Source organism: Amblyomma americanum, chromosome 9, assembly GCF_052857255.1.
Source record: "Amblyomma americanum isolate KBUSLIRL-KWMA chromosome 9, ASM5285725v1, whole genome shotgun sequence".
NCBI lineage: Eukaryota > Metazoa > Arthropoda > Arachnida > Ixodida > Ixodidae > Amblyomma > Amblyomma americanum.
Window position 1 is genome coordinate 108,375,525 of NC_135505.1, and position 229,848 is coordinate 108,605,372.

The following is a 229,848-nucleotide window of genomic DNA, read 5'->3' on the forward strand; positions in this document are numbered from 1 at the left end:
GGAATACTTTTCATCTTGGCAAGAAACCATGGCATGAGAGACAACACCCATACATAAGAGACTGCTGGTGTGATGCACCTGGGCAATGCTGATGCAACTTTAGATGCAGACACCTGGCTAAGGTAAAACACAGATCCACTGCATCAAGCAAGTGCCAAGAGCCAGCAGAGTGCACCCTAAAATGCAGATCACACATGTTGCGGCAGCTACCCATTTTATCAGCACGCACGGCATTATGCATCTCAAAGCAAAGCTAGCCTTGTGGATGTGATCTCAGAGATAAATCCAAAGTTACAGTTGATAATATAGTCAGGGGTGCAAGGAAGTTCCGACATCAAAAACTAAACTAGAGAGTGCCTTCTCTACATTGTGGGCACACAGGCCGCTCAGTGCTCTTCGGTTTACTTCCCTGCAATGTCGTCCTCCCTAGTTACCTTAGCTGACAAGGGAGGGCACCTTCATTGCAGTGACCCTAGCACCGACAGACGGAGAGACTTATGTGCATTGGGGACACAGTGCTCTCTTTTTTCCTCAGACTTGTCTCATGCAGACATGGCATGCCAGAACAGCTCTAAACAATGGTAGAGCAGAAGTCCACCCTAATCAGTCCTGCTGCATTGATAAGACTGATAATCAAGTTGGCAGCTGAGCAGCTCCCCATGGATACTGCATTAGGTATGACATGTACAAGCATAACAGTTGTCTAGAGCCACAAGTTATTGTACCATAAAAGCAAGCAGATTTTATGCATAAAAGCAGATTTATGAAAGCCTCGGAGAAACCATTAGGAAGCTAAATCTTAAAGCTTACAAGACTACCCAACTTGATATTGCCGAGTTTGTATTACCATGATCAACTGCACTCTGTATATCATTTGTGACACATATACAAGCTGTTTAATTTTGGCATAAAGAAATATTAGATGCTATTAGCTGTGTGTTAAACTTAAAAATAAGGCTTATGCAAGTTGAAATCTAAATTAAAACATCAGGGTACAAATCTAATGCAAAGAGCATCGGAGTATAAATATGCATTCATGACCATTCATTGAATCCTTGCTATCGCAGATATTTATGTATTTCTGAAAACTATGAAGATATTACCAAGCATGGAGGATACGGGAAGCTGTGAAACAAAATTTAAACACTGCTACATTTAAACACTGAACTCTTAGCATGGCGAGGGCCTTTATTACAAGGAGCTGACATCACGCGAAGAGTATGTCTGGACTTGTTTTCGGAAACTGCAATTAAGTACGCAGCTATATGCAAAGATCATCCTTTGCAGGTACATGTTAACATTCTACTTTGGCAGCAGTAATGCATTTCGCCGCATTCGTTGTGGAGTTGAAAAGGTCTTAGCCTAGGGTGCGAGCAATTCCTTTGTGCCCTTTCCCGCAACATACAGAAACTTTTGCATTTATCTGCTGGAGTAAAAAAAAAATCTGGGTGCGTGTTATTCTCAAGAAGGTGACTTTCCAAGCCCTATTCATACATGTTGCTTTAGTATCCTCAAGTTATATTGCATTAATTGGGTTAACGATCGGGAAGCATATAAACTTCATTACCAGCTGGATTATTTGCCTTGTCAGTTATGAATTCCTAGTTACTTACACAAATATTATGTAAACATGGAAATGTCGCGAGAAGTTTGTACCCATTAATGGTGCTATATGGATGCCCGTAAACAATATTTTGATGGCATTCTGAAACGTTACGCTGGCATACCTTAGACAACGTTGCAGTATGACGTCACATGGAAGTATACAGCAGTAATTGAGGCAAAATTCCGTGTTATTTGGGGAGCTATATATATGAGACAGTTACTGTGCCATTTCCATTCCTCAAAACCCAATTTTCAAAAACCGATTTTCATTTCACTGCCTAGGGTATGTACGTACGACCTCCTTTGCCCCACAACGAAGCATACCTCGATCCAAAGGATCTCGTTGGATAACGTACGTACGTCACCTCGCGTTTTGCGAAAACAAGTGCGGATAGGAGCCGTATTTTAAAAATCTATGCATGTAACAAAGTCCCTGACCTCCCCGGCCCATGCAGAGTTCAAGATACACGTGACATGCGTTGCAAGTGGTGGCACTGAGCTGGACGCGTTCCAATACTGTGCAATAAGCAATAAAAAAATATGCCAGAACGAGTCGTTGGAGTGTAGTTTGAAAGTGTGGAGAACTACTTCCGACTATGGTTTCTATTAGCGCAGTACGCAGCGGCGACGAGTGAACGATCGCACGTACAAGTTAAAAATATTACAAAATTCCGATATGAAATTCAAGAATTGCGCTTCATCGAGGTGCGTCTCGCATGCGAAGGGGGCGGACGCGTTTTTAGCTCTTTGGACGCTAGGCCTAAGACTTCACGGCGCTGCGGGCGAGAACGAGCGACAGCCTGCGTTCGACGGTGACAATGAGCAACGCAGGGCAGGCCGCTCACGCTCACGGTTACAAGCGACATCTAGGGCAAGATCGTCCAGAACCGTGCGGCGGATGCAGGCCGAGATTGCTGATCTGTGGGACACGGTCAGCTGCCTGACGGCGGCGCTCATCACCACCTCGGCGAACCTCGAGTCCGTCATCAGGGCCTTGGACGTATCGCCGACGGACCCACGCGTTCTAGCTCTCAGGGACGCCAAGGCGCTTGCTTACCAGACAAAGGACACCATGGCGGCTCACTCTCCGCCATTGCCGGCCACCCCTGCACCTCCCGCCGCCAAGCCTACTCCTGGCAAACCGGCTGTGATGACCGCTCACCCTGGTGCTGCTGCTGCAGGCTCACCACAGACACCTGCAGCCAAGGAGAACACGTCCACTCCGATGGACGAGTCGTCTGTTCTCCGGAAACGGCGCCGCTCAACGGGGTCCGAGGAGACCGGCGGGACATCGCGGTGGCCAAGCGGGAAGCACGAGGTCCCCATCTCTTCCTCTGCGTCTTCAAAAGCGTTCGCGCATCCCGCGGTAGTTCAGGATGGTAAACAATGAGAATTTTCAACAATGAACTCAATTGCGAGGCAGGTATGTACATTATTATCGAGGGCCCATGTTCGCAGATCGCGCTCGAGAGACGATGTTGAGGTGCCAGCAGGAAACACGTTTGATGCATTTGTTTCCTGATCGCTGCAAACAAGAAATGATACACTCTCCGTTTCAGATGTGTTGAGCTCAGCTCCACTCACGTCTGAAGAGTCACAACTGTTGCTGACTGCGCGCTCGTGAAAGTCGCTGCCAGTAGAGAATTGGTCAGCTGAAGACGCTGGATTCTTTTGCAGAAAACACCCAACACTTGAAACTCCAAGAAATCCGTAAGGTGACACGGACGTGTTCTCAGGTTCTGTAAAGACTGCTGTTGCAATGTCGGTGACACGGACGTGTTCTCAGGTTCTGTAAATACTGCTGTTGCAATGTCGTTAGCTGACCCACTATTATTAGTGCCCTCATCCCGGTCGCTCGCGTTGACAGGGTCTTCCAGCTCTTTCTGGATGGTTCTGGCTATTCTCCGTCGCCTTTTCCGCTTGCTGACCTCGGTGAGTGAGTACTTCACCCTCTTCATGTTATTTTTGGAGTATGCTCAACCATGACGCGTCAGTATAGAAAATGAGTGCACGCTACCTAGCGCCACCAAAACAAAGTAAGCCGCCACTGGTGCAGCACAAGTGAAGAAATGTCAGCATAAAGCACTCACCGTCACTTGCCGGCACAGTTCCACCATGGACAAGCATTCGGGAAGAATACTTGGCTATTCGCTAACGAAGGATTCAGCTTTCAGTGGTGCTAAACCGTGCGTTGTTACTGGTCGTCGCTTTTATTTTCCATTGATCTCCATTGAGGATGCCGCTGGCGATTAGGCTGACTACCTTACTAACGTACGCCAATACTGCCGCGCATTAACTGATTGTCTTGGTAAACTTATTAGAAAGTTTATCTTATACAGAAACATGCCACAATTAATTCTAGGTGATCAGTACTGCTTCAAAGCAAGAAACTTTATTCTTTATAAAATTAAATTTTAAACAATCAGGTTTTGGTTTCGCATGATCTCACAAAATTGAACTTGGACACATTTCACAGGCCCGGACGGGTCTACCAAATGAATCACCCTTCTCAGTGTGGTTGCCGCAAGCTGGGTCAAGGCTATTTGGTCACGCTGTTAAAAACGATTAGAAACATGTAAGGTACTTAACAATCAACCTGAGTAAAGAGGGTGAAAGATACGCGAAGTGACAATGCAGATGACCCAACAGACAACAACAGTATAAAAGAACTATGAAAACGCGATAATATCATGATGTGTGAAAGCACACATTCTAAGCTCGCAAAACGTGCCAACGTAATCTTAGCCTGCCAGTCTGCCCTGGAAAAATCATCAGGCTCTGAACGTTTCCGCGCAGCTGGTTATCCGCTCCACCTCATCACTGCAGCGTGTGAAAGCCTATTACAGAAGCTATAAAGGACGTAAAAAGAAAAATGAAAAGAACAAGGAAAAGCTGCTGCAGGTGATGCCTTACATAGAGCGGGTATCCCACAACATCAAAAAAAGTGGTGAACCGATATGGTTTCAGGATGGTTTTTTCAGCACCGATTAAGCTGAGCAGCGTCTGCCCTTTGATGTCGACAGAAAATAAAACCAGGCCATAATGCTATCCCAGCCGCGGTGGCTCAGTGGTTAGGGCGCTCGACTACTGATCCGGAGTTTCCGGGTTCGAACCCGACCGCGGCGGCTGCGTTTTTATGGAGGAAAAACGCTAAGGCGCCCGTGTGCTGTGCGATGTCAGTGCACGTTAAAGATCCCCAGGTGGTCAAAATTATTCCGGAGCCCTCCACTACGGCACCTATTATTCCTTTCTTTCACTCCCTCCTTTAACCCTTCCCTTACGGCGCGGTTCAGGTGTCCAAAGATATATGAGACAGATACTGCGCCATTTCCTTTCCCCAAAAAAACCAATTATTATTATTATTATTATTATTATAATGCTATGGACCTCCTTCACCTCGCGACGTAACGAAGGTGCGGTGGCGCTGATGTTAGCAGCGACTTTCGCATGGTAGGCAAAACAGGTTCCGCTTGCCCGTGCCTACCGCAGCTGCCGCAGCTACCGGCGGCTGCTTCAAGCCTGTGCACTGCAGAAGCAGCATATATTGACCAGCTGCGTCACTGCTGGATCCGCGTAGTAGCATAAAAAATATTAAATTAGCCTCGATAGGTTTCTCGCGCATAAATGCCGCATTCGGAAACTGGCTAACAGGCATTGGGCCACGGTAGTAAAACGCGAAGTCTGGGAGTCGATAGGCACTGCCACTCAATGCACTTAATAGCATGCAAGTTACTGCGTTCATTCACCTGAACTTCAGGACAGTATAGGCTGATAATTGCTCAAGGAAAAAAAGACATATGTAGCTGCACACATACTTATCACCTTGAGCCGGGGTGCACGGGGCGCCGACAGGTTCACTCGTCCCCAAGGAATGAGTTTTTTTGTTAATAGCACACCATGTTTTAATGGCGCGTTTTGTGACATTTAATATTTACTTGAAACTGTTTCTTGATATGACGACGTAATTATTTCATTCGAGTAGAAAGAAGTCTGGTAAGTTGTGTCAATCTTGCGCGGTCGTGTTGGTGTGCTTAGAATAGCGTACCTTAAGTGTGCTAAACGCCATATGCTTTTTCATTGTATCACGCATGTGTCATGTCTCATGACGTAATACATGATCGCGAAGCTTGTTTGGAAAGAAGCAGCCGCAGGCGTGCTACTAACAGACACGTGGCGAGATTGAGAGGGGACGCGGCATGAAAAGTGTTTTCGTTATTCATGCATGCGATATGTAACTAAACTTGGTGCAAATATAAAATTCCTACGCTACTTTCAGTCATTCCTTTTATTTATAGCTATACCTGGTGCAGTTCTGGGCAATTATAATTAACACCGTCGTCAAGTCCCCCCAAGGTCTCAAATAATTGAGTAGATAGTGCGCAGTTTTTTATGCCAGCATGTACATAAAGCCCTGTTCTGTATGATGACGCGATTAGTTCTTTTTCTATATGATCAGTACTTATGCATGCATAGTTACATGACAACTTTTCTTACAAAAAATAATTAACACAATACTGCACCTGTAGGGAAAAAAATCGAGAGATTTATTACGCTCCTCAACGTCTCAGGAATAGATTGAGACAAATTGAATCATTTGATTTTCATGCGAATTACGAAGGTGAGTGATCCAGTCGCAGAAAATGTGAGAGGTCAGAAAACGAACCTTAAAGTTTATTCCCTCGTTTATGGCATCTTCGCTTTCGCTTTGGTCAAAGAAATGCGGCACTGAAATCAAAGAAATTACCTCACAATTTTTGACGACCACACTTCTAAAAAGCGTAATTTATAAATTTGTACTCAATATTGTGCTATAATTTTTCGTCACGAAACTAGACTTCAGGGCTAGGAAAGAAAATAATTCTAGAAATCAAAAATTTTCACCAAATCGACCAGCTTAACAAGAGGACAAGTCGGTCTGGCTGGTGCGTGGTAATGCGGCTAAAAACAGCTCTAAGCGAGACAGGAGTTCGGGGACACGACGCTGTCCCCACTTTTCGCGCAGCGCGACACGTACGTATGTCAGCAGACGATGAGCGCATGTCTGCTCCGACGAAACAACGCCAGCACTTCCGCTCACTACTGTCCCGAAGTAAAATCATTCCGGCTAGTGCAGAGTGTCAAAACTTGTTTTATTCAATGCCTAGCGCATAAATAAACGGCAGGAACGCTTTCTACATGTTTACTACTAACCATATATACAATACACAGTGGAAAACTATTTCTCTTTATAGGCCGCACGTGGCCAACGCCAGCTCGTGTACTTCGACAAATTACTAAGTTGGAAGCATCGACCATTGCTATGATTCGCAGAAACTGGAAACGCGCCTACAAGCCTTGAAAACCCGCGCTCAACACCTATCCGCGACGCCACTCCCCGACCTTTTGCCTACCACGAGCTCGCTAGCGACTGCAGCGCCACCTCGTTTGTTTACAAACATGCAGGAGGTCCATACCAGGCACGAAAAGAAATTCACAAAGTGCGATTGAGGCCTTGTCTACAAAATTCCCCTCACATGCGGTAGAGTTTACATTGGGCAGACTGGTAGGTGTCTTAATGAACGGGCACGTGAACACAACTTGGCAGTGAAGAACAATATGGGAGATCATCTGGCACATCACTGTAAAAACTGTAAAAGGAAGGGTAAGGGCAAGAAAAAAATGTTTTGCATTCGTTTTGTGCAACACTACATTTTTGTTTAAATCAAGAGATAAGACGGAAAAGGAGATGGTCGAAGCCTATACATCGTAAAAAAAAAATGGTGAAAAATGTGTCATCCCCCATTTCGCTTTCACTGAGTGAAATCACGTTTTTAGAAGTCCGCCTATTATTGTATCACTTCTGTCCTGATTTTGTTCGTAAGATGTACTTCAAGGCTGGAAATGTAGATTTATCTGGTTTTATGCACACCTTTACATTTGTTCTTTGTTGCTTTCATGTCAATGTTGTTTTTCCATACCTTATTCCACTCTATTAACTGGTTTTAATTTTCACCTTTACTCTTGTTCTTTGTTGTTTCCATGCTCTCATGCTGGTTTTTCCATATGTCACACCATGATTTCATCGCGTTTTTAGTACTCTTATTGTTGTCTGTTGGGTCACCTGCATTGTCATTTCGCATATTTTTCACCCTTTTTACTCAGGTTGATTGTTAGGTTCCTTACTTGCTCTTAATCGTTTTCTTGACATGGAGTGTCTGGGGACATACTGACTGAATGCTCTGTGGTTTGTCGGCCCTTCTGCAACATAAAATCTGATCAATGTGATCTGGATTTTAAACGGGTCTTGTGTGAATGAGCGATATGGCTATGCGCCTAGGTTCATCCCTTATATAGTGTTTGCTTTTCGGTCTCGAATAAAGAGTTGTGAATCTGCGCCTGTGTGACAGTTTTTGTTCCTGTTCTTCTGATGTCTCATTCGCGCTGTACTAACCTCTTTCTGAGATTAAGAAGTTTGTGGGGATACAGTAGATGCAGTTAGCAAAGGACAGGGTTAATTGGAGAGACATAGAAGAGGCCTTTGCCCTGCAGTGATGATGATGATGACCTCTGGTTGAATGGCAGGGTGTAGTCAGGCTGATGATGATTACCTGACCTGTGGTATCTATTTTCTCACTTCCCTAAAAGGAGGAATGTGCTATGAAGTCTCCAACTACCAGATTAGGCTCCGGAAATTGCTCTACAAGTAGGAAATTCTTCTGGGCTAGTTATTTATTTTATTTATTTATTTATTCAATACTGCAGGCCTTTACGGCCCAAGCAGGAGGGGCATACACTTGGCATCAGCGTATAGAACGAAGATAGCAAATAATAATTTCAAAACACTTGTTCTATGGGCAATAGAACATGAGCAAAACAAGGACTAAACGAAATGCAAACCGAGCTCTTCATTTGGGAAAGTCAAACAGAAACAAACAGAAGTAAGCCAATGAATGAAATATGCAAAAATTAAATGTCAAACTTGCAGCAAGGCAAAAACATGATCAGTTTGGGCAACCAAAAAGCAGACAAGAAAAATATTCAAGAGCAATTCAAGGTTTCAATTGAATCAACGCTGGTTAGAAGAGGCAGAGGTAAGTTGTTCCAATCTGCTATCGTGCGAGGAAAAAAAGAATATTTAAAAACATTAGTTCTGGTGCTGTATGGCGTTATAGAGAGTCATCGTGTCGATGTCGTGTTCGGCGTGCCGTAAGTAGTGTTATGTACGGATCAGGAGTCAGAGCAAGAAGGTTATTTTTAAGAAGGAACATAAATTTTCAGCGCTGAATTTTTCTTCTCAGTTCCAGTGTCGGTATTCCATGTTTCATTAGTGCTGTCGGGGAATCAGTTGTACGGTACTTCGAAAAAATAAACCTGACTGCCTTACGCTGTATTCTTTCGAGAGCGTCAATGTTAGTTTTGGTATAAGGGTCCCACACTACGCATGCATATTCAAGTTTTGGTCTTTAGCTAAAGTTTAGTTTCGGCGGGGACATGCTTCAATTTATGACGGAGAAGGCAAAGTTTCCGAAAAGCTGTGTCACATACGTTAGTTATGTGAGTGTTCCAGTTTAGGCTGTTTGTTAGTGTGACGCCAAGATATTTATACTCGCTGACTTCGGTTAGTGGTTCTGTCCCTAGGGCATAGGGAAAAGAAAGGTTATTAAGTTTCTTGGTTATTTTCATATACACTGTTTTGTCAGCGTTCAATTGCATATCCCAACAATGACACCAGGAAAGAATATTTTGTAGATTATTATTAAGAGTTATCTGGTCATCCTCGCTTGACACTTCCCTGAACAGCACGCAGTCGTCTGCAAACAATCGTATTTGGACGGGTTCAGTAATAACGCTCACAATGTCATTAATATATGTTAAAAACAACAATGGTCCTAGCACGCTGCCCTGAGGGACGCGGGAAGTAACTGGAAGTTCATGGGAGTAGTAAGTATCAATATTAACAAACTGTCTACGATCAGTGACATACGCAGCAACCCAGTTAATAATGAAAGGAGGAAGGTTAATCATTTTAAGTTTTTCAATAAGCTTAGAGTGTGAAACAAGGTCAAAGGCTTTCCTGAAGTCTAAAAAAATAACGTCCACCTGGCCGGATTTGTCTAAAATTCTAGCAAGGGAATGGATTACCGGCCCCGCCGCGGTGGCTCAGTGGTTAGGGCGCTCGACTACTGATCCGGAGTTCCCGGGTTCGAACCCGACCGCGGCGGCTGCGTTTTTATGGAGGAAAAACGCTAAGGCGCCCGTGTGCTGTGCGATGTCAGCGCACGTTAAAGATCCCCAGGTGGTCGAAATTATTCCGGAGCCCTCCACTACGGACCTATTTGTTCCTCTCTTCTTTCACTCCCTCCTTTATTCCTTCCCTTACGGCGCGGTTCAGGTGTCCAACGATATATGAGACAGATACTGCGCCATTTCCTTTCCACCAAAAACCAATTATTATTATTATTAATGGATTACCGTTGTTAATTGTGTCACCGTAGAAAATCCTTTACGAAAACCATGCTGCGCAGGTGAAAGTATATTGTTATCCTCCAGAAAATTTCTGATGAAGTTGGCTATGACGTGTTCAAGCATCTTACAACAAGATGATGTTAACGAAATTGGTCGGTAGTTAGTAATCATTGTGGGGTCTCCCTTCTTAGGCACTGGTACTACACGTGCCGTTCGCCAGTCAGGGGGAAGGGCTGCAGTGGACAGTGACGCACCGAAAATTATTACCAGAAAGTGTGACAGCATTTCTGCGTATCGGCGCAGAAAAACATTCGGTATGTTATCCGGTCCTGGGGTGGATTTTGTTTTTAGATTAAGGATCATAGAAAGCACACCTTGAGCGGATACAAATTCAGGAGATACATTTGATAAAGGTGAAAAGGGAAGTGCAAGCTCTTCTGAGTTAATAAACACACTGTGGAAGAATGCATTAAAGTGTTCGGCGATACTTTGCTTTTCGACAACGGGAATGCCATCTTTAATTATTTGATCCACTGCCTTGTTCTTTTTGCTCAGAAATTTCCAGAATTTTTCTGGAGCCGTACGAATAAAGTGCGGCAAAGTGTTATTGAAATAATGCCGTTTGGCATGCCCAATTGACGAGCTCAGCGTAGCTTGTAAGTTCTGTACTGTAGTTGGTGAGGCATTCCGTCGTCTTAAGCGTTTTATTTTTCTTTTCAAGTGAATGACTTCACGCGTTATCCAAGGGTTTTCATTTCCTGTTTTCTTTGTTTTCGTTGGAACGAAATTTTCGATGCAATAAGTGCAGATTTTTTTGAACTTGTCCCAAAGTTCTACTACATTGCTTCCGTGAAAGTTGCTTAGGTGTAAATCGAGGTAATCTAACACGCTTTCGTCTCTGGCACGTGTGAAGTCCTTCACTTGTACAGTTTTTGCCTTCTTAGCGGTACATTTTTTTAAATGACACGAATAGTACACCATCCTATGATCAGACATTCCATGTTCAATTGATAATGAAAAATTCTCGATTGTTTTGCTCACGAAGACAAGATCAAGCATTGATGATGAAGAACCATGCACTCGCGTTGGTAAGTTGACAACTTGGTGCAAATTGTGGCATAAGATTATTTCACGCATATAATTAACATGAGTGCTAAATTCGCCACTAGAAGAACAATGTTCCCAGTTAACTCCTGGAAGATTAAAGTCCCCCACTAAAAAATTTTTTTTATGTACGAATGAACTGACATGCTCACGCAAATCACACAGGAATTGAGGTGGTGAGCCAGGCGCTCGATAAACGGCAAATAGCAAGAATGAATGTTCGTAGTAAGAAATCTTTAGGCTAATAGTTTCAATGCTATCAGCCTGACACAAGAGAGTTGCTGACGAGTTTTTCTTTACCAGCACAGCCACCCCGCCTCCCCTCGTTGATCTGTCACGACGGAAAACACCGTAAGATGGTGGAAAGACGTCTTCATCATCTATGCCACTGTGTAGCCAAGTTTCGGTCAAAACAACGATGTGCGGGTTGTAACCTAAGATGATAGCCTCTAACTGATCACTTTTGTTAACAATGCTGCGTGCATTTATATTTAATATGCGCATATCTTTCGTATCAGTCCGGAGAAGTCAGTCTTGTTTAGCACTGTTATATTTACCAATTTTTTTCCTACAGTTTTTAGCGTCATCCCAAATGTAAAGGTCGTTGTCGACTCGAAGTTTCTCGTTGATTAGTTGAACTTTTCTTTTGTGCTCCCTTTCCTCTGAAGTACTGTCCCACAAAAGTTTACGCTTCCTGAGCGTGTTTCGTGAGTAATCGTTTTGAACAGAAGTATTAGAACCTTTGAGTTTGAAAGCATTTTGCATGACACTTTTCTTTTCTTCGTAATCTTGAAAATATAAAATTACTGGCCGCGTTTTATCGCTCTTGCCGATCCGATGTATTCGGGCTACAGACTTGCACGTGATTTGTAACTTGGTAGAAAATATATCAGTTAGAATTTTACGACGCAGTACAGCCTCTGTCTCTTCTGGTTCCTCTGATACCCCAAAAACCAGTAAATTCGAGCGTCTACTTTTATCCTCCAAATCCGTAATTTTCGCTTCTAAGGCTTTAACCGTGCTTTCAAGTGCTTCCACGCGCGCGGCTTGTTTCTCCATTTCTGTAAATCGAGTCTCCCAGTCCGTCAGACGTGTTTCCATGCTAGTTTGTTGTATACGAAGTGCTGCAACATCCTCAATTAATTTATTCTGTCCCAAAAGCAGTTTTTCAAGCAGTTCATTTGTGCTGGAACCTTCCGTGTCAGGTCCGGGATTCAACTCGATATCTCCGCTCAAGAGGAGCAAGCATACGCAGTACACGTCATACACCATTAATACAGCTTGCTGTGGGCACGGCAAGACCAAAAGACAACGGTTGTCGCTTTTAACAGAGCTGTAGTAAGCACTAACCTGTACAAGGCAGAAGAATGGTCTGTTAGGCCACATGGTCGCTCGCGGTCCGCCGTGCCCACTGAAGTCGAAGGCTTGAAGTTGCTCTTTTATATTCCAAAGCGATGAGGTCACGTGTCGTGATGGTGGCGCTGTCGGTGCATCACGGAACAGTAAAGATATCGCCAAAGGAAGAAGAGAGCTTCGGTCCCTTGATAATCTTGACGCAGCCGCAGATCGGGGATCAGCAACTGCATCTGGCAGGTTTGGAAGGTCGATCTGCCCGTCAACTTGGTTGATTTGCTTTGTTGTTCCGACGAGACCAAAAGCAAGGACCTGTACAAGGCAGAAGAATGGTCTGTTAGGCCACATGGTCGCTCGCGGTCCGCCGTGCCCACTGAAGTCGAAGGCTTGAAGTTGCTCTTTTATATTCCAAAGCGATGAGGTCACGTGTCGTGATGGTGGCGCTGTCGGTGCATCACGGAACAGTAAAGATATCGCCAAAGGAAGAAGAGAGCTTCGGTCCCTTGATAATCTTGACGCAGCCGCAGATCGGGGATCAGCAACTGCATCTGGCAGGTTTGGAAGGTCGATCTGCCCGTCAACTTGGTTGATTTGCTTTGTTGTTCCGACGAGACCAAAAGCAAGGACCTGTACAAGGCAGAAGAATGGTCTGTTAGGCCACATGGTCGCTCGCGGTCCGCCGTGCCCAGTTGGTTCATATAGCTCAAGAAATGTTAAAACTGCGCAAAAGACAAAGACATAAGAAACGAGGAACACATAAAACACCACGGGCATAGACTGCCAACTGTTAATTCATGAAAATGCGTTGCAGTCCACGTCAAGCGAAAACCCAAGCATGTGACCGCCTCGTCACTCGTACAGGTTCAGATGAAATAGAGGTCAGACCACAGCTGAATAACCGTGTACTACTGCTGGATACTAAAGACCAATATAAAAAAATAGAAACTTGAGCTAAGATGGCGTTCTCCCGGACCCGGCCAAGTTGCGAGCTGTGGCTGAATTTCTGAAGCCCACTTCTGTAAAAGACCTCCGCAGCTTCGTCAGCCTCTGCACCTACTTCCGCCGCTTTGCCCGCATTTTCGCCACTATATTGTCAACCCAATGACCAAGCTCCTTTCCAGCCACGACCTTTTGGCCTGGTCGCCAACCTGTGATGAAGCGTTTACGACACTCCGTCGCCTCCTGACCACACCACCACTTCTGCGTCACTTAGACGCTCGTTCTCCGATGGAACTCCACACCGATGCCAGCATCGTCGGCCTCGGTGCAGTACTCGCTCAACGCAAGCAATGCTTTGACAAATACGTTGTCGCTTACGCTAGCCGGACACTCACAAAAGCTGAAGCCAACTATTCTGTCACCGAGGAGTGTTTAGCTATACTTTGGGCGATCGTCAAATTTAGTCCCGACCTGTACAAGCGCCATTTTGACGTTGCTACCGATCACCACGCCCTCTGCTGGCTGTCCTCTTTGAAAGATCCCTCTTGTTGACTGGCGCGATGGGCTCTGCGATTCCAAGAATACGATATTCGCGTTATCTATCGTTCCGGCCGCAAACATGCTGATGCAGATGCCCAGCTCTCACGTTCCCCTGTACCATCTGAGGCAGTGCCTTGTATATCCGCCCTGCCTTCTTTGAAGTTTGAGTCCACTAATATGGCTTCCGAGCAACGCAAAGACCAGTGGATCACTAGCCTCTTAGATCCCCTCTCTGGCCAATAGTCTCGACCTCCTTCCCGTGCTCTTCGTCGTCAGTCCCACCATTTCGCCATCCGAGACGAGCTTCTTTACCGCTGCAACTATCTCCCAGATGGTCGCAAGTGGCTTCTCGTCATTCCAACACATCTGCGCTCATTCATTTGCTCTTCCTGCCACGATGATCCCCAGTGTGTCCATGCCGGATTCTTGAAGACTTTCACCCGTACGACAGCGGCACTACTGGCATGGGATGGCCCGTTATGTCCGCCAGTTCGTTCAGTTCTGCACCGCATGTCAGCGATGAAAACATCCACCTCGCCGACCCGCCACTCCTATGCAGCCGCTGCCTTGCCCAGCGCAGCCCTTCAAGCGTGTTGGCATCGACCTCTACGGCCCTCTTCCCAACACATCAACCAGGAACCGCTGGATAATCGTTGTCATCGACCACCTTACACGTTATGCTGAAACATCGCCTTTACCACCCGCTACAGCCCACGACATTGCATCCTTCATTCTCCATCGCATCATTCTTCGCCATGGTGCGCCCAAAGTGCTGCTCAGTGATAGAGGTGTGGCCTTCCTCTCTGAAGTTGTAGAAGCTCTCCTTCAGGAATGCAACGTCATTCACCGCACCAGCTCCGTCTACCATCCCCAGACAAATGGCATGGTTGAGCGTTTTAACTGCACCCTCGGCGACATGCTGGCCATGTATATTGTAACTGCTGGCCATGTATATTCCGATCGTTGTAACTGGGACCACGATCTCCCTTTTGTCACATACGCTTATAACTCCACTGCTCAAGCCACCACTGGATTCTCTCCCTACTTTCTCCTTTACGGCCGTGAGCCTTCTTGCTCAATGGACACCATTCTACCTTACCGCCTTGATGCTTCCGAATTTACAACTCTTTCTCAAGCAGCAACTTATGCCAAAGAATGACGACAGCTTGCCCGGTCCTTCACTTCCCATGCCCAGCAGCAGCAGAAAAGCACCCGTGATCCCCTTGCACTTTCTCCCGCTTACCTTCCTGACTCTTTGGTCTGGCTCTGGGCACCCTCCTCAGGTCCCAGCCTTTCCTCCAAATTTGTTAGCAAGTACCAGGGACCCAACCGTGTTCTTCCCCAGACATCCCCTGTCAATTACCTCATCGGACCCCTTACCCCATCTCCTGATCATTGTCCGCACGGCCCGCCTCAAACCATACTACGACCCCGCTGTCGTCACATCACCCTAGGCTGCCAGGATGGCGCACTTCCACCTAGGGGGAATTGTAAGACTGGCCTTCGGCTTTGGAATCTTCATGTACGAACCGTAATCGCTACAGACATAACAAAGGCATATGATAACATCCTTCACTCTGCCATTCTTGCCTCCCTTCAAACTCTTGGTCTCCCTCACCGGTTCCTCCTCTCCATTCACGCCTTTTTAGCAAATCGAACCTTCAGCGTGCGTGTCCACGGAAAGCCCTTTGGTAATTTCACTTCCAATAGAGGAGTGCCGCAGGGCTCCGTTCTCGCCCCCACATTATTTAATGTGGCTTTAATTCCTCTGGTTCGAGCCCTAGAGACCATCCCTTCTATCCGCGTGCTTGCATATGCCGATGATATCACCTTGTGGTGCTGTCATCCAGATGCGTCTATTCATCAGTCGATCCTTCAACACGCGCTGGATGTATTGACATCTCGCCTCCCACCTTTGGGTCTAACACTCTCTCCTACTAAATCATGTTTCATTCGAATTGGAAATAAAGCCGCCTTACGGAAAGCTCCCCCTTTAAATTTTACGGTACATAATTCTCTGATTCCTCAGGTAGAAACTGTTCGTATTCTTGGTCTTCTCCTCCATACATCTGGGACTGGCACCCCGTGGCTGACAGCCACCCGTAAATCGGCTCACGCTACTCTAGGTCTGATTCGTCGCATAGCTATGCGCTCTGGTGGCGCACGTGCTCATACGGCCCGCCAGCTTGTGCGCTCTATCCTTCAGCCACGGATAGTATATCAGGCTCAATTTCAACGTCTCACCCGCAGACAGTGGGACTCCCTTGAAGCTATCAATCGTGAGGCTATGCGCGTCATAACATATCTGCCTCGTTTAACACCCATACCTGTGCTACAGGAGTTCGCCCAACTTAATACACTCAGTGAGATCATCGACCAACGGGTGGCAAATAGAGCTCGAAAACAGTCTCTCAAACTTCATCGTTTAAAGACACTTCCACCGTGGTCCTATTGCCAGCTCACTGACAATCGCCCCACTGTTTCCCCGTCGGTATCAGCAGCGTATCTGCCTGAAGGGTGCATATTATACACGGATGCATCTCATTCTGCAGAGAGGGGAGTTACTGCTGTGTATAGTCCATCTCATCCGCATCTCAACTCTCGCGCGACGTATACTGCGGATACGTGCACTCCCCTGGCATTGGAACTTCAAGCCATTTACAATGCCATTGCTTCCCTTCCGCTCGTTCCAACATTCAATACAGTTCACATTTACACCGACTCCCGCGCCGCCCTTAAACAGCTGAAGGCTGTTCGACGAACGTTCCAGATTTCACAATCTATTCATGTGCTCTGCGCAAAGTATCCATGTCCTGTGCGCATACACTGGATTCGCGGCCATGCCCAGGATCCACATAACATTCAAGCGGATGCTATGACTCATCTTCATACATTAGACGATCCGCCACCTTCCCCTCTTCCCCCAGATCCGTTCCTGTCCCACGTTTCCGATTCCGAAGTTCTGCGCCAGCGAACACGCGCTCTAATTCCTCCGTGTTCGCACCCTCTCCCCCGTAGTCTTACTCGGCAGGAGGAGGTATCCGTGCGCCGGATTCGGGCAGGGGCGGCTCTGACACCATCTGTCCGTCATCGGTGGCGTGCCAAAGATCTGCCACTACCTGACAGGTGCCCTCACTGTGGCGCTGCACCGGACATATGTGATGTGCGGCACTTGTTGTGGACGTGCCCAGCGACGGCTGCTATCAGAAAACGGCTCCTCAGGGAGGTGGGCCTGCGGTGGAACCGCGAAAGTGACTTCGTGAAGTGGACAATGGACAACCGTTTCATTAACAACCTCTGCGACTACCTCAGCGCAACGGTTCTTCACTCCTTCTTTTAACTTTCAATCCCGTGCATTCCTTCCCCCCTTTCCTTTTCAACTTATGCCTCATGGCACACTTCTCGAATAAAAAAAAAAAAGAATCTTCAGAGGCTGGCGCTTAACGAAGAAGACGACGAGAAGCGCCGAACACTCCGAAGCTCGAGCACTGAACGCTCGGTCTCTCCTGCGTGCTGTGGACTGAACGCTGCCTCTGGTCTGTGCCTGGACGGTACCGCTGGTTGTTCACGACGCTGTGCTTTGGAAGACATTTCTTATTACACACCTATCATTTTTCGTTCCATGGCTCGCTGCATTGTCCTTAACATGAGCTGAACCCTTTTCGTGAGCCTCCACGTTTCTCCCCTGTAGGTGAGTACCGGTAAGATACAGCTGTTGTACATTTTTCTGTTGAGGGATGTTGATAAACTTCCATTCAAGACCTGAGAGAACCTGCCATATGTGCTCTACCCCATTCTTATCTTTCTAGTTATTTCCCTCTCATGATCCAGATCAGCTGTCACTACCTGCCCGAAGTAGACGTATTCTTCTTTCGCTTCCAGTGCCTCATTGCCAATTGTGAACTGCTGCTCTCTTCCTGGAATGTTGAGCATTACTTTAGTTTTCTGCATGTTCATTCTCAGACCAACCGTTCTGCTCTGCCTCTCTAACTCATTGATCATTATTTGCAGTTTATCTCCTGAGTGACTTATCAAGGCTATGTCACCAGCGAATCCGAAATTATTTAGGTATTCTCTATTAACTCTTAACCCCAACTGTTCCGAATTGAGGCCTCGGAATAGCTTCTTTAAACAGGCGGTGAGTAGCCTTGGCGAGATAGTGTCTCCTAATTGTGTGACGCGTTTCTTTATTGAAATTTTATTGCTGTCTTTGGTAGCTGTACAGTTCCTATATATATCTTCCAGTATTTTGACATAAAGCTGATCTACACCCTGATTTCCGCAGTGTCTGAATGACTGCCGAGGTTTCCACTGAGTCAAATGCTTTCTCATAATCAATGAAGGCTATATATAAAGGTTGTTTATGTTCTGTGCATTCCACTATCGCCTGACTGATAGTGTGAATATGATCTATTGTGTAATCACATTTACAAAAGCCTTCCTGATCATTTGGTTGATTAATGTCTAAGGTTGTTCCAACTCTATTAGCAATTACCTTAGTAAATGCATTGTACACATGCAAAAAGGCAGTTCATTTTAGCATAATCTGAATTTAGCTTTTACTGGAAGTGACTTTGAACTGTACAGTACAATCTGCCTGAAAAGCTACTTCACTAAAAATACAGGCTTCCTGAAATCAAAAATAGAACTATACAAAGTGGCTGGAAATGAGAGGTGCAATCAATGGTCACTGAATAAACACGGCATGCTAAGAGCCCCTGCTCTCTCGCAATGATGTTTGAGAAACATGTTCACTCTGTGTGCAACATGAGTTCAATGAGCAGCACTGGCTCATTTTTCTTGTGCTTTAAACCAAACTTGTTGGATGAATTGGTCCAGATCTGAAGTGAACATTCTGGAGTGAATATTTCTAGCACAATACACTTGGGCTTAGTTTTTGGGCGTCAAAAATGCCGAAGAGGCAAGTGCTGCCATGCCTGAGATAGCTATGCTTTCCAACCTTTTTCTCTTGTTAGTTGACCTTAGGGCATTTCTGAAAGATTTTGTTTAATTTAAAAGCCTGTTCATTACTGCAAAGTGAGTTTTATTGACTTCATCTCTTCACTTAATTTTCACCAAGCTTGGAACCATTCTATTTTTGCTGATTTCCACTGCTGTCCAGTAATGTTTGCCATTTATTTTAAGTCCATCTTCAGCAGCGTGGGCTTTACTTGCACAGTCCATTAATCTCAACAGTGGGCTGTGCTTTGACGGAGGCGAAATGCACATGGATTCTGTGGGCTGGGCAAAGTAAATGTCCATTGAAGATCTCCATTTAGTCAAAACGTTTCTGGAGTCCTCCACTTCGGCACATCTCTCTGTCTGTGTGTCACTCTGGGAGGCTAAAGCTAACATGCCAGTATCGAGCAACCTGCTTGGGCTTCGGAGAGCAATGGTGTGTTCTTTCATACAACTTCTCAGATTCCTTTTTACTGGTTTGCAGATTGCTAGCGGCTGCTTTGATATTTTGTCTGCCCATTTCGTTGCCAGTTCCTTTGACTACCTTCTTGCTAATTTCAGCAATCTCACTTTGACACCTGAGTTTCTTATATTCTCTCAATATTTATTAGTCCCTTAGTACTTACTTATTGTGTATTCATAGCTGGAGCACTGATGCAAGTGATGATCACCATGCTGCGTTGTCAGAAATTAAAGATAAAAAAATTTTTGTTTTGTATTGTACCTCTTTGAAGAGCATAAAGTGAGTTTTTCATTTGTAATTATTTTTTCTGTTTAAGTCTATTGCTAGTTGTTTGACATATCTTGAGCAGCTGCTTTCAGATGGAAGTTAATTGTAATGAGTCTTTCCTTTCACTTGCATGTCACTTGTGTGCCTATTGATATGCAGCAATGAAAGATATTGCATGCCTCTAAGCAGAATTTCTAATTCTCTCAATGAAATGTGATTCACAGTAGAGAGAAGGCAGGCAGCTGGATTTTTAACAATGCACAAAAAATATAGAGGAGCGGGACGGAATCGTCAGTCCACTAGCCATTGTTTCAAGAGCGCTTGCCTTTAAATGTGACAAGTCTTTTCATGTGTTACGTAACAGACTGAGGCTGTCCTCTTGGCTCTTGTCAAGTTTTTCCTTGTGTTTAATTGTCACTCAAGTTGGATTAAGTCATCAAAGAGGTTCAGTAGAAGACCAAGGCAATTCATATACACCATTTCATTAATTTGAGGACATGACTGCTGCCTTGGAAATCTGCAATTAAGGCAAAGTAATGTGCAGCCTTGTCCAGAAATGGTTATGTCACCCAAAATACAATTCTACACTTTCCAACCTGTGAAAAAAAAGTAATTTTTGCAGGAAACATGTCCTAAAATGTTCAAACAGTATTGGTGCTCTTAAAAATACATTTTGTTTTCCTTGGAGAAGACAAGTAATAACTAGCAGGTCCTGACCTCACAGTTGCTTCTCCATGTCCACTGGTGATGAGAAGAGAGAGGGGGGTTTGTGCAATATTCATAGAAGCACCAAAATAGCTATTGCATGCGCATGCCCTACACACGTCTGGCAGTTATAAGTGAATTTATAATTGATTGCATTATAAGTACCTGCAGACTGAAACGTTTGTTTAACTGCTAAAATATATTTGTTTGTGTTGCTGTAAATCATAGTTCAGCAAATTGAAATATGCATTCTTCTATTGGCCAACTCAAGGTAGGTTGCAGAATATGATAACTGGAAGAAGGCATTCTCCAGCTGGAAATTGCTTTTTATAGCTGTTTCCTGTTCCAGTTGAAAATCTTACAGCTGGAGCAGTGAAATGTCCAGCTGGAAACAGCTTTTTCTAGCTGTTTCCCACTCCAGCTGGAGAGCTTGCAGCTGGAGCAGTGGTGAGTCCAGCTGGAAATGTCTTTTTCTGGCTGGAACAGTCAGGAGTTCAGCTGGGAAAAAGTACATTCCAGCTGGACGTTACTTGTTCCAACTAGGGCTGGCCTCATTGCTTTTTACATTACGGCAACCCATTGTATACGGTAAAGCATTTTTTAACCAGTCTAAATTCAGCCTGTACTTAATCCCTGGTCTTACCATCCCTCATTAAAAATTTTAATTTCCTCTTCCTCAGCGTAGTTATCAGAAGGCCTTGGCCTTTCCTTCTCAACGCGCATTGCATATTTGCACATACGGGTCATTCACTCATCACAGTGCTGGTGCTTTGTTGTTCTTAGCTCCACACAAAATATTTTATATGTTCATCGCATATCCCAAGAACCAACCTCTGCCGGGGAGCTTGTAAAATTCTATTTTGCTGTTGTTTGCTAATAATACCCTCCTTCTATGCCCCTTTTCATTTCTACACTGATTCTCTGTCTCTGCTTTCTGCCCTGTCTTCAGCTCCTTCATTTAACCCGACAGCTATTTCCATTAAGCAAGGTCTATCGATTGTCTTCTTTGTCCCCATTTTTTTTATTTCATATCCAGGGTCACTCAGGAATTTTTGGAAATGAGTTAGCCGACCAGGCTGCTGCTAGTGATGGGCCATATTTCTTTTCACACACTTCTACCCTTTCACACCATAGCATGCATTCCCCTTTACACCATTCTTCAGTTCTTTTATGGCGAAGTTATTATCAAGTGAATAAAGGTGGCACAGAATTATTTAACTGCATCCCTAATACGCTCAATATCCCTTCAATCCATCTACCTAGAAATCCTCTAATACTTTAATCATTTGGCATGGTAGATTACCTTTCTACTTGAAAAAAAGATGCCCTATCTCCATCTTCAACTTGTTCGTATGTGGTATTTTGAGCTAATATGTCGGTCATTATTTACTTCCGGAATTGTTCCCTTACTATTCCTTTCGTTTCCCGTTTGAAGTCTCTCTGCTCATCTGTCATTCCACCGTCTACTTATTCATCTCTTCTGAATAACCCTGCTGCTGGTGTTCTTCTGATTCAAATGGTTCACAACCTAGGGTGCGACCTCCATTCTCTCCACAACAAATGTGCCGGAATCTATTACAACTGCCGAAGTAGAACGTTGGCGTGCACCTACAACCGAAACGAAGCGTAGCTCCAAACGATCTCCTTGCATATCATCACCTAATAGCTTTTCCTGGAAACAAACCCGGACAAAAGCTGTGTTGTAAAACTCTACGCATGATCACGTCCTCGTAACAAAAGCCCTAGCCATGTAAAGAGTTCAGGATACGCGTCATGCGTTGCGCCTGGTGGCACAGAGCTGGACGCGTTCTAGTACTGCGCCTTCAGCAAATAAAAAACCGGCCGCAACATCTCGGCAGAAGGTAGTTCCAACAGAGTGGAGAGGTATCTGCACTTATGGTTTCTCTTCGCGCAGTACGCAGTGGCGACGAATAAACCATCGCATGTACAAGTTAAGCCACGGATAAAAATTTCGGACATAAAATTCATGCATTGCGCGCCATCGGGTGCGATATCGAAACCAACAGTGCCAAAATTCGGTTTTGGTTTCGATCGCGCTGGAAGGTCAGAACAGATCAAACTTTCCTCCTTCATAATATTTTTTATTTTTCTTATGTGGTCTTGATAACGTTTTCTTATTATTTAAACGTGCATACGCTAACCTTGCAGGGACGATGTATGGTAGCGCAAGCTGCATCGCGGGCGGCATCAACGATCGCACACACGATCGCACAGGTACCTCGGAATAGAGATCACGACACAGCGGGCTTAACTGGAAGTCTATAAGAGTGGCCTCCGTGCGAAGGCGCTACGAAACCAATGTGTCCTGAGAGCCAAGGCGCTATGGGGGTTCAACAGGTTGGAAGCACTGCGCACCATTTGGAAGGCGGTGATGGTGCCGGGACTGACCTATCGAACGCTGTGCTGTGTGTATCGTCGGGGACCCGCGAAGTTCTGGAGCGGCGACAAAGAGAGGTGGGACGGCGGGCCATGGGTGCCCAACGTACGTCCCCGAACGAGGCTGTGCATGGAGGCGTGGGGTGGTCCTGCTTCGAGGCACGGGAGGCAACGGCGAAGGTGACTTTTGAGATGCGTTCGTGGACTCTTGGGGAGGAACGCTGGGCCCATAAAGTACAGCGTTGTCTACTATACTCTGGTGTATGTACGCGCTGGAAGAAGACAGTTCGGGCTTTGGGGAACAAACACGGCGTGCCACAAGCCTACGATCGCTGACACCAAAGGTTCCTGCTGGAGGAAAGGGAAGGTGCAGAAGCGTGTGGTGGAGACTGAGACAGAGCTTTGGAGGACCAGCGCGAAGGCCAAGTAAGCTCTCGGTCTGTACACCGTGCTCTAGCAAGAAATTGTGCAGGCGCGCTTCTACGACAACTCCCTTGGCAGTGCACTACTCTTCGAGGCTCGAGCGGGGGTGCTGCGCACGAACAAGTGGCAAGCCCGGTTTGCCGGCCAGGTCAGTGCAGACATCATGTGCACAATGGGTGCGCAGGATGAGGATTCGATCGAGCATGTTGTTCTGTTGTGTAGGTCACTCCACCCCTGCCAACCGAATGGATGTACCCCTCTGCAAGCGCTGTTCGACTCCGGTCAGCCGACAGAGGGCGGAGCGATCGACAGTGAGGTGAATAAGCATGAAGCCTTTTCCAAGGCCAGGGCGGTCGAAACAACTAAACGCCGCCTTGAAAATTGGAATAGGCTCAAGTGATGGGTCGTGGTGACGGCACGGTGGGACAGACTCCGTCGTAGTGTCTCAAAAACAGTTGGCTAGGACTTTAGTGTAAAGTCCACCCGTCTTAAAGGGATAAGTCCCAAGATCCAATCCAATTTTCATGAGGTACCGGCTGTGCCAGCTCCTCGATCTGTTGCTTTACATATTGGTTTTGTATGTTGTCGGTCTGCGTGAAGAAGCAGCTTTGCTCGAGGAAATTTATGTGCGTACAAAGCGAGGGGAAATGCGTGTGACCCGGTGAGCGTCACTTTTGCAGCGTGCGCTAGTGAAGATGCGGTCCGTCTTTGTGCGCACTTGCCCAAATGTCGCTGCACAGTAACAAAAGATTCGGGCTTGTTAACGCCTCATGAAAGTTGCAGAAAAGTCTAACCACAATAGCAGACAAATTTTCCTCCGTTGAAACCTGCTGGAGTTATTCCTTTAAACCTGCTAGGTTAACACATCACTAGGGCGTTAATTTATATACGCGTCTTCAGCCACGACCATCTCACTGACTCGGTCACCAGTGAGCTTTCCACGCCTTATTTTTCTTGTAGCAGGGTTTAGCAAAGAACACGGGGGATATCTCGCTGTTCACAATTATTCTGGCATATCTGCGTTCTTCTGTGTGTGTAATCGCTTTGCAAATGCAACACATAGTTCCTTTTCAATCTACAGCGTTGGCGTGAAAATGGAGATGTTTTATGAATTCTGTGGCGGCATGTATGATAACATAGTTCATAGTGCGTTATGGTGACTTGTGAAAGCTGGTGAACCATATCTCAATGGCGGTACCTGTAGCCAGCTGTTTACACCATATACTGATACAAACAGCTAGGTAAGGCGCATACCACCAGGCTTTTTTTTCCATATAGAAGTCGTCCCTCCCTCCATTCTGGCAAGTAACACAAGCATAAAATCCTTATTCCGCGTCCCAATGGCCGCTACACGGGAATAAAAATGTTTGCTACTGTTCAACTGCACTAAACGGTGTACTTCAAAATGCAAGACTACTTGCCGTATTTGCAATGCTGGGTTCGTATTATTACCCACCGCGGTGGCTCATTGGTTGGGGCACTTATCTACTTAGCCGGAGTACCCGGGTTCGACAGCCGTGTTTCGATGGAGGCGAGACGCTAAGGAGCCCGTGTGCTGTGTGATGTCGATGCACGTTAAAGATCCCAAGGTGGTCGAAATTATCCCTTCCTTTACGGCGCCGCGGTTCAGGTGTCCGCCGAGATGTAACACAGATACTGCGCCATTTCCTTTCCCCAAAAACTGATTTTCATTTTTTTTCGGCTGGGCCTCTTTGTTGCGTCCTCTTTTTGCAGACATTGGAGGACTACGAGTAGCCACGGAAGAACATTCCAGAGGAACTGCAGCCTGCTATGCCGACCCATAGCTTGATGCTCCTATCCAGAAAAACAATGTATTGAGGGATGTGTGTTTGCACCACCCACCAAAAAATCTCCTCTAGATAGATAACTATTAGCATCATCTTTATATCAGTGTGGTGGTGAATGTCCATTCATATTTTTTCAGACTGAATCCTGCTCTGTTTATTTTTTGCCATTCATGGCTATTTCTCATCTTCTAAGCTGTATTTCTTTGATTTCTGTAACTTTTCATGCATTTTCTCTGTTCTGCTTTCACATCGCCTATTAATTTTTCTTTCACTATCCTTGAAACCCAAGGCTACAGGAAGGCTTTGTTCTCTCTTGATATCTGGTTGCGTAGCTTTACAGTGCACCTGAACATGTGTTTTTACTGCTCCTGTATGCTGCACAAATATCTCCCTGTTTGTACTTGCTTCTATGTATTGCCTGGTTCTAAGACAGCCTGATCTAGCCACAGGTACATGGGTACTGACTCTTGAATTATCATGTAGCACTTCCTTCCGGATTTTGTTCTTAGCAGCTCTATACGCACTTTCATTCTATTGTTTTCATTTCTTTCCTGCACTTATACTCAGTTTCATACATAGCAGGCAACGCTGCAGATATTGCAGAAGTAGTGTGTTTGTGAAACCATACTCCATCAGATATCATTCATTTTTTTCAAAAGTCAGGTGAGTGTTTGGACAAAACAAAAAGTTATGTAAAACATTGTATTAGCATTGAAAATCACGGTCGAAGCTATGAGGCGCTCAGTGTTCAGGCCTTCTGGCTATAATTTTCACTGAATGAACTACTTCTCAGGCACGGACTGAGTTGGAGTGATTCGCCCTGCCAACCTCGCATCACCTCAAGTAACTTTTGTTTCTCAAAGACTTATTGAGTCGCAAGGTGAAATTGTGGCAAGAGGTGCTAGCCATGGCACTTAAGTTTGTCACAACGAAATGTGCTTGTGTTCACTTCAGTTGTATGGCGTACAACTTTTTGAGCGCGGACTTAGCCTGCATGAACAGGTGGGCTAGCTTTGGCAGCATTTCCAGCTACGAATGAAATGTAGTATATTTTTTATTTATACAGGTACCTGCAGCACCACAAGGGCATTATTTCAGGGAGGGACAATTGGAGGAAGATGAACATGTGACAAAAACTTAGAAAAGCTAAGCACGGTTGGTAAAAGCAAGATAAGTCACCTTGACGCAGTCTTCAGTGTGCTGCGATGCAAATGCAAAGGAGCGTTTTACAAACATTTTTTTTTTGTGTGTTCCACGGGCGCGTTCTTCTTGAGCAATGTTCTATTGGATTTAACTCCACAATGCTTTCGTCTTTTCCGACAGACAGGAAAGCATTACCACCCTCTGATCATTCATGATCATAAAGCTGTGAGATAGTATTTAACATTTCCGGCAAGTCAACAGTGACACTGTAGCAGTGTTGAAAAATTTATTTTTCAGCTTACTATCTCCTCCATGGTTCGTAATATCATCATAGTTTTTAGTTACATATAAATATATGTTTCTGCAACGATTCAAATTGATGGTCAAAAAGGAATATGCCTACTCTGATGCTCTTTGGATTAGCTTTGCACCCTGATGTTTTAATTAGAGGTTTCAGGTTCCATAGACCACATTTTTAGGTTTAACGCAGATTAGTGTTATCTGTGCCTTTCTTTATGGGAAAATTAGACAGCTTGTATATGTGTCAGAAATGGTATACTGATTGCAATTTGTCATGGTAATAGAACTCTCACCAATATTCAGTTACCTAGTTGTCCGCCGCAGTGGCTCAGTGGTTATGGTGCTCAGCTGCTGACCCAAAGGACGCGGCTTCGATCCCGGCCACGGCGGTCGAATTTAGATGGAGGCGAGATTCTAGAGGCCCATACTGTGCGATGCTGGTGCACATGAAAGAACACCAGGTGGTCGAAATTTATAGAGATCCAACTACGGCATCCCGCATAGCCTGAGTCACTTTGGTTTCAACTTGAATATTACAGGTTTCAAGTTGGATAGGTCACATTTTGAAGTGTAACACAGATTAGTGCCGAGCGTTTTTTTATGCCAAAATTAGACAACTTATATATGTGTCACAAATGATATACTGGTTGTAATGTGTCATGATAATACAAACTCTTAGCAATATCAAGTTAGGCAATCTTGTAGGTTTTAAGGTCAAAATCTCTTGAACTAGGTTCATAATGGCTTCTCCGAGGCTTTCATAAAGCTGCTTGCTTTTATGATAGAATCACTTGTGCCTCTAGACAACTTTTACGACTGTGTGTATATAATCGTACCTAATCCTGTGTGCATGGGCAGGTGCTCTGCTGATGACTTATCAGTCTTATCAATGCTACAGGACTGACTAGGGTGGACATATGTACTACCATTGTTTAGAACTGTGCTGGTGTGCCAAAGGAGTACTGTGTCTGCGGATTTTGCAGCAGTATATCTTTAAGCATTGTATTTCTGCATGCAGGGTTAGTCATGCAAGCACTGCTGAATGCAACAAATGCAGGAAATGGCTCTGCAGTTCATTTAAAAGTCTAACTTCTTATGACTCATGTTTTTTAGAAAAATCTTGGGTGCGACAGCTATCTGAGGATGCCATTATGATGGCAGTGATTGTACACTCATTGATTCTAGGGTCCATAAATTTCAGCTTAGCTGCATTGTTTATCGATTTCCTTCACTTTTCAGTTCCTTGAAAAATAAGATGTTGGGATATACTACCACCACTAAAGCACTCAAGTAGAAAAAGCATTGTTTCTAAACAGACAAAACTGCAGTATGGTGTCATATGTCTGGTCAGACACTAATTGTACGTTCTCTATCACACAGCCACGTGGCATGTGGTCGCATTACAAGGGGGAGGATATTGGCAACAATGTGGGAATTTCCTGGGTGCTCACATAAGCAAGGACCAAAAGACCACTTAGACAGCAATGCTGTTAACACACGCACCTTGTGAAAACTTTGGCTAGAGGAGGTAAAGTGAAGAAGCGTATGCACAATGCAAACCTTGAGCAGGATTGCAAACTCTTGCAACGAGCTCGGATGCAAAAAAGATAAAAAATGTGACCCTGCCTTCCCTATACTGTTAGCGTCTGGAGTACGAGATTACTGAGTGGCCAGAAAAGTTTCCGCGAGGCCTCGTGGAATGTCACTCCGACATGTTCGCATGCGATGAGTTCCTGAGGGAAAAAGAGAGAGCGCTGTCTCCACAATGCCTGTAACAGTCAACTCCGTCTGTCGGCACTAGGGTCGCTGCAACGCACGTGCCCTCCCTTTTGGGTTAAGGTAACTAGGGAGGACGACATTGTGGGGAAGTAAACCCAAGGGCCCACAGTGGAGAGAAGGCTCTCTATAGCTTAGTGTTTGATGTCAGCACTTGCTTGTACCCGTGACTCCATATTATCAGCTGTCACTTTGTATTTATCTTTGAGATCACAACCACAAGGATAGCTTTGGTTTGAGATGCATAAGGCTGTGTGGTGATAAGATAGGTAGCTGCGTCAACATGTCTGATCTGCAATTTAGGGTGCACTCTGCTGGCTCCTGGCACCTCCTTGAGGCAGTGGGTCTGAGTTTAACCTTAGCCAGGACTGTGCACCTAAAATTGCACCTGCTTTGCCTGTATGCATCAGACCATAGGTATCCTATGCGTGAGTGTCGTCTTTGCTGCCGTGGTTTCTTGGCAATATAAAATGTATTCCTGCTTATTAATGGCTGCCTCTCCGATAATATGGGATCATGATGCCCGTCGATCACACTAAATATTTTCTGCCTGTTCCATCTACAAGTGGCTACAGTATTAAACTCTCGTTATATGCAATTGTGGCTTTCTCTTGTGTATTCTATGTGCCTTTTTGCAGAGAAATCAAGCGTACTCCCAGAAGGTGTGCTAGGTTCTAGAGGAACAACCTGCGTGGACAACTGCTGCCAAATTATGCAGATGATATCCTCAGCCTCTATCTTTTCAAACTGCCTATCTGTTACTCTGAATTTCTGATGACTACGTGCTGAGTTAGGCACATCAGAATCCTGGGTAATTTGTGACTAATACGGTGAGCCTTGATCTGGCAGCACATACATACGGTCTGCAGGCCATTTTGGAGCTCAGCTCTATGACTTTTTTTGTGGCATTTCTGTTGTGTTCATTGATTTTGCTTTTGGGTGTCTTGAGCTGTATGCATTGGCAGTTCTTTTGCAGCCAAGATCACCTGCTGCTCCCGCAATAAACGGGTTGCGAATATATAGGTCTGAGACACGCAAATTGTTGTCAAATTTCCCTAAGTACTCACTCATTTGCGTGTCCTATGTGAATTTGGGCCTGGTGATCATCTTGGGTGCTTGCAAAAAAGACACTGTGTTTACTTTATTCTTAGGTATCTGCATCTTGTTATCATAATCCCACATCTAATGAAGGAGTTAGTTTGCTATGGTGTTATATAGAGCCAGGTGCAGCGTTAAGATGACAGGCATGAAAAGAGTACTGGAGTATGTTCATTCTGGGTCCACTCTGGTGGCTTATGGAACTTGGTACAGGCACTAAAACAAAGTTTCAAGCATGGCAATCTTAACTGTCACCTGCAACCCCTTTCATACTGTCATAAAATGTAAGCCTGCTCCAGTAATAAAGTTCCTGTCTGGTACCCAGTGCACTTGTCTATCTTCTAAGCACTGCTTCTCAACAAATAACTTATTACTTATGGCTGTTGAAGATAGGTAATTTGCAATTGCAGTCAACACTGGGATGCCAGTCTATCCCATTTGAAGCAGCACAAGGACGAGACGCAGTAAGGCGACACCACGAACGCTGACTATCAACTGGTTTTATTCCAGAACACTCAGCAACATATATAGGTTTGCCATATATGTGGGAAGCATTCATGATTAAGAAGGAAGAACAACGTTGTGCGAGCACACCATCTGTCGACCTGTTTCCCAAGGAGGTCGCAGTTCCAGATAATCGGATTTATAACATGCGCGCTTGCCGCTAGATTTTAGCTACCCAATACATTGTTATGATTTTTTTTTCTTGTTTACACTTGTTTTGCTCCTTTTGTGGCTTCCTCTCACATCATCATTATGTATCTGATGTATGTCTTGTTACATTTTAGCTGTCTTATAAACCTGTTATGAATTTTTGTTTCTCTGTGTTTACACTTGTTTTGTTGCTCTTTGTGGCTTTCCTTTGAGATCTTGTTAGGAGCTGAGCTGGGCATGTGCTGTTTTCTCCGTCATGCCATGTTCAAATTATTTTTCGTTGTCCTTAGCTTGTCATACCTTTTATAACATGCGTTTTTCACCTTCTTGGAGTAAAACTAGTTGATGCTCAGCACTCGTGGTGTCTCCTTGCTGTGTCCTGTCTTTGCTCTGTTTCAAATTTAGTCAGTAACCAGCAAGCCCAATTCATAACACTTGTGCCGATCTATGATTATTGGATATATAGAGCATGTAGGCACCGCTGCTATTAGCATTTCGGTTTTTTGTGTACTTAATCTGTCTTGCTCTGGTTGATTTCACAGACATATGTAGTCCTGCTACTCCCTGCTGCCAAGCTTTAACCTTTCAAAATGCTTCCAACCCTTACTTCACTTGTGTCTTACTATTAAAAACATATAATTTCGCATCCCCAGTAGTAGTAGTAGTAGTAGTGTCTGGCTTTGTACTTGCATTAAGGCATAAACACAACCAGATGCATTTCAAACACACAAATCTCTACTGCATTATAAGTGCTGTACAACTATTCAGACCAGCTGTGCTAAATATACCACAATTGACATTGCATTGCATATACATTGACGTTGCATATACAACAATTGGCATTGCTGGTACAAAACATCAATTTCATGTATTTGTTCTCTTATTTTGCTGCACAATGCCAGTTGCACTTCTTTATTTCCGACCATATCCTTTTACATTTTGTGCCTTGGGGAAGGAAGAAAATGACAAAATGGGGGTGTTGTCGGATCTCGTTTTTGTGAATGATTGCTACTGCTCTGTGCATTACCGTTTACACAAAAGCATACAAGTGCTGGTGCTTGTGGCATTTGTGTTCATTGTAAAATGACACTCCATTTCTCTCCGTTATTTTGCAGGGCATTATTGATAATCCAATATGTACAACGTTCCAGAGGAAGAAACTTTCCGTATTACTCCTGCCAGCCTTCAATGACTCTATTGCTTCATGTTCATAACCTGATAAATTGCATGTGCAGTTGTCTTAGTGCATTGTGTTTACGTACAAAGTGAGATAAAAATGGTTTTGATGTATTTGTATAAATTAATGGAATCTAAACGAAGAATATGGGCATTGCCCTCGAAAGAAACATTTTGTTTAGTGAACTCGTTTCGTAAACAATGTAATTTTTTCTACAGAAATGACTACCGCATTGGGAAAGGGGAGGGAGGGAATAACGAGAATAATGGATGGCTGCACAGTGGCCTCTTCAGGTGTTACTGATGTTGAGGGGGCACCAGGTTCTTTTTTATTTTTGGCCCAAAAGTTGTGGAGCAGAAACCATTGGTGTACATTGGCTGAACAGTTTAAATTAGACTCTGAATAAAATTCCCATTTCAGTCGTGGCACATACAGAACACATGAGCACATACAGCAATCAAATGCAACTGGGGACCTGTGTACTCTTGAGGTGGGCACTTAGCAATATTAGTATTAGAATCAATGTATTTGGTCACTCAAAATCAAGCACCATGGAGGGAATGGGACCTGACAAACAAGTGCCAGCCGGTCTTGCAGCTATCTTAGACAAGCAAGGCACTCTATGAAAAAGGGGCTGAGAGGCAAGAAGGTTTAATGGCTGTGGGGCATTGCAGAAGACTGGTTCAAACTGGTGTATGTTTCAGAGAAGTTGCAACGAGATGTTGCATTCTTTTGGAAAAAAGTCTGCGCCAGTATCATTGAGACGTTGCATGCCATTCGTAAAGTAACTTTGTGACTTGGAGAATTGAATAAAGTAAGGAGCTGCAGCTCACTTTTGATAAAGGACGATCATTCGTTCTGAAACATTATGCTCAAATAATAATTCAAATTGTAGAAAATGACGCCCTTATTTTTGGTGCAAGGTAAGGTGAATTAGGACCCATCCTGTTAAACAGGTCAACGCAAGATCTCTGGAACCAAAGTGACGGTCACTGTGAAAAACGTAAACTTCATATGAAACAGTACAAAATGCAATTATGCTGGACATTGTGTGATCGTTTTGTTAAGTGTGCAAATTGTATCTTTGATTGATTCAATCTTTTTTCTTGTTTTTCAAAGCAAACATCAAAGATGAAGATTTGCATGCGCTGGAATAATTAGTCTTTTCGTGCATCTGTTTTGACTCTTGTCTTGATCTTCATTGCTGTGTTGTATGGTTTTAAATGTTTGAAAATTCATATTGTAATTGAATGTGACTCCACCACTTAGCACTGTTGCTTTGTCTGCTGGTTCGAGCCTTGTGAAGGCTATAGCTGTGCAAAACCTGTCCTGTCAGTATCATGCTGTGTATTCTCTTTGTTATTGTATGTGCAGCTGTTCACTGCATTATGGTCATTTTTCTGCTTTGTTGAAGATTATAATATGATGCCTTGTGATTAATCACCAGTGAATTACCTCATTTTGTGATATGCATAGCATTACTTTCTCTTTGAAAATAGTATTTGTTGCTGTGTGGATTTAGCCTGCATTCTGACATCTTCCATTTCATTTTGAGGCTTTTTTAAAAGCAGGTGACATTTATGTGTATAGTTAGTACTGTGAGAAAGTTTTTAGTTTTCTCACAAAACTGATTGTTCTGCATATCTGTTCTACGAGGTAGCACCAGTTTTACCAGATTTGCTGACCCAATGTCTTCTTTTTTTTGTTGCCCAACTGGGGCCCTTTCACGATTCAAGCCTTCAGGCACTACAAAATTTCTGTAAAACCGGTGTAGTGCTGTGATTATGCTCAGAATAATGCAGCAGCTGATAACAAGGGGACAATTTGCACTTTTATTCACAACTTATCGCCATGTTCACTCCCTCTACAGTGGTGGTCTAGCCACTGGAACATGCACCTTACATGTAGGATGTCCGGTGTTGGATTACCAGTGCCAATGGACACCCGCCAGTGCTACAATATGCAAGCTTTGTCCCTGAATTCTGCTGGGTGCAATGCTTGGAAATGGGTGTTTGACCCCGCCTTGTGTAGATGAAAGTGCCTTGCACCATGCTGATATTTAGCCAGAGCTGCCCTTATGCCATGAAACTTCACCATTGTCTTCATCAGCTCCCACTCACTGTTCCTATGACCTCACCTCATGGTGTTCCCAGAGATGGGCTTCTTTTGTACCATCCTTGGTGTTAGAAAAGCTGGTAACCTTAGACTTTTTTTCACAAGAGCGCATTGATGAAGTGATCCGCATTTAGAAGTGCATTGTGAAACTCTGCCATGACAGCTTCTTCCTTTCTTCACTTGTCCTAAAACTTGAGGCGCAGGTGTTAAATGAGTAAATGTAATACGCTCTAACTCCACTCAAGAGACAGTAGTGTGCTGTTTAGATGTTGTTCTATTGACTTGATTAGTTACACTATTGGAGACGATGGAGGTGGAACATCATAATGCGCATATTGGCAACATTTGTGGGCAGTTGTAAGCTCGACATTTTTACCAGTAGCCTTGCTGTGAACGTTTTTTCCTTTGCACAGTGCAACGCCTATAAATGGTTTAATGAAGAAATGACGACTGTATCAATGTTTTGTACGAGTTTTGTGTGTGTAGGGAGACTTGTACTCTCCTTCCCATAAAGCCAGAAATTGTGCAAGTTCATTCATCAGTGCAATGGCTATTGACTCGGTTCCGTTGGTTGTATAAATTTATAGGCAGGTGTCAGTTTTTCGTGACTGTAAGTATAGTACTTATCTAGGTGCAGAATTAAAAGTCAAGAATGTTTGCTTTGGAACTCTTGTCTTTTCAGTCTCTCCCTACTGAATTGACACAACCTTGAAAAGCTGTTTTACGAGATTGTGTTTCATATTCACAGTGCATTACACCACATGAGTTGTTGCACACGTAATCTTTTGTCTCAGTGGATGTAATCTGGTTTCACATGCAGGCTTCAGCTCCAGAGACCACAAATTTGGACCACCTTCTGGACAGAACTCGACAGGTTAGATTCTATTTTTTTGGCCCATATATGTTTTCCTGAAGAGTGTTTTTGAAAGGCCAGTTTGAAAGATACAGAAGCTTCAATTTACTGAACTGTGGTGAATGGCAGTGATATGTGCCTTTGATTTTCTGGAAAGTTGCTTTCCGTGATATGTGAACTACTCACTGAACGGTCACCGCTGTGAGTTCTGTTTATTGATGCAAGAACTTGTACAAGGGACCAAGGCGTTGTCAGGTTTTTAGACTTTAGCCTTGGCCTCCTTAGACACTATCTGAGGAACTAATAAAACAAAAAATGCATTGTGCATTGGCCTAAGCATAGCTCACTGCCACTTGTTCAGTTATATGGCCCATCTTGTGGGACTTTGGACATTGTTGGTCATGATGCCAGTAATGTAAGTGCAGTGATCAAATGCATCAACTTTGGATGTATTGAAAGGCTGCCCTATTTTTTTTTGGCAGCGATAACATTTCTTGCAGCCTGAATGTGTTTTTTGAGTGGGTGCAGAATTGACTGTAGAGACATCCTGTTTCAGGCCTGAACTGTCTGTAGAGCTGATTTGTTGAATAAATTTTTTGGTAAACATCTACAGCTGTTGATGAGTGCGCCCTCTGCATTCAACTTTTTTCCCAACTACAAGTGAACTGTGGATTGTTGGTTCTGGCATTTTATTTAAAGTAATCTGCCTGTACAACACAGGTTCAGTTGTCACCCAGGGCACCCACGGCACACCTCCCGTGCAAGTTTCTACCAGCGATAGGGACCGTGTGAACCACTGCATGGAGTCTACTGCTTCCGGCATGGGTAACCACCGGGGGTAAACCCACAGGAAAGAAGCTGCACGAATGCACCGACTGCAGAAAGGTATTCAAACACAGATCCCAGCTAGTGGTGCATCTCCGAGTCCATAACGGCGACCGCCCATACCAATGTGATGACTGTGGAAGCAGCTTTGCACAAATTGCCAATCTGAAGAGACACCAGCACACTCACACTCGTGAACGACCTTACTATTGTAGCCAATGTGATAACAGCTTTACACAACAGAGCAACCTGTTCAGACATCAGCGCACACACACAGGCGAGCGTCCTTACCGTTGTGACCATTGTGGTAGCGCCTTTGCACTGAAGCAGAACCTGGTAGCACACATTCGTACCCACACGGGTGAAAAGCCATTTCAATGCCAGCTCTGCCCCATGGCCTTTAAAGAACAGTCGCACCTTGCAAGTCACATTAGATCCCATAAGGGTGAAAAGCCCTTTCAATGTGACTTTTGCCAGAAGAGATTCGCTCAGAGGCAAAATTTGAAGCTCCACAAGGTGACAATGCACAAAGAATAGCAGTGGTCAGTGATGCCTTTAGTATATATGTGTTTTGCTAACTACCAATTTGTGTACAAGCTAACAGGATTCTACCTGAATACCCATGAAAGGTGCTCGTAGCTAACCATCATTAATTACATTAGCAATTTTTGTTGTGACAAACTCCAGAAAATGACATTTTTTGTTCCCTTGCACAACACCCACGCTGTTGCTCTAAGGGTTTCCTGAACACACAGAGTGAGGCTGCTGTGCTTGTAAACTTGCATCAATGGAAATAAGATTATTATCATACATGGATGGCAACACTTGTTGGAGAGGGACTTTCAAAAACATTGTGCCCAATATTATTTACTGGCGCTAGTTTTCACCCTGCCTCAATGAAGAGATTTGAGGAAGTGAAAGGTCGCACAACAATTTATTTTAGCCTTGAAGTCTGAGCAGGATAATTTTTGTGAGTTTAAATATAAGTTCACTCGTTAATATCACTGAACAAATTACTGTTAGTATGACAACAAAGATTAACCTGCTGCTATGAAAATCTTTGTGTGTTTATTCCAGCAGTGTTAGTGGCAGGAATGAGAGAGGACAATTAGGTGTCCAGCCTCAAAATGATGTCTTGCATTAGTTTGCTGGCTTGAAGAGTTCTCTGTTCTTTGGAACGAAAGCCAACAAAAGAATTCACGAACATCTGCATCACCGTTTCTTAGAGCACTGTCTCTGTTCTATATAAATTATGGAGCATTGTTTCCATACCATTTTTAATGTATTTCATCTGTGAGAAGAACAGCTGTTTGTGACCATTTCACATTGTGCTGGCTTCTTTGCTGTGTTGGTGTTGCTTGAAAAAACCTGCTCTGTTTAAATAAGGTGTTCATAGTGACAAGCTGCAAGGGCCTTGGCTGCTGAAATAAAAAATACTTTTATCACTGCTTTCGAAAAACATTGTAATCTTTAGTGCAATATAAAGCTTATAATAATTGAGGTCAGTTGTGTGAAATTGCTTTGTGCAAATTATTATTTTATTGCAGTTTCTATTGCAAAATGTTGAATGCATTCTGGCTGTTTGTAATACTCGCTTGATATATTTTTCATTAAAATTCAAAAGCGGTGCAGTTCATTGGTTGGCCTGCTTCAAAAAAGATGCTGCTGCCTTTTTTCCTATTCTACTTTGAGCATCAATAGACATCATTGTGCTTAGCATCCAGCAAAGAATTGCTATCATGACTCTCTTCAGCACTCAGTGCTGTTCCCCACAACACACCATTTTGTCTGATAGCATTGCATTACCAATAGCACAACTACTTGTTGATTTATTGGTTGCTTTGGAGGAAGTTCAAACTTCTCGTCTTCCAACCACTGTGCATTTACCTGCCGTTGCATGCATTTGTTCTAATGAAGATTGATGAGCAACCTTTTAGGTTATTTTCAAATGAATAACCACTGCTCTTCTCTTTTGCACGTTGTGCAGTCTTCCCCATGCTTTGCACTCGCATTCTTTGAAGCTCGAGCACAGTTAACCAATATATGCCTCATGTCCTACACGCGGGACACCGTGCGGAGTAACTCTGAAAGTGTATTTAGCAAAAACTTGTGCCGGCTAGCATAGGTTCAAGAGGGTGTAAGCTTCTCCTGTGCACGTGTTGTGTTGAGTTTGTTTACTTTTATGCGTTTTGATGTTCTGAAAGATCAAACAGTCTTCTCTGGACACCAGTTTTGAAATTTAACCCCGTCAAATACATTGTAGTACTGCAATAAAAAATAATCATTTCTCTCTATTGTTATCAGGAAACCACCGCGAGTGATGAGAAATGCAATTTTATAGTCAGTGTCAAACGTTTGACAGGTTGTGAATCTGCCTATTATCCTACTTTCCAGGACAGCTTGAAAGTTGGCATTGAGAAAAAGGGCGATTCTTATTTGCGGTTGAAATGAACCTTTTATGTTGAATATCTCAATGTTTTAAATTTTTTAACTTTCCACGTACACGAGTTCAGCTGTGTACTAAAGAAAAATGGCAGTGGCTTAGATCGGCCATGCCAGGATATACGTAGTGAAAGCTAAGGCATAGCTTGGTTAGCCTCGGTTAATCTTGATTGCAAGTCCAGGTTTGTCTGTCTTGCTAGTTGTCACATGGTTCGTTGAGACAAATATTTCTGCCAATAAAAGGATGATTCTTATTTGGGGTTGAAATGAACCTTTTATATTGAGAAATATTTCAATATTTTCATATTTGTGAACTTTCCGCATACACGTGTTCAGCTGTGTACTAAAAAAAAAATTGGCAGTGGCTTAACTCGGCCATGCCAGGATATATGCAGCGAAAGCTAAGGCATAGCTTGATTAGCCTTGGTTAATCTTGATTGCAAGTCCAGGTTAGTCTGGTTGTCTGGCTAGTTGCTGTTTCATGGTTCGTCACTTGGTTGGTCACGTGACCAGTCACGTGGTGAGGTGCTACCACGGTGGGAATGTAAGCACGGCGAAACTGCGAGTTCGTGGCCTATCTAGCTTTCGCTAGAAAAATGCTTACCTTATGTACTCAAAGAACGATTACAAAGCACATTGCTGTTACGAGGCCGCCATGGTGGCCCAGTGATTATGATGCTCGGCTGCTGACCTGAAAGATGAGAATTCGATCCCGGATGCGGGGGTCAAAATTCTAGAGGCCCCGTGGTTTCAATGTAGTTAGTGTTCACAAGTAACGTAACAAGACGCCCTCAGAAAATATTTTATTTTGACAGATTTGCCTCGTCCTGGAATGTTGCTTACGCAGCATGATGTGAGTCACACGTAGTTTTGCTTAGAGATAAACCCTAGGCAGGTTCAACGACAACATAAAAGGAAATCATTTGAGCTTGGCGTATGCTTATTGTCACCTACAATTTAAGCACTTTGCGGGAAATAGGCTTGCGGTCAAGAAACGACAACAGCATTCCTGTCGGTAGCGCTGGCGGCATAGTTGATGAACGGCGACTTCATGAACTTGTGTGCAATGAGTTCCAGGAAAACCTTACGATGGTCGCTGTCTGTGTTTCCACAGCTGAGAACATTGAGTTCCATGAGTGCTGCCACACTTCTTTTGACGCAAACCTCCAAAGGTTTTATGAAATACTTCCTATGGGGAAGCACGTAGTCTACAAGCTTCCGAAGACCAATCAGCAGTTTTACGAGCCCCTGGCTCGGGTAGATGAGCCCACGCCGATCTTGGTGGGCAATAAGGCCAAGGAGAGGTGTGATGCCTTTCTGACCCTGCAGTTGTGCGACACAGTTAGAGCAAAAAATGCTTTCAGTTGCAGCCTTCCCAATGAAACCTCCAACCATAGCGACTCTGGCTTCATCCGGACCTGTTATGTGCGGTTATGTACAGTGATTCTTTAAGTCGCTCACTGCCTGGTCGAGAAACTTGTTACCAGTGGCAAACATGGTGGGGCTCCGTTGAGACGGCAGCAGCTGCCTTGCGACGAATGATGTCGAGCTCTGAACGTTGCTCTTGTCGGAGGCAGCAACGATGCCTGTCTTGAGCATTTTTTCAAGTCTGGATATTGCGCTCTTCACATCAAGGATATGTAGTTGGTACCGGAACTTCGGCCTCGCAAGAAGCCAAACATAGACTCTCTCGGGTCACTGGACAATTTGCATGTGAGCACGAAGCGGATCTCCTTGGCGGTCAGTAAGTGACGAATGCACCTCACATTTGACGTGGTCGCAAAGATGAGCGTGGTGAGTTCTCTCGCTTAAGAAGCTTCCAGCCGGGCTTTCATTCCTGAGGTCTTCGATGTAAGCAAGGAAAGAAACCTCAAGCCATTCTAATCTTGGGTCATCTGCGTCCGTAAACTGATGGACGTCAGTGTTATTGCAGTGGATGTGTTGTTGGCAATTGCTGACATCCATTATTGTGAACCGCTTCTGTATCATTGGCATGAATTTAATTGTGGGTCTTGCTGAAGCAAAGCCCAGATCACGTGTGGCTGGCCTGATCTTTGAGGTAGCTAAGCGCGGCAGTTACAGGAACTGAAAACAACTGAGCTGCTGATCTGACGTTCATTTTTTCTGCATTAGATGGATGCATGTGTTTTTTGGTCAAGAACCTAACAGACTTCACTTTCGAGTTTTTCTGCATTCTGTAGGGACTTTTGATATACCGTGATGTAAGGGCAGCAGGTTTTTGGCGCACACGGCTGGCATCTTTCTAGAGGAGGCGATGGTGAAATGTGCCTGAGCTATCCCTTTAAACCTGCTATCTTTAACACTTGCATCAGTGGGCAAGTAGACGCAACAAGCCTCAAATGCTGTAATTGGCGTTAGTTTATCTAAATTCATTGCGTACATGTCTTCAGCCACGACCATCTCACTTAGTCGCCACTATAGTGGACTTGAATACTGGTCTAGTGGCGTGAACGGAGGCGCGGCGGCGGAGCGGATGGAGCAAAACGCCTCTTGCTGCTAGAGGCGGTACCGCGTTTTTACTAGAGGTAAAAACTGGCACGGAGACTCGCGACAGTAGCGTACGCCGGCGGGAGAGTCAGCTAGAGCGATCCGGAGACCAACAGATGGAGTTAGGAGGCAAACGGTTAGGGCGCAGGAGGGTTGTGGTGGTCGGGGACTCGAACTTAGCGAGGGTTGAGGGAGGCGTTCTGACGGCAGTGAAGGCAGACAGGCGTGTGCAGGCTTAGTCGGGGAAGTGCATGGTGGATGCAATGGCAAAAGCCCAGGAGGTGGTGGGGGGCAACATGGATGGCAAACACCTTGTTGTTATCCATGCTGGTCTCAACAATGTGCTGAAGGGGAGGAGCCATAATCTTGAGAAGCAATTAGAAGGCGTGCGTAGGCTTAGAGAGGCCTCTGAGAGTGCATGTGACCATATGCAGAATCCTAGAGGTCCAGAAGCAGGCTAGCGAAATGGAAATGAGGATCGCTGAGGCTAACCGCGTAATTAGGGTAATGAGTAGACGACTAAGATACGGGGTAATGGATGTTAACTGGGAAGTATACGATGTCAGGCCCCACCCTTTTGCACAGGATGGCATTCACTACGGTGATGCCACTGCAAGAGGGTGGGAAATAGGATAGGTTGCCAGGCAACATCTTTTTTGGGGGGGACCCAGAGCTCTGAGGGGACCAGTGTAGAGAAGGAAGAACCAAGATGAAAGGCATGATGGAACCATAGAAGAAAGAGGCACAAGCACCAGGGCTAAGTTAATTCAGATATAGGTTTCATTAACATGCAAGGTGGCAGGAATAGACTGAAATAGAAGAACAGTTAAGGCAGGAGGAATTAATGGTATATGGTTTAGTGGAAATGCATCTTAGAGACAAGGAGCAACCACCCTGTAACCCAGACTATGCATGGAAACATTGCAGTAGAACAGAGGGCAGCAGAAAGGGGGTTGGAATTGGGGCATTCAAGCATAAAAGTAAGAATTTTCAAGGGGTTAAACTGGGATGCAAGGAACATGTATGGCTAAAAGGAAAAGTGGCAGCGGAGCAAACACTCCTTGGCTTTGTATACCTGTGGACAGGAGCTAATGCCAAAGAGGGAAAACAGGAAAATGTTAGAATGTATTGCAAGCGACATTGATGTGCTAGGAGGACAGGGCGAGATAATCATATTAGGCCACATGAATGCACACATAGAAGACCCGGATGGGTACACAGATTCGACAGGAAGCATGCTGCAGGACATGTGTGACAGGCATGGTTTAGTTGTATGCAACAGCACCGAGAAGTGTGAAGGGCTCATAACATAGGAGGCAGACGGTCTGCACTCAACGATAGATTATGCACTAATGTCACAGAGGATGTGTAATAGATTAGGGGTAATGAGCATAGATGAACATGGTTCCAGAAGTCTAGGTAGTGACCACAAGCGTATCAAGTTGAGTGCCAGAAGAGAAACCAGTGTAGGACTGAAACGAGATGAACAATCAGAAGGGAATTTTTACTCAGAGAAGCAATTAGAAGCCGCAGCCAAATAAATTGAGAAAGTAATTTTTGAGTATAGTGAAACAGAACAGACATACCAAATTACCTCAATTACTGGAGCTTGAGCTAGCTAAGGTGCGAGTAAAGATAAAAGGGAAAAGACGCAAACCCAAGAGTTGGTAAGATGAGGAGGTCTAGAGGGCAATAGAGAAACGTCAGGAATCGTCCAGGGAACACAGGTATTCTAAGAAGAGGGGGGAACCAGAAGTTGAAGTAGATAGAAAATGGGATACATTCATAAAGTGCTGAAGGGATGCATCCTATTTGATTAATGAGGAAATTAGAAGAAAGGGTGCCCAATGGATGTCAAAAGCAAATAAAAAGGATAGAAAAGCAGCTCAAAAATTCTAGAAACATCTAAATGCAACGAGTAATAAGACTAGTATAGAGCAAAAGTTTATTGTTACAGATGAGGGTACTCGACTAGAAGGGGATGAAGTGATAAAACACATAAGAACAAGGATGACAGAAAAATTTAAAGAAACGTTGCACATAATTTATCGAAGGAGGATAGACCGGTTACAGCAATAGCTTCACTTGAGCAAGGAGAGTGGGAAAGGGCAGAGAAGAAGGTTCCTAGAGGCACATCAACAGGACCAGATGGTATCCCGATTATTTTGATAAAGAAGTTAGGACCAAAATCCAAGCAAACATTAATACAGGTAGTGAATAAAATGATAGTGGATGGGAAAGTCCCTGATGAATGGCGATTAAGTAGAATGAACATGATATATAAGGCAAGGGGGACAAAGCTGACGTAAGTAACTACCGTCCCATAACAGTGACATCTGTGGTTTACAGGGTGGTGATGCAAATTATAAAGGACAGACTGCAGGCTTGGGTGGAGAATGAGGGTGTGCTAGGGGAGCTACAAAATGGGTTCCAGAAACAAAGGAGGTTGGAGGACAATCTATTTTGATTGGCACAGTTTATAAAGATTGCTGAAAAGGAATACAGGCCCCTATGGCTAGCATTTCTGGATATTAAAGGAGCCTACGACAACATTATTCAAGAGTATCTGTGGGGCATACTGGGCACATTGGATGTGGAAGATGGAGTAATTAATCTTTTAAAAGATATATATGAAGGTAACAGAGTGCTTATAAATAGGGGAAAAATGTATCAGAGCCTGTAGAGATATACAATGGGGGCTTAGGCAAGGATGTCCTCTGTCTTGTTTGTTGTTTAGGTTGTACCTGCAAGGGTTGGAGACACCAAGCTAGGGAGGAGCGGACTAGGCTTCAACCTTTGTTTTTTCAAGCAAGGAGAATGGATTAAACAGTCATTACCGGGACAAATATATGCCGATGTTATAGTGCTAATGGCTGACAACAAGGAAGATTTACAGAAGTTGAGAGACATGTGGTACAGAGGGAGATAGATTAGGTTTCAAGTTTAGTAAGAAAAAATCTGCAGTCATGATATTTAATGATGAGGGTGGCGAGCATAGAATACAGGAGTTCACACTAGAAGTAGTGGATGAGTACAAGTGTCTTGGGGTATGGATAAGTAACGGTGCTGAGTATCTGACAGAGCATGAAAAATATGTAATGAATAAAGCTATAGGAATGCAGCTGTCATGAAAAATAAGGCACTGTGGAATTACAGTTGGTACAAAGTGGTAAGAGGGATCTAGAAAGGGGTGATGGTTCCTAGCCTGACATTCAGCAATGCGGTCCTGTGAATGAGACCAGATGTTCAAGCAAGGCTAGAAATGAAACGTGGCGTAGGGAGGCTAGCTTTGGGAGCACATGGCAATACATCAAATCAGGGGTTACAGGGTAATATGGGATCGGCGTCTTTCGAGAGCAGAGAAGCTAGCAGTAAGATAGCATTTGAGGAGCGATTGAGAAAAATGGAGAAAAAGCAGTGGGCTAGGAAAGTTTTCAGATACCGGTATATAAGGAATGTTGACACGAAATGGAGAAAGCGAACTAGAAAATTGACAAGCAAATATCTGGACAGCAGTAGGGGGCAAATCGGCAATTATCGGTTAGGAAAAAGGTTAAAGAAACAGAGAGAGCTCTGTGGAAAACAGGGATGCTGATGAAATCAGCACTGGGAACATACAAGATTTTTAAGTAAGAAATTGCCAAAGAAAATATCTATGATAGCTGTAGGGGAAGCTCTTTATTGTTTGAGGCCAGGACGGGTGTTTTGTGGACTAAAAAATAGTCAGGTACCACGAGGTAGACACGTTGTGCGTTGCGTGTAGAGAGGAGGAGGAAACGGCTGAACACTTGATACTTTTCTGTAAAGGGCTTCACCCTACAGTGAAAAGCAGCGGGGCTGATTTATCCAAGAACCTTTAAATTCATGAACAAAATGCTGGAGGGTGTTGTTTGAGGAGAAGAGGTTCTGATCCGTATTGCTTTTGGAGTTTTATTAACAGCATGAGTTTAATATGATAAGTGTTACTTCAGGATGAGATGCCATAGTTAAAATTCCTATAGACAAATGCTTACTAAAGGGATAATAATTAATGGATAGGGAATTAACTTTGGGCCTTGATTAGTGTGAGTCGTCCATGCAAAATTTTATTGCAAGTTTCGGCGACATAATAGAGCAATGTTAGATGAGGGTCAGTAAAAAAAATGAAACTCTCTCTTGCATTGAGATGGCGGGGGAATTGAAGTATAGTGGTTTGTGATGGGCAGTGGTTTCAGGGGGGAGGGGGGATTAATGAAAGCGATGAGCATTTGTTAATTGCTGATAGCATTACTTTCAACAGCTCGTAAACAGCCACTTTAGGATTCGAGAGACCAACGATGTACAAAAGATATGTTATACGTGGTTTCAATGTATTTTTCGCTATCAAAAATTGATTTGTTTGTTGACCTGTAGCTAGTGCAACGAGATGATATTGCATAAAGGAACGCTGGAAAGTGATCAGTGACGTCACATTGTATCATTGCAGCCTGAGGAGCAGTGGAAAATTTTGGAGAACGTGATCAAATAATAAGATTAATGGAAGTAATGGATGACATTAAGAAGTTTGCAGGGATTGGGTGGCTGCACCTGACACAGGACAGGGTTAAATGGACAGGTATGGGAGAGGCCTTTGTCTTGGAGTGGGCGTAGTAAGGCTGATGATGGTGATGATTTTTCAACATGGCAGGCAAAGTTTCAGAGAGGAAGTAATGCTTAGTAGGTATTAAAGCATTCATGTATACACCAGAAGCCAGTTTGCACGTCATCTAACATGAGATGGTAGGAGATGTTCTAGTTTTTCCAGACAGTGTGGCTGTAAAACTTAGCTGTCAGGTTGTCTTTAATGAAACCGAAAGGAAGTTTTCTTTTTTTATTGGCTTGGGTCAAAGCACCCTGAGTTTAGGTTTATTAACAAGCTATCACTTTTACCAGTTAGAAAAGTGATATCTGAGTAAAGGTTAGGTTCATTTGTTGTGATGAAATAAAGGGTGTTTGCATTGTTGCGTGTGTCTTTAGCAGGATGTGTTACCAACTGTCTTAAAGAATGAACAGAACCAGTCTCTAGAATTTGTTTAACTTTGGCGGTGAAGGGTAATGAGGTAAGAAAATTATCTATTCAAAGTAATGTTCACAAAAATTAAAATCACCCAGCAGAAATGAGGATGATGAAGGATATAGCCTATTAACGATGTTACTAGCTTCAAAGGTAGATGAATATTAAGAGGGGCAATAAAATGCGCCGGTGATTACTGTCATTACTACCTTAGTCTGGGCTAGTTTACTTATCATTGACACAGGTATGTGAAAAAATGAAAGCAATGAAGATCAAACAGCATGCGCTGTTCTTTTGCAGTCTTTTCTGTGTTGCTTCTTAATTGCAGTTTTTCATGCTGCATAATTGATCATTACAATGGCATGAAAAACTTGTTCATGACTAACAAATCCCAGGAACAACTGAAAAAAAAATTGGTAGGGTTCAGCATACTTAAACCGAGTAGACGTGCAGAAAAAAGTGTTCATCAATTCGAAGGGACACGAGCTCTGTCTCAAGGGTATGACGTCATATCTTTAGTGGGTTAATGCCCATATATGCAGAATTGGTCATTCTCTACTTTACATTCATAGATGGTGGTGAGCCCTCATGCCCCAACTGCCAGAATGACGTGGTGGGTAAACGAAGTGTTACTGCACTGACAGGTGGCTGTTTCTAGTCTTGTACAGGTAAATGAGACACAGGTAGCCACAGTTGACAAAATCAGGGTCCTAGGACTGATAATACAGGACAGTAGAAAGAACACGGAGACAATAAACAGACTTACATCGACAATTAACATGACAGCCAGGCTCATAAGGCAAATAGCTAACAGAAGACTGGGAGTCAGAGAAAGATCTCAGCCGAATGGTTCAGGCTTTTCTGATAAGCAGAATACTATGCATCATCCCCTACCTCAAGCTAGGGCTGGCGGAAAAGAACAAAATAGATGGGATCATAAGACAGGCACATAAAGCAGCCTTTGGACTGCCCTACTGCACCCCTACAGAAAGAATTCTTACACTAGGGATCTACAACACCAGCATGGAACTATGTGAGGCACATATATTTGTGCAATTAAAGAAGGAGGCTTGGAACCTTACCCCCGGAGAGGAAGGTCCCGACCAATCTAGGACTACATGATAGAATCCTGGAAAGAAACGTGCAAGGAAAGTTACCGACAGAAGTGAGAAAATTACTTACTATTAAACCAATTCCAAAACCTGCACCGTGCTTTTCACGAAGGCAGGAGGACAGCAAGAGCAAAGGTCCTTGAAGGCAAGCTTGAAGGCTCAGAATACACAGCCTATGTAGACGCGGCGGAATATGAGGAGGGGACTCCTTTGTGGTCATGGGCATGAACGACTCGGGTGAAACATTAATGACCAGTTCAGTCAAAGCAAAGAACCCAGGAACAGTGGAGGAGGTGGCTATTGCCATGGCAATGGCCAGCACCAAAGCAGTCATCATAATTAGCGACTCCAAGGTGGCTATAAACAATTTCACGCTGGGTATGGCATCCCAGGAGGGAGAATGAATCCTAAGACATCAAGACTGGGACCAAAGAGAGGTGGAACTAATATGTATGCCGCCACACTTGGGGAACAAGGGAAACGAGTTGGCTTACAGTACAGCTCGAGGTTATGTCAGCTGAGCAGTGGGCTGGGTTGATTCCCCAAATTTCATGAGAGTTGCATTCATAACTTTTAACGACTACACAATCAGTTTAAACTGGAAAGGAGGATCTGTCCACCACAAGGCAAAAGGCTCGACAAAAGCCAGGAGGTAACGTGGCGTCAGCTCCAGCTGCAAGCCTTCTATAGCCTGTCGAGACCAGCACACATGTATCCTACGCATTACAATCTGACTTGCAAAGAATACGGCAAGATAAACGGATACGACCACATTCTATGGAGCTGTAAAAAGGCGCTGCCACCGGCGGACCTACTACCAGTCCCTTTTCTGCAGCAGTGGGAGGCTGTACTGGCCAGCTCAGACCCGTTGATGCAAGTCCAGGCCACTGAGTGGGCTCACAAGGTCGCCGACAGCCATAGGCTAGAAGGAATCTAGTATAGTGCCCACTAGGGTTCAATGCTGACAATAAACTTTTTCCAATCCAATGCCACCTGCCAAGGTAGGCAGGGTAAAGGTTGCAATGCAATCTTTACCTTGTGTGGTGCACAGCAAGGGCTCAGGATTTCAGCTGCGATATCTCTGTCTTGCTCGGTTTTCTTTGCAGATTTTCGCTAATGGCCAAAGACAATGCAGGCTTTTTTCCCGACATGGGACCCTTAATGCTATCATGATAAACTATGGGCATTTCTCCACGGTACAAAACCAGTTAAATATCCCTACAGTATCCTGTGTTCCCAGTTCGTGCATTGCTGCAAATAAATGGTCACTGCACCTGCTATCACAGCAACTTGGTGGCCGTGGCAGGTAGCCACCACTTATAACTGACCTGTAAGGAAGCCTCACAGCAGTGCAGGGAGAGCAACCTGGGTCGCACAGGCCGCATTGGCTATGTTTGATACTGCCACCTGCTGGGGCAGTGGCGCATTCCCTGACTACCGCATGACTGCACCAGGACAGGTATGAGGCCTCCCCGCAATTTACGAATCTCTGACATAGCACTTTGTAACACTCTCGATCGCGTTCTACACTTAAAGGCGAAGCTTAAGCGTCGCTCCAGTTTTTCTTGGTTTTCACTATAAATTTTTTAATCCAAGAACAGAGTTGTAAAATTTCATGCAATACTTACAAAGAAGCCTACTCATTTTTTAACATTTTGAACTTTTGTAAAAATTTTAAATAAATCCTATTGCCAAATCCAGGCATTAGGTACTAGGTAACAGTTGAACAAAACTTGCAAAGAAACAATTGCATCCAAGAAGAAACAATTTTAAAGAAGCTTTAGAATATACGAAGTGCCTATCTATCCAATAGCAAATATCTGAAAAAAATTCTGGCTTGTACAGTCCTCCACATAGAAAACAATCGTTTACGGTCCTTTGGAAAGGCTACTGAGAGAAACAGTCTAGCAAACCCTTAACGACCAGATGGCTTTCACCACCAAGCTCAGAAGCTACAAGAAGAAGGCCACTTTATCAAGGCCTTGGAATTGCGAGGCGAAGCGCGGCGCTCACTGCAAAGGAAAAAGTTGTGACTTTTAACCTGGTTAAACCAAGAAGACGTGCAAAAACATGCGTTTAGCCCATTTGGCTCACGGTTTTGCTTTGCTGGGTCGTCGGTACGTTTGGCGACGGTATTAGGCTCAGATTAAGCTCTGGTCCAGGTTATGTGATCTGTTTGCGCTACAGATGGAAGTTGATAAAGACGACGATGTGCATTGCAGAGCCCTACAGTGTCTTGTAGTTTAATACGAGCCATGGTCAGCTGAGGGGCTAGCATAGTGCTATCGTGCAGTGGCCAGCAAACGTGATCTGTTCGTGCCGTCGCGAGTTCGAAACGCAGTCGCAGCAGTATTTATTTTATTTCTGCAGCCTCAAGATTCTTGGTAGGGTTTGACCTCGTTAAGTTGTGCTTTCGCACTAAAAACTAAAGAACATAGTACATGTTGCGGCTCGCTCAGAAAGGAGACAGAATAAGCATGCAGTGAGAGAATTAGTTAAGGGAAGAAAAGGGCAAAGGCAAGTAGGGCAGCGCAAAACACGAGGCAGTGGCTCCAAGAAGCAGAGATGCGGCGACACTGCGCGGACAGTTTTGCTGTGCCTTACTGTGTCGCACACGTTTCTTAACTACTCTCTCAAAGGGGCTCTGAAAGGGGCAGTAATAAGGTTGCGGTATGCCTGGGATGTTAAAGGATGCCACTTCACCACCACCGGAGCTATGCGGATTATTCGCTACAGCCATGGTAGCTGCCTGACACCTGAAAGAACATAGTCAAGAGCCATCTCCCAACACATATACACAGGTGCAAGTGAGAAGGAGGGTGCGAGCATGAAAACTTCGCCGGAATGGGCTCGCCAACTTTTGTGCATGATTGTGGGTTCTCAGCTGCGTGTAGAAGTGTACTATTTGGCTCAGGTATTCATGACAACCCAATGCAGTGATTGAGTGAGTTGATAGGCTTTCCTTGAAAGATGTTTCAGAGCCCCTTTATATGACACTAAGGGTGAGTGTTCATGCAAAGATTTTATTTTGAAATGGAATCAAACAGCCGCAGCGGTGGCTGAGTGGTTACGGCGCTTTCCTGCTGGCCCGAAAGACGTGCGTTCGATCCCGGCCCTGGCGGTCGAATTTCGATGGAGGTGAAATTCTAGAGGCCCATGTACTGTTCGACGTCAGTGCACGTTAAAGAACCCAAGGTGGTTGAAATTTCTGGAGCCCTTCACTACAGCGTCTCGCATAGCCCGAGTCTCTTTGGGACATTAAACCCCCATAAACCATAAATGGAATCAAACTTCTGTTATACTCATAGCTATGTTGTAATTGTGCAAATGCTGCACTCCTACAAGACGAAAACGAAATCGAAAACTTGATAATCTAAAATGCAAAATTGAAAATATATAATTACGACATAAAGGGGCGATAAGAGTGGCATTGAACACATTTCTGAGTGCTTATTATATAAACATACAGAATGTGGTTAATAAGTAAGCAGTTAATTACCAAATAACATCCTCGAAGCCAAAACATCTCTGACAACTAATATAGTAAATTCACTGATACACCGTAGATGTTTTGCTTATATTGACAATCATTGTCAATTCTTGTACAGATATTCTTGCTTTACTCTCAGTAGCTGATAATTGTAAGGCATATTAAGTCTAAAGGCTGGCAGTAATTTTCAAGTACAGGCTTTTCTAAGTTAAAGGACATCATTTTTGTTATATTAACACCACTGGTATCGGGCATCAGAAAAACATGTTTTCCTGATAGTTTCATTTTCGACTGTTAAACCTTAGATACATGGTTGGAATTGGAAATCTGAAGCTGGCTGAAGGTAATAGTTATATCAGCTTCTAGACAGGAGTGGTGCAAATGCTTATAATATTTTGCAGTGAATCGAATATGTTCTAAAAATTGTGCATATGTTTCTTATAATTATTATGAACAAGGCTCCTTCAACAACTTTCAAAAAAGGGTGCACTCCCAACACCACATAGCATGCTGCTGCAAATGCTCTGTGCAGGTTGGCATTTCAGAACCTAGATGGGGTCCAGTTCTGTGGCAGTATTCATAATGCTCATTCACTTCCTTTAGCATTGGGTGATACGGCAAGGTGTAGGCAGGTTAGCAAACCTAGTTTTGAAACTCTGGTTCCAGAGGCTGTGTCTCGTACATAGCTCCCGCCTTTCTCATGCTGAGGTACTAGTTTATTAAGTGTCGTCACCAGTGCCAAAATGTACAGTAATTCCAGAAGTAAAGCACCATTGTCATTCAGTTAATATTACGTGTTGCATACCCCCTAGTGGAGACTGATGTTGGCTTTTGGCACTGTAGCTATTACTTGCATTAGGTATGGTTTCATGCTGTAACGCTAGCGCTAGCTTATCACTGTTTCACTCTATTATTCTTGTGTGATTGTTTGCAAAAGTTTGCAGTTTTAATATTTGTTGCAAAAGAGACGATTGTTGGGCTAGTTGGTTCATGATGCTGGAAAGAAACAGCATGAGAACACAGGACCACAGAAAGAAAGAAAGAACACAGACACAGCATTCGATTCAGTTTTGAAAAAGTACTGTTCTCACACTACTGCTTTTGTATATCTGTGTGTAGTCCATGGCTGTGCAATTTTTTAACGATGCACCGCGTAGTGCCCGGCGATGATCAGGCATCGCCCTGTGGGCTCGACAGCTTTACAGCCATGCCGCGCAGTCTGACACCATTCGCCTTTGTTGCACAGGTCATCGTTGCTACCGTTGTACTACAATTTGGTAGAGCAGTCACCATAATGGCCGGGATTGCCTGCGGTGGTCACATTATCTAGTTTGAGCTGGGCGTATGCCCGTTGTCTTCTGGGAGAGCCAACAGATACAGCATCACTGTTGCCTCATTCACTAGCAACAAGCAAGCGCCATGGTCAACGACGTCAGCATTGCCGCTGTGTACAAAAGACCACGCTCATCGGGCACCACCATGTGGGCTCAACACCTGTACAGCCATGCCGCACAGTTTGACACCATTCGCCTTTATCACACAGGTGTGTAGTTGTAAATCAGTTTTACTAAGAAGATTAGCGATCGTTTTCTAGTATAGCTGCTGAGCCCGCAGTGCCTTGTTGCTTTGTTCTGCCAGTGTATTGATGTCTACTGATTTCCCCTCTTGTTTCTTATCTTCATTAACTATCTCGCTCGGTGCGTAAATAATAATATTTGCCTGTTTGCAGACTGCATGGTTTATGCCTAAATAAGTTATCATGAAGACAGTCTTAGCATATAATGCGACTTACTAGCAGCAGGAAATTGGTCTAAAAAATGGTCCTTAAACCTCACTAAGTCTAAGTTGATACATTTGAATCACACATAGGCACTTTCTCTATGGCTCACATTTGCAAGCTACTGAAACGTACAAGAATCTTGCATTACGCCTTTCTAACGATATTACGTAGCCAACACACATTAACCACGCTTCAGCATCAAGCCAGTCCTGGGCTTTCTTCAACGCTTAGTGAATGAAATCCTACACCACATTAATACACTCTAAATTAGAATATGCAGCCACAAACCCAAATCAATAGTACCTTTATGAGAGCATTGAAACCATCCAAAATTGTGCCACTAGATTTGTCTGTTCCAGTTGTTCATCCTACACTGGTGTAAAGACTGGTTCACACGACGGACCGTTCGCCAGCGGTACACGCATCACGTGTTCGTGCGTCACCAAATTGAGAGGCGTGCTGTCGGCCCGCGGACTGGACAACCAAGGAAGTTCAAGTTCCTCTCCCCTCATGGGAATTAGCGACGGGCTGCAGACATGCGTGCTAGCTCTGGCAACCACTGCTCCTGCCAGTATTTCGGCTGCTGCATTTTGCTGAGTGACATTGAGCTGGCGCACTGTTTTGACAAGCTGCACTGCGTTCGCTACCATGACAAAGCTATCGACTGGGCTAGCAACACCACCCAGGCCATTGAGGAATTGGACAAAGGGCCGCACTTGCATCATTCAACCACAGTCATGGGTCGGGAGGAAAAACCAGTTTGACCAGCTTTGCCAAACACTTTAAAATAATCTGGCAACAGGGGTACACCCACCGCGTCGTCTGCTCTTTTGCTCCATATCCGCTTGATGCTTTCAGGTTGCAGGCCAGTTTTCAGTGGCGCATGAACACGTGATGCGTGGGCCACGGGCGAACGGACCGTTGTGTGAATCTGCCTTAACCGAACTAAACCGATCCAGCTTACCCTTATTAAGGGTAATTGGCCACTTTAGCCGTGTTTAATCAATTTTACTATTCACTCGTTCACTATTCACTTACTATTCAGCACCATTGCAAACACTCGCAGTTTTCACTCGCGAGCTCAACAATTGTGGCTACCCACAGCACTTCCTGAACGCTGTAATACAGCAGACAACGAGACCAGCTCAGCCCGTTCGCCTACCTTGCCGTGCCCGAGCTGCAATACCCTATGTGCCAGGCGTGAGCGAGTCATTGGCCCGCGTTTTTCGCACCTACGATGTGCATATAGCTCACGTGCCTGCGTGCAAGCTTCGTCACGAGTTGGTGTCCGTAAAGGACAAGCTGAAAAAGGAAAAGTTTCCCGGAGTAATTTATAAAATCCCCTGCTCAGACTGCGATCACTCCTACATAGGTGAAAGCGGAAACTTTGAAAGACGGCTGAATGAGCACAAGAATGATGTCAAGAAAAAGAAGGCTTGTTCCAACGCACTGGCTGAACACGTTGAAAACACGAAGCATGATATCGCTTGGGAAGAAGCGGCAATTATCGGCCGTGAGAAAAACGATGTCACGCCAATATCTGGAGTCTTTGTTTATCCAGACAACAGATCAGATGCTCAACCGTAACATCGGCAATCTACCGCCCTCGTACGCTAGATGCCTGCGACGATTAGCACAACGTACTTAAGCTTTGTGTGCGAAATTTTTCCATCAGTGAACAAGACTTCCGTGTGGAAGTCGAAACGTCCTTCCATCTTGACAACACCTTTTGGTCGGCGCTTCATTATTTTCGCCAATGTATTCACCCGACCAGACGAGATTTCGTCAAACCTTAGATTTCACAAAGACAGTCAATAGGTGCTCAAAAACAAACATTTATGCAGTCGTCCTTCATGTGGTCAGCAAAAGATTGGAACGGCCTTCCCAATCCTGCTGTAGTCATAGAATATTTTTATTTATTTATTTTAGTGAACTAATAAAAATAAAATAAAGCAGTAGATTTGGTTAAGTTCAAAGATACACTGAAATCTTCTGACTTACCTAAGCTTCCAGGTATATTTCTGCTCTAACCTTCATCTATTGTTATGTGTTTTACTATGGAGTTTTATTGTTTGCTAATTTGTTATTCAGTTCTTATCTGCACCTTTATCTTTTTGTTAAGTTTTTTTAGCCATGGCAGCATTTGAATGATTTGCATTTTGATCTTGCGAGTTGCTCGCCCATGTACAATTTGTATTTATTATCTTGATGTTGGCATTGTGCAGAATATGGTCTTTTTTGTTTTAGTTTAATTTTTGTACAAACCACTCCTAATGTAATTCCTTTTCCTGGGTTTTTGTGGTCATAAAATAAATACATAAATAAATGGCCAGAATATTTGCACCACACTGCCAAAAGCAATTGCTTCTAATATTCTGCTAACTCGTATGGTTTATTGTGTGTAACATCCCAAAGCTGCTCAGGATATCAGTGACGCTGCAGTGGAGGGCTCCAGATAATTGTGACCACTGGGGGTTCAAAACCTACACTGACGTTGCTCAGTGCATGGGCCCCCTGGCATTTCGCAAGAGTGCTTCTCTCTAAATGCATGGCTATTACTAACAGCCAACTACAAATTTTTGTTTCAAACAGCCAACTACTAAATTTTATTTACAACCATGTGCCTAACATTGCTAGCTGTAAAGTTATCTATCAGAAATTAAGTAACCAGCTTACAAGTTGAATTCATTAGCCTGTTTTCTGATCTCTGCCAACACTGGCATTACTATGCCACAAAAGGTATCTTATGTGATAGTGCCTGTCTTTTAAAATTGCCGGTGGGCCTAGCTGAGACACCTGGTTCGATATTATGCATATTTTTCAGAACAAACCATTTTGGTAATTTCTAAGTCATAAAATGTGAGAAAAATATCAGCATAAATGGAGCTCCAAGATATGAAAAGCACCAATACATTCATTGTGTATTGTACAGATTGAAGCCTTCCCCAGCTTTCTTCTGCACTGCAATCTGAGCTGGGCGTTTCAATCAGCCCTGAGCAATGGCACAGTGGCTTTGGCACTCAGCTGCTGATGCCAAAGTTGTGGGATTGATCTCTGCTGCAGTGGCTAATTTGTGTGGAAGTGAAACTGAAAAACTCCCACGTGCTGTGCAGTTGGCCAAAGTTGTTTGTAATTTATTACTTGTAATTAATTACATTTTTGTGTAGTTTTGTAATCAACTGAATAAATTTTTCAAGCGGTAATGTTTCGGGTAACTCAGGAACTGTTCTTGTGTAATCGATTACTGGTAATCAAGTACTTAGCAAAAGAAGGATACCGGAGTGAAATGTCCGTGACAATGTGCTTATATCAAACAGTTCGGCCGCCCATAGAGGTGCGCATGGCTGCGTGACGTGTTGTGCTTTCAGTATTCGCTCCTGGTGTAGCTGGCGCCATCTATGGGTGCTTCTTTCAATACGTCATGCAGCGAATTCGTTACAATAAAAAAACTGGTTCATCCTTGACCTATTAGAAATGGTGCAAAGATGGCGTGGAGGATGAGAAATTACTTACAAGACCGGTGCTGACTACCAACTGATTCTTTTAGCTTCAGAGGGACACACTTTGTAGGCACAACCATCGCTCATGCACATCTGTCACACGATCAAGCGATAAACCTATATTTCTCAGTGCAGTCATTGCTTACTAACAGCGCATGCCAGAGCTCTACATAGCAGAAAACAAGAAAATCGACATAAAACTGGCTTATAATTTAACATTATCCCTGAATCCGTGGACCTTGCCGACAATCACCTATGGGGCAGAAACGTGAAGGCTAACGAAAAGGGTTCAACTTAAATTGCGAAAAACGCAGCGAATCATGGCAAGAAAAATTATAGGTGTAACGTTAACAGACCGGAAGCAGGCAGAATGGCTGAGGGAACAAACATGTGTTAATGACGTCCTCGACGAAATCAAAAGGAAGAAATGGGCTTGGACAGGGCATGTAGTGCGAAGGCAAGACAACCGCTGCTCCGTAAGGGTAACGGAATGGATTCCAAGAGAAGGCAAGCATAGCAGGATGCAGCAAAAGCTGATGTGGTTGGATGAGATTAAGAAGTTTGCGGCTGGCAAAAGGCAGGGTTAATTGAAGAGACATTGGAAAAACCTTTTGCCTGCAGTGGGCTTAGTCAGGCTTCTGCTCCCGATGATGATGATTCTGAATGCTGACTTGCAGTACAATCTCTCCTTCAGGTACCAATTAAATCTCCTGAAAATACCAATCTTTTTTATGTGCATAAATCACGATCACTACAAAAACAGCAGTTATGCACAAAAAAATTATGCAAAAATATTCTGATCTGAGCATATTTTATTCGCATAGCGCCTCATAGCTGCTACATGACTGAAAACGCTGCAGTATTTGCTTGCCTTTTCTAACTGATCATTTGACATGAATAAAATGTTTAGCTCTGAGAATATACGCTTCAGAGAACTATTCTTTAGTTCATAACCTGTGAAACAGGTAAAAACAGTTGTTCTGTGACAATGGGCAGAAGAAAATTCGACATTTCCAGTACTGAACTCAGCTTTAATATGTGGAGCCTATATGTCTGTGCCGGTGTGCAGTTAACGTGTTCAGAAGTTGGGGCCAATGATTTTGAAAATGATAGTGACGAAATGTTCAGTCCCCCACCGAAAATAAACATAAAAAATGGTTTCTTGCTGCGGGTTTATGCAGTCTACATTCTAGCATGGACGTTCTTTTCAATGTTGATAGGGGGCCTAAGACCCTCCAAGACTCTCCGTGGCTTTAAGCACTTCTCATAGCGCCCTGTGTTTATCTGTCCAGTATAGTGGCGGTTCTTTGCGACCATCTGCAGTCTTCATTGCTTGGTCAGCTGCACTTCTTTGGAGATGCATCTCCATCGACTATCTTTATGCTTGTTGTACAATGCTCTCAACACCTGCAAGCAGTAAACACATTTCATACCGCACTAGCCTCCCCACTTGAAAGAAAATCTGCATGGTGGGCAGAAAACGCGACTGATACTTTTTGCATTAGGGCGCGTTGTCCACGTTTGCGGTCGCGTCACTTTGAACATCCACTGAAGTATTTTTCTTCGTCTGTGACAATGAAGTTTGGTGTAAATTGGTGTGCCATTTCTACATTAACCTATTGACACATTCTGAACGGTAAATTGCATCATTCGTGACCATTTGAAAAGATAGCAAGCTGCAAAAATAAAATCGTTTCACTCGTCCCACCCAAAAACGCCGCGATGCCCATTTTTGCTTATTGTTTACAAACACATTTCGCTGTAGCTGGAAGAGTATTTATTTAGATATTTGTTTATTTATTGATACCTCAAATGCCTCTCTTGGGGTATGCATGAGGGGTGGGCTATTACAGCACGTTGATTTTTTTTCAGTGTACACATTGAATTCGATTTTATTAGTGTGGTAAACCAATCAGCAGGAAGGCAATTCCGCTCTTGGGTGTCTGGGGAAAGAAACAATATGCACAGTAGTATGTGGGGATGGTGGGTAAAGAGCTTTGTCATGATTAATGCAGTCAGAAATGTGGTCAGCTGGACTGATAACTGAACTTCCTTGTGGCGAGTGATAAAATTCGTGAGAAAGTCTGGCAATTTCACAGCGTGAAACAAGGGATTGAAGATTAGGTTCTGATTTCAGTTTGGTGATGCTTGAATAAAAAAAAGAATAATTTGCGTGATGAATCTTGCCACACGATTTTGAACAGATTCAATGGTGAGAGAAAGATTTGAGTGGTGAAGGTCCCAAACCGCGCATGCTTATTCCAGTTTGAGACGAACGAGTGTTAAATAGGTCAGCAGATTTAGATAGTGGGAGATGGCAGGTTTATGGATGGTGCCACAAACTTGACAGGGAGGGTGAGAACGGTAATAGCCTGGAAGTCAAAGGTGGAAGTCGTGTCCACATCCACAATGCTTTAAGGAGATGTACAGAGGACAGCTTTTTGTTATTTGTGTAATGGTATTTAAGTGCATAAAGCATTACAGTTTATGTAACTATGCACTAACAGAAAAAAATACCACTTTTTAAATGGCAAATTCTTCACTGTGAGTTTTGAAACTAATAAATGCTCCAAATAGAAATTAAAATGGCAATACATTAAATAAAACCAATCACTTGCAATGCATACTTGAAATGTCGATCTTGAAATGCTATCACCATCTACCAAGTGGAGTCCAGTGGATGACAGAGGCCTATTTCATCATTTCTTCGGTATATCTGGAAACAGTTTCTGTTCCAACATTTCTTGCAAACTCTAATGCTGTACATCAAAGAGTTAAAAGCTCCTATTGGATCGATTTGAAAGTGGCCTGATTAGAGCTGCTCTCAATTGGGTGTACTTGGAGCTCACTCCTAATTAGTGCTAATTGCAAACTTTATCAGCTGCATTTACTCAAATTTCAAATTTGGTAATTGTGCACTTGGAACCTGGGGGCAGCTTTCACTATCACCTCAAAGTGGTGGAAACTTGAGCAATGCCTAGTTAAGGGTTGCTAAAGTGACCTAACCCAACTTGTTCCCAATGGAACTTCCAGTACAACCTGCCAACTCTGCACCCTTTGTTGGTTAAGACTTGCATAGCCGTTTAAGCTTGTGAGAGGCTAAGAAATTGCAAGAAACACACATTTGAAAAAAAATGGGAGGGCACACTTAATCTCTGCCATAAGGGTGTGGCGTGATAGGGCATATTAGGTTAATTCCCAATTTCCCATATATACAGAAAGTCATTGTCTACTTTACATTCAAGTCCTCATACCCCTCTGAGGCCACCGTGGTTGCTCAATGGTTGTGGCGCTCGGTTGCCGACTTTAAAGGAGCGAGTTCAATCCTGGCTGCAGCAGTCTCATTTCGATGGAGATGAAATGCTCGAGGCCCATGCACTGTGTGATGTCAGTTCATGTTAAAGGACCCCAGGTAGTCGGAATTTCTGAAGCCCTTCACTATAACGCCCCTCATAGCCCGAGTCACTTTGGGACGTTTGACCCACATGAACGATAAACCTCACTTCTCTCCTGACTTAGTGGTGCAGCGGCTAAGAAATGCGCCACTGCCCTGCGATGGTTGGTGCTCCCAGCGGCAGGCTTTGTGTGGCCTAGGTTGCACTTCCCGAGCGACCAATCATTAATTTACCTGCCTCTTGCTACAGTGAGCAGTTTGCTCACCGTCCGTGTCACATATAATGGGGAGTCTGAAATAAAAGTATGAAAGAAAGAGGCTTGAAGAAGACGAAGAGGATGGCGATAAGGATGACGCGGATTAACCGAAGACTAAAGTAGATGAAGAAGTATTCAGTGAGGAGGGAAGAGATGATTGGTGGAGAAGAGAAGGAGAAGACGGCGACAACGATTACGTGGACTAATGCAAAGGGTATAAAAGGGCGAGGGAAAGTGAGGCACAGAGTGGGGGGGGGGAACAGAGAAGCAGAGGCTCCGGCGGGTCAGGGACACTTCGGATGGAAGAGAGTGACTCCGGCTACTGCTCTGGTGAGCTCGCGTTCTACGGCTTTGCACCGTGGACTTCCTGCCGTTCCTGAGCCCGTTCCGGGGAGTCAACGAAGGACGCTACCACCTGCTACGGCCAGAAGTGTCTCCTGTGCTGTTGCCACCCAACCGCGTGGTGCCCCCAACGCCAACAACAGCGGCATCACCTCCATGGGCGTTTGGACCAGGAGCTTGTACGACGCAGCCAGCGACGCCAGCCTCTGCACGTCGAACGCCATCTCGACGCTGGCTACTGGACCCATGTAACATCGCATCCGCACCGAACCAACCGTGAGCACGAACGCCAACCGCTAACAGTAGAACACTAGTAGTAGACACTGGTAGGAGTGTTCCCGGGTCGTGTGTATATATAGTCTGTGTTTTGTGTTAGTTTCGTTAGTTTTGTGTGCTAGCGTTTGTTTGGTTGGTTTGGTTTATGGGGGTTTAACATCCCACAGCGACTCAGGCTTTGAGAGACACCGTAGTTAAGGGCTCCGGGAATTTCGACCACCTGGGGTTCTTTAACGTGCACTGACATCGCACAGTACACGGGTCTCTAGAATTTCGCCTCCATTGAAATTCGACTGCCACGGCCGAGATCGAACCCGCGTCTTTCGGGCCAGCAGCCGAGCGCCATAACCACTCAGCCACCGCGGCGGCGCTAGCGTTTGTGTCACGTAGGGTGTATTAAATGTGTGTCTGTGGGTACACTTGTCGTCTAGTCCATTCTTTTGGTCCGAGTGTCCTCCTTGGAGATCTGTGACAAAGATAAGTAGGGCCCCCTCTCAAGAGTTTTTCCGTGAAGAACTGCTCACGTCATCCTCATCTTCAAGCCTTCCAGCCAACCATCTTAATTCTGTGGCAATTCTGGACCCAGCACACAACACACTGCAGATGTACAACACACGTACATCAAAAGCACATCGCTAAAGCAGTACACCAAATTGCTCTCGTTTAACATTAACACACCACTGCCGTTGTCCATGCAGAGTTCTTAATAAACATGTTGATGTCCACAACACACTCCCTTGTGTAAGCACGTAACAACAACAGCAACAAGATGCATCCCAGAGATACCTAGCACGACAACAACTACAAATCAACAACACCAAAAAGATACATTCCAGAGATAACTAGAGCCGTTTAGTTTGCTCTTTCTGTAGGGAGGCCTAATTTCCAGCATGTGACCTCGGTTTTGCTTGGCACATCTGAAAACTCCTACCCCTTGATTTGGAGTAGAGCTGAGACCGCTGTCTTCATTCAGATTGGGCTTCATAAGTGTCTCATCCCAACCTATACACTTTTCTCCCACTGCACGTGTGCAGCTCGGCAACATCACCTGTCTCCTCTGCCACTACCGAGCATGCTACCTTGGGGGCGTACTGTCATAGGGAACCCCCTTTTTCGTATTTCTTCACCATATTTACATTGAAAACCTTCTTAGTGTCATCTATCAATAACTCATAATCCATGCAGACTCATAATCCACGCCCTTTTCGTTCCGCGTCACACGTCGGTACGGGCCCTTCCATTGCATCAGTAACTTATTATGATCTATGGGTAGCAGGGCAAGAACTCTATAGCCCGAATTCAGATTTCTGTGAATGGCTTTCTTCTCATAATATCTCTTATAGCATTCGCGCCCTTTCCAGGCCTTGATGTGCAAGCCTGCATGTCTCTTTCAACCTGTCCCGCTACTCAAGAACGTACGTGTCTTGAGATCTGGAGCAATCTCTTTATTAGCCCACAGCTCCTTGAGTATTGCAACTCGACTTCTAACAATTCTCCCCTGCAAGCCTGCATGTCTCTTTCAACCTGTTCCGCAACTCAAGAACATACGTGTCTTGAGATCTGGTGCAATCCCTTTGTTAGCCCACAGCTCCTTGAGTATCGACTTCTAACGATTCTCCCATATAACATCTCGAAAGGCGAGAAACCAAGATTCATTTGCGGTACTTCGCGGTAAGCATACGAAACAGCTGGGAGATACCTATCCCAGTCGGTAGGTCACTCCTGGAACATTTTATTGATCATACTTTTGAGAGTGCCGTTGAACCGTTCTACAAGCCTATTACACGTAGGATGGTATGGCATTGTTAGTAACTGCCTTACTGACAAAAAGCGGCTAACCTTCTTCATTAGTTCTGGCGTGAAGTTCGAGCCCTCGTTGTGGTGTTCTCAGGTGTAGCTTTTTCCGTGTTGCGTGTTGGCAACCTGTTAAACTCATTCTGTGCAAACAGCATTGTGTGCTCCCCTGGCGGAGGGTATATAAGCCGCTTACCTAAAATAAATGCTCTCTGGTTTTGTACGCCGTTACTGGAGGTTGGGCTCCCTGCCCGGTGTCTTCTCTTATTTTTGCGCCCTTTTCCTTCGGGCGTCGATACAACATAAAATGGGGACGAGATAAAACTGTGTAAGGCACACACCTGCCAGCATCGCCCTGAAGCTTCGTCAACCTCAAGAATGTGGTTGCCGAAGGAATGAAAGGACGCCGAGGTCCGCTTTATTCCAAAGCCCGGCAAAGCCCTCGCGATAGACAACATGCGGTCCATCTTCACGTCCTGCGTGGGGAAAGTGATGGAGCGCATGGTCCTTCGCCGGCTGCAGAAGCAACTCGAAGAAACGGATCAGATGCCGGGGATGATGTACGGCTTCAGGCAACATCTCAGCGCCCAAGACGTGATGATCCAACTCCAAGAACTGGTCGTCAAGCCGGCAACGAGGCACGCGCCGCGCGGGATACTCGCCTTCGACCTGAAGGGAGCGTTTGACATGTCGCACGCGAGTGTTGCAGAGTCTGAACAAGACTAGGTGTGGCCGAAAGACATTCGGCTGCATAAAAGATTTTCTGTCAAACTGAACGGCGACCATCAGGGTAGGGGCGAAGTCGGACCCTGTCGAGCTCGGCGATAGGGGCGTGAAGGACTGCTAGTCCGGTGTTCCTTCCATCTGTGTCTTTTCACTCTGTCCACAATGAAACCCTGGCATGGATTCAAGTGGGCAAAAAGGCTTCCACTCAGTATATTTCAACTGCACTGCAGTGGGCAGTGCAGTTGAAATACTTTCGAAACCGAGTTTTCGGTTCATCATGATTACACTGAATAACTGCGCAAAAAAGACAGGACAAGAGAGAACCACATGACACCAGCGACTTCTTTTTCCCGTCCTCTTTGTGCAGTTTTTCATTGTTCCCATAATGTCGTACAGCTAGCCCCTCACCGCACTCTTCTAGATTTCATCATGATTGCCTGCATTAGGTACTGTGAAGAACAAAGGGCTCTCCCAGTGATTTGCAATTATCCTTGCACCATGCACCAGCCACAGCCAACAATCCCAGCTCATTTGCTAACATCTGCATATGAGTTTCGGGTGTCCCTCGCTAGTTTAATTAACTTGAAATCTATTATGTTAGCTGAACGGACTAACAGTTCTCTATTCTTTGGATTATATGCCCCACCCTAATCCACATTTTTTCTCAATTTTTTTCTAATTTGCAGTTTACCATTAGCTTAATATTGTACTCTAATCCATACTGCTGTCTCTCAAGACTTTGACTCTCTCGGTATCTCAGTCTACAGCCGAATCCGAGGCCATCATTGTCCACCCTTGTCATGCTGCTCAAAACGACTTTCCCAACCTCCATCTTCACAGCGCCTCCATTCCCTGGCATAGTAAAGTCCAGTACCAAGGCCTACTCGTAGACTCCAAACTAAAATGTGAGACTACCCCCTCTTCATCTACTGCTGAATTCCGCCAAGCAACCCGTGCGCTCTAACAGCTCCTTGCACGAGGCAACGGATGCACAGCCGCCTGGTCTCTCTGCATCCTTCCTTGACGACACTCGTCGATTCATCTGCAAACATCTCTCCCTCTCCCATCCTGATCCCCGCATAGCCTTTTCTTTTTCCCACCTCATTACAGAACGTGGCGTGAAAGGACACCTCCGCTCGCTTCTTTCTCCGCCTCTGCATTGGTTGTTTGGCAGCACCTACACCGCTGAATGAATGTTCGGCCGGGGCTGTGCAACCAGCCCAACCAGCAGAGACATTAGAACACATCTTCTTTTATAATAAGAGAGTTATTACTCATTGGCATCCACCCAAGCGCAGTCATACGGCTACAAAGGAGATTTATACAGCTTTCTCAGAAAGTTTGTATTTAGAGAAAAATTCGTCCTGGTCCGGGGTTCGAACCCGGGAGCACCTCTTCACCGGAGCAGTCGCTCTGCCAACTGAGCTAACCGGGACGGCAAACTTATGGTAGGGCGAGAGCGAATTGATCAATAACTAGAAGTGGGAACAGTGATGGTTAAATGTCTAGGAGAATCCCCCAAGGTGGAGTAGATTTGTAATAAGGGTGTAATTAATTACTCATTGGCATCCACCCGAGCACAGCCATACGGCTACAAAGGAAAGCTCTACAGTCAATGAGTAATTACTTCCTTATTACAAATCTACTCCACCTTAGGGGATTCCCCTAAATATTTGACGTTCACTGTTCCCACTTCCGAGTTACTGATCAATTCGCTCTTGGCATACCATAAGCTTGCCGTCCCACTTAGCTTAGTTGGTAGAACGACTGCTCCTGTGAAGTAGTAGTCCCGGGTTCGAACCCCGGACCGGGAAGACCCTTTCTTTAACTACGACGTTTCTGAGAAAGTTGTATACAGCTAGCTTTCCGTTGTAGCCGTATGGCTGCGCTTAGGTGGATGCCAATGCCCTTATTATTATTAGTAGAACGAAGTAGAACGTTTTTGCGGGCTAGTTGGTTCACTGCATAAAGAAGGATTAGTTCTGCGCGAATTGGACACGACAGGAGAACAGGAACAAACACGACAACACAGGCGCAGACTTCCAACTGTTTATTCGAAACCTAAAGGCAAACTCTATATAAGGGATGAGCCTTACCACATAACCATCATTGTCATTCACAAATGTCCTGAGTAAAATCTAGACCACATTTATCAAATTGTTGAAGTCATCTGGCACATCATTATAAGAACTGTAAAGGAAAGGGCAAAGGCAAGGATAAAGTACTTTGCAATTCAGTTTTGCACAACACCAACTTTTTGTTTAACTCGAGAGATAAGACGGAAAGGGAGGTGGTTGAAGCCTATCACATCATAAAAAATGGGGCAAAATGTGTCAGCACTCTGCCTATTCTACTTTCAGTGAGTGAAATCACGTTTTTAGAAGGCCACATATAAAATTGTTTCATTTTCCCTAATTTTGTTCCTGGATGTATGTACATTAAAGCCAAAAATGTAGTTTTTCAGACTTTATGCTCACCTTTACACTTGTTCTTTGTCGCCGGCCATGTCATGCTTGTTTTTCCACACCTCATTCCACTCCTTTACCTGCTTTTATTCAACTTTACACGTGTTCTTTGTTGTTTTCATGCTCTCATGCCGATTTTTCTATATGTCACACCATGATTTTGTCTCGTTTTCATAGTTTTTACTTTTGTTGTCTGTTGGATCACCTGCATTCTCATTTCGCATATTTTTCACCCTTTTTACTCAAGTTTATTGTCAGGTTCCTTACCTTTTTCATTTTCTTGACATCGAGTGTCTGCGGGCATGTTGACAGAGTACTTTGTGTCGTTTATTGGCCCTGCTGCAACATAACAATTTGATCAATGTGGTCTAGATTTTACTCAGGACATGTGTGAATGACAATGATGGTTATGTGATAAGGCTCATCCCTTATATAGCGTTTGCCTTTCAGTCGCAAATAAACAGTTGGAAGTCTGCGCCTGTGTTGTCGTGTTTGTTTCTGTTCTCCTGTCGTGTCTAATTCGAGCCGTACGAACCTTTATTATTATTATTAGGTTTTCCACCAAAGAATAAGGCAACAAAAAAATGGCATCCGCCTAATGAATTCAGAATCAAACCTCCTCGCCGAACACTGCGAGCGCGCCGACCACTGGATAGCCTTCGAGGAGGTGAGCGTCTTGGCTGTGGAGCCAAACCTGTTTAAGAGGTGACATGTGGAGTCATGGCACATCCGGCTCACAAGGGAGGCAATGAATAGGACTCCAGGAATGCTCCTCTTTGCATACGTTAGTCGACTGTGCCACGTGCTAGCAAATGGAGAGTGAAGGCAGCAACCCGCTGCTGCTGGCACAATTTAGTCACCCCCAAAGGAGGGACCGAGGAGGTCCCGAAACGTTGGGTTAAGTTAAAATAATTGGTTGGCGTCAGTTTTCTCGACTATCTCAAGAACCCAACCAGACGGACTTCCGTCTAAGATGTTTTCATTCAAACCTTGGGGGGATTCCCCTAAACATCTGAAAACATCTTCTTTTACTTCCTTTCTTTCTTTATACCACTAGCTTCGTCTTCTCCAAGGTTACAGAAAACTACGTTTAACTACATCCACCCTCGACAACCTGCTCTTTCCCAAATGCAGCAGATCCTCACGCTCATCCGCTGTCTTCATCCTTTCCCCCTGCAGAAGCATCTGCAGACACACCCCAGCAGGGGTATGATGGGGAGCAGTGCGCCACCATGCACCCGAGCACCCATGTTTAGACATGCGTGGCAGCGTTGTGTCCAAGGAAAAGGGGATCTTGGTGGTTGAGCTGATGCCGGGCGTTTCGACCTTTAAGGCCCCTTGGCGATGGCAATGCACCACTTTGGCTCCAGCTTCACCTCCGGCCTGAGTCGGCCGGAGGAAATCGGTAGCCACCTTTTCCTGCCCTCCCCTCCATCTTTCACTCTCCTATCCCATTCTCACAACGCTCCTGTCTCCTACTCACTTGGTTTTTTCTTTTTTCCTGGCGGCGACGGTTAACCTGCACAGCCAAGTACCCTGAGTTTCAACATATTTGGTTATAGCCGCGGTGTACACCTGGCATGGGCAGGACTTGTTTACAAATTCCTGTCCCGTCCCCTATTTGGGCTCCATGGTGGGGGGCTGGCAGCACGACCGAGAAACTTAATGTTTGTATGGCTCCCTATCCCGGACAGTGTATCGGCACTCCTGTGGCCGCAGGGCAGTGCGCGCACACGTGAGTGAACTCTGGTGAGCCTCTGTGTATACTTCGAACAGACGGGCTTGACGTCCCATCTGTTCCGCGCCAGGTAACTACCCGCAGTGACAGAACGCTCCACGTGTGCTACCTTTGGATGCTTCACAGCTGGGCACCCCCGCTCCAGTTTTTTTTTTTTTGTAGAGTGAGCCGAAAGCGTGTGTTTCTGCCATACCTTTCTTTTTTTCTCTTTAGTGGTAGGACTCAGCAAGAACGCGGCATATACATATTTACTCTGAGCGGTCGGCGCGCGACGGCCATGGGAGAGAGTGTGCGAGAGTCGATTTCCCCACACGCAGACAATGGTCGCGCGCGACGTTCGGCCTGGCGCAGGGCAACCCATCTGTTCCGGCGTGGAAGACATCGCGTGGGCCGCGACCGGCCGTTCCCCTCCCCCCCCCCCCAAGCATTTGCACACCCTGCACTGAGTACTCCTATCATGCGCAGCACAGCATCTCGCATTTATTTACATATTATTTATTTGTACATAGTGTATATTACCCCCAAACTCTATTATTTCTTACTATCACTCCCCCTTCCTTCCCCTCCCTGTCCTTCTATTATCACTAGTCGCAACTCAGGTGCTTCAGGTTCCGATGGCAGATGCCGCGGATAGCAACATCTTTTTCTTCCATTGTTAATTTATTAATAAATAGCCACTAACAACAACGTATGTCTCCAACTTTGCAAAAAAACTATCGCTCTCTGAAAAGAAGGTGGAACGAAGCAGGTGACATTTTTCAGAAAAGAAAGGTAACATTCCCCAAATTTCATTTCATTTATAGCGAAGCAGAAGAAAAAGAACCAAGAACCATATCCCCATTCCTAGTCACAAAGTGCTTGACAGATGCTTTGAGCCTTGGCGACAAGATATCAAAAATGGCCAGCAGTGACTTACTGCTTGAACTGCGAGACACTGTGCAGTACTCAAAATTCTCAAACATTGTGTCCATAGGGGACATCCCTGTCTCCGTGACTCCCCACCGATATCTAAACTCTCCGAGATGTAATCTCGAAATCGATTTTGTCCATCTCTCTAAGAGATGCCTGAAGGACTTAATGACCAAGATTCAATAGATATTTACTGGATCACGATCCGGAAGGATAACAAGGAAATTGACAACAAACACCTGATCCTGACATTTAATACCAGATTGCCTGAAAACACTGAAGTGGGCTACATGAAAATAAATACAGGACTATATATGTACCCAACCTGTGCAGATGTTTCAATTTCCAGAGGTTTGGCCATGGCTAGGAATTGTCACGGCCACGAAACCTGCACAAAATGCACTTCAAAAGATTATCCATCTGATGAATGTGACACCGCCACGCGCTGCACGAACTGTGGCAGAGACCATGCTGCATAGTCCAGGGCATCATAGAAGAAAGAAAAATAATGACACTGAAAACTACTAAATGCATTTCATTCAAGGAAGCAAGAAGGCGGTTTGCTCTAACCACAAACACATTCTCCTTCACTGCAAAAGCAAACTTCGCCGATGTGGTGCGTGGGCGCGGCACACCACACAAGGCTTCAGCATCTGGCCAGACCGCATGCAGCGAGCGTATGGCAGAGCCATCCGCACCCCCAGGTGGAGCAGCTAACACTACACCGCCAACCCCAAAGCAGGCTGTGCAGACATCCGGGACAGCGGGCCTCAAGGCCACTTCCCAAAGGTAGAGGTTGCACTCAAATGTCTGTGTGCCTTCAGCACGGTTTTCTAGCACCTCTGAAGTGGTGATGGACACGTCTCAAAGCAGCTTTGTACCATCCACGTCGGATTGTCGGATTGGCCAAAAATGGGAGGCTCCAAGTCACAGGGCCAACAAACACGTACTTTTAGGTAAGTTAAGCAACAAAAAACAAGAAATCTGCTTCACTTTCTCCTGTCGCCGTTTGCACACAAGAAACGAACCCAGGTCCCCACCGCACAAATGTGCTAAAGAAATACAAGGTTTTCCACCGCGATCGAAAGCAGGCTTTCAAGCGAAGTTGCTATTTTAGCACAAAGTGGAGCTGCAGCTCGTGAAGTACAAAAACTAGATTTTGGGCTGTAGCAGCCACGCTGCTTAGATATAAAACCATAACAGTGTGCTCCATATACTTCGAGCCAGACCTGAAAGTATCTCACAGGGAATTACAAAACCATGTAGAGCGCAATAAATGTTAAAACTGCGCAAAATACAAGGACTTAAGCAACGAGGAACACACAAAACACCGCGGGCATAGACTGCCAACTGTTTATTCATGAAAATGCAATGCAGTCAACATCAACCGAAAACCCAAGCATGTGACTGCCTTGTCACTCGCACATGTTTAGGTGATATAGAGGTGAGAGCACAGCTGCATAACCGCGCAATACTGCTGGATACTAAAGACCAATATAAAAAAATAAAAACTAGACCTAATGGCACACTGTGATTGTTTAAAAATGAACAAAAAAGGGAAACAATAAGTGAGCATGACAAAGATGGAAAGAAGGCAAATGTCAGTTAACCGGTGTAAAGGCGAAAAGTGAGAATAAAAACATGAAGGCAAAAAATAAAGCAACAGACAACCAGAGTAAATGCGAAAATGCCGACGTTAAAAACGTGAATTGCAAAAATGGAAAAACTGGCATGAAAAAGGCAGAATGGGCGCGATTGTGGGAACAAAATCCAATGTAAAAATATGTTCAAACACCCAATGACTCGTGAACAGTTTTATCCCTGGAAGATGAACACATTACGAAGAAAGACAAGATTTTACGAAAAGCCCCCAAGAAAAGCAATTTGCTCTGGTAACAGCGAAACAGAGGGGGTATACTGACACACATGTTACTAGATTTTCCTATGTGCAACGCTTCCACGACTTCCCTTTCTCTCTGGTCCCTCGATCTGAACAGAAAGGTTGTGTTTTCAAACAGCGGCTTGCAGGGAATCATTTTCTTGCCCTCACTTTTGCCCTTGTCAAAAGACCAGACAGAAATGGAAGTCGTGGACGTGTTCCACATAAGAAAATCCAGTAACATGAGTGTAGGTACCCCCTCTGTTTCGCTGTTCCCAGAGGAAATTGCTTTTCATCAGAACTTTTTGGAAAATCTTGTGTTTTTTCGAACTGTTCATTCTTCCAGGGATGAAACTGCACACGAGTCATCGGCTGTTTAAACGTTTTTTACCATGGTTTTTTGTGTATACACTCGCGCCCATTCTGCCTTTTTTCATGCCAGTTTTTCCATTTTTGCAATTCACGTTTTTAACTTCGTCATTTTCACCTTTACTGTGGCTGACTGTTGATTTTAGGCTTTTAATCTGGTTGTCTGTTCCTGTTTTTTGCCTCCATGTTTTTATTCCCTCACTTTTTGCCCTTACACAGGTTAATTGTTGAATGACATTTGCTTTCTTTCCATCTTTGTCGTGCTCACTTATTGTTGCCCTTTTGTTCTTTTTTATGCACGCGCAGTGTGCCTTGGGCTCAAGTTTCTATTTTTTTATATTGGTCTTTAGTATCCAGCAGTAGTACACGGTTCTTCAGCTGTGGTCTGACCTCTGTTTCATCTGAACATGTGCGAGTGACGAGGCGGTCACATGCTTGGGTTTTCGCTTGATGTGGACTGCAACGCATTTTCATGAATTAACAGTTGGCAGTCTATGCCCGTGGTGTTTTATGTGTTCTTCGTTGCTTATGTCTTTGTCTTTTGCGCAGTTTTAACATTTCTTGAGCTATGAACCAACTAGTCCTGAAGAACGTCCTACTTGTAGAGCAATTTCCGGAGCCTAATCTGGTAGTTGGAGACTTCATAGCACATTCCTCCTTTTAGGGAAGTGAGAAAATAGATACCACAGGTCAGATAATCATCATCAGCCTGACTACGCCCTCCCATTCAACCAGAGGCCATCATCATCGTCACTGCAGGGCAAAGGTTTCTTCTATGTCTCTCCAATTAACCCTATCCTTCGCTAGCTGCATCTACTGTATCCCCATAAACTTCTTAATCTCAGAAAAAGGTTAGTACTGCGCGAGTGAGACATCAGAAGAACAGGAACAAAAACTGCCATACAGGCGCAGATTTACAACTCTTTATACGAGACCGAAAAGCAAACACTATATAAGGGATGAACCTAGGCGCATAACCATCGCTCATTCACACAAGACCCGTTTAAAATCCAGATCACATTGATCAGATTTTATGTTGCAGAAGGGCCGACAAACCACAGAGCATTCAGTCAGCATGTCCCCAGACACTCCATGTCGAGAAAACGATTAAAAACAAGTAAGGAACCTAACAATCAACCTGAGTAAAAAGGGTGAAAAATATGCGAAATGACAATGCAGGTGACCCAACAGACAACAATAAGAGTACTAAAAAAACTAAAAACGCGATGAAATCATGGTGTGACATATGGAAAAACCAGCATGAGAGCATGGAAACAACAAAGAACAAGAGTATAAAGGTGAAAATTAAAACCAGTAATAGAGTGGAATGAGGTATGGAAAAACAACATTGACATGAAAGCAACAAAGAACAAATGTAAAGGTGTGCATAAAACCAGATATATCTACATTTCCAGCCTTGAAGTACATCTTACGAACAAAATTAGGACAGAAGTGATACAATAATAGGCGGACTTGTAAAAACGTGATTTCACTCAGTGAAAGCGAAATGGAGGGCTGACACATTTTTCACCATTTTTTACGACGTATTGGCTTCGACCATCTCCTTTTCCGTCTTATCTCTTGATTTAAACAAAAAGGTAGTGTTGCACAAAACGAATGCAAAACATTTTTTTCTTGTCCTTACCCTTCCTTTTACAGTTCTTACAATGATGTGCCAGATGATCTCCCATATTGTTCTTCACTGCCAAGTTGTGTTCACGTGCCCGTTCATTAAGACACCTACCAGTCTGCCCAATGTAAACTCTACCGCATGTGAGGGGAATTTTGTAGACAAGGCCTCAACCGCACTTTGTGAACTTCTTTTCGTGTCTGGTATAGCATTATGGCCTGGTTTTCTTTTCTGTCGACATCAAAGGGCAGACGCTGCTCAGCTTAATCGGTGCCGAAAAAAACACCCTGAAACCATATCGGTTCACCACTTTTTTGTTGATGTTGTGGGATACGCGCTCTATGTAAGGCATTACCTGCAGCAGCTTTTTCTTGTTCTTTTCGTTTTTCTTTTTACGTCCTTTATAACTTCTGTAATGGGCTTTCACACGCTGCAGTGATGAGGTGGAGCGTATAACCAGCTGCGCGGAAACGTTGAGCCTGATGATTTTTCCAGGGCAGACTGGCAGGCTAAGATTACGTTGGCACGTTTTGCGAGCTTAGAATTTGTGCTTTCAACATCATGATTTTATCGCGTTTTCATAGTTCTTTTATACTGTTGTTGTCTGTTGGGTCATCTGCATTGTCACTTCGCGTATCTTTCACCCTCTTTACTCAGTTTGATTGTTAAGTACCTTACTTGTTTTTAATCGTTTTTAACAGCGTGACCAAATAGCCTTGAACTAGCTTGCGGCAACCACACTGAGAAGGGTGATTCATTTGGTAGACCCGTCCGGGCCTGTGAAATTAATAATAATAATAATTAGTTTTGGGGGAAAGGAAATGGCGCAGTATCTGTCTCATATATCTATGGACACCTGAACCGCGCCGTAAGGGAAGGGATAAAGGAGGGAGTGAAAGAAAGGAAGAATAGGTGCCGTAGTGGAGGGCTCCGGAATAATTTCGACCACCTGGGGATCTTTAACGTGCACTGACATCGCACAGCACACGAGCGCCTTAGCGTTTTTCCTCCATAAAAACGCAGCCGCCGCGGTCGGGTTCGAACCCGGGAACTCCGAATCAGTAGTCGAGCGCCCTAACCACTGTGAAATGTGTCCAAGTTCAATTTTGTGAGGTCATGAGAAAACAAAACCTGTTTAAAATTTAATTTTATAAAGAATAAAGTTTTTCGCTTTGAAGCAGTACTGAGCACCTAGATTTAATAGTGCCATGTTTCTGTATAAGATATACTTTCTAATAAGTTTACATAGAAAATCAGTTAATGCGTGGCAGTATTGGCGTACGTCAGTAAGGTAGTCAGCCTAATCGCCAGCGGCATCCTCAATGGAGATCAATGGATAATAAAAGCGACGACCAGTAACAACGCACGGTTTAGCACCACTGAAAGCTGAATCCTTCGTTAGCGAATAGCCAAGTATTCTTCCCGAATGCTTGTCCATAATGGAACTGTGCCGGCAAGTGACTGTGACGGTGAGTGCCTTATGCGGACATTTCTTCACTTGTGCTGCACCAGTGGCGGCTTTCTTTGTTTTGGTGGCGCGAGGTAGCGTGCACTCATTTTTCTATACTGACGCGTTATGGTGGAGCATACTCTTCAAGAGTAACATGAAGAGGGTGAAGTACTCACTCACCGAGGTCAGCAAGCGGCAAAGGCGACGGAGAATAGCCAATGCCATCCAGAAAGAGCTGGAAGACTTGTCGACGCGAGCGACCGGGATGAGGGCACTAATAATAGTGGGTCAGCTAACGACATTGCAACAGCAGTATTTACAGAACCTGAGAACACGTCCGTGTCACCTTACGGATTTCTTGGAGTTTCAAGTGTTGGGTGTTTTCTGCAAAAGAATTCAGCATCTTCAGCTGACCAATTCTCTACTGGCAGCGACTTTCACGAGCGCGCAGTCAGCAACCGTTGTGACTCTTCAGACGTGAGTGGAGCTGAGCTCAACACATCTGAAGCGGAGAGTGTATCATTTCTTGTTTGCAGCGATCAGGAAGCAAATGCATCAAACGTGTTTCCTGCGGGCACCTCAACATCGTCTCTCGAGCGCGATCTGCGAACATGGGCCCTCGATAATAATGTACATGCCTGCCTCGCAATTGAGTTCATTGTTGAAAATTCTCATTGTTTACCATCCTGAACTACCGCGGGATGCGCGAACGCTTTTGAAGACGCAGAGGAAGAGAGGGGGACCTCGTGCTTCCCGCTTGGCCACCGCGATGTCCCCGCTGGTCTCCTTGGACCCCGTTGAGCGGCGCTGTTTCCGGAGAACAGACGACTCGTCCATCGGAAAAGACGTGTTCCCCTCGGCTGCAGGTGTCTGTGGTGAGCCTGCATCAGCAGCATCAGGGTGAGCGGTCATCACAGCCGGTTTGCCAGGAGTAGGCTTGGCGGCGGGAGGTGCAGGGGTGGCCGAGAGGTGGCAATGGCGGAGAGGGAGCCGCCATGGTGTCCTTTGTCTGGCCAGCAAGCGCCTTGGCGTCCCTGAGAGCTAGAACGCGTGGGTCCGTCGGCGATACGTCCAAGGCCCTGATGACGGACTCGAGGTTCGCCGAGGTGGTGATGAGCGCTGCCGTCAGGCAGCTGACCGTGTCCCGCAGATCAGCGATCTCGGCCTGCATCCTCCGCGCGGTTCTGTACGATCTTGCCCTAGATGTCGCTCGTAACCGTGAGCGTGAGTGGCCTGCCCTGCGTTGCTCATTGTCACCGCCGAACGCAGGCTGTCGCTCGTTCTCGGTGCCTGTGGCCTCCATTGGGAGGCCCCGCAGCGCCGTAAAGTCTTAGGCCTAGCGTCCAAAGAAGAGCTAAAAACGCGTCCGCTCGCTTCGCATGCGAGACGCACCTCGATGAAGCGCAATTCATGAATTTAATATCGGAATTTGGTAATATTTTTAACTTGTACGTGCGATCTTTCACTCGTCGCCACTGCATACTGCGCGAATAGAAACCATAGTCGGAAGTAGCTCTCCACACTTTCAAACTACACTCCAACGACTCATTCTGGCCTATTTCTTTATTGCTTAATGCACAGTATTAGAATGCGTCCAGCTCGGTGCCACCACTTGCAACGCATGTCACGTGTATCTTGAACTCTTTGCATGAGCCGGGGAGGTCAGGGACTTTGTTACATGCGTAGAGTTTTAAAATACGGCTCCTATCCGCACTTGTTTTCCCAAAACGCGAGGTGACGTACGTATGTTATGCAACGAGATCCTTTGGATCGACGTACGCTTCGTTATGGGGCAAAGGAGGTCGTACGTACGTACCCTAGGCAGCGAAATGAAAATCGGTTTTTGAAAATTGGGTTTTGAGGAATGGAAATTGGGCAGTAACTGTCTCATATATATAGCTCCCCAAATACCATGGAATTGTTGCCTCAATTACTGCTGTAAACTTCCATGTGACGTTAGCAACAAATCATGACGTTATACTGCAACATTGTCTAAGGTACGCCATCGTAAGGTTTCAGAATGCCATCAAAATAATGTTTACGGGCATCCATATAGCACCATTAATGGGTACAAACTTCTCGCGACGTTTCTGAGTCCATGTTTAGTTAATATTTGTGAACGTAACTAGGAATTCATAACTGACAAGGCAAATAATTCAGCTGGTAATGAAGTTTATATGCTTCTCGATCGTGAACCCAGTTAATGCAATATAACTTGAGGATACTAAAGCAACATGTATGAATAGGGCTTGGAAAGTCCTCTTCTTGACAATAACACGCACCCAGATTTTTTTTTTTAATCCGGCAGATAAATACGGAAGTTGCTGTATGTTGCGGGAAAAGGTACAGAGGAATTGCTCGCACCCTAGGGTAAGACCTCCTTAACTCCACAACAAATGCGCCGAAATGCATTACAGCTGCAGAAGTAGAATGTTAACACGTACCTCCAAATAATGATCTTTGCATATAGCTGCGTACTTAATTGCGGTTTCCGAAAACAAGTCCAGACAAACTCTTTGCGTGATGACAGCTCCTTGTAATGAAGGCCCTCACCATGCAAAGAGTTCAGGATATGCGTGACATGCGCTGCATGTTTTGGCACCACGCTGGACGCATTCTATAGTACTGCACTTACAGCAAATAAAAATTAGCCTCGACAAGGCAGCGGAAATAAACGATAGCAGGCAGTCTCTGTTCAACCTGCTATCCTTTATTTTCTTTGCCCCAGCGGAGGTGCTTTTGTACCGGTGGCAGATGCTGGGGCTAGCAAAAATCTTATCCTTCTTTTTTATTATTACTTTATTAAAACACTACTACTAGTACTATACGTACTACTCAACAAGTTTGAACACAGTGGAGTAGTGTCTCCAGATACGGTTTCTATTCTTGCAGTCAGTCTGCAGTGGCGATGAATAAACCATCGCACGTGCAAGTTAAGCCCAATTCAAAATTTGGATATAAAATCCATCATTGCAGCGCTCTATCGGGTGCGATATCGAAACCAACAGGTTTCGAAATTCGGTTTTCCTTTCGATCGCGCTGGAAGGTTTGCAGTCAACTACACCTTGTGCACAGATCATGCTTTTCTGCCTCATTAATACTTATTTATGGTTGTCTACAGGGTCTTGATAATGTTTGTTTGCGTTTACACGTGCCCACGCCAACCATGCAGGGAGACGTATGATAGCGCAAGCTGCATTGAGGGCGGCACCAACGATCGCATAAATTTTTCGCGGTGCCAGCTGTGCCAGTTCCTCAATCTGTTGTTTACATGTTCGGTTTTTGTGTCTTGTCAGTCTTTGAGAAAAAGAAGCTTTGCAGAAGAAAATCTATAAGACTACAGACCAAGGGGAAATGTGTTCGACCCGGTGAACGTCACTTGCATTGTGTGCTAGTGGAGACGCGATCCGTTTTTGTATGTGCCTGCACAAATGTCGCCACACATTCTTGAAATATTCGGGCTTGTTAATGTGTTTACCAGTAACATGAATGCAGCAGAAGCGTATAACCACAAAAGCAGACAAAGTTGCTTCGTTGAAGCCTGCCGGAGTTATTCCTTTAAATCTGCTACTTTTAACACTTGCATCAGTAGCCAAGTGGATGCAATAGGCTGAAGAGTTGTAATTGGTGTTAATATATGTAAAATCATTAGGTGTGTGTCTTCAGCCTTGACCATCTCACTGACTCGGTCTTTAGTGAGCTTTCCACGCCTTATTTCTCTTGTAGCACGCTATAGCAAAGACAGCACGTTGGTAGAGATCGCGCTGTTCACAATTCTGGTATGCCTGCGTTCTGCTGTGTCCGTAATCGCAAAGCAAATGCAACACTTAGTCCTTTCGCAATCTATAGTTTTGCCGTGAAAGGGGTACTGCTTTATGAATTCTTTGACGGTATGTGGGATAACCTTGTTCGTGGTGGGTTATCGTGACTTGTGGAAGGTGGTGAACCATATCCCGATGGCGGTACCTGTTTGCGGCGAAAACTAGTACATACAGCTTCTAGTTACGGCATGTCACCAGACTTTTTTTTATATAGGAAGTCGTCTCATTCATGCTTGCAGGACATGTAGGTACAATGAACTAGAATATGTAATACAGGTACAATCTTTTTTCCGCATCTCAATAGCCACTATACAGGAATAAAAAGTGCATGCTACTCTTAGATTGGGCTAAATGGTTTACTTTAAAATTCGTGACTACTTACTGTATTGAAAAATGCTGTTTTTTGCGTTCTTCGTTTTTCAGGCATTGAAGGAATACCAGTAGCCAGGGGACGACCATTCCAGAGGAACTGCAGCCAGTTATGCAGACGCATAGCTTGATGCTCCTATCCAGTAAAACAGTGTATTGAGGGATGTGTGTTTGTACCACACACCAAGAATCTCCCCTAGATAGATAACTATTGCATCCTCTTTATATCACACCGGTGGCGAGTGCCACCATGCCTAGCAAGTTAAAGTGGTGAATTCTTTTGTTTTGTACTGCCCCTTCCTTTTTTCAGACTGAATCCTGCTGCTTTTTTTTGTTATTCATGGCTTTTTTTCATGTTCTAAGCTGTGTTCTTTCTCAATTTCTGTGACGTTTTGTGGAATTTCTCCATCCTGCTTTCACATCACCTGTTAATTTTGCTTCCACTGTCTGTGAATTCCAAGGATACTGGAAGGCTGTGTTCTCTAAGGTATCTGTTTGGCTTTAAAGTCTACCAGAACATGTTCAATGTTTTCTGCACTGCTCCTGTTGGATGCACAATTGTCTCCCTGTTTGTACTTGCTTCAATGTATTGCCTGGTTCTAATGCAACCTGATCTAGCCTCATGTACATGGGTACTGACCCTTGAATTTCTATATAGTGCTTCCTTTCGGATTTCATTCTTACCAGGTCTGTATTCACGCCTTGAATCTTTTGTTCACATTTTTTTTCATGCATTTTTTGCTCCGTTTCATACATAACAGGCAACGCTGCGGAGCCTGCGGAATTAGTGTGTTCGTCAAACCATACTCCGCCACATATCATTTATTCTTCTCGAAACTTCGAAAATGAGAACTAAGAGTGGTATATAACGAAGTGCTAGCATTGAAAATCATGGTCAAAACTTGGAGTGTTCAGGACTTCTGGCTATTATTTTCACCGAGGGAACTACTTTTCGGGCACATAATGAGTTGGAGCGATTCGCCCTGAAAGCCTCTTATCATATTGTCTCATGCAGTTTTTGCTGGATGAGTCGCAGGGCGAAATTGTGGCAAGAGGTAACACAAATTCCAGGAGGTGCCAGCCACGGCACTTAAGGTTTGTCCCAATGAGATTTGCTTGTCTTCACTTTGGCTGTATGTCAAACAACTTTTTGGGCGCGAAATTAGCCTGCGTGAATAGGCGGACTAGCTTTTGCAGCATTGCCGGCTTTGAATGAAACGGAGTATAGGAGTCTCGGTTTCACAAACTTTTTTTTATCCTCCACGGCCATGTTGTTCGCCTCTAAGAGCGAAGTTCTGTCGGGTTAAATCCTCCAGAGCTTTCGTCTTTTCCTGCAGGCAAGGAATGTACTTCCTGAAGAAACTCATTGCTCCCAACCTTTGCACGTCATACTTGGGTGATGTGGGTGGAACATAAAAAACACACTGAGATTTTCATACGTCTTAGTTCCTTTCCTTGTGGTTGCATCTCCTAGAAATTTGTCTTCTTGAACACCAAAGATGCACTTCTGTTTTTTCAGGGTGAAACCAGCTTCATGATTCGCCTTAAGCACTGCCCTCAAATTACCGTCATACTTGGCCTTTGTTGCGTACCAGGTCAATACGTCGTCTTTATATACTCTCCTGCCAGGCAGGCTATCTAGTGCTTAACTGATTTCCGTTTTAAATATTTCTGATGCAAGACTTAAGCCAAAGCCTGTACAGTTTACTGAAGGTGCAGATTTTAGACAGTTGTTCGTCTAGTAGCACCTGATAAAACCCATGATTGGTGTCAAGTTTGCTAAAATAAGTGGCACCAGCCAACTGTGCTTCAATATCCACTGTTCTGTAAGACATGTATCTCTTGTACTAGATGTTTTCGTTGGTATCCCATTTTGTGACACCATGCTTCGAGTTACGCTGTTATTGGCACGGGAAGAAGCACCTGTATTGCAGTTCGCTTCATGTTATACCCCATGGATCTGGCTAGTGCGGCCGGATGACACAGCGTAATCTGCCACATATTGATACAGTGATATGTTTTTGGAAGTCAAAATTTTTTGTGAGCACGCAGTGTCGCAAAGTAGGCTGCCTTTCTGGCAGCGGTGTGGCAAACAACTGTAGTGTTGGGGGTGCCCCTTCATCCCCGATAGCTACGTATGTGGCCAGGAAGCATTACCACCGTCTGATGAGTCATGATAAGTAAGGCTGTGGGATAGTATTTAATATTTCTGGTAAGTCATCAGCGATAATGTAGCAATGTTCAAATTTTGTTTCACAGCTTCCCATATCCTCTATGGTTGGCAATATCATCATAGTTTTCAGAAACACAAATATCTGTGACAGCAAAGATCCAAATTAATGGTCATGAATGCTAATTGCTACTCTGATGCTCTTTGCATTAGATTTGTACCCTGATGTTTTAATATAGATTTCAACTTGCATAGGCCTTATTTGTGAGTTTAACACACAGCTAATAACATCTAATATTTCTTTATGCCAAAATTAAACAGCTTTTATGTGTCACAAATGATATACAGAGTGCAGTTCATCGTGGTAATACAAACTCAGCAATATCAAGTTAGGTAGTCTTGTAAGCTTTAAGATCAAGATCTCTTGAAGATTTAGCTTCCTAATGGTTTCTCCGAGGCTTTCATAAATCTGCATTTATGCATAAAATCTGCTTGCTTTTATGGTACAATAACTTGTGGCTCTAGACAACTGTTATGCTTGTACATGTCATACCTAATGCAGTATCCATGGGGAGCTGCTCAGCTGCCAACTTGATTATCAGTCTTATCAATGCTGCAGGGCTAATTAGGGCGGACTTCTGCTCTACCATTGTTTAGAGCTGTTCTGGCATGCCATGTCTGCATGAGACGAGTCGTTGAGGAAAAAAGAGAGCACTGTGTCCCCAGTGCACATAACAGCCTCTCCGTCTGTCGGCGCTAGGGTCACTGCAATGAAGGTGTCCTCCCTTGTCAATTAAGGTAACTAGGGAGGACGACATTGCAGGGAAGTAAACCCAAGAGCATTGAGTGGCCTGTGTACCCACAATGTAGAGAATGCACTCTCTAGTTTAGTTTTTGACGTCAGAACTTCCTTGCACCCCTGACTATATTATCAACTGTAACTTTGGATTTATCTCTGAGATCACATCCACAAGGTTAGCTTTGCTTTGAGATGTATAATGCTGTGCGTGCTGATAAGATGGGCAGCTGCCACAATATGTGTGATCTGCATTTTAGGGTGCACTCTGCTGGCCCTTGGCACTTGCTTGATGCAGTGGATTTGTTTTTTACCTTAGCCAGGAGTCTGCATCTAAAGTTGCATCAGCATTGCCTAGGTGCATCACACCAGCAGTCTCTTATGTATGGGTGTTGTCTCTCATGCCATAGTTTTTTGCCAAGATGAAAAGTATTTCTGCATTTTAATAGCTGCTTCTGAGGCATTAAGGGGCCATGATGCCCCTCGATCAAACTAAATATTCTCTTTGCAGCAGCGCAGGCATTGCCAGTGGCGCTGATGAAGAAGCTCTCGCTTGTGCAACACAGAATGCTTTCCGGCAACCGGCCTGGCCAGGAACGTTCAGCACGCTCCGCCAGCTCATCGGCCGCAGCTACCGGGTCACCCAATAAATGTGGATCACATTCCACATCTCGTGACGCCGGATGACAGCTTTGACGCATGCAATGCCACCGCCACTGGCTCTGCACTCCTGCCCGTCCTGTCCCTCCACTTGGCTTTGCCGCTGCTCGCCCGCTCTTCACTCCCGGTTTTCGGCAGCTTCTCGCCACCAAGTTCGTGCCTACCATCAGATCCGGTGAGCTCTTTCAGCCGTATCAGCGCTCCTGCATTCCTCGGCTGCCTGGCCTGCCTGCGTTTTATGCCAAGGACCTTGTTTTGTGGCTGTCGCTGCTGGACTTGCACTTTGATGTCCACCATGTGTCCAGCCAGCCAGCTGCACTATCAGCATGCCACCCGGTCTCCTGGCAAAGCTGCGGTTGCCGCCTCCTGGCCTAGACATGTGCGCTGACTTCAAGAAGGGCCTGATGGCATATTTTGGCTTGGAGCTCCTGCCTGCTCTCTGCGCTCCTGTTCCCAACTCAGAAGCTGCGGCGCCACTCGACCAACCACCCTTGGCTGCATTCCCTACCCGAGCTGTTTCGCCTTCCCCGTCGCCCGTTCCTACGACGGCGGCCCTCGACACACCGGTCTCTCCACTATCGCCGCCATCGTATGTACCTCCACCTGCGGTTTGCAAGTGCCCTGTGCCTTGTACTACACCCAGGTCTCTCCCAAGTTTGCTGCAATGGCCCCTACTTCCTACCCAGCACCTTGTACCCAGCCCTGCTTCCCAGTTGGGGCGCCTGCCCATAAGCCATCACCGGCAGCACCCTCTCTTGAATCGGGCCCGGACTTGCTTCTGGTCCCAAGTTAGCCTGCTACCTCAAGCCCAACCACAGTGAGCACAACTGTCATTCCTGCCGCGAGGCACGCATGCATGCCACCCCAGGGCCTTGTCATATGCCTAACGCGCCACCCGACACGCCTGCCACGTATCCCTGCCCACCTGGTGCATTCACTAGTCCCTGTGCCTCCGCAACAGACAAGACAGCCCGACCCTATCCTTCCCATTTCGACAGCTACACCCTGGAATTTCTTCTTGTGCCCCCAGTCACCCGTCCCAATGCCATAGTGAGCTCAATTTTGCATAAAGCCGCTGCTCCTTATCGACCACTTCCCTGCATGGCAGCCCGAGTCCCACGCAGCAGATCTCCAGCCCAGTGCCATGCGCTGTCGCTTCACCGTCACCAGCGGTTGAGGCATCCCCTCCTATGGCGGCAGTTTCCGCATGCCATACGTTCGCCTGCACCCACTAGGCCAACACACACCACATATCGCCTGTAAATAATGGTGCGGGTACATTCTCGCACTGGCGTTTCCTTGCTAGGTCTAACCCCTGTGCCATCCTCACCAGTTCACGTTACGACTGCAGCACGCCTAGCTCGCTTCCCATTCCTTTATGACCTTTCCCACCTGTTCCTCCCGTTATCATCACTTTTTGTCTCCTCGAGGTCGTTTCTTCCACCCGACAGCCTTCCTGACTTCTGACACGACCTCCCCTGACATGAAACTTGTACATAGCGTTTTTATTTTTTATTTTCTCACACATCGCACTAAGGGGGAAGCATCTGTAGCGGCGCTGATGAAGAAGAGGCTCTCGTTCGTGCAACACAGAACGCTTTCGGGAACTGGCCTAGCCTGCAGTGTGGACAGCCCGCTCCGCCGGCTTACCGGTCGCAGCTACCGGGACATCCAGTAAATGTGGATTGCCTTCCACACTTTCATGTATAAGTGGCTACAGTATTTAACTGTTTTTGTGTAATTGAGGCTTTCCATTGTTCATGTTATGCTTTTTTGTGTGTCATTTAGCAGGCAAATCAAATGTATTCGCAGGTGGAGTGCTGGTTGCTGGAGGAACAACCTCTATATATAACTGCAGGCAAACTGTGCAGATGATATCCTCTGGTTCATATTTTTTCAAACTGTATCTGTTGCTCTGAATTTCTGATGACTATGTGCCATGTTAGGTACATCAGAATCCTTCCGGATAATTTGTGACGAATACAATGGGTCTTGACTTGGCAGCATTTATATACGGGGTGCAGGCCATTTTGGAGCATAGGTTTACGACCGTTTGTGGCATTTCTGTTCTGTTCATCGCTTTCGCTTCTGGCTTTGTTGAGCTTTACGGATTGACAGTTTTTTTGCAGCCAAGATCACCTGAATCTCCCGCAATAAACAGGGGTTGCGAAACTGTAGGGCTGAGACAACAAAATTGTTCGCCCATTCTCCTAAGTACTGAATCAGTTGCGTGTCTGGGGTGAATTTTGGCCTGGTGATCTTGGGTGCTGGCAAAAGACATTGTGCTTGCTTTATTCTTGAGTGTGTGCATTATTTTGGAATCCTAATCCCACATCCAGTGAAGGAGTGAGTTTTCTGTGGTGTTCAATACAACCAGGTGCATTGTTAATATGACAGGCAGGAAAAGCCTACTGAAGTATATGCAATACCATTCTGGGTCTGCTCTTGGAACTTGGTACAGGCACTAAAACAAACTTTCAAGCATGCAAATCAGCCCTGTCATCTGTGCCCTTTTCATACTATCATAAAATGTACCTCGGCTGCAGTAGCAGAACAATTCCTGCCTGGTACCCAGTGCATTTCTCTCTTCTATACACACCTCCGCAAATAACTGCTGTTACCTGTGGCTGTTGAAGTTGGGCAATCTGCCATTGCAATCAACTCTGGGATGTCAGTCTATCATATTTGAAACAGCGCAAGGACAGGACACAGTAAGGAGGCACCGTGAGCGCTGACTGTTAACTAGTTTTTTTCCAGAAAGCTCAGAAACATACTTAGGTTTGGCATGTATATGGGAAGCATTCATGATTAAGAAGGAAGAACATTTATTAGCCGACTGTCTGTTGCCCTGTTTCCCCAGGAAATTGCATTACTAGAACATCGGATTTACGACGCACGCCGTGCCGCTAAATTTTAGCTGCCTTTTACACTGTTATGTTTTGTTACTTGTTTACACTTGTTTTGCTAGTTTTGTGGCTCCCTCTGATATCGTCATCATGTTTGTGATGCCTGCATTGTCATTAGATTTTAGCTGTCTTATACACTGGTCATGAATTTTTGTTCATTCTTGTTTACACTCGTTTTCTAGCTCTTTGTGTCTTCCCCTTTGGGATCTTGTCAGTAGCAGAACTTGGCACGTGCCATTTCCTCATTCATGATGCAGTTTTTGGAATTATTTTTTTGTTGTTCTTAGCTTGCCAAACCTATATAACGTGTGGTCTGAGCTTCTAGGAAGAAAACTAGTTGATACTCGGCACTCGTGGCTCCTCGCTGCACCCCGTCCTTGCTCTGTTTTGAATATAGCCCGTAACCAACAAGTCCAATTCTTAGCACTTGAGCCAATCTGATTATTGGATATATAGATGCCATAGGCACCTCCACTATTAGCATTTGGGTTTTTGCATACTTATTCTGTCTTGCTCTGCTTGATATCACAGACAAATGGAGTCCCGGTACTACAAGCTGCCAAGCATTAACCTTTCAAAATGCTTCCAACCCATACTTCACAGGTGTCTTACTATTGAAAGCATCTAATTTCACATCCCCAGTAGCACTATCTGGCTTTGTACTTGCATTAAGCCATAAACACAACCAGATAACTTTCAAACACACGAGTGCCTACTGCAGTTTATGTGCTGTATTCACAAAGCATATGAACAATTCACTTGTGGCTTTAGACTTCTGCTTTGGCTACTACACTCGCTTTGAATTTGCAGTTATGAGGACTAGTATTACCAGGACAAAGTATACATCCTGCCTGAGGAAGAACCTTCGAAAGCAATCTATCCGTGAGAACTTGTTCAGAACCATACCATCATATATGCACGTGCAGAGTTAGGTTCACAGAAATCCATCTGCCTTTGCCTACAGAACTATCCAGACCAGCTGTGTTAGATATAACACTATTTACATTGTGTCTTAGCTGGTAGAAAACATTAGTTTCAAATAATTGTTCATACTCTAATACACAATACCAGTTGCACTTCTTTTTTCTGACCATATCCTTTCACATTTTGTGCCTAGGGAAGAAAAAACGACAAAATTTGTTGTCATGTTTTTTTGGAATGCTCGCTACTGCTCTGTACATTGCCATTTACAAAAAAGCACACAAGTGCTGCTGCTTGTGTCATTTCTGTGACACTCCTTTGCTCTCCGTTATTTTGCAGGCCATCATTTATAAGCCAAGCTGTACAACATTCCAGAGGAGAAAGCCATGCCTGAAATCCTTGACTCCATTGCTTGATGCTCATAACCTGAAAAATTGCATGTATAGTGATCTCAATGCAATGTGTTTATGTACAAAGTGGGATGAAAATGGTTTTGATGTAATTGTTTTAGTTACAGGGATCTAGACGAAGAATATGGGCTCGCGCTCACAAGAAAAATTTTGTTTAGTGGACTCGTTTTGTAAACAGTATAATTTTGTTCACAGAAATGATGAGTGCCTTGAAAAAGGAGAGGGATGTAGGCAATAACGGGAATTGTGGATTGCTACATTCTGGCCTCTACAGGTGTTACTGATGCTGAGGGGCACCAGGTTTCTTTTTTTTGAGCTCGAGTTGTGCAGCAGAAAACATTGGCGTACATTGGTGGAACAGTTTAAGTTAAGCTCTGAATGAGATTCCTATTTCAGTCGTGGCACATACAGGACATGTGACTACGTACAGCAATCAAATGCAACCTCTGATCTGTGTAATCTTGCGGTGAGCACTTAGCAGTATTATAATTGGAATCAATATTTCATCACTCAAAATCAAGCACCAGGAACGATGTGGGACCTGACGAACAAGTGCCAGCTGATCTTCCAGCTTTTTAAGACAAGCCAGGCACTCCATGAAAAAGGGGTGGAGAAGCAGGGAGGTTTAATGGCTGTGGGGCATGTTTTAGGGCTGTTATTACGTTCGGGAAATGTTGCATACTTTTGGAAGAAAGTCTGTACCAGTGTCACTGAGATGTTGCATGTCTGTTTGTAAAGTGACTTTGTGACTTGGAGAATTAAACAAAATAAGCATCTCATGCTCAGCTTTGATAAATGAAGATTACTGGTTGAAAAACATTATGCTCAATTAAAAATGCAAAATCCAGAAAATGATGCCATTATTTTTGGTGCAAAATATGGTGAATCACAACCCATCTTGTTACGCAGAGATCAAAAGTTCTCCGGAACGGAGGTGAGTCATTGTGAAATAATTAATTTGCCATCATATGAAGAACAAAATGCAATTATGGTGGACATTGTGTGATAGTTGTTTTAATCATGCACATTGATTTTTTCATTGATGCTATGTGGTAAGCTATGTTAATCATATACATTGATTTTTTCATTGACGCTGTTTTTCTTGTTTTTCAAAGGTGAAATTTGCATGCGTTGGAATAGCTAGCCTTTTGTAGCATTTGTGTTTGACACTTCAATCAGTATCTTGATTCTTTTGCTGTATGGCCTTGATTGACTGCACTGCTTCACACTGTTGCTTTGTCATCTGGTTGGGGCTTTATGAAGACTGTAGCTATGTAAAACGTGCTATCGGTATCGTGTGGTTTATTCTGCGTGTTACTGTATGTGCAGCTGTTCACTGCTTTATGGGCTTTTTTTTGGCTTTGCAGAAGAATGCAATACGATTCCTTGTGCTTGGTCCCAAGTGAATGACCTCATTCTGTGATGTGCATAGCATTGCTTACTATTTCAAAATTGTTTCTTGCTTTGTTCATTTAGCCTGCATAATGACATCTTCCTTTCTACTTTAAGACTTTTTAAGAGCAGGTAAAATTTAGCTGTATGGGGTCTTCTGCTGCAAAGTTTTTTTAGTTTTCTTGTACTGTTTGTTATGCACATCTGTTTTGTCAAGGCAGCACCCTTTTTTACCAGACTTGTTGACCCGCGGTGTTCTTTCTTTAAGTTGCCCGACTAGGGCCCTATATGAGTCAAACCTTCATGAATCACAAAATTTCTATAAAACCAGTGTACTGCTGCAATTATGCTCAGAATAATTCAGCAGTTGATGAGAAGCTGACAAGCCGCACTATTATTCACAACCTGTCGCCATGTTCACTGCCTCTACAGTGGTGGTCTAACCATTGGAGCATGCCCTTCACACATAGGATGTGCGGTGTTGGATTCCCAGTGCCACTGGATAAACACCAGTGCTACAATACGCAAGCTTTGTCCCTGGCTTCTGATGGGTGCAATGCTTGGAAATGGGTGTTTCACCCCACCTTGTTTAGACGAAAGTGCGTGATGCCATGCTGGTATTTGGCCGGAGCAGCCCTTGCGCCATGAAAATTGACCAGTCTCAGCCTCAGCTTTCACTCTCGCTGTTACGATGACCTCACCTCATCAGTGTGTTCCCAGAGATGGGCTTCTTTTGTGCCATCCGTGGTGTTAGAATAGCTGGTAACCTTATACCCTTTTTCAGAGAAGTGCATTGATGAACTGATCAGCATTTAGAAGTGCATTGTGAAACTCATTCCTAACTGTTTATTGATTTTTTTTCTTGTCCCAAAATTGGAGGTGCAGACAATAAACGAGTTAATATGGAATGCTCTAACTGCACTCAGGAAGCAGTAGTGTGCACTTTAGATGTGGTTCTACCGACTTGATTAATTACACCCTTGGAGACAATGGAGGCAGAACATCGTGTTGGGCATATTGGCAACATTAATGGGCAGCTGTAACCTGGACGTTTTTACCGGTAGCCATGCTCTAAACAGTTTTTTCTTTTGCACAGTTCAGTGGCTTTAAATGGTTTAATAATGAAATGATGGCTCTATCAATGTTTTGTGTCATTAAACATAACTGACACTCATTAGGTCCTAAGCCTGTCTAGAGACTGTCCTTCCCATGAAGCTAGAAAATGCACAACTTCATTTGTCAATGTAATGGCTGTTTATTCGGTTCCGATAGATCTCTAATTTGTAGGCAATTGTCGGTTTTTCGTGAGCTTAAGAACAGTAATCATCTGCATCGAGAGTTAAAAGTCAAGAATGTTTGCTTTGGAACTCTTCAGGCTCTCGCTACTGAATTTACACAACCTTGAAAAGCTGTTTCACAGGATTGTAATCCATATTCAGTCTCATGCACATACCACCACATCAGCTGTTGCACGTGTAATCTTTTGTCTCAGTGGATATAATCTGGTTTTCACATGCAGGTCTTAGCTTCAGAGACCAGAAACATGGTGTACCCTCTGGACAGAACTCGCCAAGTTAGAATGGCAATTTTTTTCCATATATGCTTTCCTGAAGAGTGTCTTTGAGTGAATAGATTGAAGGATACAGAAGCTTCACTTTACTGAACTGTGCTGAATGACGGTTATATGTGCCTTTGATATTCTGGAAAGTTGCTTTCTGTGATATGTGTACTACTCACCAAACTGTCACCACTGTGAGTTCTTTTTATTGATGCAAGAAATTGTGCAAGGGACCAAGGCCTTGCCAGGCTTTTAGGCTTTAGCCTTGGCCTCCTTAGATACTGCCTGAGGAACAAAAAAATGACATTGTGCACTGGGCTAAGCATAGCTGACTGCCACTTGTTTATATATTAAGCCCACTTGGGTGGAGTTCAGACAGTGTCTTTCTTAATGCCAGTAATGTAAATGCAAAGATCAAATGCGCCAAATTGGATGAGTTTAAAGGCTGCCTTATTTTTTGGCAGTGATAAAATTTCTTGCAGCCTAAATGTTTTTTTTTTTCTGCCTGCGTGCAGATTTGAGCGTAGAGACACCTTGTTTCAGGCCTGAGTCCTCCTTAGGTCTGATCTGTGGAATAAAATTTCTGATAAACATTCGCAGCTTTTATGAGTCTGCTCTCCACATTCAAGTTTTTTCCTAACTCCAAGTGAACTGTGGATTGTTGGTTCTGACATTTTATTTATTGTACTCTGCCTGTACAACACAGGTTCAGTCGTCACACAGAGCGCCCATGGCACGCCTCCCGTGCATGATTCAACCAGTGAAAGGGACCTGGTGAGCCACTGCATGGAGTCTACTTCTTCCAGCATGGGAAACCACAGGGGTCAGCCCACAGGAAATAAGCTGCATGAATGCACCGACTGCAGTAAGAGGTTCAAAACAAGGTCGGACTTAGTGGTGCATCTCCGAGTCCATACCGGCGACCGCCCATACCAATGTAACGACTGTCGAAGCAGCTTTACACAAAGTGCCAATCTGAAGGCACACCAGCGCACTCACACAGGCGAGCGTCCTTACCGTTGTGACCACTGTGGTAGCAGCTTTGCACAGCGCAGCAATTTGGTGACACACCAGCGCACACACACAGGCGAGCGTCCTTACCTTTGTGGCCACTGTGGTAGCAGCTTTGCAAAGCACAGCCATTTGGTGACGCACCAGCGCACACACACAGGCGAGCGTCCTTACCGTTGTGACCATTGTGGTAGCACCTTTGCACTGAAGCAGAACCTGGTGCACCACATCCGTACCCACACAGGTGAAAAGCCATTTCAGTGCCAGCTGTGCCCCATGGCCTTTATAGCTAGTTCACACCTCTATAGGCATGAGAGATCCCATAAGGGCGAAAAGCCCTTCCATTGTGACTTGTGCCAAAAGTCATTCACTTCGAGGCAAGCTTTGAAACACCACAAGGAGAGGATGCACAAAGAATAGCAATGGTCGCTCGTTAATACCTATAACAAATTAGTGTTTTTATGACAACACACGAAAAGCTGCTGTGAAATATTTGGCTGCTGCTGTGAAAATCTTTGTTTTTAAAGCAGTGTTAGTAGCAGGAATGAGAGGACAATTAGGTGTCCCACCTCAAAACGATGTGTCTTGCAGTAGTTTGCTGTCTTGAGGAGTTCTGTGTTTTTTGGAACGAGAGCGGACAAAACAATTTACTAACATCTGCATCACCATTTCTGAGAGCACTGTCTCTGTCTTATATAAATGGCACAATATTTGCGGAACATTGTTTACTCACCGTCTAGTCTATTTGGTCTGTCTGAATACCAGCTGTTTGTGACCATTTCACACTGTGCTAGCTTTGTTATGTTGGTGTTACTTGAAAAAACTTTCTTTGTTTATATAAGGTGCTCATGACAAGCCACAAGGGTCATGGCTGCTGAAACAAAAATTACCTTGATTAGTGCCTTTGAAAAACATTGTAATCATTTAGTGTAACATGAAGTTCATAATTTAAGTCAATTGTGTGAAACTGCTTAGTCCAGATTAGTATTTTATTCCAGTTTCTATTGCAAACATGTTGAATGCATTCTGGCTATTTGTAAAATTTGCTTAACTGACATAGTTTTCATTAAAATTCAAAAGTAGTGCAGTTCTTTGGCTAGACTGCTTCAAAAAAAGCTGTTTCTCTCTTTTTTCCTATTCTACTTTGAGCATCCATAGACATTGTGCCTAGCATCCAGCAAAGAATTGCTATCATGACTCTCTTCAGCACTCGGTGCTGTTCCCTACAGCACACCTTTTTGTCTGATAGCATTGCATTACCAATAGCACAAGAACTTGTGGTTTTGTTGGTGGCTTTGGATAAAAGTTCAAACTTCTTATTTTCCCAACCACTGTGTATTTACCTGCCGTTGCATGCATTTGTTCTAATAAAGATCAATGAGCAACCTTTTAGGTCATTTTCAAATGAATAACTCCTCTTCTCTTTTGCACATTGTGCAGTCTTCCCCGTGCTTTGCACTCGCATTATTTGAAGCTCAAGCACAGTTAACCAATATATGCCTCACGTCCTACATGCAGGCCACCGTGTGCAGTAACTCAGAAAGCTTATTTAGCAAAAACTAATTGTGCCAGCTAGCGTAGGTTCAAGAGGGTGTAACTTTCTCCTGCGCATGGGTTGTGTTGAGTTTTTATTTTTATGGTTTTGAAGTTCAGAGCGATCAGTCTTCTCTGGATGCCAGTTTTGAAATTTGAGTCCATCAAATACATTGTAATTCTGCAATATAAACAAACCATTTCTGTTTATTGTCATAAGGAAAACGCCACGTGTGATGAGAAATGCGATTGTATAGTATGTCAAATGCTTGACAGGTTGTGAATCTGCCTAATATCCTACAATGTAGGACAGCTAGAAAGTTGGTGTTGATAAAAATATTTCTGTGAATGAAAGAATGATTCTGATTTGAGAGTGAAATAAACGGTTATATTGACAAACATTTGAATACTTTCTGATTACTGAATTTTCGTTATATATGAGTTAAGCTGTGTACTCAAAGAATGTGTACCTTGCGTACTCAAAAGAATGATTACAAAGCACGTCGCAATTACTAAGCCGCCGCCGTGGTGGCTTAGCGGTCGCTTAGTGGTTATAGCACTTGGCTGCTGACATGACAGATGCGGGCTTAATCCCCACTGCAGCAGTCTAATTTCAATGGGGCTGAAATTCTAGAGGGCTGTGTACTTGTTGATGTCAGTGCACTTTTTAGAACCCAAGGTGGCAAAATTTTGGAGCCCTTTACTACGGTGTCCCACACAGCCTGAGTTGTTTCGGGATGTTAAACCCCCATTAAATAAAGTAAACTAGTTACAGCACCAACTCTGTGCACACCATGCCCTCTCTTTGAGTGCATAAAAAGCAAATCAGGTGCTTTTGAGTTCTGCTGGCTCAAGATTTCATATTAAGAGAAAGCTGGTATGCAGCGTCATTATGATCAAGGCTCTTACAGGGATCCCGTTTGTCGTTTTAAAATTTCATGGACACAACAGGAATCGTTTCTGATTCTACACAATGCACGAGTGTTTTTTCAGCAAACACCTCTCAATTTTGAAATGCTTCACCACCGTGGGTAATGTTAAGTGAGTACTCACACGCATACGACCACATCCCTTACAGAGCAAAACTACAAGAGAGGGATCTTGCTGTTAGCATTGAATTGCCATATGTCTGCATGTGAAATATACTGCGGTGGAATAGTGCACAATGCTGGCACCCCAGTTTTGTCAACATGTCTGTGACACCAATGTTTTGGGACAGGTTTGACCATTGGTGCAAAGTCAACAAGCAGATGACACATGAATGCAGCACAGTTTTGGAGTGGATGTGCTTTGTTGTGTATTAAAGTGACAGCAGTATGATGAGGTGCACTCATGCATCACTGTTGGTCAGCTGCATGTGCAGAGGCTGGCATTGCTCTGTGAAGTGCACTTCTGTGCAGTTGAGAGCTTTATTGTTGCACTGAATCATGAAACTGCTGACATGGTCTGGAAGGCTTTCAGCTGGTGGATCATTGCAATGCTGACAGGCACTGAAAAGATAGTTGGCACAATACCTGAACAGGTGAGAGGGCAAAACACGTCCCTAGAATACGTTCTAAGCATGTTTCGGGCTGAGCATGCGATTATCTACTGATAACATTTGTTTAAAAAAGGTGTGAACATCAGAGTGTGCAGTTAAAGTTGTAGGATTTCACTGTCATTTTTTGCCTTCCTCATCGCAGTGCCTTTGGGAGATGTGAAACACACAGTTCAGTCATTCTAGACAAGTGTTTTGCCCTCTGTACAATCAATAAAAATCAGTCAAGCAGCAAACATTAGGAACACAGTACAAAGGCATTGCCTTCACGTCATTTATCAAATAGGCCAGTCACATTTGGACGCTGCGAGGCTTGCATCTCCTGCACAATTTTTTGGTGTACGTTCCCACGTATGTCCTGCAATTAGAATAAGGTGGCCGATCACCTCTGGAAAAATTGCAGTGCGAAAGCCCGCAGTTCTTGTTTTATCCATAATGTGATACGTGCTTAATGCTCACACCCAGAGCACTCGTCACATTGGCTTCACAGTTCTTCTAGCATGAGCTCCGCTATCTCTTGGTAAACTAAGGTATGCGGGAAAGCCCACTTGTCGACTTTTGCATGCCGTTTCTGACGGAAAGGGAGTGTTGAGTTGAGGTGTAACTGGCAGTGTGAGCGATAGTGTAAAAAAAATCCCACCTATTGCATGGTGCATTGTAGTTCATGCACGTCTGATGTGACTATAGCAAAAGCGGGACGTTGTGAAGACTATTTCTGTGCGAAACCTGCACTGTCAGTATTGTGTGGTGCATTCTTCATGTTATCGTTTGTGCAGCTGTTTGCTGCTTTATGGGTGTTTTTCTGGCTTTGCTGGAGAGTGCAATACAATTCCTTGTGGTTGGTCTCCAGTGAATGACCTCATTTCACCAGATTACTTACTATTTCAAAACAGTATTTGTTGCTATATGCATTTAGCCTGCATTCTGACATCTTCCATTCCATTTTTAGGCTTCTTTAAGAACAGGTCACATTTAGCTCTATAAAGGATAATGTAACAGTATTTTAGTTTTCTGATAATACCCATTGCTCTGCGCATCTGTCGGTCAAAGCAGTGCCAGTATTACCAGATTTACTGGCCTGCAATGTTCTTTTTTTTAGTGTCTCAACATGGACCCTTACAGGTGTCTGGCTCTGATGCATCACAAAATTTATGTAAAAGCAGTGTAATGCTCTGGTTATGCTCAGAATTATCCAGCATCTGATGAAAAGATGAGAAGTTGCACTTTTATTCTGAACTTCTCGTCGAGTTCATTCCCTAAACTGCAGTGACCTATGAATTGGATCATGTGCCTCGCATGTAGAATGAGCAGTGTTGGATTCCCAGTGCAACTGGATACCCACCAGTGCTACAATACGCAAGCTTTGTCCCTGGCTTCTGCTGGGTGGAATGTTTGGAAATGGGTGTTTGACCCCACCTTGTTTAGACAAAAGTTCCTGATGCCATGCTGCTGTTTTTCCAAAGCTGCCCTTGTGCCATGAAAATTCACCATTGTCATCATCGACTCACTCATTGTTCTGGTCGCCTCACCTTATCAATATGTTCTCAGAGATCAGCTTCTTCTGTGCCATCCAAGGTGTTAGATTAGCCGATCAACTTAAACCTCTTTCAGTGCAGCACATTGATGGACTGAGTAGCATCTAGTAATGCATTTACAAGCTCAGTGATGACAGTTTCTTCTTATTTTTTTCTCGATTTTCCACCGTAAATTGGAGGCGCCACTCATACACGGACAAATACGGTGTTCTCTGACTGCAGTCAGGACACAGTAGTGTGCAGTTTCAGGAGTTTTTCTACTGACTTGGTTAATTGCGCTCTTGAAGATGCTGCAGGTGAAACACCATGTTGGGCATATTGGCCACATTCACAGGCAGCTGTAACCTTTGATGTAAGTTAGCCTCCTGACAATTTTTTTTCTGTAGCCATGATCTGATAGTTTTTTCTCGTGCATGGAGCAAAAGGGCAGAAAAATTTTAATAACAAAAAATTAGTGCTGTGCCAATCTCTTGCATCGTTATGCATAACTGAGCCTCTAGCTTTTAAGCCCTGTGGACAGACTTGTACAGTCCTTCCCATAGAGCCAGTAATTGTGCTAATTCACTGGTCACTGCAATGGATGTTCACTCAATTCCAATAGATCTCTAGATTTCTCCGCAGTCATAAACCTTTCATGAAAATAGGTATAGTTCTCCCTTGCATGCTGAATTAAATGTCGGGAACATTTTGGTTTGGAACTCGCTTTTTTTAAGCCTGGCATGCACAGTTTACACAATCTGGCACAGTTTTGTACATAATTTTATTCTATACCACTGTCTCGTGCTCTTAACATGAAGTGAACTGTGGAATGTGTAGTCTTGCGTCTTATTGGATGTCATGTTACTTTCACGTGCAGGGTTGGGCACTAGGGGCTCAAAGCATGGCAAACCTTCTGTACAGAACTCAGTCACCAGGTTAGAATCTACATTTTTTCTGCATATGTGCTTTCCTGAAGATTGTCTTTCAAAGAGCAGTTTGAAGGATACAGAAGCTTCACTCACTTTACCATGGTAAATGACAATATTTGCCTTTCATAATCTTTAAAGTTGTTGCTTTCTGTGATATGTGAACTACTGACTGAACTGCCACCCTTGTCAGTTCATTTCAGTGATGCAAAAACTTGTACAGGGGCCAAGGCTTTGTCTGGCTTTTAGCCTTTTACTCTTATTAGGCAATGTCTGAGGAGCAAACAAAGCAAAGAAAAATGTGATTGTGCTGTGTGCTTAACACTGCTGACTGCTACTTGTGTAGTTATTAAGACCACCTGTATGGATTTGGGACAGTGTGTATCATGATGCCAGTAAAGTAACTGCTGAGGTCAAAGGCAGCGGCTTTGGATAGATGGCAAAGGCTGCCCTAATGTGTGCATTTCTTGCAGCCTAAATGTTCTGATCAACTGCATGCAGAATTCAGTGTACATCTTCCTTCGTGCCTGAATTCTCTTTAAGGCCAATCTACTGAATAAAACTTTTTTGTAAACATCGACAGCTGTTGATGAGTGGACCCTCCACATTCATCTTTCATCCCTAGCTACAACTGAACTGTGGACTGTTGGTTCTTGCATTTTTTTAAAGTACACTGCTTGTACAATGCAGGTTCAGTCATCACACATGGCTTCCATATCACGCCTCCTACACAAGATTCGACCAGTCAGAGGTGGATGGAATCTACTCCTTCTGGCATGGCTAACAAGGGCAGTAAACCCACAGGAAAAGGGCTGCACAGATGCACCTCCTGCAGCAGGGGATTCAGAAGCAGATCCCAACTAGTGACGCATCTCCGAGCCCATTCCGGCAACCACCCATCACAATGTAACATCTGCGGAAGTAGCTTTACAAAGCTGCACCCTGGCACGGGCGAGTGTCCTTATCGTGAGCACTGTGGAAAAAACTCAAAAATGCAACCTGGTACACCACCTACGCAATCACACTGGTGAGCGTTCATACCATTGTGGCCACTGTGGTAGCAGCTTTGCACAGCAGAGTCACCTGGTGGCACACCAGCGCACTCATACTGGTGAGCGTCCTTACCACTGCGATCATTGTGATTCCCTTACTCTGTCCGTCGTCCGGTGTTTTGCGCTTCCAAGTTTACAACATGCATCACTAACTAGCCCGGCAGCTTGCTCTCCTGAACTGCATTTCTAGTACAGCGGGCCCATCTTTTTGTGTGTCTCCTGCTTCTCCTTCACTCATCGATCTTCTAGTTCGGCACATCGTCAGCACAACATGCCAAGCACGTCTGTTAGCCTTTTGCCTCCGGAAAGGGGTCACGCCAGACTGTGTGAGTGCCCTTTTTGGTCCCGTTAAGCCTTCGTGGGGACATGTGAAGCGTCTTACCAAGATTATGCGCTCAGAGCTGTGGCGACAGATCCGGCTTTACCAAGACTGGCTGAGGGTATTGTGCCAAAGCATGTTCCCTGTGGGGGTCGCTAATAATAAGCTAATGGACTCGAAGCTTCTAGCGTCGCACCTTATAGACCAGCAATGGAGAGCTGTCCTAGGCCATCTTCTGACCACGTATTGCAAGAATAAGCCGGAACACCAGAAGGAACGTGTGGTCTTCACCGGCGGGGCATGCGTTCCTGAAAGGATTTCACGCGTCCTGGAAAAAGGCCCCAAATTCGGCATTCAACCTAAGGTACCCGCCCATGAACTCCTCGCCATCAACAGGACTATTGCCTCAAAGGCAAAAAGCGAAGACCAGGAACGTTGCCTACTGGACGGAGTGGACTGCTTAAAAAGGTGTGCTAAGTATCCCATGTCCTGTAAGACTGGTTCCATTGATGTCTTCTCCGTTGTAAAATATTTTAAGGACAATGATCTTAGCTTACTTCAGTCTGATAAAGAAGGCATGTTTGTTGTCATGCCTAATGGCCTCTAATGAAAAAGCTCTCCAAGCGGTTCACAAAAATTTTGTGCGCGTTAAACGAAGTCAAGCCAGGGTGAAAACAAAATTCATTGCCTTTTGCAGCAGCCTACATTTGTCGTCCTTGGCAACTGCCATCAATGCCAGCTCAAAGAATTCCCTGGATGTTTTCTTCTCGGCAAAAACGCACAAACCGGATATGCCATTTAGAATAATAACCAATCCTCCAACCCGCTCCCAGTCACCTCTGGCGTCCCGCAGGGTTCCGTCCTTGGTCCCTTGTTATTCCTCATTTACATTAACGACTTACCCCAGCGCGTATCTTGCCATATCCGCTTGTTCGCTGACGATTGCGTTATTTATCGTTCGGTAACTAACCCTTCTGACCAAGAATCCCTTCAAGCAAACCTAAACCTCGTACTAAACTGGTGTTCGCAGTGGATGATGACACTCAACCCTAACAAATGTAAGTACAGGTCTTTTCACCGCCGTCGCAACCCTTTTGTTTTTGAATATTCCGTTTCTAACTGCCCCGTTGACCTCGTCCAGTCTTACAAATACTTCGGTATCACCATTTCTGATGATTTATCTTGGCGACTGCACGTAACTAATCTGATATCAGCTAATAAAACATTAGGTTTCTTAAAACGTCACCTGAGGGAAGCCCCTCAACACGTCAGACTACAAGCATACATCTCACTTATCAGAACTGGAATACGCATCGCCCATCTGGAACCCTCATCAAGCATATTTAACAAATGCCATCGAAGCTGTACAAAACCGAGCTACCAGATTTATTCACTCTTCATACTCATACGACGTTAGCATATCATCTCTAAAATTACAATCAGGTTTGTGTGATCTTTCTGCTCGCCGTCGCATTGCCAGTCTTGTTTTGTATCACAAGTTTTTTTTTTTTTCGCCCCTAAGACAAGAACCATACATCTGCGCACACCCACCACGCAGATCCCATCGCAAGTTTTGCGTCCACGAGCCCGTTCTACTACCTTAATGAACTCATTTTTTTCACGAACAGCAACTGACTGGAACGGCCTTCCCCACCATGTCGCTGCCATAACCTGTCCATCCACGTTTTCGACTTCTGTGATCGCCTGCATCTTGTAAACCCCACCCCTTATGTAACACCCCGGAAGGGGTCTTTAAGGAAAATAAAGTGATGTGATGTGATGTGATAATGAAGGTTTCCACCTATTCATTCTTAACTTTATCCCTCATTGATTGCATAACTTTGGCTTAGAGCGCGACAACATACATCACAACAAAGAGCAGAGTTAGCGACGATAGCTCAACGGGACGACACAGAGCCAAGGGTGTGACATTCCCGTAGAGCCAATGGGGACGATTTTGAAATGCGACGGTGGCGGTGCCTGGGAGTTGGCGGTAAAAACATAAATTGCTCAAAACTTTGCTCGCTATGCTTGCGCCGGTCGCTGTCGTCTGCTGCCACTGCGCTGCAGCGTTGCCCGCGGCGGCACTGGCGGCGCAGACGCGTTGTGTCATTGACTCCAGCCGCGTTTGCTGCCAGATACCAGGATCGCTGCAATCGTTCCGACCGTGGCGACACTTATGGCGCGGACGCGCAACTTGCAACATGCCACAGCACTGACAGAGCTGAGCAGACCAGGCTCCGTACGTACTGTGTGTAGCGACGTTCTGTCGTCTGCTAGTGTCGTCGCATAGCGATGCAATGGACCCTCATTTTTGAAAGTCTTTCCCGAGAACTTGGCTACTCTCCTCATGCAGTTGGCGGCGCAACAGGTGGGCATTGTCATGAAAAAAAGACGAGAATGTCGAAAAGACAAAATGCTAAGTGGAAAACGAGAACTGAAACTGAAAAACCGTGCTGAGGTCAATTTTACGCACTGCCAAAGGTTGACTTCTGGGACAAGCTGCCCAACTTCCGGTGGCTTCACTTTCGGGCGCCCGATGCGGCATAAGTGGAGTTCAGTGGGAAGACGTATGATAGCGCAAGCTGCATCGCGGGCGGCATCAACGATGGCACAAACTTTGCGCGGTGCCCGCTGTGCCAGACTGCCAGTCCTCAATCTGTTGTTTACATGTTCGGTTGTGTGTCTTCTCAGTCTGTGAGAAAAAGAAGCTTTGCAGAAGGAAATCTTTGAGCCTACAGACCAAGGGGAAATGCGTTCGACCCGGTGAACTTTTGCAACTTAACTTTTGCGGCGTGCGTCTTTGGGTCCGTCTTTGTGTGCGCTTGCACAAATGTCGCCGCACAGTCTCGAAAGATTCAGGCTTGTTAACGCCTTTACCAGTAACATGAAAGCCGCAGAAGTGTATAACCACAATAGCAGACAAATTTGCTTCGTTGAAGCCTGCCGGAGTTATTCCTTTAAACCTGCTATTTAACACTTGCATCGGTGGGCAAATAGGCGCAATACGCTGAAGAGCTGTATATTGGCGTTAATTTATGTAAGTTCATTAGTTGCGTGTCTTCAGCCTTGACCATCTCACTGACTCGGTCGCCAGTGAGCTTTGCACGCCTTATTTCTCTTGTAGCAGGGTTTAGCGAAGACAGCACGTTGGTGGTGATCGCGCCGTTCACATTTCTGGTATGTCTGTGTTCTTCTGCGTCCGTAATCGCAAAGGAAATGCAACAATTACGCCTTTTTCAATCTATAGTTTTGCCGTGAAAAGGGTAATGCTTTATTAATTCTCTGGCGGTATGTGTGATAACCATTCATGGTGCGTTACGGTGACTTTTGGAAGCTGGTGAACCATATCCCGATGGCTGTACCTGCAGTTTACGCCGACAACTGGTACAAACAGTTTATAGTTACGGCATGTCACCAGGCTTTTGTTTTTGTGTACGGAATTCGTCTCCTTATTCATGCTCGCATTACATACAGGTACAGTGAACTAGAATAATACAGGTATACAATCCTTTTTCCGCGTCTCAATAGGCGCTATACAGGAATGAAAAATGCATGCTACTCTTCGATTGGACTAAATGGTCTTCTTTAAAATTCGTGACTACCCATTTTGAACATTTCTTTTTTTTTATTGCGTTCTCGTTTTGCATGCATTGGAGGAGTACCAGTAGCCAGGGGACGACCATTCCAGAGGAACTGCAGCCAGTTATGCCGACGCATAGCTTGATGCTCCTATCCAGTAAAACAATGTATTGAGGGATGTGTGTTTGTACCACACACCAAGAATCTCCCCTAGATAGATAACTATTGGTATCCTCTTTATATCAGGCCGGTGGCGAGTGCCACCAAGCCTAGCAAGTTAAAGTGGTGAACTGTTTTGTACTGCCCCTTCCTTTTTTCAGACTGAATCCTGCTGTTTTTTTTTTGTATTCATGGCCATTTTTCATGTTCTGAGCTGTGTTCTTTCTCGATTTCTCTGACGTTTTGTGGAATTTCTTCATCCTGCTTTCACATCACCTGTTAATTTTGCTTCCACTGTCTGTGAATCCCAAGGATACTGGAAAGCTATGTTCTCTAAGGTATCTGTTTGAGTGGCTTTAATGTTTTCTGCACTGCTCCTGTCTGATGCACAATTGTCTCCCTGTTTGTACTTGCTTCAATGTATTGCCTGGTTCTAAGGCAACCTGATCTAGTCTCAGGTACATGGGTAATGACTCTTGACTTATTATATAGCGCTTCCTTCTGGATTTCGTTCGTACCAGCTCTGTATTTACGCCTTGAATCTTTTCTCCACATTTTTTTCATGCACTTATACTCCGTTTCATACATAACAGGCAACGCTGCGGAGCCTGCGGAATTAGTGTGTTCGTCAAACCATACTCCGTCACATATAATTTATTCTTCTCAAAACTTTTATGAGTATTTGGATGAAAACTAAGAGTGGTATAGAACGAAGTATTACGATTGAAAATCATAGTCAAAACTTAGAGGAGCTCAGTGTTCAGGTCTTCTGGCTATTTTCACTGAGTGAACTACTTTTCGGGCGCATATTGAGTTGGAGCGATTCGCCCTGAAAGCCTCTTATCATTGCCGCAGGCAGGTTTTGCTGGATGAGTCACAGGGCGAATATTGTGGCGAGAGGTAACACAAATTCCAGTAGGTGCCAGCCACGGCACTTAAGGTTTGTCACAACAAGATATGCTTATGCTCAGTTTGGTTGTATGGCAAACAACTTTTTGGGCGCGGACTTAGCCTGCGTGAACAGGCGCACTAGCTTTGGCAGCACTGCCTCCTATGAGTGAAATGGAGTATAGGAGTCTCGGTTTCACAAACTTTTTTTGATGTTGCATGGCCATGTTGTTTGAGTCAAAGAGCAAGGTTCTGTCGGATTAAACCCTCCAGAGCTTTTTTCTTTTCCTACCGACAGTGAATGTACTTCCTGAAGCAACTCATTGCTCCCAAGAGCTTTTGCACGTCTTAATTTCGTGACGGGAGTAGGAAGTTAACAACACACTGAATGAAATTTTCATCTGTCTTAATTCCTACCCTTGTGGTTGCATCTGCAAGGAATTTGTCTTCTTGAGCACCAAAGATGCACATCTGTTTGCTTGGGGTGAAACGATTTTCATGAATTGCCTTAAGCACTGCCCTCAAATTACTGTCTTATTTGGCCTTTGCGTGCCAGGTCAATACGTCATCTTTATATACTCTCACGCCAGGCAGGCTATCTAGTGCTTGACTGATTTCCCTTTGAAATATTTCTGATGCGGGACATAAGCCAAAGCCTGTACAGTGTACTGAAGGTGCATAATTTGGACGCTTGTTCGCCTAATAGCATCTGATTAAACCCATGATTGGCATAAAGTTTGCTGAAATAAGTGGCACCAGCCAACTGTGCTTCAATATCCACTCTTCTATAAGGTTTATGTATCTCTTGCATTTGATGTTTTCGTTGGTATCCCATTTTGTGACACCATGCTTCGAGCTGCATGACGCTGACGCTGTGATTGGCGTGGGAAGAACCACCTGTATTGCAGTGCACTTCTTGTTATACCCCATGGATCTGGCCAGTGCGGCCGGATGACGCATCATAATCCGCCAAATATCGATACAGTTATATGTCTTCGGAAGTCAAAATTTTTTTGTGAGGGAGCACAGGGTCGCAAGGTAGGGTGCCATTCCGGCAGTGACGTGGTAAACAACTGTAATGTTGGGGGTGCCCCATCATCCCCTGATGTCCCTACAGCTGCGTATGTGGCCAGGAAGCATTACCACCTTCTGATCAGTCATGATAAGTAAGGCTGTGGGATAGTATTTAATATTTCTGGTAAGTCGCCAGGGATAATGTAGCAATGTTCAAATTTTATTTTACAGCTTCTCATCTCTTCCGAGGTTCGTAATATCTCTTTTCAGAAACGCATAAATATCTGTGACTGTAAACATCTAACTTAATGGTCAAGAATGCGTATTGCTACTCTGATGCTCTTTGGATTAGGTTTGTACCCTGATGTTTTAATTAGAGGTTTCAACTTGCATAAGCCACATTTTTAAGTTTAACACACATTAGTGCTGTCTGCCTTTATGCCAAAATTAAAAAGCTTGTATATGTCACAAATGATATACTGATTGCAGGTCATGGTAATACAAACTCTGAGCAATATCAAGTGAGGTAGTCTTGTAGGCTTTAAGATCAAGATCTCTTGAAGATCTAGCTTCCTAATGGTTTCTCCGAGGTTTTCATAAATCTGCTTGCTTTATGATACAATCACTTGTGGCTCTAGACAACTCTTAAGCTTGTACGGGTCACACCTAATGCAGTATCCATGGGGAGCTGTTCTGCTGATGACTTGGTTATGTCTTATCAACGCTTCAGGACTGATTAGGGTGGACTTCTGCTCTACCATTGTTTAGAGCTGTTCTGGCATGCCATGTCTGCTTGAGACGAGTCGTTGAGGCAAAAAGAGCGCAGTGTCCCCAATGCCCGTAACAGTCGCTCTGTCTGTCGGCGCTAGGGTCGCTTCAAAGAAGGTGCCCTCCCTTGTCAATTAAGGTAACTAGGGAGAACGACATTGCAGAGAAGTAAACTCAAGAGCACAGAGCGGCCTGAGTGCCCACAATGCTGAGAATGCACTCTCTAGTTAAGTTTTTGACGTCAGAACTTCCTTGCACCTCGGACTGCATATTATCAACTGTCACTTTAGATTTATTTCTGAGATCACATCCACAAGGTTAGCTTTTTTTTGAGATGCATAATGCCGTGTGTGCTAAAAAAATGGGCAGCTGCCGCAACATGTGTGATCTGCATTTTAGGGTGCACTCTGCTGGCTCTTGGCACTTGCTTGATGCAGTGGATCTGTGTTTTACCTTAGCCAGGAGTCTGCATTTAAAATTGCATCAGCGTTGCCTAGATGCATTACACTATCAGTCTTTGATGTATGGGTGTTGTTTCTCATGCCATGGTTTCTTGGCAAGATAAAATGTATTAATGTATTTTAATGGCTGCTTCTGAGGCATTAAAGGGCCATAATTCTCGATCGCACTAAATATTCTCTCTGTAGTGGAGCAGGCATCGCCAGCGGTGCTGATGAAGAAGAAGCTCTCGCTTGTGCAACACAGAACACTTTCGGTAGCCGGCCTGGGTAGGAACATCGACAGCCCGCTCCGCCAGCTCACCGGCGGCGGCTACCGGGTCATTCAATAAATGTTAATCGCGCACCACATCTGGCAATGCCGGATGATAGCTTCGACGCATGCAACACCGCCCCCACTGGCTCTGCGCTCCTGGCCGTCCTGTCCCTTCACTTGGCCTTGCTGCTGCTCGCCCGCTGTTCACACCCGGTTTTAGGCGGCCTCTTCTTGCCACCATGTTCACGCCTATCATCACATCTGGTGAGCTTCTTCAGCCGTACCAGCGCTCTTTCCTTCCTCGGCTGCCCGTGTTTTATGCCAAGAGCCCAGTTTTGTGGCTGGCGCTGCTGGACTTGCACTTTCATGTGCACCATGTGTCCAGCCAGGCAGCTGCGCAATCAGCACGCTAGCTGCGAACTCCCACCCAGTCTTCTGACAAAGCTGCGGTTGCCGCCTCCTGGCCCAGACATGTACGCTGACTTCAATAAGGGCCTGACGGCATATTTCGGCTTGGAGCTCCTGCTGACTCTCTGCGCTCCTGTTCCCAACTTAGAAGCTGCGGCGCCACTTCACCGACCACCCCTGGCCGCATTCTCTGCCGGAGCTGTTTCACCTTCCCCGTCGCCCGTTCCTACGTTCCAGGGCACAGTGCATATGGCCCGTAAATAATGGTGTGGGTACGTTCTCGCCACTGGCATTTCCTGGCCAGCTTCAACCCCACTGCTGGCCCCACCAGTTCACGTTACAACTGCAGTACGCCTAGCTCGCTTCCCATTCCTCAATGACTTTTCCCGCCGGTTGCTCCCGTCATCATCATTTTTTGGCTCCCCTCGCCCTCTGAAGCAGCCAGGCTCGACCGCCCGAGGTCGTTTCTTCTGCCCAACAGCCTTCCCGACTTCTGACCCGACTTCCCCTGACATGAAACTTGTAGATACCGTTTTTATTCTTTCTCTTATCGCGCGCCGCGTTAGGTGGGGAGCATCTGTAGTGGCGCTGATGAAGAAGAAGCTCTCGCTCGTGCTACACAGAATGCTTCCGGCAACCGGCCTAGCCAGCAACGTCGACAGCCCTGCTCCACCGGCTCACCGGCTGCGGCTACTGGGACATCCAGTAAATGTGGATTGCCTTTCACACTTTCCCCATGTACAAGTGGTTACTGTATTGAACTCTCCTTTTGTGTAATAGAGGCTTTCCCTTGTGCAGTGTATTCGCAGGTGGAGGGCTGAATGCTGGAGGAACAACTTCTATGGACAACTGCTGGCAAACTATCCAGATGATATCGTATGGCTCATATTTTTTCAAATTGCGTATCTGTTGCTCTCAATTTCTGATAACTATGTGCCAAGTTACGCACATCAGAATCCTTCTGGGCAATCTTTGACGAATACAGTGGGTCTTGACTTGGCAGCATTTATATATGAGGTACAGGCCATTTTGGAGCTTAGGTTTACGGCGTTTTGTGGCATTTCTGTCGTGTTGATTGCTTTCGCTTTTGCCTGTGTTGAGCTGTATGGATTGGCAGTTTTTTTGCTGCCAAGGTCATCTGCTAGTCCTGCAATATACAGGGGTTGCAGAATTGTAGGGCTGAGACAAGCAAATTGTTCTCACATTCCCCTAAGTACTTAATCAGTTGTGTGTCCTAGGTGAATTATGGCTTGGCGATCTTGGGTGCTGGAAACAGACATTGCACTTGCTTATTATTTTTTGTGTGCATTTTTTGGAATCCTAATCCCACATCCAATGAAGGAGTGAGTTTGCTGTGGTGTTCGATACAACCAGGTGCATTGTTAGTATGACAGGCAGGAAATGCCTACTGAAGTATATGCAATACCATTCTGGGTCCACTCTTGGAACTTGGTACAGGCACTAAAACAAACTTTCAAGCAAGCAAATCAGCCCTGTCATCTGTGCCCTTTTCATACTATCATAAAATGTACCTCGGCTGCAGTAGCAGAACAATTCCTGCCTGGTACCCAGTGCATTTCTCTCTTCTATACACACCTCCGCAAATAACTGCTGTTACCTGTGGCTGTTGAAGTTGGGCAATCTGCCATTGCAATCAACTCTGGGATGTCAGTCTATCGTATTTGAAGCATCCCAAAGATGGGACACAGTAAGGAGGCACCGTGAGCATTGACTGTTAACTAGTTTTATTTGAGAAAGCTGAGGAACATATGTAGGTTTGGCGTATGTATGGGAAGCGTTCATGATTAAGAAGGAAGAACATCGTTTATTAGCCGACCATCTGTCGCTCTGTTTCCCAAGGAAATCGCATTTCTAGATCATCAGATTTATGACGCATGCCCTGCCGCTAAATTTTAGCTGCCTTGTACAGTGTCATAAATGTATCGTTACTTGTTTACACTTGTTTTGCTCGTTTTGTGGCTCCCTCTGATATCATCATCATGCTTCTGATGCATGCATTGTTGTTAGATTTTAGCTGTCTTATACACTTGCCATGATTTATTTTGTTTCTTGTTTACACATGTTTTGTAGCTCTTTGTGTCTTCCCTTTTGGGATCTTGTCAGTAGCAGAACTGGGCACGGGCCGTTTCCTCATTCATGATGCAATTTTTTGAATTATTTTTTGTTCTTAGCTTGCCAAACCTATATAACGTGTGTTGCTGAGCTTCTTGAAATAAAACCAGTTGCTACTCGGCACTCGTGTCTCCTCGCTATGCCCCGTCCTTGCTCTGTTTTGAATATAATCAGTAACCAACAAGTCCAATTCTCAGCACTTGCACCAATCTGTGACTATTGCATATATAGAGCCTGTAGGCACCTCCACTATTAGCATTTGAGTTTTTGCATACTTATTCTGTCTTGCTCTGATTGATATCGCAGACAAATCGAGTCTTGGTACTACAAGCTGCCAAGCATTAACCTTTCAAAATTCTTCCAACCCTTACTTCACCGGTGTCTTACTATTGGAAACATGTAATTCCACATCCCCAGTAGCAGTATCTGGCTTTTTACTTGCATTAAGCCATAAACACAACCAGATAACTTTCAAACACACGAGTGCCTACTCCAGTTTATGTGCTGTATTCACAAAGCATATGAACAATTCACTTGTGGCTTTAGAGAGTTCTGCTTTGGCTACTACAATCTCTTTGAATTTGCAGCAATGAGGACCAGTATTATGAGGACAAAGTGTAAATCCGGCCTGAGGAAAAACCTTCGAAAGCGATCTATTCGTGAGAACTTGTTCAGAACCATACCATCATATATGCATGTGCAAAGTTAGGTTCACAGAAATCCATCTGCCTTTGCCTACAGAACTAACCAGACCAGCTGTGTTAGGTATAACACTATTGACATTGCGTCTTAGCTGGTAGGAAACAACAGTTTCAAATATTTGTTCATACTCTAATACACAATGCCAGTTGCACTTTGTTTCTGACCATATCTTTTTACATTTTGTGCCTAGGAAAGGAAGAAAACGACACAATCTGTTGTCAGATGTCCTTTTTTGGAATGCTTGCTACTGCTCTGTACATTGCCGTTTACAAAAAGCACACAAGTGCTGCTGCTTGTGTCATTTCTGTTCATTTTAAAGTGACACTCCTTTGCTCTCCATTATTTTGCAGGCCATCATTTATAAGCCAAGCTGTACAACATTCCAGAGGAAAAAGCCATGCCTGAAATCCTTCCTTGACACCATTGCTTGATGTTCATAACCTGAGAAATTGCATGTGCAGTGGTCTCAGTGCATTGTGCTTATGTACAAAGTGGGATGAAAATGGTTTTGATGTAATTGTTTTAATTACAGGGATCTAGACAAGGAATATGGGCTCGCCCTCAAAAGAAAAATTTTGTTTAGTGGAGTCGTTTTGTACGCAGTATAATTTTTTCCATAGAAATGATGACTGCCTTGAAACAGGAGAGGGAAGAAAGGTATAACGGGAATAATGGATTGCTGCATTGTGGCCTCTTCAGGTGTTACTGATGCTGAGGGGGCACCAGGTTCCTTTATTTTTTGAGCTCAAGAGTCTTGCAGTAGAAAACATTGGCATACACTGGTTGAGCAGTTTAAATGAGGCTCAAAATGAGATTTCAATTTCAGTCGTGGCACATACAGGACACTTGACCACGTACAGCAATAAAATGCAACCTACGACCTGTGTACTCTTGTGGTGTGCACTTAGCAGTACTAGTACTAGAATCAGTATATTTGGTCACTCAGAATCAAGCACCAGGACGGGAGTGATACCTGACAAACAAGCACCAGCTGGTCTTCCAACTTTCTTAGACAAGCCAGGCACTCCATGGAAAACGGGTGGAAAGGCAAGGAGGTTTAATGGCTGTGTGGCATTCCAGAGAACTGGGTCAAACTGGTGTATGTTTTAGGGCAGTTATTACATTCAGGAAATATATACTTTTGGAAGGAAGTCTGTGCCGGAGTCACTAAGAGGTTGCATGTCTGTTTGCAAAGTAACTTTGACTTGGAGAATTGAACAAAATAAGCATCTCGAGCTCCGCTTTGATAAAGGAAGATCAGTGGTTTGAAAACATAATGCTCAATTAAAAATGCAAATTGCAGAAAATGACACCTTTACTTTTGGTGCAAAGTAAGGGGAATCAGAACCCCATCCTGTAATACAGAGATCGAAGCAAGGTCTCGGGAACGGAGGTGATGGTCATTGTGAAAAACAATGTGACATCATATGAAGGAGCACAAAATGCGATTATGCTGGACAGTGTGATAGTTATGTTAATCATGCACATTGATGTGATAGTTATGTTAATCATGCTCATTGATTTTTTCATTGATGCTATGTGATAGTTATGTTAATCATGCACATTGATTTTTTCATTGACACTATGGTTTTCTTGCTTTCCAAAGCTGAAATGTTAAAGGTGAAAATAGCATGCATTGGAATAATTAGCCTTTTCGTGCATCTGTGTTCCACACCTCAATCTTTATCTTGATTCTTTTGCTGTATGGCCTTGACTCCACTTTTTCACACTATTGCTTTGTCTTCTGGTTGGGGCATTGTGAAGACTATAGCTGTGCAAAACCTGTGCTATCAGTATCGTGTGGTTTATTCTACATGTTATTGTATATGCAGCTGTTCACTACTTATGGGCATTTTTTTTGCTTTGCTGAAGAGTCCAATATGATTCCTTGTGATTGGTCTCAAGTGAATGAGCTCATTTTGTGATGTGCATGCATTACTTACTATTTCAAAAGTGTTTCTTGCTGTGTTCATTTAGCCTACATTATGACAGCTTCCATTCCATTTTAAGACTTTTTAAGAGCAGGTAAAAGTTAGCTGTATGGGGTCTTCTGTTGCAAAGTTTTTTTAGTTTTCTTGTAATACTGTTTGTTATGCGCATCTGTTTTGTCAAGGCAGCACCCTTTTTTACCAGACTTGTTGACCGCAGTGTTCTTTTTTTTAGTTGCCCGACTAGGGCACTATATGAGTCAAGCCTTCATGAATCACAAAATTTCTGTAAAAGCTGTGTAGTGCTGCGATTATGCTCAGAATAATGCAGCAGCTGATGACAAGTCGCACTATTATTCACAACCTGTCGCCGTGTTCACTGCCTCTACAGCATTGGTCTAACCATTGGAGTATGCACCTTACACGTAGGATGTGCGGTGTTGGATTCCCAGTGCCACTGGATACCCACCAGTGCTACAATACGCAAGCTTTGTCCCTGGCTTCTGATGGGTGCAATGCTTGGAAATGGGTGTTTGACCCCACCTTGTTTAGACAAAAGTGCCTGATGCCATGCTGCTATTTGACCAGTGCTGCCCTTGTGCCGTGAAAATTCACCATTGTCAGCCTCGGCTCACTCTCGCTGTTACGATGACCTCACCTCCTCAGTGTTTCCAGAGATGGGCTTCTTTTTTGCCATCCATGGTGTTAGAAAAGCTGCTGACCTTAAACCTTTTTCAGAACTGCGCATTGATGAACTGATCAGCATTTAGAAATGCATTGTGAAATGGGGTCACAACTGTTTCTTCATTTTTTCCTTGTCCCAAAATTGGAGGTGCAGGCATTAAACGCGTTAATATGGAATGCTCTAACTGCACTCAAGAAACAGTAGTGTGCAGTTTAGATTTGGTTCTGCTGACTTGATTAATTGCACTCTTGGAGAAGATGGAGGCAGAAAATTGTGTTGGGCATGTTGGCAGCATTGATGGGCAGCTGTAACCTGGACGTTTTTATGGGCAGCCATACTGTGCAAGTTTTTTCTTTTTGCACAGGTCAATGGATTTAAATGGTTTAATAATTAAATCATGGCTCTATCAATGTTTTGTGTCATAAAACATAACTGACACTCATTAGTTCTTAAGCCTGTCTAGAGACTGTCCTTTGCATGAAGCCAGAAAACACGCAAATTCATTTGTTAATGTAATGGCTGTTGACTCAGTTGCGATAGGTCTCTAATTTGTAGGCAATTGTCAGTTTTTTGTGAGCTTAAGAACAGTAATAATCTGCATGCATAGTTAAGTCAAGAATGTTTACTTTTGAAACTCTTCAGGCTCTCGCTACTGAATTTACACAACCTTGAAAGGCTGTTCTACGAGATTGTATTTCATATTCACAGTGCAATGCACATACCACCACATGAGCTGTTCCACATGTAATCTTTTGTCTCAGTGGATATAATCTGGTTTTCACATGCAGGTACGAGCTCCAGGGACCACAAGCATGGTGTACCCTCTGGAGAGAACTCGCCAGGTTAGAATCTGCACTTTTTCTTCATATATGCTTCCCTGAAGAATGTCTTTGAGTGAATAGATTGAAGGATATAGAAGCTTCACTTGACCGAACTGTGGTGAATGACGGTTATATGTGCCTTTGATATTCTGGAAAGTTGCCTTCTGTGATATGTGTACTACTCACCAAACTGTCACCGCTGTGAGTTCTGTTTATTGATGCAAAAAATTGTACAAGGGACCAAGGCCTTGCCAGGCTTTTAGACTTTAGCCTTGGCCTCCTTAGATACTGTCTGAGGAGCTAATAAAACAAAAAAATGCATTGTGCATTGGGCTAAGTATAGCTGACTGCCACTTGTTTATTTATTAAGCCCACTTGGGTGGAGTTCGAACAGTGTCTTTCTTAATGCCAGTAATGTAAGTGCAAAGATCAAATGCACCAACTTTGGATGAATTCAAAGACTGCCCTGTTTTTTGGTAGTGATAAAATTTCTGGCAGCCTAAATGTTTTTTGCCTGCATGCAGAACTGAGTGTAGAGACGTCTTGTTTCAGGCCTGAACTCTCCTTAGAGCCGATTTGTTGAATAAAACTTTTCGTAAACATCCACAGCTTTTGATGAGAGTGCCCTCCGCATTCAACTTTTTTCCTAACCCCAAGTGAACTGTGGATTGTTGGTTCTTTCATTTTATTTAATGTACTCTGCCTGTACAACACAGGCTCAGTCGTCACACAGAGCGCCCATGGCACACCTCCCGTGCAAGATTCAACCAGTGAAAAGCACCCTGTGAGCCGTTCCATGGAGTCTACTTCTTCCGGCGACGGTAACCACCGGGGTAAACCCACAGGAAAGAAGCTGCACAAATGCACCGACTGCAGCAAGAGATTCAAAAGAAGATGCAATCTAGTGGTGCATCTCCGAGTCCATACTGGCGACCGCCCATACCAATGTAATGACTGTGGAATCAGCTTTTTACAAAAGCCCCATCTGGTGGCACACCAGCGCACTCACACGGGCGAGCGTCCTTACCATTGTGGCCACTGTGGTAGCAGCTTTACAAGCCGGGAAAACATGGTGAGACACCAGCGGACTCACACTGGTGAACGTCCTTACCGTTGTGACCATTGTGGTAGAACCTTTGCACTGAAGCAGAACCTGGTGCTACACATCCGTACCCACACTGGTGAAAAGCCGTTCCAGTGCCAGCTGTGCCCCATGGCTTTTGGAATGCATTCAGCCCTTGTGAGGCATGAGAGATCCCATAAGGGCGAAAAGCCTTTCCAATGTGACTTGTGCCAAAAGGCATTCACTCGGAGCCAAGCTTTGAAACACCACAAGGAGGCTATTCATAATAAATAGCTGTAGTCTGCAATTCCCCTGGTATATATGTTTTGCTTACTACCAATTTGTATACTTGCTCACAAGGTTCTAGCTGAATACCCCATGAAAGGTGCTGGTAACTAACCTTCATTAATTATATTAGCAAGTTTTGTTTATTGTGACAAACTGTTAGAAAATGACATTTTTTGTGCCCTTGCACAACACCCACGCTGTCGCTCCAAGTCTTTCCTGAAAACAGAGTGAGCCTGCTATGCTCGTAAACTTGCATATTGGAAATAAAATTGCGGTCGTGCAACAAGGTCCTTCGGACATAAGCTTCGTTGCGAATTTCGGCACATTCATTGTGGAGTAAAAGAAGTTGTACCCTTGGGTGCAAGCCCCCTCCCCCACAGGTGAAAATCTTCAACTGGAAATCTGATGGTTTTTGCTGGTATTAGCTGGTTTCAGATGGTCCCAACAACAGAGCTTGCTTGTTTCCAACTCCTCCAAATGCTCCCAGCAAGAACCTTTCAACAGGACAAACTGGTTCCTGCAGAAACGTCCTGGTTCCAACTGTATATAGAGCTTGCTGGTTTAAGTTGAACTGGGATTTGCTGGTCCCAGCTGATAACTTCTTGCTGTTCAATTTGAAGAACTTTTTTATTGTTTGGATTATTAGCTAAAAGAAGTTTTAAGCTAAATCCTTTTGATTGTGCCCACTATAAAATGCATAAAGAGCACCAATATGTGATGAGAAAACTGTCCACATTAACCGTTTCTCACTGACACTGCTAGTACATCCTCAATGGAGGACATGCAGTGTAAGCACAAGTGGTTGTTGCTATTGTCGCTGCTTGCGGAGTGGGGTTTGCAGCTGTATGTGTGCTCTCGTGATATAGGCAATAACAGTGTTGTCCTGCAAGGTGACTGTTATGTTAGCGTAGGTTCCAGCAGCTGCTAGTTCCAACAGCTATTGGTTCCAGCAGCTGTTGGGAGTTGAAGTATATTCCATCCATGCTTCACCTTTAATGGCATTCAATATATGCTTTAGTTTTCTTGCTTGACTGATTAAATTTGATAACAGATGTCAAGAGTTTTCAACCTGAAGTAATAATAAGCAAATTATTTCGACTTCTATTCCTTTGTGATGCTCAAGTAATTATGCATATGACCTAAGTCCCGCATTAAAGCTCTAACCCTTGCACTCTCTGTTTAAGACAACTTGCCTTTCGGTGAATTTTACCTCAGCACTTTAACCCTTACGTATATATATATATATATATATGAATTGTTTTTGGTGTGACCATGACTTTCATTCTACCTTAGTATATTCTTTTTACTTCTTACTACCTCAAAGGCCCTGCAAAAGGTATTACATGAGGGAATGGTAACGTTACAAAGCATAATATTGCTTGAGTTGATGATTTGAATAGTGATGGGGTCAGTATGGAGCAAGACATGGCTGGGCAAGTCATCAGTCTTTTGCAGTGCGTGCAAGAAATGGAGACAGATCTGTACGCAGGTGGAGGATAGGTGGTCTTTTCTTTGTTGGAGGTGCAGTAGGCAGGGATCATAACAGACTCCTGCTTTACATCATAATAGAATTTGTGACATAGAAATAGTCTTTCGATGTGGCGCCAGTTAAATTTTTGAGATGACCATTGCATTTTAGTTCGGTGACACTTTCATGCTAAGAATAAGCAAAGATGAACCTGGCGTCGTGGTTTTGTGCTGCTTCTAGTGCATTAGAAAGATTATTTCTTTTACGGTGCCAAATAATGCATGCACATAACATGCCCTGCCCAAGCCCATTTCTTCCTCTTGACTTCGACTATTGCAAAAACCTGTGAATTGTGCTAGGCACATGAAGCGATGGTTGAGTAGCCTCATCGGTGATAGTGATGCAATTTCAGAGGACTGTATAACTTTTGCAGAGAACACTTAAATCCAATATGCTTCTTGTATGGGTGTCTCTATAACAGTACACAGTTCTTTATTTTGGATTCAACGGGAGACGAAGCGAGCACTGCTAGCGGAGGACCCTGGCGCTGATGTTACACAGCCAATTTCCGCTCGATGCTATCCGCTGCCAGCGCGCTTCATGACAGTAGGCGGACAGGCAGCACATTTTAAATTGATTACATCAGTTATAGTGGAATCGACAAAAAACATATCTTTTCATTGGATATAAGGTGTGCACGTCCAGACCTTGGCTTTTCGAATTACAGGCTCTGAACCTTCCCTTCAAAAGGAACCTTAATATTCAGCTTTGTCGTTTAGGGCGACTACTACTACATTTTGTTTCACCGGCTGTTTTGTGGCACTACAATATTACTCTGAAAGGCTGCATTTCTGGCTGCCTGGGCCTTAAGATTGGCCAATATAGCTAGCTACCAGGTGCACAAATCTTTTATCTGGAGGAAATTTACCAGCTTTGTGTCCATACCAGAGGGCTGCAGAATCCTTGAGAAACATCGCGTTTCCCTACCGAACAGCGGTCGTCACTACACTAAAGAGACAAACTGGTACAATGTAACTGCAGCAGACCTAAGAGGATGCTAGTATTTAAGAAAGTGCCAATTAAAATGCAAGACTGCAGAAAAAGGCAGGCACGGAAGCATTGTTGACACTAGCCTTTAATTAAAAACAAGAATGATATATACACAAGAGACGAAGTCTTTGGCAAAGTGAGCTCAGCAAGAAGGTCACTTTGATGAGGTGGACACAGCCGTTGCCGCCATAGGCCAGTGCAGGATGCTTGTGGTGCCACAGCCGACCTCAACCACCTTGCTCACCAGTACCTGCATGCGGTGGCACTGCTCTCAACAACACGAGGCACAATTGGTGTCAGAAGTAAACATGTGGCTCTGACATGAAGGTGCACTGCGGAATTTAGTGGGCGCATGGGCATTATAGGGTACAAAAACTCGTCATAAAGGCAAATTCATGAAAAAAATAAAAGTAGATAAAAGATAATGAACATGAAGGAAAAAGATCACGGGGGTGCACTTAAGTCTGCTTAGGTATAGTAATGCGGAAGCATTTATTGTACTGCGTGTGTCCTTCCTCATGCACGTTCGGCATCTTGCCTATGCGCCTACGTGCGCGCCAGCTGCTGGACCAGCAGTGTACTTTGCGAGGGGGGGTTTCAGTGGGTGCCGTGTGATGGCACTACAAGAGCATTCCAAGCACAGAGGAAATTTACCGGAGACAAACATCTGCAATTTAGATGCTCATAATTACTCATGTATGCCTTAGTACGTATTTCGAAGATACATTTCTGAGACATCTGTGCATTCTTTAGGCTTCATTATTTTTAGTGAGTCTGTGCGGACATGCTCTGTCCACAACTTCAGTCCACAGCCTCTGGTGACGCCACTCATGAGCCAAGATATGCTTTCGGATTAAAAAATGCTGTCTCAAAACAGGTACCACAATGCATAAAAGCCCCTGGCAACACAAAGCAATAACAGTTGGTGTGGTGGTGGTTAGTAAACATGAATGACTGTAACAACGCTTCAATGGCCACCTGAGCCGTTCTGAGGTTGTGCACATTCACAACATTGCCGGGATGACCGTGGGTGGCGCACATTTCCTCCTGGATGTGTGAAAAAGCGCAGTTAGTGGTGCCATCGTGGTGCACCGGCTTCTGGTCTAGGGGCCAGCTGCAATCCAAATGGTCAAATACAATGTAAGTTAAAATCGCAACAAATTAGATGCTGCATGAGTGTCGAAACAGAAATTATACATTGGCACGCAAGTGGCTTTGGCACTTGGCTGTTGAGACCAAGGTTATGGGGTCAAATCCTGGCTGCATTTTGATTACGGGCAAGAAGGAAAGGACACTTGTGTGCTGTGCGATGCCAGTGCGCAATAAAAGAACATCAGGTGGTTGAAATTAGTCTGCAATCCTCCACCACGATGTCCATGTGTGGCTTCGTCACCAAACCACGTTATATTATACCATACGCTTACACCTGCTGTTATGTTATCGGACAAAAACTTAACCAGCGCTTCTTAATCCTACAAGTTGTAATATTTGGATCTTAATACACTCATGGTGGCAGCGAGTTTTGGGGCTCTAATCCCTGTGCGACGGGACCGACTGGTGGGCCACCTTTAATTTTTCTTGATTTCGTGACGATGCACAGCTGCAATGCATAGGGAGCCACCGCAAAGCCAACTTCTTGGAACTGCCAATAAATGGCTGAGTATTCATTGTTGCACAGCATCAATATGTGATGTCACACAGAGGTGACCCACGATGCAGTGAACATGTTAATATCCAGTAATCTGTCGAGACTCGTTTTAAGGGCCTGACAGACGTATACATACCCACTATGACCAACAAACCAAAACTAAATTTTAAGCTGTGGGGTTTAACAACCAAAGTATCACGTTTGCTGTGAGGGGTTTTGAGTGGAGAGTTCAGAAATAATTTAGACTATATGGGGTTCCTTAACGTGCATTGACATCGCATAGCTCATGGGCATTTTTTAGGCTTGTACAAATATTTGAGTGTCTTGAACATAGAAGCTAATAATATGGTATTCAATTCGGGCTTAAAAGCAAAAGGCAATATTAAAAAAACTCGTATATATTCAAAGTATTTCGAAGTCCGAGAATTCATGAAAATTAGTTGCTGGATGCAGTAATTAATGGTCTTATGTATGCTCTGATATTGATGCAAGGACCCGTCACAAAAGTAGTGGATGTCGCATTCTCCACTTGGTATACGGCGGTGTGCCGCGTGCCGCTTACGGCACGTGTATGGTGTCGACACAGTGGCATCGTTCGATTTTTGCATAACGGATGACTCGGGCCATAGCCTCTGGCAGTGGTATGAACACACGGGTCATGCACGTGCAGTGCGGTCACATGACCACATGCCGCGTGAGTAACGTCAGAGAAATTGCAGCGTCAGATGCGATGCTTCCGAAATTTCATCCATGGTTTATACACTAAACTCTGTGGGATGCATGGCTCAGCGCTGAGCAAGCCTAGAGTAAAAATTCGTGCCCGAAATTTCAGCGTCTGCAATATCTGTCAGCAACTTTTATTTTTGAAACCAGCAGCACGTAAATGACCGCACAGTAAGGGCTTGAGACATGATGCACTTTGACTTGTGGCTGATTGAGCATTGCCTAACACGTGTTGATTTGACCAAAAAGTGACAACCTGCAGGCCTTTGAACACTCACCAAACTTTAATACATAACATGAGGCTGTGGGAGAATTAGGCATCCTGTATGGCTACAGAGGTGTGGTTCTAGCAGAAACTAACAGCAATGATTCAGACATTCAGCAAAGAAATTCGTGGGATACAATGATATACTGCCAAAGAGCCCTCTAATTCCACAAATATGACCCAGAAGATACCACAGTGATTCAGTTAGTTTCCAAATGCATCTTGCACAAGTCACGCAGACAGTATCGCTACAGTCAAAGAAGGCTGCGATAGAGGCTATTACAATACAAGCCACCCACTAATGAAATGTTTGCAGCATGACAGAAGTTGTATCGCTGAATCTGGATTGCTTGTTAACTGCCTACCATTCAGTTGCATCTAACCAATGGGTGCCAAGTCATCAGGACTGTAGGGTGGTTGGGAAGGAAACACTCCTTGCCACCTTTCCTTTCCAAGATATTCAGTAGCAAAGTAGAAGTCCGGGCTGGTTGGCGAGGATTCATGGTGACAAACAGCGCAAACTAGGCAGGACACAACAGAAGGAAGATGCCACACTTTCCGAGCACCACTATCCTGTTCCATCATCAGGACTAAGTGGCACATGAGGTGATGGAAGCCTTCAAGAGTGATAGCTCTATTCAATGAAGAAACTTCAGTTTCAGTTGTGTTCATGTGACCTTCAAATGCCTTGGACTTAGCAATTCATAGTAACTGCCTTAAGTCAGATGCCAAATCAGCCTAGATATCAATTTTGGGCTAAATCCGAAAAAGCCAAATTTCGAGGAAGGGGTGGGCCAAATTTGGAGGTCACCATCGTATTGGCCATAGCCAAATCAGACCGAAGCATACTTTGACTATGGCTCATATGACAGAGTCCCCATATTTGGCCCTGGTTATTACCAATATTGGTTCACCCAACCTTGAAATTTGGCCCCGCCTCCTGAAATTTGACCTGGTATTTGGACCAAAATTATATCCAGGCTGATTTGACTATGGCCAATATGATTGTAACCTCTAAATGTGAACCGGACTACTCAAAAATTTGGCTCACCCCACACTGAATTTGACAATGTCAGATTTAGACCAAATCGATATCCAGGGTAATTTGAATGTGTTTATATGATGGTGGCCTCCAATTTTGACCCGGGCCAATTTGGCCCACCCCATCTGAAATTTGACATCAGACTTGGACCAAAATTGATATCCGGGCTAATTTGAATGTGCCCAATATTTGACCCGGCCCACTCCCAAAACAGCAAAATCATAGTAGAAGCGAGAGTGCATCGCTCGACCGCTCGGTGTAACAGTTAAACCATGGTCAGTTTCTTTATTATGAAAAAAAAGGCTAAACTGGTGCGTTGTCAGCCTTCAGTGGCCCTTTGAGATAAAAATGCCTCTACACAGATAACGCTATCCTCTGCTGCTGAGAAGTAACTTTCTGTACGCATCCTGCATTTCACCTTGTCTCCATGCAGTTGTGATGTGTGCAGTTTTTGGCTGTTCTCTGTATATATTCCTTCGCCTTTTCATTAAACCTTCAGCTGCAAGCCAGCACACGTGACATCTTCCTTCTCTCGTGTCCCATCTAGTTTTCACCTTTTAAGGGCGTTAGCTCTTACTACTAGATTTGTCAAGGATGCATCTGTCTACAATGAAGGTCAAATTGACCAAAATGGTCACCACATCACTACACTGTATCACACATCAACAGTGGGTGCATAGCAACTCGAATTATTACGTAAACTTTCGATCCCTTGTATATACAGCAGTATAGTGGCCATCGAAGTGGGACCCCCCAGGACCACCGTTTGCATATAATTTGAGAGCCACCCGTTTGACACAATGTTCGAAGTGGTGTCAAATGACTTGGCATGTTCCTGAGGATAAAATTACTAATTGAGATGAAGCCCAAAATATGTGTGGGATTCGCAATAACCTTTCCATGCCCAAAACCATGCATTCTAACTTTAGACGGCCATTACAGCCCGGTTCCTGATGGTGTCAAATGATTTGTCATGTTATGATGCACACGTTTATAAAATTTATTAACTGACATAACGAGGCAATATACTGGATAGAGCGAAGGTGGCTGTAAATCAAAATACGGTAGTGCAAACTCCATGAGGTAGATGGTGCTGCTTGTGTCTTAGATCATCAACGGATGTTTCTGGAAAGGAAACATCTGCGGATGTTTGGATTGCTGAGTATACCGATGTAAACACTTGAAGCTCCCGTAGATAACACTCTGAAGTCGAACCCTGAGCCAGTTTTGGCGGAGAAATTTTTTTTCACCATCAAGATATTCAGAAGAAAAAGTTATGGCAGCATTCGATTGGGACCACAATACTGTGCTTCTGCTTGACTTCCTCACGAGGGGAGCAGCAGTGAACGAGTTAGTCACACAGTTGCAGGCCACTAGCGGAAAGACCTTGACCTCCCTTAACAGGCGATTTGCTTCTGCAAGACAACTTCTGACCACATTCAGCCATGCAACAGCATGCATTGCGCACCATTTCAGGTGGCAGGTACTGGACCATTTTCCTTATAGCCCTGACTTGGCACCTAGTGATTTCCATCTTTGGACCATTGAAGAAACACCTAGGGTAGCAGGCAGGTGGCTCACAAGCAATGCAGAAGTTTAGCAAGCCATCATGACGTGGCCTCAGGGACATGACAGTATATTTCTTCTATACTGTCAAGAATGTCTGGGAGTACTCCTAGAACACTTGGCTGGACAAGCATGGTGACTGTACTGAAAAGTACTATGTACTACTATATACTGCCCATCATTGGTTTATGGGGTTTAAAGGGGCTGCGAAACACTGCTTGAACGGATGCCGGTTGCACTTCAAATGGATTGTTTATGTCATACAGATGCTGACTCAAAAAGAATTACGAGAATCGATGCATAGGAACGGAAGTTATTTAACGAAGAAATTTCAAAATACAAGCAAACAAAATGCTGCCCTCAACTCGATTTTCGCGCAGCTTCCCATTTCACTCTCCACATGACGACACTTAATGCGACCAATCAAAACAGCCTATCTGAGCACGGGGGAAGTTCGCACTCCATGGTTGCCTGTTCTCTGTAACTGGTTCATGCCAAAGCTGGCAGCGCCATTTGCATGGTTACAACCATGTGAACGTCCAGCTGACCCAGCGATGCTTCATCGTCACGTCGACGGCGCAGAAGGGAACACTGATCAGCGACGTTCACTTACTCCTTACTTAAGGATCTGAACTCGAGCGTGAGATAATGCGAAGGTGTGACGGCCTGCGCAAGATATCAGACACATTTAGCATAGTGCGTACAGCTACTGCTTACTGCCTACCATCGCCCGTCGCTCTTAGCGCGCTGGTTGGTTTCGGTGAGCAAGGAGTGCGCGCTGTTGACGGGAGCGTGGCGCCATCTGGCGCCACCGCCTGGTGATCCTCCGCAAGCTGACGATGCACACTCTCTGCTAAATGTGAAACGAACGCATCCTTCCTTGTGACCGAAATGAACGTTTATACAGTGTAATGGCTCGATCGGATTGATTCCGCAAAGCCGCTCTTAGTAGCCATAGGTGTTGAGTGCTAGGTCGTAGGATGTTTACAGAGAGGCGCAAAGTCCTTCGATGCAAAAAGTAGCCAGAGCCTCTGGTGGTGTATTTTTGTTTTACTTGTTTTACAGCGCTTTTATCTAAGGCAAACAAGTTGGTTTTGTTAAAGTAATATAAAACACAAAAACTTGACAAAACGTATCTCTAGTTATTATTACAATTTGCAGTATATTTACTCTTTGTCCAATCATCAAGCTCCCACTAAGTGATGTCATATGCGCTGCTTAAAACCGCCACTGTATGGTGACACCGTCAGCGCCACGAATTTGCTTTTGCGAGCTAATTAAAATATTAAAAACCGAAGTATGCACGGTACGACCTTTGCTAATAGCATCACTATAACCGTTCTATGGAATCAACAGACAAAACAATGCACTGAAAATGTGTTTTGGGGCCCCTTTAACGTCACAAAGCGAATCAGGTTATGAGGGAGACCGCAGAGGAGGGCTCTGGATAATTTCGACTACCTGGGGTTCTTTAACGTGCCCTGACATCACACAGTAGAAGGGCCTCCAGTATTTTGCCTCCATCGAAATGAGACTGCTGCGGCTGGGATCGAACTTGCGTCTTGCAGGTCAGTGGCCGAGCAGCACAACCACTGAGCCACTGCGGCAGCTTCAAATCAGAACATATGCCTGTAAACTAAAGTTTTCCCATGAGCGTTCTTGTTGCCTTGCTTTTTGAACCACCCTTGTATGCATCACCAGTTTTGTGCCTTTTTTTCTCATACTGTGTATGTATGACTGCAATGAAAACACTAATAAGAATTGCACAGATAAAGGTGCAGAAACTCCCGGGCTCCCCCTCCTTTTGCACCTGGAGCGTCCAGTCTCCCACAGGAAGCAGTGGGGACCGGCCACTGCTCCCAGCAGCAGGCTGTTGCTTAGAGACCAGTCGGCCGAGAGCAGCAGACCCGCCTGACCAGTCTCCAGGGACATGATTGAGAGTGCCGGCTTCGTCATGGCATTGTAGAGCCGCAGTGTGCCCCACTTCTCCGCCACCAGGAGCTGCACAGGTGGCGCCATCTGTCAGGCGCTCTGATCCTCTTTTAGTTTAGCGTTCACAATATTAGTGGCAGAGATACGTTGGGACTAACAGAAGAGCGAGAATGCACTAAAGTTAAGCGTAGACAGCTGGGCTAGTTGGTTCACAGTCGCATTATGATACATCGTTCTGGCGCACGAAAAACACGGACGAAGGCGATTGTGTGTCACGGCGATTGTGTGTCTGTTCTTCCTTCGTCCGTGTTTTTCGTGCGCCAGAACGATGTATCATAATGCACTAAAGTGCAGGCTTGGTGCGCTATCCTGACACATCAGCACCACAGATGACTTGGAGCCCTTTGCATGTTGACGACACCTGGTGGTCCCAAAGACAACTTTTCCAGCCTGCTCGTCGCATATCTTACGGAGTTAATTTTCTGGTTGTGAGTCATGGAATCAAAATATTAAAGCATGTGTAGGAACATTTGAAGAGTGCGATGAGTCCTCTCACCTAGGCTCCTAGGGTCAAAACAGAGTGTAAAGATGAGGAATGATGGAATTGCAAAATTCACAAAATATTATTGAGCAGTACTTTTAATTTCATGACACCATCTTGGGTCCTCGCGGCCACTTCGCACTGCACTTTAAACAATGATAGAACAGGTCTGACAGAGTAAAGGTATGGGCAGACGCCCCCCCCCCCCCCCCCCCCCCACGTACACGCCTATGACAGTGTCTAAGTAACAATAATTAGTCTGCCTTGACAATGACATGTCTAGGAGTCTGCATGAACACATTGGAGGCAAGTGGTGACTATAAATACTTTTAAGTGCTTGGGAAATGGTAACCATTTTTGGAGAGATGGAGAGAGCTCCTCAAGAAAAGGGAGTTGGCTGGAATGGGCACCAAGTACAGATTTGCCCTGGGGAAAAATAATCCAGAGGGGAGCGGCCATTATTAATTCCTTTACAACCTTTTGGGCTTACTGTAAAAACTCAAGTTAGGGCCACATTTTTTTTTAAAGTTTGGGTGTGAATTTTGAAGGTTCGGCCCATGCAGGAATTTAAAAAAAGGTAAGACCATATATCTATATATATTTTTTCTTATGTAGTGCAAACCAGGGGATGAGGTCCATACAGGGGTGTGGCCCTTGCATGAGATTATAGGGTGCTTTGGGGCATAGTTAAGAGCAGGACTGGCTTGTTCTAGCCAGAACAAATATGCGTGACCGATCCATAAACATGCCTACTGAGCAGTACTTTGTCCGCACTGCACATAATCCCTGTCCGAAATAAGGTCTAGAAACCAGTGTGGTCTCAATTGAGGCTGGTGCGTGCAGAGACCACGTGCACAACTGCGTGAGCATAGGGGGTGCCAACAGCGCGCCTAATTATTCTTGTGTAGCCCGCCGCATAGTTGGTCGATGAGACGCTGTTCATAGAACAACGTGTTTGCAGTTAACTTGTGAGCCATTTTTCAGTGCATTCCCTTCAAAAACGGTATATGTTACTGGGAGAAAGCCCTATTCAGAAGTTAAGAGAAAAACGCAGCGTCCTGTTCAAAGGATTTCTCATGCTGTACAGATATCAGCGCAGGTGAAATTGCTGAAATTGGAGCGTGCAAACAGAAGTTATCCCACTTACAGTACTAAAAAAACACAAAAACCAAACAAAATCGCATTTTACCATGAAATAAATAAAACAGCCACTTCAATTTACCAGGCTATATGGCACTTGCCACTGCCCCGATTCAAACGGGATGCCAATAGAATGTACCCACTATCTATCAAGCTAATGGCCTCAATTTCTTGCACGGAATTTTTAACCCTGACCTTTCCATGGTCGTCGGGGTGCCAGAGGGCGGCGGTGCCAGGCGAGCGGAGGGCGATGCATGCCTGCTGCTGTCCGTTCAGATGCCAGATGCGGCAGCTGTTGTTGCAAACGCTGGCCACAATCTCGCCCGACTGGGGCTCAAAGGCCGCTGCATTCACAGGACCCTTGTGGCCCAGCAGCGACTGTGACCAAGAAAAGAAAATGCAGCAAGACTTGTTTTATTTACAACAGAAGAACGAAAAAATTCACTGACTATCTGCAACTCGTGTGGCAGGGTATGCGTTAGCATGTGGCACGTTGTGTACATGTGTTCTCAATGTGTCGTGCATCTTTGCCAGAGCCCATATACTACTAGGTGGTAGGGGGGTCACTGTCCTGCCTCCCACTTGCCACCCTATCCACCCACCTCTCCCCACTGTACTTTCCCCCTCTCCACTTCCACGATTGGCCGCCGCGCCGCCTCTTCTCCGCATTCCACTCAGTGGCATCACGCAACACACGACGGACAGACCTTGAGAAGACGTCACTAGTAATGCTAACACATAGAAAAAAAAAGATGATCATTGTCTTTTAATGCTCCAAAGGCAGCTTGGCCACAGTGCCATGGCTACTGTGTTTTTGGTCTGCATGAGATGGGGTCAAAAACACAAGGTCTGAGGTACTTCATGCAGAAAAGCTGAGCACCAGGCAAGGGAGACCCCTACATACACTGGAAAACTGGTGGGTACCAGGCGGCACTTGCAATTTAACCCCACCTCTTCCAGATTTGAGGCAGATGCTCAAAACACTGGGTTTACATTGCAGCAAGATGCCACAGTGACAATAAAGCAACCATGTCATGCACTCACTGCACTGATTTATGTCGCCTTTCATTCGCACGCAGAATAATGAGAACATAAAACCATTTTTTTATCTTTCCATTGCTGAAATGTATCGAACGAATGAGCAGAAATATGTTGTCCCATCAGAGACTAGAGTGGCTCACAATGTAAGTGGCGTGGTGGACACTGCATGACACATTTAAAAAAGGCACAGAGGAGTATGTGTACCTTGAAGTCCAATCCAACTAACAAGGTAGAAAAGAGCCCCTGGGAATTCCCAAAAGGCATGAATTCAGACGGAAGCTATGCCTTCACTTCGAAGGCATGAGCTCTCTCTTCATATGTCTGCATTTCAATTGAAGTGAAGTGCAATAGTGCCTGTGCACCGGGATTTCAACGAACATTAAAGAACTTCAAATGGCCAGAATTAGAGGCACTGAGGACAACCTCATCCAATAATTCTCTCCATTAAATACTTTCTATGTTATTTTCTGCCTATGGTGATGGTTGCCCAGCAGCAAAAGATGAATTTATTGCTATGAAAATTATATTTCAGAATATAATATTTTTAGCTCACTGCTCAGTTCAAACTCGTGGCATCAATAATTAAAAAGATTGTAATTGCTGCCCGGAAGTGAATGACAGTGCAGGCTAGCCTCAGAGATCTGCGAAAAAATTCATAAATCACTGAAATTTCCCTGAGAAAATGGCCGAGGGTGGTGACACCTGCATTAAATTTTTAAGCGTGAAAGCACTCATGCACTCACCGACACCGACCAAGAATCTTGTCACATGGATCGTTTAAAGTTGAAATTTAAATTTAAAAGTTAAAGAAAAAGCACAACACACAGTTACCTCCAACCATAATTGATTGTGTCCGATACGATGGCGACTTCCAAATTTGGCCTAAGCCATTGCCAAAACTTGACCTCGCCGATTTGGGAATGCTTTTACATTATAATAGGTTTAACCAAGTTAGCACCCTAACAATTTTTTCTCTTTTCTAGCTACAAAATCTTTATTTCTAATTAGAGTAGTCTTTTTTTGAAATGAAGTAGTCTGCCTATAAACCAGAGAATTATGTTTGTCCTCAGTGATCCTTTAACCTGGAGCCACCCACTACATCATGTTTCGTGGCTTGGCTTTGGCATGTGAAAATTCAATGTTAAATATTTCTACAAACACAACCAACTATCACTAGTGCCCAGTGCCAACAAACCATGTGATACAATGAGAATTTTCCTTAATCATGTATGTAAGCAGTCATGTCAAACTGCATCAATGAGCCACTGCAAACTCAAGTAACAACCTGGTACACCCAGAATGCACAGTTGCTCTAGGAGAAAAAAAAAAAACCCCTAATTTTACTAAGCAGAATGAGAGACCCTGACTGCAGGGTCTTTGTACCATTGTTAAGGTCTTTGCACAGTTGAAGTGCTTATTTTGTGTGCTTAACCAACATTAGGTGGTCTGCTAAGGTTGTCACAGCCAGCCACAGAAGGTACAAAGGCAAAGGAAGAGAGACGGTCATTCTAATTTTAGCAGTTGGGGCAACTGCATAAAACGTGTCAGGAGGAACGTACCTCATTTCAAAATTCACACATGTATGGCTCCACAGGCAACCATGCTCTGTGTGATGCCTGAGAAATGTAAGGCTCTCATAAAAGGTTCTTTTCGTTGTTCAGGCAGTATGCATGCTGCACAGGTAAATAAACATGCTGTCTTCCATGACTTCAGTCTGCAGCATGATTTTGTTAGTTTGAAACTAAACCTGAGCTCAACTGCGCAAGCCACCTTCATCTCGTCCTCTTATTCAGGTTTGCATAGAACAGCCGCACCTCATTGTCCATGCTTGCTGTTGCGAACCTGAAACGACAAAGATGCTAGCGATGAAAATAATAATAACAAAAAATGCCCCCCTGGTTCCATATATACAAACTTGCACCCTGTCTGCCTTGACACTTGGCATCCCACAGTAACGCCTTGTGAATAAGATGCTTGTTTGGCTGCCTACACTTTTATTAGCTGACATGGTGGCTCAGTGGTTGGCTGTGCATGGCTGCTGACTCGAAAGACGTAGCTTCAATCCCGGCCACGGCGGTTACATTTCGACGGAGGCAAAATCCTAGAGGCTCGTGCGATGTCAGTGCATGTTAAAGAAGCCCAGGAGGTCGAAATTATTCCGGAGCCTTCCACTACAGCGTCCCTCGTAGCCTCAGTCACTTTGGGATGTCAAACCCCAAAAATCCAAAACCAAATGTTGGCAATAAATTTGTCGTTCCACCAGAGACCTGTGATTTTACAAATTTGACCTTGCCGGGCCAAATAAAGTGTAGCAGTTGCTAATGAGAAAACCATTAATTTATTGTGAGACACAATAGGTGCAAATACACTTGCAAATGGGCCCTATGATATGCAGAGAGACACTCCACTAATGTGAAGAGATTAAAACAGGAATATGCAACAAAGTCCAGCACTAAAAAGTTAGAGAGCTACCAAATAGGATAGACAGATCTAAAAGGACACAAAATATAGAAGTCTCAGAACAAAAGCCATTTACAACAGCGAACACATAGATGCAGCCTAAAGGCTGTCCCATCAACTGAAGACACACATTGCAAAAAGAGCAGTGGTCAAACTTAGCGAACCAAGAGAAAAAAAGAATTACTGCCTTCTGCTTCATCAGTAGTGTTTCTGATGAAGCAAAAGGAAAAGACATCAGACATCAGTCTGCTTTTTTTGATGACATAAGAGCTATTCACTGCCTCATGCGTAGCCTTATTTCTGTGCTATAACATCACAATCAGGTCTCCTGCTGTGCCCTGTCATGCAACCTTAATTCCTAGCATTGCAGGGCTATGCCCACAATGACAAGTTGGGCAGTCTCCTTACTGTGGAGTTGCAGAACGAACGATGAGCTTTGAAGAGTGCTGAAAGGAAATAAGGTGCAGGACCGCAAAAATAAAAAATCCTCTTACTCTTTCAGTGTTTACATACACGATCGCCAAAGATGTTTACACCCAAAAAATGTACTAGACACACCCTCTGTGCCGCAATTATCACAACTGAGGCAGTAATACAGAACCCAACCCTTACCTCATCCAGACAGGCTGCAGAACGAGAGACATGTTGGGACTTCAAGCGATGCCCTGGATGGGGGCATCGTGTTTAAATCAGCGTATGATGCTTGCCTCGATAGTCTTCAGCTAAAGGATCTTCATCCTGCAAGGTAAATGAATGCATCGAGTAAGACATAGTTCTTTACCGACCACTATGTTGGTAGGAAAAAAGCACCTCTCAGCTAAGGATTACAATTTCTGACCCAGTTATAAAGCATTAACTGAACTTAACACTCTCGTGGTCTCTGCCCAGTTAAAAATACTTGGCTGCCACAGGAGTGAAAATACTGCTGGAGGAATGAAGGGTCATAATTGTTCTTTCACACAAACGGCGAAACTGCTTTAAAATCTGGCCGTCTCAAGAGCTGGAGTAAGTACATGTGGTTACCTATGCGCACGAAACAGCCAGTACTTTAGTTTTTGCCTCGTTGCGAAAATCATGGGCATGTATTACCAGGACATTCGTACCGCGCCAAGCGCGAGCGGCGCAGCACCAGTGACGTTCTATTAGGGCAATTTTATTTTTTATTTTTCTGGAAATTTGAAGAGTAAAATTGGGCAAAAAGAGAATTGTTGCGGAGTGTCAGGGAATTTTAAGAACATAAACCGTATCAGTTTATCGAGTTTACGGAATTTTCAAGCTCCTGCCGGCAAAAATTGCCTGAAATACAGAATTCTGCGTGTAATTGAGAGAATTTTGATCACTTCATGGAACATCGCTGTGCAGAACACGATCCGTCCACTTCTTTAAAAGCAGTTCATTCATTCATTCAGTTATTGCTATGCCCCCTGCCCCTTTTTATGTTGTTTCCGACTCAACTAATGATCCAGTAGCATATACGGAGTCAAACAGCAACTTGACGCCTACTAAACGCACCACCTGTTGCGCGCAAAAATGAAAATTCTCCAGGCTGCCAGCAGGAGACGCTGCGTCATTTGGCATAATTTCTGTTCATCGACGATTTTTCCACCGCCAATGGTACGAAGGAGACCGTCGAGATGAGGGCGTGACAACAAGCGAACCCACCGGCAGCTTGACGTTGAAGACTGTCACGAATGATGTGCCGACTGCCAGCAGAGACGAGTTCCACTTGCATGGGCAGAAAGCGACGGCTCTGACGCCTCCGTGTACTGACAAGATCCTGTACGAGTCCAAATTCACGATGTTCTCTACGGGCTCAGCTGTGATCTTCATATCTGAAAGCGAGCGAAAAGCCACACGAGTAATCACGAGCAAGCAGCACATTCAAAAATGTGGAGGCCGCCATGTAATGGTGATGTCCCGCACACTGCGGATATCTCAGCATCTGGAAGGGTGCATCAACCAACGTGTTCCAAATCATAAGACAGCAAGATATCTAAAAAATTAACATCACAATAACTTATCAGTTGTTTTAAGAAAGATTATTGCGTCATAAAACTGACTGTAAGCGATGATGAAAGCAATCTAGTGCACTCGAAGGATTGACCGCGACGCATTGACTTCGATATCAGTTTTTGTTTACTGCCATCTGGAGACAGTTTCCAGTGGCTCGTTTTCGTCTGTTTCGCGAGCTCAACTCGAAACCGTCAGATATTTGCGCCTTGTCGAGCTTGACCAAGGGTGAGTCGCTGTTCGTAGCTGAGCTGCACGCTCGTGTCATCTCGACCGACGCCTCGCTTGTCGTTTTTGCCTAACATTTGGTGTCTCACGATTGAATGAGAAATCCGATGTCGCCTCCGTGTTCCCAGCCGTTAGGCCTAGTTCTCAGCTATTTCTGGGGGGAGCTCCCACCATTGTTTTTTTTTTTTCTTTTTCGACGATCGGAGGGATGCCACTTTGCCTATTGCTACGGTACCCGCTGCCAACTAACCGACTGCGTCGCATCGTTTTGACGCATTTCTTTTTTCTGGGTGGAAGAGACGCATCCAGTGTCCGGATAACGACCCGCATACGTGGTCAAGCCTGTCAGTGGGCTGGCGGTTGTTCGACGGCCCGTGAAATACGACGGGCACGTAGTCGGGGCATCAGCTGTTTCTGCAGCATTCGGGTTGGTTGGTTGGTCGGGAAGCTAGCGGCTGGCGTCACGTAGAGCGCTGCGAAGCTCTCTCAGATTTCGGAACGTCTGGTTGCTGCCTTCTTTAGGAGACGGAGTCATCAGGACGCGCGGCCTCGAGAGGGATGCCAGTATTGTTGAATACTTTCTTCTTTTCCCACGGGTCCGAACAATAGCGCGTCTGGACGACGTTCGCAGAATCACTTCGTCACGCAGAGCGCCGAATCACGCTGCGTTTGCGCAATCAGCGCCCAGGGTGCGTACTATAAATACGGTAACGGCGGTTTCGCGGAGATGCGCGGAGCGGCGGGCGGTAGGGTTTCGTGAGATGATTTTAACACTGTCGTGATCGTGAACCGAGCTCGCTCTCTTTCGCTCTCTCCGGACTGGCCTGGGGAGCGTTTCCCCGTCCTTGGCCTGTCGCCGCCGTGAGTCGCGGCTAGGTTGTCACGCTTTGTTTACTGTTGGCGATCGGGGGCGGGCCGCGTGCACCGACATGCGGTCGCAGTGCTGTCGTGTTTTTCAATCTTATCTCCCCCAGCCGGAGCGCGCGGCAGTGTGGTGTCGGGAAGTGGAGCTATGCTAACGAGAAGAAGCAACTGTGTGTAGCGTGTGCGCGGCGTTGTGGTCGTCAGAAGTGGCTCCTTCGGGTTGCTGGAGGGAATCGGGACTTGGGGACGTATATCGCAAAAAAACAAAAGGGTACTTTGTTGAGCTGGTTTGTTCATGTGGAACAGGTAAATGCACACAGCAACTGAGAACGAAGGGAGTAGACGGACACAGCAGTGACTCACAATTGAGTATCTTTATTCTTGTCACGCAGTAAATAGGCGAAAACAAGCACAACCAGCACGTGGCAGACACTGCATCAAAGGCTGACAACGTAGGATAAAACAGTGTGGATTAAATCAACTTGTAGAAGAAAAATAAAAAAAATCCTTCCACTCAACCATCTTAGCTGGCATAACTGTGTATTTCTTTCTGTGTCAACGAACGGAAGGTTTGCTGATGCACGTGTCTGCCTTATGATAAACCAGAAATTCTTCAGCGATTTCCTGCGTACGCTCATCCTTATGTTTGTACACTATGTTCGTCCGGCTGTAAGCAGGTGTGTAGTTAATGCACGACAGCCCTCGTATGACCGTCGTGCTTCTGGGAGATGGTTTCAGGGAGCACTCATATTCTCTTAGGCGGGCATTTAGACATCCTACCAGTTTTCTGTGTGGTGTTGGGGTTCTATGCTAACATTCACCCTTCTCTCCTGGTCAATCTGGCGCTAGTTTAGTTCTGTGCATGGAAGCATGGTGTTAAAATCATTCAGCACATTCTCGCATCAGAGTATGTGCTAGGCTGCAGTCATCACGCAACTCAAAGCTTTGTCAGCGGCACAGGAAACAAAAATGTCCTGAATTTTTTCCCTTCTCCCCAGACGAACCTTCTCCTGCTGCAGTCACTACCCAGGGGCTGGCAAAAACCGCTCTTGCGTCCTCTCTTGGTTCAGGAGGAGGAGTTTGCATAAAAACAGATTGCCTCTCTCTAACATAGCTGTATTTTGAATGGCTGATTTGAAGTCTGGATGATTGCCTTTGCTTGCTTTTTGATCCTACCAGATTCCACTGGGTTGCTTGAAAATCCGCTGGCTGTCTTTATGACTTGCTGGCTCCGTGCATATTCCTTCCTTTGTGGTATCTTCGCCTGAAACTAGCAGCATCGCTGCTCAGAAGCACTTCATTCACAGTTACATAAGCTTAGTAAGGGCCACAGCATAGCTAATGAAAGCAAAGCAAGTCCTCCAAGCATTGGCTCAATACAGCTTCGGTATTGAGGTGGCGCCCGCTGCGGTTTCTCAGTGGCTCTTTCGTCAGAATGATTTCATAGGCTTGTTCGGCTTTCATGATGAAAGAATACGGTGCTAACAAACATAGACGTAGAAAAGGAACAGTGGTGTCTGTTCTTCTTTCATGTGTGTATTTGTGTGCGCTGTATTTGTTTTTCAGTGCGAGCCGCCGTGGTGGCTAAGTGGTTACGGCGTTCTGCTGCTGGCCTGAAAGACGCGGGTTCGATCCCGGCCGGGGCGGTCGAATTTCGATAGAGGTGAAATTCTAGAGCCCCGTGTTTTGTGCGATGTCAGTGCACGTTAAAGAACCCCAGATGGCCTAAATTTCCGGAGCCCTTCACTACGACGTCCCTCATAGCCCGAGTCACTTTTGGACGTTAAACCTCCATAAACCAAACCAATCGTTCGTCAGTGGCTTCGGAGTTTTGCTGCTGATATCAAGGTTGTGGGTTCGATCCTGTTCATAACTAATGAAGGTGAAATTTAAGAACACCCATGTGCTATGTGATATCAGTGCAAGTTGAGGAAATGCAGGGGTGTTGCTTTGGGGGTGTTAGACCACACAGTTTACATTTTTGCAGTATTAAGGGAGTTGGGTGCATGTTGACAGTGAAGCTTGATCAGTTATGATGGAGCATTTTGCTACTTGTCCTTGTTTTTCACCATTGCTGCTGCACGTGCTGCAGTGGCCAGCTGTGCCTTCGAGGCCTGTGCAAATAATTCCTTCTCCTGTAGCCTCTGGTCCAGTGCAGCTGCTGGCTTGGTTCCCGGGGTTAGTCACATAGCAGTTGTCCAGCTCCCTCGCTGCTTTATGCTCGAGTGGATGCAGCTGCGAGGAGGCTTTGGTTTTGAAAAACGTTATTTTCGAGCCAATACGGGCCTCACTCTTTTTTGGTTTCCTGCTTAATATTTTGAAAGCATGGAGGCAGCCAGTATATATATTTTTAGCAGAATAATTGTATCAGTGTCATTGCATTTGTCAGCTATATTTTGATTACACATCGTTAGCCTCTATACTCGCTTTATCTAAATTCTGTGGTTTTATATCAACTTGGTTTTTTCCTTTGTGTACTTGTTCAAGCTCTCTCTGTTCTCTGTGCCAGCTCATCCATCTCTGCCGTTGGCTCGGGCACAGCTCTTTTTTTTTGTTTTAGTTCCGGTCTCACACCGTACATGAGGGAGAGGGAGGGAAGTATTTGTTATGTGAATTGGAAATGCACTGTGACGTGAGCCTTGGGAATTGTTTGCGAGGAAGCGGAGTAACGTCCAGTTGTTCTGCTTCCTGGCGAGGTTAGAAAGTGGAGAGAGTGTGGCAGAGTATTCTTCATTTATAAATTCATGGGGAGGCTTTTTGGGGCTATATGGTGCTGACATAGTGTTGGGTTGGAAGCAGAAACACCTACTTTCACCTCCTGGTGAAAAAGAATGTTACGCAGGTTGCCTGGGGGGTGGGTGCTTGCGAGAATGTGGGCTGCAGATATTTGTGTGTGTGTCTATGAAAGGTTTTAAAATGTCTTAATCCAGCATCCTGTAGATTGTTTGTCCTTGATTGAGTGCACACCATGTTTGAATTTTGTTGCATCTGGGTTTTTTCTTCTTTCTTGTGGGGCTGACAAGAGTGAGAGTGTGTTTAATAAATTGATGAATTCATAAATAAATAATGCACAATATGAAACAAAGTACTGAATAGTATGCAACACCAGAAATGCCGTTTCAAGCTAAAAGTAGCATGCTATGCAGATGATGAGGGAAGCAGCGGTGATGTGTGTTTAAAATCATCAAAAATATTTTATGTCAGCAATTATAAACTCTCAGCATTAGGCAAGCTGGTGAGATAGCACAGGATCAAACAACTTGAAAAGACAGATAAGGACACCGAGGTGCATGGGATGGGAGCCAACTTTCAAGTGATGCTTATTGTAAAACCAACCACTGAACAGCAGCAATGTGCTAGAGATTGTTGTTATTATTACTGTTATTAATAGAGAGCCATGTTGGAATTGTGGGTAATGAGAAGAATAAAGCAGATGCATGCACTTTACAGGCACAGTTTGGCCAAATAAAGCAAGTGAGCATACTGCACAGAGGTTATTGAAAATTAATTTACAGTAAATTGAGAAATAAGTGGCAGGCTACATAGGAGAAGCAAGTAACCAACAAATTACATAGTGTAAAGCCCATTTTAGGAGAGTGGACATCATGTAGACATCAAGAATGCTAACAGAAGTTGTTTTATGTCGTCTACACATTGGACACACACACCTCATGCACAGCTTCTTACTGACAAAACAAACAAACCTCTACGCAAAATTTGTGGTGGTGAACTCATTGTAAACCTCATTTTAATCTCATGTACAATGCTTGAAGGACTGAGAAAAAAATATTTTACATCAAGCGCTTGTTGATTTTTCACTTATATTAAGGTTTCTTAAGGAAGCCAGTATTTCAAACAAACTATAGATATTGACTTTAATATAAGAGATTCTAACCCTGTGTTTGGCGCATCATAGCCTTAGTTGCTTTTGCAACGTAAAACTGAATATAACGAACTTTTATTAACAGAGTCAAATGAATGACAGGCTAGAACAAAGCAGATGGGGTGAGGATGTAATAGAGGTAAAGGGTGCGAAGGCAAACCTTGGAACCGAAAAAAAGAAAAGCTGACATTCCGGGAAGAAGGGATGGAGTTATACAGGGGAACAAAAGGAATGTTTTGCTGCTGGGAAGAGAATTCTTAAGCATGGCAATTTTCTATTTGCCAAACCAAATGACTAGCACTGGTCAGACCCTGTTTTTTTGTTCTTCCACTTTCTGTTTGCTGTCCAGGGCTGCACAGGGAGAGAGGTGGATGCGCTGCACAAGACTGGATGCAAGTGTGGAGATGCTGCAGGCCAGTTGAAACAGTGTGCTCTGCCACGTGGGAGGAGGAGGCGGAGGAGGAGAAGTTTGAACATGCCTTCCTCCCACTGACTCTGACAACACCATGCATGCGGATCAGGCTTAGTGCGTGACCGTACCCAGCGGTTCGTCCTCATTTCTGAGCATGGAGGGTGACGACGAAGGCGGCCTGGCCCAGGCCCGACCTGGCGAAGAGGCAGATGTGCGCAGCCCGTATGGGTCGGAGGTGGATGCTGCTGTGGCTGGTTGGCTGAAGGCACACGAGTGTGGTGCCCTGACCCCGGAAGTTCTGAGGTCGTTCTGGGCAACGCACGTGCCGCCCCTGCTGAGCCCGCCCCCCAACTGCAGGCCCCTGGCTTTGGCCTATGATGAGGCGGCACTCAAGCGGACGCTGCTCGACTCGCTTGAGAGGTGAGGGGATGAACGGAATGGAAACTGAACTATCCAAGTGTCTTGTCTTTTGTAGATTAGAGACATAGTCGGGACTTTCATGTTTGTCTAATTAAATGTGTTCCTTCTTGTCTGGTACACAGAGGCATCCTTTTTGACGGAGGTACTTGTGATTTGTGATGCAACTCTTAAAAGTACCCGCTGATGTAAACTTTCATTGATAAAGCATCTGAAGTATATGATCGACACTTGTTCATTTGCATAGAATGAAAATATCTGTTTTAGTCGAACCTCGTTATAAAGAAACAGTTTATAATGAAATAATGGATATAGCGAAGGAATGATGATTCTTTTGGAAGCTCAATTAACGTGGGCTATAACAAAGTTACTACTATAATGAAGTAATAGCTGGGCCCCTTCAACTTCGTTATAACGAGGTTCAATTGTAGTAGTAGCAGAGACAACCAATGATTTTGTCTACATTAGTCTCACAACACTAGCCTCAGCCACACAGTTTGCTTAAGAGGAGGCTCTTGTCCTTTTGTATTCAGAAAAATTGTAGTGTATCCTCTGGTCGAGAAGAGTTGCATGCATGAAATGGGTTGCAGCAGCGCCAAAGTGCATTCTAGGATGGCTCGTTCTGAAAGATGGTGGCTGCGAGAGTGGCACATGTTCCTCCATGGGTTCAACACGTTTGAGTGGCAGTGGTGTTGACCAGGGAGTCATGGGGTAGATTTCGTTTGAACACACGCACAGTGATGGATGTACGGCTTGGACTGTTAGTGGCGCTAAACACTCTCTTGATATAGGCGCCCTGTGTCTGTTTGACCCTAAGCTGGATGCATACCCTTGGTGGTATGATCAGCTGTTCACTGTGATCAAGCGATTACAAACAGGGATAAGAACTGAAAAGTGATTAGACGACTGGTAGTGCGGAAAATCAGCACTTGCTGGCAGGCAATAATAATTTAACATAGAAAGATGTGGCTCGTGTGAGATGCTTGTACGAGGTCCCTGGGCCCTGTTTCCACCCTTCCAGTCAGGCCTGGCTACTTGAATGTGAAATGACTACAAACACAAACGTGCCTTTCTTGGGAAACGCTCTGTTTCCTTCGGGGGAGTTACTGCGGGGTTCAAGGCACAGGCTATGTGTACGGGGAGGTCCAGGTAATCGCGCCATTGTACGAGGTGCCCGTACAGGGTGCTTATCAGGTTCCTCTTCCCGGTCCTATTTGTCTGCATGGGTGCTTTATGGTGACAAGGAATACGCTTGGCCTGGAAACCTTTCTATAACAGCTAGCACTATAAAAAAAAATGATGATGCAGTCCCACAATGTGACACTGAAGTGAGGCCTCCGAGGCAAGCATTGGAAATAGCTAATGCGGCGTAAGTGCTAGCATGGTAAACACAGATAAGAAAAAATTTCATTTTAGCACAGTTTCCAGCCTTTTCCTTTCGTCAAAACAATGTTTTTGGTTACAGTGAATGACCGAAGTGTGGGAGGATACCAGAACAGATTGCGTGGATTCTAGCTTTGCCATAGAAAAGTTTGTGTGTTTTTTATGTCCAGCGTGAACTGTGGTGGACTTACTTGTCTTTACATGGTCAACGCAGGTTTGTCTGTGGGACGTCGGATCCGCGAGGCTACTTTGAGGAGCTTCGACGGATGGAGTCTCCTCCGACGCTATGCGGCCGGGTGTTCAAGTCGGGCGAACCCACGTACTCGTGCCGGGATTGTGGTCTTGACCCCACCTGCGTCCTCTGTGTCGACTGCTTCAAGAGCAGGTGCTGGGCCTGTTGCTTGTGGAGAAAAATGCTGCTGTTGCCACCTAGTTACTGTTTGCCTGTCAAATTTATGGGCTTTATTTTGAAAACTTTTTTTTTATTTAGCGAGTTTCAGTTTCTGTTCAACACTACGGTACCTGTCCACTGGCTCCTAAATAATACCCTTGAGGGTCCTGGCTTCATCTCTTATCCTCTTAAGAAAAGACGTTACTATTATTTATCGTAGCTAGTTGAGTGCATAAATGTGTTAGTAATTCCAAGCTGTTGATTTCATGTTGTGTCGCATACTCCTTCGTTGAAGATGTAATTGTGTGTACAAAATGTTTTGAACCATGCAAGCTTGAATTGGATTGCATTGTCATGTCACCCTGTGGTTTACTGTCAAGATGGTGCCCTTCACACTTATTTTATGCTTCCAGGGGTGCCTAACAGACAGGCCGCTTATCACTGTTATGAAGGGGATGTATGAAGTTGCAGTTTTGACTCAATTTAATCTCATTTTGTTGGCTGCATAACTAACCCACTTGTTCGAGATGACATTTTTGCAAACAGAGGGCTGGCTCGAGTTTGGCTGTGTCAGTATGTTTGAATTCCTGCAGAAGTCATGTTCAGTGGCATGGGCACCGACCTCTTTCAAAATTGTGTATGTTCTGAAAGCAAAATGTTTTCCCTTCGCACTATTTTTCATCATGAACTTGTACCAACTTGCCCAACTTTCTATATTGTTTCGCTAAATGTTTGTTTGTCTGATTTTTTTTCTTGTTCCTGATTATTTGTACTGCAGTGAGCACAAAAACCACAAGTACAAGATGAGCATGAGCTGTGGGGGCGGCTATTGTGACTGCGGTGACCTCGAGGCCTGGCGGTCATCGCCGTTCTGTGAGACACATGGGCGCTCCAGCAAACAGGTGAGACCGGCAGTGGTTGGCTTTCAGGTGGCTTCTGATGCGGGCAAGCGCAAACAAAACCAGGATGTGTCTAGTATTAGCATTCACACAGCAGCCTTGCTCCGTGCAAAGTGTGGCCAGATTGAATGAAAGTTTTAGCATGCCTCACGAATAGCAGTAACGCTGATGGTGGGAAGGGTGTACGGAAGAGAAATCTGGTTGTACAGTTAACCAAGCTGAAATCGATTCCGAGCTAGGTGTGACAAAGTTCAGTTCAAGTAGGAATGAGTGCTGACTTGCGATGCATGTTTGCTGCTTTGCAAATTATTAGCCTTTGTGTAATGGTGTGTGTTAGGCTGTCACGGGGCACTGGATGTTTCCAACTGCTGACTGTATTGCAGAGAGCTTCCATGAATCCAAACTCGTTTGAAAGGCCCAGTTGGCAACCACTGCTTGTAGTGTGTGTATACTCCTGTTGCCTCAGTATTCTACTGACATGAAGCAAACTTCAGCTGCTTTCAGTCGTGGCTGGGGGTTGTTGGCCAGGCCTGTGGCAGTGACCCCGAGGTTGAGCTGCTGTTGTGCCAAACACTTTGAGAATAGGGAGGGTGGGCCTTGCAGCATAAGAAGGAAGCATTGCTGCAATTTGCTGACTAAGCTGAACTTCAACATTTGACGAGGGCCTTCAAACCAGCAAAGGCCGTCAACCTAGCAAAGGATATCAACCTAGCGGAGGTCTGAACCTTCAAGGCCCTTAATGCAGGAGGGCAAGGATGAAGACGAAGAGGAGCCCAACCCGCTGGACCGCCTGCCCCCCGACCTGGTGAGCCGTGTGGAGCTGGTGCTGCGGGCAGTGCTGCTCTACTGCCACCAGATGCTCACCTGGGCCAAGTCCACCGAGCTGCCCCCCGACCTGGCCCTGGCCCCTCCGGGCACCCCAGACACCTACGTCACCATGCTGTTCAACGACGAGACGCACACCTACGAGCAGGTGCGTGTGACCCTATGGGCCCCTGCTTTTGGCAGTTCTTTGCTGTAGATGCTGACTTCCCTGCTAGGTTGAATGAAAAAAAGAAGAGCTATCCCTATTCTGCTTGCTGCGTGGCTTTCACTTTGAGCTGCGGACATTTTCCTTGCATAGGAGTCACTGGGGCCTGGGGCTGTTCGTTCAGAAATCTGTGTGGGTGACTCTTCCTCCCCACTTGAAACCCAGTGCTGAGATGGAGAAACGGTTAAAGGTTATTTTACTCCCTTCAGGGTGTGTCTGTTCCCCAAATTTTGTCAACAGAGAAGTCCAGGAGCTGGTTAGCTTTCCTAACAAGTGCAGCCAACTTTGTCCTTACTCTTTTGGTACTGTTAACGAGACCAGGTACCAAGGCTTTGTGTGTTGAGGCCATGTAGCCTTGCAATGCTTGCTTGTTAGAACCCAAACATTGTGCGCACTTTGCTTTCTACTTTTATCGGCTGGTTTGTCCCGAGTCATTACACAATTGTAAGTCTAGCTGTTTTTAAAACTTTAAAATCCGAAGTGGGGGGTCGACTTACAATCGACTTGAAAACATCGCACTATAAGTAAAGGCGAGACAAACTAGATATCGGGCATGCTACAGTGTGGTTGCATTTTTGTTGCGCGGCTCCGTCGCATCGCTCTTTGTGCTGGCCTTGAGCAGCAGCTATGTCAACGCGGAGAACTGGCATCCCCTCCCCATGGCGGCTCTCGATAAGCAGCAAACTGGCACCCCACACTGGCTGCTGACTGTGGTTGCTGATAAGTGGCGGCAGCCCGATAACGCAGTCGCGTTCTACATGAAGCTCAAGCAAGTTTTCTTTTTACTTTCAAATGCACGCTCGGCGCTCAAGGCAGCGTTGATAGTTGATGGAAGGGCCGCTGTTCCAATCGAGGCAGCACCTCCACTCGGAACATCAGCGGTGCCGGGGAGTGTCGGTAGTTGACGGAAGAGCCGATGCCATTCACGAGTAGTTTCTCTTTAACTCTGACACATTTGACTACTGCCGGCCACGTTCCACAAGTATTTAATGTAGTGCTTCGTCAGCCGTCATTTGTGCTCCGGGTCCGGTAAGCGACCGGCGCTCGTTCACGGCTACATTTAAGATGGCTGCCATTTTTTATGCCGAAGAAACGAACAGCCATGCGCCGGGCCGCAAGTTCGACATTTGCAACGGGCGATACAGGTGGGGCAGCTGCAGCGAGGAAAATTTTCAGCTGTTCCACGCGATGTCGTGACGTGGCTGTTTGTGAAGTGCGGATTTCGCTGGATGACGACGTTAGAACGACGTGCTTTGGGACCGCAGCAGCGATCAGGACGGCAGCGCTGGGGAGAACGATGGCGCATGTGTAGACGAGTAGTCCAGTGACTAATACATTTTCGTTTTGGAATGTTCATTTTGGAACGGGGGGCATTGCAAGGCTACATGGCCTCAACACACAAAGCCTTGGTACCTCGTCTCGTTAACAGTACCAAAAGAGTAACGACAAAGTTGGCTGCACTTGTTAGGAAAGCTAACCAGCTCCTGGACTTCTCTGTTGACAAAATTTGGGGAACAGACACACCCTGAAGGGAGTAAAATAACCCTTAGCCCTTTCTCCATCCCAGCACTGGGTTTCAAGTGGGGAGGAAGAGTCACCCACACAGATTTCTGAACGAACAGCCCCAGGCCCCAGACCCTTTCATAAAAGCTACTGGCACTTGTAGGCTTATGCACCGCATTCCACTTCTGAGCACTAGATTGTGGGTTCCGATCTGGGCAACGCTAGTCATATTTCATGGAAAAGATATGCAAAACACCCAGCCGCAGTGATTTCTGGGCACATTAAAGAACCCTAGGCAGCCGACATTAATTGAGTGCCCTTTGCTAATCGCATGCTTCACAGCCACAGCCTAGGCATACACATGAGAACACACAATTTTTCAATTCTTCTTACCTTGCGTATGCTGGACCCTTTGTGTCATGGGGGCTGCACAAGTCTGATCTGGCGTGGTGTATGGTGGTGTTGGTGGATGCAGGTGATCCAGACGCTGAACAGGGCCATCGAATGCTCGCACCGGGAGGCGATTGACTATGCCACCACGGTGGACCGGGAAGGCCGCAGCCTGGTCCGCAGCTCCACCTTCAGTGACTGCCTTCAGGTTCTCCACTCCCTTGCTGACCCAGTCTTTTTGTGCTCGCAGTGTTGGTGCAAGGTAGAAGCATTTGTCACAGCTTAGCACACCTGCTGTTAGGCACGGACATCTTGAAAGAGCACGGGAGGAAATTCTTTGCAACCAGGCTGGGAACAGCAAAAGAACCAAAATTCTAATGCTGAAGCAAGAGAAATGCTTTTGCAGAGGTGTGCTTGCAGCCGACAGGATTCATTTACAGCTGCATGCCACCACCGAGTGCTTGTAGTGCAGTACTGCTCAATCAGCAATTGCAGCGTTGGTGGTGGTGTGCAGGCGTCACTTAGTGCTTGGAGGTGTGGCCTCAGATCCTGCATTCTCATTCTGCATAGTGGTGCGGGAATGCTTGGAACACTTGAAATTCTGTACCTTTGTCACATTGCACTGCAGCCATGCAATTTGTATTATACTGGAATTCCTGTCAGCCATGATTGTATCTTTGAGAGTCTAGTACAACCTTCAGGCTGATATTGTTTGCTAGTGGGTATGGTAGATAATAATAATAATTGGTTTTTGGTGGAAAGGAAATGGCGCAGTATCTGTCTCATATATCGTTGGACACCTGAACTGCGCCATAAGGGAAGGGATAAAGGAGGGAGTGAAAGAAGAGAGGAACAAATAGGTCCGTAGTGGAGGGCTCCGGCATAATTTCGACCACCTGGGGATCTTTAACGTGCACTGACATCGCACAGCACACGGGCGCCTTAGCGTTTTTCCTCCATAAAAACGCAGCCACCGCGGTCGGGTTCGAACCCGGGAACTCCGGATCAGTAGTCGAGCGCCCTAACCACTGAGCCACCGCGGCGGGGCTGGGTATGGTAGAATGTGTCAGCCTGCCACTTTGGCGCACGAGGCCTAATAGTAGCTCAGAAAAGACTTGGCTTGAAGGGTTGCATCATTGGCAGCGAGGCAGCCTAGTGTGATTGTAGCTGGGATGGTTGTGGGCAGAAACTGCAGAAGAGACAGGTGGGCAGGGGGCACTTTGGTGATTGGGCGGCCGACCGTGCTTTTTTTTTCTATGGAGGCGCGCGCAGCAAGCTTGGCATCATTTTCACGTGGGACATGAGTCTTTAAGATTTGGCTGTGAGTTGAATGCAGTCCTTGGTGAGGGGTAGGAAATTCCGGAATACTGAGAGTCTCTTCGGCACTCGCCAGGCTGTCTAATAATTATATCGACTTTAAAGCATCGGTGCCCACGGACAGTGTTGAGTTCAGCGCATCTTTCCAGTAACGGTATCTGAGAGGGCGTGTGACTGCATCTCTTGAGTTTAGCTTAGTATGAGGCTGCAGGTTCATCATCCTCAGCCTGACTACGCCCACTGCAGGGCAAAGGTCTCTCCGATGTCTCTCCAATTAAAACCCTGTCCTTTGGCAGCTGTGGGTGTGTGGTTTTAAAGTGCCATTTCATGGATGACAGTTCTGTGGTACGCTTCTGTGTCCTCGTGTAAATTTGAAGTAAACTTTGAATGTCAGTGCTGCATTCAGTTGGTCAAAATGGGCAGAAAGGTAACGTTTATTTATTTATTTATTTATTTATTTATTGGAAATACCTGCAGCGCCCGAAGGCATTATTGCAGGGGGGATGAGGATACATAACAGAAGAATAGGCCAGAAAAAAAGAGGAAGAAAAAAAAAAGCAATACAACAAGGCATGACACAGCAAATACAAAATGAATGAAATATGAAACAACAAAAAGACATGACGAAAAAAAAAGCCAACTGACCAAATGATGCTGGACCAACAAGAACGAAGAGAACGTTGTTCTCTGCTCCTTGATGTCAGGGCTGGGGTTTCATGAAGATTTCATTTCAGCCAGTTCCATGTTGTGCATTGTTTTGTCATTAGCACTGAGTCATGTCATCATTGCTGCAGCCAGCCATCTTTAATGGTGTGGATGATAGACATGCGACAAGATGGGGTTTAGAATTTTGAAATGCCAATCTTGTAGTTTCTCAAGGGTGATGACGCACACATTACATGTACCTGTGTGCAGGTGAAGCAGCACATTGAGCGCATCACCTCCCGGCACGGCAGCCGGCCCCTGCGGGTGCTCGTGATGCACTCGTCGGTGGTGGCACACCAGACGTTCGCGATGCGCCTGCTCAACTGGCTCCAGGGCTTTCTTTCGCAGTGCCAAGGTCAGTGGCGACGATGGCCGGGTGCATTGGCCAGGTTTCTTTTCCTGTCTGCTGGGCGTGTGGGGTGGGCATTGCAAAGGAAAGTTTTCTGTGGACTACACTGCCCACTGTTGTTTAGCTTGAATGAATTCATTGAGCGGATTGTTCATTAACCAGCAGTCTATGTAGATGGATGGGCTCGCTGTGTTTCCAGGTTTATATTAAAAAGTTTTCCTTGCCCCTGGACTGTTTATATATACACGCCTTGGTCGGAGGTGGCAGTTCTGCTGTCACTTTGTGTAAGAGTGCATTTCACGTGGCTCATGTTTTAGGACTGGAAATGGATTGTCAAGTATAATCACAGTAATCAGAAGCTGACAAGACTGGTGTTACCATAGGGAGGAAATTTGCATTCTGTTCCTTGTTATTTGAGAATATTTTCTTTGTTGGTGTGTATTATTTTTTTTTTATTAATGAAAATTAACCTTAACTATGTGCTGTGTATCTGTAACCACTATTTTTCCGCAGCAGCTTTTATTTCACTAATTTGTTACCTAATCTGTACAATGCATTAGTCACATAAAGATTTCGCTTAACTGACAGCTTGAGGCAGCGGGCACAGTATCAAAGGTGATATGAGGTGGCATTTGCGTTGCCAGGCAGTTCTATCGTCTTTCTTTGCATGCTGCTGACTGTGCGTGCTTTTCATTACCGAGTCATGCCAACTCATCAGCTGTCCGCCATGGATAAGATTCTCCATTTGCCCCATGTGCTCGTGCTGTTTTCCATATGCAAGAGTGAAAAAGCACCCTGTCTCCACCAAAGCAGCTCTGCTGTTGCCCTCTAGTTACCCATGTTGAAGTTGCAGTAAGGAAATGGGGCTGAGCAGGGCATTAAATATGTGCAGGTGACAGAGTGATGGATTGGTAACCAAAGGATCTGAATTCTGTTGATGGCAGCAGGAAAGGAACCTTGTTGGGTTACAATGGCTGCAGCTGATGCTAAAGAAGGGTAGCTGATTGAGATTCGCCTGATGCGGATGGTATGTGCGAACACGACATTCTGTTGATCTTATTTCATGGCAGTTGTAAGGGTGATTATGATGTGTGCACACATGCAGCATTTTAGTTATCTTAGGTGATGATGATGCGATGATGATTGTTCATGTACACTCAGCATTTCGGTTCATCGTGGGTGATGGTGGTGGTGATGTGTGCACATCTGCAATGTTTCGGTTGATTGTGGCCAATTGTGATCATGATGATGATGCGTGTACATGCACAGCATTCCGGCTGATCCTGAGCGATGTGATGATGGCGCCAACGCCCGAGGAAGGCTTTGCATTGGTCCGCTGCATCATGCGGTCGGATGCACAGCTCTGGAAGACGGCCCGCGCCCAGTGGCACCAGATCCTCATTGGGGGCATGCTCATGGACGCCCGCTGCAAGCGGGACTTTGCGCGTGCTTTCACCCGTGACTACCCCGACCTGCTCAAGGAGTTTGTGGCTGACGACCACGAGCACCCAGTTTCCATCACGTCCCTGTCAGTGCAGATCTTCACCGTGCCGACTCTGGCACAGCTGCTGGTTGCCGAGGAGAACGCCGTCGCTGTCCTGCTGAGGTACCCCAGCTCTCCCTCTTCCTTCCTCTTACTCTGATCACTCTGTGCATTGTCCTGTGCATTGTCCTGTGCATTGTCCATAAAGTTGCGTTTTTATTCATTCACAGGACTTGCATGCCCTGTGTTTGGTGGCACGGCAAAACATTTACCGTGGTTACCCGATTCTAGCGCGCACTTTTTGTCTGAAAAAGATCGTCTAAAAATGGCTTGTGCGGAAAATTAAGTACGTAAATAAAACTACGCCAGCAATTATCTATTATCATCGGCGTCGCAGAATGGCGGCTTGGTATTTCTTGTGCATTGAAATTCGAAAGCTTTAGTGCAGCCGTACAGCCAGCCAATACTGCTACGCTTTGCTGTTGCTACCATTGCTGTGCTTGCCTAGCCACATATGCTGTATGGTCGTAGGTATTGTATTTACTGTATGAAAGTGCTAAACCTATTACAGTTGAATCCCGCTACAACGAAATCGACGGGACGCGCGAGAAATTTCGTTGTCGCGAAATTTCGCTGTCGAGAAAGTAACCAAGAATGCAAGGCAATAACTCCAGCAAAACATAGTTTTACTGCCAGAAATCTGTGAGCTTAGACTGCTTGTGTTTCACTGCCAGCAGCGGCGTCACGTGACTCTCACACTCTGTTAACAGTGACATCGCAACGTCGTCATCGTGTGTGCCAAGGAATTTTCTAATAACATCGAAGGCATACAGTACCTGCGATGAGGCTGCCGGGGCAGGTAAATCTTGAGCGGAGTCGTCTTTCATGATCGGACGGCTCTTCCGACTCACGAACACTTTTGATGATGTCTTCATCGCTTCGTTCCTCGTGGACAATCACGTCCGCATCAGCGTTGAGGAAATCGTCCTGCGCTATGTCAGCAGAAACGTTTCCAGCTTCCTGGAGCTATTTCCAAGTAACGTCAATCCCCGGAGTCAATGACGATGGTACACTTTCCGCGGCTGCAGTCGTGCTGGTCGCCTTGCTGTCGACAAACCCGGAGTGCTTGAAGCAGTTGCGGTTCATGCTGCACCGTGTTGCTCTCCATGCCGCAGCCATCATTTCTAAAGCCATGAAAAGATCGACTTTAGTCTCTCTATCAGTGTCGGAATTTTGATAACTCCTATGGGGATTTCGCGGGGAATGAAAAATACTTTGTTGTGGCAAAAATTTCGTTGAAGCAGCATTCGTTGTGCCGGGATTCAACTGTATCAATATTGCCTACCTAGCCTACCACAGTCATAGGTAATACAGTCGAGCCCGGTTATAACGAACATGAGTGTCACGCGGCGTCTGTTCGTTATATCCCGAAGTTCGTAGTAAGTGTACCACACCTCAAGAGTTGCTTGTCAAAACACAAAATTTTTTCTTTGTGAAAAAGTTTGTGATGGACGTCTGTTTTTGCAGTGCAGATCCAATGAGGGAGGTTTCCAGTTTATTTAAAGCAGAAGCGTGCCCTTCGCCGAGGCCCTTGGCATAGACAAGTTGTCTGAGGCTTTCTATGTAGCCCATTGCTACAGGCGCGCTTATGGGTGCTGGCTTCGAAGTTTCATCCTTATCCGATTCCTCCGCGTCACTCTCGTCCCTCAGTTCAGAAATGATGCCCTCGTCTGGGCACGGTTCCGCAGGGTCGGCGTCGTCATTGACAAAAATAAAATCATTCCAACCAATGTCATGACCCCCCATGTCGGAGTCGACGACGCGCTGCCACAGATCGCTGCCAGGCTGGTCATCTTCCGAAGCACCAGGCTGGGCATCAGACACTGTCGACGAAGCCGGCCTTGCGGAAGCAGTTCCGCACGCAAGTGGCTGCCACCTCCGCCCAGGCCACTTTCATCATCTCTACCTCTGAATACAATGGAAATGGGCACGGTGTTCCCGTCCTCCATCCCGAATTGCAACCAGGGCCCGAGATTTGAACGAAGCCAACAAAACGTCCGCATCGCAACAAGAGTGACAAAAGTGCGCGGCAGGGTAGACTTGTAACGTGCACAAGCAACAATCTAGCTATACAGACGTGCAGCGCCAGCGGAGAGACCAATGAGGGGCGTCCGTGAGCGTCAGTGCAGCCACCTCTTGGCTCCCACGGAAGGCTTACTTCACGGAGCGTGGCCTTCGAGATCAGCATCGGTGGCGGCGCGGTTGATTGCGGAGGCCACGCACGGATTTGCGAGAGAGAGAGAGAGGAGTGGGGAGCGGAGTTGCGAGGAGGGGCGGGAGGGCAATCTTGGAAGGCGCGTTGGTGGGGAAAGGGTAGCTCGCTTGAGAGCGACAAGAAACGGGGTGGGCAGTTCGCCTGTGATGAGGCTCGGGAAAACCCACCGTGCGCCGGGTGCACAAAGGGGCCGGAGGTAGGTTATCTCGCATCATGGCGCCGGGTTTACGCCGTCTGTTTGCTGTAACCGATCAGCAGGGCTTAATGACGTTCGTTATACATGTGATTTTGTGCCATTGAAATAATGTTTATTTTGACGGTCGCGCAGGTCTCGTTCGTTATAAGCGATAGTTTGTCTTAAGTGGGGCTGTTATATGTTGGCTCGACTAATGGGCCTCGTGAACATGCGAAGTGTCCCATAACAAGGTGCTCGCCTTGACTGTAGCCAACATGGAAACACCGGTTGCGAAGACACGCCTAGTTCATTACCAAGCCGGGTTGAAAAAAAAGGACTACTTTGTGTGCAAAGGCATTCTAACCACATACTAATGCAACCTGGCAGCCTCGCACTGAGCGCGCAACTGCTGTCAACGCCCCGCCGTTGTAGAGGCTCCCTTCTAGCTTGAATTTCGTTTTATTCAATCAAGTTTTCGATTCCCCTTGAGGTCTGAATTATTGATTCTCCACTCTATACATTATTTGGTGGTTTATGGCAGTGCCAGGGCCAGTGCGAATGAAGTCCGAAATACCGAGTACGGTAGAATCTCTGTGATAGGAATCGCACGGAGTCGCGAAAAAATTCGTATCATCCGAAATTTTGTATCATTCAAATGAACAAAATTCGTATGCAGAAGTATGAAAAATGCATTCTCACAAATCTCTACGGCTGGCGGCTTTATTCACTGCTGTGCGGCCACAGCTCGCTACTCACGATGCGCACTGCGTGATTAGCGATCGCGACATTGGCGATGCGCGGGCCGCGCACCGCCACTAAGTGCGCGCGGTGTATACCGTGCGATTAGCGATCGCGACTTTGGCGATGTGTGCGGGCCGTGCTCTGACACTTAGTGCGTGCGGTGCATACTGTGTGATTAGCGATCGCGACTTTGGCGATGTGTGTGGGCCGTGCACTGACACTCAGTACGCGTGGTGCGTACCCTGTGATTCGCAAACGTGACTTTGACTATGGATGTGTGCGGGCCATGCAGTGACACTCAATGCGCACGGTTAGCGATCGCGACTTTGGCGATGTGTGTGGTCCGCGCACCGCCGCTCACTGCATGTGGTGCGTACTGCGCAATTAGCGATCGTGACGTCGACGATGTGCAGGCAGCACCTAGCGCTCGAGGGTGCGGTTGCAGCTCGCGCGTTCGTATCACCCGTAGAGGCAAGGGAGAGAGTTCAGAACATCCGAAATTCTGCACATCGTACACAATGCACTCTGGCTGGGGAATTTCATGAATTTGTATCGTCGCGAAATTTGTATCAACCAGGTTCGTATCACTGAGATTCTACTGTAATCGGTTGCGATGCATCCAAAATTCCAGTCGCTTTTATACTTTATCTCTATAGGGCACATCGCAATGCTGCAGTAAAATCGGATTAATCAAGCATGTCCGAAAAATGGGGGTCTGATTTTTGGTCGGCAGCTGTGAATATCATAAGAAAGATGGAATAGAAGTAAAAACACAGTTGAGCATGCAGTGTGTCATCATCATCACCATCAACAGCCTAACTACATGCGGTGCGGAACAAAGGCCTCTCCCATATCCCTCCGGTTAACCGTGTCCTAAAGCAATGTATAGGCTTTGTTAAAAGTGTAGATTTCCTTCTTGCACTTGCAGCATTGCTTGTTTTGCGTCGTCCGCATTCTAAATGTCTTGGACGTAAGAGGAACTCTTGTCTTGCTGCCCTGAAAGTCGGGGCTTCCGCAGATGCTACAAGAGCCTCACTACATGGGTTGGAGGCACCTTGGGCTCTTTACTTTTGACAAAGGCTGGGCATAACCACTTACGGCCAGAAGCTGGTGGGGTATGGCGGAACAGTAACATACAGAAGTGGGCAGTGACAACTCGTAAAACGAAAGCATATGATTCGCTACTAACATTTCGTAATACAATTCTATACAATGCATTGTTAGGAGAATATGGTGGTGAATTCGTCTGCTCCAACAGGCGCAGTTGCAGGCAGCGTCACTGGAGGGTGCTGTGTGCGTGACGGCGTTGGAAAGGACAGATGGGTCAAAAGGGTGGACAAGATTGCTAGCATCGGAGTCACGGGTATTGAAGTTGTTTGTTGTGTTGCTGCTGAAGTGCGAGGGCATGTTGTTGGACTGGCATTATAAAAATAAAACTGCGTCTAGTGCATGGTGGAGACCCTCTAACTGTTTCCATTCGCCACTCTGAAGGTATGAAATAGACATGCAACATGGAGAAGAAACAGGAGTTGACGTGCCCTAGTGTTGTCTCCTATTTGTTTACTCTTCTATAAGTTGGGAGGAACGGGTCCCAGTGAGGCCATGGCTGGACCTCAACTGAATGGCGCTGTGTCCCTGAGGGTGGTAGCAGTATTGCAGTCTAACCCTAATGGCCACATTTGCACCTTCTGTCTATGCTTGCAGGACATTCCTGTCAGAGTGTGAAAAACACCGTAATGCGGAGGGACGGCTGGCGTTCGAGCGCAACCATGCCAACGTGGCTTTCCGGCGGGCACAGTTTGTGCTGTACGACCTGCGTTACCTCTTGTCGGTGCCCCCTGACGTGTGGACCGAGCGGCTACGCAAGGGCTTCCTCTATGGCATCACCTCCTTACTCACCCTGCTTACCTGGATGCAGGGCATGGACTCTGTTGTCCGACAGGTACCCCAGCAGGCCAACTGCACGGGGGATTTTATAGCGACAGCTGTTAAGGGCACCTTCGGTTTCTGAGCGACCTTGGCGTAGCACAAAAGAGTGCGAGCAGCAAAGGGGACAAAAAATAACGAGCTCAGGGTGACCAAGGGGGTGTGGGAATAAGTGCGAAGCAGATGCACCATGTCTTACTGATTGGTTAGCATGCAGTGATGTCACGCATAATGTTACTACAGTGTGCCATGGCAGTGCACCAGACTGAATGCACAGCGGTGATGCTGCACGCACTTTACCAGAGAAAAAGATAAATGTATAACCAGTATTTTGTTCACCAGTGCAAACAACTGTCGCTGAATCTCGTGTTACACAATGGTAACTGCCCTGTGTGTTTCTTGGACTTTGAGAGCTTCTGATCACATCACATTTCTTGAACTTCCTTCTCTTGGTTGCAACTGAAACATTTCTATAACTGCAAAAAACTGAAACTAGGCGCCACGTCAAAGGCGGATAGCCAACAAATCGCGTCAGAAATGGTATTGGCAAAACTCTCCTGCAGGCATTGGAGAGCTAAAATAGTGGCTGTAAGAGACAACTCTATTCATGCATTGTTTGAAATGACTGAAAAACTCCACACTCTCTCAGCAAGACTGGAGCAAAGTTGTTTGTGGTGTCACAAGCCCAAGGTTACCCATAGATATCACCCCATTGTGGTCAAAATGGGTAAACTATAACTCATTTCCACTGAAGCAAGACACTACACACCTTTGAAATTTGGTATAAAAGAAAAAGAGACTGATTACAACCTGGAGTAAAGGTTTCAGTGAAATTTGTGAACATCAAATAACCCCTATAGTTTCCCTGAGTTACCCTAAATGCAATCGCCAATCTCTGAATGGTTTCAATCCTGGCTTAGCAGTGTAAGGTGCTTTGCTTGCCCAAGTTACGCCTTAAATGGACCGCATTCTTTTGGGATATGTGCAAGATTTGGCAAGGAGAGGTCAATTTTGTTTGATAGTAGACTTGAACATTTTTTTGCTCAGGAACACAATGATTACACAGACATGCAAGAGCATGCCAGCATCTCTTGCACATTGTCGTAAGCTGTATACATCAGTGTTCCTGACAAATGCTTTGAAAATCAGGCTGTTGCCGCAAGGAACGTAATTGCTTAGGGCTGAAACTAAACTCGGGAAGTGGACTAAGGTGGCAAATTGGGCTTGTTGGTACGTCTTGGTGAATGCAGTGCAAAAATTGGGACAAAGCTTCAGCACTCTTTGGTTCTGCTTTTTATGCCGCATTCACCATTTGAAGCAGTGGCTGGAAGTGGTGATTTAAGGCGCTTCCACGTGACAATTTTTGAACAAAGTGATTACGGCAACTTGGCTGGCATTTGTTGAGGTGCTGGTTGACAGTGACGTACCTGTCCTCTGCGGTTATTCCCAGGTGGGCCAGCATGTAGAATTTGAGGCCGAGTGGGAGACGGGCATCAACATTCAGCTGAAGCTGGCACCCGTGGTGGCCTTGGCCCTAGAGTGGTGCTCGCGGGACCGCGAAGTGGCCATCAAGGCCCTGCGCAAGGCCCTCCGTGCCCTCGAGGGGGCCCAGGGGCGCATGACGGCCATCGGCAGAGAGCTGGCCGACCACTCGGCCTCGTGCGTTGACTACGACGTCTCGCAGAGCCCCGTCTCCATCCACCTTCCGCTGTCGCGCTTCGTTGCGGGCCTCCTCCTTTGTCTGGATCGCTTCGGCCTTGGCTATGACTCGCACGAGTTCCAGTTCCGGGGGAAGCCCACACCCGAGCAGCTCATGGAGCTGCCTCTAAGGACACAGGTGAGAGTGACTCCTTGCGATGGCAGGGAGAGGCCAGTTAACGGTGAAAAGCAGTCATGGACCAGTGTTAATGCTGCCATGGTTTTTACAGCAATAGTTGTTCAGGGGTAAGCAGTGTCGTTGTCATTTTAAGATTCTCTCCCAGAAGGAGGTACTCGAGACCCATAGGTGTGCGAAATATTACAACAGATTCTCGATGATACAATCACGACGGATACGAACTTCAGTATGATAAAAATTCGTAAAATCCTCTGGCCAAAGTGCATTATGTACAATGTGCAGAATATGTGCTGCCCTTGCATCAGCAGCACTGCAATTTGCAGTTGTGCTGTAAGCTACTCGTTTGCTGAACAGTGGCGTGCAGCTGTAAATAAATCCCGTCATCTGTAAATATCTGTGCAAATGCATTTCTCTTGTTTCAGCATACAGATTTTGTTAATTTTTTTGACGATATGTACATACTTTTCACGACCATGAGAGATCATTTCATTGAAATTCTGCCGTACCATGTCAGCTAGTGTCAGCTGCTGAAGTGGGGTTGGACAGAACCCCAAGCCTCGATTAGGCTTGCCTGGGGCAAACTGAGACGCTCTGGCCACTTGGTGGCTTCACTAGTGTGATGGAAGGTGTGTGTCTACAACAGTTTCCATTTACACCGTCCATACATGGCTCCTGTACGTAGCTTCCAAATGTAGCCTTTGTACTTGGTTTTCATGTGGTTTCCTGCATGTGACATTGTCACCCTGGCTGCTCCTTTTCTGGTGCTTCCACAGGTGATGGTGGCGCAGTTCCGGGCTGGCATGTGGCGCCGCAATGGGTACTCCCTGCTCAACCAGATCTACTTCTACCACAACGTGCGTCTTCGCAATGAGACTTACGATCGGGACATCACCCTTCTGCAGGCAAGCTGCTCTCCCAATTTCCGTTATTTTAAGCCGACACTGTTAGGGGGTTGGCTGCTGATGGTTTCAAACTGAGTGGCCTCAAAACATTCTCGACCATTTGGATGTGCTAATGGAAGAGACGGATGTTGGACGACATGCTCAGAGCAGCTGCCAGGTCTTGTAATGTTTGTACGGGTAGACTGAGTGGATCAGACTTTCACGACTGAAAAGCACACTGATAGCCATTTTGAGTGCATTTGAAGTGTAGAGCAAGCAGCTCATGTCACTTAATGGCACAGCTGCAATAGCAGTGAAGTAGACTTGTTAATTTGACCTTACTAGTTTTATTTCAATCAATGCTGTGGCCATGTCAGCGTCATGTGTTCAGGTTTTAATTATCTAGAGTCGACTTCAATAGATGGGCTTATAAACATGGGACAAGGGAGAGATACCTGAACCAGGGAGCTTCAGTGCGTGCATTGGTAACTACTGCCCACTTGACAAGTGCTGGAGCGTAACAGGCCATGCAGCGCCAGTCATCTCTGCTTTACAGCTCAACTAATTGGGGGCTCCAGACATCAAGAAAGAGTTTGGCCCAGAGCGAGCAGGTCTGGTGGACTCTCAGTGGATGTCTTATGCAGGCTGCCGCGGCGCTGTTGGAGAGCAACGAGTTCCTCATCCATGTGCTCAACAAGTATGGCCTGCTGGGCTGGGCATCCAACACCTACGACAGCACGCAGGACGAGGCCAATGCTCAGCTCACTGTCACCATTGCTGAGGAGTTCCTTGGTGGGCATGCTTGCTTTTTCATTTGCCAAGGCATGTTCGGTGCTGTATTGTATGTCATGGGTGGTGCTTTTTGTTATTTTCCAAGCACACGGGGCGATTCATATAAGGAATACTGGTCTCAGTGCAGCAGTTTTTTGTCCTTTATTTCCAAGTACCGTAAAAACCGGACTATAGGTCGGACCAGAATATAGGTCGACCCCCTAACTAACCAATTCTAAAAATGAAAAAGATCTTTTTCAATGGGAAAAGTACCGAAAGACATCCTTACTTTGAAACAAATGCGACTCGAGAGGTTGCACAATGGTGACAGTATTTAATTTCATTTAAATGCTGCTTGTATGTACACCCGGCAAATTTTTCAACAATATCGCGCACCAATTGGCCCGCGTGTTTGTTTCTGGCACAGGCAAGTACGGCGCCGTAGAGCAAAGCCCTCCTCTTCATGAATCGCCGCAACCAGGATGGCGAGCCTTTGAATTGCGCCCTCGTGAGTCTAGAGGCACGCGCGATCTCTGCCGCTTTCACGCGGATGCATTCGGCAGTCACAGGCAGCGATCTTGCTTGCAGCGCAACGTTTCCTTCCTATTCTCGATACACTACGGTCTGCCCACGAAATGATGTTTTCTTCTGGTTGCTGCAAGTTGTAATACGCAGCTTCTGCCTCCGCCAGTACTGAATGCTCTTTTCGGATACTCCAAATTCGCGCTGTGCCGCCAGGTTCCCGTGAGCTTCCTCGTACTCAATCGTGTTTTTCTTGAAGGCGACGGTAAATTGCCGTTAGCTTCCGCTTTGCATCTACTGAAACACAAAATGGCGGCACTGCTGCTGATGGCGATGGTGATGGAGGCTGTTGCGTTCAGCCACCCATTGTTGCAAGCCTTCCGTATTTTTTCCGCCAGTGACCGGTATATAAGACGGGGGTCGACTTTTCACCATGGTTTTTTGAAAAACAGTTCGACCTATATTCCTGGTTTTTACGGTAGTATCACTGTTAACTGTGGTGTAATCTTTTCTACGGTTTGAGGAAGTGCCTACTCCTGTACTGTACACACACACAGGAAGGGGGGCGCATTCATGAAAAGAAGAAGAGAAGGAAAAAAAGCACAGGAGTTCATATGATGTTATGAGACAAATCTGTGGAGGTTCGTGTGTGGGAGATGCATTTTACTACCGTATTTACACTAGCCGACGGGTAATTCGGACTCCAATAATTTGGACTTGTAGGATATTTCGGACCTCGATGAGGCACCATCAGTCGCCCCATAGAAGTGCATACATTTTCGCGACGGATATTTCGGACTTCAAAAGTCCGAAAGTTCGATTTTTTGGACTAATTTCAGTCGCCTGCGGGCCAAAATTGGCCATCTTATCGGCTTTTTCGCCGGCGCAAAAGGCACCACCTTGGATTGAGGTATATTTACGCTGCAGTTGGCTTGGCTTGACACACATTCGGCACCTCATTGTTGCCAGTAGAGGTCCCTGCAATCTCTGACACTTCGAGGTGGCAGCCGGATAGTCATCGCCGCCAACTTGCTTTTGTTGCCGACGTTGTCGCGGGCAGTTATCGCTTGTCCCATACGTTGAAAATTGGTTGTTGGGGGAAGGAAATTGTGCTGGAGCTATCTCACATCTCAGCGGGAAGGGATAAAGGAGGGACTGAGAGAAGAAAAGAAGAAAAAGGTGCCGAAATCGAGGGCTCCGGAATAATTTCGATCACCTGGGGATCTTTAACGTGCACTGACATCGCACAGCACATGGGCGCCTTTGCGTTTCGCCTCCATCGAAACGCGGCCACCGTGGTCGGGTTCCTACCCGGGTACTCCGGATCAGTAGCCGAACGCTCTAACCACTGAGCCACCGCGGCGGGTCTCATACGTTCGCCATTCGCCGTTTCGTCACTTGGGGTTCTCTGACCGCGTTGACCGAGTGGCGCTCAGTCTTCACGAAGTTACATCTGTTCGCCGTTTTGTGATTGCGTCCGGCGGTTCCGCCGCTTTGAAAGAAAAGTGCCTTATCTTTGCATGTGTTTAACGAGCGGTTTGGTGCACACTCGGGTTGGGGACAACATGGTCCTGCCGGGTCAGTCAAAGAAGCGTGGGAAGTATTACAACTAAATGCGGTGACCTTGCTGTCTAGCGTGTACAGTGAAAGCACAACCTTAACGCAAATCGTCGCCAGCAAGAGAAATTTTCCGCAAGGTAAAATCGCTGACATTTTTAAGCCGATTTCATCTCAATAAAGTGATTTTTTGTACTTCACGGATTTTTTGGACTGTTTGATTATTCGGACCATTTTTCGGGTCCCTTCGAGTCCGAAAAATCGGTCGGCGTCTGTACTCGCGTAATCCTTGCACTTTTTTTCCCCTTAAAATCAACACGAAGTTTGGGGGTGCGATAATTATGTGGGGAAAATTTTCAAGCAAATGTTTCGGAGTGTTAAATGCAAAGTTGAATGGGTGTGAGATCGGAATTGTCAGGTCCGCTATTGTAAATATAACGAAAACATTACTTTCAATCGGAACTTACCTTCGTTATGGAAGTACAGGGTCAACATAAGCTCAAGCTGCTAAAGCAATTTTTTTTTCCGCATGCAACCTCTCCGTCACTACTCGCGTTGCATCGTATAACGTCCTCAGGCAATTCTACTCTTGATCAGAGTCGTGACCAGAGTCCGTGTTGACACTGGAATCTGTGGTTGCTGCGGCATCTGTTTCTTCAGCTTCCGATGCTTGTCGTCGTCCCATACCAGATGGTCCTCAGTCGCATCCAGGGCATTCGAAATTCCCGTTTTTTTTTTTAAGCTTCTGACCAGCATGTCTGCATCAATCATTCTCCATGCCTCCGATACCCAGCTGCACAGCAGCTCCACAGATGGTCTTCTGATCTTGCCGCCTGGCATCAGAGCATGTTGGCCCTCGGCCATCCATTCTGCATACAGGCTCCGGACGTTATCTTTAAATGGCTTGTTCAAAGATACGTCCAGAGGCTGTAGCATTGATGTGAGGCCGCTGAGTATAACAGCCAGGTCCTTGTGCAGTTCCCTCCACTTCGCCCGAACCGATTCTTGAAGATGGCCCCGAAAGCTGTCAGCCACGAGGAGCGACGGAAAAGGAAGCACTCCCGGTTACCGCCCCCCACACAGTCTTAATCCAGTCTATCATAAGGTCCGCAGCCACCCACTCCTTTTCTTGGACGTGCACGTGTACAGCAGGGGGGAGCTTTCCTTTCTGGAGGGTCTTCCACTTGAAAATGACATACAATGAGAGCTTCCGCCCGTCCGCCGTCACGCTTAGCCTGACCGTGTACCTCTGTTTTTCGGTACCTGTAGTCCTGACGTGCACAGTCCGAGCGCCTGTCTGTTCTACTGTCCTGCTGCTGGGCATGTCGAAATTCAGCGGAGTTTGGTCCGCGTTCCTCATCTGGGAGAGCAAGAAGTTTTTCTCATGCCGGATCCTGGTGACGAATCGATGGGAGTCCATGATATTTTTTTCGTAGGCTGCGGGCAGTCGGTGGCAAAGCGTCGTTCACCTCCTGAGCGAGAGGCCATTGCACCGCAAAAATCGTGTGGCCCACCCGTTACTAGCGCAGAAGTCTTGAACCGGGAGGCCCTCCTTTCTTGGGATTACGAGTGCCTGGTTCCGTATCAAATCAATCGACACAGCACACCCATCCGCTCATCGAGCCTTGATATATTCCAGTAAAGAAGATTCGACGGCATGAAATTTCCCAGTCTTCGGTCCACGGAAGGCCCGGCGTGTCTTACCAGTCGTCTTGAGTTCGTCGTGCTGCCGTCTCCAATACCGGACGCAAAACTCGTTGACGCCGAAGTGTCTGCTGGCGGCATGTGGACCAGTGCAGACGAGGCTATGCCCACACACACGTGCACACATACACACGTGTGGATTTTTCGGGGGAGAGGAGTATACTGCTGACACAGTAAAAACTTAAAAATCCTTGGGCCAGAATTGCACATTTTCTTTCACATGCAAGCAGTACCATTGTGTGGCAGCGAACACTGGCCATGGAACAGATGGGCTGCGCTCAGCATCACACAAATAAAAATAAAGAAACCTTTGGCAAATGTTCCTTCATCCTATCTGCAGTTAATGTGGTTAAGAGCTTGCCTGAGTTGAGGGGATTTTGGCCTTGAAAATTGCCACACTGTTTATTCTGGCACTGATGAACACTTGGATGCCACCTCTGCAGGACTGGTGCTGACGCTGGTGAGTGAGCGCAGCCTTCCCGGCGTCGGGGCGGTGACCGAGGCGGAGCGGCTCCAGCGGGAGGTGGTGCAGCTGCTGTGCGTGGAGCCCCTGCCCCACAGCCAGCTGGTGAAGCTGTTGCCTCGGGGGGGTTCGCCCGCCCGCGAGGCCCAGGTGGAGCAGGTGCTACAGCGGGTGGCACACTTCCGCCGGGACCAGCGGGCCTCGGCCACTGACGCCTCCGGTGCCTCCACCAGGTTGGTGCTGGTTCAGCGTCACTTTGCAAGTACTGCATCCATCCAAATGTGCCACAACCACGAGTAACGCAAAGGTTGCTTTTGCAAAAGATGTTTAGGTTATTGAGTATGCATTGGGTGATCTTGACTTTCATTTTCAGGACCACAACTTGCATTATATTTGCGTAAGTAGAATGAATACACTTTATATTTCTCATAATGTGAAAGTCTGCTCTTCACAGAATAACAGTGTACACAGCGGAATTGCATGCATTGGATTACGTGACCTGCTCTGTAACGCTACCATATTGAGCTTCACTGCTTTGGCATAGAGCTGTTAGGAAATTTGATTAAACTACTGTATAAACGCGTGTAAGGGCCACACTTTTTTTTTTCCAGATTTGAGGGCCAATTTTCGAGCTGGGACCCATACACGCGATGTGCAAATTTTTTTTTTTAAGTAAGAACACAGCAATCGGGGAATGAGCGGCATTTATTCTACGTTCAATCGTCACTCGTGTATTCCTACTCCGAGCTGGTGCTGTGCTCTGATGCACACTCATCCCACAAGAAGTCGCGCAGCATGTCCGCTGCCAACTCGTAGCCATTGTTTTGCGCTTCCATCACTTAGCAGAGCAGCTCTTCTTCCAGTTCGGGAAACTTGCTTGGCTTGCCTCGGAAAGCACGCTTTTTGCAGCTTGTGTTCCTCAATGCACCCTTTTGGTTGCACCATCGTTGGACGCACTTTTTGGCCACTTCAAAATTCCTGCTCGCCGCACGCTTGCCGTGTAGCTATTAAGGTGCTTGCCTGTCGTGCTAAAACTGAAACGCTCGGTGGCAGCACACGAAAGCCACAACTACGATGAACTAACACGCTACCACAACTTCCGTGCCTTTGACAGCCATAAAAGCATCATAAAAGGCTGGAGCTGGTGATACTGATGCCGATATTGATAGCGAGAGCTCGAGGCGGAGGAAAATTTTGGCGATGATGATGATGAACCGCTGCCTTGGGCGCCGTCCGTGAAATGCACCTGGAAGCTCCTGTGCACATGTGCCACCCCCGCGACCAAGCACACCGTTGGTTGCAGCAGGAGCCGATCGTGGAGGCTACGGTGTGCGCATTTCGAAGGCTATTCCAGCCTGGGTCGTGGAAAGCTTGGGTGCGGTCCTTACACGGGTGTGGCCCTTACACGCGTTTATATGGTAGTTGGTGAAAAATCTAATAATCGGGGGGTTTAAAAACTTTGGTACGGCTGGGCATCCTGCTCCTCGCGTCCTAGTGTTGACTGTAAACAAGGCTTCCAAATTACAAAGGGGGTGTTCGAACCATTTTGCCTGCATACTGTTTTAATTGCTGTCCTTGGCTCTTTGTTTGCTGCAGCCGTGTTGGAAAGTACAGACACCATAATATGAAGAGTGTATGATTTCCTTGCAGCAAGCCAAATTACTGGGCTCGTTTGGAGGGTGAGGAAATGTCTTGCAACATGTATGACTGTCAAATGATGTGGCTTTCATTGTGTGTTGCATCATTTTTGTGTTAAGATTTCATTGCTTTGTTGAGCAGGGGGAGTGAAGCGGCTGACTTAGCCTAGTGCTCACTTCTGTGGGCATGCCAGGAAGCTCTGATGAACCGCGCTACAGCTATCCCGGCTTCTTAGTGCTGAACTCTGTGTTGCCATCAAAACCATTTCCTTTCTCCCTCTTCCTTCTCTGTGCTTTCCTTCTCTCCCACTGCAGCCGGTATGAGCTGCGGCCCGAGTTCTACAATGAGTTCAACCCGTTCTTCTACCACTACACGCGCGAGGAGCAGTCCAAAGCGGAGGAGGCCCAGTTGCGGAGGCGCAAGCAGGCGGGTCTCGAGCCCTGCTGCCCACCCCCCGTGCCTCCCGAGTTTGCCCGCCCCTTCTCCATGGTCGTCAACCTGCTGCAGTGTGACGTCATGCTCCGGGTGAGGGGCCAGAGCTCTCTCATTGTGCCACTTTCGAAACCCCTCTCTTTCTTTATTCCTTTTTTATGCGCGGAAGTATGGGGGCACTTATTGGTTCAGCAGTCAAGACATTGGCCACGCTAGCTGCATCTCTCAGATGGACATTTCATGTCTTCTCAAAAATTTAGAAGAAGTGTAGGTAAAGATTGCCACTCATAGTTAACTTCACTTCTCATTGGGGGTGCTTCATTCTACTTGCTTCTAGTGTGACATAAAGTGGATGCTAGAGGAGCCGAGGTGCTATTAGGGGAAACTCTGGTTAGGACATAGCCATGTGAAGTGATGACACTAGGTTACCGTAAGTGGTATAGTAAGGATTACTGGAAATTCAACTTTTTTTCACACTAGAGTAAAGTTCAGCTGGCATAGGGTGGGCGCAGCTGGTAAAGGCCAGGGTTAATTGGAGAGACACAGGAGAGGCCTTTACCCTGCAGTGGGTGTACTCAGGCTGATGGTGATGAAGGTTCGGCTGGTGATGTGCAGGTGCTGAACCTGGTGCTGGAGCGCTCGACGAGCCCCAGCACATCTGCCTTCTCGGAGACTCAGCTGGAGAAGGCGCTGCACCTCATTGGCATTGCCCTGCACGAGGAGCAGAGGTTGCGTGACAAGGGGGTGCCCATGGCGGATTCGTTCTTCGCCTTCACCACCAGGGCCTCCCAGGCGGGACTTGCCGCTGCACTGGAAAAGTGAGGCTATCCCCGTGCATTTTGTCAGGTCGTATTGCGTCACGTCTGTGTGACCAGTATTACAGCAGTCACTGTAAGATTAGGGCATAGGGAAAGAGTGGCGTAGCGCTTTGGCAGTTTAGAGCCATTTGTGCTTAATGTTGCAAGGAGGAGTTCATGCACTACATCTCAATGGCATTTCAGAATGTACCAACTCTCAAGAAACTGTTTACCAAGACGCAGTTGCCTCCACGTCCCGCAGCACACTTAGTGGGATTGTCTGTTGTTCTTGCATTGTGACTGTGTGCTAGTGTTTAGTGTAAAGTTTCCTTTCATCCCAGCTTTGGGTTATAAGCTTGCGTTTGGTGCACCTTTTGCTGATCGTGGCTGAAGCTTGTGATCACTTCTGAGTTAGTTGCAGCCTCTGCATTCCAAATTTGCAAACCACCTTGAATGCTTGTGTTCTTACGTATCCCTCGCCACATCAGCTGCCTTGTATGCTGTCATCTTGTTTGCAAGTTTCATAAGTGCCAGTGGTAGTGCTCAGTCCAGCAGTTCTGATGGTTCTTCAGTAGGCACCTCGTAGCCTTGTTTATATACTGAAGAATTGCAGTTTCGATCTGAATTGTCCATTCAGGCCCTACTCATTTTATCCCGTAGCATGGGCGTTGCTGTGAGGTGATGCTTGACAGTTGAGCACACTTGCGTCTGAAAAGGATTTTTCAAATGCTGTCGCTTGGTACGTCTGTCTATTTTTCAGCACAACAGAAACACCTTGTTTTAGATGCAGAATTATTGCTTAAGTCCTAGCATCACTTTGAATACTGGTGTGCTGATCGGTTCCTGTCGGGTCTTTGTTTCTGTTTGCACTCCATCGTGTTCTCCAGTTACTGTGATCACGCTTTCATGCCTCTTATGAAAGTTCTTTGACTTCTCTGATTTGTTTAGTGGTTTTCTTTGTTTTTCAGCAAGGGATCTACAGTTTTCTTCTTTTCTTCTCTCCTGACTGTTAGGTGTGTGGCTTCACCCCGTGCACCCAGCCAGAAGCCCCTGCTGGAGCACACGCTCCGGCACTTCCGCAGAGTCCGTGACGGCCCCTCAGACACGTCGTCCACTCCGATGGAGGTCGAAGACACCCCCGGCAGCAGCGGCGGCAAGTCTGAGGGAGGCGGCGGTCGCAACGCAGCAGCGGCCGCGGCCAGGCGGGCCCGCATCATGGCCCAGATGTCAGCTATGCAGAAGAATTTCATCCGCGAGTACTCGGACCTCTTTAAGGAGGCGACGGAGGCGGAGGTGGCTTCGGCCGCAGCGCCTGAGGCGGTGCGGCACACATGTATCCTGTGCCGAGAGGATGAGGAGCTGTCGCTGAGCGGCCGCACGCTTGTGCTCTCGGTGCTGGTGCAGCGGTCCACTGTGCTGTCCAAGGTGAGTGCGGAAAGGAAGGGCTGTGTTGCGCTGGCCTGCAATGTTGCATTGTACTGTGTTGAAACAGTTTTGAGGCAGTTTCCTTTGAAGCTGTCACTTCTCTTATGGCTCTTGGCGGCTTTGCTTTGCACATATGTTGGAATATGAGCAGGTAAAGTGGAATGCTCGGGGTACACGACACATTCAGGCAGTCGTGCATCATCACGTTACCGCATTTACTTGTATAATGAACACACGCACACAGTAAAACCTCGTTGATTCGAAGTCATTGGGACCGCAAAAACTATTAGAATTAGCCATATTTTCTAAAAACGGCGCAGCAGACGGGAGAAAAAAAAATTGGCTGTGGTTTGGCTCTGGTTAAACCTAGTTGAATTGCGAAAGCTTCGTTTCCTCGGCACGTCGCCTACACAGCGTCTCATTCCGACGCTCTCGAGAACTCAAACCGGTCTCTTGCGCAGTTGAAGAGTCACTCCGGGACGTGGCACAACTTCTTTTAGCCGCATCTTCGTTACGACGCTTCTCGAGTCGTGCGGCGTGCTCTTCTGGCGTCTCTTGAGTGTGTTGTCTCTTCCTCGCTTCGTTCTGTTGATTTTGCATCTCTTTCGCGCTCTCCATAAAAACTACAATACACTGAGGCGAAGCGCATATATATATACAATCAAGCCCACTTATAACAATACCACTTTTAACAATATATCAGATATAGCAATGGACAGCCGCGGCACCACCGTCACCTTTGCTATGTGTTCTATGGTAAAATAAACTGCTTATAACAATGCTATCATACTAGATTGTTGGTTATAACAATTAAATGTAGTCATTTGGAGCCAACCCTCAAAGAAAAAAGACTCGCAAACGCAGCTACCACGCCAGCCAAACTACGCTTACGGTGCAAAAAACGCGCGCGTATGCGGAGCCACCCGCACAGCGGCCACAGCGGCCACAGCGGCCACAGCGGCTGCGAAAAGATCACGTGACGACGCATACGAGGCGAGGCGCATGGGGTGAGCTGGAGAAGCTTGCATGACTCGGAGGAGGAGAAAAGACGGGCACTTTCCTCTGGGCAAGGGTGGAGAGGGTAGGGAGGTGCTTCCTTTTTTTTGCTTTTGTATACGCGCGGGGAGCAGTCCATTCTGAGGGTGCGCCGCGCATTGAAAACGCGTCACGGAATTTCAGCGTGGGCTGCCCCATCTTTCCCACTATCTTTGGCTCCTGCTTCACGAGCTGCTATGTTCCGAGGGCAGCGTACAACGTCAAAGCACGTGCGTTGCCAGCGTGGTTTTTATCATCTGCCATCACCGACCTCGGTCCTGCTGGTTCTGCAAGCCCATCGGATTCATCCCCAGAGTTCAACAATGGACGATTCTCCTTCAGGAAGAGCGGCCAGCGTGGCTGTACCGGATCAACTGCCGCAGAAGAGAAAGCGAGCGGCAATATCTTTGGAAACGAAGCTGAACATTTTGAGGGAGCACTGAGGTGGTGAAAAAATGTGCAACTTAATACGCAAGTACGGCCTGTCACAGCCGACGGTTTCAACCATTATCCGCAACGCGCTCAAGATGATTGAAAACGAATGCCATGCTAGTGCTGGCCATGCTATGGAGGACGGCCGGAAGAGGATTCGGCATGGTGCCTACAAAGACGGGGAGGAGGCACTGTATTAGTGGTTCCTTAGCGCACGTGCTATGAACTTGCCAATTAGTGACCCGATTTTAGCGGAGAAGGCGAAGCACTTTGCGTATCTCTTTCAAAACACCGATTTCCAGCCTGGTGGTGGCTGGATTCAGCACTTCAAGGAGAGGCACGGAATCGTCTACAAGGCAGTCATGGGCGAGGCAGGGTCGCTCGATGTCAACGCTAGACGGAAGTGGTTGGAAGAGACACTGCTGTACATCCGCGAAGCATATGCAGACCGGGACTTGTACAATGGTGACGAGACCGGGCTATTCTTCCTAATGCTTCCGTTGAAGACGCATGCACTCAAAGGCCATCCCTGTAAGGGCTGCAAGCAGAGCAAATTGCGAGCGACCGTTTTCCTCTGTGTGAATATGGACGGCAGCGACATGTGCCCCGCCTTCATAATTGGAAAATCTAGGAATCCCCGCTGTTTCCGTGGGGCTGCGAGGATTCCAGTTCGTTACCATCATAATAAGAAAGCGTGGATGACGCGTGAACTTCTCCACGAGTGGCTGTGCGAGTTCGATCAGCGGATGCAGCATGAAGGCAGGAAGGTGGCGTTGGTCCTTGATAACTGTACTGCACACCAGACTGCCCAGAAGCTGACGCATGTGAAAATTTTCTTCCTGCCGCGGAACACGACTGCAGGCTTGCAGCCCATGGACGCAGGCGTGATTGCGTGCTTCAAGGCATTGTATCGCCGGCGTGTGTTGAGCAGGCTTGCTCTTAACCTGGCCTTTGCTGTGCGTGAATGCCGACCCGCTCCAGACTTTAAGATTTCGCTCCTGATGGCTATTCAATTCATTTTTGGGGCATGGGCAGAAGTCAGCACCTCCACCGTCATGAATTGCTTCTGAAAAGTGGGCTTCGCCGGGGTATCAGTGACGCGGAGTGTCGCGAAGCTCCTGCTGATGGAGTGGTTACAGAACTTTCGTCTATGGTGCGCGGTGATGACGGCGACGCGGAAGGGCTTGAAGAATTCTTGCACGCCGACGATGCAGTCACCACAAACGAAGAATTGACTGATGAGGCGATCGTTGCAGCAGTCACCGGTGCGGAAGACGATGACAGCAGCGATGACGAAGATGTACTAGTTGTCTCTCATCAGGAGGCCTCAAGAATGATCGAGTCCCTGCGGGATTTCATTTTTTCAAAAAAACTCACTCGGACATGTCCAACATTTGGGTGCCCACAAGAGCAATGTCAGCAAGATTGCCGCGAAGCAGTCGAAACTCGCCGATTACGGGTTTGTTTCAGCAAAGAAGTGAGAAGTGCAAGCTATTTTGCCCTATTTAAATGCTTTCAAGTTTTAATGTTTTCTTTGTTTTTTTTTTTCGGGCACTAATTGATTTCTCTAGCTGAGAGGCAGCTGCAGCAACCTTCTCGTATTTTTTATAATGCCCCTTTTGGTGCCACCAAAACGATGCCTCGGCGGAGCTCGCATGTCACTTGCCGTCCGTGACCCCTCTTTGCAGTTGTTATGCTTTTTTTTCATGCAACCCGTTTATCGGTTATAACAATGGAATTTTTATGGCACTTGGACATTCTTATAAGTGGACTCGACTGTATACATATTTATATATATATATACAGGTGAACCTCGATAGAACGGAGTTCGCGATTGAACAAACTTTTTTTTTTCAGTTTTTTGCTTCCATTGAAATGCATGTGTTTTTCCTCGATTTAACGAAGTGGTTTCGCGCTGCAGTTTCGATGCAACGAAGTTTTTGGGAGCACAGAAAAACTATTTTGGAAAAACTCCACCACTTTATGAAGTATATTGAAATTTTATTTTGTAAGAAACATGTTTCTAGATGAAAATGTTACCCCACTGCGGCGCCCCAGGCGCACAGACGTGTAAATAGTGAGTGCCCTCTCTGACGTTTCGACGTCTAGAGCAACGTTGTCAATCCAATCCAGTCCAATCCAAGCCTAGAGTGTCTCTCATTCATTGGCACAGGAAGGCACGCTGCCACAAGAAGTCATTTCTTTCTCTGATCGTGGTGCTCTTTTTTGCAACAATGAGTGGTGCGCCCCGGAAGAGAAAAGTGCTTTCTCTTGATCTTAAAGCGAAAATGATCAAAGAAGTAGCCGCTGGCGAGAAGAAGAAGAAAGTGGCGGACAGGTACGATATAATGCTGAGTACCCTTTCGACCATTTTAAAGGCGATGGACAACATATTGCGCGCTGTCAGCGACAGCGGCCTGAGTGGGACAAGGAACAGGCTGAAAGCGGCTATGTACGGCGACGTGGAGAAAGCCACATTAACGTGGTTCATGGAAATGCGCGCAAAGAACGTGCCTCTGAGTGGCGCCATACGTCAACAAAAAGCCCTAGACTTTGCAAGTGTGCTTGGGTGTGACGAATTTAAGGCTAGCAGCGGGTGGCTACAACGTTTTAAAGAGCGCCACAATATCGTTGGCAAAGTAATCAGCGGTGAAAGTGCGGAGGCAAATGCCATTGGAGCTGCTTGGCTTCGTGACCGTGTTCCAGGCATTCTCGCCCGCTATGACATCACGGACATTTATAACGCTGATGAAACGGCATTATTCTATCGCCTTTTGCCGAAGAGGACCCTGGCTCTGAAAAATGAATGTTGCCATGGCGGCAAGCAGAGCAAGCAACGTCGTAACTGTGTTGCTATGTGCGAACATGCATGGAACGGATAAACGCAAGCTGCTGGTCATCGGAGTTAGTGGAAGACCATGTTGTTTCATAGGAAGGTCGATGCCCGTCAAGTACGTCAGTAATGCAAAGGACTGGCTTAAAGAGCTGGATGAGGAAATGGAGCAGCAGAAGAGAAAAATCTGCCTTCTCCTGGACAGCTGTTCAGCGCACCGCGTTGACGTGGAGCTGTCAAACGTCGAGCGGGAATTTCTTCCCGCAAGTTGCACATCCCTAATCCAGCAATTGGATCAAGGTGTAATAAACAGCGTAAAGTGTGCTTACAAGAAGCGCATGATCGAGAGAATTTTGCTCAACATGCGCCCTAAACGCGACACCAAGATTGACGTGTTTATGGGCATAGAAATGCTATCTGCATCCTGGCGGTCTACGAGCAAGGAAACTCTTGTAAACTGCTTTAGAAAGGCTGTCATAAAGCTGTGTGCGACTCATTGGATGCGGCAGACAACGATGAAGCGAGTGCAGGAGAGGCGCCTGCACAGTCAGATTTCGCTGATGCGTTGCAGCAGCTGAGCGAGGAAGGCGGCGTTCCCGAGGATGTAAGCCTTACAGACTTCATCACCAGTGATGAATATGCTGTCACAACAGAAGAATTGGACGACACCGCAATAATTGAAAGCGTTCAAGAAAAAACCGTTGTAGAGGACGGTGACAACACCGAGGAGGCAACGCAGACGCCTACAGCAACAGAAGTGCTCAATTCCATTGACATTTTGCGGAGTTATGCCGGTGCACAAGAACATGAACAAGCATTGGTAGCCACCTACGAAAGCCTCATTACGCCGACGCTCATGAGCAAACGTCAGGCAAAAATAACTGACCTCATGACTGCATCAACTCACACTGCATCATGAAGTGATTTGATGCAGTCATGAAGTCACTTGCCTTTTGCAAAGATTTGAGAATACACACACACACACACACACACACACACACACACACACACACACACACACACACACACACACACACACACACACACACACACACACACACACACACACACACACACACACACACACACACACACACACACACACACACGCGCGCGCGCGCGCGCGCGCGCGCGCGCGCGTACATACACACACACATGCACCCACCGCGAGGCGACACCTCCTCTCCCTCTACCCCAGCGGAGCACATCTGGTGGAGCGAGTGGCGACAGCAGCGCCATCTGTTGGAGCGCGAGTGCAGTGTTGCTAGGCAACGGCAGCTCAAGGTCAGGCCACGTGCATACGGCTGAAGTGCGCGACAAGCCGAAATGGCTCGCTGGCTGGAGTAGTAAAGCTTTCGCTTTAAAAAGAAGACACAAACACGGGCACTGTTTGTGTCTTCTTTTCTTGGTCCCGTCTGCTGTGTTGTTTTTGTGCAAAGAATGTACCGTCTAGCCCGGCTTATACCTCTTTCATATTTTCTAATGGATCGAATGCAGCGAAAATGTGGGACCCAGGCAGGAAATTTTGTTATGGGATTGTGCTACCTTTATTAGACGAGCTTTGTGATTACAAACTATGGCCGCATCAAAATTGAACTCTCAACTGGTACCCCTGCCGGGCGAAAAAAAAAGAAGAAAAGTTCACTCCGAACATTAGTTGACACGTACTCCCCTTTCCTCCTTGCTTCGTCCCGCCGCTTCACATTTTGTAGTTTCCTGCACAATTGCATTGCAACGCGCATGCAGCTTCAAGCGATAAATGCGTAATAGTGTGATCACAAGGACAGTAGTCTGAAGCCTGTCTGCTTGTTTTAATTGCGATTCAGCGCCATCTCGTGTCAGGCGTCGGATAGGGGCGGCCATTTTCACGTGCCTTGTGCTAGCTTGCTCTCATGCTTGTGCTGTTGCAATCGGTTAATGAATTGCGGAGAAGAGCAGCTGGGGCAGCTGTGCTGCCTCTGATGGATGCACACCACTGTGCTGGTTACGGCACGTGTGCAACACGTGCAGCGCAGGTGCCGATACCTGGCAGGTGCAGATCTGGGCTCCGCGCTTGCTCCTGCTTGTGTGTGCTGCCTTACGCTTGCACAGACAGGCTCCAGCGTATGTGCAAGCACGTAGTGCGTACACCTAGGAAGCATTCATGGAGTCAGGGCCTTGGCTGCATGAACACCTTGGTGCCATTCTGGAGGAGGCACACTGAACCGAAACTACACGAATCAAGCATACCAGACACATTATTCGCTCCGTATGAATACTTCGAGGTTTTGAATACCAATCATTCGGATTGAATCCAATATCGAATACTTTACTATTCGACCGAATGGTCAAAATTATTGAATTTCGCACCAGCCTAATGACCACATTACACTTTGCGTTTTGTTATGCTGTCTAATCAAGCAGTGAACATTTTTTTGTAGTGTTGAGTCAGTCTAGCTTTGTTCAGTTTTAGTTGCAAACTTCATGAGCTATATTGAATAGCGTAAGGGGTATTTGCCTATATTTTTTCAGGGAATTTTTTTTATGTAAACAGATACTCGATTCGATATTTGAAGGAATCTCTTCTCGATGTTTGTATCCTAGTTGCATCAGAAAATTTCATAATTCACGCACCTCTACAGAAGGGCCTTTAAAGGGACACTGAGGAGAACTCTATCAAATTTGTTTTGTTAGCAAAATCTGATAGTTCGGCATTTCATGGGTTTGTTGCCGCTTGTCCGGGAGTGAAAGATGCATTTATTTCAAAGAAATTTGGATTCGAAGTTAAGAAATTTTTTCCCGCTGCTCCGATTCAAACTCGAGAACTCTTATGACATCACGAAGAACTCTTATGACGTCATAGGACGGAGTGATGTGAAACGTGACGTAAACGCAGACTCCTGATTTCTGGTGGCTAGCGGTGCGGTCTAGCAGCTGCCAAAATGAAGGCTACCGCCGCCGCACGTTGAAGGCATTTATCGGGGGTCACTATTGTCGCTTCGTGCACGTTTGCACCGGTGTCTTGCCAGCGTTACGATGGATTCCGTTCCCGAACCCGACGACGTAGTTCTCGCAAAAACTCCGACCTGCATTTCAGCGACCTCAGCCCCACAGAGCGTGCGATGCTTTTGGGGGAGCACGGTTAGGTTAGGCGCCGGCGGGTTGTTTTCCCCCTTCCGCTGTGAGCAGCCGTTGCAAACTAAATATCATAACCTCAGTGCGGGGAGCCGCGAGGGGCCCATCGGAGGCTGGCTGGGGCTTTGGGGGCCAACGGACTGTGATTCCTTGAACGGTGCGGTTGCACGGTGCAGCAGGCGGCGTCAAGGTCTCCCACGGTTGCAAGGGCCAAGTTATTTATTTATTTTTTTGCCACAAAAAGTGGATGGGTGCTCAAGGGTGGTTGCGTTTAAAGTTGGCGGCTTGAAACTAAAGCCGACGCACGATGCTTCAACGGCTTTCGCTAGATCCAATGGGTCCACTGGATCGGGCTCTCTCGCCCACTTGCATGTACCTTCAGATGTGTACTGTGAATGGATTAAATTAGCTGACAGCTCGAAAAGAACAGCTCCGCCCAACTGCCGAAGCTACTGAATTACGTCACAACGCGCACCTCGCCGCGGAGCCGAATCAGTCTGGCAGGGCCGGCGGCGGCTGGCGCACTCGGCGCGAAATAGAGACATGCTCCAAGTCTCCGCCAGTGCGGTCAGAGCGCGCCGAAGCCACCGAACGCTTCGGCGGTCAAGCGCAGTTGGAGTATAGAGGGTCTCGCTTTGGCCGACGCGATGTCGCCGTGCAGCACGTGCGCGCTGCGCCAGAGCATAAACGTGCCTTAACAGAGCCTGCACTTAACCGCTAACCAACATATTTGGTAGCAGCAACTATGGGAACCACTGAAACCCCCTGCCCACTCACTGAATAAAAAAACAACAAAAACCCTGTGCTGAGGCTCTGAATCGAACCAGGGCTTTTGGCGTTTGAGGCGGAGACTCTACCACTGCACCACGACGGCTCATGGTATAACCATCAATAAAGGCGCATCTAGTGAATGCACTCATTCGATGCAGAAATCTCCGCGCTTTCGCTACGTATATCCTGGCCTAACAGAGCTAGGCCATCAGCAATTGTTCTTAGCTGCCTTGTCTCCCGTCCCTAATAAATGATTTTCGTTAAGTAGTTTGAAGTTGACTGGCACAGCCGGGAATGTTTCGCCGGGCGAGCATGCGAATACACAAGGGCTGCCTTGTATGATCACCAACCATCGTGTCATCATAGCTTTTCATCGACCGTGGCGATCATCTGACAAGCCTTAACAGGCTCCTTCAAAGGTTAACTAGCACTTGAAGCGGCACTTGGAGTTCCTCTGCTGTTCGGCGCTTGTGAATCGAAGTGCGTCAAAAACAAAACCACGGGGCACGACGCAAAGCTCATAGACTCGAAGCGCCATAACAAATCGAAACTCTCCTGGCCGCCTGTGGCGCCGCCAAGCATCCGTTTTCTTTGCTTCCAACATTCAGGTTGTCTTTTGTCTGCCTTCCTTGTGTGATAAAAGTGCACTATTGGTTTTAAAACAAAACTTACTTCAATATGATCTGCGCAACCTACCTTTTTCAGCCTCAGAGATTCGCAAAACCAAGTAGGATGGAAAATTCCTCCAAGGTGGCGTCTCTTGTCCTATGACGCCATCACGCTTGTACTTAAGAGATTGGCCTGTGGCGGAGATACCTGTTTTTGGTTCTTGCCATTTTCTACCTTACAAGAGCTTTTTTTTAGTAAGAGCAGCGTTTTTGTGATCAGGATCTGGTATTCTAACGATACAAGCCAACTTCAGTTTCTCCTCAGTGTCCCTTTAAGAGTTGAACTGGGCACAACATTTTCCTGCAACGCATCTGTGTGTATATCAATGCTTGTGGGGTTTCTGGGATGAGTTCACTCGGCGCTATCAAGCTTACAAGCCTATGGCACATTTTGGCTCGGTTCGAGTCATGAACTATGAAGGGCTCCACTTTCTGCAAGAGGCAGGGCGACAAATCCAGCTTGGCAATTAGGAGGGGCCGTTCTGTTCATATCCTGCTTAAGAATGTAAGTTGTCGCTGTTGCAAATTTTTTTTTAGACCTTTGTACAGGCGGCGACAGATTTCGCGGACTCTCTAGGGGCTGTGAAAACGTCCTTCGAAAAATCAATTTAACCTAAAAAATCAGTTCAGCTTGTTGCTAATACAGTCGAGCCCACATATAACGGCCCCACTTAAGACAAACTTTCGCTTATAACGAACGAGACCTGCGCGCCTGTCAAAATATACATTGTTTCAATGGCACAAAATCACGTATAATGAACGTCATTAAGCCCTGCTGATCGGTTACAGCGAACGGACGGCGTAAACGTGGTGCCGCGATGCAAGATAACCTGCCTTCGACCCCTTTGTGCGCCCGGCGCGTGGTACATTTCCCTTAGCCTCATTACGGGCGAACTGCCCGCCCCGTTTCCTGCTTCTCTCGAGCGAGCTGCCCTTTCCCCGCCGATGCGCCTTCCAAGATCGCCCTCCCGCCCCCCTCCTTGCAACTCCGCTCCCCACTCCTCTCTCTCTTGCAAATCCGTGCGTGGCCTCCGCAATCAACCGCACCGCTGCCGGTGCCAATCTCGGAGGCCATGCTCCGTGAAGTAAGCCTTTCGTGGGAGCCAAGAGGTGGCTGCACTGACGCTCACAGACGCCCCTCATTGGTCTCTCCGCTGGCTCTGTGCGTCTGTATAGCTTGATTGCCGCTTTTTCACGTTGCAAGTCTGCCCTGCCGTGCGCTTTTGTCACTCTTGTTGCGGTGCGGACGTTTCGTTGGCTTCGTTCAAATCTCGGGCCCTGGTTGCAATTCGGGATGGCGGACGGGAACACCGTGCCCATTTCCATTGTATTCAGCGGTAGAGATGATGAAAGCGGTCAGGGCGGAGGTGACGGCCACTGGCGACCAGAAGTGCTTCCTCAAGGCCGGCTTCGTTGACACAGTGTCTGATGCCGAGCCTGATGCTTCGGAATATGACCAGCCCGGCAGCGATTTGTGGAAGTGCGTCGTCGACTCCGACATGGGGGGTCATGACATTGGTTGGAATCATTTTATTTCTGTAGATGACGACGCCGACACCGCGGAACCGTGCACAGACGAGGGTGTCGTTTCTGAAGTGCGGGACGATAGTGATGCGGAGGAATTGGATGAGGATGGAACTTCGCAGGCAGCACCCATAAGCGCGCCTATAGACCTCCTGCATGTTTGTAAACAAACGAGGTGGCGCTGCAGTCGCTAGCGAGCTCGTGGTAGGCAAAAGGTCGGGGAGTGGCGTCGCGGATAGGTGTGCGCGGGTTTTCAAGGCTTGTAGGCGCGTTTGCAGTTTCTGCGGATCACAGCAATGGTCGATGCTTCCAACTTAGTAATTTGTCGAAGTACACGAGCTCGCGTTGTCCACGTGCGGCCTATAAAGAGAAATAGTTTGCCACTGTGTATTGTATATATGGTTAGTAGTAAACATGTAGAAAGCGTTCCTGCCGTTTATTTATGCGCTAGGCATTGAATAAAACAAGTTTTGACACTCTGCACTAGCCGGAATGATTTTACTTCGGGACAGTAGTGAGGGGAAGTGCTGGCGTTGTTTCGCCGGAGCAGACATGCGCTCATCGTCTGCTGACATACGTACGTGTCGCGCTGCGCGAAAAGTGGGGACAGAGTCGTGTTCCCGATCTCCTGTCTCGCTTAGCGCTGTTTTTAGCCGCATGACCACGCACCAGCCAGGCCGACTTGTCCTCTTGTTAAGCTGGTCGATTTGGTGAAAATTTTTGATTTCTAGAATTATTTCCTTTCCTAGCCCTGAAGTCTAGTTTCGTGACGAAAAATTATAGCAAAATATTGAGTACAAATTTATAAATTACGCTTTTTAGAAGTGTGGTCGTCAAAAATTGTGAGGTAATTTCTTTGATTTCAGTGCCGCATTTCTTTGACCAAAGCGAAAGCGGAGATGCCATAAACGAGGGAATAAACTTTAAGGTTCGTTTTCTGACCTCTCACATTTTCTGCGACTGGATCACTCACCTTCGTAATTCGCATGAAAATCAAATGATTCCATTTGTCGCAAACTATTCCTGAGACGTTGAACGTAATAAATCTCTCGATTTTTTTCCCTACACGTGCAGCATTGTGTTAGTTATTTTTTGTAAGAAACGTTTTCATGTAACTATGCATGCATAAGTACTGATCATGTAGAAAAACAACTAATCGCGTCATCATACAGAACAGGGCTTTATGCACATGCTGGCATGAAAAAAACTGCGCACTATCTACTCAATTATTTGAGACCTAGCTTGGGGGGACTTGACGACGGTGTTAATTATAATTACCCAGAACTGCGCCAGGTATAGCTATAAATAAAAGGAATGACTGAAACTAGCGTAGGAATTTCATATTTGCACCAAGTTTAGTTACATATCGCATGCATGAATAACGAAAACACTTTTCATGCCGCGTCCCCTCTCAATCTCGCCCCGTGTCTGTTAGTAGCACGCCTGCGGCTGCTTCTTTCGAAACAAGATTCGCGATCATGTATTACCTCATGAAACATGACACATGCATGATGCAATGAAAAGGCATATGGCGTTTAGCACACTTAAGGTACGCTATTGTAAGCACACCAACACGACCGTGCAAGATTGACACAACATACCAGACTTCTTTCTACTCGAATGAAATAATTACGTCGTCATATCAAGAAACAGTTTCAAGTAAATATTAAATGTCATAAAACGCGCCATTTAAACATGGTGTGCTATTAACAAAAAAACGCATTCCTTGGGGGCGAGTGAACCTGTCGTGCACTCCGGCTCAAGGTGATAAGTACGTGTGCAGCTACATATGTCTTTTTTTTCCTTGAGCAATTATCAGCCTACTATCCTGAAGTTCAGGTGAATGAACGCAGTAACTTGCATGCATTAAGTGCATTGAGTGGCAGTGCCTATCGACTCCCAGACTTCGCGCTTTACTACCGTGGCCCAATGCCTGTTAGCCAGTTTCCGAATGCGGCATTTATGCGCGAGAAACCTATCGAGGCTAATTTAATATTTTTTATGCTACTACGCAGATCCAGCAGTGACGCAGCTGGTCAATATATGCTGCTTCTGCAGTGCACAGGCTTGAAGCAGCCGCCGGTAACTGCGGCAGCTGCAGTAGGCACGGGCAAGCGGAACCTGTTTTGCCTACCATGCGAAAGTCGCTGCTAACATCAGCGCCACCGCATCTTCGTGACGTCGCGGGGTGAAGGAGGTCCATAGCAATGGGCTACATAGAGAGCCTCAGACAACTTGTCTATGCCAAGGGCCTCGGCGAAGGGCACGCTTCTGGTTTAAATAAACTGGAAACCTCCCTCATCGGATCTGCGCTGCAAAAACAGAGGTCCATCATGGACTTTTTCGCAAAGAAAACATTTTGTTTTTTGATAAGCAACAGTCTTTAAAGCTGTGGTCCACTTACTACGAACTTCGGGATATGACGAAGGGACACCGCATGACGCTAATGTTCATTATAAGCGGGCTCGACTGTAAGCCAAAGGAAGGGCCAAGCAGTTCAGTACATATTCTAAATCTCCTTGTGACTAAATCTCGCCCCGCGTCATGTACACAGGTGATGGGCAGCGACCGTTTTCATGAGTTCGACATGCCGCCGATGAACACACGTGTTGGGACAAAGTCTAGCGGCAGAGGCGAACCCACTTCTGCGGGAATTGCGCTGCCTCCGCAGTACAAAGGGCCCAGAACGAGAAGGTGAAGATGGCAAAACAATAAGAACTGACAAATGGCCAAAGCAAGCGCTTTGTCGCTGTTGGCTTTCGTAATTAGGCCTTGTGACTAGAGCCAAAAGCGACATTGTAACCGGCGATATGCATTCTGTGGTGTCTTGCACATAATGAAAGGTGTCTTGCCCGTAGTAAAAACACAGTTGTTGATGGTTTTACATTATAAAACTCAGGGTTGCAGTGTGTTTTGCTGCTGGTATGCTCACCTCAATTTGAAATGCGCTACCATTTTCTTCCGCGCCTTCTGTCTCTGTGAAGCCATATGCCTCCCACACGCTTCGCTGCTGCCTCTTTCCGCATTCAGGATAAACTGTGCATGGATGAGTCCCATGAACTGTGACTACTGTTCAAGTTTGTGTGATGGACGACGTTCAAGGACAGAGCGAATCCGAAACCACGTGGGCGCGATGTGCCGACTCGCAGAGATTATCAGCCTCGTCATTTAAGAAGCTTCCTTTTAGCTCGACTTTCGTTTTGTTTGATTTTTGGACTGAAATTTTTGATCTCCCTTGCAGTTTGAATTACAGTAGAATCAGTGATACGAACACGGTTGATATGAATTTCTCGATGATACTGTCACCGATAAACGGTCGAAGCACACAGGCCAGGTTTAATGAGACGTGCTGGGCGTGCAAGAGAGCAGGGAGCTCGAGCGAAGAAGATGACAATCCCCTAGCCCCTCGAGTGCGCAAGGCATGGCAAGTCCCATCTAAAACATTTCGGCCGCGGTATGGTGCCACTGGATTGATTGGTACTGTGGCAATACGAATTAAATTCCCCTGCCAGACTGCATTGTGTAGAATGTGCAGAATTTCGGATGTTCCAAACTCTCTCCCTCGCCTCTACGGATGATACGAGCCGTGACCGCACGCTCGAGCACTAAGCGCTGCCAGTACATCGCTGAAGTCGCAATCACTAATCGCGTGGTGGTCTGTGGCCTGCACATCGCCGACGTCGCGATCGCTAATCGTGCGGTACGCACGACTAGCAAGCTGTGGCTGCACAGCAGTGAATAAATCCTGTCAGCCGTAAACGGATCTGCGTGAATGCATTTTTCATGCTTCTGCATAGTAGTTTTATTCGTTTGGGTGATACAAAATTTCTGATGATGCGAATTTTTTTGTGCAACCCCGCGAGATTCTTATCACTGAGATTCTGCTGTAATAAGGTTCCTCCGCACATTATATGGTGGCTTGAGCATTGGCGGCGAGTGCGAACGACGTCCGGAAAATCAAGTGGTCAGGTGTGATGAGTCTGAAATTTCAGGCGCTCTTATATATTGGCTCTATGGGCTAAGTCATAGTGCCGCGAAAAAGTCCGAATAATCAAGCATATCCGAAAAAAGAGGGGTCCGAATTTTTGGTCGATGACTGCGTTTGTGTTTTGCATAATGTTTGTTCTTCAAGCAGCGGTCATGTTGTTGGAAAGTCTTTAGAAAATGCTCTCCTGTGTGTCTCTCCTGTGTGTAGGACCGCCTGCAGCTACCGCCACCACCGCCGTCGTCGGGTGGGGAGGACGAGGACGACTCGGCCTCGGGCCCGGGGCCCTCCAAGAAGGAGGCGGCGGCGGCATCCTCCGTCGAGGAGGAAGACCCTACATGTGCCTTTGCGGACCTGCGTTACGGTCCCCATGCCAGTACCTGTGGCCATGTCATGCATGCCCGCTGCTGGCAGAAGTTCTTTGAGTCGGTCGTCACCAAGGAGCGGCGGCGGCCGGCAAGGTGGGTGTCTGGTGCTCTCTTCTCACTTGTAACGATGCCTAACAGCTTGTGTACAGAAGCAACAGGGGCTGTATAATGGTACTGTTCTACAATTGAGATCACTCTACACAGCTAAACGCGAAAGGAATAAAACAGGAATAAGCTGTCCTCTAACACACTCCTGTTGTTTAGGGGCATGGTACTCTGCCCAAGCCCTGGAGTAGATTTCCATCACTAAAAATGTGGAATACTTACGGTTGGCAACTGACACAGATTCCCTTTTCAACACATGTGAAGTTCTAGCAGTTGAGAAGATCTTAACCGATGTCTCAATCTCCTCTGTTTGCTGACCTCGGGACCTCCAGTGCCGCATTTGAAAGCCTTCTCCCATTGCTAACTCCATATGCCTGACAGTACGTCTGTTGTCAAGGGTAAGCATTGGATATATTTAGTGATTGAAGTCTACTCCAGAACTGGAGCTGCATACCCTATCCCTAAAAGGGATTGCGCTAGAGGATAGATCACTCTTTTTTTACTCCGATACAGGCGTATTTATGTCTGGAGCGTAAAAGCTCCACCGCTTCTATTGGCTGATGCCATCCCCCTCCTATTGGTCGCTGCCAGCCAGCGACCAGTAGGAGTAGGTCTTTTAGAGCCATCTCATTTGTAGAGCAGTACCGTAATACAGCCCGAGTGGCACACCTCTGCGACACCTGTGGCAATGCAATGCTGCCATGCAACTTGTGTATAGAGAGGCAGCCATGAGCGCCTGTGCAATACATATGACAATTCCAAACTGCTACAGTAGAATCTCGGTGATACGAACATGGTTGATACAAATTTCGCGATGATACTAATTAGAAAAATTCCACGGTCAGAGTACATTGTGCATAACGTACGGAATTCCAGATGTTCCGAACACCCTCCTGCGCCACATCGAATGATATGAACATGTGGGTCGCGATCGCACCCTCAAGCACTAAGTGCGGCCCTCACATCGCTGAAATCGCGATCGCTAATTGTGTGGTATGCACCGCGAGCAGCGACGGTGCGCGGCCTTCACATCGCCGAAATCTAGATTACTAATCGCGCGGTATGCACTGCGAGCAGTGAATGGTTGTGTGCGGCCCTCATATCACCGAAATCGCAATTGCTAGTCGTGTGGTACGCACCGTGAGTAGCATAGCCGCACGGCTGTGAAGAAATCCCGTCTACTGTAAACAGATCTGCGTGCATGCATTTTCTATAGGTCTCCTCGATTTGGCTACACTTTTGGCACCAGTTCAAAAGGTGCAGCACTCTCGCACTCGATTTGACAGGGCAGCTAGCGCCACCTGCACTTTGGCACTCGATTTGACTTCGTGCTGCATGAGTTCTGCACTGCTGCATTAGCCTCTGGGCGAGTTCTCTTCTCGTGCAAGGTGCTTGGCGCGCTTCGTAGCAGACGGCTCCTCGTCCATGCTTGTTTTAGTGAGTGGCGTTGAGACCATGGTTGAGACAGCCGTGTACCCTTGAGAGACGCGGAATCTGCGCCATGTCCTCACCAAACAGCTAAAATGACAGTGCGCGTACGTGTGTGTATGCGTGCATGTGTATGCGTGTCTGTGCACGCGCGTAAGCGACTGGCTGGCATGGCGCACTGCGTACGGGTTTTCATCGGTCTGTCCAGCCTCGCACGTTGCTTTACACCATTTTCCTTTCGTGTGCAAATATGATTATTGCACGCAGCACGATGGTTAGATGTTGTTGACCGCAACGCTCGACTCACTGCGATATCAGTACCTCCACTTACGGCAGTGACTTGGCCTGAGGTCACCGTCAGCCCACACCTTCGCCTGCCAGTTAGTCTCTGATAGTCATATTCGTCGTCACTGTTCGCTGAAAGTGAACGCGATCGAGTCGAGTTCAAATATAGACCACGTTATCAGGCAAACTCTTGGCGGACAACCGCAGTCACATTTGATAGAACGGAAACAGCTTGAATCACGTATATGGACTGTAAAATATCGTATCAAGCGGAAGTCTGAATAACCTCTCTAATTCAAAGTTTGTTGCTTCTTCAAAGTGCCCGTTGAATCGGTGACGGTCGACCGGCCTGCGCCACTTTGCTCAACGCAACGGAAAGCACGGTGTAAAATTCTTCACCACTTTTATAATTCAGAAATTTCATAGCCGCTCTACAAGATGTGCCACTTCGAGCAAATGCACAGCGTTCAATACAGCTAGCACAATTCCCCGCATATGTCAAAACACGCGACAAACACAAACACACGGCCGCAGCAGACGAACATTTCTGCACTTTTGCACTCGATTTTGCCGCTGCACAGCGAGCACTAGTGTCAGGCTACACTCGCGCCGTAAGATCTGGCGCTGCACTGGCGTGCCACTTTTGTGAACTAGCGCAAGAAGTGCAGCCAAATCGATGAGACCTTATGCTTCTGCATATGAATTTTTTTTTGTTTGGGTGGTATAAAATTTTGTATGGTACGAATTTTTTCTCGACCCCGTGAGGTTCGTATCATATCACCGAGATCCTGCTGTATGCAGCTTGTGTAGCAAGAGGTGCTGCCTGCCATAATTGTTTTGCCCATGGCCACGCAGGTATGGGCGGCACATTAGCTTCAACGTGGAGAAGCGAGAGTTCCTTTGCCCGCTGTGCGAGTGCCTCAGCAACGCAGTGGTGCCGCTGCTCCCCCCAGTGTCGGCTCTGGTGGCCCCCGAGTGCCTCGAACGGGCTGCCCAGGTGAGTTGGCTGGGAAAGGCCGAGTCGTTGATGGGGCAGGAAGCGTGCAATAAAATTTGGGGATGAAAACATGAGGACGGTAGAGAGAACACAGTGCTGATGTTAGACAGGTGCTGAAGGAGTGCGAGTAGTGTGTGCATCTATAACACACGGCTGGTTTCTGTTACTTACAAAGTGCTGCTCTCAAAACAACCATCACCACCGGGCGTATATAGTGGGTATCCCTTTCTCAATGTACCGTATAAACGTGTGTAAGGGCCGCGCCCGTGTATGGGCTGCACCCTGTTTTCCAGAAGGAAATATTAGCAAAAAAATAATACCCGGGTAAGGGCCGCACCCAAACTTTCCACACTGCCCATGCAGGAATAGCCTTCGAAATGCACGCGCTGTGGCCTCCGCGATTAGCTCCGACTGCGAGCAACTGCGCGCTTGATCGCGGAGGCAATGCATGTGCACAGGAGCTTCCAGGTGCCGCCCATGGATGGCGCCAGAGTCCGGGACTCATGATCATCATAGTCAACTTTTTCCTCTGCCGCGAGCTCCCGCTATCCATATCGGCATCAGTATCACCAGCTCCAGCGTTTTGTTGGCTCTCAAAGGCACGAGAGTTGTGGTTCATCGTAGATATGGCTTTCGCGTGCTGCCGCCGAGTGTTGCAGTTTTAGCACGATGGGCAAGCACCTTAATTGCTGCACGGCTGGGAGTTTGCTTTCGAACATGGCAAGTGCGCAACGGGCAAGAAATTCGACGTGGCAGAGAAGTGCGCCCGACGATGGTGCAACCAAAAGGATGTATTGAGGAACACAAGCTGCAAAAAGCGCGCTTTCCGAGGCAAGCCGTGCAAGTTTCCCGAACTGGAAGGAAAGCTGCTCTGCTAAGTGGTGGAAGCGTGGAACTGTGACTACGCGTTGACAGCGGACGTGCTGCGCGACTTTTTGTGGGATGAGCGTGCACCGGAGCACAGCACCAGCTCGGAGTCGGAATACACCGGTAGTGGCGATTGAACGTAGAATAAATGCCGCTCATTTCCTGATTGGTGTGTTTCTACTTAAAAAAAAATTTTTTTTACGCAAATCGCGTGTATGAGCCACACTGCGAAAATTGGCCCTCAAATCTGGAAAAAAAAGTGCGGCCCTTACACGCGTTCGTTCATACGGTACGTGGCCGCAAGCAGCACTTGTGAGCTGAGAGTTGGCTTTCTTGCAAGCTTTTGTATACACGGAATAGAATGTTCAGGGAGTAGGCCTGTGTGGATACTTTATAAATTTCTTATATTGGGCTGAATAGGGACGTATTTGATATCCAGTTCGATCGGTAATTGCGGAAGTATTTGTTTTAAGCGAACGGTCTTTCTGGAACACTTGCTTTTTGTGGCTTCGGTTTGATGTGCTTCCTGTGTATGGCAACATGGTGTGCTCAAAGGCAACAAACCGCTCAGCTCGCAGTCAGGACTGGCAGTGTGAGGCAAGTGACCATCAAAGATGATATTATGGCGCAGCTTCCACGCCTTCCACTGGCAGGTATCCTGCATGAGTACTAAATGGCAAACCAAATTGCCAGCAGTCTGGTAGTTTCGAATCCCGGTGTGATGCACGCTCCGGACAAACCGGAAATTTGCTTTGGCAATACCGACCACTTGTCTGGGATAGTGACCGCCTGCTCGAGCGAGCTGGGTAAATGGTGCGCATTTCGAATTTTCGTTAGTGGAACTCATTTGTATAGAAATTGGTTCCTTGTTTTATCACCTGGAGCTATCATGAACCATGGTAGGAATAGAAACCGTCTCGGGCAAAGTACTACCTGGATGCCCTCATATTATGCAGTGGTGGCGCATCAATTGTATGCTCCGCCACTGCATGCGACCTCGTCGACACATACAATTGTGACTTTATCTGGTCACCTGCGCTCGCTCGCGCTGACGGGAGTTTCACCTCCTATATAGTCCTGCTCCGTGGTGTAGGTAAACTTCGTCAGTTCTGGATGGGCATTGTTTGCAAGAGATTGACATACCTGGAATGAGTGCACCGAAAACTTCAGTGCAGTTCTTTTTTCTTTTTGTGTAACTGCGTTGTGTGTTAAAGGTATTCAAATATTTTCTTCGAAATACCCAAAAGTTTGCTTCCAGCCAAAACAAAAAACCACTATTCACACAAGCCTGTTGCCTATCGGCTAGACATACAGCTCAAATTTCTTAGCAGTTAAATGTGCCCGTGTCTCTTGACTTATGTCCTGTTTCTTATGCATCGTGGCTGGTAAACTATGCCACACCAACTAGCCCAAACCGCTGCCTCAGTGAATTTCAGATTTCATTCTTTTTCTCAAGAGTTTGGTACGTAGAACTCTGTGTTTAGTAATAAGCACAGCTTTTTTTTTTTTTTTCTGTTATCCGCTGTGACAGGTGCAGGCTGAGGGCCGAGACCCAGGCTTTGAGGCTTGGCTGTGGGGTGCCCGCCAAGCCTTGGAGCAGGCTATCCTGCTGCGCCGAGAAGGGCCGTACCAGGAGGGTGAGTACATACTGCGTCATCCTGCTTGTTACACAGAAGGGGTCGTACACTACTGTTACAGGGGCTGTTGTCAGAGCACTGAGTCTCACCAGGCAGCAGTGTGCAGTAGCCGACTGATTTTTCAGACCCTGATAATTTGTACTTGCATGATATTTCGGACTTTATTGAGGAACTGTCACACACCTCATACGAATCTGCATATTTTGCGGCCAGTATTTCAGACTCTGTGGAGTTTGCAATTTTAGGCTAAACTAGTCGCCAGCAAGATGCTGCCTAGTCTGGAACCTCTGTTTTTATATGAGCGAACATTGCTACCACAACCAGCCAACTCCACTGCTGCAAAAGGTAGGCGCCATCTTGGGTTCGGATGGGCTCATCAGAATGGATTGGCCTGCGCAGACTTAGCAATCTGTGCCTCTCATTGTTGGCATTTCAGTTAATGACACTCTCTTTGTTTGTATTGAAGTGCACAAAAATGAGATAGCAAGTGTGAGTTTGCGATTAATTGCATTGATGACGTGATAATGGCAGTGTCTGCCATGGCTCAAATGATGCTGCCAGTGGTGTCTGCAGGAGGTGGGGAAGAGGAGGCGTTTTCTTTTCCTGTGAGTTGCCTCCCTCGGTTTCGCACCCATCATTGCCCAGAGAAATGGACTCTGTCCTCGCCTCTCATGGCATTCACTTGTGGCATTCTCGTGGCAGAGCATGTAATGCAAAGGTAAGATAACCTCTGGTCCTTAAGGGTAACGGAGTGGATTCCAAGAGAAGGCAAGCGTAGCCGGGGGTGGCAGAAAGTTAGGTGGGCGGATGAAATTAAGAAGATTGCAGGGGTACGATGACCACAGCTGGCACAGCACAGAGCTAATTGGAGGGACATAGGAGAGGCCTCTGCCCTGCAGTTGACGTAGTCAGGATGATGGTGATGATGCGGAACCTACCGTAAAAACCGGAGGATATGTCGAATTTTTTTTTCAAAAAACCATGGCAAAATGTAGACCCGGTGCCTTATATACCAGTCATTGGCAGAAAAACTACGGAAATCTTGCAACAATGGGCAGTTGAAGTCAACAGCTTCCATCGCCATCAGCAGCAGCGTGGCGTGGTACCTCCATTTTGCGTTTCCGTCGTTGCAAAGCTATTTTGGTTAAAGGCTGCTTTTTCACATTTTGTTTCAAAATGAGTGGAACCCGACGCCAATTCACCGTCGCCTTCAAGAAAAACGCGACTGGGTATGTGGAAGCTCACGGCAACCTGGCGGCACAGCGCAAATTTGGAGTATATCTGAAAAGAGCATTTGGTACTGGTGGAGGCAAAAGCTGCATATTACAACTTGCAGCAAACAGAAGAAAACATCATTCCGTGGGCAGATTGCAGCGTATCCAGAATTGGAAGGAAAGGTTTTCGAGTTTGTCCGGGAGCTGCGTGCAAGATCGCTGCCTGTGACTGCCGAATGCATCCGCGTGAAAGCGGCAGAGATCACGGCATGGAGCAGTGAAAGAAGCGAGAGTACGCGCATGTGTACACATGCGCGTACCTCGTTTGTTTTAGCCGCTCCGTGCCGTGATGATAAGGTGCTGACATACACACGGGTCGATGAGCGCGCGATACTATTAAAAAATTGGCCGGGTGCACATATGAGCAGCATTTAAATGAAAATAAATGCTGTCACCATTATGCAACCTGTCGAGTCGCATTTGTTTCAAGGTAAGGGGGACTTTCGGTACTTTTTTCATTGAAAAAGATTTTTTTCATTTTCAGAATTGGTTAGTTGGCGGGTCGGGTCGACTTATATTCTGGTCCGACCTATAGTCCGGTTTTTACGGTATTCCCATTTTACCATGGCTGGCCTATCAAAAGTAGGATGAAAATAGGCCGTGCTTGTATCCAAGCTGTTGCTGAAGAAATGTGACGTTTTATTTTTCTCCTCCGCGGTCTCAACCTGCATGCAGACAAGCTCCACCCGCAGCTGGTGCCTCCTCCCTTGAAAGCTGTGCTGGAGTCGCTTCCCCGCGATGTGGCCGAGCATCTGTCCCGCCTGTACGCCTGCTACGAGGAACCGCTCCGAGACAGTGCCAAGGACGGGGTCGAGGGCACCGGCGGTAATGGCACGCAGTTTCCTGGCACCCTGTCCGAAATGCTCAAGCTCTTCTGCCAGGCCTGCTACATGGTGGGTCCGGATGTGCCTGCTGGGAAGTTTGTTGCTTTTTATCTGCAGCCATGGTTCTTGGCCACAGATGTGTGAGACAACCTCTCAGCGCCAATTACGGGGTTTGGAGAGCTCTGTGAAAGTGGATTACAAGGAGCAGTATAGCGGAAATATGATCATTAATCCCCCATTTTTTGAAATGACCCGCATTTTGTGATGAATTAGCGGCAGCCTGGGGATCCTTCACAGAGATAATGTGCTGAAAGCCTGGATTGCACATTGTGAGATTTAGCATGCCCTGCCTGGTACTAAATGCTTATGCCGCGTGCTACAAAAGTTTGAACTTGACCGATGTTTTCAGATATGCGCCTTTGAGTTAACAAGGGTTAAAAGGGGAAAGGGTTCTTAAAAGAAAATTTTTATCTTGAAGTCTCAATCATAAATCCTTTGGGAACATGAGTTTTTGCAGTGGTTGAGAGTTTGATCCACAGCGCTGTCGGGTACCTACTGGTGATGCAGTGGGTACGAGCTTTCCCCTGGTCTGGTGCTTGACTCGCCAGGGGTGAAATGCTTTGGGCATTGGTCTTTTAACTCCATACTGAGTAGTGAAAAGGGCCACAATGAGCTTTGCTGCACGGGGTGAATTTCGGTCCCTCGAGGCATTCGTCACATATAGGCGTCGGTACCGTAGTGGAATTATTCACTGGGTACGTGCTGGACTATGCGGTACTGTAACTTGTGTCTGGGCTGCGAAACTGGCTCCAAGCTGAGCACTGATGGCTACTAGCTTTGGTTATCGCGCCACCAGTGCTGGAAAAACACTACTTGCAAGTCTGGCCAAATGGAGATCGGAGGCAGGCAAAGTTTTATTTGAGAGGTCGCTACAGCAGCATAACCTGTGCAACACAACCATGTTATGCGATGTGGCCATTCGCACATTCAGCGCCATTCAAAATGCGAAAGTCTATGGCTGTGTTGAGGTAGTCAAAGAAGACTGCACTAATCATCTGTGGAAGCGTGTGGGCACAGCAGTGTGCAACCTCTTGCAGAAGCACAAGGGTGAATGCAAGCAAAGCCTGAGTGGCAGGAAACGACTCACAGCTGCGCTAGTTGAAAAGCTGGCTGAATATTATGGCCGGATGCTAAGATCTAATATAGGTGATGTGGATGCAAAGCAGTGAGCCATGATGGCAACGCATTACTACATCATGTAATAACCATATGCAATAACTATATGTATGTAAATGTAATAACCATATGGGAAAAATTAATGAAAAGGTTGTCTTGGTACCAAGATGGCCTTTCTTTTCTTTTTTTTTTTTTCAGAAGTTTTCCTGCGGTGTAACTTTGGTTCAAATTGGTGTAAAACATTAATTTCTGCTTTAACTCACTTTCCAACCATTTCTGATCATAATGACATGTCAGTCACTTCCATAATTTACTTGCTGTGAAGCATTTTTTCTCTCGTTTTCTCAAAACAAAAATTTTGGAGGAGTGATATCTCTTGAACTGCTTGTGCTGTTGTCTTCATTGTTCTTTTACTACATAGGGACACTCTTGAACAGGGCATTGAGACTTGAACTGTTATGACGAGGCAACATTAACAAAACCACTTATTTATCTTAGGTGCCAACTTGGGCTTTTGCGCACAAAAGTTTGACGTCCTGTAACTTGGATTCAAATTTATCTAGCACATTTATTTTTGGTTCGTTGTACTACTCTACGACCTTCCTAGATCATTCTGGCAGGCCCACTTTCATCATGCCTTAGAGTATTTAGTAATTAGCGCACCTCCAAAGAAAGAACATAAATCGCCTAAAATTTTAAAAACTATTTGTTGTACAAAAAAATCTTATTACATAATCGAAATCAGAATGCCAAAATATGAGTGGTGCAAGTTTCATCCAAACTAATACCCCTGTCACACTGGCAAATTTAACATCATTCAAATTTGTTGCACCGAATGTCATTTGATGCATCAAATGTCATTCGGTCTATTTCGGGGCTACACGGTAAAAAATGCCATTCGAAAATGATAGTAGTGACGATACTGAAAAAAGAAAAATACAATGAAGGACGTTAGCACGCATAAAAGATGTTTGAAATTATTGTGTAGTGTTTCAAAAGCAGGTGAGAACATTTCTGTGCAATATTATAAGCTTAAAATATTACCGTATTTATTCGAATCTCGGCCGATAGTTTTTTTCAAATAATCATATTCCAAACTCTAGGGTCGGCTTAGATTCGAGGATTTTAAAAGACGCTCCAGGTTTTCATTGCAAATGCTAAATGTGGTGCATAGCTAACGCCATTTAGAAAAGTCAGTATCGGAGCTGCTACTAGCCGTGCCAGTAGCCAACCGTACACAAGTGAGGTCGCCATTTTGACCTGTGTCTTGTCGGCCGTATCGGTATGCGGCATGGTGTTATCGCGATGGCACCAAGCAGGAGATGCCACTACTGTGCCGCTTTCAAGCGAAAAGTTGTGCTAGCCGCAGATGCATCGTCGAACCTTAAGCCGGGCGGGACTTCGGCGTCGGCGAGAAAAACATCTGTCGTTGGAGGGGACAACGACAGGAACTTCTTGCGTGCGCCGCAACGAAGATGGCATTTTAGTGGACCAAAGAAAGGCCGTCACCACGAAGTGGAAACAGTTTTGGCCGACTTTGTTCGAACACAGAGAGCAGCTGCCCTTCCAGTGACAACAGAAGTGCTCCAAGCGAAAGCTAGGGAACTTTCGAGGGAACGAGGCCTAACGGCAAAGGATTTCAAAGCCAGTCGGGGCTGGCATCAGAAATTCATGAAGCGCTTCGGCTTCAGCCTCCGACGTCGCACTTCAATCACCCAGAAGCTGCCAAGCGATTTCGAAGAAAAGCTGATAGGTTTTCAACGCTATGTGCTGCAAAGAGAGAGAAGCGGCAGGCTACAACTTTGGGCAAATCGGCAACGCCGACCTGACGGCTGTGTATTTTGATATGCCAGTGGCGTACACCATGAATGAAAAGGGTGCCAAGGAGGTGAAGGTGCGCTCTGCGGGCTACGAGAAGCAGCATGCAACTGTGATGCTGTGCTGCACAGCTGATGGGCATAAACTTCCTCCTTATATGATATTTAAAAGGAAGACACTGCCTGCTCGAGGAACTTTCCCAAGAAATGTCATTGCGCTGGCAAATGGGAACGGTGGAGGACAGGTGCGATGGTGGAAGAGTGGGTTAAGATTGTGTGGCGATGGCGTTCAGGAGCCTTTTTGACAAAGAACTCGCTCCTTGTCGTCGACTCTTACTGTGTGCACTTGACCGACAGCATGAAGGCTGCGCTCGCCCAAGTGAACATGGACCTCGCTGTCATACCGGGCGGCATAACGGGCCAGTTGCAGCCACTTGATGTCTGCATCAACAAGCCTTTTAAGGATTGTCTGCAGAAATATTATACGAACTGGTTGACTGACGAAGACAACATGCTAACGGCAACGGGCCGAATCAAACGTGCATAGCTATCGCAGCTAGCAGACTGGGTAGCTGCAGCGTGGGACGACATCCCAGGTATTTTGATCGTGCGCGCCTTTAAAAAGTGCAGCATATCTAATGCGCTTGACAGTACCGAAGATGGTGCACTGTTTGAAGGTGACAGTGACAAGGAACACGACGACGAGTCTAGCAGCGACGACGACGTTTAATGAGCACTGCACGTTAAGATTCAATAAATGCTGTTTGCATTTTGTGTACGCTGTCCTTGCTTTTTTTGTTCGGCCTACATTCGAGGTAATATATATTATTTTTGTTGGCTTCGCACTTTAGAGAGTCGGCTTAGAATCGCGGTCGGCCTAGATTCGAGTAAATATGGTATTTCCGGCCATTCTGCAGCACTTTAGCCATCAAAAAGCCAAGCCAAGTACAAAGCACCGTGCGGAAATGACTTCCAAAAGGTGAAATGCTCAGTTACATCTTAGTACTTCAGAGCTAAACGAACATGTAACGCCAGCCAGCAAAAAACACGTAACCCAAAATGATCGACGGTTGAGGGAAAGGCCCAGCTTCACACTCGGTCGTTGGCTGCTGCTGAGACCGAGAGAGTAAGAGCTATCCACAACAGCGTTTAGTGTGAACAGGTTCACACCGGAGTTAACAATTTTTTTTAGCAGAACTAAATAAATACAATTTCTAACTTTGGCAGTGCGTGCACTATTTATCGCATCACTTGTTTCTGCTTTGTATCTGGTGTCCACAGCAGACATTCAGTTCGAAATCGAATGCAAATGAGTTCCCCAAACTCATTAATGGCGAATGTCATTCGAACCTAATAACAGTAAATGTTTCCGTGTAGCAGCAGATTAGTGACATTTGGTGCTAATGTCATTCGATGTGAAGAACATTAATTTTGCTAGTGTGACAGAGGTATAAGATGGGTGTCATCCCTGGCAGGGCCAGTCTATGTCATCCATCTGGCATTAGGATTGCAGTTTATACGAGTTGGCGTGAATTCATGTTGATAGAAGAGCATGAGCTTGTTTCGCGTGAGGTCCTTTCTTTGCGCTGTATTTTTTTTTTTAATGTGCGCGTAACTGGGATCTCATGTACTTACCTTCCTCTATCGCCTATTGTCTCTGTGCCTCCCCCTTTTTTGTCTCAGGTGGGTTTGGATGCGCACCCAAACGTGGACGATGACCGGGTGCCCGCCCAGGTGTGGTGGTCTTGTGCCTACACCATCCACGGTGCCGAGTGGCTTCTGCGGGGCAAGCCCCTCCTTGGTGACCTCTCAGCACGACGGTTGCACTGCCTTGAGGCGCTGGTGCGCACCGCGGCCGCCTCTCTGCGTGTGTCACCTCCCATGGCTGTGGCCAGTCATTGCCTGCGCCTGCTGGGCAGAGTGTTTGCCGTCTCCAGGTATGGTTACCTCACTGCTGTGAGTGCTGAATTGAGGGTGCTGGCAACGCAGGTGGTGGGAGTGTTGGTGCTGGGAATGTGGGTCCTGTCACGTGAGTGTTGTTGTGATTGAAGGAAGGAATGCAGAGGAAAGTGCACGAGGCTGTCAACTGGCTCCAGTTGAGCCACAACCGCCTCAGCTTGCGGAGAGAGGAGAGTTGAAAGAGATATGAAAGGAAAGGTTGAAAGACTCATTGCAGCAACTGTGTTTGCTGAAGCAACGATGATTGTTTCAGCAACAGTATTTCTCCTGAGTGCAAGGAATGTTGATGTGGGGAGGGGAGTTGCCTTGAAAGCAAATGCTGGGAATGCGGGGGCGACAATGCAGGTGCCGGGGAGGTTGGTCCTGTCAGTGTGAATGTAGATGTGGGTGCCAGAATGGGGTGCCTGCAATGCAGGTGCAGGGAACACGGGAGTGCCGGCAATGCAGATGCAGGGAATGGGAGCGCCAGCAAATCGGGCACCAACAATATATATGCTGGGAACATTGGTGCTAGAGTGAGGGTGTTGGCAATGTGGGGGCAGAGAATGGGTGCCAGAAACAGGGTGCCTGCAATATAGGCGCGGGGAATGGGAGTGCAGGCAATGCAGGTGCTAGCAATGTGGACGCCAAGAATACAGATGAATGCCTTCCTAGGTTGGCCACCCACTTTGGGAATGATATGACTTTGTATAATGCCGTCCAATTTTTCGAGCTTGATGGGACTTGAAAAGTGGCGTTAATAATTGTCCTATTAATTGACTTGCATTTGAACCATAGTGATGCCTTCATCACATCTGCACTACATCCCACGTTACCATTACGAATATGTGCAACATGGCTGCGGGTTGTGCTGCAAGCCATTCCACTAACTCATTCTGCGCTAACATTGTACAACACCCCTCGCTGTCCTCATGAGGTGACGACAGCATCCCTTTTTGTGTGTGATTATGGTTGTGAAGATTGATAAAGGGAACTGGTGGAAAAAAAAAAAAGCGAGCCCTGGGCCACGGCGGATGCTGCAGCTGTCTCGTTGTTGCCATCTTTGTATCCCACATAGATGGAAACGAAGAATGTACCATAAACACTAGCGGTAACAGTCAGGAACAGAAATTGCACAGCCCTTACATATATAAGCCAATCCGTCTGAATCTGTTGAATCCAAGATGGCTGCTTCCACGGCGACAAAAGGGTAGGCTGTTGTGGAAGTGATGATGACTTGCCTCTATGTTAAGTCTCAAAATTGAACTTTTACATTCCAGAATCTTGCTGGCGTCTATTTTATTCCAAGAAATGAAATGCTTTGACTCCACGGAGTCCTAAATTTTTCGAGCATGTGATGGTTCCCCAGTAAAGCCGTATTTAAAGGAGTCGGAAAAATCGGTCCGCTACTTTACCAGGATCCTTTAGCAGCTTCATTACGGCTCGTGAAAGCCCCCCCTAAAATTTCTGGTTGAAGGACCCAGTCACTCGATTAGGGGAGCGAGCTTGCGTCCTGCCAGCTGGCACTATGCAGAACATTATCATGTGGAATGAGATTCCTGTGCAAGGCATTCCATCAATAAGAATTTATTTAATTACATAAGGTTAATTAGGAGTGGAATATGATAATGTAGTTCAGAAGATTAATTTTTTTCAGTAAAGAATGTTGTTACCTCATAGAGTTCTGCCCAGTGGTGCAGTGGAACCCCGCATATACGACTTTCTCAGGACCACGAAAAAGCGTAAAATGCGGGCGTCGTAAAATCCAAACATAAATTATGCCTATAAAAATACTACTTTTTCGCGCGACGAATTTACAAGAAACTTCAATGTAAACTACTAACATACTCTGCAAGGCTTGGAAACCGAAATTACCAAAAAAATAAATGCGATAAGAATTAATGTTGCAGTACAGGTGCCAATCATGCTTTATTCAAACAGAGTTTTCCGGCACTCCACTGCCCACTGCCGCGATTCCCGCCAGCCGGCGCGAAGTTTAAAAAAAGTCGGTCAGTTTCTTTTGAACCTTATTTAATCCGTGAACTTGCAAAAGCTTTCGCTCGAGTTCGGCAACGTCCGAAAAGAGGTCCTCTGCGGCGTCGCGTGAACAGATGAAGTTCCGGATGCCGTCTATGTGCCGTAGCACCTTGGCGAACGTGGTAGGCACAGGCACGGCATCTGTGGCGTCGTCATTGTCCTCGTCCGATGTCGCAGTGGTGTCGGCACTAGCCAAACATCCGCGATCGCATCATCCAGCGACACCTCGCCATAGATCGCAACGTTGTCGTCGGCCTCCACGTACTCGGCGAAGGTCGTGGCGAGGTTTAAACCCTCGAAATCGTTGTCGGCGAAGCCTGCATCGGCCTCAAGCGGCATCGAGGTCGTTGCGTTCCCAGCAGAGGAGGCAGTCTCTCGCTTAAAGCCACAGTGCTTGAACGAGTTGGCGATTGTGCTTTGCGACACTGCGTTCCACGAACCGGCAATAAAATGCATGGCGTCGAGCACAGTGATGTTTCTTTCCGACCCGTTGCGCTCCATAGCCGCCAGCCGACACTGCACTAACCGCTTCCGTGCCCTTGCTTCACATACTTAATGATGCCGGCATCCAGCGGCTGCAGCCGGCTTGTGCAGTTGGGCAGAAAAAAACAACCTTTACGTTCCTCGGACTGGACGTATTGGGTGGGTGGCACGGTGCGTTGTCCCCGAAAAGCAATATTTTACTTTCCTTGGTACCCATTTTGCAATCCAAATGCTGCAAAAAATGGTTGAAGAGCGAAGCCGTCATCCACGCCTTTTTTGTTAAAGTTGTAGCTGCACGGCAGCGTATTCAAGTTCTTAAAGCACCGTGGCTTTGCAAATTTTCCGACAACGAGCACAGGCAGCCTCTCGGAATTGTCCTCGTTCAGCACAGAATAGTGCTGTCACCCGTTCTTTACTGCGCTTGCCACCATGCCAGCTGTCACCTTTAAACGCAAGGGTTTGCTCGGGCTGCATATGGTAAAAAATACAGCTCTCATCGGCGTTGAAAACGTCGCAGGGCTTGTATGCAGCAATCATCCCCGGCAGCGACTCCATCCACTTGCTCACCGTCAAAACGTTCACGGAAGTGCTTTGTCCGCAGGAGTGGCTGTACAGAATCCCGTTTCGTTTCTTTAAAGCGATCCAGCCACCCGTTCGATGCCTGAAAGTCGTCGATGCCCAGACGCAATGCCACAAGGTCCGCCTTTTCTTTTAGAATGGCACCGTCCGCATTGATCGCAGAGCTCCGTTCCTGATGCAGCCACCTGACGAGAACTTTTTCTAGCTTCTCATGCTGTCCTTCTTTTGCCGCTTTCTGCTTGAGCCCGAACTTGTTGGCATTTTGCAATATCACCGCTTTGTTTGCCAGGATCGTCTTAAGTGAAGATTCGGGTATCTTAAGGTCCCGGGCAATGCTGGCTTTCGTGGCTCCATGCCACTTTTCTGCCTCCTCGATAATATGGAGCTTATCACCGAGCGACAGAACTGTCCGCTTTCGGGAGATCGTGCGTCGCGTTGCTCCACACAACTCAAACCCTTGCTGAACGCTGGTAGCTAGGATTACGACAAAGATCACGTGCAATGAACCTGGGCCTATCCACGCTACCTTGTCGGCGATCTGCTGCTGGGAAACTGGAAAGAAAAACGCTTCCCCAACGTGACGAGAGGCGACGCCGCAGAGAAGAGAGGGAGCGAAAGGGAGAAAGTGATTGTGGAGAAGAAAACGCGCTATTTCAGCACAGCGGGCGTCGCGGAGGGCAGCTGGTCGGGGAGAAAGAAATGAACGATGAGAGGAGGCAGGAAAGAAAGCGATGCCCACCGGTGCAAACCGGTCGAGCGAGGTCAAGCATGCGGAGAGACGGCGTGCCGAAAGAGATCCGCGGCTCCTTTCTTTCGTCCGCCGTTCCGTACCGCGCTTCGCGAGAGTCATCGTATAACGTGGGTCCGGCGTAAAATTGCGTCGGATAACCAGGGTTTTTAATGCATTGCTTCTATGGGGACTTCTCCGAGACTGCGTTAATCCGTTGTAAAACCCGGGTCGTCGCAAAACCGGGGGACGACGTATAACTGGGGTTCCACTGTATTTACGTGCATGGCTCAGTATGGTAGCAGCGAGGGCTGGTTGATGCATATTTGGTTGGCAGTAGCATTGCAGAAACAGTAGATGAGGATGAACACCAGGAAAGCACCATAAAGGTTGGTGAAGGGCCGTAAGAATATTCCAAAATTACTTAAACTCTACCCCTCCCCCCCCCCCCCTTCCACTCCTCCCCTTACAGTCCACCTGGACTGACTGCAAGCAGTCCTCCAGACAGTAGCTCTGCTCCAACATCACCCCCTGTCGGCTCCCAACCTGCTGCCACTGTGACTGTGGCACCGCCCTCTGGTGGGGAACCATCTAAAGACCAGGCCTCCTCCTCGGCGGCATACCTGGCCCGCAATGTCCTGGCCACTGGCGCCATGTCTCCGTCCGGCCCCGGTGTGCCCCAGGCCCTGACAGTCACCCTGAAGACTGCAGCCGGTGGCTCCGTGCTGGACGTGGATGCCTTCGGGTTGCTGGTGGCGCTGTGCCTATCGGCACCCTCGCTGTTTGCTGGCCGAGGCGGCACTCCACCCTTGCCACTCGGGGGTGCCCTGGACGGACATGTTCTGCGGCTGGTCCTTGCCCTTCACCTGGTGCAGGTGGGTGGTCCCTGTGCAGTGGCCACAGTGGCTGTGGCTCGGCCATGGTCCGAGGCATAAGCGGAAAAGGTGTTTACAGTCGCTGGTTGATTTTTTTGGACTCCAGTAATTCGGACTTCGCTGAGGAACTGTCTCGCACCTCAGAGGAAGTGTACATATTCAAGGCCGATATTTTGGACTCTGTGGAGTCCAAAAGTTTGATTTTTGAGACTGGAATGGATGCCAGCAATACTGTGGAAATTGTTTTTCAGCCGAAAGTATGGCTTTTTGGCCTAATATGCACGTGAACAGGTCTGTCTGTCTAGTATTTGTGGTCATTGGGGCATTGTGCTCGGTATTTGCGTATTTCGGTGTTGTAAAGTAAGCGGCAGCTGCTGTCTGAAGTGTTGCTGATGGTTGAAATGTTATGTACAGCTCATGTCACTTTTTTTGTGGTCACTGGCCCACCCAGGTGATCCTGACTGTGGAGCCACACGAGGAGAAGATGGAAACAGACTCCCTGTTGCCTGGTGAGGAGGAGCAGACCAAGCATTCAGAGTCGCACTCGAGGCTACTAGACTTTTGCCGAGAAGTGCTGTCTGCGGCTGGAGTCCTGCAGCGGAATCCGTCGATGGTGAGTGTGAGTCTTCGCTGACGATGGTTCCTTCCTTGATGCGTGGCAAACTTGGAAGCGTGTCTTCTTGTTCGTTGTGCCAGCGGTGGGCTGTGCATAATGCCCTTCTCTCGTTTGTTCTTCCTGTCGCAGTAACACAGTGGCTTCTAGCTTTGCTCATGACCGCAGGTTTGCAAGGTTTCATACCTGGACATAGCAGGTCCATACCGACAAGGAAAAATGCATAAGTGATCACATCCTGAAATCTTAGCATGGGCTAAGGAAACCCGCATGGTTTGAAGTTCACTTGGAGTCATCTGCTGCAGCAGAGTTTGTGTAGCTGAAATGTAACTTGAGGCCGTTTTCAGGCAAGATCAAATGGGCTGGTCTGGTAAAAATTTTTGAAAGAATTTTGGTGGAGGATGCACATTTAGCGGTTTGCAGAGCTGAAAGAACTTACTTTTTTTTTTTTTTGTTGAAAATGAAATTTTTCTTGCCTTTCAATGTTGTTCCTGCTGCCAACATATTGTTCTAATTGCTTTAATGCTCTCTCTTTGAACCACAATAGACAGCATTCACCTGTTGTTTAACTGCACCTGTCATCTTGTCATGCTAACATTGTGGGCGGGCACAAGAGGCCTCAGTGCTGGGCACTGATTCAGGCATAGGACGTGGCAATACTGAGCATGTGGTTTCTGTAAATGTTGACTGTTGTGCACTTGTTTGTAGCGCTAGCCATCATGAGGCAGTGAATCAAAGTGACGAGCTCCTTGAATCGGGTGTGCATGGCCAGACAGATTCTTTGGAGGTTGGTGCCAACCATGCCAGCCACTGCGGCGCAACAAAAAAAGCACTCAAGCAGGGTCGGTGACACCACATGAATGCCCCTCAGCGCAGTATGTGGATTGTTGTGTGTGTTGTTGTCTCGTCCTCTTACACCTGATTGTCTTCCTGCAGCAGCTGGGCAGCCACTTTGTGGAGGCCGTGCACGAAGGCATGCGCCCCTTCCTGCGGTGCAGCGCCATCTTCCTACACTTCCTGGGCAGCCGGCCACCGCCCAGCGCCCTGTGTGTTGCCGGTGGCGACACCTGGGAGGCCCTGTGCGAGTTCCTGTCCGTGCCAGCCGACCTCTCCTATGTGCTGGCACCGTCCGTCCTGCGGCAACTGGCCATAGGGTGAGTCGGCGTGAGGTGAATAAGTGTGGCAGTCTACTATGGATGTTGGTTTCATCGCCTGCCAATTGCTGATGGTGTATGCAGTAGAACTTCGCAGCTTCGTTTCTAGATTCTGCATTTTCTAGACTGCGCCGTTTTCATGAGCTGTTTCCTTTTTAACGTCCATAGGAACCCATGCAGTGCTAACTCGGCAGTTACATAGCAACTGTGACTCTGTTCCGGCATGCTGCATGGCGAAAGTGTTCCTTGGGACTCTAGTAATGAATGCTCAAAGTTTACAAAAACTTGAGAATGAGTTGATTTTGCAGGGAAACATAAAATGAGCAAAAATTTATATTTTCAAGCCAAAGGCAGTGGTTGCATTCATTATGTGAGTACCTGCAATTTAAAGTGTGGCTGCGATGCATGTGAGTACAGTAAAAGTTCGAATTATCCGATGCTCAAATTATCGAATGGCCTCGAAATAACTGACCAGAACAATTTGCATTATGGTATATTTACCACATTTACTCGTGTAACGAACCCACTCGCATAATGAATCCACCCACCCCCGATTTCTGCCTAAGAATTCGAAAAAAAAGAAAGCATCAATCGTTAACACTTCCCTCCGTTTCACACCGTCGTGGTCCACAATGCATTTCTTGGCAGTGCGCCAAGATGCTGCGCAGTTATCGACATCACAGTGTGTTTACCTTTTGACATTAGCTCTAGCAAGGGGCAGAAGCGAACCTGGCAGAGTGCCAGCACTTGTCCGGTTGTGCAAGCCTCGTTTTCAGTACGTTCGCCTTAAGGGCAACCCACCTGGAGCGAACTTGTGCTGCGTATTTTGAGTGGCGCAGCGGAACGGCGACGCCACCATTGCCATGCAGCACCACAAGCAGTGGAAAGCGGGTGGCTGTCGCCAGACTGCTGCCGCCAGGATTTAGAAATGGTGCAATTCCATATGCTTAGTAAAATGCTGAAAAGAACAGCTGTGCATTTACAATTAAGCTATTATTTATTTAATGACGACAAAGAGGACGAATTATTCTTTGTGACCCCTTTCTGAACAAAAATAGTTAGCCTGTTTGAACCTCCTGCACTTCCTGACGTCAACAGATGCTTAGTGGCTAAGCCTAGCAGCTTTGAACATCAAATCTAGCGCGTTTCATCGCTAAAATTTTGTGCTGCGGGCATCTTCAGACAAAGCGAAAGCTTCGTGCGACTTTTGTTTGCCGTGAACATGAGGCACAGTGTAGTGGCAACGACGAGTTCGTGGTGAAGCGAGAGGCCGCTTCGGCAGGCACAGCCATGTTGTAGAAGTAGGTGGAAGTCAGACGCTGTCGTGCCCTGATTTGCCCGCGCTGAAAGCCCACGTTGGCCGCTTCCGGCCAGCGGCTGACTGCCGAGCCAACTGGGCCACTGTAGCCTGGCGATGCTAAAAGCTGGCGTCATGATCACGGCTGACCGCGTGCTTCCGTTGGTGACTGATGGGTGGATGGATGGAAGACACTCGCAAAGAAAGTTTTTCGCACATAATTTGCAGCGCCCGTCTGATGTCATAGCTTTTCATGGGCGTTGGCTGGGACCATGCCGACAGTACTTGTCCGTATTTCAAATTAACAGGGCTAAAATTAATGAGTATTTAGTTGCGAGTTTCGGAGGCTGCATGGAAATGAGGGTACGCAGCTGCCACCGCGGCCGCCAACCCCTACCCTCTGGCGCCGCCGGCTGCCGTGCCGGTGATGGCTCCATTTAGGCTTTACCCACTCTTCCACCATTTTATCTGGTTCCATTTTCTGTCCTCGTTTAAGACGTGCGCAGCCTCTAACTATGCAGAGGTGGTTTTTTTCGTTTTTGGCCACGTGCTGTGTGCCATGCCGTCCAGACGCGGCGGCGCATAGTTCAAATTATTGGTAGCGGAACCGAATCGCTTTCGAAGTAACGGGATTTTTTATACACAGATCTCTATGGAGCTTGGCCGGACCAAGTACAGTCGCCAACCGATTTTTCGGACTCGAAGGGACCCGAAAAATGGTCCGAATTATCGAACAGTCCGAAAAATCTGTGAAGTACAAAAAAATCACTTCATTGAAATGAAATCGACTTATAGATGCGGAAAATTTCTTTTGCTGGCGACGATTTGCGCCAAGGTTGTGCTTTCACTGTACACACTAGACAGCAAGGTCACTGAATTCAGTTGGAATACTTCCCATGCTTCTTTGACGGACCTGGCGGGGCCATGTTGTGCACAGTCCGAGTGTGCGCCACACCGCTCATTAAACACATGCAAAGATAAGGCACTTTTCTTTCAAAGCGGCGGAACTGCCGAACGCAATCACAAAACAGCGAACGGATGTAACTTCGTGAAGACTGAGCACCACTCTGTCAACGCCGTCAGAGAAACCCAAGTGACGAAACGGCAAATGGCGAGCGTATGAGACCCGCCGCAGTGGCTCAGTGGTTAGGGTGCTCGGCTACTGATCCGGAGTACCCGGGTTGGAACCCGACCGCGGTGGCCGCGTTTCGATGGAGGCGAAATGCAAAGGCGCCCATGTGCTGTGGGTTGTCAGTGCAGGTTAAAGATCCCCAGGTGGTCGAAATTATTCCGGAGCCCTCCATTACGGCACCTCTTTCTTCCTTTCTTCTCCCAGTCCCTCCTTTATCCCTTCCCACCAAGATGTGAGATAGCTCCTGCACAATTTCCTTCCCCCAACAACCAATTTTCAACGTATGGGACAAGTGATGACTGCCCGCGACAACGTTGGCGACAAAAGCAAGTTGGCGGCGATGACAATCCGGCTGTCACCTCGAAGTGTCAGAGATCGCAGGGACCTCTACTGGCAACAATGAGGTACCAAAAGTGTGTCAAGCCAAGCCAACTGCGGCATAAATCCACCACAATTCAAGATGCCGCCTTTTGCACCAGCAAAAAGCCGTAAGATGGCCGGTTTTGGTCCGCAGGCGGCTGAAATTAGTCCGACAAATCGAACTTTCGGACTTCAATTGTCACGAATATGTATGCGCTTCTATGGGGTGACTGACGGTGCCTCATCGAGGTCTGAAATATCCTACAAATCCGAATTATTGGAGTCCGAATTACCCATCGGCTAGTGTAGTGTAGTTCGGATTATCGGAAAATTTGAATTATCGAGGTGCAAATTAACGAGCTTTCACTGTACTAGTGCTGTGGTTGCAGTCATTTCTCAGGGTCCTTCCACTGTCCTCCCAGGTGGGCGTCGCACGCGACGGTGCCTGCACAGCTGCGCTCACCACGGCTAGTTCGGCACCCCGTGCAGCCCAACCGGCTGGTGGAGCTGCCGAGTGACTTCAGCGAGCTCATCAACGAGGCGTCTCTCTTCCGTTGCCCCAACTCGGATGGCGACGACTCGCGCTCACCCACGCTGTGCCTGGTGTGCGGCCGACTGCTGTGCTCCCAGAGCTACTGCTGCCAGGTCAGAGGTGGTGGGGTGGCTGTGCGCGTTGCATAGGTGGCAGAACTGCTTGGGTACTGTTACTTCGTGCTATGTCGACAATGCTGAAAGTTGGCCCTGTTGGTTTTTGGCACGTAGCCGTTTAATCGCTTGTGCTACCTTGGCAAAGCAAAGCTCCAAAACGTTATGGCTGCCTTTAAATGTAAGAAGTGGCTATAGTTAGCTGATAACTGAAAGTGGAACATGTAAGATATGTGGTGCTCATTTCTTTCGGTGGTAAGAATAAGCAGTGCGGCCGGCTGTTGATAGTTCAAACTCAAACGAAGTGAGTTTGTTTGAATTGCTGTGAGATTTAACTAACGAGAACCTTTTTAACGGGATACACTGGTCTTTGGGGCCAAAAAAATTTGCCAAAATATCTATTCTTTAAAAATGACATTGTTGGAATCTGCAACTATTACTCTCCAACTCTACCAATTTTTTACTTCCGGAAGTCAGCATTTTGACCATAATATTAAATTTAGATCATTGTGTGGGCTCAATTTGCACTGAAAAACACTATTTAATGGCGTAAGAAATTTTAGATACGTGGCCGTCTTAGTGTGTCGCTATCTTGGCGTCTTGGACAGGTAGAGACATAGTAATTTTGTTTGATGAGGAGGCGCAGTGTTTGCAGTAATCGAGGCACACTTGTTCAGTTAAACTTCAAAAATTTGTTTTTCCAAACTTTATCGATGCATGATATTCACACCTTGAATACTGCTATCCCAAGTGTGGTAAAATTACTAGTAACGGTAAAATGCAAGAACGGCTTTTGTTATTTCACTCTTTACTCATAATGAATGCAGTCATGCATTAAAAATTATTTTTTATTTACTTTTCTTTGCACCAAGGTACTGATCAGTGCCTAATTAAAATGAATTACCTTAGGAGCTAATATATGAAAAAAGCAATTTCAGATTTGAAATCAGCATAAAAACTTGGCAAGGTGATATGGTTTCATTATGATTTAAATAAAAAGAAAGAAAATATTTTTAAGACCAGCGTTCACTTGCACTTCATTTTGACGGGACTGAAGAATTGGCTTGAATAAATGATGTTTGTAGTAAGTGAGTTTGAGTGAAATGGAATTCTACTGTAGTGGCTGTTAGCTGGAAGTGTGAGAGTTGTGTTGTTAATTTTCTTGGCCCTGGGGACTTGGTTTTCCAGTTTTGTCGTGTTTGACTTCTTGCGATCTTGCAGTACTTCTCTTCCCTGTGAGGAAAGTTTGGAGGCTGATAATTTCACTGCACATAGTCTTTGAAAAATTTTTTGTATTAATGTGCTGTCTCGGTGCAGTAACTTGTCAAGATGCATTGATATGCATCCATTTTCTGGGCCTTCGTCGTCTAGTTCTCTGGAGCTGTTGGGTTACAGAGAAAAAGGTAAAAAGTTTCTTAAGTGGTAGCAGGATATTTAAAGGCAATGGGTGCTTCTATGAAAACAGTGCGATTTCGAGGTGGCAACCCTGGCCTTTGCTGTTCGGTGCACGAGAATGCGCCTAGCTTAAAGGTGCTTTGAAGGGGCTGTAATAAAGTTGCGGCATACCTGGGATATTGAAGCACGCCGCTTCACGAATAATGTCCAGCAAGGATTTTTTTAATGCGCTTTGTAGAAGCTGAGTTATCTGTAGTTAAAATTTGAATTTCAGCGTCTTCTCGCCTTTCCCTCTTCTCTCGTCACTTTTTGCACGCTGGAAGGTAGGTGCTCCTTCGCCAACCCCCCTCTGGGGGCAGAACTTCCCGACCCGCCGGAGCTAACCGGCTTATTGGCCGCGGCCACGGTAGCTGCCTGACGTCTGAAAGAATCTAACCAATGCCCACCTCTCTCCTTGTCTACACAGATGCGGGGGACGGAGGAGGGTGCGAGCATGAAAAAGTTGCCGGGAAAGGGCTCGCCAACTTTGACGTGTGATTGTGGGTCGTCTGCTGCCTGTAGAAGGGTATTTTTTGACTCAGGTTTTCATGGCAACGCAGTGCAGTGAATAAGTGAGTTAATGTGCTCTTTTGGAAGGCGTTTCAGAACCCCTGTAAGCCACTCCCATTTGGACACGTCCACCTTGGGCACGCTTCTTTGATAGTCCTTGGTGTTTGGGTCTGAAAATTCCAACTCCCTGATATGGGAGAGGATGTGGACCTCTTGTATTTGCAGCGTATTTTCGTCTGAAGTGCTTCGTTGAGCTGAGTTGGCGTCGAGGCTACGGTCATGCCAGTATCACCAAGGCTAATTTAGCTGCCTCAGTGCTGGATCGTTCTCATTCTGTGGCTTTGTGCGACTGTCTTTCCGGGAAGTGGGTGTCCAGAGAGTGAGGACTCTCGTGGTGGTTGTGCAGGTGGAGGTGGGTGGTGACCGGCTAGGGGCCTGCAACCTGCACGTGACGACGTGTGGTGCCGGCACGGGACTGTTCCTGCGGGTGCGGGACTGCAAGGTGTTGCTCCTGGTGGGGCGAACCAAAGGTGTGTGTTGGTTGGCGATGAACGCGTGGCGCGTGTTTGTTCGTGGTGTCTGGGGCATGTGGAAACTTTGCTGCCAACCGTGGAAAATGAAGCACAGTTATGGCGGACAGTGTAATCCACTTATAGCGATACTTGATATAACGATACAGTTAACTGAGATGTAACGAACTTTTTTGTTATAAAATCCTTGAAGTAACGAAGTGTTCTAGTTTTTATGACTTGCACGGACATGTTGAACGGCATTGACAACATTCGACGGTTTGTTTGCGCACGCGATGATGTCGGCCATCTGCTGCCAGATGTTGCAGCTCGTGGCTGGGAAAGCGTCCAGAAAAAAGGTAACTAATTCCTTTGAAGGTGAGAATAAAGATTCGCTCACTCCTACTGCCTGGATTATACGACGCCTGGATTATATGACAGGTTCCCTCAAAGTTATATACCATATAAACCCGTGTAAGGCCGCATTTTTTTAATTTTTTTTCCCTGATTTGAGGGCTTATTTTAGGGGTGCGGCCCATACACGCGATGTGTGAAAAAAAATTTTGTTAAAGTCAAAAAACATCAATCAGGGAATGAGCAGCATTTATTCTACGTCCATTCGCCACTTGCGGAGAATTCCAGCTCCGAGCTGGTGCTGTGCACTGGTGCATGCTCCTCCCACAAGAAGTCGCGCAGCATGTCCGCTGTCAACGCTTAGCCGCTGTTCCGCGCTTCCATCACTCAGCAGAGCAGCTCTCCTTCCAGTTCGGGAAACTTGCACAGCTTGCCTCGGAAAGCGCACTTCTTGCAGCTTGTGTTCCTCAGTGCATCCTTTTGGTTGCACCGTTGTCATTCGCACTTCCCAGCCACATCAAATTTTCTGCCGGCCGCATGCTTGCTGTGTTTGACAACAAAATCCCAGCCATGTAGCTATTAAGGTGCAACACTGCAACACTCAGCAGCAGCATGCAAAAGCCACAACTATGGCGAACGAACACGCTACCATAACTCCCGTGCCTTTAACAGGCTGCAGCTGGTGCTCTGGTGATACTAATGGCGATATGGGTAGCGGGAGCTCTTGGCGGAGGAGAAAGTTTACGATGATGATGATAATGAGCCGTGGCCTCTGGCGCCATCCATGGGCGGCACCTGGAAGCCGCTGTGCGCATGCGTCGACTCTGCGATCAAGTGCACCGTTGCTCGCAGCCAGAGCTGATCGCGGTGGCCAAGGCACGTGCATTTTGAAGGCTATTCCCATGTGGGTTGTGGAAAGTTTGGGTGTGGTCCTTACACGGATATTCTTTTTAAAAAATACAGTAATCCCTCGTTATAATGAAATCGCTTTTTTCGAAGTTTCTTCCGGTCCCAACCCAAACGCATGCATTTTAAGCTGCATTACTCGAAGCGCACGAAGTGCTTGACCCGCTTAGAGCAAAGTGGCGAGTGGAGGCATCGCCGCCGCGGCGCCGACCCTTTTGCGCATGCAGTGTCAAATTAATACCGCCGATGAATTAGTCTCATGCAAGCGCACAACAGGCCACAAAAGTGCCAAACCTACGGCCGATGACCTGCCTAGTAATGAGTGCCAAAGAAGTGCCAAGTGCTCCTATCTGTTTAAAGCGGATGCGAATGGAAGTGCGTCTGAATCAGTTGCAACCGCATCGCTGGTGTCCCCCGTGATAGAATCCAAACGAAAATAAAATTTTTGTGACGCTTTGCGATGCCAGAAAACCGCGGTCTCTTGGATGCCGAAAAGTGGCCAAAAGACCGCAGGCAGACTTGCGCCATAGCATTCCATGGGGTGCGCTCGATGAGCAAAATTTTACCACTCTTAACAACATTTCTGGCACTGAAATGTGCCAGAAAGCACAAAAGAAGTGTCCCTCCGATTATGATGAGCCCATTCACGCTTGCGAGTCGCGAGCGAGGTGAGCTTTCCGCAACCAACTGAGCTGCTCCCTGGCTGCCGTAGTCGTCACTAAGCCTAACCGTTTCACATCGGCCAAAGCAGACGAAACTCCAGAAAGTGCGCAAACAACGTCATTCCCGAGAGTTTTCGCTTCAAACGAGAAGGCGACCCGCAGGTCGCACTTGCATATTGCAACAACGGTGTTGTTGAACTGCTGCCTGGTCGCAAGCGACTGCTGGTCGCACGCTCATTAACGTGTTCAACGCGAAGAGCTACGTCAACAAATCGGGAAGACGACTTTGGGGAAGCCGGTCTAGAAATTTGCTTGCCGCTCGTCATAGTCTGCCTGTATCACAGTAAAAGACTGCCCCTAGCTTTGTTGCACTTTTCACAATGCAAATCGACCGATAACTTGCCGAAAACACGAGAAATCAGAGCGTCACCAGCGACGAGTCAGGCTGTCATTATGGCGGGTCAGCGCAACCACAGTGTTTCTCTGGTGGTTTTCTCAAGCTGGTCATGCTCGATTCACGCCATCCGACCAGACAAACGGTCTAAATGCATGGTAGGGTCATTGAATTTTGTTCCTAGACATCTGTCAACGGCGCGGATGCGACGCTGCGCGAACACCGACACTTGAACCGTAGAATTAGCACAGTGTCGCCGACAACGGTGCACTGAAAAACTCACCCAAACACTTCATTGCAAACTTCACAGCTACACACCTCGGGGAAAAAAAAGTGCCCAGTAATCATGCGAATCGACTACTGCAAAACTGTTCAGCTTTCACGGTCGCGCTGCGTACCTACAATGAGCAGCTAATCATTTTTTGAGCTAACAAACACGACCTCAGATTCGAGCCACGGCATTTCCATGACCCCCCCCCCATGAAAGTGGCCACTGTTTTCGAAATACCCTGAAATACCCCCATAAAAGCGGCCACTGCCTTCGTGATTCGAAATACCCCGAAGGTTGAATGCATGGGTGGCGACCGTGGCCTCGTGCAATGCTTGGTCAGATTAGAGCAGGGGTTGCACGCGCCCAGTAGTTGAGCTTGAAACAGCGAAAGCTCACTGCCTTTTTTGCACCTGAATGAAGTTTTGCTTCACTGAATACATTGTATTTTGATTTCCTCGCTATTGCGGCGCAATTAAAGATCGACTGCTTTAGATTTTCTCGGGTGGTTGCTTATATCGAATTATCGCTTATAACGAATTTTTTCCGCCGTCAAGCTGACTTTGTTATAACGAGGGATTATTTCCTTTGGGAAAACAGGGTGCGGCCCACACACGGCTGCGGCCCTTACACGCGTTTATACGGTAATCAGGGTTCCACTGTACCGTATGATTACACATCCTTTTTGTTGGTTTCTGACCTGCATAACCTGGTGTCACTTTGCTTCATTGGTTGCCAAGCAGTCTCATGTCAGTGGTATAGACTGGCTGACACTGGCAAGACTTGAGGTTTTGCAAAGATATTTCTCAATTGGTAGGCTAATTACTCTAATGAATCAATCACTGACTCCTCATAAGGTGCTTGTTTATTCAATTCATTCAATAAGTTGTTACAATGTAGTGTGCAAACTTTTGAAATTTCAAATAGTTTGCAAATAGTATTTGCTATTCGATTTGATTTTCACGGCATTTGTACCAATCTGAGGTATTCAACGTTAAAAAATTACAAGATTCCTGCTCTTCCGAAGTTGTGGCCAAATATTGTAGGGTGTGCACATATTTTAATGTGATTTAATTCATAACCAACTCTTAATATTATTAGTATCCACTTTACAATTGAAAATTTGACATTCGTGTTCCCTTACATTGCATAAACAGAAAAAGACACACAGTAAGGGAGACTCTCTATCGTACAAGATTAGAGGAAAACCTCTCTTAAGCATCCCTTCTGCAAGAAGGAACATCCTTAAAGGGGCTCCAAAACACATTTTCAGTGCATTGTTTTACCTAATGGTTGCATAGAATGAGTTATAGTGATGCTATTAGCATCGGTCGTACCGCGTATACTGCGTTTTTTAATATTTTAATTATCTCGCAAAAACGAATTCGTGGCGCTGACGGTGTCACCGTACAGTGGTGGTTTTTAGCAGCGGATATGACATCACGGAGGGCGAGCTTTATGATTGGACAAAGTGTAAATATACTGCAAATTGGGTTAATAACTAGAGGTACGTTTTGTCAAGTTTTTGTGTTTTATATTACTTTAACAAAACCAACTTGTTTGTCCTAGATAAAAGCACTGTAAATCAAGTAAAACAAAAACACGCCACTAGAGGCACTGGCTACTTTTTGCATCGAAGGGCTTTGCGCCTCTCTGTAAACATCCTACGACCTAGCACTAAACACTTAAGGCTACTCTCTGTGTACCTGAGAGCGGCTTTGCAAAATCGATCCGATCGAGCCATTGCACTCTATAAGCGTTCGTTTCGATCCCAAAGAAAGATGTGTTCGTTTCACATTTAGCAGGCAGTGCGCATCGTCAGTTTGTGGAGGATCACCGGGCGGCGGCGCCAAGTGGCGCCACGTTCCTGTCAACAGCGCGCGTTCCTTGCTCGCCGTGACAAACCAGCGCGCTAGGAGGGACGAGCGATGGTTGGCGATAAGCAGTAGCGGTACGCACTATGCTAAATGTGTGATATTTTGTGCAGGCTGTCACACCTTCGCAGTATCTCGCGCTCGAGTTCGGATCCATAAGTAAGAGAACGTCACTGATCAGTGTCCCTCTCTGCGCCGTCGACGTGACGGTGAAGCATCGCTGGGTCAGCTGAGCGTCCACGTGGTTGTTGTAACCATGCAAATGGGGCTGCCAGCCTTGGCATGAACGAGTTACAGAGAACAGGCAACCATGGAGCGCAAACTTCCGCCACGTGCTAAGATGGGCTGTTTTGATTGGTCGCCCTGCGTGTCATCATTGGGAGAGTGAAATGGGAATGGGAAGCTGCGCGAAAATCGAGTTAAGGGAAACATTTTGTTTGCTTGTATATTGAAATTTCTTCATTGAATAACTCCCGTTCCTATGCATCGATTCTTGCAATTCTTTTTGAGTCGGCATCTGTGTGACATAAAGAATCCAACTGAAGCGTAACCGGCATCCGTTCAAGCGGTGTTTCGCAGCCCCTTTAAAGACCCCTCACAGGGTGTACACGCTATTTTTGACCACAGAGCTAACAAAAAGAATGCTGCGCGACACTTTTTGTGCAGGCTGCTACCTGCCACCTCCCTACGTCGACGAATACGGCGAGACCGATTCGGGCCTTATGCGCGGCAACCCGTTGCACCTGTGTCCGCGCCGCTACGAACAGCTGCAGCAGCTGTGGCTTTCGCACGGCATCCCCGAACAGGTGGCGCACGCCCTGGAGCAGTCGACGGGCCTCTCTTCAACCAACTGGGCCCTCATGTGAACCCACAGCATGCAGTGTGTGGGTCTCATTTTAGTACTCTGCTGTCCCTCTCTTTGTGGACGAAAAAAAGAAGTGTTGGAATCCCTGCCAAAGGATGGCGACTGGACAGTGATGTCACGGTTCCGTTCTCTACGTGGATGGGGTACGGTACAGCGAAAGGTGGAGGAGTATCAGCCCGACCGGTGTTTGGACATCTCTGGTGTTGGCAACATCACTGCAGTGTTAAAGAAAAAAAACTGAAGTAAAAAAGTTTTGTTTTTACCCTTTCCCAGTGCTCTAGGAGTGATGCTGTGTGCTGTGAAAGAAAAAAAAGTGAAAAGAAAAAGTCGTTGCTTTGAGGACATCTGTGTGAATTGCTCTGCTCATGTGAAACAAGCGTGTGCTGCCATCTGGAGCTGGGAAGCGTCACCTCACTACAAGATATTGAGGCAGCAGTCTTCGCTCATACGTAGCATGCAGGGACGGGCCCCTGTGGGGGTGAAGCAAAAGGTGCAGCTTACGACTTCCTGTACAGAGTGCGCAGCATGTGGGCAGTAGACGATAGTTTTCTAGAGCTTGTGAAGAGTCTTGGGAATGAGAGCTGACTCTTCCTGGTCTTGAAGAAACTGTGCCTGATGTTGGTTGACAGCTCACTTCTCTTAGTAGTAATTTCTAGAGAACAGGTGTGGGTCTCCTGGTGGGTTGCGCAGATCTCTGGCATGCTTTTTGAGTTCCCTGGAGTGACTAAATTTGTGCATGCTTCAGCCGTAACCTTTCCTTTTAATGGCTTTGTTTTGGAACTGACCATGCTTTTAAGTGTAAAAATCTGCTCTTAAGGGTCTGTTTCACCCATTCTCTGGGGGGGAGGTGCATGTATAGGATCCTATTTGCACGCATGTCAATTGGTAAGGTATGGAAGCCAAGACACCGTTTAAAGCTATTGAGGTTTCCTCGAGGCTGAAGACGTAAGAATTGAGAAATCCTGAACTGTAGGGCACTAGTAGTTTATTGCTTGGAAGGGACAGGCGTTCATTTAGGTGGCTTAAAAAAATGTACACATAGTACTTTTGTTTGTAAGGATCTGTAAATTTTGGCATGACTGTGCAGCTAGTTATAGGAGGAGGGCTGTTAGTTGCTGTCTGTGGTGACCAAAGATATCCCAGGGCCTATGTTAGGCTGCTCGCCCAGCTTCGCACCCTCTTAACACTTGTAGGCATTCGCCATAACCGCTTCCCACACCAACAAACGGCTACCAGAAAAGCGGTTCTCGGAGCCAGATTTTCTAAATTTTAAATGTGCAGTTTGTATTGGTGGTGAAATTTACAGCTGGCAGTGCTTTTAAACCCTGGGCGTTTCAGCGTCTTTGCACCCTGAAGTTCCCTGCTTTCGCACTGGCAAGTTAGATGCGGCTCCGTATAGTGCACTCTACATGTCTCGGTACGCAATATTTCAGCCTTAAATTGATCAAATCAATGCATTTGAATCGAATCAATGTAGTTGAAGTGCAACAAATGTGAACCGTGCAGCTTTAAGACACAAGTTTGCTCTGTCTTTGCCTCTTAAATACGACAGTTATGAACTGTGGCCGTCATCAAGCTTGTAATTGAAAGAAGCCGTTGGGAAGCATCTGTCTGTGAGGGGGACTTTGTGGTATGTACTTTTTGATCAGGCCTGGTTCAAGTGTGATGTAGGTAGTTCTTTTCAAGTGCAGCCATTCCTGAACCTGAACTTTGGCAGGTTTGTTCTGTGGCATGCAATAGTGTCCAGGGCGAGCAGTCGGGTGTTCAGTCTGCATAGTTTGCAGCCACTGTCTCAGATTTCTATGTGATGTCAGCAGAATGCTTAAATGTTGTCCTCACTGTCATCTCATTGATGGTAAGGTTCTTTGTATGCCTTCGTTTGGGGCGTAGCCCACGACTAGTTAGTGTAAAGAATTGACTCTGGAATTTTTTGGTGGCTGCTGCCGCTGTTAGTCGTGATGGGACACCCTTGTTCCTTGCAAGGGTCCTCTACTTTGGGGGGCACGTGTGGTCATTGTGAACTTTGAACTTACCTTTCTTTAGATTCCTGATTTGATTTCTTTAGTTAATAATCGCTGTTTTAGAGCTGATGCATATACAGTTTGCCAAGACTGTCATGAAACCCCTTAACTCATAAATCATCATTTTCATAAAAATTTTCGTTTCTAAGGAGGCCCGTATATTGCCACTCCTTGTTTGCTTTCTGTAACAAAGTTAATCTTATTGCCATTGCAATAAACACAAAATTAGAACAGCGATTTGTAACACAATGTTCTTATTGTGTTGCATTCTTCTAACAAGCTTGGATATCTTGTGGCAGCAGGATCTGGCTCACTATGATTGATCTGGGCTGCTTGAATTTTGTGGTGTTCTTAGTAAAGCAAAAGGATGCATTAGTGCAAGCCTCAGAAAATGGGTAATATGTGGCCATTGTAAGAAAAAAAAATGTTGGACAGGGGAGTTCATTTGCGTGAGGAGTATTCATTATTTTTCAGGGTATTCAATATTTATTGTTTGCTGCTATGTCTGGCATGGTACAGCCTACGCATTTAACGTTTTCGTGTTCTCTGCATCACTGAAATGTGTTGCAAAATTAATTTTTTTTTTTGCTATGTCAAGATTTTTTCTTTGTGTGGTGTGGGCTTTTTGTGCTTTTGTTTTGTGGACAAGTTCCAGTGCTCAAAATGTGCAGTTCTTTTGGATTGTACTTTGAATGCTCACATTTTTGTGGTGACAAGTGTTACAAGGTGCCGAAGGTGTGGCACTTGTTCTTGAAACGTGCGCAGAGTGCAGTGACGAATCTCTCAAAAGTAGAATGGAAATTGGATTTCAGGTGTGTGCGTCAAATTTGAAATTTTGCGGCACGGTGTTCACCCAACCTTGTGGCACAGTACGGTTTATTCCTACTGGAGATGATGAAAAACTTACTTAGACCAAGGCGTCATCCATACATCAAAAGGTGGTGCATTCGTGATTAATTCTAGTGGACAAATCGATCTCAGATCTGTGGGCAGTGTTGTTGGCTGAAGAGCTCAACGCAGCCAGTTTTGGCAGTTGGTACTGCATTGTTATGCACGGATGTTTTTTTCCATGAAAAATAGTTCCTGTAACTTGCAAGAGCAGAAAGAGCAAAATGCTACTGACATGTTCTGTCCATGTTAACAAGGTGTATCTTCTTAGTCAGCTTTAGGCTTTAATTTAGGAAGCAAAATAGTTTTGTTGGCAGAACATTCGCTAGTTTTGACACTTTCAAATGCCATGGTTTTTGGATGATTGCAGTCTCTTGATACTACAAGTGGGTTTAAGATCCTGATTATAGGTGTGCTGCTTAAACCTGAGCAGGTTGATCGAAAATGGCACCCAAGTCTCATTTTATGGGCCTTGCCATCACTGCTACCCTATTGCTAGACGACGTAATGGGAATGTGACATGGTTTCACTAAGCAGGTATTATGATTCACTTCACAAGGGCTCGCTTGCATAGCTTGTTAAGAATTGCTGTTTAGGAGGCTGCGTGAGAGCCAGTCAAGGGAGGAAGGCATCGTGGTATGTTGCGGCCAGATGTGTGGGAATGGTCATATCAAAGTGTGCTTTCCAGCAATGTTTGCTCCGGCTAGCACTGAATTCTCAAGATACGGAAGGGCCTCAAGGAAGCGCCCTGATACGTGGTCCCAAGTTGAGGGTGTCGCTCTGCTCTCTAGAGGACATTTTCTTTCCTTCTCGTCACTTTGTTATTTGTGTGTACAGAAAGGGCGCAAAGTGGACTAGACGTGGCCCATTTTTAATTCTTGGTGTGCCTTGCGGAATGTTTGGGGCACACTCGCTGTGAGACGTGCTTGTGATCACTCTTTACGTGGATGCTTTCATTTTTTCTTTCTTCCTTGGCACATCTAAGGTGGTGTGAGCAAGTTCGGTAATGTTTAATAAAAGAGTGCTATATTTGGGACTGGTCTGGAAGCCTGTGCGATGTTACACGTGCGTACAGTCTTTGTCATAAGACACGAGTGCACTCGGGGCACCGGCAAGCACAACCGATAAAAGCGCATATTCTTTAGTAGTGGCGTGACTAGCGTTGCCTGACTGGATGCAGTGACATTGAAGGCGCGGACAGATGTCCGGCGAGCGCTGCGAATCCACTCCTGCGGCGCAGCTCCGTCCAACCGGCGAGTGCAGGATGCTTCAAACCGGGATAGATACAACCTGCGAGCAGCTGCAGCCAATGCGAGCGCCGAGAGTGCCAACATCATGATGACGTAGGGGTGCGCTTTTCAGGGCTGACCGGCCTGCCAGCCTGCTCGCGCCTGAAAAATGCACTAGTATTGTTTGTTCCCATTCATAACACGCCCTTGGATAGAGGAATGTAAAAAAAATTGTGGCTCCAATCCACTCTGTGAAGGTGGTTGGACAGCGAAGCTGTAACACGACACCCAATTACCCTTTTCAACGTCACTTAAAAATTCACACACGTGGCTCTACAAAGAGTGAAAGCAGAGACAAGTGAAGTGTACTTATATTACCCTTTATTACTTCACTGCTTTATGATCAGTATGATATACACTGAGGTTTTCAGTTCTAACTGTAGAGAGATTCTTTGCTAAGGTTAAATCAGTGCATGGACCATAAATGGTGGTTGATTGAGTTGCATAGGTGAAACGGTGTTCCCATTGTTCACACGTGCCTCATCATCCATCAAGTGAGTTTGATGCTTGTGCTTTTTCTTGATGAAAACGAGTACTGAGCTGTATGCCTGTTTTCGAAGGAGTTTTACCGTCTATATATTTTTTATTTCTAAAATTGGTTTTTATTGTTTTTAAATTGTGCGTTTCTATTTTTCTTACGTTACAACTGCTTTATGATCAGTATGATATACGATTTCTATGCTGTTTGGTACTTTTCCACTCGGAGTAGCATTCAATTTTACAGTGAAAGCTTTACTGGCCGCGAACTTGCGATTTCGCCGTGGCGGTGCTCCGAAGAGGCACATGACGTCGTAAGGCGCGCCTCGCCGAGGATATTTGTCTCTCTCGCTCCCTAGTCAGGTGTTCCGCCGCTGCCGCGCCTTTCCTCAAAATCCAACTTTCAGTTTTCTCTTCTTTCCCTCCCTCATTTATCCCTTCCTTTACGGTGCTGTTCGGGTGTCCACCGAGATATGTGAGACGGTTACTGTGCTATTTCCTTTCCTCAAAAACTAAACGAAACAAGTGATCCAATAAACAAGCGAGCCGACGGCGTTCATATAGAGTTCCTTGGCGTTGAAAACTTTGCAAAGGCCGTTCATTTTCACGAAAGGAAAGGCGCACAACCGGCTCCGTGGGTGAGTGGAGACGTCAGTCCCGCTTTCATGTACGTGGCTTTGGTGTCCAACTGCAAAAGCCTGACACTGACTACCGATGTTGCTGAGAAGAAAAGGAAAGTGCACGGGCCTGCCTACTGACTCAAGCCGAACCACATTTGCTGCCGCTTGCTGAAAGTAGGAGGGGTAAAGGATAGGAGAGCAAAGAGTGAAAGAAAAGACGCGCCGGGCCAATCCCGGAGGCAGTGCAATACCGGGCCGACCTGTGCCAGAGGGCTTCAAGCCAAGCACCCCGCCATATTCCAAAAATAAGTAATATCTTGTGTCCAAGGACCCGCAGCAAGTATTAAATCGGGTATCAGAGTAAAAGCATGCTATAATTGCGTTCCGCACACTGCATAGGCAGCGCGCCCTCCCTGCCACCCGTGGAGGTGGCATGCAGTTAATGGCTGATCGCGAGGGATTGACCACCAAATGAACGCTGCGGCCTACCTATTGCTGCAGTGCCGCATGTCAGCGCTAATGCATTCAGGCCACATCTCTCACCACCGCCCCATGTATCAAAGCACTAATGAGGCGTCCGCGTACCCAGGGAGCCAGTTATGCGCCCTTCCTTTGCTCAAAGCCATCGCCGTCTAAACCATCGTCAACGCCAACATCAATGAACACAGTGAACGCCGACATCTTTCGCCTTGTATATCCGCTAATCCACATTAATTTTTTTAACTTGGTGTTTTTTTCTGACGACGCCGACGACACGAAAATTTCCTTGGACGGTAGAGCTATACAATACAGCTTCGCTCTGAAATAAATCATTTTAATGCGAAAGATTTACTATGGCATGTTCCGCGAGTTTCGCCGAACGAATAATAATAATAGGTTTTGGGGGAAAGGAAATGGCGCAGTATCTGTCTCGTATATCTTTGGACACCTGAACCGCGCCGTAAGGGAAGGGATAAAGGAGGGAGTGGTAGAAGAAAGGATGAATAGGTGCCGTAGTGGAGGGCTCCGGCATAATTTCGACCACCTGGGGATCTTTAACGTGCACTGACATCGCACAGCACACGGGCGCCTTAGCGTTTTTCCTCCATAAAAACGCAGCCGCCGCGGTCGGGTTCGAACCCGGGAACTCCGGATCAGTAGTCGAGCGCCCTAACCACTGAGCCACCGCGGCGGGGCTCGCCGAACGCGCACATTTGATTTTCAGTGCGTGGCGTGTGAACCTGCGCCGAAACCGCGGTGAAGAGCGGGAGTTTCTAAAGTAAAGGAAAGCCGCATTACTGACACCTTGGGAAAGTGGACACCCCAGTAGCGATTTAAACTAAGTCGCGGTAGTGACAGATGTGCACTGTATACGTTGGCATTCACAACGTTGTGGCAGAAATGAGAAAATTGAAAAAATTTTTTGGGTTCGCCCCGCCGCGGTGGCTCAGTGGTTAGGGCGCTCGACTACTGATCCGGAGTTCCCGGGTTCGAACCCGACCGCGGCGGCTGCGTTTTTATGGAGGAAAAACGCTAAGGCGCCCGTGTGCTGTGCGATGTCAGTGCACGTTAAAGATCCCCAGGTGGTCGAAATTATTCCTGAGCCCTCCACTACGGACCTATTTGTTCCTCTCTTCTTTCACTCCCTCCTTTATCCCTTCCCTTACGGCGCGGTTCAGGTGTCCAACGATATATGAGACAGATACTGCGCCATTCTCTTTCCACCAAAAACCAATTATTATTAAAATTTTTTGGGGGGGAGGGAAAGGAAATGGCGTAGGATCTGCCTCATATATAGGCTGACACAGAAACGCGCCGTAAGGGAAGGGATAAAGGATGGAGTGAAAGAAGAAAGGGATGCCGTAGTGGAGGGCTCCGGAATAATTTCGACCACCTGGGTATCTTTAACGTGCACTGAAATCGCACAGCACACGGGCGCCTTAGCGTCTTGCCTCCATAAAAAGGCAGCCGCCGCGGTCGGGTTCGAACCCGGGAACTCCGGATCAGTAGCCGAGCGCCCTAGTCACTGAGGCTGAGCCACCGCTGCGGGGCTGGAAGAAACGCGCCAGTGAAGCCGTAAGTGAAGGAAAAGCACCCTTTTAAGACGCCGTATTCACTAGACACCTATTGCTCACTCCAAACAATCGAGTTTGTGCGACACTGCGATGAAGATGCGTGGTCTGTCCGAGATTACTTCAGAGAAAACATTTAAGCTGCGTGGTGTGCAAGGAGCTATGCTTTGGAGATGAAGCTATTGAGCGGATGGGAGAGTTGTGTTCCTTGAAACAGTTTTGATTTTGTCACGTGAGTGAAACACATGTGCGCTCTTGATGCTAGAGAGTGCAGCGCAGAACATATGTTTGTAAACTGTCAAAAGAGGCAATAAAGACACAAAAAAAATAGCTGGCGTGGCGGAGTGGTTATAGCGTGCTCGCATCGCACTCAGGAGGCCCTGGTTCGATTCCCCAACTCGACCAATTTCGTACTCGGTTTTATTTATTAATCCTCCTGGAATTTTTCGCTCACTGCCAATGCCTCCGACGACACCGGCTTTTCTGCGACACGGGACCCTTAACGCTGTCGCGTTCAAAGCTGGTTCTTGCGAACTTTGTTCGTGCACGCTGCGTAACACAACGTGGAAGCCGAGAACCTCGCGTCCACACCTTGTGACGCACTGTGGCAGCGAAAAACACCGACAAGCACAGCCTAAACGACACCGAATGCCGCGCAAACTGCGTCCGCCGCGCCCCCGTATGCACTTGAAGGCGAACATAATGTGTACAGTACACACCACAGCGGCGGGCAGGCACTGTCATCACCGGTATATTATTACACCGTTCCCGAACACCAAAACTTTGCTTCTTTAACCAAGTAACGCAATACTTACATCTAGACTATTTTTTGATTTGTTAATTAGGTGGATAGCATGACACCATCACCCACTACCAAAAATTACGTGCCCATTAACTATGGCAGAGGTCAGCGTGGAAATCGTACAAATCCCCACGCCTCGCTCTGGAGGTGCCGCCTTTTACATTGGATATGGAAACCAAGCAAACGCTCTGACTTCGCTTTTTTTTTTCGTGGATTACACCTCCCTGGAAGACTACTCCAGTCGCAGAAGCCGCGTGGGCATAGGACCGCTTATGGATGTGTCGCCTTGTTGATCACGGACACTCCACAAATTTGAGTACAGATATAAGCCACTAAATTACGTCTGTCTGTCTGTTGTTGCCAGGAAGAAAGAAAAGGAAAGTGCACTGGCATGCTCAAGCCGAGCCACAATCGCTACCACGTGCAGATAGTAGGAGAGTTGAAAGACAGGATAGTAAAGACGCGCTAAAGACGGCCGATCCCGGAGGTAGTGCAATACCGGGCCAACCGGTGGCGGGAGTGAAGCAACCTCCAAACTCTCCGCCACATTTCCAAAAATAAGTCCGATTGGACCCGTAACATATAATCAATTACGTTGTTGCTGCCAGGAAGAAAGGAAAGTGCACAGCCCTGCTCACTGGCTCAAGCTGAGCCACAATCGCTACCACGTGCAGATAGAAGGAGAGTTGAAAGATGGGATAGAAAGACAGGGTAATAATAATTAATGATTGGTTTTTGGTGGAAAGGAAATGGCGCAGTATCTGTCTCCTATATCGTTGGACACCTGAACCGCGCCAAAAGACAGGGTAGTAAAGACTCGCTAAAGGCAAGGCCGATCCCGGAGGTAGTAAAATACCGGGCCAACCGGTGGCGGGAGTGAAGCATCCTTCAAACTCTCCGCCACATTTCCAAAAATAAGTCCGATTAGACCCGTAACAGATACTCAATTACGTTGTTGTTGCTGCTGCTGCTGCCAGGAAGAAAGGAAAGTGCACAGGCCTGCTTACTGAGAGTTGAAAGATAAGATAGATAGACAGGATAGTAAAGACGCGCTAAAGACAAGGCCGATCCCGGAGGTAGTGCAATACCGGGCCAACCGGTGGCGGGAGTGAAGCATCCTTCGAACTCTCTGCCACATTTCCAAAAATAAGTTCAATTGGACCCGTAACAAATACTCTACGGGGTCCGGACATTCGGACTCAATTACGGGTGCGTGCATCATAGCCACTCAAAGCAGCCCTGCGTACTGTCTCAGTGAAGACATCTTTGAGGCACAGAAAACTGCGCGCCACTGACGCATATTCCGAGTATGCTTTGCTTATTAACAAAGTCCCGATGATATTCCTTGTGGCTTTTAATTGAAAGACTTAATGCAAGGATGGACTTCTATATGCGATTCACTTTTTGACCGAGCGTTCAAGTCGTTCTACATTTACGTTTCCTTCTGACAGGAGGCGCCCTCGCCATCCAAGCTGCATTAAAAAAAATGGACGCTGAAGCTTCACCTTTGAGTGTGCAACGCGACCAGGGGCTAGATTACGCAACTGTGACGAATTCTGTCACAAGTTATTGACTAGGGGCGCCAACCACGCTCAGCCTGGAAGACATCGGCAATCTTCGGGCGAGCAGCAAGGCTCCTTTATTAGAGCAATAAAGTTTATTCACTCACTCACAAGTTATTGACAGTGATGTCAAAATGACGACACGATAAGACGTAACCACGTGACGCAACGAGGAATCAGCCAATTACAGCAGAGCAGCGCCCCGAGAGCATTCGAGGGACCATCTGCTTAATATTTTGTAATAAGAAATAAGCAACGATGAAAGTAATATTTTATTTTGTCATAAAATTGTGTTTAAAGTTCGAAAATATTAAGCAAAACAAAAAAGCGTTCGAAGTTGTGCTATTATATTGACTGGTGGGTAACTTTCGGTGCCGCGGGGGTGTGCTGACGACAGTAAAAAGGCCGCGCTTTGCACTAACGAAAGTGTTTCAAGCTGTGTTATTGTTATTTTGCGCCGCGTCGGGAATCGAGCTACTGTGCGGTTGACCTAAGTCCGCATAAAAATTTCAACGAATGCAGTGAAGGCTACGTGACTACCGAGCGAACTTGCAAGAAGCGCTTGGTACGAAATCGACGAAGACAACTTGTTGGAGTCTGGGTTGTGCGGCTCTTTCGATCGATGACAAAAATGCCAAAAGGTGAGGTGTTGCAGTATGTGATGTGTGGTTGTTTGTTTCTTTCTCCTTGGGAAACAGAAGACGACCGCGAAGCGCCATTTGCTGTGAAAATAAAGTGCTTTGCCAGCATAAGTGTGTCTTATTTAAGTCAAAAGAGCTACAACTGGGGCTAGTTGGAAATGCATCCTTGAAGGTATTGGTGAGCGCTACCAAAATACGGAGTTGAGGCGGTTTTTTCAGCTCCCAATAAGCTCATTGGAATGTGCAAAAAGGTCAACGAGAATGAAGACCACAAAAAGAAACCTGGGTGCATCGTCAAACACGACATCACCTATCGAGAGTGTGAAGAAAACGTCATTTACAGCATTCCACTTAGCTGTCAACGAACATACGTAGGGCAAACAGGTAGATGCCTGAACAAGAGGATCAGAGAGCACGAAAGATTATGCGAGCAAGTAGCGAAATCAGGAAACCTGGCACCACATTGCGCACACTGCAAATGCACCCCGATGCTAAACAACACCAAGGTAATAGGTCGGGCCAGAAACAGACGGGAACGCGAAATTGTCGAAGCTTTCGCTATGCATGTTGCTCCAGATAACCAATGCGTCAGCTCCCCTTCGGTGATGCTAGGGAGAACCGAATTAAACTACCTCAGGAATAGCAATCTTCGGCTGTTGTAAAGGCACGTGTTGATATTTTATTATTATATATTTTTCCTTCATATCGCTCTTGTCAGCGTCGTGTGCTCTTCCCTCTTCTGTGTATGACTTGACGTTAATATGTGTATATAGGCATGCCCGTTCAGATGATAAACAGTTGTTAGAAAGCGCTTGTCTTGTGTGTTCGTCCCTTTCCGTATTTTGGTAGCGCTCACCAATACCTTCAAGGGTGTCTTATTTGTATGTAGCTATGTGTCACTGAGGTGACGACGGCACCCACCCTTTCTGCGCACTAACTTTACAAATTGCCTCCAATACATACCGCACGCATTTGCTCACCGTCGGTTGTGCGATGCCGACGTGCGCCTCGCTACCAACGGCAGCCTGAAAGCCACCCGTGGCAAAGAACCGCTGTGCACACAGCACCTGCCGCCGCACCGACAGCGCGCTCGCACGCAAACCACCCAGTTCATCGACGACTTCGTCGCACAAACACTCCACAGTCTGCTTCTCCAGTTGAGAAAGGCGTCGAAACAGCCTCTTCGGCAAGTCAAACATAATCAAACGCGTCTTCGTGCGCCCTCCTTCGCCGTTGATCGCGCCAGCGCATCCGCCTCGGTCGTATCGCTGCGTACACCGCCGCCATTTTCTGTCACAAACTCAACGGTCAAATTGACAGCCTCGAAACAGTGACAAAAAACTGTCAAATAGCGGCTACATAATTAGGTGTGCAACGTCATCACTTCTGCCATATCCGTGACGTCATATGCAGCCACCCATGACGCAGAAAACCAAAATGGCTTCCGGCCACGACCGACCAATAGGAGCGAGGCTTATTGACACCTTTGTGACAAGTTTTTGACAATTTTCCTAATTGACAGTTACGTAATCTAGTCCCAGAGTTACCAGATTTGGCTACTTTCTGAGCCTCCTGGCGACGAAAATTTTAGGTTGACTACTTTCTGGCTACTTTCGCATTAGCCTATTCCAACGAACCCATTTGCACGCTGTTCGGTGTGCTCGTTGTTATAGAAAGACAGAAGGTAAATATCCTGTCAACTGTGGAGCTGTAATACGGCCAGTTTATCATGGTCAGATTCCGTGGACAGATTAAGCGAGTCTGTTCTTCGAATCGTCGTGTGAATCAGCCTTGACAGGCAGCAGCGATACAATGGGGAAGGACGCTTACTCAAAGCGGATATTCCGCAAGCAATGGCTTTTGCAACAAAAGAAGTGCATTTTTGTTTATGCTGCAAATTTTCAAAGCACTTTAGATGTTATAAAATCTGCGACTGCGTTTCATAATTTTTCAGCGAAACGCTCATAAAAACACTGCTTTAGTATCAGCCAAAAATGAATTAACCAGCGCCAGTATATATAATTTTAGTCCAGTTTATGGTCGAGTGAGAACATGTATTTTAGCGAGGTGACTTATTTGTATGAAAACAAAGCTTACGCTTTCAATGTTTTTTCAGACTGGATCGCTCCTGCTGACCGCGATCAGTGCTTGGTCAGATGCTAATACTGCTGCTCTGAAGTGCGAGCGCGTTATGCTAACCTCGTCAAGCAAGCCGAAACAAAGAAGGATGAGAGTCGTTGCTCCGCCGAACCAACAGCGCCTACGCGATGTCCTGGCACCTGCTGTAATAGTAAGACTCTCTGACGGGCTAGTTGGTACATATTCATTTCTGGAGGCTGTGCGCTAAAAAAGACGTTCACAGGAAAAAAGAGACAACAGGAAAGAAGCGCACTTTTCCTGTTGTCTCCTTTTTCCTGTGAACGTCTTTTTTAGCGCACAGCCTCCAGAACTGCTGTAATAGCTGATGAGGAGCAGAAGCGATGCACGCTCAAGATAGCTCTGTTCACGGCTTGTCACATGCCTATAAACTGCGTCGATGAACTCTGATATCCTACAAGGCGAGCTGCGACACAATGTTCAACTGCACAGGACAAAGTGTACAGCACTGATTATCAACGTCACCGGACCGCATTTTGAAGAAACCTTAAATCGTGATCTTGCCAGTAAGCCATTTTCAATACTGGTTGATGAGACAACTGATGTGTCAGTAAAAAAGCTTGTGTGCATTCCGGTTCGCTATTACAGCGAAATAGCCAATGCAGTGACAACTACATTTCTCTACCTGAAAGAAACAGAAGATGGAAGGGCAGAGTCACTCTACGAAACAGTAAAAAACGTTCTCGATGACCATTCCTTGCACATAATTGATTGTGTTGGGTTGGCGACCGATCGCGCGGGTGCCATGTGTGGTCGACACAATTCACTGTGGAAAAAAATGAAAAGCGACAACCCGTCGCTAACACTTACCAAGTGCATTTGTCACTCCCTTGACCTTGTAGCCGCCAAAGCTGTGGAAGCGATGACTTCTAATGTGATCGTCGCGGTCAAAGAGACCCACAATTATTTTGCACATAGTAGCACGCGGCAGGCAGCCTACAGAAATCTCTACCGCGAAGTTACAGCGACCGGCAATGAAGAGCCCTTGAAGATTCTTTCTCCGTCAGGAAAACGCTGGCTTGCCATCGCTGACTGCATTGAGCGTATAATTTTCCAGTTCGACACACTAAAGAACCATTTCGCCACTGTGATGGACAGAGCCTACAACGTACGGCTTCTGAAGGCGATGTACTTGGATGCAAAGAACCGCGCGTACCTAGTGTTCCTGCATCCGATTCTAGCCTACATTCGGCGAGTAAACAAACTTTTTCAAGGACAAAACGTTGACTTTCTTGGCCGTATGGCATGAAAGCGCTCAAAGGGTTGTCACCTGAAACGTTTGGTTGTTCCCAAAGCCAGCTTGAACGAGAATTGAGGTACTTGAAGCAAGTTGAAGGCATTAGCTCCAAAGCAACCACCCTTGATTTCTGGACCAAAGTTTACAAGTACAGAGATCCATCTGCCGCCAATCCCATGGGACATCTTGCAAATGGAGCCATGAAGGTGCTTGTTTTGCCTATATCGAACGGCGACATGGAGCGAGTATTCTCAACAGTCGCATTGACCAAGACCGAACTGAGAAACAGATTGTCCGATGACCTTCTTGTATCCATTTTAAGGATAAAGTTTGGCCTACAGTTGAGGAATGTCACAAGTTCGGGGTTCCCTGCTCCACAAGAAATGATTGAGAAGGTCAACTCAACTATTCATGGCAGGCCTGAACATCGCACGTGAGTTGCCCGAGTGGTCGCAGTTTCGTCGTGTTCCCTTTTGTAGTAATTATTTGAGACGTTCAACTACATTAACATTTTATGCTTACATTTTACATACAAATTTTTTAATGCATTTTATACTTTTTCTAGTCATCGTACAGAAGTTTCTGATAAAAACGTGCATTTATCTATAGTCTTATATCGCAGTGCTAAATAGCCATTTCTTGCCAGAAAGCTTTTCTACATGATTTAGTTGTTATAAGACGCACCTGGCGCTTGTTTCTTTCAGTGCACGTTAAAGATCCCCAGGTGGTCGAAATTATTCCGGAGCCCTCCACTACGGACCTATTCGTTCCTATCTTCTTTCACTCTCTCCTTTATCCCTTCCCTTACGGCGCGGTTCAGGTGTCCAACGATATATGAGACAGATACTGCGCCATTTCCATTCCACCAAAAAAACCAAAAAACCAAAAAAACGTGTGTTGGAATAAAACGAGCATTAAACGAATAATGGTTTTGGTTGTCTCTTTAGAGTGAGCGCTCTATTTAACCAAATACTATTTAACTGCCCCATGGCTCCTTCCTGGCTACTTTTTATTGCTCTGTCTCTGGTTGGCTACCTTCTGGATACTATTCCTGTTTCTGTGGCGACTTTTCATTTTTTGGACATGGCAACCGTGAACACGATAGCGTGTTGCAGTACTGCCAGGGAGTCCACGGAACGCCATTGCCCGTTCGGCGCGACGCCTTGCGGTGAAATGGACGCGCGGAGCGGCAGTGAGTGAGTGAGTAAAAACTTTATTGAAAGTGTAGAGTCGTGGTCAGTAAGTGAGGTCCAGACCATGTAGGTCTCGTACCGCACAGGCCCATTCGACAGCCTTGACTTGAGTGCCTCGGTCGTCGCTGACCTTTACTGAAAGCCACGCGTCAGGTGAGGGAGCAGCCATGAGATCTGGGGGTGGGGGATGTGCTTTACAGTCCCAGATTATGTGGTCTAAAGTAGCTTTTGCACCGCAGAAGCGGCAGTTAGGGCTGGAGGTTGTAATAAATATGTGTGAGTACACATTTGGGTTGGGGAAAGAGTCGGTTTGTAGTCTTCTCCAGGCCACCTGCTGCTCCCTTGACAGGGAGGGGTGCGGCGGCGGGAACTGCCTATACGTGCGAGTCTAAAATGGGTGGTGTGGTCGTGATAGGAGGTTAGCGCTTCACCGGTTGCCTCCGGGTTCGGACCGTCTACTGCTCGGCCGGCTTTAACTCGAGCTTGTGCGTTGGCGGCCTCGTTTCCGGGGTTTCCGGCGTGCGCCGGGACCCATACCAGGTCAATGTCTCGGAGGGGGGATGTGTCTAACATTTTCCAGGATATTTCTGGCCGTGAGTGAGATGCGGCCTTTGGCAAAGTTCGCAATGGCATATTTGGAATCGCTAACGATGGTTGTAGCGTCCGTAAAGGCGATAGCAGCTGCAATTGCAGCTTCTTCCGCGGTTTCCGCGTTCTTGGTAAATACTGTAGCGGCCATGAGTGGAGTGGCCGGGTCCGGGTCCTGAGGATGAGATACCCCACAGATGGCGAATCTGTGGGGGCTGTCTTGATAGTTGGCTGCATCGACGTAGATGACGTCTGGAAGACTCTGCAAGCGTCGATGCAGAGCTCTTGCTCTTGCTTCCCGCCGACCCTGTTGGGTTTGCGGGTTCATGTTCTTGGGTAGAGGTAATATTTTTATCTTTTTTCGGATATGGCTAGGAACGGGGCCTGGATGGTCCGCCATAGGCTCCCCTTCGATGCCAAGTCTGTCCAGGATGATTCTGCCCGCTGCAGTGCTGGAGAGTCGAGCCGTCTGTGTTGTTAGGTGGGCTTCCTTAAGTTCAGAAAAGGTATTGTGTCCTCCCAGGGCGAGGAGTTTCTCGTTGGCTGTGAATTTAGGAAGGCCCAACGCCGTTTTGTATGCATGCCGTATTAGGGTATCGATCTTTTGTTCTTCTCCTTTCTTGAGATGGAGATATGGGAAGGCATATGTAATTTTGCTGATGACGAATGCTTGAAGGAGTTTGTATAGGTCGTGCTCCTTCATTCATTATTACAGCGCAAAGACGGCACAGAACAAGAAGGGGACACAACGATGAATGTAGGTAACCAACTCGCCCAAAATGTTGTATCGTGCTCCTTCATGCCTCGTCTCTTGTTGGCGATGCGCCTGATCATGCGCGCCACCCGGTGTACTGAGCTTTCGAGTCGCCCCAGTGCTACAGTGTTGCGGGAGGCGTTGGAGATGTGGAGTCCTAAGACCCGTATGTTCTCCACTTCATTATGTTTTTGCCTTGGATCGTAATGTTGATGGGGATCCTGTCTTCAGGTTTCTTGCTCCGCCGTACGATTAGGAGTTCTGATTTTGGTTGGGAACACTCGAGGCCGGCTCTCCTTGCCTCCAACTCAACCGTTTCAGCCGCTGCTTGGAGAGCTTCTTCAATTTGTCCATCGGAGCCGCGGTTCGTCCAGATGGTTATGTCGTCTGCGTACAAAGTGTGATGGATGTTTTGAATTGCGTTGAGCCTGTCTGGAAGCTTGATTAAAGCCAGATTAAAGAGGAAGGGCGACAAGACTGCTCCTTGTGGTGTCCCTCTGTTTCCGAGCCTGATTGGGGTGGATTTCAGTGGTCCAACGGTGATCGCCACCGTTCTATTTTCTAGGAAGGCTTTAACATAATTGTACGCCCGTTCGCCTGGGTTGAGGTCGGCTAGGTGTTTCAGAATGGTATGGTGTGACACGTTGTCGAATGCCTTTTTGAGATCGAGGCTCAATATTGCTCTTGTGTTCTTAATGGAGGGGTCGAGTATGTCACGTGATAGCTGGAGCATTACGTCTTGGGTGGAGAGTCCTCTTCTGAAGCCTACCATGGAGTGTGGCATGAGGTTGTGGTCTTCGGTGTAGTCCCGTAGTCTGTTCAGAACCACGTGCTCCATGAGTTTCCCGAGACAGGATGTGAGGCAAATGGGTCTTAGGTTGTCCATGTTGAGTTTCTTGTTGGGTTTTGGAATAAATGTCACTCGGGCATGTTTCCAGCTGCTGGGAATGATTCCTGTCTCCCAGCATACGTTGAAGTAATCTGTGATTGCAGTGACAGATTTCAGGTCCATGTTACGGAGGACCTTATTCGTAATCAGATCTGGTCCTGCCGCTGAGGTTGTTCTAAGCTGGCCCAGCACTGCCCAGACTTCTGCATCACTGAACGGCTCGTCCAGCTGCGGATTTGGTTTCCCCGATTACTGTGGGCTCGTTTCTCCGTCGTATGCGGTATTTAGGTATTTGTCCCTGAAGAGGTCCAAGAAGAGGTGTTCGTCCCCGGGGTGTTGATGGATGATTTTATCGAGCTGTCCTTGCGCAGCCGACTTGGACTCTGTGGGGTCGAGAAGGTAGCGGAGCAGGTGCCACGCCCTCTTACTACCCAGATGTCCGTTCAGGCTGTCACAGGTTTGATACCATTGTTGCCGGGTAAGTTCTATCGCATATTGTTCAATTTCTCTTTCGAGTTGGGCGATTCGACTTCGTTGCCTTTTGTTGAGTCGCTGTCTTTTCCATCTCTTCATAAGACTATTTTTTACCTCCCACATGTGTGCCAATCTTGAATCGAGGTTAGGTTGTGCGGCGTCTGTTGTTATTTCGCTTGTGTGCGACTCTACATCCTTACATATTGATTTAACCCAATCTTGGATGTCTTCGATTTCAGTCGGGGCCGTTTGATCCCGTTCTTTCCGAAATTTTTCCCAGTTTGTAAATTTCGTTACCTTCCAGCCCTTCTTCCGAATCTCGGTGCGAAGGGTAATGGCCAGGATGTAGTGGTCGCTGCTTAGATCCGTGCCTGTGTATCGCCAGGCGGGGTTCTGCACATTCCTGGCTAGCGTGAGGTCCGGGGTGGTGTTTCGGCTAACGCTGTTGCCAGTTCTGGTCGCCGTGCTAGGATCGTTAAGTAGCGAGAGTCCTAATCCTTGGATTTTGTTCCAGAGGATGTTGCCTTTCTTGCTTGACTTCTGGTATCCCCACTCTACGTGTGGCGCGTTGAAGTCGCCCGTAATCACTAGCTGCCCATTCTTGGCTAATTTCGTGGTGGACTCTAGTAATGCCGGGATTTCTCTGGATTGATCTTTTGGGGAGCTGTATAGGCATAGCCTCCTTTAGGGAGGCTATGGTATAGGTTAAGAACGTATAGGCTCCCCTGCCTCTTTCTGGCGGGAATAATTTCGGTGAGCGTGTAGTCTGCTTGAGAATCGTCGAATTCATATTGAATGGCCGTAAGTTGGTTATCCACTAGCGTGGCTGTCATTGCTGCTTTGTGTGGTATGTCTTTTTGTGATATGGTTTTGTATCCTGGTAAACTAACGGGTCCCATCGGTTCTTGGATCGTAATAATGTCCGGTTTGACTTCTAAGTTTTGAATATAAAGCTGCAGATTGGATTTTTTGCCTCGAAAACCTCTACAGTTCCATTGCCAGATGATGATATCTTGATTACGAGCTGCCATGTTGGGGCACTGTCAGCTGCGTAACGGCGCTCGCTATTGCGCTCACTTGGGCTTGTAATGCCTTGATGGCGTCCATCATTTCTTCTCTGGTCTGTTGTAGGTTCTTGGCGATATCTGTGCATGTAGCGTCTAGCCTATCTGCTCGGGCTTCCAGTTTGTTGACCCTCTCATTCTGCTGGAGAGCTAGCTTGGCTTTAACAGCGAAAGTTGACGTCGGTTGGGACGCCGCGTCGGTTTCAATTCGCTTCTTGGGATTCTGGGCCTCTTGCTGGTCTTTTGGGGCCTGTCTTTTTTGAGCCTTCGGTTGTTCTATGTCCATACTCACACCTTCGGAAGGAGGGAGGGATTGAGACCTGTTATTAGCGGTTGTCGCGCTTTCAATGTGGCGTTGGGTTTGCGTGAGGCTCGCGAGTTTACTGCCTAGCTCACTGATCTGGGACTGCATGCGTTCTATTAAAATGGCTTGCTCCCTCACCTGATTGCGAAGTGCCTGCTTCTCCGGATCTTCCTGCCACTTGAGAGCTTTTTTTTTTCTGGCTTTGTCCAGGGGTTCTTGGGGTCCCGCTTCCGGCTGGACGATGGTAGGTCCTGTCGAAGGTCTTGCGACATGCTGCGTCGTGTAGCAGACTTGCTTCTACTTCGTGGCAGCGGCGGGAAGGACACCTCCCTCTCGTCGCCTAGGGTCAGCGTCTCTTTTTGTCGGGTTCTGTCCCTCGATTGGCGTCCGAAGGTGTCGCTCTGCCCGGCGTTTTGGTCGGCGCTCCAGGCCAGGTCGGGTTTCTGGGTGGCTTGCTGCTTGACGAATTTGAACTTGCAGCTGGTGCTCCCGGTTCTGTGCGCCCCCGTGCAGACGATGCAAACGGGGACGCAGGTTGGTGGTTGTCCCTCATGTGGTGGGGGGTGCTCTTCTCCGCACCTGACGCAGCGGGTTCGTTTTGGTTGTGGGCAGACGTCTTGTCGGTGCCCTGTCTTGCGGCAGTTGAAGCAGGCCTCTACTGGGTTGAGAAAGAGGACCACTTTATGTCTTGTGCCGGGGTATCGGAGTAGTCGGGGGAGCTCCGTTCCGGCTACCGTAATGATTATATGATTTGTTCTCCCATACCGTCTTGCCGATAGGATAGTCCAGTCGGGGTTGTAGGTGTCGTAGTTATGAACAAGCTGCGCGTCCGTTTCGCCACAATACTCGTTGTGGATGAGGCCTTTTACCGAGAGATCCGGGGAAGGCGCGTAAGCTTTGATGGGGTACTGCTTGTCCCCTCCCCCATGACGAACGCTTGCAGGTTGAGGTAAGCATTCGCACGTTTCTCGTTGGGCGTGCTTATCGTGAAGGTGTGGTTTACTGGGTGTTTCTGAAGAATATCTTCGGTAAGGGTGTTGTCGTCGGTAATCTTGGCGGCTTGACGAAACACTTCGAGCAGTAGCGCTCCGCCATGGGTGGGAAGGTCAAGGGGAGACTGCGGTCTGATTACAATTTTGTAATGCTCTGCCGGTAGCCTCGGGATCGGAGGTCTTCTTCTTCTGTGGGGAGGCCTAGGCTTCCTATGGGTAGAGTCAAGGGGCTTGCCTTTCTTCGCGTAGCCTTGGGCGCCAGTAATGGCGGCGGCCTCGTCCCCAAAGCCGGGCGTCCCGATGGCGGCTCGGCCCAGCGCCGAGCGTCCGTCTTCTTTGTCGACGCCGCGCCGGCGGAATCGTTGCTGGTTCTTGAGTGCCATGGAGGTCCATGTTCCGTCGTTCAAATCATGTTCTGTGATCGGTTCACCCTCGACGGTGACTTCCATGTTGCAGGCGTGTCAGCTCCCTCCCGGGAGCCGAGGTCGTCAGGAGTGGTTACCGCCAGGCGGCCGTACTCGTGCTAGGCCTATTAGGCCTAGCGGCGGAAAAAACGTGGTCGACGCAAAATGCGCCGAAAAATAGGCACACGAGCACTTGCACGCAAACACCGGTCGTCCTCGTGGTCCGGGCGAGGTCCTGAAGGCGTTAGTAAAGGTTTCAGCAGCCGGTCGAGGGCTATTCCGCGGGTGGTAGCCGTAATCCTCGGAGCTCATGCGAAACGCGTCCGCACGCTCTCGCAACGCGGCGAAAATCCCGCGGAGCGGCAAACCACATAGTGCCTGCAGAGCCCGAGGGTGAAGGAGCGCGCGCAGGAGCAACACCCTCTCAATAAGTTGGCAGGAGCGCCGGCTAGCCTCCCTCTGCGCGGTGGCAGGACTAGCCTCTCAGCAGGGCTCAACTCTAGTCGGGCGCAGCCTTCGGCAGCGATCCTGCACTAGCCTCGCAGCCGGGCCAAACTCTACTCGGGCAACGGCGGCGTAATGCCGTCGCACGCTATCTGTTGGGGCAATGGGGCACATTGCGAGGAGGAGGAGGATTTTTCGTTCACGGCCAACGCCGCCGACGCCTACACCGGTTTTCTGCTACACGAGCTCCTTAACGCTGTGGCGTTAAAATGTTTTCCAATCCAATTCACTTAAGGCGCGGTTCAGGTGTCCACTGAGATATATTACATTTACTTCGCCATTTCGTTTCCTAAAAAACCAAACGAAACAATGGGAGCCGCCGGCATTCATTAGGTTCATTGGCGTTGACAATGTTGTAAGGCCGTTCATTTTCACGAAAGGAAAGGCGCATAACTGGCTCCCTGGGTCAGTGGACACCTCAATCTCGCTTTCGTGTACATGGCGTTGGTGTCCAAGTGCAAAAATCTGCTTTAATTGCATTTCCATATCCTTTCTCACCATTCCCCTTTACTTGTTTACTATCTATCCCCCATTTATTTCCCTCTCCTTGCCCTTTTATTCAGGCAGAGGCTCTTTTAATTCAGTTTTTTCTTTCCATGCCTCACCATAATATATGTCCTTTTATTCGCGTACGGGCCGGGACACTATATTTGGTTTTTTTTTATCTTCCCACTATAATTTTTGTACCGGTGGTGGCTAAGTGGTTAGGCGCTCGGTTACTGATCCGGAGTTCCCGGGTTCGAGCCCGACCGCGGCGGCTGCGTTTTTATGGAGGCAAAACGCTAAGGCGCCCGTGTGCTGTGCGATGTCAGTGCACGTTAATGATCCCCAGGTGGTCGAAATTGTTATGGAGCCCTCCACTACGGCCCTCCTTCCTTTATTCTTTCACTCTCTCCTTTATCCCTTCCCTTACGGCGCAGTTTAGGTGTCCAGCGATATGCTAGAGAGATACTGCGCCATTTCGTTCCCCAAAAACCATTATTATTATTAATTTTTTTCCTTTTACTCATTCAGGCAGCCTCTCTCCTTTTATTCCCTCTAGCCGCAGCTCAGCTGCTTGTGGTTCGACGGCAGATGCCGCAGCTAGCACCATCTTTTCCTTCCATTGTTGTTGCATTAATAAATAGCCACTAAAAACAACAATATTGCGTGTCTGAAATAATCGGGGGCTGCGTAAAAAAATCGTATCACGATAATTTGTAGTTCTAGTGATTTATTATTGATTGTTATGTGATAGGCGATGACCATGCAATTAATGAAGTCATTATATAATTGATTATTTGTAAAGAAAACGCACATTCATACGAAAGACGAAGATGACCCATCTATCCCGCCTGAAGCAAGTCTTGACCTGCCTCTCTGACGCCGGCCTGCAGCTCAACTTAAAAAAATGCCGGTTTGCTGCACGTCAACTGACTACTTCAGGCCACTTCTCCAAGAAAGGTGTTTCTCCCGACCCAGCCAAACTTCGTGCTGTGGCTGCCTTTCCCAAACCTACCTCCATCAAAGATCCACGGAGCTTCCTAGGTCTGTGCTCGTACTTTCGACGGTTTATTCGTTAATTCGCTTTTATTGCTGCGCCTTTAACACATTTTTTATCTGGAGGTTTCGATTTATTGCTATAGTCTCTAGCGTGCAAAGGCGCCTACAACACCTTGCGCCGTCTCCTCATCGCGCCGCCCATACTGCGCTATTTCGACTGGACCGCCCCTGCCGAGATCCACGCGGACGCCAGTGGTGTTGGCCTCGGCTTCGTGCTCGCCTAGCGCATGTCTGGCTTCGACGACTTCTCGTTGCCTACGCCCGTCGCACACTCACGAAGGCTGACTCCAATTACTCTGAAACTGAAAAAGCGCGTTTGGCCATTATGTGGACCTTTGCCAAATCGTCCGCCCACTCACGACTGGAAATCCCGCCACGACAACACTCACTCCACACCGCACTTCACTACTGGCACCCTTGTGTGGCTCTGGATAGCCTCAAGATCCCCTGGACTGCCTTCACATTGTCTTGCCAAATAACACGGCCCTTACCGCGTCTTGGAGCAGACGTCTCCTGTTAACTACGTCGTTGAACCTCTCACGCCCACGAGAGTGTGCAATTGATTAATTCATTTATTGAAACAGTTAAAAAAATGAAAAAAGGAATGCGTTCAATGGTGTCAAACAGCTCACCACTCGAAGCACGTGATTCGGCGAGCGGTGGCACAGGTGTTACCCAAGGCAGCGGCGAGGAGCGAGTGCAGCTATGGCGCGGTGGCGAGCGAGACACGTGATCTGACGTCAGAGCCCCATCTCCGCCCCTCCTCCTGATTGAAGGTCATTGTCAAGCGGTTTTGACCGTGAGCTTTGCATGCGGAGAGCAGAGCTGTTAGCCCTAAAAAGAAAAAAAACCGGCTCCAAGGAACCGGCGCACTGACAGCCGTCTAACACACGCAGCCACCCAGTTCATCCCGTCGCTTGGTCCTAGGCTTGTTACGCCCACGACCGGCTTTATTAAGTGGTCACGCCACCCCAGGCAGCAATACATGGTTATCACCGCCCCCTTGTTGAGCGTATTTGAAGGGTAAGGCACTCGTCACTATGTGCGGTACCCATAATTTCACTGTGACGGGGATTCTATCTTGTTAGTTTATAGTAATAGTAGTATACTAGTAGTAGTAGTGGGGGTGGTGGTAGTAGTAGTAGTTGTAAAAACATTATTTTGCAAGGGGACTCGAGGCACGCAGGCACCTTGTGTTTCCGCACGACACCACTCACGGTCTAAACGTTCGTGTGTTGGTCCATGAAAATTTCGGCCCGGCTGACGGCGATCTTCTGCCTGGTCAGGTCCGCTGACCGCAGCGAGGTCTCCCAGTCCTGCCAGGTTCGGAGAGGCACCGACCAGGCGGGGGGAGGGGACGCCGGCAGGATAGGAGTATGTGCTAGCCGCCGCGGTGGCTCAGTGGTTATGGAACTTGGCTACTAATCCGGAGAACCCAGGTTTGATCCCGGCCCTGGCGACGAATTTCGATCGAGGCGAAACGTTAAGGCGCCCGTGTGCTGTGCGGTGTCAGTGCACGTTAAAGATCCCCAGGAGGTCGAAATTATTCCGGAGCCCTCCACTACGGCCATCTCTTTCTTCCTTTGTTATCTCAGTCCCTCTTTTATCCCTTCCCTTACGGCGCAGTTCAGGTGTCCGCCGAGATGTGACAGATACTGCGCCTTTTCCTTTCCCCAAGACAAGAACCAATTATTACTATTATGGGATGAGGTGGCCTTGGGGTGGGAGAACAAGGTGCATATGAGAGGGTACCGGCTTAAATTTAGAAAGATGGGCTGGTGTAGGCGGGGTTCGCGTCTGCAGGCGACGCCAAATTGACTCTTCTCTGGTAGTGAGAGCTGGGTGTGGTGGCGGGTACATGAGGCACTGAGAGCGGGAGTTTTCGGCGAGCTCAGCAAACGAGCGCATACGCTGCAAGAAATCCCCACGAGGTCCGCCTGCGCCCGGTTTCTAGGCTTTCGGGGTAAGGAGTCGGCGGCCTCGTTGCCGGGATTTCCCGAGTGCGAAGGCACCCAGACGAGCTCAGCGCGTCGGGGCAGGTGGGGGTTTGGTACGTGCAGCACGCATTATGCAAGGGGATGAACCCTGCCCCTGGCTTAGTTTAGACTGGCGGCTTTTGAGTCACGAGTGATATAACCTAGATAACTATAGCAATTGGGATAACTATAGAAACTGAGATGGGCAACAACTATAGCGGTCTCCTCGGCTTCCTAAGAAGGGGTGCCTGAAGCAAGCCCGAAAGTTAGCGCTGTTTTGTGGTGGTTTGTGGACAACCGCAGTGTCTTCGTGCTCATCGCAGGCGGCATCCACCTAAGCAGCATCGGGCTCATCCCTGTACCATTTGTGTAGCCCTGCCGCGGGCCTTTCTGCTACCTTGGTCACGGTGGGGCTGCATATTTCTTAGTAATGGTTATGAATAGATTGAACTGTAAATGCGGTAGGGAGTGCTCTTAGGAACGTATTGTTTGCTGGGGTAGTGATGCCTAGCTGACTGTGTACTATATGTCGTGAGGTAGTCGTATCCTGGCTAGTCTAATGTTCTGGGATTGTAAGTGGGCCAGTCGACGTTCGCGTTGTGTGTTATGGACTCCGAGTTCTTGTTTATAGTGTTTTTCGGCAATCTAAGTGCCACCCTTGTTACTTGCCGAATTAAGGAGTGTATTCGCTGCACCTCACTGGTAGTTAGTTTCACGTATGGCATAGTGTAAAGATCGAGAGAGAAGTTTATTGTTCAGTGCAAACAAACATAACAGTAGTGTAAATAATTCGGCTGAGGGTGTAGGCATGCACTTTATATCAATCGGTATATGGAGGTTAAGATACCCTACGGTGTGCAGTTCAAACGTCGGAAGGGCGCACGACACATTGCTTCAGTCAGTCGGCCTACCACTGCCCACGAACTTGTCGGGCACTGCGCGGCTGTTATGAGGTGAATGGCCGTAGGGTTTGCATGATGTCTATTACTCGACGTTAGAGCATGCAGTGTTCGAATGGAATAAGGGATATATTTTTTACATGACGATTTGTTGAGGGCACGGTTTCAAATCCCTCTTGCTTGAGCGCCGCCCGCTGACGGAATGATTCGCGGAAAATGTCTACAGGTGATTGTCAGCTCTGAAGACATGCCACCAGCTATTTTGTTCCTTGCGGGCGTCGGTCCTGTGCATTTGGCTGTGACTGCCGTAAGCAAGAGCCCCGACTTCCACATTTCTCACACTCCGCTTTAACGAGATAGCGTTGAGGATTTGAGGAGGAGTTAAAAAAA

At 46.5% G+C, this 229,848-nt stretch overlaps 3 protein-coding genes across 6 annotated transcripts; 2 read left to right on the forward strand and 1 right to left on the reverse strand.

Annotated features, from left to right (window-relative positions):
- Positions 1-84,014: 84,014 nt before the first annotated feature.
- LOC144103576 (uncharacterized) lies at positions 84,015-111,246 on the forward strand. Its single transcript, XM_077636255.1, has 5 exons — positions 84,015-88,475; positions 91,051-91,111; positions 97,517-97,703; positions 108,707-108,760; positions 109,456-111,246. The coding sequence occupies exons 1-5, from the start codon at positions 87,832-87,834 to the stop codon at positions 110,094-110,096; spliced, it is 1,587 nt and encodes a 528-aa protein (XP_077492381.1). The 5' UTR covers positions 84,015-87,831; the 3' UTR covers positions 110,097-111,246.
- A 1,428-nt stretch (positions 111,247-112,674) lies between these two features.
- LOC144104027 (nucleoporin Nup37-like) lies at positions 112,675-126,873 on the reverse strand. Of its 3 annotated transcripts, none has more exons than XM_077636811.1 (6): positions 126,629-126,873; positions 125,579-125,704; positions 124,321-124,348; positions 121,661-121,843; positions 119,663-119,853; positions 112,675-112,858 (listed from the first exon to the last, which is right to left on the reverse strand). In XM_077636811.1, the coding sequence occupies exons 2-6, from the start codon at positions 125,608-125,610 to the stop codon at positions 112,849-112,851; spliced, it is 444 nt and encodes a 147-aa protein (XP_077492937.1). In that variant the 5' UTR covers positions 125,611-125,704; positions 126,629-126,873; the 3' UTR covers positions 112,675-112,848. The 3 variants fall into 3 exon arrangements, with proteins under 3 accessions (XP_077492937.1, XP_077492935.1, XP_077492936.1); XM_077636809.1 differs by lacking the exon at positions 112,675-112,858 and adding an exon at positions 113,302-113,722; XM_077636810.1 differs by lacking the exons at positions 112,675-112,858; positions 126,629-126,873 and adding an exon at positions 113,302-113,722 and having other exon boundaries at positions 124,277-124,348; positions 125,579-125,699.
- A 230-nt stretch (positions 126,874-127,103) lies between these two features.
- Positions 127,104-208,080, forward strand: LOC144104025 (E3 ubiquitin-protein ligase UBR2-like). 2 transcript variants are annotated; one of them, XM_077636807.1, is made up of 27 exons: positions 127,104-127,204; positions 132,301-132,783; positions 134,378-134,548; positions 135,333-135,456; positions 136,199-136,426; positions 138,462-138,584; positions 140,609-140,753; positions 142,017-142,353; positions 147,126-147,363; positions 148,798-149,184; positions 149,958-150,086; positions 150,710-150,857; positions 155,063-155,315; positions 157,035-157,245; positions 157,768-157,970; positions 158,963-159,374; positions 173,947-174,197; positions 176,778-176,919; positions 179,318-179,423; positions 181,373-181,590; positions 186,198-186,451; positions 190,751-191,153; positions 191,605-191,766; positions 192,703-192,920; positions 196,132-196,354; positions 198,705-198,828; positions 203,932-208,080. In XM_077636807.1, the coding sequence occupies exons 2-27, from the start codon at positions 132,518-132,520 to the stop codon at positions 204,129-204,131; spliced, it is 5,676 nt and encodes a 1,891-aa protein (XP_077492933.1). In that variant the 5' UTR covers positions 127,104-127,204; positions 132,301-132,517; the 3' UTR covers positions 204,132-208,080. The 2 variants fall into 2 exon arrangements, with proteins under 2 accessions (XP_077492933.1, XP_077492934.1); XM_077636808.1 differs by having other exon boundaries at positions 192,706-192,920.
- Positions 208,081-229,848: the final 21,768 nt, after the last annotated feature.

Excerpts from the sequence above, each read along its gene's own strand:
- LOC144104025 (XM_077636807.1), top strand. The coding sequence starts at position 132,518 with ATGGAGGGTGACGACGAAGGCGGCCTGGCCCAGGCCCGACCTGGCGAA. Across the intron at positions 179,424-181,372 it reads AGAAGGGCCGTACCAGGAGG|ACAAGCTCCACCCGCAGCTG; the intron begins GTGAGTACATAC and ends ACCTGCATGCAG. Across the intron at positions 198,829-203,931 it reads CCTGGTGGGGCGAACCAAAG|GCTGCTACCTGCCACCTCCC; the intron begins GTGTGTGTTGGT and ends CTTTTTGTGCAG.
- LOC144103576 (XM_077636255.1), top strand. The coding sequence starts at position 87,832 with ATGGAGTCTACTTCTTCCAGCATGGGAAACCACAGGGGTCAGCCCACA. Across the intron at positions 91,112-97,516 it reads TTGGCACAATACCTGAACAG|CGCAAGCTGCATCGCGGGCG; the intron begins GTGAGAGGGCAA and ends GACGTATGATAG. Across the intron at positions 97,704-108,706 it reads GGGGAAATGCGTTCGACCCG|GTACGAGCTCCAGGGACCAC; the intron begins GTGAACTTTTGC and ends TTTCACATGCAG.
- LOC144104027 (XM_077636809.1), bottom strand. The coding sequence starts at position 125,610 with ATGTCTCTCGTTCTGCAGCCTGTCTGGATGAG. Across the intron at positions 121,844-124,320 it reads CAGCAAGCATGGACAATGAG|TCGCTGCTGGGCCACAAGGG; the intron begins GTGCGGCTGTTC and ends TCTTGGTCACAG. Across the intron at positions 113,723-119,662 it reads TGGGAGACTGGACGCTCCAG|CTGGCCCCTAGACCAGAAGC; the intron begins GTGCAAAAGGAG and ends TTTGGATTGCAG.